We start from the raw sequence: 288,358 nt of genomic DNA, 5'->3' as shown, positions 1-288,358 counted from the left end.
ATTTTAAGTAATATAAAAAGGTCAATTTCCCAAGAAGATATAAAAATCTTTGACATGCTTGTCCTTAACAATACAGTGACAAAAGGTGTGTGGCAAAAACTGATAGAATTACAAGGAGAAATAGACAAATCATATTACATTTAGGGACTTCAACACTTCTCTATCAGTAATTGATAGATCAAGCAGGCAGAAAATCAGTAAGGATACGGTTTACCTGAACAGCACGATCAATCAACTTGACCTAATTAGCATTTATAGACTATTCCATCCAACAAGAGTAGAATACACATTCTTCTCAGAATCACATGGGGCATTCAACAAGATAGACCACATTCTGGTCTATAAATATCATAGTAAATCAGAAAGTATTGAGATCTTACATGTATGGTCTCAGAGTGCAATGGCATTAAATTAGAAATTAATAACAGAAAGATAGCTGGAAAATCCCCAAATATTTAGAGACGAGCCCATTTATATGTAACACTTTGATCAAAGAAGTCTCCACAGAAATTAGAAAGTATTTTGGCTAAATGAAAATAAAAATACTATTTATCAAAATTTGTGGAATGCAGTAAATGATGCCTGGAAGGATATTTTTAACATTAAATGAATATATTGAAGAGAGGAAATATATATAATGAATATATATGAAGAGAGGAAAAATCTAAATTCAATCACCTAAACGTCTATCTTTTGAAAACAAAGATCAGAGAGAAATGTAAATATAAAGCAAGTAGGAGAAAAGAAAAAAAATTAATATTAGGACAGAAATCAATGCAATTAAAATCAGGAGCAATAGGGAATAAAAGCAACAAAACCATAAGCTGTTTCTTTGAAGAGACTGATAAAATTGATAAACCTCTAGACACTAGCAAAGAAAGAAAGAAAGAAGACACACATTACCAATTTCAGAAATGAAAGGGGGGTCATATCCTATGGACATGACAAGGATAATAAAGGTATACTGTGAACAATTACATGTCAGCATTTGTAATAACTTAGACGTAAAGGGCCAAGTCTTTGAAGGACCCAAACATTCAGTTCTTACAAGAAGAAATAGCTGATCAGAATTGATTCCTATGTACTGAAGAAATTCAGTCAATAATTAAGAACCATCCAAAAACGAATGCACCAGGCCCAGGTTTCCTTGGTAAATTCTACCACACATTTAAAGATGAAATAACAAGTCCATAAAATGCATTTCAAGCACTAGAAGCAGAAAGAACACTTCCTGACTCATTCAATGTGACCAGAATTATCCCCCTATCAAAACGCAGAGGTGGCTTAAGTTAAGGAAAAGGGGACTTTGGTTCTTCAGTCACAGTGAATTCAATTCTGCCAACAAACTGATAGAGCCTGGTATTGGATTCTTCCCCCAGAGTCTTCATATAAGAGCCAGCTTGATTTTGATCAAGACCTTGATTTTGATCTTGTGAGATCCTAAGCATAGGAACTAGCTGAAGTTCCTGGACTTTTGACCTACATAACTGTGAATTAGTTCTGAGAGACTGAATTTGGGGTATTTGTTATGTATTTATAGAAAACAGAACAAAACATACAGTCTGATAAACTGTGCTTCCCTCGAAGAAGCACACAAAAACCCTATAGCATATCTCAAAATTAAAGGTGACTTTGGCTTTGACATTAGGACCCAGACAAAAAAAAAGTCCATTATTACCATTTCTTTTTTTTTTTTTTTACGATTTTATTTATTTAGTTGACAGAGATCACAAGTAGGCAGAGAGGCAGGCAGAGAGAGAGGAAGGGAAGCAGGCTCCCTGCCGAGCAGAGAGCCTGATGCAGGGCTTGATCCCAGGACTCTGGGATCATGACCTAAGCCAAAGGCAGAGCCTTTAACCCACTGAGCCACCCAGGTGCCCCATTATTACCATTTCTAATTACTATTTTTGCTGGAGGTCCATGCCAGTATAGTAAGGCAAGATAAATAGGTAAATGAGTGGAAAAAGAATAAGGTGTCATTTTTCATAGATAATATGATTTTGAATGTAGAATTAACCATTAAAATTAATAGACGCACTTAGCATACTCACTGAATTCAAGGTCATTATACAAAAATTAACTGTATTCTACGTACTTGCACAAACAACCACAAAATGAATAAAAATATAGCATTTACAATAGTTTCTCAGTCATCAAAAATATACTTTACTTAATTGGAAATCTATTCATATAAGCTGTTCCGGGAAAGACTGATATTTGGGATATTGTGGAATTTTTCCAGAGGTTAAAATTGTACAGTCTGGGTACTCTCAGTCATCTAGGTCTTAACCGAGGCATCTTTCTCAAATATTTAAAGCCGTTAAATTTCCATTTCAAATTTGAGCTCTGTGTTTCTGGCATTTTTTTTACCTGTGAACAATGACTGCCATCAACACCTCTTGTGGATTTTTTGAGCTTTTGTTTCTCAAGTCTGGCCTTGATATAGTATCACTCGGGGAACTGTGCAAATATACCCTACCCTCTGGCTTTGGGCCCAGGCATGGATACGTTTGAAAAGCTTTCCATGGGTTTCTAAGGTACCACTGGGGTCGAGAATTGTTCTCTTAGGCCTATAAAACACTTATCAACTATCACTGTACATTAGAATCACCTGGAGGGTTTTTAAAAAATACTGGTGACTCAGTCCTACCCCAGATTAATTAAATTGCAATCTCTGGGGTATGTCTGCGATAGCACTGGTTTTAAATCTATCCGCGTACTTCCTATGTACTGTCAGGGTACAGACCTATTCATAAAATCTCTCTCTTTGGGAAGTATTTTCACTCAGCATCATATTTTTCTTAGTTGGAGAATCATCCTTTCATGTCCTCACCTGAGGCTGTTGATGTTCTTAGAAACTAGCAGAGACCCACACCATTTGCTATTTGTTCCTCAAGACACTGGCTTTCCAAAATTTTTGAACATACTATTTATTGGTTATATTTCTTTCTTATATTTCTTTTCCTCAAGTGGTGGGATATTGTTTTTCCATTTAACAGTACTATTTCTATATGATTTTCAAAAAGATAGAGTAGGTTCAAACATCTTAAACCTTCTAACACAGTTCTCTAAATTTTGCTTTGTATTCTTGTTTAGTGAGAAATGGGATGCCATGAAGTTTTGAGTCTGATAGAAGCATCTACGATTTAATTAAATCTTGTGCTTCTTCTTTTGGAATTGGATAATTCCACACGGGAGATACACTGCCAGCAAAAACAAGGGCTAGAAGGAATCTGTCCTCTCCTTCCCTGGCTTTCCTGTCCTATCTCACCTTTCCTATACCATGCTTTAAGGTCTTAATTCCATAGATACTTAAGGTAAAATATATACCTATATCCTCACTTTACTATGGTTGTATTACTTTGAAATACAAATAATAACTTGGTGGTGTTGTTTTTCTTTCCCACTGATATTCCTGGTCTTCCTATTTAAAATCTTTCCAGGTTTTCTGCAACCACTTTGTAGAGACAAATTTGTATGAAGTAGTCCCCCAACTGTTCTTATTCTAAATTATTTTTGTGTCTGAGGCTACCTATGAATACTTTCTTAGATCCTGGCAGACTCTGGAGGATTATTTCTGATTTAGATTCTCTTCGGTTGGAAACTTCTTGTTCCCTATCAATTTTACTAATTTAAGAGCAGTGAAACACCCCTCCTCCTTTGGATATCTTATTTTAAGAGAAGCTACACTGAATGTATCTTTTTTTTTTTTTTCCATTTGCTCATCTTGGCCTTCGAGATATAAATTTCCTTTTCATAACTATCTAGTTTTTATCCTAGTAAGTAAACCTTTCTTCTAAGGAAATTTCCCTCTCTATCTTTGAGCTGAATAACTCTGTCTTCCCTTATATAGTTTCATCCCTCTACCACTTGGTTTGAAAGCAAAACTGAGTTGGACTTTACTAACTTTTAAAAAATTATATACTTTATTTTTTAGGCAAGTTCACAGCAACATTGAACATAAGGTACATAGACTTCCCATATGTCCCCTGTTCCCATACATAGATAGCCTCCCCATTATTGACACCCCCACCAGAGAAAGTACATTTGTTACAATTGATGGACCTACATTGACACATCATTTTCTTCTAGAGTCTATAATTTACATTAGGATTTTATCTTGCTCTTTTACATTCTGTGGGTTTGGACAATTTTATAAAGACGTATCCACACCATTATATTATTATACATGGTAGTTTCATGCCGTCATAATCCTCTGTGCTCTATTTATCCTGCCTTCCCCACTAACCTCTGACAATAGCTGATGTTTTTTATCATCTCTATAGTCTGATAAATGTCTTCCAAAATGTCTTATAGCTTCAATCATACAGTATGTAGCTTTTCAGAATGGCTGCTTTCACTTAGTAATATGCATTTAAGTTTCTCCATGTCTTCCCACAGCTTGATAGCTCCTTTCTTTTTAGTGGTGAATAATATTCCATTGTCTGAATGTAGAACAGTTTCAGTTTATTTATCCGTTTGCCTTCTGAAGGGCATCTTAGTTGTTTCCTGCTTTTAGTCATTATGAATAAAGCTATAAACATCATGCGCAAATTATTTTTTTGACATATGTTTTAGTTATCTTGGCTCAATACCAAGAAGTGTGATTGTTGGATCTCATTGTAAGGGCATGTAAACTGGTTTTGTAGAAAACTTTCAAACTATCTTCCAAAGTGGCTACTCTGTTCTGTATTCCCACCAGCAACATGTGAGTGTCCCTGTTGCTCCACATCCTCACCAGCATTTGTTGACAGTATTTTGGATTTTGACCATTCTGATAGGTGTATAGTTATGTTTCATTGCATCTTTTCAATATCATCTACTGTTTTTTTTATTACATGTATAAATTCAACTTCTCAGTGTTTCAAGAACAAGCTTTTGGATTGCCTTTTTTGTGTTTGTATCTGCAATAATTTAAATGAGTTGAATTTCTTCTCTAAGCAGAAAAGATGGGATTTTCTATTTCTAATATAGTCTCTTTCTACTTTCTGTTGATTTATACAATCTACTCTATTACTATGAGAGAATCAACTAGAATCTATAGTTACAGCATATCTAATTTAGTCATCCTGAGCCAAGTTTGGAACACATAGAGCAAACAATCTTAAAAAGATCATAAAAAGTCCCCTTTCTCAGGTTTCTCTTTTGGAACTTAATACAGTTTGGAATGTAGAGAGAAAAATAATGCAATTGGGGGCAGCCAATATCAGGCTAAAAACTCAGGAAAAAAACCCAGAAAATTTGTGTTTGGCCACCTAACTTCTAAGAGGTCTGTATGAGAAAGGACTTTTTTTTTTCCTTAATTCAATTTTTACCCCTAAGTGCTTAGAGAATGCTGAGCCACCATAGATCAAGGAGAAGCTACAGAAGCTCCTCATTAGAGCCTGCATAATCTGAAACTTGAGCTCTTGCAGACTGTGACTGGTCTGCCTTTGTAAGACTAGTGAAGAATGCTATGGTTGAATTTATCTTGTTGATGTCCCTTAGACCTCTTGGAATTTGCTAAGGCCCAGAACACTTGAATAAGGCTAACTAGCTCATTTAAACCAGCCACTATCCAGTAGAACAAGCTAGTTTTTTTTATCAGTGAAAAAAAATCCCAGAAACCTAGGACTTAACGTGATATTTCTGGGACACAGAAGTTAGTATTAAACTATGATAATTGGTGGAGCAAGTCAGAGTTTTCCAATTAAAAAAGAAAATCATAGGTGAGGCAGTACTTAACAATCTTTCCAGATAGCAGTTAGTAGCCAACTCAAGAATCATTCGCACAGAAAAATTTAACTGCTGAAATCTTACCTAGTTTCAACTAGAATTTAGGTGTTATTATGTTTCCCAAGCTCCACTATTTTTTTTTTTTTTACCAAATCTCAGTTTAAAACTTAATGTAATAGATCCCTTCACTTTCCTGATATAAAATTACCTCCATATTCCTTACTGCCTGCTTCTTGTGGCAACAAACCTTCTGTTTTAGAATATAAGACCCAAAGGAAGAAAGAATGCATGCTGTCTGATGTCTAAGAGGAAGAGGACAAAGTGATTGAGCTAGATGGCCTATGTCCTTTCCCAAACTCACTTCTTTCCCAAAGGAGGAGTGAGGAAGGAAAGAGTGATCAGGCCTTTTACCATAATAATGGAACCCTCTTCCTGGAGAGGACAGGCAGGCCTAGGGAAGGAGCTTGCATTCACTCTCTGCCTTATGCTTCCCCTATCAAAAGAAAACAAAACATAGTAAGGAGGTAAGGACAACACAGAAGTTTCCTAGGAATCTTACTTCACATGCTTACTGATTAAATTGGCAGATTGAAGTTTTCTGCTAAGAGATTTTGGCCAATAAAAATAATAATAAAATAAAATAAATTGAACAGAAGCAAATAAATAAATCTGAGGCTAGTTCATGTCTGCAAGAACCTGTTTCTCTGAAAATTATAGGCTAGTTTTTGTATTAAGTTGAAGGATGCTTCTCCTAGCATTAGAAAGCTAAGTTAATACTTAAGAGGACTGGGTGGGCCTAACAAGAGGGAATATGGTTTCCAGGCTAGGATAGCAGGGGTGGGTGTTCAGTAGAGAATTTACATTATTCTTTAAGTGTATGATAACCAGAGAACTTTGTCTACAGACAGGGTTCTTTTTCAGGAACTGTGTATATGTGTGTGTGTGTGTGTGTATGTGTGCGTGTGTGTCCTTTTGCTCAGTTGCCTCCATTTTCTCACTGATTCATCGACATTTGAGAAACCCTACTGCCTTTCCTGTGTGGGTGCTACAGAGATCATTCTTTCCATATTATCTGTTTACATTTATCTCTTGTACTCAATATGCACCTGAATTTTGTTGAGGTTTTATTGCTTTATATAGATATATATTTTAAAAAGATTTTGTTTATTTATTTTAGAGAAAGAGAGATGGGGGGGGGCATGATTAGGGATAGGAGCAGAGGGACAGGGGCTAGCAGACTGTGCTGAGTGTGGAGCCGGACATGGGGCTTGACCTCACAACCCTGAAATCATGACCTGAGCTGAAATCAAGAGCTGGTTGCTCAACCAACAGAGCCACCCAGGGCCACCCTACTGCTTTATATTTTATTCAGTTTAAACAGGAAAGGAAATTTTTGACTTGTCTAAGAGGATTCAGTAAGCTGAAAAGAGATGATTAGGTATGAATTGTTAGACTGTGGGTTTCCACTGGAGTAGAGCAAAGGGAAAAGAAGCTTGAATACAAAGGCATGAGAAAAGATATTCAAGGCAAATATAAACAAAATGTAAGTAAAAATGACACTACTAATATAAGACATAACAGAATTCAAGGGCATCATTAAATAGAGCAAAACCTTTTATTATAGGATGATAAAAGGTGCAAGGTGAGAATCTAAAATTATAAAACTGTATAAACCAATCAAATACCAGACAAGTCTATAAACTCCTAAGAATACAGAAGAGACTGTATAAAATTTTTAGTATATAGTGGGTTATAGTAATATAATGTCTCTTTCAGAATCTGACAAATCAAATTAACAAAGAGGTTGGTTAATAAGATAATAATTTTGTTTTAATAGATATACACAGATACTTATACTCTAGAAAGAGGATTTGCTTTTGTTTGGGGGATATTTAATAAAATTTTATCATATTTGCCAGAAACGAACTTGTAAACCAAAAGAGATTATTTTGTGAAATTCTATAGAGTACATTTGGAATAAAATGGATTTTTTCTTCATAAAATAAACAGAAATTGAGACAAGAAAAGGAAGAAGCTATGAGAGAATAATAACCATGAAAAAGAAAAATAAAAGGAAACAAGACTTTAAATTCTATTTAAATCTTAAAAAAAATACTCCATATGTTATTTAACTAATCCAGGTTATAGAAAAATATGGAAAACACCTTAATTCATGTTAAAATCCGTGATAGATACAGTGCAGGACTCTTAAGAGAGATAGAGAATAGGGCAAAGCAAATTGAGAAATGTATTAAGAAAACTAACATACAATGAACAAGTGTGAAATTGCAAAGATGGTTCACCACTATGGAAAATATCAGAATAACTCATGACATCAATGTGTCAAAGAAGAAAAAATACATGATTGGATCAATTGATGTTCAGAAGACAATGATGAAATTCAACAGCCTTTTCTAATTAAAGCTCTGCATAATGTAGGAAAAGAAGAAGACTACTTAAAATAAAGATTTTCTAACAAAATTCAAGAACAAATAAGTAAATTGTAAAACGGTTAAACTTTTCTTAAGATTAGGAATGAGACAGAAACATCCTTACGACTAATATTATTTAACATTATAGTGGAGGTCCTATTTAATAAGATAATATACAAATTAAATAAATTGGATAAATATTGGATAAACAATATTATTTTGACTCTAACCTGTATAATTACCCAAAAGAGATTCTATTGAAATATTTTAGAATTAGAAAAACTATAATGTGTCCTTTATAAAAATGTCCCAGATTTATTTTTTTATTTATTTTTTTTTTGTCCTTTATAAAAATGTATAACACAAAGAAATCTGTAGCTTTTTTCTATATAGCGTTAATCAACTGGAAATGGAAACATAAAAAATACCCATTCACAATAGTTTTTAAAATTATTTGAATTAAGTTAACTAAAAGACATAGACATTATAAATTCTCATAGCAGTAAATAAATAGAATTTCTACAATAAAACAATATAGCATATCACTAGAGAGATGATGTCTTTAAGTTGTGAAACCTTTATAAACTGACATAGAGTTTATGCAGTTTGAGGTTGTGCCCTGGAGTGCTGACAATATTGACTCCATCTTTGGCCCTCCATCTTGTTCATCTTTACCCAGTGACCTTTCTTGAAGCTGTGTTCTAGATCCTTTGGAGATTAATGTATGTACCTTAGAATTCCTGGTCAAGCTTTAGATGGGGGGAGGTATGGTTTGGCCTCCTATGAATCTGTTAAAGATAAATTAGTTTTTCCCTTTCTGAAGCACAGGTAGTGCCACAAGATTATATTAAAGTTTAGATCGAATTAAAGAGGGATGCAAGCCCTTTGAGGTGCATGCAAACATTTTGATATCACCACAAAGCCCTTCCGTGGGTCCCTTACTCTATAAAACCTGTGGACTAAGGTCTTGATTTTGTGGAAAATAACTACGCAGCTGCCGTGGATAGTCTCCTGCCTGATCCAACTATAAGTAAGTTACCCTGAAGAAAACTCTAAACTATATGGAGTGGCCTTCTTCATTTTCTGGTCTCAAAATGTCTTCACAGTTGAATAATACTTTACCATCTCTCCTCCACCTTCTATCAGTGTATCTAATCTACCACAATAAACAAGAATAGTTTGAAGTATAGTGACGATTATTTACAAAATACTGTAATTTGCCATATAGCTGCTCTACCACACACGGTATATTGGAACAAGATAGCTTCCATTAGTAGATACAACACAGGAACTTAGGAATTCATTTTAATTTGGTAGGAATGAATGATTTCTGTTACAATAGTGTCAGACTTTGTGTCTGCACCAAAGACAAAGAAAGAATATATAAGCTGTAACTAGGGAAAATTTACAAGGCATGGTTTCGCTTAAAGCTTAACATAGGTTTTCTATGGACTCTGAAAAACAACCTGAGGGTTTTGAAAGGGCGGGGGGGTGGGAGGTTGGGGGAGCCAGGTGGTGGGTATTATGGAGGGTACGCATTGCATGGAGCACTGGGTGTGGTGCAAAAACAATGAATTCTGTTACGCTGAAAAGAAATTAAAAAAATAAAAAAAAAACATAGGTTTTGCTCAAAACATATCTCTATCTATTAGATATTGAAAACAAACAAACAAACAAACAAACAGGGACATCTAGGTGGTTCAGTCAGCTAAGCATCTGCCTTTGGATTAGGTCATGGTCCCAGGGTTCTGGGGGCCAGCCCAGCATGCGGCTTTTTTTTCAGAGGGGAGCCTGCTTCTCCCTCTCCCTCTGCTGACTCTCCCAGCTTGTGCGCTCTCTCCCTATCTCTCTCTCTCTCTCTCTCTCTCTGTCAAATAAATAAATAAATAAAATCTTTTATAAAGACTTAATCTTTTTTATCTTTGAATCTTTATCTAAATATTTTATTTAAAAAAATATCTTTGGGGATGCCTGGTTGGCTCAGTCGGTTAAGCAGCTGCCTTCAGCTCAGGTCATGATCCCCAGGTCCTGGGATCCAGTCCTGCATGGGGGTGGAGGGGCGGGGTGGGGGGATTCCTTGCTCAGCAGGGAACCTGCTTCTCTCTGCCTCTGCCTGCCACTCTGACTGCTTGCGCTCTCTCTCTTTCTAACAAATAAATACATTTTAAAAAATCTTTAAAAAAGATAAAATCTTAAAAAAAAAGAAATTGAAAAACATAATGGAGTAATAGGGATGAAACAAGATAGGACTTTGTTTCAGGGTCAGAAGTCAACAAACATGACCAGGGGTTCTGTTGCAAAGGGCATGAAATAAAAATTCCCCACTGAGCAAGGGAACTAGAATTGGGCTTATTGCTTAAAACATACACTGAAACACAGGCCAAAAAATTTGGATCTAATGTTGATGTGAATTTGCACGGTATAGGTGCTAGAGGTCACACACACTTCATGGTTGGAGGTAGAGCATCTCAAGTAAAATAATGAGTAGATCTGTGCTCTCTCTAATATCAAGACAGGAAGAAACTGATGGATTGGAGGTCCCAGGAGAGTTAGTGGAGGCAAATAGCTAAACTAACTTTGTCAAACAAACTCCCAAAGTGCATGAATAAAATAACAATGATTTTGTAATATTTTTTTAAGTAGTGAAAGGCAGAATACCATTTGTAGAGAATGATAAAGCATTATGGAAACAATGGGCAACCAACCGAAAAAGCCAGAAGTAAATTACTATCGTTAGATATGAAAAGAAAATATTTTAGAATTCCTGAAAATTAAAAATATAGTTTTTGAAGAAAGAAAAAGCATCTACTAGATGAGGTAGGCTCAAATTTGGACACAATTGATAAGGTTATTTAATAACTGTCCCTGTGTAAGTGGCTTGTTTGATGAAAGAAAACAAATATATAGGCACCTTCCTTCTATTACATATTAGCATAAGTTTCAAATGCATTAGAGTTTTAAAATTTTTGTTAAAATAGCTAAGAAAATTTAAAGGTATTTCAAAGAAAAATTTGAAAAAAAAATATATATAAAACCTTCCGGTAAAAAGAGATATAAGACTGAAAATACATAGGCTGTAAGGAAATTTTATATATATATATATATATAAAATTTAATGTGTGTGTATATATACACACACATTAAATAATGTCCTGTATTGAAAACTACATAGAGTAAAAAAATGCAAAGAAACTATTTCTAACATTTATGTACATATAGATTCCACAAACTGATAAGGAAAAAGCAAATAAAATAGAAGAGTGGGCAAAAATATGAACAGAAAAAAGAAAGCCAGATGGGCGAAAGAACTATTTCTTGACTGGCAGTCAGGAAAATGCAAATTATAACTACAATGAGAACATTTTTTTCATATACCAGATTGGTGAGAATAAAAAAATTGATATCCAATATTGGAGAGTGCAATGGGTAATATGTGATCTCAGAGATTGCTGGTGAAAACATGAGTGGTTATCACAGAAATAGAGCAGGAATATCATCTAGTAATGTTTGTATAATTTGAAATACCTTTTAACCTAATGTATTTTATAAACATATTAGTTTATAAGGATTTAGCACTATCTGAGTGAAAACACATTGACACAATGTGTTTTGTGAATGTCCTCATAGAAGAGAATGTCATACCTCCTGGGGCCAGACAGGCTTTGAAAAAATATGGGAAGAACTATGCTTACCAAGATAAACAGTGGCCAGGCGGGTTGGCCAGTTACAGCTAAGACATGTTGATATTCTCTGTAAGGATAATGAGAGAATAAAAGTTGTTCACAAGAAGTTACTTGCTAAGTTTGGAATGGAGAAAGCCCAAGTAGTTTATAAAGAGGCTATTATTATCTATAGTAGAATAGTAAACATAATTGAAAGGCAGCCTGCAAATCTAGTTGTAAGAGTTGTAGAATGCCAAGATAATTTAACTCAAACAAGCAGGTCTCTATGCCAAGGTCAGTCCTGGTAGGAAAAACCTAAAATCCTGAAAACAGGAGTGAAGACATCTGGAAGGATGCACCTGAGGATGTTGATTCTGTGGTCCCTGCAGATCCCCAGACCTGCAGAGGCAGCCCCCATTTCCCTAATAAGAGCTAGGATACCCATTGTGGTGGAGAGTGCTGCAGAAGACTCTCCCCCACAAAGCAGCAGATGTTCCCACCAGAATCTTCCCACCTCCTCTCCTAGCTCCCATGTTGATAAATAGGATTAAATCCCAGCATAACTCAACTAGTGATATGCTAGCCCTAAGAAAGAAGAAAAGAGACTATACATACAAAGAATTATAATTACTAGTTGGCATACACTTGCAGAAGACAGGAAACTATTTTGAAACTGGAAGTTGAGTGCTTGATCAAAGGATTCGAATGTTAGCTTAGCAAAAATTCATTGATCTGGGGATACCTTCTCTGACAAGAAACTTAAGACCCTAGCAAGGACCCTAGGAGATGGGTTAAATTCACTGCTGGGTAGTTCTTAGAAACCTGGAGTAAACAATGGCCAAGTATTGATGAAATAGATGCTTAAGTTTCTCTAGCATAGCATAGACGAAAAACTAAAAAGGCTGAAGGAAATAAGTGGAATGCTTATTTATTAGGTAAAGTCAAATTTATTAGATAAGGTCAAAAAATCCCCCAGGGGAGTATGAACCATGAGAGGGTTTATCAGGAATATGGTGGTGAGAGGGTCACAAACATTACTAAGAAATTCAGTGGTGACTCTTCTGTGCAGGCCAGGCATGAGGGGAGATTGAGCTCATGATCTGTGGGAATAAAGAGCCCTCAAGCAGTCATAGAGGCCAAATGGCAGTACTTAATCACTGGAAACTAGGACCCACAATTATCAAAAGATGGACAAAGAAGGAGAAACCAAAAATACCTGACCTATAGGAAGTTGTAGAGATGGGTAGCAGAGCATAGTCCTTTGGGTTAAAAACAGATGGGAAACAAAGCTTAAATTTCGGCTTTAGATCTATACCAAAATAAATTAAAAATGTTCAAGGTGCCTGAGTGGCTCAGTTGGTTAAGTGCCTGCCTTCAGCTCAGGTCATGACCCCAGGGTCCTGGGACCAAACCCTACATTGGACTCCCTACTCAGCTGGGAACCTGCTTCTCCCTCTCCCACTTCCTCTGCTTGTGTTCTCTCTGTCAAATAAATGGAAATAAAATAAAATAAAATAAAATAAAAATATTCAAGCAAGCAACTGAGAAGGTATCGCTGTTCTGTCTCTTGCTCAGTTCCAAGATCTGAGCCAATTTTTCAGATTTAGAACTCACTGATTGAAAAGACAGTTGGTTCTCTAAGAAGAAGGACCCTGAAACACCATGGAAAATACATTTTGCCATGATTCATATACCCTTCCAAAATGACCTATGGTCATACTTGGGCTCCTGTATGTTGGGAATGGGGAATAGTGAAACATTTTGAATATTAATGAACACAGGGTCTGAGTTGACTCTGATACTTTAAGACCCAAAGCTTCCTCATAGTCCTTTTGATAGAGTGGGAAGATATAGGGATCAGATAATAACAGGGTCCTGGATAAAATGTGGCTCCAAGTGGGCACACATATCCAAGATATATTGGTTGACCAATTTCCCAGTCACTGAGTACATAATTGGCAGTTGGAAATACTCATGTGCTGGGTTCTTGGTCTGGAAAATAGCATAGTGATGAAGAAAATATAGTGGTTAAGGCCATATGAGAAGTTCTATAACTCCTCCACCTGAAAGATAGTAAATCAAAACCAATACCATATATTTGGAGAGATACTGGAGATTAGTGGTATCATTAAAGGCATTCAAGATGTAGGATGGCATACAAATCAAAACCACAATGAGATACCACCTCACACCAGTCAGAATGGCTAAAATTAACAAGTTAGGAAATGAAAGCTTTTAGCGAGGTTGCAGAGAAAGGGGAACCCTCCTACACTGTTGGTAGGAATGAAAGCTGGTGCAGCCATTCTGCAAAACAGCATGGATATTCCTCAAAAAGTTGAAAATAGAGCTACCCTATGACCCAAAAATCACACTACTGGGGATTTACCCTAAAGATACAAATGTAGTGATCCGAAGGGACACGTGCACCCAAATGTGTATAGCAGTAATGTCCACAATAGCCAAACTATGGAAAGAACCTAGATGTCCATTAACAGCTGATGGGTAAAGAAGATGTGGTGTGTGTATGTATGTGTGTGTGTGTATATATATATATATATATATATATATATATATATGCAATGGAATATTATACAGTCATCAAAATAAATGAAATCTTGCCATTTGCAGTGACCTGGATGGAACTGGATGGTATTATGCTGAGTGAAATATGTCAATCAGGGAAAGACAATTATCATATGATCTTTCTAATATGAGGAATTTGAGAGACAGGGCAGAGTGTTTGAGGGGTAGGGAAGGAAAAAATGAAACAAGGTGGGATCGGGAAGGAGACCAACCATAAGAGACTCTTAATCTCACAAAACAAACTGAGGGTTGCTGGGGGGTGGGGGGACAGGGAGAGGGTGGCTTGGTTATGGACATTGGGCAGGGTGTGTGCTATGGTGAGTGCTGTGAAATGTGAAATGATGATTCACCGACCTGTACCCCTGGGCCAAATAATACATTATATGTTAATAAAAATAATTCTAAAAAAAGAAGTAGGATGGTGAACTTTTTCATATCTGTTTATTTCTGATCTTTGTAGAACTCAGAGGGACCTGGGAGAATAACTACAGATCACACTGCAGATATAACCAGGTAGCAGCCCCATCCCCACTGCTGTGTCAGACAGGGGATAATAATACAATAATAATAAGATAATAAGACCTCAGGTATGTAATGCAGTATGCAGTTATTCTCTATCATCCCAATTTTCAAAGAAGATTAAAAACAGCTTGCATTCATGTTGGAAGACAGAAATATTCTTTAAAATTTTGCATCAGGGTTTAACTTCCCTGACCTCTGCCATCATATAGTATAATGTGATCTGGAACACCTGGATATCCCATAGAATGACAGTCTGGTCCACTACATTGACAACATCCTGCTGACTGGACAGGACAGTAAGAGGTGACTACTATACTGGAATCATTAGTAAGACACATGTGGGATTCATCTCCAGAGGGTTGGAGGTAAGTCCTATAAAGATAGAGTGACTGGACAATTTAGTGAATTTTTTAGGGTCAAGTGATTAGAAGCATACTGGGAAATCCCCTCCAAGGTAGCAAATGGCTACATTTCCCATCCCTCACTACAAAGAAAGTAACTTTTTTGGGGGGGGGGTAGGCCAAGTTGGCCTCCTGAGACACCAAATTCCACACCTATATACTTATATTGTAAGTGACATGGGGAGCTGCCAGCTTTGAGTTGGGCCTGGAGCAGGAAAGTGTAAAGCACTAGAGCATTATTTCTAGGGCATTATTTTCTATCTAATCTACTAGTCACTAGGGTTGGAGTTGTGAGTGGGAGGACTTGATGCAGTATGGAGTTTATGGCAAGCTCCAGTGATGAAGCATTCCCCTGGGACTTGCCGATGGCAAGGGAGGATTATACTTCCTTTGAGAAATGTCTTGTTATGCAATTCTGGTTAAGGTGAAATTTTTGACCACAAGATACCAAGTTATCACACATCTAGAGACACCTATTTTGGACTGGGTTCAGTCAGTGAAGCCAAGTCACAGTTTGGACAGGCTCTATTTCTTTCCACATAAGCATTTTCATAACAAAATTCTTCCTTTTTAAATCTTATCTTAGGATCTGTTTCTCAGAGGACCTGGACTAACACCTACTTTGTTCACTTTTTTCCAAACATTTATTAAGAAATTATCACATCCTAGAATGTAGATCTCCAGAACAAAAGATTCATACAGAGACTTGTATCTGTTTATCTGCTTCTGGAACAATGCCTGGCTCCTATTGGCACCTAACAGATAGATGTTCAATGAATGAAGGTGTCCAATAGGATAATAAAATAAATAGGATGAGGGTTTCAAGCTCACATATATTCTGACTGAGCAATAAATTACTAGCATGTGGGAAAATAAGGAGCAGAAGGGGCTGAGTAGAAGTGGAAATACCCTACCTAAAAGTATGTAAGCTTTAATGTTTTAATAACACTTCACTGACAACTTAAAACAAGGCTCATGTTTAAATCTTGTTAGTGGACTGCTGGTTTGTAACCTCTGAGTAGTGTAAAGTAAAAAGTGATTCTTCATGGTAATGACCTGCAAGGTGATAAGGTTCCCAGAGTAAAAAACAAGGGCAACCGAAAACATGTAGAACAGAATTAGTTAGCAATTACTGAAAATCTTATAGCCAGGGTCCAACAAAAAGCAGCATGTTTCCATTCCCCTCAAGGAATTTAGATTTAAAAGACAAAATACATGTCTAAGAAATAACATGAGAATAATTGTAATGTTTTACACAGTTAAAGGAAAAATAAAACAACGTAGGGTCAAGTGTATGTACTAGATGTACCTGGTCCATATGGTGATTAGCAAGTTGTACCCCTTAGGTTTGGAACACAAAGCTCTGTTCTGTATGATTCACAAAAGCCTGAATCTAGGGGCTAAAAGAAGTAAAGTTCCAAGATATAAAATGTAATTATTTTCTATTATGTTTTGGAGGGCACCAATCCAAATTAGGAATTTTAGAAGCATCTCATGTATTTAAAAAAAAAAAAAAAAAGAATTCTTTTGGCACCTCCAAGAACCGTTTAGTATCACCGCAAGAAATTAAGTATAGCCAACTCTGCAGGCAAAACCAGCAGTGGTTTGGAAACCATTCTCTGAAGTGTAAACTTTCTTAAAAATGTTTATAAATGTCTTATAAAAGACTAGCTATACAGAAAGTGTGATTCTGACTTAAATTCTTCCTCCAAGTCAGAGATGCCTTATTCTCATTGTCCAGTTGGTAACAAAAACATCTTTGTAAAAACAAAAAAGAACAAAACAAAACAAAAACTTTTAAGATAAGGTGAAGAGGAAAATAGGTATTTTTTTTTTTTTTTAAATCTACAAAGAAGTTAACCTGATTTAATGGTACTTAAGCATACTTATTTCTCAATAAGAAGAGAGTTTGGCCTTTCTTTGCCGGAGAATCAGGCAGAGAACAAAAGGAATGTAAAGTGGCCTGCAAGTTGTTTCATTAAAAAATGAGCGACTCTAAGGGAATTCAGTTAGTGCTACCAAGAAAGAAAATAATAGATCTAAAAAGTTCTTATGGATCCAGAACAGCAAGAAATGAAGATAGTTGTTTTCACAAATGCCTCTGAAAGAAGGCATGAAAAATGAAACTTCCTTTTGTACTTTAAAATGTATGACAAATGCTGATTAAATTCACCCTGAGAGCATGTCAATTTAAAAAGGGGATTATAAATGTACATGCCACCAGGTGCTCTCTTTTGCAAGGGGTTGGGGGTAGCATGTATCCATTTAAATACTGGGTTAGCACTGGCACATTTACAACAAGAGCGAAACTGGATGAAAATTGGAATAACATTGGCCTTCTGGAGGGTTAAGGAGGCTGTCCCTGCAGCAGGTTGGCAATTTGTCACATCAGCTCCTTCATGAACTATCAACCTCATTACCGTGGTTCACTGCACAGTTGGCCCTTGGGAGTCTAATACTAATAGCATGTAGAGGGTGATGAGGCTTGTGGTCTCAACTACTTCATTATCGATTCACTTAAAAACATACCACCTACATATTTGAATAAAATAGGTAATATATTAGAGAAGGAGAAACACCAAAACATCTAAAATCAATTGAAATATGGGGGGAACACAAGAAAGGGATGTTGGCAGTAATAGCACTGTGAAAGCAAGTAGTCTTAGGAAGATAGAGGGTGAATAATTTTGTGTGACAGCTACCATTTGTTTATTCGATTGTGTGAGGCCGTGTATCAGCTAGTAACAGCTATAACTGTACATTAAGTAGGACTACTGAACGAAATAAGTCTTGGGGATATTTTTAAGATACTGCAAAGACACACGGAGCTAGGGTGTTTGAAGGACATATATTTAAACAAAAATAAAAAAAATCCTTAGACTTTTTTCAGTGACTTTAACCAGAAAAGAGCAAAATGGTTCATTTCCAAAGCTCCAAGCTGACAGGGAATGCATGGGAATATATTAATACGTTAGTAAATATAAAATAATTTCCTTTTGTGTTGATTCCCCAAATCAACGACTTAATAGAAACTCATCTGTGGAGAAACAACTCGCATGTTAGAAATGACTATCCAGTCACTTAAGATCCTCTCTTTATCCAGCCATCAGTGGATTTTTACTATATTGATTGCTTTAAGCTTTGAAAGAACAAATACACATACATACACACACATATATATTAGAACGCTGTTTCCTTTGTGTTTTATATTTATTGATTAATTGATAAGGCAAAAAATATACAAGCAAAACCCTTAATCTCAAAAAGGTTGATATACACCAAAAACATACTTCGACTACTTGCAGGCTTTATACTGTACTATCCATACAGAAGCCACTAGCTTCATGAGGTTATTTAACTTTAACTTCAAATTAATTGAAATTAAATAAAATTTAAAATTTACTCTCTCGGCCACATAAGCCACATTTGAAATGGCCAGTACATATGACCCGGGGCAACTGTATTGGAGCGCACAGATACAGAACATTTCTATTAAGTACCAAGTTCTACTGGATGACAATGCTCTTGAGAATAACTTCTATTTCCTTTCAATAAAGCCTCAAATAATATATCTGAAAAGAAATTCAAAGTAGATTAAAATACAGAGCACATTTGAATTTTCATAAAGTTACATGTTTTTTCTGGCATCAGTCACTCACTGTATTTTCGACACCATCATCTAAAAATATTTTGCATTTAACACATATATTTAAATTACTCTTGGTGAACATTTGTAAAATGACTAAAATATGGTTCTCAGATTTGATCATGCAAATGTTCTTTTTTACATGGAAATGTGGATTGAGGCAGCTAAATTTTTTTGGTAGAAGTAGGGAACCTTTTCTTGTAATTGCAATTATAAATAGTTTTATTACTAGTCATCACACTTACGATTTTAAATAAAGCAGGATGGAATTTCTAGTTGAAAAGTGCCAACTGCTCAAAAATCATTAGATTTTCAATACTTTAAGGTATACACAAAAAGGTCTGCAAGTGGTTTAAAGCAGAACCATTCTAAATTTAGAAAGTCAATTAAAATGTGTTTTAGCATGGAGCTTCATAACATGTCCTTATTTCTAAGGTCATTTTTATGGAAGAACAAACTAGTGAGATAAAGTGTGCATGAGGTCCCACACCAGGATATAAAGCTAATCTCTTCTGATATTCTTGAAGATTTCTGTAACATTTCTTTTCTATAGGCTTTTTGCCGCATGGAGTGTGTGTGCATGCATGCCGGCACGTGTGTTTTAAGATAAGGCAAACCCATATTTCAGGAATAAAAGGAATGGAAGTTTTGAAACAGTGTGAAAAATGGTTCAGCATAGCTGGAGGCTACCTGAAATCTTAGGAGGATTTGGATAAAAATATTTCTAGCTCAGTTTGACAGAATTCTGAAGATGGAAATTGCATTGGAACTTTTGAACCTGAGGCTTTGTTCCCTCTGACTGTCCCCTTTGGGGCTGCAATAGGCTTGAAGAAAAAGTATTCACCACATCCAGAGTAGCTTGTTTCTGTACATAGCACATTTTTTTCAACCGTAATTATTGCTGCTCAGGATTTCATGGGGGGGTCTCTTTTCCTTAAATATTCCTTAAGTTAAAATATCTTCATTTCTCTTTTTATCATCACTGCTTAAAGAGATCTAGAAGATCTGCTGTATGGGGTTACTGCTTCATAGTGTTCCATTTCCTCTATTGTTCCTTACTACTTTCAAGCAGAAAAATAAAGTCTTTGGGTTAGCATTCATGGTTTTCCCTAATCTTTGTTCAAGTTCATGATTCTCCTTTATTCATCCTCTGCTTCAGTCAGACTAGTCTAATCATATCTTCTCCCAAGTCCTGACCTTTTCACACCACTATCCCATTAGAGGGACTCAGTCTAGAATAGTCCCCATTCTCAAAATACCCCATCACCCTTAACAATTCCATAAAACCGTCATGACCTATTATCATCTAATTGACACTCCTTTCTTAGTTCTGAGAGGAATATATAGCACAATGTTTAAGAAGATTCTAGGTCAGACTGCCCACACTCTTAACCAAGCCCGGCTAGACCTCGGCTTCAATATCTTTGGAGCCTCAGATTTATCATATATGTAATTCCAAACTCTATTTCAAAAAATGATTGGCACAGAGTGAGTGAACCCTCAATATATACTAACTATTATAATTGTTTGGTACATTTATACAAACTCCTTCATGACAGGTCTCACTACCTACCTAACCAACTAACAGAAGAACTGCTTCAAAGCAATGACCTGTTTTTTGGTATTAGTGGGTTCATTTTTTCCCTTCACAACATCTAGTGCAATAATAAACACCGTTCCCCTACTGATAGCTGAACTGTATTCAATGAGTATATTTTAAAGTATATTATATACTTTGAAAATTCCTTTAATTATGGAGCTCTGAAAAAGTAAGTTAGATAAATTTCCAAATTTTAAAAGATTAAGGCTTGTACCCCTCATAACAAATCAGAGCCTGACAAGTAATACAACAACTTTAAGAACATCTAAAGTAAAAACATCTAAAAGTGTAGTCCAAGAGTCGTTTTTAGAGTAAGGAAATGAATGGTGCTTGCTCAAGCTCTGTCTAATTAAATACAATATGAAATAGGTAGGAAAAGAATAAATGAAACAAGATGGGATCGGGAGGGAGACAAACTGTAAGAGACTCTTAATCTCACAAAACAAACTGAGGTTTGCGCAGGGGCTGGGGGAGAAGGTGGTGGGGTTATGGACATTGGGGAAGATTTGTGCTATGGTGAGTGCTATGAAGTGTATAAACCTGGCAATTGACAAACCTGTACCCCTAGGGCTAATAATACATTATATGTTACTAAAAAATTAAAAAGTTATATAAAAAATGTGATGGATAGTACCATAGCACCTTCTTGACAGCTTTTTTATTCAAATACAAATTTCTGTCACAACTCTAGAAAGTTCGAAGGAGAATTCAGAGATGAAATATCATAGCTGCAATAAGCCCAGTGTGAAGCTATTATGTTTTGAAAGGAAAAATAATTACAAATTGTACATCTTCTAGGCACATATCTGTATTAATAATGCATAGTAATAAATACACTGGAGTATAGTAATGAAATGTTATTAAACATTCAAGTTTTGGAAACCATAGGGTTATGAATTTGTCAAGAAAATGTCAATGCATATGTCTACTTTTAGATTTCTGTACCTGTTCTAAGCAAATAAATATTTTGGGGAGTTGTGGAAAAAAACCAATATGAAATAGAAGCAACAGTATAATTTTGTAAAAGGAGACAGAACTCTTGATTACTTATTGACAATATGATTTTTAATTGAAATCCTCAAAGAACTGAGTTACTAGAAATTACTAGAAGAGTTGAATAAAGTGGCTAGATATAAGATAAATATCTCTAAATATCTCTAGCCCACTGGTTTCCCATGTACAACCAATAACCAATCAGAAAATATAATAGGAGAGAAAAAGAGAATAAGGTATGTAGTATGAGTCAGAAGTTGTTTTAATCTATTGAAATTATGGGTTTCTTTTTCTATATAAATAGAAATTTATAAACAATATCATGAGCATATTTTATTTTATTAATATAAAATAATGGTGGTTTATAAAAGAAGGAAAGTAGAGTAAACATTGATCATTGAGATTGGTAGTAAGAGTTGACTGTGAACTTCAGCATTGTCTCTATGGTCTAATGTATGATTCTCCAACAAGCTCAGAGTGATTCTATGTATGATAGTAATAGTTAGTTTTATTTCAAATAAATGAAAACTCAAAATTTTATGCACTATTTTTCTGAACATATTATAAATGCACACATTTTTGAATACCATCACTTCCTCACACGTATCCACTTTAATATATCTGTAGCATTAGTGGTGGAGGTTTTTCCCTCCCCAAAACAAAACAAACTTTAGAGCTGTTATTTATCTGTGTCCAACCCCACCTCTATACTCTTCCTGTGATGCTGGGGCTGGGTCACCACAAAGTCTTCTTCCTGGGCTCCCTTTTCAGTTTACTTCCAGTTTCAGGGGGAGAGGAGGATAGGCTGTAAATTACAGGTGGAAGGAAAGAGGTCAACTTTCTTCATATTCCAGCTTCTGTCAGTGACTCTTCTGCAACAAAGGACAGCTATGATTCAAACCTCCATCAGTTTTGGCACCCCTAGCCATGGCCACCTAGACAGACGAGAACCAGCTGGCTGTATCCACCCTGCTAATTCAAGCACCAGTTGCACATGACCTAATTTTTTAAACTTATGTCCCAGAAAAATTACAAACTACCTTAGTCCATTGACATTTGTGATCACTTGCATAATCAAAATAAATCTGCTGAAATGCTAAACATCTATTATATTCCAATAGAAGTCTGAATTATGAGAGTTATTTCCTTCCACTTTTGTGGCACTAATTTAATATACTAAGCTAATATTACTAATAGATGTTTATGTTGTCAGACAAAAGTAATCCAAATAATAATTTGTAATATATTCCTAGTAAGGATTTAAAATATAAATGCTTTTGAATTCCATGCAAAAAAATACGAAACAGCAAATAATCACTTATGTATAATTATTTACATATTTATAAGTAAAGAATAGACTTGTGAGGGGCATCTGGGTGGCTCAGTCAGTTAAGTGTCTGTCTTTGGCTCAGGTCATGACCTTCCGGGTCCTGGGATCCAGTTGTGCATCAGACTCCCTATTCAGTGGGGAGTCTCATTCTCCCTTGCCCTCTGCTCCTCCTCCTAGTCATCCTCTCTTTTTCTCTCTTATCTCAAATAAAAAAATAAAATCTTAAATAAAAAAAAGAGTAGACTTGTGAATCTCTGCAAATTCATCTCTACGTCCTATGTCAACTTTGTTTTTTAAGACCTGAATTTATGTCTATTTTGTATTTTGCCTAAGACTAGAGACCTCACCAATCTTTTTCACATTCATCTTATTCCTTCCTAATTTACCTCAAACACTTATATCTTCCCAATGTACCCTTTCTATCTTTATGGGATTTTGAAAATAATATATGATTCAAAATACCTTAAAGTATTTTATATACTGTACTTCCCTTGTTTATATACAAAAGATGGAAAGATGGAATTGTTACTCTACCCATGAAAATACTTTTACTAAAATAAAAATGTTTTATGATGTTTCTGCCTTTGATTAAGGTAGATAGTAAGAATTTACATAATTCAAAATAGCAGATAATTCCTCAAAGCCTGTACATTTTTGTCTGTAGGTAAATTTTCTATTCGTATTAATATACAAATGTGTTTGTTTTTCTGCTAATACATTCCCCCCCCCAAAAAAAAAGAATAAAAATAACATTGTGAAAAACCAATTTAGAAGGAACTGGAAAGTTATTTTGCTTAACTCATTTTTATCTTCAATTTCACAATGCAGATGGAGAAATTATGTTGTATTTTTAACCTGAAGACTCACATTAGCATTTGCATTTTTCCTGCATTTCCTTGGGGAGTAGAGAATTTCTGGGGAGCAAGGCAAAAATGGGAGAAAAAGAAATAGAATCTCTTCAATTCCCTCCGTTTTGTGTCTTCTAAGATGGGGACCCTCACTTAGAATAAGGCTAACATGAATCTTTAAGGAAAAACAAAAATTTTTTTTTTGTCTTTGCAAGTTTAAGGCTTTGCTTGGAATTCCACATTAAAAATGGATTGTCTATTTATGTATAATTTAAAAATAGCTGCAATTTCAATCTTCTTTCACTTCAGATTGATCAAAGCCATTTGGGGTAAATGTATAATAACAGTTTCAATGGTGATAAATAGATTGTCCTCACCACATTGAAATGTTAAAGCATAATATGATTTTGGGAGGTCTGTAATATTGGTTTTTATCTGTGTTTCAAGCTTATGGATGTTCCCAAATGAATAGCCTATTATTAACTACACAAAGGGGACCATTCCGTTTAACCCCTTAGGTGATCAGTCAGAGCCTCAAGTGGGAGAGTTCATTACCTGGAGGTTGGCATGAATAATGATGAATGCTATTAGTCATCATAAAATTTTTCAACAGCTTTCAAAATTCTAGCCATAGCATTTGATTCAGTGACCTCCTATGACAATTAACCCCACAGGCTGTGTACGCTGTAATGAAAGATTTTTTTTTCATTTATTTTATATTAATATCCATTAATTTCTTATGCACTAGAGGACAATATATACATAACACAAACTGTTAAAACTAATCAAATATTTTCTGGATATTAAATCTTGAAGGATATAAAAACAATATCATTGTCTCCCAAAACTTTGCATTTTTTTAAAAGATTTTATTTATTATTTGACAGAGAGAGACACAGCGAGAGAGGGAACACAAGCAGGGGGGTGGGAGAGGGAGAAGCAGTCTCCCCGCCCAGCAGGGAGCCCGAAGCGGGCCTTGAACCCAGAACCCCGAGACCATGACCCAAGCCAAAGGCAGACGCCCAACAACTGAGCCACCCAGGCATCCTCCTGAAACATCTTTTAAAGGAAAGATTATTTTATTACCTATGGGCTAGGACTAGATTTCCTTAGCTTTCAAAATAGATCTCACATTGACACATTATTTATATTACTCTAAGATTCCATTTCATGATTTATAGCCTGACATAAAATTAAAAGAGTTAATCATGTTCACAATATATGAGCAAAATTTTTGCAAGCAAGACATGATAGTGTGGACTATATTTGGTAAAATTTCAGTCCCTTCGTCTTTCACTGTCAAGTGTACTTCGCTGATCCTTGATGTTGGACTTCACCATGTGACTTGCTTTTCTAAAGAAAACATAACTAGGAACTGGGCATTTTCAGTTTTAGCTGCTTACCTCAAGATAAATTTCAATCATTTTTTTTCTGGAAACAATAGGATAGAAAATGACATCGTTGATGTATGAATTGTACTTTAAAATAGTTGACAGTTATGAGAAAGGAAATGAAATAAGTAGGAACAGCAAAATAAAGTATATCTACCTTCTATTAGATATTTTGTATAGTTTAAAGTTTTTTCCAAGTTAATCATCTGTTGATTTTTTAAAAATTGGTTCTGTGGTTAGAATATTTGTTATCTTCCAAATTCCTTGCAGTAAAAAACAGCAGCAACAACACTGACTCTTCCTCCCCTTCAAATGACTGACTCATTTTCATCCTTCAGACCTCAGCTTAAATACTATATTATTTGGAGGAGTCTCCCACAAAATACTCCTTCTAAAGGGAAACCACACACTAATATTTCTTCTCTCTCTTCTTTTTCCTTAAGAGGATTCACCAATACCTTAATTTACATGTTTATCTATTAATTTCCTTGTTTAAATCTCATCTCTTCTTCTAGACCATGAACTCATTGCTGGGAATGAGCAAGTCAGAACTTAGGGCCTAGGGTCATACCTGGCTTCTCTTAGGTATTTATTAAATATTTCTGATTATTAAACAGTAAATATTCTGAATAATAGTTCAGTATTTCTGAACCCATGTAGGAGGTGTGAGTGTGCTGTGGGAAGGAAGGAGGGGGTAGTGGGATCTGAAGGGGCTCTCATCAGGAGTACAGATGACACTACAGTCATTCCTACAAAGAGGCCCAATCTTGTTCTTTAATAGTCCACACAGGCCATGGCTATTCTCCTTTACACTTTGTAACAAGCCTCCAAAAGCCCCAAATCCACTTTTCCATAGCAGATAGGGAGACAGACATTCTTCATATTTTACAGACTTCCTTTCACAAGACTGTAACTTCCTCCCAGCTTGGGGTCTGTTTTAAACAGAGGTATTCTAACAGAGTAGCTGGGGAACAAAAGGGACAAGGGCAGCCACTGTGCAGATGGTTAGCCATAGGAAGCCGTCCAACTGTAAGCCACTCCTTCATGTTGAATGGCAGGAGGTGCAGTCTGAACGCTCTGCCTTTCTGTTGAATTCACCATCACTTTGTTATTAATAATGTTATACCACAGTGTATTATAGCAACTCATTTCTCAAAATCTTTGATCTAATCTAAAGGTATAATTTATTTCTTTTGTCTAGAGGCCACTACACCAGACCTTAGAAGTATACTATAAATTCTGCTTCACTCTACTGAAGCTATTTTCATTGTTAAATAAGAAAATAACATTTGTCTACTGTATACAATTCATTCTCACATATGACCAATAACATGATTGCAAGTTACTTTTCAAGTGTTAAAAAAGATGGGAAACAGGTATGATAACAACAATAATTTCCCCAGAGACTGACAGTTTTATCACACAGGAGCTTAAAGAAACTTTAATTTTGTTTTTACTCTCCACTAGAACAACAACAAAGTGCCTACATTAATTAAATATATATGAAGTGTAATAATTATGTGCCCAACTAAAGAAGTAGGAAGAGAGCTTAGTAGATCTCACACTGACATCATCAGGTTTAAGTCCTTTTGATACAGATAGAAATTCATTTTTGTCAATATCTTACAGCTCACAACAAAGTAGTCTTGGTTTATTTATTTATTTATTTTTTAAGTCTCACTGTTGCTTTTTCCAGAGATATTTAATGGGATGATTCTATATCTTGCTTTTGAAGACAGTGCCACGGGTGGAGTTAATTATATGAATTCTCATATTATTATCTTGTTTCTCTTTAGATGGGGCTTTAAGGGATATAAGAAAAAGAGAGACTTAACTACTTTACTAATCAAAGCTTTTCAGGGAGAAGAAGGTGGGAATATAATAATGGCTACTTCTGGCTTCCATGGACATTTGCTCCAACTTTCTTGACCTTTCTCTTACACTGTTCGTTTGAAGTGGCCACTCTCTTGGTAATCCATTCCTCTGATCTTGTGTGAAATGACATTATTCTCAAGGACCATTTTTGAGCCTCCACCCTATGACATTCTCTGCTTCCACTGAATGCCCTTGGACAGCCCTTAGTTTATTTCATCTCTTTGCAGTAGACTGATAAAGCATTTGTTTTATGTTCCCAAATGAGATCGTCAGATTCTCTATATCCCTTATGTCATGTAATACGGTGCTTTGTATATAATATATACTCGATAAATGCTTTTAAATCAAACTGTATGTTATCCACTGCTTCACATTTGTCACAAAATGAAGACTTTATAATGGTGGTTATGATTCACTCAACCTTTATGATAAGAATGTATTTGGAAGATTAAGACATGATCTCTTATTGACCTTCTTTCCTTTTCATTCTTACAGGCAAAAAGTTTTTTTTACCTCCATCATTTTTTTCACATTGTGACTTCTTTTTTTTTTTTTTTTAATGATTTTATTTATCTATTTAAGTGAGAGAGAGCATGAGAGGGGAGAAGGTCAGAGGGAGAAGCAGACTCCCCGTGGAGCAGGGAGCCCAATGCAGGACTCAGTCCTGGGACTCCAGGATCATGACCTGAGCTGAAGGCAGTTGCTTATTCAACTGAGCCACCCAGGTGTCCTACCATTGCAACTTCTTAATGTAGGTACAAAACTCTACAGTATTCCTATACAGATTGATGTTTAAGTGAAATAAAGAAGTTTTTTTATTTTTAAAAAATTTATTTATTTATTTTATTTAATAGAGATCACAAGTAGGCAGGGAGGCAGGCAGAGAGTGAGAAGGGGGAAGCAGGCTCTCTGCCTAGCAGAGAACCCGATATGGGGCTCGATCCCAAGACCCTGGGATGGTGATCTGAGCTGAAGGCAGAGGCCTTAACCCACTGAGTCACCCAGGTGCCCCAGAGAAGTTCTTTTTAAAGAAACAACTCTTGAGAGGATAGAGTATAGTCTTGGGTTGGGCAGCAGCATTGCCTTTTTTTTTGGTACCAGCCTTAAATAGATGTCTGTAGTAAGTGAGGATTATTTATATATTCACGATGGGCTAAAAATAACCTGTATTTTCTGTCTTTCATCTGTGTCAAAAGGGAGTCACACAGACTTTTGTGTGACTCGAAAATCAATTTCGTGAAAAGATTACTCTAATGTGCCATTTTTACAGCATATTTGTCCTAAATATTTATCAAATAAGGATGAGAGGGATGATCCATCAGTGACCACAAATTCTGTGTTCCCCTTGAGGCTAATGCTGCTCTTTAAAGGGTGGGTTTGTACAGTGACTGGAAGGTGCAATTCTAAAAACAAGGCAACGCTTCCTAGCTTTGTAATCAGATTACGAAACTTTCCCCACCCCTATCCCCAAAAGGGGGATCACTTTGGAGCGTTTAATCTGTCTGTTCATAGTTGTTCTAGGTCAGGTTACCTTAGAAACAGACTACGAAAGGGAGATCAGCAAGCAGAATATTACTGAGGAGTTTTCTCAGGATTAGTGCCTGTCAGAGGAGTGGAGGAAGGTGATTTGGGCAGAGGGAGACATTGAACTGTTGCAGTCACAACAAAGGTGTAAGAATGGTGAACCAAGTTGGGGAGCTTTGGAGCTGGGATTCCTCTGCAGAGGTATCACAAATTGGTCCTAGGAGGTCAGGCCTTTATTCACCTGTGTTGATTAGTCACTGGTCTCTGGAAAGCAGGCACAGACCTGGACAAAATGGCTCTCTTCAGACCACGGCTGATAACTGTTAGCTATTAATACTCCCAGTAGTTGGGGAAATGAGTGTTTCAGTTCTCAAGGTGGAGAGCTATGTAGTATACTGCAGACCTAGGACAATTGTCTAGAGAGGGAAAAATGATAAAATAAGAATATGTTAATAATGTATAATGTAATAAATAATATATTTATGTAATTGTGTATGTAAATATTTTCTTCCAATTATTCAAAAATTTTGTTTTTAGAAAGGAACTCTAAAAGTCATGTGACAAATTATCCTTATTCTTAAACCAAAAGTATCCAAATAGAGAATCATAGACATTGGTTTCTCCAAATGCATGAATTTAAAGTGAAATAATGCATTAATAACAATAGGACCAATATATAATCTACTTTATATTTTCATCAGTGTTCTAAATGTTCATAGCATTGTTGACCTTGGATTTAGAGCTAATCATCTCTTCAAATAATTTCCAGTAAATTTCCAGTAATTTATGGAGTGACACTATTTAGGAAAACTTGCCAGAAAGTTGTGTGTAAATTAGCTGAGTTCAAGATAATTTATATCCTCATAACTATCATTTAAAAAATGAAAATACAAACAATTTTGTAAAAGGTCAAATACAGATGGATGTCCATTGCTGAAAACTACTGGGAGGATAGATGAGTGGGGTAGGATATGAAGAGTTATTAAACTGAACATATATCTGTATATAAACAGATCCAGGTATATTTATATGTATAAGAATGTGCATAAAATGGCTGGAATTTTGCTAAAATGTTCATTATAATAACAAAAAATCTCTGGCTAAAGGCATCTTAATAATTTTTATTTTCTACATTTCTTTGCTACAAGATTGTATATATATGTACATGTACTCTACCAATTATCTATCACCTATCAATCTATCTATCATCTATCTCTACATCAAATAGATAATATCAAATGTATTCCTTGGTTCACATAGGAGAGCTAGCAAAGAATCAAAATAGTTTTTTTTTTTTTTTCTCTTAGCTTATATACACTAGGGCATGAGGTAGAAGGAAATCTAAATTGTTCTGTCAACTGGACAGAAAGGGGAAAAAAGGGGGAAAAAGGGGAAAAAAGTAATTCTTTACAAAAGGTAATAAAGATCACAATGTTTTCTTTTTAATAGCCTTCACATTTTCTTTTGTAGAAGATGCTTAAATGACAAAGGTGAGTGACTGAGTGAGGTATTAAAATAACTATCTCCTCTCTAATCCCAACGAATAATCATTTGATTTCAGGATTTTACTGGTATTGGCCTTACAAGGTAGCTTACAGATTTTAATCTTTCCATGTGAAACAATACTATTCCTTATTTACATTCTTTGAAACTCAGTTCACATGTCTATTTTTATTTACTCAGTTATGTTTTGAATTATGAACTTTCATTTGACTTTGTCTTTACTTATATAATCATCAAAACATTTATCCTAAGAAATGTGTTCAAGAAAAGAATCTCCAAATAGTTCAGAAGTAGCTGAACTTTCCATTTTCACTTTCCATGTATTTTGTTGCTTGTCACCTAAGGAGTTACTAAATGATGCTGTTGAATCTCCTGTTTTCCCCTCACTCAGTGCTCCTTTCTTCTTTCACTGATAACACTTTACAGATTGGCTTTTTAGATAGTGGGATATAGTCAACACTGATGCTCTTTCTGATCGATCAAACCAGCTTCCTTTGTTGCTCACTGGCGACAGGGTTACTGATTTTGCTCACATCACTGTCAGACACAGAATTATTGAAGTTTTTAAAAATGTATTTCCAACTATTTTTTAGACCAATTTAGAGACCGAGTGGAAGCTATAAATATGCAATCATTTTGCAAAACTTCCTGCTCTAAAGGGTTGGACATTGAGGTGAGGTTTTCTTTTCCATTGCTTCAGGAAGTTATTTGACGATTCTGATGAATTCTTTGCAACAAATTTTGGTGGTGGTAAAGCAGAAGGATGGATTTCTCTTGGTAAATAAAGAGGCTCATTGTGCGCTAAGACCCCAGACTTGAGATATAGCACCATCTGGGTGCTAGTCCTTGATTTTTCAGGACTGAGAACTAACCTTGTCTGTTTCTTAAATTTGATTAGAGGCTGGAATCCTTAGATTTACGAAGTTTGCAGGAGGTTTACTCTATCTATTTTGAATGTATGGGTCTTGATTTATAGTGAAAATTTTGTAAAGTGGAAAAATGATTCATATCAGTTCAACATGAGGACTTTCTCCCTGCAGCATGCCGAATGTCAGTGGATTACGGGGTGATCATAGAATCAGGACTCTGTAGGATACAAACTTAGAATTTTCAATGGTATAAGGTTAAGATAGCTTATCAGTTTATTTCCCAAGAGGCATATTCTTACCAATATAGTTCTAACTTCAGTGTTCTTGGTAAATATTTCCTTTCTCTTGAATAGCTCTTGAAAGAATACTGTGCCTTTCTTTTATTACTATCCATGTTCTATTCTTCCATTAACCATCAGCTCTTTTTCCAGTAGATAGACACATGTTTTTGGTAGAGATATTAAAGGTTTCATTAATACACAATCACCTTTTGGCCCCAACACATTATGTGTTCATTTGTAGTTTAACTTTTAGAGGATAAGAGTCTGTATCAAATCCCAAGCATTACCTTATTTTATTTCCCCATGACCTGCTTAATAAAACCAATACTTTTTAACTTCCTAGTTTTAGCCTGGTTTGTCAACCCTTCATACACATGGGAATCACTGATGGAGAATTTTAAAATATAGATACCTAAGACTCTTGCCATTCCAACTAAATTTGAATCTCAAAGTGAAATGGGAAAGTATATTAAAAACATCTCGACAAGTTAGTATGATGAGCCAACAGGGTTTAAAACCACGAGCGTATATATACACTTGATTCAACCACCAAGGCGCAGTGACTTTCTGCAAAGATGAGAGGAAATCTGCTACAGTTTCCGACCACCTGCTACATTTGAAGATTTCTCTCCTGACCTCAACTACTTCTACTTCTGTGAGTCCAGAGTAAAGTACCACCACTGTGTTCCTTCTCTATCACATGCTGAAACATTCCACCAACAGGGATGAGGGGTGCTGACCTTGGAGTTGGTTTGAAATGTTAGCAAAAGCTAACTTTTATTATGAGCTGACTGTGTGCCAGTTACCTGGTGATCACCACCACAAACCTCTCCGTTCATTTTGTTTGTTTCATTTGGCAGTTGTGTTTTAATGAAGAGGTGTGTAACTTTACTCCATGAATTAAACACCTTACAAATAAATAATAGGATTAATTCAGAACTGAAAAATACTTTTTAAAAAGATTTTGTCAGAGAGAGAGAGAGAGTACAAGCAGGAGTAGTGGCAGGCGGAGCAGGCAAGGGAGAAGCAGGCTCCAGGCTGAGCAAGGAACCCAGTGCAGGACTCAATTCCAGGACCCCAGGATAACTGACCTGAGCTGAAGGCAGAAACTTAACTGACCAAGCCACCCAGGTATCCCGAAGCAATTGAAAAAAAAAAATATATATATATATATAAATATATATATATATATATATATTTAAAAGAAATAATAATAAGAAAAGCTTTGAAATAGAGTGTGCTGCCTACTAAGAATATGCATTTAAAGTATTCATCCCCCTTTACAACCCTAGGTGGCAAGTGTTATTTTCATCCCTATTTTATAGCAAAGCACATCAGAACACAGAGAGATCAAAAAATTCTCCAAAGTGCCAGAGCTTGTAAATGATGAGCAGATTCAAATCCTTTGTCAAACCCCACAGGCTTCCTTAAAAAAGAAAAGAAAACATTTTATTCTTTAATTCTTCCAAACAAGAGATAATACAACCCAACCACAATGTGTGTTACTGGAATAACACAACTGCAGTTATAATTCAAATATTATGGAAAATAATTATAGAATTTATAATCACACTTATTGCATTCTAGAAATCAAAATTAATTTACTACACAAAATAAACTAAATATTAACCCTTTTAGTTCAAACATATACAGAAGTTGGAGTAACAAGATTTTTAAAATAGCATTGGGTTTGTTGCAATAATAATAATGAAAATTTGAAACTTTTATTTTTTTATTTTTATTTTTAAAAGATTTTATTTATTTATTTGACAGAAAGAGGGAGGTCACAAGTAGGCAGAGAGGCAGGCAGAGGAGGAGGAGGAAATAGGCTCCCTGCTGAGCAGAGAGCCCGATGTAGGGTTCCATCCAAGGACCCTGAGATCATGATCTGAGAGTAAGGCAGAGGCTTAACTCACTGAGCCACCCAGGTGCCCCAGAAAACTGGAAACCTTTAAAAAGTCATAACACTTGGAGGAGGGTTATTTTTCAGTACTGTGCATCTGTGGTGTGTGTGCATGACTAGATCTTCCAGAAAGTGGTAAAATCAGTGGCTAGAAAGAACTAGGTCTTATGTTAGAACATTAATTATTGTTCTTTATTGCCTCCATTAACTCAAGAAGCACTCAAGTTAAAAGAGAGCAAAAAAAGAATAAACATGAAATGAAACAGAAGACTTGGTTCCTTCTCTCCAGGAACATATTATGTATAGATGATAAGCCAATATATAAGGAAATTCGTGATTCTGCTAGAGATTTATATACACTTTTATAGGTAAGCACTGAGAAAGAGAGATGGCAAAGCTTCAAGGAAGAGAATAATCCTGAGGATCAATGACAGGAATAGAAATTTGGATTGGAGAAATAGAGCATTTCATTGTAGGAAGGCATGCATAACGATAGGTAGGCAGCCATAGGCAATAGCAAATGATTGACAAAAGGAAGAAGCTAAGCCAGCTGGGTTTCTCTGGGGCCAGCTTAGCAGCTTCCTTTTGTCAATCATTTGGGGCTGGGTAGGGCATAAAAGATGGATTATTTCCTTCTTGGGACTGAGTTTATACAGGGATTGAAGAGACATTTATTTAGGCTAGTTACAGAGGGCTCTCTTTTGGCATGCTAACGCTAATGAGGATACCCATCCCAGGAGGGTCCCGGGATGGTGACTGGGAATGGGACAGTAATGCACAGGTTTATTAGGAGTGTCCTTGGGATCAATGCCTGGAAGCAGCCTGCTCAGGGAGACCTGAGTTGTAAAGCAGATTCACTGCAGACCTTAGTCCATCTCATGGGAGGTCTGAAGCTGACATAACCCTTCACAGATGTCCCAGGTAGGATGAGGGGCTGGGCTTTTGTCCTCATGATGCAGCAATCCACTGAGTTAAAAAGTCTGCTTCAGTTTAGGCACAATTCCTTCAGGGGTGGGGGGTAGCATTTTATGCCTTTTTGCCAGCAGCATTGAGAGTAGATGGGAGGAAATAGAGCCTTAATTTCTGAAGGGGGCCTGGGTGATGTTCTGCTGTGTTTAGAGATTACTTCCTAAAAGACTAGTGATCCTAAGTTTCAAAATGAACTCTATTAAAAAACAATTGTAAATCCACTAAATCAGAATCTCAAGCTGAAGACCACATGAGTGAATTAAATATAAATCTCCACAAATATTTCTGTTGGTTATCCAGGTTTGCTAATTACTGGTCTAAAGGGCATAAATTACTCTCCCAGTGTTTTAGAAATAACTGTGCTTTTCTTGCTTGGCTATTCAGCGATCTCACACAGTATACATCACTCTTTAACGGCAGAACAGAAAGATGAATGCAGAAATCACTTTACGAATAGCTCTGGATTCAATGACAGGGCACGCAAGCATTTTAAGTGTATTCTGCATTATATAAGAACAAAAGGACTAAGAACAACAGGAAGCCCATTAAATTGCAATTGCATTTAGAAGAAATTAAATGTTACATTTAGTCTGTTATGGAGTAGACATAAAACTGCGTTTGTCTACAAAATCTTCAGAGAGATACACAATGAGCTACCTGAGCAAACAGGTAATATAAATAAAATCAATTTATGGTTTTGCAATACAGGAGCTCCTTTACTATGGAAATAGCATGCTATCTGTAAAATTTTAGTTCTAATACTTGGGGACAGACATTTAGCAGAAATTTACACATTAAAAACATGTATAACGGGATATTTTGTCTGGATTTGTGGCCTGCTGCTCAGAATCTATTACTAAGAGGGCTTGTTGGTACTCCCAGTCCCAAATATTTGTCAGTATTTGATATTTCCTCCTCTAGGTTTTGGGCATGGACCTGTCATCTCCAAATAATTATTTGCCTCCAGAAACATTTGTTTGCTCCCTCCTCATCCTCAAAACCTTCCCCACTGAGTTTCAGTGATATGATGAGTTTGATGGACTGGAGTAGGTCTGGTTCAGACATGATTGCTGGATGGAAGAGAGCTCCCCTCTTTTCAGAAATAATGTGCAGCTTGTGGGTGATTTAACTGAAACCCGGTTTGCTTGATAGGAGAGCAGGGCCCTGTTTTTTTTAGACACAGCATGCAACTGGTAGGCATTCATCTTTGTCCTGAAATCAGTAAGCCTTGCAAATGGAAGTAACGTGTAAATGTTTATCAATTTACAAAAGCTGAACAATTGCACAGCCAGAACATTTGGGGTCCTGTCTGTTTTTCTGTAGAATACCCATGACCAAGCATTATAAGAGAAGGAAGTAATATTTCTTCCTCAACTTTGCAGAACATTTCTTATTTGGACCAGGAAAGAATTGGAGAGATTCCAGTAGCTGTAACAAAATTGGAACTGGGTTTCCAGCTCTTTTGGGTGGTAGAGATTTAGCCTGACTCCCCCAATGACAGTTTAGTGTCATATTTTAATACAGCTAAAATGAGTAGGAAGTTTTGTGATGAACAGGAGTAGATCAAATCAAGGTAACTACTGAGTTCCGAGTTTGACCATGAGAGGCACCTCTCAGTTCCAATGAAAGAAACTGCAGGCCAGGAAAAGGACAGATTCTTTGAGTAATACTGATTAGAGAGCTTTGGGGGGCTTCAAGAGAAGACAACCTTTTGAAAAGACAGAATTTCTGTTTGCTAATTTTTTTTAATGATTTTATTTATTTATTTGACAGAGAGATTTTATTTATTTATTTGACAGAGATCACAAGTAGGCAGAGAGGCAGGTAGAGAGAGAGGAGGAAGCAGACTCCCCGCTGAGCAGAGAGCCCGATGCGGGGCTCGATCTGAGGACCCTGGGATCATGACCTGAGCTGAAGGCAGAGGTTTTAACCCACTGAGCCACCCGGGGGCTCCTTAGTTTGCTAATTAACCATTGCCATGTAGGATATTGATTAAAGTGACCTCACTTTTAGTAGCAGTGATAAAGTGTGGCCGTCATATTTATATGAAGAATCTTTATGCTTAGAAAAGATGCTGAAATGTTCTTTAGAAAACACAATTGATGCAGGGATTGCATTATGAAATAAAGGATATGCAAATATTCTACTCCAGTTTGAAAACTCTCCCAAGAAATTATGTTGCCATGTTCCTAAGTGCCATAGTTTAGTGCTAAACATAATTAAGCAAACTATTTCAATGGCTAAGAACTTTTACTTAAATTGGTGACTTTAGGTCACACGCAGGAAATATAAATATATAGTGAATGAATAACTAGAGCAACTGTGTTCTTCCACTGAAACCAGTATTTTATTTTATTTTATTTTTTTAAGAAGTGAAAAAAATTATATTTTCAAACACAATAGAACACATAAATATTGTATTTAAAAAATTTTTTTTTAAATTTTTTATAAACATATATTTTTATCCCCAGGGGTACAGGTCTGTGAATCACCAGGTTTACACACTTCACAGCACTCATCATAGCACATACCCCTCCCAATGTCCATAACCCCACCCTCCCCCCTGAAACCAGTATTTTATTTTATTTTTTTTTAAAGCTTGTATTTATTTATTTGACAGAGAGAGATCACAAGTAGGCAGAGAGGCAGGCAGAGAGAGAGGAGGAAGCAGGCTCCCTGCTGAGCAGAGAGCCCGATGCGGGACTCGATCCCAGGACCCTGAGATCATGACCTGAGCCAAAGGCAGCGGCTTAACCCACTGAGCCACTCAGGTGCCCCCGAAACCAGTATTTTAAACTGGAAAATACACCAGTTGTTTTCGGCCTCACTGTCTGTAGCAGGGCATGGATGGGGCTTTCTATCGTCTTAAAGTGTGACTTGCCAACTCTGTGGGTTCATCTGACACTTCAAAAAACAGAGTTCACACAGGAAGTTCTTCCCCTGAGACTTCTAGGATGATCAGAGCCTGAGGATAGACAGCTATTCATGCACAGAAACATAAACTTCTCCATTCTAGGAGAGGCACTTACCTACTGTCAGTTTTGAAGAGAACGCTGCACTCTCTGGGAGAATATGGTCCACTGGGTCTAATTCCCAAATGGCTGCAGCTTTGCAGGTCTCTCCTGACTTGCAGTAACCAAAGAGCGAGGCTTTTTGCCAAAATCATATGCAGTTTAATTTCCAATCACTTCCTCTTCCTTGAATAGTATGAATCTTATATTTACTGGGATTCTTAAGGGACCATGGCAGACCAAAGGTATACACCTTCCCACAGAAGTGAGATGATTCAGCAGTTCTCACTGTGTGTGTGTGTGTGTGTGTGTGTCTGTGTGTGTGTGTGTGTGTGTGTGAGAGAGAGAGAGACAGAGAGAGAGAGAGAGAGAGAATGTGTCCATGTTTTGAAAGTCCTTACTTTTTTTTATTTGAGTAAAATCATTTGAATATGACCATTTTAGGTGTGATACACAGTAAAGGGCATTTGTCCACCCTTCCTGTCTTTGTACTCCATATGACCTATATCCTTTGACACCAGATATGCTCAGGTGACCTCCTTGGTCTCCAAAAGTTTTACCTAAGATGCTGAGGGAAAGAGTTTTGTGAGGTTTTTTGTTTTGTTTATGGGGGTTTGTTTTTGTTTTTTGTTTTTTATAGTGTAAGGCCCCAGATCTAGATGCTAGAGAATTTTCTGAAAAAAATTTTGGCTGTCATGATAATGTGATTCTCTCCTAGCATCTCCATCACCCTGGGGTGTATTGTTATGCGTTCCTTCACTGAACTCTTATTCATTAGCACTTACGAAGCCAAAGAAAATGTGAATTGATGTTGAGGTCATATGATTTCAAAGAGCACCATGAGTCTTGTCCTGCTAAAGAACAGTATTGCCTTCACCGTATATGTTATCTTGCCTTTTGATTTAATGTGATGTTCCTGACTGAGTCAGTCCCTTAGAGTTGACAACAACTTCTAGGTTTTTGTGTTTAGAATATCATCATTACAATCCAAATATATTAACTGAGAATGAAGGAAGATCCTGAAGTTTTATTTCGGTTTTCCAGCAGGTAGTAGTGCTTATATGTACATTCTTAGCTAGTTGCCATTTTAAAAGTCACAGGATGGCTGAGATACAGGACAGCTAAATCTCAGTAAGTGTAAGTAGTGCACATAATCGTATTAATCATTTATTGTAGCAGTCACTTAGTTTACGGAACACATAAACACAGGAGCAGCTGGTTGTCCGATGTTTAAACACAAACACTTAAAGGGGTAGAGAAAGCGAGTATACAAGGAAGTTCAAAGAATGTAGTTGTTGAAAGAGAAGCGGTGAGAGATAGCCAAGAGATGAAAGTAGTAATTGCCTGAGTTTAGGATGAATTTCTGGTTTCTGGTTCTGGTTCTTCCTACAGCCTTGTAGCTCTTACTGCCCTTGGACACTCTGCGACAATGCTCTATCCTAGCAATTAATCTTTGTATTAGTTTGGAGCTGGTTTGAATTATTTCCTGTTACTTCAAACTAAAGAAAGTCTAGATAAGACAGCGAGAAGTATTAACTGGTAGATATCTGCAATTGTCAGGACTGTATTGTAACTAGTACAATGTCTTGTCTATTGAATATGCTGAATAAATACAGAAAGACAACCTGGCTAGGTAGTGGCAATGAGACAGGAAAAGACAGAATGGAAACTAGAGATTTGTGATAAAAGAAAACCCAGAGAATCTGGCAAGGGGTAAGTTATAAAAGAGAGGACTGATGCCTGTGGTGAATATTCGGGTTAGGGAGCACTGACTCTAGAGGTAGATGACCTGTCATTTTTTTTCGAGATAATCCTATTCCAATATGTGTTTTTTGTGTGTGTGTGTGTGTGTTTAAAGCACAATAATTAATGAAAGAATACAGACCAAAATAAACAATATTACAGTATGTAAAACATTTGTAATTTTAAAATATTTGTCTTGTTCTATGCATTTGATGAGAAGAGTGATCCCCTCCCCCCTTTTTAATCCTTTGCTTTGTGAGTACAACATGATGTTTTTAGGGATTAGAATGGAAGCCAAACAGTGCTTTCTTTAGAAGATAATTTTTTTTTTAAATTTTTTAATGCACATCAATTTAGCCATATACAATGCAGTTCAAAATGGGGTGTTTCTACTTCAGTGAAGGTGTTGGGAAGAGAGTGAGTATAAGGGACTTAGCTATAAATAGCCTCAGACACAGCAAGTCATAGCTGAAGGACAGTTTGTATGCATTTATGTAGGATAGAAAGGACCATTAGTCACATATCCATCTTTTCAGTCACCAAGAGAACAATCTCCATTAGTAACATCATGTTTGAATAATAAGAAAAATGTATGTATGTCCTTGGAAATTCAATAAATAGTGAACCTTACCCCTGAGAAATTTGCAGGCACCTGAGAAAGTTAATTAACTCTTTTATACCCCACAATTTTATAGAATGTCTTCTACATTGTTAGAGGAGTGTATTAAGATATATCTTGGTGATCATAAAAAGTAAGTACAGCCGCACAAGAAAAAGCTGAGGGAGAAAATGTGTGAAAATTATTTAACACAGAGTCTGCACAAATATGTTGCAGATGATAAATTTACAAAGGAAGAAATGTTTTCCCAGCCCACTTCTGAGTTGCTGTATATGGTGTAAGGTCCACCAGAGCCCACCACCGATTTGGATCACTGCTGTGGACCCATGCCTGCAGGAGCTTGGACTCACCAAGGGCTAACTGTGGTGCGTGTCAAGTTCACATTGCTCATTTGTCTTTTTTGCACCCAGGAACTCCTTCAGTGCTCTCCCCTTTGAACCTGGGCTCAACCTCAGCTGAGAAATGTGGAAGAATTCACATCCCTAATGGGAGCTCTTACATGGAAGAGGGAGCCTGTGGAAAAGGGCTCCTGTCCTTCACATGAACAATGAACACAGATGTTCCACATGCTTCCCCTGTTGGCCCTGACAGCATTCAACCCAGCTAATGCTTCCTCACTCTGGCTTCTCCTTCCTTATCTCACCTTCCTTGTTTCCTCATTTCAAGTAAAATAACTATGCCCAGCATGTCACTGGCTCTGTTTTCATAAGATCCTTAATTAAGGCCATAGGCCATTGTAAATTAGAAGATTAAAAAAAAATAATTCTTGAATACTGTAATGCACCTTATTTCCTTACCTATGGAAATGGGTATAAATCATTTAACATCCTATGTTTATGAAAAATTATACCTGAATTAAATTTTGCAGGAAAAATCAGTCATTAGGATTTTCTCAATTTCTGAAAATCAGTTTCTTCTATCACTTTAAATTTATCTTATTCTAAATTGGTTAATAATTTACATCAACCAATGCATCCTTTATTAAATATCCCAAGTGGGAGAAACTTGATTTGTAAGTGAATAAATTGTTTTAAAACAGGAATAATTCCCTTCTCAATTAGCAAGTGCTAATTTTGATATAATAAATTATGTAATGTGGGAAGTCATGCTTATTCTGCAAATATTGTACAGAATGAAGACTTGAATTTTCATCTTGAAATAAATCCCTTTTAATTTCTTAAGGAACATGTGAACTTTAAAAGGACAAAATGGGATTGCTTTTCATGAATTAATTTCACTACTATTAAGATTCTGTTATTATAGAGCTTATAAAACTGCCTAGCATACATTTTATGATCTTCAATTGGTAGCATAAAATAAAGTATTTTGAAGGGAAAAAATCTACTTAAATCAGACTTTGAAAACTTGACAATATTGGGAAAATATAAAAGGCATTTTAAAAATGTTATCTAATTGTTGAAAAAACTTTCTAAAATGAATGAGAAAATTAATTCACAATGAAGGAGAATGCTAGTATGAGAGAATACAAATATTTCAATTATTTACTCTTAGAAATATTCTGTTTGAATAGCATCTCTGGAAAATAATCACATTGAACATAAAAACTTTATGTGTAGAAATCTAGTTTTAAAGAAAAACTTGAGTTATTAAGAGACATAGGAATCTATTAATTGGGAAATTTATTTAGCTTTGAAAGTTTTTTATAGAGTTCTGAAAGTTTTACTTGGAATCATTATCATCAACAAATATATTTATAATGTGTCAATAAAGAAGAGAAAATTGTAATTGCTTGTTTATTTAGAAATAATGTACATTTATTATTATTGGCTAAAAACAAAATGATTGTAAATGGCAGGTAGAAGTAAGAAATTACTGATGTGGCCCTCCCAATTTAGGAGATATTTGTATTTTTAAGGTACTATGTATTCGTTATTCCTACTTTTAATTTACTCCAACTTTAAATCTTAGGTTTTATACTTAGTCTTTGTCAGTCTATGATAGGGTAAAAATATGCAGACTCCCTTTTGAGTAACAATTCATAAACAGATAATTTAATCATTTCTGTTACTTGGTCGGTTGGTCAATTACATATGATGCCTGGTAACCTGGTATAGTTTTTTTGGTACTGATACTGATTCTATCGAGACACATTCACCTAAATTAAGTGTAAGGATTTTTCATCAAAAATGTTTGTAAAAAATAAAAACATATCTATGTGATACACATAGGAGAAAATTAACTCAATCACTCACAAAGTCTTTTGATCATATGAGTTTTAAAAGAAATAATAACTTATTTACTATTTACTCTATAATTTGCAATAGAAAATGTGTGGTATATTTTTCTTAATTTTTGTCTTCCTTTCTTAAATATGATATAATATCTTGACATTATTATTCAGAGGATGTTGTATTAGTATAGACAGAGAGTGGATGTCAACTAAATTCTTTCTTTATGGAGATATGAGAGGGAATATATTATATTCACTATGTAATAAAAATCTCCAGAATTTCAGAAAGCAATGTTACTGTGGTCAAATGAGACCAAATTTGGGGTAGGAAGATAGGAGAGTGCTACCTCTGGTACATGTAGTAAGAGGATGCATTATTTAGTAGGGGATACAAATAAAAATCCTAAAAACTCATTAAACAAGCCTGCATTTTCTTTATATAATATGCCAGTGTTTTCAAATAACTTAAGAAACACAATACATTTGTCCATTCTTAAAAGGCTTTTGTATTTCTCAATTCAAAACAATTGCAGAATTATTATTGATTATCTCTGTCTGTCTATCTCAAATTAGGTACTTAAAATTAGCCAAATTAATATAGTGTTTATTCCTCGGGGGGGGGGATGTGGTGGGGTTTAAAAGCTGTCAGTAGTCCTGTCAAAGCTAGAGTGAGACTATAACAATTATTTGCCTACATGTACTTCTTTATGTATTCATTTTGTGAATTCAAGAGAATTTTCAGTCTTCCAAGGGCACAAGGGAAAAATTAAATTTTATAATATAAGATCCATGGTTAAGAAATGTTGTGGATACTATTTATTAAAAATTTTTTAGATACATCTATGTACCAATAAAACAATAAAACTTTGCAAAAAAAGTAGTCACGAAATCAGGTAAAATAGACAATAATTATGATAGAACCATATTTTTATGTTATGATAATATAAAGTTTTATTATTAACTAAAGTGTTACTATGAAACATCCATAGAAAAAGAAAGTTTGCTAATCATAAACCCTTAGTAAAACACATGCTAAAGCATTTCCTTTAGCAACATGGAAGTCGGAATCAAAAGGAAAGGAGGAAAAGTAAGCATGCTGGAAAGTCTAAATAATTACTAAGTATTAAATTAATTAATTTCTGGAAGCAAAATATAGTGGACATATTAGACATTGAACAATAACATTGACGATAGGAGGTCAAAAGGCAGAGTTATACATAGTTAAAAAAAGGCAGAGTTACAATATTCTAAGGCTGTGGATTATTATGAAATAGGTCAGTATTAAGTATCTTTACAAATTGTTAGTTTTACATGTTAAAAGATCTATAGGTTAAACTATGTAACAATATACCAGGACTAGCAGAGAAATTAGATGTTTAAATTCCAAATGAGTAAAAGTCAAAATAAATGTGAGTATTAATAAAATTAATCAATATAGTAGTATCCTAAATAAAGGGACATACATAAAAGGAAGAAATGAAGACAAATGAATTAATAACAATAATAAATATAAACAAAATAGACATATTTAAAAGACAGGGACTATCATATTAGATAAAACCACCACCAGCACACAAATCAGATTCTGTACTATTTGAAGACATGAAACAAAAAACATAGGAGAGTTTAAAAACAAAACATGGACAAAAAATACCAAGACCATACACACCCAAAGAAAGTTGGCTTAGATATATTATTATTAAATTCAATTTAATGCAAAAGCATTAATACAGATAAAATCCACTACAAAATGACAATGAAAAAACACACTGAGAAGAGTTAGCAGAGAAAATTCAAGTAATCACATTAATAAATAAGAATATAGAAAGTAACAACTGAGAGAGTTGAAAGGAAAACTTAAAGAATTAGTAATCATTTATGTTAATTTTAACATATTTTTTCAAGTTGAGTTATTTTTACTTTGTCACTTATTTTTTCAGAAGCTAATTTTTTAAAAGGATGCATATTTTCTCTTTGTTGGGTACACATTATATTACAAATGAACCATTCACAAATATTGACTGACACGGGCATACTGGCCATCAGCACCACGTATCACAGAATCACCTCACATTGTTATGTACAATAGTTTCTCTGGCCATAATGAAGTGAAAGAGTAACTATAGTTTTACATATTATTGGGAAAAACACTTTTAACTTTTGTAACTTGGAGTTACAAACACTTTTAACTTTTGTAACTTGGAGTTACAAACCAAGTTAAGGGATATTTAAGACGATTTTGAATAAAATTAACATTTAAATTTTTTTAGATTTTTTAAATTAATTTTTAATTTTTTAAATAAGCATATAATGTATTGTTATCCCCAGAGTTACAGGTCTGTGAATTGCCAGGTTTACACATTTTACAGCACTCACCACAGCACATACCCTCCCAAATGTCCATGACCCCACCACCCTCTCCCAATTCTCCCAATGCCCCCCCTAGCAAACCTCAGCCTGTTTTGTGAGATTGAGTCTTTTATGGTTTGTCTCCCTCCTGATCCCATCTTCTTTCATTTTTTCTTTTCCTACCCCCCAAACCCCCATGTTGCAGCTCCACTTTCTCATATCAGGAAGATCATATGATAGTTGTCTTTCCCCAATTGACTTATTTTGCTAAGCATAATACCCTCTACTTCCATCCATGTCATTGCAATTGGCAAGATTTCATTTCTTTTGATGGCTGCATAGTATTCCATTGTGTATATATACCACTTCTTTTTTATCCATTCATCTGTTGATGGACATCTAGGTTCTTTCCATAGTTTGGCTATTAGGGACATTGCTGCTATAAACATTCGAGTGCATATGCCCCTTGGGAGAACCACGTTTGTATCTTTAGGGTATATACCCAGTAGTGCAATCTCTGGGTCATAGGGTAGCTCTATTTTCAGCTTTTTGAGGAAACTCCACACTGTTTTCCAGAGTGGTTGCACCAGCTTGCATTCCCACCAACGGTGTAGGAGGGTTCCCCTTTTTCCACATCCTCACCAGCATCTATCATTTCCTGACTTGTTAATTTTAGCCATTCTGACTGGTGTGAGGTGGTATCTCCTTGTGGTTTTGATTTGAATTTCCCTGATGCCAAGTGATGTGGAGCATTTTTTCATGTGTCTGTTGGCCATCTGGATTCTTCTTTGCAGAAATGTCTGTTCATGTCCTCTGCCCATTTCTCAGATTGGATTATTTGTTCTTTGGGTGTTCAGTTTGCTAAGCTCTTTATAGATTTTGGATACTAGCCCTTTATCTGATATGTTGTTTGCAAATATCTTATCCCATTCTGTCAGTTGTCTTTTGGTTTTGTTAACTGTTTCCTTTGCTGTGCAAAAGCTTTTGATCTTGATGAAATTCCAATAGTTTATTTTTGCCCTTGCTTCCCTTGCCTTTGGCGATGTTCCTAGGAAAAAGTTGCTGCGGCTGAGGTCGAAGAGGTTGCTGCCTGTGTTCTCCTCAAGGATTTTGATGGATTCCTTTCTCACATTGAGGTCCTTCATCCATTTTGAGTGTATTTTATGTGGTGTAAGGAAATAGTTCAATTTCATTTTTCTGCATGTGGCTGTCCAATTTTCCCAACACCATTTGTTGAAGAGACTGTCTTTTTCCATTGGACATTCCTTCCTGCTTTGTCGAAATTAGTTGACCATAGAGTTGAGGGTCTATTTCTGGGCTCTCTATTCTGTTCCATTGATCTATGTGTCTGTTTTTGTGCCAGTACCATACTGTCTCAGTGATTGCAGCTTTGTAATGGAGCTTGAAGTCCAGAATTGTGATGCCACCAACTATGGCTCTCTTTTTCAATATCCCTTTGGCTATTCGAGGTCTTTTCTGATTCCATATAAATTTTAGGATTATCTGTTCTATTTCTTTGAAAAAAGTGGATGGGATTTTGATAGGGATTGCATTAAATGTGTAGATTGCTTTAGGTAGCATAGACATTTTCACAATATTTATTCTTCCAATCCATGAGCATGAAACATTTTTCCATTCCTTTGTGTCTTCCTCAATTTCTTTCATGAGTACTTATAGTTTTCTGAGTATAGATTCTTAGCCTCTTTGGTTAGGTTTATTCCTAGGTATCTTATGGTTTTGGGTGCAATTGTAAATGGGATTGAGTCCTTAATTTTTCTTTCTTCTGTCTTGTTGTTGGTGTAAAGAAATGCAACTGATTTCTGTGCACTTTACTGAATTTCTGTACAAGTTCTAGCAGTTTTGGAGTGGAGCCTTTTGGGTTTTCCTCATATAGTATAATATCATCTGCAAAGAGTGATAGTTTGACTTCTTCTTTGCTGATTATGATGCCTTTAATTTCTTTTTGTTGTATGATTCCCGAGGCTAAGACTTCTAGTACTATGTTGAATAGCAGTGGTGATAACGAACATCCCTGCAGTGTTCCTGACCTTAGTGAAAAATTTTCATTCTCCATTGAGAATGATATTTGCGGTGGGATTTTCAAAGATGACTTTGATAATATTGAGGTATGTGCCCTCTATCCCTACACTTTGAAGAGTTTTAATCAGGAAGGGATGCTGTACTTTGTCAAATGCTTTTTCAGCATCTATTGAGAATCTCAGATGGTTCTTGTTCTTTCTTTTATTAATGTATTGTATCACATTGATTGATTTGCGGATGTTGAACCAGCCTTGCAGCCATGGAATAAATCCCACTTGGTCATGGTGAATAATCCTTTTAATGTACTATTGGATCCTATTGTCTAGTATTTTGGTGAGAATTTTCGCATCTGTGTTCATCACGGATATTGGTCTGTAATTCTCTTTTTTGATGGGATCCTTGTCTGGTTTTGGGATCAAGGTGATGTTGGCCTCATAAAATGAGTTTGGAGGTTTTCTTTCCATTTCTTTTTTTTGGAGAATAGGAATTAATTCTTCTTTAAATGTTTGGTAGAATTCCCCTGGGAAGCCATCTGGCTCTGGACTTTTGTTCGGAGATTTTTGATGACTATTTCAATCTCCTTACTGGTTATGGGTCTGTTCAGATTTTCTATTTCTTCCTGATTCAGTTGTGGTAGTTTATATGTCTCTAGGAATGTATCCATTTCTTCCAGATTGTCGAATTTATTGGTGTAGAGTTGCTTATAGTATGTTCTTATAATTGTTTGTATTTCTTTGGTGTTGGTTGTGATCTCTCCTCTTTCATTCATGATTTTATTTATTTGGGTCCTTTCTCTTTTCTTTTTGATAAGTCTGGCCAGGGGTTTATCAATCTTATTAATTCTTTCCTAGTTTCATTGATTTGTTCTATTGTTTTTTAGTTCCTATTTCATTGATTTCTGCTCTGATCTTTATGATTTCTCCTCTCCTGCTGGGTTTAGGCTTCCTTTGTTGTTCTTTCTCCAGCTCCTTTAGGTGTAGGGTTAGGTTGTGTATTTGAGACCTTTCTTTTTTCTTGGAAAGGCTTGTATCACTATATATTTTCCTCTCAGGACTGCCTTTGCTGTGTCCCACAGATTTTGAACCATTGTGTATTCATTATCATTTGTTTCCATGAATTTTTCCATCCTTTCATTTCCTGTTTGACCAATTCATTCTTTAGAAGGATGCTATTTAGTCTCCATGTATTTGAGTTCTTTCCAAATTTCCTCTTGTGATTGAGTTCTAGCTTCAGAGTATTGTGGTCTGAAAATATGCAGGGAATCATCCCAATCTTTTGATACAGGTTGAGACCTGATTTATGACCCAGGATGTGATTTATTCTGGAGGTTTTCCATGTGTACTAGAGAAGAATGTGTATTCTGCTGCTTTGGGATGGAATGTTCTGAATATATCTGTGATGTTCATCTAGTCCAGTGTGTCATTTAAGGCCTTTGTTTCCTTGTTGATCTTTTGTTTGGATGATCGGTCCATTTCAGTGATGGGAGTGTCCCCTACTATTATTGTATTATTGTTGATGTGTTTCTTTGATTTTGTTATTAATTGGTTTATATAATCGGCTGCTCCCATGTTAGGGACATAGATATTTAAAAGTGTTAGGTCTTCTTGTTGGATAGACCCTTTGAGTATGCTATAGTGTCCTTCCTCATCACTTATTATAGTCTTTGGCTTAAAATCTAATTGATCTGATATAAGAATTGCCAGCCCAACTTTCTTTTGATGTCCATTAGCATAGTAAATTGTTTTCCACCCCCTCACTTTAAATCTGGAGGTGTCTTCAGGTCTAAAATGAGTTTCTTGTAGGCAACATATAGATGGGTTTTGATTTTTAATCCATTCTGATACCTGTGTCTTTTGATTGGGGCATTTAGCCCATTAACATTCAGGGTAACTATTGAAAGATATGAATTTAGTGCCATTGTATTGCCTGTAAGGTGACTGTTACTGTTTATTGTCTCTGTTTCTTTCTTATCTACTATTTTTAGGCTCTCTCTATTTGCTTAGAGGATTTCTTTCAAAATTTCTGTAGACCTGGTTTGGTGTTTGCAAATTCTTTCAGTTTTTTTTTGTCCTGGAAGCTTTTAATCTCCCCTTCTATTTTCAGTGATAGCCTAGCTGGATATAGTATTCTTGGCTGCATGTTTTTCTCGTTTAGTGCTCTGAAAATATCATGCCAGCTCTTTCTGGCCTGCCAGGTCTCTGTGGATAAGTCTGCTGCCAATCTAATGTTTTTACCCTTGTATGTTACAGACTTCTTTTCCCGAGCTGCTTTCAGGATTTTCTCTTTGTCACTAAGACTTGTAAATTTTACTATTAGGTGACAGGGTGTGGACCTATTTTTATTGCTTTTGAGGAGGGTTCTCTGCACCTCCTGGATTTTGATGCTTGTTCTCTTTGCCATATTAAGGAAATGCTCTCCAATAATTCCCTCCAATATACCTTCTGCTCCCCTCTCTCTTTCTTCTTCTTCTGGAATCCCAATTATTCTAATGTTGTTTCATCTTATGGTGTCACTTACCTCTTGAATTCTCCCCTCGTGATCCAGTAGCTCTTTGTCTCTCTTTTTCTCAGCTTCTTTATTCTCCATCGTTTGGTCTTCTATATCACTAATTCTGTCTTCTGCCTCATTTATCCTAGCAGTAAGAGCTTCCATTTTTTATTGCACCTCATTAATAGCTTTTTTGGTTTCAACTTCGTTAGATTTTAGTTCTTTTATTTTTCCAGAAAGGGCTTTTATATCTTCTGAGAGGGTTTCTCTAATATCTTCCATGTCTTTTTTGATCCAGGCTAGAACCTTGAGAATCGTCATTCTGAACTCTAGATCTGTCATATTACCAATGTCTGTATTGATTAGGTCCCTAGACTTCAGTACTGCTTCTTGTTCTTTTTTTTTTATGGTGAGTTTTTCTGCTTGTCATTTTGTCCAGATAAGAATTTATGAAGGAGTAAATAAAATACTAAAAGTCCCTTGGCAAAGTCCCAAGGAAAATGTGCTTTAACCAAATCAGAAGAGACCCCAAATCATGGGAGGGAGAAAGAGGATAAAAAAGAAGTTCAGAAAAAAAAAGTTAAAAAAAAAAAACAAATAAAGATAAAATATTAAAGAAGAAAAAACATATATATATATTAGACTGGTGACTAGAACAGGGTCACTCACTTAATTTTGGGAGTATTTTGGTCTCTTAGGAGAAACTACCTCCCAAAATTGTAAAGGATGAAAAACATATATAAGGGTAGACACAATGAAGGAATGGAATGAGTCTATTAAGATGAGAAATTTTTAATTTTTTTTTATTTCTAAAAAATGAGTTGATAAAGCAAGCTGTTTGGGAGAATAAAGAAAAAAATGTGGAGAGAATTTGCTTAGGCTAGAGACTAGAACAAGCTAGATTTAGGGTATATTTTGATCTACTAGGAGAAGTTGTACCCTAAGTTTTTTAGAAGAAAAAACCCTATGTGTATACCAAAAATATATTTAGATACAATGGAGGATAAAATATGACTATAATAATGAAGGTTCAAAAAAGATTATTATTTTTTGAAAGGTATTGTTAAGATAAACTTGTTAAAATTGTTAAAAGAGGAAAGGGTAAAAGTTAAAAACAAAATTTAGCAGAAGAAAAAAAAATAATTGCAAGACTAAGGAATCATGGGGAGAAAGCCAGGAATTCCTTGCTTTGCTTTCTCCTTCTCTGGAATTCCACTGTTCTCCTTGGTCTCCTTGTTCTCCTCTCTCTGCTGTCAGTGCTTGAAGACAGGTGTGGACTTTAATATGGTGCTAAATGAAAGACCCTTCTGAAGCCAAACCATTTCTGTGGCTGTTTTTTTGTTTTTTTGTTTTTTTTTTTGTTTGTTTGTTTTTTGGTTGTTGTTGTTGTTGTTTTGTTTTTGTTTTTTAACCCGTTGTCTTATTACTTTATCACTTGTTGCTAGGTGGTCCTCCTTTAGCCTCTAACTAAAGAGCCTAGAGATTATCCTTTTTTGCTCAGGCCCAGCTTTTCCCCAAATGAGCCCTGCTACTTCACTAGGGAAGTACATCTTCTTTCCCAACTCCATCAGTGGTGTGATAGGAACTCACTTATGTTTATAAAGTAAACATAAACATCATTTATAATATTATCAAGTGCTTAAGATTTAGAAAATTCCCAAGGAAACCTCTTTTTGTTTTTTAAAGTTTTTATTTATTTATTTGACAGACAGAGATCATAAGCAGGCAGAGAGGCAGGCAGAGAGAGAGGAGAAAGCAGGCTCCCTGCGGAGCAGAGAGCCCAATGCAGGGCTTGATCCCAGGACCCTAGGATCATCACCTGAGCTGAAGGCAGAGGCTTTAACCCACTGAGCCATCCAGGTGCCCCAGGAAACCTCTTTTTTTAATCAAGATTTTCTATATACATATTTATATGTATATTATATGTATATAATATACATGATATACAACATATAATGTATTTTTATGTATTACATATATATACACATACAGAAAAGAGTGAGAATGCAATATTTATCAAGCCTATCTAGTACAACTGAATAGAAAACCCATCTGTCTGATATCTGTTCACTTACAGTAGTTCTGATGTTGGTGACTTTGTGAACTGTTAATTGATTTTTAGTAGAATGATTTCTTTATAGAAAATAAAAGGTACAGATCTAAAGCATTGCCTTTCTTCTCATACTTTAGAAATTTTCAGCATTATTAGGTGGAAAGGTGACTTTGCTATTGCTTTTTGATTACTAGTGTGTTTTCTTCTTTATAGAAGCTTCTTGACAAATTTGACAAAGGACTAGAAACCAAGTTGTCCCTAGAGATATAAACCCAAAAGGAACCCTGTGACATTTTTCAAAATAAGTGCAATGTGAATTAAAAAAAAAAAAAAAGAAAAGAAAAGAAAAAAGAAAAAAAAGAATAATATTAAAAAAAAAAGTTAAAGCATTCTTTCCTGTCTTGGCCCATTCCTCTGCTTGATTGGTCAGAAATGATGGTGTGATTCATCATCTTCAGTTGAGCTATTGGGATTAAAACTTCGAGAAATGCTGGTAGGGTCGGGAGAACTCTTCCCCTTTGTCTTCTCTTAAACTCTGTCATGGCTAATTTAGCTGTGGTGGAAGGAGTGAACATGAAATTCTAAAGGAGCATTCTTTTATACAAATTGCACTTCTTTTTTTTTCCAGATGCCAAAACTGATAAAGCAAACCATGATCAATTTACAATGATAAAATTATGAAGAAGCATTATACATGTAACAAAATCATGCTTGCCCCAAAATGGCTGACTCCCTCAGGAAGACTGCTTTTGATTAGAACAAAGAAAACACACAGGGACTTCATCATTTAGAAACAACTATCATATTTTTTTCCTTCCTTTTCTTCTTTTCCTCCTTTTTTTTTTTAATTTCAAAGAGGAGATGATTATATCATGTATGCAAGGCTGTTATGATCTAAAATATTAAATCCCCAATTTTTCTTTTAGTTTACTATTCCCTGAGCTTGAATTTATGTCTTTGATCAGTATGAAAATGACTGCTGTCATCCCGGGCAACATCAGCTTTAGCCTGGAGGTGCTTGTATCAACTTTTCAAGGACATTTGAATTTTAAGCTCTCACTATCCAAAATGGGTGGAACACAGAGAAACCTACAGGTAAAAGATATAGCATATAAAGTATTACATAACTTTTCTGAGACATGTAAAAAGACTCAAATGAGGAAGAGGGTAGTATGGTTCTTGGGTAAGAAGGCAGAATATTATAAAGAAACTTGTTTTTCTAAAATGAAGTATAGAGTGAAATAAATTTTCTTTTATAATTTAACAAATTTAATAAAATATGCTTTTATGTTCTTATTGAATAAGGACAAATTAAGAAAAAGATTGGAGAAAAACTTAAAAATAGAATAATAACAATCCAGGACAGTATCTATTATACATTAAAATGTGATTGGGTGCAGTCCCACACCTGGACAAAACAAATAATATGAAATGAGACAAAAACATAAAACAAACTTAATAGTGTGATTTCTGAAACAATAAAAAATAAATTCAATAATCAACAGATTTTTAAGAAAAATCATTAGAATGATTGGTTTGCGATTTTAAATAAATTAAGATCACATATCAAGTTAAGTTTCAGCTGGTTTGAAGTACTTAATGAATGCTATTAACTCAAAAAACTTAGAAAAAATGTATATGCCCTTTCTGTCAGAGGAAAGGTTATTCTTTGTCTGAAAATAGTGGTAGAAGACACAAAAGAGATATAGATATATTAGAATAAATGAGCCTGTAAGAAATTTTATTATGGCAAACTAAATAAAAAGGCTAATTATAAATTAAGAAACATTAATAAGTCAAATATATTAGAGATATATAGTTAATATTTTTTATCACAAGAAACTTTTAGTAATGTATCAATAATATATAAATGAAAAGGAAATAAAATAATTTAAAACAAGTGAAATACAAAAAGCTAGAAAAGTTAGCAAATCCCATATTTTTTATATTAGAAATTACACATGAAAAGTTTAAATGACAGTCTTATTTTTTTTTTTTCTTCAGTAAAGCATCCACTTTTAAAAGATAATATAAAATACTAAAGAGGGGAGTGCCTGGGTGGTGCAATTGGTTAATCATCAGACTCTTGGCTTAGGGTCAGGTTGCGATCCCATGGTCAAGGGATCAAGCTCTAAGTCAGTCTTCTGTTTAGCTCACTGTTTGCTTAAGATTCTTTCTCCCTTCCCCCTACCCCTGCCCTCCAAAACAAGTAAATCTTTAAAAAATAACAAAATATTGAAGAGGTTGTTGTAAAAAAGACATTTTATTATATTGCTGTTGGACACCACCTGAGACAAACTTTCAGAAAGAAATTTGACTATATTTATTAAGCATCATAAAAGTAGTAATACTTTAGTAATATAGTCTAGAAATCTTCTCTAAGAAAATAATCTAAATTATAAAAGATATTTGTGTATAAAAGTGTTATAACAAGTTATTATAATAGCTAAATTTGAGAAAATACCAATTTATATTTAAGTAAGATATTTAGGAAGTAAAACTAGATTTATACACAATTTAATAATAAATGTTCATGTCATGTTAAAAGAAAACATTCAAATAGCACATATAGCATGTCTTAGCTATATAAAACATACATCAATACATGCAAAAGAAAAATAAACTAACATTTAATAACTTATTTTCTTATATGTGTACTTAAGTCTTCTCTAAATTTTCAATAATGAGCATATAATTCTTCCACAATGGGAAAATAAGATAATCTAAATGAGTAACAATGCAAATAGCTCATTTGATTGAAGTAAAAATACCCTAAATATGTGTTTTTACAGATAAGAATACTGAATAAATTCAAAATGTCAATTCTTCATTAATTAATATGTTTTAATGATTACAATAAAAACAGTGATTTTTTATATTGACTAATAACAGGTTTTCAATTTTTTGCTATGTTTTATTGATTATAATTTAAAATCATTTTTTTAGTTGTTACCTGCCCATATAAATCTAAGTGTCACTTATATGACTATACAGATAAGAACAGGAATATTTTTCAACACTTCAGGTGCAGAATTCTATGGAACATTAAGACATAATTACAAAACTGCAACTATTTAAAGTTTCCATAAGCAGTAAAAAGAAGGAAGATTGATGGAATCCAGAAAGAGTACATACTTTGAATATTGTTTTTATGTATAACTATCTTCTTCGCCTAGGCTCCTAACAGCTTGAAATAAAGATTGGGGTTAACCCTTAGGAGGCGTAGCATGAAGGCAATAAGAGCAAGGGACTGGGGAACTAAGTCAGGGAATTTTTTTTTTTTAAAAGATTTTATTTATTTTTTTGTCAGAGAGAGAGGGAGAGAGAAAGAGCACAGGCAGACAGAGAGGCAGGCAGAGGCAGAGGGAGAAGCAGGCTCCCCGCCGAGCAAGGAGCCCGATGTGGGACTCGATCCCACGACGCTGGGATCATGACCTGAGCCGAAGGCAGCTGCTTAACCAACTGAGCCACCCAGGCGCCCCGGTCAGGGAATTTTTAACCACAGGAGGTGACAGTCTACACCTCTCGGAAGCCACCCATTCTGAAACGTGTGTGCATGCGTGCACGCGCGCACACACAGACACACACTTCCAGGTTGTATTATGTGGCTGCTTTCATGGTTGCTTGGGGGAACTGCTCCTGTTCCCTTATAGTGTGGTGCATCATTCAAGTTCAGAAGGAAGGAACCAGAAACCAAGGGCAATGACTGGCTAGGCTGACTGCACCTGCTATGTCCGTTTAGTTACAGTGAGGCTTCATTGCCCTAAGAGGAAGAGGTCAGCCACAGCAGTTGCTAAGGAGAAACCAGCAGGTGCCAGAAATTGTGGTGCTAAGGAAATCTGAAGAAGTGTGTATAATCCATGTAATGGCTATCCTGCATGGGCTCTAATGTGCTGTTAAAAAAACAAAAACTAAAGCTTAGACAATAAAAACTTAGTGGTCCGCCATTCTTCCTACGTATCATCCTTTTTTCTAATTCACAGTCAACATTCTTAAAAGAATTATCCAGAATTGCCGTGGCTCTTACAAAATCTCAATGTCCTTCCAGCTGTTCCTTGGGGTTCTTATTATGTCAGTCTTTACAAATTTCTCTGGGAGTTCTGATGATGGTCCCTGCAGTCTTTCACTATAACCCCCCAAACCCGCCACCCCAGTTCTTGCATTCCTCTTTCTCAGCTGGGATCTCATCTTTAAAAACTTAATGGCATTCCTCTCTGTTCTTATTTCACAACTATTTCACAAAACTAATCACTCTTTCATTTTACTTCATTATTCCTTCATTATCTTCATTTTCTGGGCTTCGTTCGTAATTTACCTTTTTTTTTTCCCTCTAGCCTCACTAGCTATTTTAACTCTGCTTTTTGGGTTCCGCTCCTCTGCTCCATTTCTAAACGCTGTGGGACTTTGTCCTAATGCGCACAGCAAGGGGTGGGTCCTATTTCTTTACATGAATCAACTCTGTCTCTGTCGGTCTCAACTTAGCTCATGGCCATATTGTTCACCCTGGCCACATACTGTTATTTTGGTTTCTCAGAAATGCCAAGATATGGTCAGTCCCAGGGACTGTGCACTCGCTGGTCCTTTCTGGCTGGAAATCTTTTCCCCCAGACGGTTCAATGATGACTTTTCTTATACTTCAGGTCTAAAGTTGAAATATCATTAGGGAGGTTTTCTTTAACTACAAATCTCTATGATTCCTTAATTTCAACCACATCCCCCCCCCCTTTTTAAGATTTTATTTATTTATTTGACAGACAGAGATCACAAGTAGGCAGAGAGAGAGAGAGGAGGAAGCAGGCTCCCCGCTGAGCAGAGAGCCCAATGCGGGGCTCAATCCCAGAACCCAGGGATCTTGACCTGAGCCGAAGGCAGAGGCTTTAACCCACTGAGCCACCCAGGTGTCCTCCACATTTCCCATTATATTTTTTCTTCTTGGTGTTTGGAATAATCTTATTTCCTTTTTATTGCTTCATTAGGGTGGGATCTTTCTTTCCCCACTGTAAGAGGATCTGTTGGGAACAGGCACCTTATCCGTCTTGCTCACCACTGTGTATGGATGACCCTAACCACGTCTCCCTCACAGTAGGCATGAGATGAATAATGAGTAACACTAGCACAACTTCATTTTTACTGATCAAGTAAACTAACACTTATAAAAAAGTAAATATCAAGGCTGGTGTAAAGATTAAGTGTTGTATCACAATCACTGTTATATTTTGAAGTCCTCCAGTCACTCTTCTACTGACTTATTTAAAAATTAAAAAAAAAAAAACGATTTTGGCAATACAGAGCAAACACTTCTATACATGATCTTAAATTATAAATAATAGCCAATTAACTGCTTGTTGATGGACTCTTAACAACACAGGAGTTTGTCACAACAGAACTATTTGATCTATGGGTAAAAATTACACATATAGTGTGCAATTATCTTGAACTTGCTTTGTAATATCTTCACTTATGGTTTGGTGATACTTAGGGTTCTTTTATATTTCCAATTTATTGAAGTCTAACTGAAAAACAAAAGTTGTATAAGGTTTTTACACACATATATGTTGTGAAATAATTATCACAACCAAGCTATTAACCTATCTATTGCCTCATATAGTTGCCATTTTCTTTTTGTATATGTGTATGTTGTATAGTAAGAACACTTAAGATTTACCTTCCCAGCAAATTTCAAGAATGCAAAGTTGCAAGCTAAAGTCACATTGTTGTTAACAACAACCTTCCAACTCTCTGCTTCCATGTTTCACTGTTTAGATTCTACATATAAGTGAAATCATGCAGTATTTCACTTTTTGTGTTTGGCTTATTTTACATATTGTTATAAATGGTAAAATTTTCTTCTTTTCTAAGGCTGAATAATATTTGGTGTGTGCATGTTTGTGTGTGTGTGTTTCTGTGTGTGTGTCTGTGTGTATCACATTTTCTTTATCCATTCATCTGTCAAAGGACATTTTAGATCGTTTGCATACCTTGGCTATTGTGAATACTGCTCCATGAACAGGGGAGTGCACATTACCTATTCAAATCCTGATTTCATTTCCTTTAGATATGCACTCAGAGTGGGATGGTTAGATAATATGTTAGTTCTATTTTTTAAATTTTTTGAAGAACTTCCATACTGTTTCCCCAAATGGCTGTACCAATTTGAATTCCCAACAGCATTGCGTAAGAGTTCCTTTTACTTTTGAAAAATGTCACTCAGGTCCATTCCCCATTTTTAAAATCAGGTTACTTTTTCAATGTATTTGTTTATTTTTGCTACTATAGTTGTAACAAGTATTTTATCTTGGAATGTAAACAAAAATTTATAATTTGCTGGTATAGGTTAGGAGGATTTTACAGTTCTCTACATAAGTAGTGTTTTTACAAATACCTGAATCCATCAAACTGCCTAACAAAGCATCTTATGTAAACCGAACTTTAAAATATTAGCTCCTTTTTTCCTTTTCTTAGTGTGTATCTGCCTAAAATAGTCCATTTTTATTTTATCTTTCAACATTCCTACTTACTAGTATATAGTAGATATTGCACACACACCACAACTAAATAAATAGAATAAATCGAGCTTTAAATGGATATGCAAAAGGAAAATGTTGCAAAAGGAAAATGTTATTTGTAATCAATGACTTTTCACTAACCCTCTAATAGAATAACTCATATCAGGCTGCCATGAATATACTTTATTCGTGGAAAAAAATGGGCCTCAGATACTTGTACAGTTTAAGTGACAAGTACTGTGTACATCGACATAGATATGCTGTGATGTTTTGGATAAGTTACATTATATTTCTAGTGTATATACAGGTAATGTAAACACTTAATAAGCCTGAAGAAAAGTATGAGAGGCTCAATTTGCTTTTAAATATAATCTACCAAGATATATTATAGCCTCTGCTACTATAAAATTCTGTATAGATATAGATTTGTAATTAATGGCATTTATATGTCTATATATAACAGTTTTACATATAGCAATTGAATTTATGGAAGTCATTTTCATATAAGTTGAACTGTTTATACTTAAATTAACCTTGTATATTTTAGCAATTAGAAATACACATTCAGTTCATAGTAATAATATCAGATCCTGACTGCTGTGCTCTTCATTAGTTCATCCATTAATACGTTGAAAAGTCTTTTATATGAATTATGCATATTTTTTATCAATAATGGATTTTAATTTTTTGCTAAAATGTGCTTTACCCACATCTTTTAAATGCTCATGATTTTTTCTTGGAATTTTTAATATGCTGAAATATAATGCTATTTTTAAAAGTTAGTCTTTGTTATTTTTCCTTTTTTATTCTTTTTCCTTTTGATCTCCTTCATCCTTTTCTTCTACCCAGAAAAAAATACTGGTTTTTGTGTGAACATTGATGTAGTCTGTGGACAAATTTTATCATATCATTTTAAAAATCATATACTACTACATTCCGCTTACCGATATTTTATGTACTATTTTAACATTTACATTCATAACTAAAATGGATGTCTACATTTACTCTCATGGACAGTTTCTGCTTAGTTATTGCAATGGACTGAATGTAACCCCCCAAAATTTATATAATGAAAAATAATCCCCAGCACAATGTATTTGGAAGTGGGGCCTTTGTGAAGTGATTAGGTCATGAATGGGCTTAGTACCTTTATAAAAGGGTCCCCAAAGACATGCCTGAACCCTTCAACCATGTGTGGTGACAATGAAAACAAAGCAATCAATGAGGACATGTGCCCTCACTAGTCACTGCCTCTGCTGGCATTTTGACCTTAGACTTTCTAGATCACACAGGTGTGAAAAATAAGTTTCTGTTTTTTACAAACCACTCACCTATCATATTTTGTTATAGCAGCCTGAATGGACTAAGATACTGACAGTATTAAGGTAATAGTTATAAGGTTATAGTCTGTATATTCTATGCATTTTCTTATTTTTTTCTCTAGAAGAATTTGTTAAAGATTGAATCACCTCTTCCCTGAGTGTTTGTTCTATTTTGTCTTGAAAACTGTCTGGGCCAAGATTGTTTTCTTTGTAGACAGATTTTAAGCTCATTTAATCAGTGCAGGACCATTTACTGTTCTAGTTTCTTCTTGAACCAGTTTTATTCTAGTTTATTTTTCTGTAAGTTTGTCCATTTCATTTACATTTTAAACAGTATTGGTGTAAAGTTTTTCATAATATTCTCTTAGTTTTAAAACCTGCTCTATTTATAGTCACATCCCATATTTTAATGTCAATATTTTCTCATTTTCTTTTTATTTCTTTTTAAAACATTTATTTTACTAGAATTTGTGCTTTCTCCCTCAAATGTTTTTGGAAGTTATACATAATTTCTACAGTTTTTATGTTCATTGTTCATTTTTATTTTTTTACATCTTCAATGAGATCTTTAACATACTAATTTGTAGGCTGCTTCTTTTCTAATGTTAGCAAATCTAAGGATTTTTCAGTTGCATGTCACACATTTTGGCATGTGATATTCATTATCATTCTGTTTCAAGTTTTTTTTTTTCTAATTTCTGCTATGTTGATTACATTAACACACAAGGTATAAGGTATATAGTGTTTTATACTGTTTGTGGTTTTTTTTTTTTAAGATTTTATTTATTTATTTGACAGAGACAGATCACAAGTAGGCAGAGAGGCAGGCAGAGAGAGAGAGGAGGAAGCAGGCTCCCTGCTGAGCAGAGAGCCCGATACGGGACTCGATCCCAGGACCCTGAGATCATGACCTGAGCCGAAGGCAGCGGCTTAACCCACTGAGCCACCCAGGCGCCCTGTTTGTGGGTTTTTAAATTATCAATGCCTCTTATTGCGTTTAATCAGACAATGTGGTCCATATAGAACTAATACTTTGATACTTTACTTATACTAATACTTTACTAATACTTTTGATACTTTAATACTTTAATACTTCTTTCTATGACCAGTTGCATGGTCATTTAACTTAAATGTTCTATGTGAGCTTGATATAGACTGTCAGGTGCATGTTCTGTGCAAGGCCATTTCATTAACTCTATAATTTGTGTTGCTCAAGTATTTTATATCCTAACTTCCTTACAGTCATTTGTGTTTGTTTGGGTATATCAATTAAAGAAAGAGGTATATTTGACATCTTCTATCATGAACATGGATTTATCAACTTCTCCTTTTATTCTGTCAATATTTACAAGGTACTTGTCAATTGTATACAAACTTCAGGGATGGCTTGTCTCTCTATCTAGAAAGTGAAGATCTGATGGTTTTTAGAGTTTTGTATCCATGAATCACGCTATTAGACTCACCTAGATTTTAGCACTTGTCCTCTACCAAAACTGATTTTTTCTGGACCTTTGCAAGCGTATGTTTTTTTTTTTTTTTAAGATTTTTATTTTTATTTATTTGACAGAGATAGATCACAAGTAGGCAGAGAGAGAGGAAGGGAAGCAGGCTCCCTGCTGAGCAGAGAGCCCGACGTGGGACTCGATCCCAGGACCCTGAGATCATGACCTGAGCAGAAGGCAGCGGCTCAACCCACTGAGCCACCCAGGTGCCCTGCAAGCGTATGTTTTAAAATGATTCCATGTTCCTTTCTCTCCTCATGTCACAGTACCCTCCTGAAATTGCTCTAGCTTGTTTTATTTACTTGTACTACAGTGGTTCTAATCCCTGCTTGATTGCATGTCCCACAATATTGACAAAATCCCTACAACACCTATGGCCAGTTGTCTGCTCTAAGCAGAAGCTGTGAAGAAATATAAGAAAATCTGATGATCTCTTTCTCCAACCAAAAAGACTCTAGACAATAATCTAGGCAAAACTAACTTTTTTCAATTTGCAAATACATTGGCTATTTTATGCCATAAATATAAATTCTCTCATTGCACACTATACTCTAAAATTGCACTTCTTATTTTAGTACCAGTACCAATATATTTCTTAAATCTTTTGTTAAATACTAAGAAATACCAAGTCTCATGTCTGAGAAATGTATGTACTAAATACCATGAATCTAACAGGAAGTCATGATGAATACATACCCTAATTTAGTACTGAGCTAATTATTTTGATCTAAAGTGCATTTCTAATTTGTACCTTTGGTGTAGCTCAAATTTGGGTGTCTCTCAAGTGTGATGATGAAAAAATCATGGGTCTCCTTATGGCTCAATCTCTGCTCAAATGTCATGTTCAAAGACTACTGTTAAACTCCAGAAACCTATAGTATTTATTTTAAAATGTGCTTCACATAAAAAAAAAATTCTTTAAAGTTTTAATTTCTCCAGGAAAGTACTTTTTGTAAAGAACATCTCTGAAGTGTGTAAAATTGATTCTATGGGGAATAAGTTTTGAGTGTCAAACAATGGCTGATCAATACATTTTTGGATAAGAGATTTTTTCCTAATTTAGTACCATGTGTCCCTCCTTTTTAAGTAAAATAAGACATGGTGCCTTTTCAAGGAGATTAAAGCCTACTGGAGGAAAGAAAACAAAAGCTAACAATAGCAGTACTGCTAAGTATATTGTGTTTATTTTGCACAGTGGTTTTCGAGAATTCAGGAAATAAATTTCTAAATGGGCTTGGGAATGTGGAATTGTTCCTGGGGTGGGGGAGATGTTTAAGCTAAGATTTAAAAGATAATAAGGAATAATCTAATGGAAAACAGAGGAATAGTCTTTCTTGGGAGCTAGAGCAGCCTCTGTAAAAACACAGTAGTTTGAAGCAGCATGGTGTTCTGAAAATTGCTAATAGTGTAGTATGGTTGGAAGGAAGAGTATTTGTTTGCAAGGGAGTGTTTGCAAGGGAGTGCCAAGGGTGAGGTGGAATGGTGAACAGAGGGCATATTCCCTAGAACATCTATTCAACTGATAGACTTAAACTTTACTCATGACTAAGCTAAACAATCTAAATTAAGAGAACGATGTAATATTTGCATTTAAAAAAAATTTCATCAGCATTATGAGTCCTAGATGCTGGGTATTGGAATAAGAACTGTTGGGGCCAGGATGTCACTTGTGAGATGAGCTATAATGAGAATTTGCATCATGATATTGGATATAGGTAAGGGGGATCTGATCTTCAAGAAAAAGGCAGGGAAGGAGTTCAGAGTGATTCTAAAGCTTCTGTGCAAATATAAATACGACCCATTATCAACAGCTGGACAAATACGCATTCAGGTTTGAGGGATATATACCTAAGATCATCACAGAAAATATTTCAAGCAATGTTTTTAATCTCAGGAACTGAGATATTTTGCAATAATTCACCTCCTAAACACAGAGCTACCTTTATTGCAAAAAGTCTCCTTCGCTAGCAGTATCCTATCATTCACTGGATTAGAATCTCTATAGGATCACTGGCATACTGCATCCCGCATTAAGCTCTGGAGAAGCTGGTGGTTTCTGGACCTGAATACATCTTATACTCCATTCATGTTATTCTTCAGTGATTGGCTGTCCTGTCACCATGGGTCTAGGTTGGAAAGCACATGCTGTAACTTATCTGGGTTTGATTCATTTCAAATTATTTTTGCTACTTGGCTAGAAAAAACTTGAAGAGTATTTGAAAATATTACCTTAGAGAAAAACCCTTTTTGCTGTATTATATAAAAGCATTATTCTATGATGGTATGTTCGTAGTTTTAATAATCATTTTTATAAATAGAAGTAGGCTGTTTGAGAAATAGTTCAGCTTATGAATAATATACTAAAGATATTCTACACGTCAACTCTCCTGAACTTTAGAAATAGAGGGGTGAATTTCACCTAGCTCTAGCAACTGATTAGCTGGTCACTATTTTCTTTTTTTCTATTTTATTTTATTTGTTTATTTAACAGAGAGAAAGATCACAAGTAGGCAGGCAGAGAGAGAGGGAGAAGCAGGCTCCCCGCTGAGCAGAAGTCCGATGAGGGGCTTGATCCCAGGACCCTGAGATCATTACCTGAGCCGAAGGCAGAGGCTTAACCCACTGAGCCACCCAGGCACCCCATGGTCACCATTTTCTAATATCCCTGATATACACTCAGACTATATTTCCCCACTCCTTTGTAGTTGTATATGGTCATAAGACTGAGCGTTGACTTATAGAAGGTAAGCAAAAGTGATTTTCAGCAGTGCTATGTCTGGTTTCATAGTAATCTCCCTTGAGGACTCAACACCCTTGACTTTCATATCAACTAATTGCACTACAGTGCTCCAGAACATGCTAGAGACATTAGATAAAATCAGTCAAGATCAGGAATGACCACTTAGTCTCTCATAGGTTAGGGACATTCATTTAAAAATTAAATTTTCAAGAAATAAATTTCAATTCTATAAAATTCACTGAGATTTTGGAGGTTATGCATTTCAGCATTACGAACAGAATTGTTGCTCAAACCCAGGTAATGTAAATTACTAACTTCCCTGAGAGTTCCCTAAGCAAGAACATCAAGACATTGATATCCCTAAACAAAAGCTGTCTTTCTTCTCTAGAAATTTCTGTAATGTGCAATAATTTGTCAAAAATTGTGAATGGTTTGAGATTTGTGCCTTACTTGTAAGCTAACAAAATAGTCTGCCATAATTTCATAGATACTGGCAGAAGACACATGACTCCTATGTCAGAAGAAAGGACATTTTTTACACAAGGTAGAACAGATAGCTTCACACTGGATTCTCTTGTCCTCAAGTCCCATAGGAATGATGCAGGTATAGACCAAGATGAATCCAGAACATTAGTGAGTTTGTGCCAAAGCTGAGGAACCCTGACCTTAGGTCTTTATGTCTTCCAAATGGGGTTGCTAGCAAACTGCCCAATTTTGCCCCAGAGGGAGTCATCATCCTTACGATTCTGTACAGGAATAAAGTCCACTGTTTTCACCAGGAGGTGACACTATCAATTTTCCAAGGCTGTTTGCTATATAAACACCCTTAATAAAGATAGTTTAGGACAAAAGCTGATACCGAATGTGCAGAAATACCATGGAGAAAACTCTGTCAATATGTTTTAGATTCCAGGCTGGGTAACTGAAGAGCAAATCACAGAAAAATGCAATGAGAGAGCAATTAGGAGATTTTGGGAGCCACTGATTCTGTTCCTTTCTTTTTAGGAGTAGGGAGGAGATAGAAATTCAGAGGAAAACTGACTGGGTCAAAGCTACAGAAACAGTGAGAACCTGACTCTATTCTTTATATCTCATTTCCAAAAGAATCATATCCAGATTACACACGCATATATATCACTGATGTTAATTCATATACACACCAGGCTTACATTTTGAGGTCTAAAAGCAGTATTCTGGAAGCAGTGGTTAGAACTGTCTGTATTGAAGACCAGAAAATCTTTGCTCTCATCACAGTCCCGACAATAAGGGTTTAATAAAGCCATTTTGATTGGGCCGTCTTCAGGGACAATTAACTACTCTCCTCTCTTCTTTCGGAGTACATCGTGCATATCTCTGTTATGTTAAATTGATGTATTTGATTATGAATTTTTTAAGGGCAAGAATATTTTTTAAAAAACTACCTGAATAAGTTGAAAAGCACATGTGAAAAAAAAATTAAAATGAGGATTGCTGCAGCGTGACTGCTGTCTCCCAGCTGTTATATTCTCTTGCTTTCTAATATCTGGGCCGTGATTTATGCCATCTTTCAGTAATCATGTTTAGTTGCCTAGGCAAAAAACTGAATAAGATATCATTTCCATTTGTGTTCTGTTACTTTGAATTATAGACTGAAGCTCCCAGAGATAATAACTAGTTGCTAGAAAATGTACCTTGTCTCTTCCACACCACATTAATGATACAATTGGTATAACTAACCACAGCACTGCCATTATATTTCTGCAGTTGGTTTATGCTCCTTTGAGGAATAAGATTGCTAAATTAGAAAAACAGGGTGAAAAAAAAGGTATTTTTTTTTTTTTTTTTTAGAAATCCTGTGAAAATTACTGGCTTGTGCAATATGGCTAAATAGTAAAGTTCATATTAGAGTTTGTCATTTCGGCAGGTCAAACATAACACTCCACACTTCATCTCATACACATTCACGTTCACCTAAAAATGAAGGTAGACAGGGGAAGACAAACGCATGAGTTTAAAGTTGGGGATGTGGTTGCAATAAGTGGCTAGCTCTGCTTTCTCCAGAGAATTACATTTTCAAAGACATCCACCTCCACTCTCTCACACACTTCAGTTTGTCCCCATGTTTGCTTGTTTTCTAGTCCTTCCATAATCCACCAGGAATAATTCCATGAGTCCATCATTTACTGATTATACATTACTGAGAATGATATTTTAATGTGATATGAACATATATTGTGAATAAAAGTATATTTTCAAAATTATTAAAATGCTACCTAATTGGTAAGTTGGTATTTGACTTAGTTATTTCTGTTTATGAAAATTTTCACCATGAATTCTATTTGTATAATCATTATAATAATGAGTTGTATTTAGAAAATAATCTAGGACACAAGGGTGGTATATAAAACACTTCATCATCATTCAAAAACATACATGCTCTGGTTTCTTAGAAGCTATTAGTAATATCAAATAGTATGACCTCTGTAGAATCCCTTCTTGAACGAAGTCCAGTCATGCTCCGCTAAGTCCTCTTCTTGACTAAGTCCTGACATTTTGGGCTTCTGTGTCCATTTGCAAGGCCCAATTTTAGAAAGAATCCTAAGTTGACATCTACTGGAGTTCCTCATCCTCCATCAGCCCCCAGGGAACATCTCATGATGCTGGCCTATTTTCATCAAAACTCCAGTTAGGAGTCTATCCTTATTCCCTGGTGTTTCTTCTTAGCCATTTTTCATCCACTGACCCCCCCCACCCTGTTCTTTATCTATTTTTTTCTTGTTGTATTCAGAGTTGAGCCCTATCTCTTTTCCCTATTACTAAAATCCCATTGTATTACTCCCCTTGAATAAAATATTCCTTACTTTCTTTAACAAGTGTCACGAGAATAGTTTCTTTATCAGTAGGCTGATTAATGTCTCTTTATTTGTTTATTTATTTTTGGTCCCTTTTAAAAAATGCCCACATTCTAATTCTTGGAACCCACGGCTATGGTAGTTTACATGGGCAAAAGGGAATTACGTTCTCAGATGGTATGAAGGATGCACAACAACTGACATTACAATAAAAACATTATCTTGGGATATCCAGGTAAGAGATCAGTGTTATTAAGAGGGTCCTTAAAAGTGGAGGAAGGGGGCAGTCAAGAGCCAGAGAGATGACAGTAAGAAAAAGACTAAGCTTGAATTTGCTGGCTTTAAAGATAGGGGAAGGACCCGAACCAAAGAATGCAGAAGCCTGTAGGCGCTTGAAAAGGTGAGGAAACTGGGAGCTTCCAGAAGAAACACAGCTCTACCTTCACCTTAATTTTAGTCCGGCGAGACTGTCGATCTTCTGTTCTACAGAACTGTAACATAATCAACATGTCTTGTTGACAGGCCATCAGTTTGTCATAATTTTTCACAGCAGCAATAGGAAGCAGACACCATTCTCATGCAGTTGGGTTAGAAATCAAAGGCCAGTTTAGGCCAGTTTAAATGTCTCTGAAGAAAAGAAAGAACACATAAAATCTTGTTGGCTCCTAGGAAGATGGGGCACTTTTTCATTTCTTCCTATATTTAGTTCAGTTCTGTCCCCTAAAAAAGCAGGGTCTATTTTATAAACCTTCAATTTGAAGTTGACCATATGACTTGCTTTGAACTATAATGAAGCAGAAATGAGAAGATGCTCTTTTAGACCAGGCCTTAAGAGGCCCTGGAGGTTTCCCTTGCACTCTTGTACTCTCGCATCTCTATGAGAAAGGCACACCCAGCTGGCCTGCTGTCCCTGGAGGAGAACACAGGGCACGTGGATAACAGGCAGACAGCCTAAACCAAGCTCTGCCTGGATCAGGCAATTCCCACTGACCTTCAAATATGTGAGAAAAACATACATGATTGCTGTTCGAAGCCACTGCATTTTGGAGTATTTTGCTATGCAGCGATAGAAAACACACATAGCTCCAATCTAATACTTGCTGCTCAGTTTTGGTTTTGAGTTATAAAGGAGCATAGCAACTTTCATGCTACAATGGCCAGCTTTTTACTTGGAGACCTAAATCTGGAAACTGCTAATGCTCAGTTCTCCCCACCAGGAATCTTCCTCTGAACTGACAGTCCACAGGGCCTTCTCATTTTCCTACTTTAGAAAGGTCAGGTTTTTATTAAACATAACTGGCCTCCAACTTCCCCTGGGGATCTTAGATCTATATTTTCTGGGTTTTGGCAGAAAGCATGCTATTTTAGTCAGTATTTAAATGTCATATTTGTACCATAATCCTTTCTACTGATACCCTGGATGTCTGCCGATGTTATATGTATATTCCTTCTGATAAGATTTCTGAAATGCAGTGGTGCTGGCCAAGGAGAAAGTGTTCTTGTTATCACTGAGGAAGCCCTGGGGATTGAAGAATATTTTAAGAAACAGCGAAATTTCTTTTTAGCAGTGGAGGAAAGAAAAGCCCTTTACCATCAGCTTTTTTTTTTCTCTCCCATGTTTTGTTCAGCTCTCATTTCATTATACGATGTTTTACAGAGAGACTGCTAAGACACCACTTTGTCCACAAGTTTTGTAGTGTCTTCAGAAGACTTCGTAAGAGGAATGAGAAGAATGAAGAGTGAATAAGTAGGTTGGAGAAAACTGAATCAAAGTTCCTGCATTTTTCTACTCTGCTCACATACTCAATAGTTTTAAAGATTTAACATGCTCTCTAAGTGGACTTCTTAAATCCTAAACATATGTACATCAAAAGGAAAAAAAAAGAGATATAAAAAAAGATGTGGCCAGCTCAGATTAACTGTGAGACTATGAATTTTAGGGCTTCTCTTCTGCTAGATCAGAAACTTCAGGAAACAGGATCTGATCTATGTTGGTTGGTTGTTTTGCCCACAGTGAGTAACACAAGGCTTGAACCGAACATTAACAATCAATAAGTACTTGATGAATGAGAATCAATAAATGACTGAGTTGTCCTTTAGATATGCTAAGCCATTTATGTGTAGTACAAGACTATTTCCATTTAAATGGAAGTTACTACTAACTATTTTTTGGGTAGAGTTCCCTCTTTTTACTTGAAAGAAAAATAATGTGGCTATACAAATAAAACAACAAAAGAGTATATAAGAGAAGAGTTTGGAATGAGATATGAACCCTGGGATGTATATAATCTACTTTCAACTTTTTTCCAAATTGTCCCTTTAAGGAGCCTTTCACACTGAAAGTCACAGCTGCAAAGAGAGAGTTAGGTATGTTGTTGATTTTATAATGAATGTCGAGCAGAGGTTTGCTATTCATGAGTTCAATGATAACAATTTTATAGAATGGTTTAAAAATGGCTCTTTCTTTTTTAATGTAAAACTTGAGACAAGTGCTCTGTATCACTTTAACTCTTAAGGTATAGATAGTAGAGTAATAAGGACAGAAAAGTAGATAGTAGAGCAATAAGGGCAGAAAAATATTAAAAATATTTTCCCTTCTAGCACATAAAGAAGATCTCTGGATAGGTAAGGCCCAAGGAGAAATTAAAGCTTTCTCATTGTGTCTGTAAGGAAAGATGACATATCCTGAAAGACAGAGCCAGGATGTTGGCATTGTACTGGCTGACTGTGCATTAGATCAGACAGCAAATTAGATATTGATAGAACTATTTTGAGCAGTCGATAAGTTTTTTGATGATTGATATCTTTATGCAGCCTGGTAATATCAATGCCGACATTTAGGAACTAGAGAGAGAAACTGTAATATAATATTCTCTTTGTGGAATCCTTAAGTGTAACCCAAGCTCACAAGTCTCATTACTTAAATAGCAGAGTTTACAGAATTGACTTTCACAGGAACAAGGGAAAGAAAATTAAAACATCACCTTTCCCTTTGTGTACTAAACTATCCTTCCAGCTACCCTTCAATTTGAATCAGAGGTTGAAGCAGTCAAGTTATTTAAAGTTCTTCTGGTATGAGAAAAAGAAAAGTGGTTCACAGAATCAGTCAGAAAAAGTATATTTTAGAGAACAAAAATAAACTAAATATGGAACAAATAGTTCATTTCATTATGTGACTGTTTCTGGTAGGACATTCAGCTTAAAACTAAGTGCCCAGGAAACCACAAAATATATCACTGTCCACTTCTAAATAATATTTTCTGAAATGTAATCAGGAAAGTGGAAGATGATGTAAAAAAAAAAAAAAAAAAAAAGAGGCACTGTGATTTATATAACAACCACAGTTTTACTTTCTCCTATCTCGTCTTCTCTGTCATTTTGTCTTTCAGGAAGAAATTTTCTTCAAGATTAATTAATCAATGACTTACATAAATACTTATTTATTCATTCTTCCATTTATTCATTTAGCCCATATTTAGAAAGTACCAATTTTGTACTGGTATTGTTATAAGCAAAATGGCAGTGGGCAAAACAGATATAATTATTTACCCTCACAAAAATTACCTTTTAGTGGAGGAAGACAGATTATTAGTCAATGGATAAAGGACATATGAGACATACTGGTGATTAGTGCTAAGTAGATAAGTAGAGTCATAAAGAAGTTAGAAAATGTCATGAAGTGAAGTTTGCTATTAGGAATGCAAGATATAATAATAAAATATTAAATTTTATTTAAATTCAGATTTCAATTTTTAAGGAACTAAAGAATTATTTTAATATAAGTATATTTGAAATATTACAAGGCGAACAAATGGGAAAGTGATTGACAATGAGACCATAATGGATTTGGTGAGCAAATGATGTTATGGTCTTAAATAGATGTTGAAGAATTAGAGAAAATATCAAACAAGTTGTGAAATAAACCACAATTTGCAAAAAACGCAAGTTGAATTATTAGAAGCGAAAATTAAAATGTCTGGGATGAAAAATATGGTAGGTGTGGCTAATTGCAGACCAGACTATCCTGAAGAAAAGATTATGAACCTGAAGACACAATAATAGAAAATACCCCACATAAAGCACAAGTAGTAAAAAAGAAGAAGTAGAGCATCAGTGAGCTGCAGGAGAAATTCAAGTGATCTAACATAAATATAATTGGGGTCCTCTAAGAAAAAGAGAACAATTAAAAAAAAAAAAAAGGAGAAGAAACAGTTGATGAATCCTCCCAAATTTGAAAAAACTCTTTTTTTAAAAAAAAAAACATTTTATTTATTTATTTGACAAAGAAAGAGAGAGAGAGAGAGCAAGTAGACAGAGTGGCAGGGAGAGGGAGAAGCAGGCTCTCCACTGAGCAGGGAGCCCAATGAGGGACTTGATCCAAGGACTCTGAATCACAATCTGTGCCAAAGGTAGCTGCTTAACTGTCTGAGCCACCCAGGCAATTGGTAAAAACTCTTAATCCACAGATACTAAGAATCTCAACAAATCCCAAACACTAGAATCATGTGGAAAATTACACCAAGGATATTATAATTGAAGTGCTTAAAACCAGTGATAGAATATTTTATTTTATTTTATTTGTTTAAAGATTTTATTTATTTATTTGACAGAGATCACAAATAGGCAGATAAGGGGGAAGCAGGCTCCCTGCTGAGCAGAGAACCTGATGGCGGGCTCAATCCCAGGACCCTGAGACCACAACCTGAGCCAAAGGCAGAGGCTTTAACCCACTGAGACCCCCAGGTGCCCCATGATAGAATATTTTAAAAGCAACCTGAGAAGCATGGCAGATTATACACCTAGAGGCAAAGATAAGAATTATAGCAAATTCCTAATTAGAAATAGTGTATGTAAGGGACGCCTGGGTGGCTCAGTTGGTTAAGCAGCTGCCTTCGGCTCAGGTCATGATCCCAGCGTCCTGGGATCGAGTCCCACATCGGGCTCCTTGCTCGGCGGGGAACCTGCTCCTCCCTCTGACTCTGCCTGCCATTCTGTCTGCCTGTGCTTGCTCTCTCCCCCTCTTTCTCTCTGATAAATTAAAAAAAAAAAAAAAAGAAATAGTGTATGTAAAAAAACACAAGGCAATGCATTGTTTTTGATTGGAAACCCATTGTGCTAAGAGAAAATAAGAAAGTAAATAAATAAAGCAAACTCTGACAATCTGTAAATCTATATCCAGGGAAAATACTTTCAAAATATAAATGAGAAATGTATTTTCAGACATACAAAAGCTTAAAGAATTCATTGACAGTCATCAGCACTACTGAAAATAATGAGTAAAGCCCTTCATTCAATGAAGGAGAAGGAAAACGATACCAGAGGGAAACCTGGATATACATAAGGAATGAAGAGTACTGGAAATGGTAGCTATGGACATAAATATAAAGACTAATTTTTAATTTAAACTTCTTGAAAAGATAATTTATTGTTTAACATGAAAATAATAACCATGTAGATACAATATGTACTGTATAATCTATGCAGAAATAAAGTGTATGGCAGAGATAACAAAGGCCAGGAGGATAGAAATAAAATATCCTGTTTGGAAATTCTTATATTACCTTGAAGTGGTATAGCATCACTTGTATATTGACTATGATAACTAGACAGCTTCCATAATAGCTCCAAAAGAATCTCTTATTTTTAGAAGCCACAGGGCAGATATTGCTGAAAATCAAACACAATTTTTAATCATGTTGTTGTATTAAAAGAACAGTTGATTCAGTCGCTTTTAGTTTCTCATATGACAAGGCCTTAATCAAGAAAGAATTAAATTCTGAAACTAGAAATGGGGACGTCTCATTGGATCCAGATGAAACTGACAATCTTGAATCTCCTGGTTATTCTGAGACTTCTTTAGAAGTAGAAGAAACTTTCCATCAAAGGACCAAGGAGATGAGACTTCCATATATTGAAAACCCTAATAACCACAAAACGAAATGTTCATTTTCCTCAAGACCCACAACAACCACCTGTTGCCACTAAACCCTAACTACAGTTAAATCTCAGCATACTCCAGTAAGACAGGCATTCATTTCCTCCACACTCCAGGAGGAAAAGGAAATAACTTATCCATTGAAAGATTTTCAAGATTTTCTATATATATATATAGGCAAGTTCTATACACACACACATATATATCTGCAGAAATCTGAGAAACATATACAAATAGATGTTAAGAGCATTCAGCAAAAGAGGGCAGAATATAACACAACGTTGTGCTGACTTCATTGAAATGGGTATACTTAGTAGAGATTCAAGCCTTAACACCTTGAAATTTGTGCAGCTGGATGCGGCTCTAAACACTTGCTTGTTTATTCGAGTGGCTCTAAACTTAATCATAGCTTCCATTTAATGAAACAGATTTCTGAGCTTCTCTAATATGAAGTGAGAAGAGAATCCAAAGTCTCAGGGAGATGGAAATGTTGGACTAGAGCTGATATGTGTAAACTTCACACCCATCTCAGAACTAGAATCCACAAAAAGACCTAGAAAAAACTCTCATCACTAAGGCACTGATAAATATATTAGTGACAGGGGAACCTCTGAAAGATTCTGTGGTCACTCTCCATCGTAGGCCATCTACCCTTGCTAAATTGTTTTCTTTCCCTCAGACAAAGCATTTGGATTTTTAGAAAGTTCCTTATGACCTAGTAACTGAAGAAGAATAATCATTTTTTTTAAAGATTTTATTTATTTGACAGACAGAGATCACAAGTAGGCAGAGAGACAGGCAGAGAGAGACGGGGAAGCAGGCTCCCCGCCGAGCAGAGAGCCCGATGTGGGGCTTGATCCCAGGATCCTGGGATCATGACCTGAGCCAAAGGCAGAGGCTTTAACCTGCTGAGCCACCCAGGCGCCCCTGAAGAAGAGCAATCTTGAGCCTGCTATAAAAATGGATTACATGACAAGGCGCTACCACCTCAAAATGGAATATTGTAGCACTATCAACCCATTCAGCAATAACCCTGAAGGTAAGTGGTGAAGAAATTCCCCATAAGTAGAGCTTTGAGCAGTAATTTTTGTTGTCCTCTATGTATTAGGTGAATATTAGGCAAAAGGACAGGTTTATAGGAAGTTGATAATGGTTTGAGTAGATATCCATGGACTCGGAAGGAACAAGATTGGAAAATCAGTGAAAAGTTATATATGAGAAAGAAGTGTATGCATAGACCTTTCAGAATAAACTCGTTTTGCAAAATTATCTTATGTGAGTGCTCCCTAAAGAGGATCCAATGCAGAGAAAACTGTTAATTACCGGAGTGGAAAAAATAATAATCAGTGGCCAAAATAACATGATCTTTAGGTCACAGTCAATTTCTTTGCTCAGTTACTCCATTTTTGGTGAAATGGGCTCATAGACAATGTGGTCACAATGGCATGGAGAGACACTGTAGTAGACTCAACAAGATGGGTTTTTCCTAACCATGAATACTACCACTATGATTGACTAACTGGTCAGTAGCAGAAACTAACCTTGAGTCCCTGATATGGCACAATTTTGTAAGGGTAAGGGGGAACAAGCCTACCACGTGGTGGTAGATTAATTATATTTTACTTCTTCCATCATGGAGAGGGCAAAGATTTGACCTCAGTGGAGTAGACACTTTTTCTGGATATGGATTTGCTCTCCCTTCTCATAATGCTTCTGCAAGCACCTTTACCTATTCAGTCACAGCATGACTTATTTAACATCATGATATTCTATGTGGCATTGTGTCAAATCGAAGTCATTTCAAGTGAAGGAAGTGCTGTAACAAGCTCACGTCCGTGAATCAATCAGCGTATTTTATATCCTATCACTCAGAAGTGACTGCTCTTATGGAATAGTAAAATGACTTATTAAAGACACACTTACAGCTGTATTTGAGGAACAATATCCTGAAGGTATGGAGTTCTATCTTATAGCATATATTTTACACTCTGAATCAAAGACCATTTTATGGTGTTATTTCCCCCATGGCGAGAATACATGGGTCCGGGAATCAAGCTTTGGAAGTAGGAGTGGCTACTTTATTATAACTAATTACTCATGCAGACTTTTACTTTTTACTCTGAGCTCTGCTGGCTTGAACATCTTATTGTCCAAGAGGGACATTCTTCATCTGGCCATTTTATTATATTTTATTTTTTCAAAGACTTATTTAATTACTTTAGAGAGAGAGAGTAAGCAGGGGGAGGGTCAGAGAGAGAGAGAGGAATAGGGAGAGAAGCCAATTCCCCATTGAGCCTGGAGCCCCATGCAGGGCTTGATCTCATGACCCTGAGATCATAACCTGAGCCAAAATCAAGGGTAGGTTTCTTAATTGAGTGATCCACACAGGCACCTCTCATCTGGCCATTTTAGACTCTTATGTCATTGAACAAAAAAGGGGGGAAAAAGGAGAAAATCTACTAGTTGGAATGATTGATCCTAATAACCGAGAGGAAATCAAGGTTGCTGCTACATATGAAGGTAATGAAGACTATATATGGGAGACCAATGGGATTCTCTAGAGTGTTCCTCAGCATGACAATAGTAAAAATTGATGGAGAACTATAATATCCAGAAAAGGTAGGGTGACTCAGGATTCCAACCATTAGGAAAATGAATATACATTTGGGAGTGAATAAGGGATATTCACTGCTAATACACTCTGCCAAGGGAAGCAGAATAGTTGAGGTTCTGGCTGAAAGCAGAATAGTTAAAGAAGAAAGCTGTATAGATCAACTATAATATTTGGGTAAACTAGGGAAATGGCACCTATAGTTGCTTTGTGTATTTTCTCTATGCTTGTTATATGGATGTATTTATTTGTGTCTATTAACCCCTGTATTCTTCTCTTCCTCCTTCCCATTTCTTTCTTTCTTTCTTTCTCTTTCTTTCTTTCTTTCTTCTTTTTTTTTTTTTTTTTAAGATTTTATTTGTTTATTTGACAGACAGAGATCACAAGTAGACAGAGAGGCAGGCAGAGAGAGAGAGAGGGAAGCAGGCTCCCTGTTGAGCAGAGAGCCCTATGCGGTACTTGATCCCAGGACCCTGAGATCATGACCTGAGCCGAAGGCAGCAGCTTAACCCACTGAGCCACCCAGGCGCCCTCTTTCTTTCTTCTAATTCCTGTATAAAATACTGGCGTTTAACTTTACAATTTAGTCTTTTGGGAACAGAATATTCAGTATGACCATGACTGAATTTGGGGAGTTATTAATGTTGTCTGCCTTAGAAACAAAATCTGTTGGGACTGTGTCTTCTCATTTCCAGAAAGAATAAGAACTTCCTGCAAGAGGGATATGTGTATCTAGTTAGTGGGAATATCTTATTAGGTTTTTTTTGTTGTTGTTGTAAGGGAATTAAAATGGATATGGAAGAGTACATATGGAAACTGAATAGACAAAGGGTTAGGTGATGTCAGTTATCAATTTATTGCCTCTCAGTTCCCATTGGACACTTCAATATATGCTCTGTGATAAACAAGAGGAATTCTTTAACTATTTCTCCACTAAAATGGATTTTTATCTTCTGATTGGACCAGATTTCTACAACCATATTAATAGGCTGAAAAAGAAAAACTGCACTATCATCTCAATAATTAGAGAAAAAGTATTAGAGAAAATATCCAACACCAACTGCTAAAAAAAACTTTTGTCAAAATATAAATAGACTGGAACTTCTTTAACCTGTAAGACTTTCTACAAAAAATTGTACTTAATGTTGGAAGACTGAATTCTCTCATCCAAATATGAAAACAAGAAGTGGAACCTATGCTCCCACTACTTTTTTTTTCTCTCACTACTTTTCTTCAATATGCATTAAAAATTCTAGTCAGTGCAATAAAGTAAAATAAGTACATAATAAATAAAATATATCCAGTTTGAAAATAAAAAGTGAAATTCTCTTTATTTGCAGATGATATAGTAATCTATGTGGAAAATGCTATCAAAGCTACGAAAGTACTACTGGAACAAATCAATGAGTTTAATAAAGTTGTAGAAGACATGATCATGATACAAAAATCAATTTTGTGTATGTATACAAGCAATGGGTGTGTATAGAATGTATTTTTAAAATATTTTATTTATGTATTTGAGATAGAATGAGAGTGAGAGAGAGAAGGAGAGTGCACAAGCATGGGGAGCAGCAGGCAGAGGGAGAAGCAGACTCCCTGCCCAGCAGGGAGCCCAATGTGGGGCTCAATCCCAGGACTCTGGGATCATGACCTGAGCTGAAGGCAGACACTCAACCAACTGAGCCACTCAGGTGCCCTGAGAATGTATTTTTAAAGTAATATTTAATGGGGCACCCGGGTGGTTCAGTTTGTTGGGCATCCAACTCTTGATTTTGCCCCAGGTCATGATCTCAGAGTTATGGGTTTGAGCCCCACATTACTCCATGCTCAGAATGGAATTTGCTTGTTCCTCTCCCTCTGGTTCTACCCCATTCATGCTCGTTCTTCTCTCTCAAATAAATAAATAAATAAAATCTTTAAAATGAGATTATTTAAAATAGTATCAAAATGTATGAAGTACCAGCGGTATACTTTTAAAAAAAAGTTTAAGAACTGTACACTAAAAACTATCAAATATTGTTGAGAGAAATTACAGAGTTGCAAATAAATGGGCTTATTATACATTCAGCAAAAGTTGCTGGAACAATTAAAAAACAAAATATAAAATAGCAACACCTTAATCCACACCACTAACTATATAGAAAAAAATGACTCAAAGTAAATCATGGACCTAAATGTTAAATCTAATATTTTACAACTTCTAGAAGAAAATATAGGAGAAAGCTTGTGACTTTGGGTCAAACAAAGTTTTCTTATAACAGAATCATGATCCAGAAGACCAAGGATGATAAATTGGATTTTATCAAAATTAAGAACTTCTGCTTCTTGAAAGGTACTGCTTACAGAGAGAAAATACAAAATACTAGTTGGGAGAAAATAATTCCAAATCAAATATCTGATAAAGGACTTTTCCCCTAAATATATAAAGATATCTCACAACCCATTAAAAATAAAACAAACAAGCTCATATAAAATGGTTTATAAGTTTGAACAGGTACTTCAACAAGGATGATGTACAGATACATGCAAGTACAAAAGAGTGGTTTAATATCATTAATCATCGAGGAAATGCTAACTAAATCACATTAAAATGGTCCTACATAATTATTAAAATATCTATAGAAAAAATGTCTGACCATACCCACTGTTAGCATGACTATGGAGCAAAGGAATGTGGATATACTCCTGGTAGAGTTTTAAACAGTATAACAACTTTGAGAAAAAGTTTGGCAACTTCTTTAAAAAGTGAAACATACAACTAACATATGACTCAGCCATTTCTACTCTGGGTATTTACACAGGAGAAATGGAAGTATATATCCATATAGAGACTTGTACTAAAATATTCTTAGCAACTTTATCTGCAAGAAGCAAAGCCTGGGAACAACTCAAATGTCACTCCACCTGAGCCAAGTATAAACAAACTGTGGTACTTGAAGTAAGAAAGAATGAATTATTGACCCATGCAACAATATGGGTGAATTTCAAAATAATCATGCGGTTTGAATGTAGCCAGATGACAAAGAGTACGTACTGTATTATTCCATTTATATACAATTTTAGAAAAAGCAAACTTTGTACAGTGATTGCAGGTAGATTACTGGTTGCCTGAAAATGAGAGGGTGGCAAAGAGGGGCTGGAGAGGAGGATTACAAAGAGGCATCAGGACACTTTTAAGGTATTGGATTTGTGCATTGTCTGTATCCTAGAGGTGTGTTACTGGTACATACCTGTGTCACAACTTATTGAATAGTATACTTTGAATATTCAAAATGTATTATTGTAAATTATATCTTACAACAGCTGCTAAAAAGTACCCAGGGAAAAGCAAAGCCAACACAAGTGTTTTGGAGGGAACTGTAGAAGATTAGAAAGAAAACTAAAAGCAGGCACTATCACAGTTGTTCATGAAAGAAACAATTTCAAGAGAGAAAAGAGTCATTAAACATGTTGAATATTGTTGAAAGAAAAGAAAGAGAAAGGATTAAAATGCTCATCCCATATAGGAACAAGTTCTTTAGAAAGAAGAGATCTTATGATCAGTCAAGGCAGAAACCATGTTACACAGAGCTGAGTGATGATGGGGAGCCACAAAGCAAGACAGAGTGAAAGCAATGATTTCAAAAGTGGCTCTATGGGGGTGCCTGGGTGGCTCAGTGGGTTAAAGCCTCTGCCTTCGGCTCAGGTCATGATCCCGGAGTCCTGGGTTTGAGCTCTGCATCGGGCTCTCTGCTCAGCGGGGAGCCTACTTCCTCCTCTCTCTGTCTGCCTCTCTGCCTACTTGTGATCTCTGTCTGTCAAATAAATAAATAAAATCTTAAAAAAAAAAAAAAAGTGGCTCTGACTGGAAAAAGAACCAGATCTGGAGGGGAATTTGTAGTTCAAATATGTAATCTTCGGTGCTGGTAGAAAACTCAAATAAAGAGAGAGTTAGAAGACAGAAAGAGGGCCCATTGAACAGAGACCTGGTGTGAGTGGGAGAGGTTGAATGGCAGAGTCCCAGCGTGGTGAAAAAGCAGAAGTTTGGGAGCTGGGACCTGGAAGGGTGTTGAGTGCACCTGGGTAAGGAAGCTGCTCTAGGGGATGCAGTGGGAGTTCCCATAGCAGGAAGGTGATCAAGATGAGGATAAGGAAGATTTGGAGTCAGAATGGAATGATGTTATGTGAATCCCTGAAAGCCTGCTGGGGGGCTTCGCAACACCAGGCTGGGGTTGACAGAGAATAACTGTAACATGAAGACAGGCATGTGACCTTACTTTTGTAACTCCTAGTGTCCCAGTGTTCTTTAAAATTTAATCTGAAGCATTAGATATTTCTTAACCAACTTCCTCCAGTATATGTATATTCTTCTCATATCTCAGTATTCCATCTGTAGTGCATCCTGCTTCCTTTTCCCAAACCACATAATATTCAGAAGATAGTAATGAACCTAATTAGACAATCTCTGTTTTTATTTTAATTATTGTTTACCACATGATGTCTGGACTCCCCAAAGAACCAACCTTGTCCCTTTTCAAGCTTGATTAAAACAAAACAAAACAAAACAAAACAAAACAAAAACAACAAAAAAAAAACTTCACAAGCTTTTATAAAGGAGCCCTCCTTACATTTCTTGATCTTTCACCCTTTCGCCACAAACTTCCTTTATTATCATAGTAACCATAATAATCCATAGCCAATTAAAAAGTTAGCAACCAATAACAGACGAGATAGGAGTGGAGTCTTCTGAAGTTTGCCTTTTCTAGGGATCTTTTTTCTTTGCCAAAGTTGATTGAGCTATCTTGATCCACTTTACTATTAAATATGTGCAGAACATTCACTCTGTATAGAATCTGGTGCCTGGATACTATTTTGGTATAGACGTATCCTCCTAATACATAGCATTCTAAGGAATATACATTTTATATAACACATGGGAACATTTCATCTCTGAAGGAAGAACAAAAAGGGTGATATTAAAAATGCATAATATGGTTCAGAGACTCTTACAGTATTTAATCAAGGGAAAAAATGAATACCAATTATGTGATCAAGTTAAATATTCAGATAAAAGCAAAACAGTCATGGGAAAGATTATGACTAAATATGACCTAGGGAGAGAAAGAAAAAGAAATGGAATCTTCTGCCCCAAGAAGATCAACTCTGTTAAACCAGTAAGCTTTCAAATGGCTCTTTTAGATGGCTGTGATATGAAAGATTTGTCATTTAAAGAGAAAAGAGATCTGAATTGGGAATCTGAAGATTTGGGTTCATGTTTGGCTTTCACCGTTCAGTTGCTGAGGGACTATGGACAGATCATTGAGCATCATTTTTAATTACCTATAATAGGACCACAATTAAACATGCACCATCTGCTTGCCAGAAATCAAAATGAGAAAATTTATGGGGCTTAATAAACTGTTAAATGTATCATTCTGACAACTCTGAAGATAGCTGGTGTTTTTGTTTTTGTTTATATTATTATTATTTTTAATATATATATATTTTTTGCAGTTCCATTTCTGGGAATTTATTTTAAAGAAATAATGACATTTAATGCAAAGATAATCATGAGATAGAAATGTGCATAATTCCTAAAACAGCTTCATTTCTAATAGGACATCAGTAAAGCAAATTATGACCCATTCATCAGACAAGATACAAGGGAGCTGTTACACTGTCCTCAGGAGAAAATATTCACAATATATTATAAAGAGCAAAGCATGGGGCAAAAACATTTGTATCATAAAACCCTCTTCTTTGATAAAAAGGAACACATGTAACTAGGATTTGTGCATGAGTGTGGAAATATGTGTAGATGTAGAAGGACACAAACAAAAGTTTTGACAGAGGAGCTCTCTCATGTCAGGTGATTTTTTTTTTCCCTATATTTTATTTTTCTCCCTTCTCAAATTTTCTGTTTTATACTTTAAACACATATATTTTTGGCAGCCAGATACAAATATTATTAGCTACTCATATCCCCTTGCTCTTCAAGCACTGCTTGGGAAGAAATATTAAACACTCTTTTGAACAGCTCATGTCCCTATGCCTTGCAAGAAGAGTACCTCCCTGGGGTAGCTGGATGTCTCAGTTGGTTAAGCATCTGCCTTTGGCTCAGGTGATGACCTCAGGGTCCTGGGATTGAACCCCACATTCAGCTTCTTTTCTTTTTTTTTAATTTTTAATTTTTTCAATGTAACAGTATTTATTATTTTTGCACCACACCCAGTGCTCCATGCAATCCGTGCCCTCTCCAATACCCATCACCTGGATTCCCCAACCTCCCACCCACTCCCCTTCAAAACACTCAGATTGTTTTTCAGAGTCCATAGTCTCTTATGGTTCACCTCCCCTTCCAATTTCCCTTAACTCCCTTCTCCTCTCCATCTCCCCTTGTCCTCCATGCTATTTATTATGCTCCACAAATAAGTGAAACCATATGATAATTGACTTTCTCTGCTTGACTTATTTCACTCAGCATAATCTCTTCCAGTCCTGTCCATGTTGCTACAAAAGTTGGGCATTCATCCTTTCTGATGGAGGCATTATTGTTGATAATTGGTAACTACAAGGAAGCCAAATAGATATCTTAAAAATAAGAAAGAAGGTCTAAGATATATATCTACTCTTTTGCATGCAAACACATGCCATTTGCATTTTTTAAGGGTGATCAGTGGAGCCTCATTGAAAATAGAATACAATAAAATTTCAGAGTTGGAGAGGTAGTTCTTTTCTAAATTGGGCATGCATGCTGGGCTACTTCAAATATTAATTGCAAGGCAGTTATCAAATAAACTGAAAACAATTGCAGTCTGAATTATGCTTTAAAAGAATAAGTTAGGGATCCTGGGTGACTCAGTCAGTTGAACATCTCCCTTCGGCTCAGGTCATGATCCCAGGGTCCTGGATTTGGGCCCCTCATTGGGCTCCTTGTTAAGTGGGGAGTCTGCTTCTCCCTCTGCTGCTCTATCTCTCTATCTGTGTCAGATAAATAAATAAAATCTTTAAAAAATTTAAAGAATAAGTTAAAATATCAAATAAAAATGGTCTGATACACTAAGTTTTGCCCTTTTTATTTATCCCTTTATTGTAATAAAGTTTATATATTATGACAAGTTACTCATTCATTCTTTAGCTTCTCCTTGGTGATTCCTCCATCCCAAAGTCAATTGAGCATAGGTGTCACAGTGTGAAATGTAGAGCGCCACTGGATATATCAGAGTCTAGCAATTTCTTTGACTCATGGTGGCCATTGTATACTGTAATGTGTTTGACAAGAAGCTTTCACTAAATATACTTTTCAGATAAAAGGACAGATTTTGAGACACTGTTAATATATTAACATTTCCAAGGTAATCAGTTTGGAGCATTGTTGGGAGAGCTGACACAGCCCTTTGTAGCCTGACAGAGAACTGAAATGGCTGTTTTATATTAGGATTTCACCATATTTTATATATATTCATTTCAATTTTGCTTGATAATATTTAAAAGAATTTTGGGAAGGCGTATACCTTCACAACATAGACCAAATTACCAAATGTTATTTTTAGACATTTAGAGGCTCTTACCATAATTGTTATGTGTAAAGAAAATAATACAGTAGCTAGTACTGATACAATTAAAATGCTGTATTTAGCCTGCATGGAGCTTTTCTTCTGGGAATTACAGAATGCTCTGTCCTATTTAACATAGCATATGGACATAGCATATACTATTACTGTAGTCTTCTTTTTCTATTAAAATGCTAATGAATAAGAAGGGATTTCATTTTTATTAAGGAGGGTAGAGGTACAAGTGTGGGAGAGTGAATTAAAAACAAACCTACTGGGAGAAGAGATAAGAATTGTAGACATCTGCATGATTCTTCCTCCCACATATCAAACCCAGAATTGTACATCTACAAAGAAGAAGAATATTAAAATAAAAAAGAAAACTGAACCCAAACTTATAAAGAATAGCAGACTACATTGAAAGGGTTCAATAAAGCAAACAGATTTCTTACTCATAAAACAACACTGATATTCATAAAATCTAGATGCACACACAGTGGGTAGTTTTATATTTTTTTATTTCTGTTATTTAAAAAATATCTGAGAAAAATCTAATAATACCAGTATTTTATTATTATGGGCTTTTCTCATCATCTCCCTGTATTTTCTTGCTGACTTGTCTATGGCTAATTCAATATTCATTATTTCCCCCATCTGTCTGCAAAAATGTTTGTGAATTCTGGTCCTATCTTAACCTATATCCCAAATCCGTACTTCCCTTCCAGGTTTCATAGGCATTGAGGCATTTCCCTTATAGAACTATCCAGATGGATAAATTATGTATCCTGAAAAGTCATCAGATGACCTCACTGTCAATTATTTTTATCAGAAAATTAGAAACTAGTTTTCCTCCCTAAACTAAAAATGTTTTTGTGTTGATACTCACTGAATTATCAAGAGACTTTTGATTTTTTATGATGATCACTGACAAAGATAAATAACCTGAGAGAAACTGCTATTTGCAATGGTCTGGGAAGTGACAAGAAAAGAAAGATATTGTAAAGTTGGTAGTCCCAACTGGACTTGCACAAGGAGGTTTATATTTAATAATTTTATACTTACAATCATTAAAAAACAAATATTCTGAAAAAATAAATAGAAACTTTCATATTTAAAATCCCTGCTTAGAACTAACACTGCTTTCAAGACTTAAGGCTCTTAAGCTTTAATTATTCTTTACCCATGAAATTAAAGTTTTTCAAACTATAAATAAAAAATTCTTGTATATCCAAATGGATAGTCATATGGATGTCCCACAGATTAAAAATTTCCATAATAAAGAAATGCCTTGTCTCTTCCAATATTTTCTTATCCCATATTAACTCTCTGGGCAGATGATATGTAGATTAATTCTAGCTCACAACAAGAGAACTTGGAACCATCTTATATAAATCCTTCTTACTCCAGAGCTGACCCAGCAAATCTATTACCCACAGTTGCTTTCTGTTACTTCCTCTTCTCACCGCCATTTCCTTACTGAGAAATCATCCATAATTCATCCACTACCAAGAGACTCCTAAAACTGAAGACTAGTCTTTATCTCCCCAATGCTGGAGAAGATACCAACTCCTGTCATCATGACAGCTGAAGATTTTTTATAATTTAACCTTTAGCTCCCAAACCATTTTCCGTAGACCTGATGTTTAAATGTCACTTTATACTCCAGGAATTTTGATTCTTTCCCCAAGTTTTCTATATGGAAAGTTTGCTTTATACTTTTGTATTTTTGTACTATTTTTTTTTCCTTTCTCTAGAACATTTTCTAACCTTTCTACTTAAGGGAAAGAAAATACATTTAGCATCCAAGTGAGGCATTACATTGTTTAGGAAATCTTAGCAGACAATACCTCCTACATGTGTATTCACACATCTTCTATCTTAACTTTGTACATTGTATATGTGCTTGTTTTTGCATTTCTCACCCTGTACACACAAACATGGGCAGCAGCCTCTCCTACTATGGATTCCGAAGAACCACGTAGTGTATTATTCATATTTCTGTCTTCACAATAAAACAAGGTTTACAAATGTAATAAATAATACAATTTATAAGAAAATGTGATTCAAATGATAGGAATAGGCAAATGTTAGTGTATTGAAACTGTGAAGAACAGCAGAATGACAGTATCTTAGAAAAGAAGGAACAATAGTTACTGAAGGCAAAGTAGATTATGATTTCAAAACATGATGCTGCCCCCTTTGGGTTGTAACCACTCTGTGAGTTGTATGTATGAAAAAGCCCATCTACTTATTGCTGACTTGGCTAAGATAAGTGAATAGCTTTTTTCTTATATCCTAAGATACCTTCCAATAGTAATGAGGGTAGAAAGGCTCACAGTTAATGGACTATTCAAGATTTTCTGACTTGGATAGATTTGACGATTGTATAAAGCCCTTGCTTAAGTGCTATCTTAGGTTTCACCCTCAGTTTCAGCTCATTTGACATTTTGGTGCTCTTTCTCCTCTCTTGTGGGGGGAAAAAGTCTTGTTTTTCATTTTAATTTTATTCAGTGTTGCATTCTTATGTTTCACAGGCATTATTTGGTTATTGTCTTAACAGACAGCTGCTATGTTTTAAGATTTAACCTATTTAGAAGTAGTTAGGAAACATAACACTATTTATAGGTAAATATGAGATTAAATAGGAGAGCCACTCAAATGAGAACATTTACACATTTTCATCTATACTGGAATAATGGTACATGTTATAATAAGAAATTTTAATTTGTTTAAAAAGATTTTATTTATTTATTTGACAGAGGGAGAGAGATCACAAGTAGGCAGAGAGGCAGAGAGAGAGGAGAAAGCAGGCTCCCTGCTGAGCAGAGAGCCCGACGCGGGGCTCGATCCCAGGACCCTGGGATCATGACCCAAGCCGAGGGCAGAGGCCCAACCCACTGAGCCACCCAGGAGTCCTATAATAAGAAATTTTAAAAGTTCTAATGTAATTGTTGATGCTTTCAGTGTGACAAACTGATTGTAAAAGATCCATACTTGATAGGAAGTTTATTTTTTTTATTGGTTTAAGTTTTAGAGTTAAATTTTTGAGAGACTTAGATTATAAATGTAATATTAACTTAATTAAAATGATAATTTCCAACAATGCCTGGCACATAGTAAGTCCTATATTTGTTATTATTGAATTGGCAAGTGAAGAATTAATTAATAATTAATAATTTTTATTATTTTTATGACTTCATCTATCTGAAAACAAACATTTCAAAATATTTCTGAATCTTGCATTGCAGTTAAAGATAGCAGAAAAACAATGAAGTCAGAAAAATGCCTTTTCACATCTAATTATTTTACAGTCTCAAGAAACTCAAATAATTACTATACATTTTCTACGGAACTTTAATGCCCTACAAGGTTCTCATTCTTAAATATAGTTACTTTTACTGAAATTTGTTTTTAACCAAATTTCAATAAAATTTGGACACACACAAATTTTGGACACACTAAAAAACTATTAACTAAGAATCAAGTACTTGGCGGTGAGACTATATATTTTTAAACTTAATGCTTTGCTAAGGTCAAGTGTATATTCCATCTCTCTATCAATTGTCTATCAATAATTTATCCATCATCCACCCATCCACCCGTACAACATACATACACTGAGTACCCACTCCTTGAAACTGGTGAGTCATTGCTCAAGATTACATAATAAATCAACATAGTCTTTGTCCTAAAAATCTTACATTCTGACGAATAAGATAAAATGCATATATAAACACAACAGCAGGTAACATTTGTTAAATAGTATAATAAATGTAAAGACTAGGTGCTCTAAAATTACTAGCAAGGGTAAATTTTCTAATGGAAACATAAAGGAAATTTAATAGAAGTGATAGCACTTGAATTTGGCCTCAAAAAAAAAAAAAACAACTATGACTAAAAAAATAGAGATGATAGGAAAGGGAGATAGGAGAAACAGAATATGGTGTGTGTGTGATATTCAAATTGGCTGGTGGGTATTTGTCCTTCAGTAAAAGTTCTCAAGGATAAGGGGAAAAGGAAGTTGGGACTTTCGTTTTAGGGATTATTATCTCTTTGGTAATTTTTCATCATACTGATTCTTCGAATGCAGTCCTGCATTTTTATTTAAATCTGTCCCTTCTTTCCCTCACCTCAGTCAGATCTTTACATTAAGGACATTATTCAGAAGTTATTTCCCTCTTCAGTCTGTGCTTCATGCAGACAAAAGTGTGGCACAGTGAGAGGTGAGAGTGGGACACAGTAATTCCTTTTCCCCAACATTTTGAAGCAACTCATTTTAAACCAGGCAGCATTTTCTGGAAGATCTATTAAGAGTTTTACCATCTATTTATTAAGAGTCTGAAGCAGCTGGAGAACAGAAAGGAGGCCCTATATTTAATGGGTTAGTGACTTTTAGAGCAGACAAAATTCACTCAGGAAGAATAAAAAATAATTTTGACATAGAATGAGATTCAAGGGGATGCCTGGGTGGCTTAGTGATTAAGCAGTTACCTTCTGCTCAGGTTATGATCCCAGCATCCTGGGATACAGTCCTGCCTCAGGCTCCTTGCTCAACAGGGAGCCTGCTTCTCCCTCTGCCTATGCCTGCCACTCCCCCTGTTTGTGCTCTCTCTCTCTCTCTAGCAAATAAATAAATAAATTCTTAAAAAAAAAGAAGAAGAATGACATTGAGTTCTAGGATGTATGGCTTACCTAGAAGGAATTTTAAGGTCATTGTATTTTTGAATCAAACATGGAAAATAATTGATTCATTTATTCATTCGTTCACAAGTATTTATCAAGTACATATCATGTGCTGACACTGTTTCAGCCAGGGGAAACAGAAAAGTAAATAAAAATACCAAAAGGGTGCATCAAGTTGGCTCAGCCTGTTAAGTGTCTGTCTTCACCTTAGGTCATGATCCCAGGATCATGGGATCCAGCCCCTATTGGGATCCCTGCTTAACAGGGGAGTCTGCTTCTCCCTCTCCCTCTCCCTCTGGCACTGCTCCTGTTCTCTCTCTCACTCACTCTCTCACTCAAATAATTAATAAAAATTTTAAAGTGTCTGCACCAACTTGAATTCCCACCAACAGTGTCATAGAGTTCCCCTTTCTCCACATCCTCTCCAATACTTGTTATTTACTGTCTCATTGATTTTGGCCATTTTAACTGGTGTAAGGTGGTATCTTAATGTAGTTTTGATTTGAATCTCCCTGATGGCTAATGATGATGAACATTTTTTCATGAGTCTGTTAGCCATTTGTATGTCGTCTTTGGAGAAGAATCTCTTCAGGTCTTCTGCCCATTTTTGGAAGTAATTATCTGTTTTGTGTGTGTTGAGTTTGAGGACTTCTTTTTTTAATGTTTTAAAAAGATTTCTATTTATTTATTTATTTGTTTGTTTGTTTTTAGCTTCTGACTTTTTTAATTTAATTTTTAAATTAACATATAATGTTATTTGCCCCAGGGGTACAGGTTTGTGAATTGTCAGGTTTACACACTTCACAGCCCTCACCATATCACATACCCTCCCCAATATCTATAACCCAACCACCCTCTCCATACCCCTGACAGCAGCCCGCAGTTTGTTTTGTGAGATTAAGAGTCTCTTATGGTTTGTCTCCCTCCCAATCTCATCTTGTTTAATTTTTTCCTTCCCTACCCCCCAGGACCCCCACTCTGCCTCTCAAATTTTTCCTATCAGGGAAATCATATGATAACTCCTTTTCTCTAATTGGCTTATTTTGCTCAGCATAATACCTTCTAGTTCCATCCAGGTCACTGCAAATGGCAAAATTTCATTTCTTTTGATGGCTGCATAGTGTCTAATATATACATATATATACACATATATGTCTAATATATATATTAGACACTATGCATATATATTATATATATAATATATATATTAGACACTATGCATATATATATTACATATAAATTTATGTGTTTTATATATATATATATTTCACATCTTCTTTGTCCATTTACCTGTTGATGGACATCTAGGTTCCTTCCATAGTTTGGCTATTGTGGACACTGCTGCTACAAACATTCAGGTGCACATGCCCCTTTGGATCACTACATTTGTATCTTTATAGTAAATACCCAGTAGAGTGATTGCTGGGTCATAGGGTAGCTCTATTTTCAACTTTTGGAGGAATCGCCATGCTGTTTTCCAAAGTGGCTGCACCAGCTTGCATTCCCATCAGCAGTGTAGGAGGGTTCCCCTTTATCCACATCCTCACCAACACCTGTCGTTTCCTGACTTGTTAATGTTAACCACTCAGACTGGTGTGAGGTGGTATCTCATTATGGTTTTGATTTGTATTTCCCTGATTCTGAGTGATGTTGAGCACTTTTTCATGTATCTCTTGGCCATCTGGATGTCTTCTTTGCAGAAATGTCTGTTCATGTCCTGTGCTCATTTCTTTCTTTTTCTTTTCCTTTTTATTTTTTTTTTAAGATTTTGTTTATTTATTTGACACAGAGAGAGATCACAAGTAGGCAGAGAAACAGACAGAGAGAGGGGGGGATGCAGGCTCCTTGCCAAGCAGAGAGCCTGACATGGTGCTCGATCCCAGGACCCCGAGACCATGACCTGAGCCAAAGCTCTGCCCATTTCTTGATTGGATTATTTGTTCTTTGGGTGTTGAGTTTGATAAGTTCTTTATAGATTTTCGATACTAGCTCTTTAGCTGCTATGTCATTTGTGAGTATCTTCTCTCATTCTGTCAGTTGTCTTTTGGTTTTGTTGACTATTTCCTATGCTGTACAAAAGCTTTTGATCTTGATGAAGTCCCAATAATTCATTTTTGGCCTTGCTTCCCTTGCTTTTGGAGATGTTTCTAGGAAGAAGTTGCTGCGGCTGAAGTCCAAGAAGTTGCTGGGTGCAACCAAAATTCTTAAGGATTTTGATGGATTCCTGTCTCACGTTGAGGTCTTTCATCCATTTTGAGTCTATTTGTGTGTGGTGTAAGGAAATCACCCAGTTTCATTCTTTTGCATGTGGCTGTCCAATTTTCCCAACACCATTTGTTGAAGAGACTGTTTATTTTCCATTGGACATTCTTTCCTGCTTTGTCAAAGATTAGTTGACCATAGAGTTGAGGTCCATATCTGTGCTCTCTATTCTGTTCCATTGACCTAAGTGTCTGTTTTTGTGCCAGTACCATACTGTCTTGGTGATCACAGTTATGTAATAGAGCTTGAAGTCTGGAATGTGATGCCACTAACTCTGGCTTTCTTTTTCAACATTCCTCTGGCTATTTGGGGTCTTTTCTGGTTCCATATAAATTTTAGGATTATTTGTTCCATTTCTTTGAAAAAAGTTGATGGTATTTAATTAGGATTGCATGAAATGTGTTGATTGTTTTAGGTAGCATAGACATTTTCACAATATTTGTTCTTCCAATCCATGAGCATAGAACATTTCTTTCCCATTTTTTTTTTGTGTGTCTTCCTCAATTTATTCCATGAGTACTTTATAGTTTTCTGAGTACAGATTCTTTTCCTCTTTGGTTAGGTTTATTCCTAGATATCTAATGATTTGGGGTGCAATTGTAAATGGGATCAACACCTTAATTTCTCTTTCTTCTGTGTTGCTGTTGTTGTATAGAAAAGTCACTGATTTCTGTGCATTGATTTTATATCCTGACACTTTACTGAATTCCTGTATGAGTTTAGCAGTTTTGGAGTGGAGTCTTTTGGGTTTTCCACATAAAGTATCAGCAAAGAGTGAGAGTTGGACTTGTTCTTTGACAATGTGAATGACTTTTATTTCTCTTTGCTGTCTGATTGCTTAGGCTAGGACTTCTAGTACTACATTGAATAGCAGTGGTGATAGTGGATATCCCTCATGTGTTCCTGACCTTAGGGGAGAAGCTCTAAGTTTTTCCCCAATGAGAATGATATTCACTGTGGGTTTTTTACAGATGGCTTTGATGATGTTGAGGTATGTACCCTCTATCCCTACACCTACACTTTGAAGAATTTTGATCAAGAAAGGATGCTGTACTTTGTCAAATGCTTTTTCAGTATCTATTGAGAGTATTATATGGTTCTTGTTTTTCCTTTTTTTTAAATATATTGTAGCACATTGATTGATTTGCAGATGTTGAACCAATCTTGCAGCCCAGGAATAAATCCCATTTGAACATGGTGAATAATCCTTTTAATGTACTGTTGAATCCTATTGGCTAGTATTTTGGTGAGAATTTTCACATCTGTGTTCATCAAGGATATTGATCTGTAATTCTCTTTTTTGATGGGATCTTTGTCTGATTTTGGGATCAAGGTAATGCTGGCCTCATAAAATGAGTTTGGAAGTTTTTCTTCCATTTCTATTTTTGGGAACAGTTTTTGAAGAATAGGTATTAATTCTTCTTTAAATGTTTGGTAGAATTCCTCTGGGAAGCTGGCTGGCTCTGGGCTCTTGTTTGTTGGGAGATTTTTGATGACTGTTTCAATCTCCTTACTGCTTATGGGTCTGTTCACGTTTTCTATTTCTTCCTGGTTCAGTTTGGTAGCTTATATGTCTCTAGGAATGCATCCATTTCTTCCAGATTGTCAAATTTGCTGCCATCTTTTGCTCATAGTATATTCTTATAATTATTATTATTATTATTTTTTTGGGGGGGTTGGTTGTAATCTCTTCTCTTTCATTCACAATTTTATTTATTTGGGTCCTTTCTCTTTTCTTTTTGATAAGTCTGGCCACAGGTTTATCAATCTTGTTAATTCTTTCAAAGAACAAGTTCCTAGTTTCATGTATTTGCTCTACCGTTCTTTCGGTTTCTATGTCATTGATTTCTTCTCTGATCTTTATTATTTCTCTTCTCCTGCTGTGTTTAGGCTTTCTTTGCTGGTCTTTCTCCAGCTCCTTTAGCTGTAGGTTTAGGCTGTGTACTTGAGACCTTTCTTATTTCTTGAGAAAGTCTTGTATTGCTATATAGTTTCCTCTCTGGATTGCCTTTGCTGGGTCCCACAGATTTTGAACAGTTGTGTTTTCATTTTCATTTGTTTCCATGAATTTTTTCAATTTTTCTTTAATTCCTGATTGACCTATTCATTCTTTAGTAGGATGCTCTTTAGCCTCCATGTATTTGTGCTCTTTCCAGCTTTCCTCTTGTGATTGAGTTCTAGCTTCAGAGCATTGTGGTCTGAAAATATGCAGGGAATCATTCTAATCTTTTGGTACCAGTGGAGACCTGATTTGTGACCCAGGATGTGATTTATTCTGGAGATTGTTCCATGTGTACTAGAGAAGAATGTGTATTCTGTTGCTTTGGGATGGAATGTTTTGAATATATCTGTGATGTCCATATGGTCCAGTGTGTCATTTACAGCCTTTCTTTCTTTGTTGATCTTTTGCTTGGGTGATCTGTTCATTTTGGTGAGGAGGTACTAAATCCCCTACTATTATCGTATTATTGTCAATTTGTTTCTTTGATTTTGTTATTAATTTGTTTATATAGTTGGCTGCTCCCCTGTTAGGAGCATATATATTTAAAATTGTTAGATCTTCTTGTTGGACAGACCCTTTAAGTATGATATAGTGTCCTTCCTCATATCTTATTATAGTCTTTGGCTTAAAATTTCATTTATCTGATATATGGATTATCGCCTCAGCTTTCTTGTGATGTCCATTAGCATGGTAAATTGTTTTCCACCCCCTCACTTTAAATCTGGAGGTGTCTTTGAGTCTAAAATTAGTTTCTTGAAGACAGAATATCAATGGGTTTTTTTTTTTTTTATTCTGATACCCTGTGTCTTTTGATTGTGGCATTTAGCCCACTTACATTCAGGGTAACTACTGAAAGATAAGAATTTAGTGCCATCGTATTGCCTATAAGGTGACTGTTACTGTATATTGTCTCTGTTCCTTTCTGGTCTACTACTTTCAGGCTCTCTGTTGGCTTAGAGGACTGCTTTCATTATTTCCTGTAGTGCTGGTTTGGTGTTTGCAAATCTTTTTATTTTTGTTTGTCCTGGAAGCTTTTATCTATCCTTCTGTTTTCTGTGATAGTCTAGCTGGATATAGTATTCTTGGCTGCATAGTTTTCTCATTTAGTGCTCTGAATATTTCATGTCAGTTCTTTCTGGCCTGCCAGGTTTCATGAATAAGTCTGCTGCCAATCTAATGTTTTTACCCTTGTATGTTACAGATTTCTTGTCCTGAGCTGCTTTTAGGATTTTTTTTTTTTTTGTCACTAAGACTTGTAAATTTTACTATCAGGTGGTCAGGTGTGGACCCATTTTTATTGATTTTGAGGGAGGGTTCTCTGCACCTCCTGGACTTTGATGCTTGTTCCCTTTGCCATATTAGGGAAATACTCTACTATCATTTGCTCCAATATACCTCCTTCCTCTCTCTCTCTCTTTCTTTTTCTTCTGGGATCCCAGTTATTCTAATATTGTTTCATCTTTCGGTATCACTTATCTCTTGAATTCTTTGCTTGTGGTTCAGTAGGTGTTTGCCTCTCTTTTGCTCAGCTTCTTTTCCTCCATCATTTGGTCTTCTACATCACTAATTTTCTCATCTGCCTCATTTATCCTGGCAGTAAGAGCCTCCATTTTTTATTGCACCTCATGTGGAAGTTCCTTAAGAAATTAAAAATATAGCTACCCTATGATCCTGAAATTGCACTACTGTGTATTTACCCCAAAGATATACAGATATAGTGAAAAGAAGGGCCATCTGTACCCCAGTGTTCATAGTTGCAATGGCCACAGTAGCCAAACTGTGGAAAGAATCAAGATGCCCTTCAATGGATGAATGGATAAAGAAAATATAGTCCATATATACATGGAGTATTATGCCTCCATCAGAAAGGATAAATGCCCAACTTTTGTATCAACATGGACAGGACTGGAAGAGATTATGCTGAGTGAAATAAGTCAAGCAGAGAGAGTCAATTATCATATGGTTTCACTTACTTGTGGAGCATAAGGAATAAAATGGAGGACATTCGGAGATGGAGAGAAGTGAGTTGGAGAAAATCAGAGGGGTAGACAAACCATAAAAGACTTTGGACTCTGAGAAACAAACTGAAGGTTTTGGAGGGGAGGGGGGTGGGGTTTGAGTGAGCCTGGTGGTGGGTACTAAAAAGGACATGTATGGCATAAAGCAGTGGGTGTGGTGCATAAACAATGAATTTGAAACACTAAAAAAAATTAAATTAAATTAAATTTAAAAAAAGAAAAAATAATATAAAATATGTTACATAACAAAACATACCAAAAATAAATATTAAAAAAAAACATTAACATAATTCTCCCAGCCTCATGAAGCTTTAACTGAAATGGGGATATTCAACCAATAAGCTACAGGGAAATAATCTTATAAATAATCTTATCAGCTACTGGTAAATTCTACAGAGGAAGATATTAAAATGTAAAAGGAGTTGGGAATATAAAGTGTCAAAAATGAAAATTTCAAATAGAATGGTTGAGGAAGGTGTCTAATGTGCTGATATAAGCAACTGCTTGAAGATTATGAAAGAGTGAGCCCTAGTGAAAAAGTATTCCAGATACAGGTACTATGAAGTCCAAAAGCTTTCGGTGGGAGCAGTTGAACTCAGCTGTCCAGAGAGGAGCAAAGACGGAAATGAGTCTGAAACTAAGTGAGAAAGACAGAGAGAGGAAAAAAGACAGCATTACGGGTCATGCCAAGGAGGTTACACAAGATCCTGAAGGGCTTATAGACCATGGCAAAGATTATAGCTTCTCCTCTGCATAAGATAGAGACACTGGAGGATCTTGAGAAGAGATGTGCCGGGATCTGACTTACATTTTGGGGTCACCTTGCGTGAGAATAGACTATGGTGAGCAGTGAAATAGAATAGGTAGTTGAGGGTAATTTCGAGTGAGAAAAAATTTGACAGCAAGATGAGTGGTCTACAGCAAGAGTTCACAATCAAGGGGTACAGGTCCCAGAGAAAGAGCATTCAACAATTCATATGCACACAAAGCACTGTCAGTTTAGTCTTAATTTAGCTCTAATAAAATATGCAGCATGAATAATGAATATGGATGCATGGATATTAATAAAATCTACATTCTTTAAATGCATACTGATTTTATAAAGAGTATTGTATCATTATGAATTGTCTTAATCAATGAATTCTAAAAGAACAACTACTACAATATGTGGGATCTAGAAGTTTTATTATTAAAGTTCTATTTCATTAAAAATTTGAAGCCACTGTGCTAATAAGAGGACTTGACCTTTGGATGAAGTTTTTCTTCATTGTCAAAAGGAAAGCATGGGACGTGGCCACCTGTCTGGGGTAAGACTGTACGTTGGCCAGTATTGGTATATTTCATGTTGTATCCTTTGTATCCCCTTGGAAGGATTGAAGGTGATTATGAAGGGGCAATGATGCCTGCAGAGATATTGGGAAGGTTGGCACAAGTGCCAGTGTCACTGCTGTTGGATCCCATCTTCTTAAGGCTCAAGATCTGGTACCATGGGAGGTCTTTGGATTTTCCCAAAGCAATAAAAAGTGTCCATTTAGATATAACCTATAGTTCCTTCTCCATACAGTGAGAACTATAATATAATCATAGTCATAATTACACAACAGAACTGTGAGGAAAGAATTTAAAATAAGCATATATACACATACACATTTTTACATATTCACTGAGCAATTTGATTATTGCTGGTTTTCCAAACTATGCTTTGTAGTCTACTGGGACTTTAAGAATAAAATGTATTTTTAAATGGTGCACTTTTTATTGCTTTCCAGAATTGTCAGAAAATTGGGATGTTGATGATAAATAGCACTGGACAAGCATCATTAATTTTTCTTAGTTTGAGAAAAACTTGCTGGAAGATTGACAGAATTTATTAAATTAAGCAAAAATAATCAATCACGTAACTATTTTTAATAAACATACAGACATAAATATGTGAACTTTTGTTAATATTTATCTTAAATCCTCAAGTTTTTGGTCAGAATGAAGAAGTTGCATTTGTTTATAGTTTCATTTTGCCTTATATCCAACCCCGACTTTTTGCCAGCATCCACTAAAATAAATCACAGTATAACTACTATCAATACATTTTTGTTTCCTTGGAGAGCACCCTTTACTAAGGCATGTCCTCTATTTCAAGGTCAGTGCATTAATGACAGCACATTACTTTGGTGATTCAGTCCAACCCCTTAGCTTGCAAAATGTTGAAATTTTGCTAAAAGCAATTCTTGAATTAATTGTAACTCTTTGGCCAGTTCAGGCTCAAATGATCCCATCTGGATTTGCCAAATTGGACTGCGCAGAAAAAAAAAAAAAAAAGAAATCCCTTTTATAAACTAGGCTGTATTCCACTTTGCTCTAGGAATGGACACAGAACACAGCTTTCTTTTCTGCCTCATGAATCACTTATGGCACAACACAGGGTAATCCTCCCTATTACTGCTCATGCTCCCTTTTTGTCACCTGACACTGGAAGCTTTTTTATTTGTCTGATATTTCCACTCCATGATCAAATTAATTTATATCCACCCCTCAACTTGTCTTCTTTCAGAACTCCACTTTAATTAGAAACAAATCTTTGTATTAGATAAGCAACAAAGACAGCAATGTAGAGGAAAAGGTTGTTGGGAATCTGTCCACATTATTTACCAAATGGTTTGCTATTTCCAAGCAGCTGATGACAGAGCAGTCATCAATCCAAATGCATTTCCAGTGAGACACATAAAAACTTTACTGCTTAACAGAGCTCAAAATATCCACCTGTCTCTCTGACTAAAGTGCACGCAGAGACTATTCTGCTGATGCTGGGGATCTTCTCTAATCTTTTACACCGGGTATTGCCATCTGATATTAATTATGTTGTTGATATTTCTAATTCTTGTGTAGACTGGATTTTTTTTTTTTTTAAACTTCAGGTTTGGGTAATTGAGATGTTGGGGCAAATAAGCCAAGTCATGGAAAATATGTGTGACTATATACGTGTGTACACCTGTGTGTGTTCGTGGAGAACTCTGTGGACTCTGCAAGTTTAAACCGAAAATTCACTTGCACCTGTTCTGCATTTCTACTTACTTGCTTGATCCCTTTTATTCCTCACTAATGAGAAATTTATTAATCTGTTTTTGAGAAATTCCTTTCCCTATACAGAAAGCCCAGTTGAACAAAGGATTAATCTGGGCTTCCATAACCAAATGCTGAGAAAACGGGAATCTGATTATTGTGTCACCATTGTAGCCTCTTGCTCCTATACAGTGTTTGGCATAAGCTCCCTGAGTACAATCACCTCTCACAAGGCAGTATTTTTCCGAAGGAGACCTACATGAATATAGTTAGCTGATGTTTTACAAAGATGCAAAAGCAATGTGATGAAGCAAAGATGGTCCTTTCAACAAAGGATGTTTTAGCAACCAGACATCTACATATGAAAACAAAAGAAAACAAAAAACAGATTAGACAAAGACACTGCAACTTCAAAAACTTAACTCAAAATGGATCACAGACCTAAATGTAAATGCAAAACTGTAAAACTCCTAGAGAATGATATAAGATAATACCTAGATGACCTTGGGTCTGATGATGACTTTTTAGATACAATGAAAGCACAATCCATGAAAGAAAAAAATTATGAGGTGGAATTGAATAAAATTTAAAAAATTTTGCTCTGCAAAAGATATTTTCAAAGGAATGAGAAGACAACACACAGATTGGGAGAAAACATTTGTAAGACGTACCTGATAAAGGACTGTTAGTCAAAATTAACAAAGAACTTTTAAGACACAATAATAAAACAAACAACTTGATTAAAAAAAAATAATAATCCGAAGACAACTTTCGGCCAACAGGCACCCCACCAAAGAAGATATACAGAAGTTAAATGAGCATATGAGAAGGTGCTCCATCATATCTCTTCAGGGATATGTGAAGTAAAACAACAATCAGACACTACTACTTACCTATTGGAAAGGTCAAAATCCAAAAGAGGGGCAGCAACAAATGCTGGTAATGATGGGGATCAGTAGGAGCTCTCATTCTTTGCTGGTGAGAATGTGGAATGGAATAGCCACTGTGGAAAATGGTTTGGCATTTTTCTAGAAAACTAAACATACCATAACAATCATATTTATTGGTATTTACCCAAAGGAGTTGAAGTCTTATGTCCACACAAAACCCCACACACAAGATGTCTTAGAGGCTTTATTCATACTTGCAAAAACTTGGAAGCAACTAAGTTACCCTTCAGTGAATGAATAAATTATGAATGAACTTTGGTACTCCAAGACAATGGGATACCTTTGAGGGAAAAAAAACCACCACCACCACCACCACCAACAAAACTATCAAGCCCTGAAAGATTATGGAGGAAACTTAAATGCCTATTATTAAATGAAGGAAGCCAATTGAGAAGGTGACATACTGTATGACTCTAACTATATAAAATTCTGGAAAAGACAAAGCTATGGAGATGGTGAAAAGATCAGTGGTTGCCAGGAGTTGTGGGTGGGAAAGGAGGGATAAATAGGCTTTTCACAGAGGATTTTCATGGCAGTGAAATTTTTCCCTATGTTACTCTAATGGTGGGTACATGTCATTATGAATTTGTCCAAACTCATGGAATGTACAACACCAAGAATGAACCTTAAGATAAACTATACACTTTGGCTGACAATGATGTATCAAAATAGGTCTGTAATAATGTACTAGTCTGTATCTGTAGGTCTGTAATAATATACAGTCTGACGTATCAGTATAGGTCTATAATAAATGTACCAGTCTGGTGGGGGATGTTGACAATGGAGGAGGTCATGCTTTTGTGGAGACAGGAGGTACGTGGGAAATCTCTGTACTTTCTTCTCCAAATTGTTGTGTGCCTAGAACTTTTCTAAAATAGTAAACTTTATTTTTAAAAAGGCAGCTTTTTTTTTTTTTTTTCCCTGTTCACGATTACATGCACAATATATAATGTCGGGTCATCATGACCCTGAAGTGGCAAGAAGAAAACAGGGGCTGGCTTAGGTGTCTCCTCGTCTCCATGGGATTTCAACCTAGAGCAGTTTGGGTGATATATTTTTCTAAAGAACACTCTTAAAAATGAATGAATGGGGGTGCCTGCGTGGCTCAGTGGGTTAAAGCCTCTGCCTTCGGCTCAGGTCATGATCCCAGGGTCCTGGGATCGAGCCCCACATCAGGCTCTCTGCTCAGTGGGGACCCTGCTTCCTCCTCTCTCTCTGCCTGCCTCTCTGCCTACTTGTGATCTCTTTCTGTCAAATAAATAAATTAAAAAATCTTTAAAAAAAATGAATGAATGAATACATAAAAATAAAGAACACTCTTAAAATGAGTATAAGGTGATTTTCTCATACCTCTAGCGTGTTAAAGCTGTGTGTATGTATTTATGTGTGCTATTGATTCATATCTAAAAACATATGCTTACATATAATAAATGAGCTCATACACTAAATAATTGGATCCATCATGCCACTGATATTTTTGTTAATGAAATAATAACACTATATTATGCAAAGTACCACAAGAGTTGATCTTTTCCCCTGATCTACATCAAAAGAAACAAATGATTATTATACTACTCAAATACATATTTCGAACTCTTGAAGAGCCATCATATACCATATACAACTCTGGGTAGCAGTCTTATTTATATACATTTTTAATGCAGTGACCTATTTTAAACTATTTGTAACCATTAGATGAGAAAGAAAATGTTCAGCAAAATTGGATACTGTCTAAAATTCTAACAATGATTTTACAAAAAAAATTATGCTATGACGCATTAGGCTTTTATACAAAGTGAAATCACCATGCTGGAGCCATAGACATTTAATAAAATAAAGGAAAACCTGTTAAACGCAAATGTCTTAGTATATAGTAATATCCTTTCACCTTTCCTTGCAATTTCTCCACTTGGCACAAAGAATCCTGATGCTTTTAAGTGTTTTTATGTAGCAGGCAGAATGGATTTTTCAATATATCTTGATTCCCAGAGGCTTTACAGGTTTTGCAAACCTATGGGAAATCATAATTTGTATAAGCATTATTTTCTTATATGAATGTCATTATTCCATAGAGATGAGCTGGCTGTGTGGACAGAGTATCACATTTTCTTCTCTGTGGTATATTCAGAATCCAGTTCTAAAGATGAAAAACTTGAATAAATGAAAAACAGTATGAAAATTAACAGAGCAGAGAAAGTCCTAACTGAGAGAAAAATAAATGGTTTCATAAATTGTGTATCAGTGCCATGTAAGAGGTCACATACAGGCCTAAAGGCACTGCTAAAAGTTTTTTCTTGTATCTCAAAATTTGATATTCTGGTATCAGAGAGTTCTCATGTCATTATTTGTGGTACAGAATACTGTAATTAGTGCATAGTTGGCCTAAGTAATGGTTTGAAACAAATTTAGTAAACCCCCTCACTTTCATTTCTGCACTACTGTGCTGATTGCTATTATGAGCTGAATCCTGTCTTCCAAAAATTCATATGTTAAAGCCCTGAACCTCACGATATAATGTTATCTGGAGATAGGGTCTTTACAGAGGTGACCAAGTAAAATGAGTGATTTTCAAATATGATTGGTGTCCTTATAAAGACAGGAAATTTGGAGGCAGAGATGCATACACGAAAGGTGTCATGTAAACATGAAGACAGCCATTCACACACCAAGAAGGAAAGCCTGAAACAGATCCTTCCCTTACAGCCCTCAGAAGCTACCAAATCTTACAACATTTTGATTTCAGAATTCCAGTCTCCAGAATTGTGGCACAATAAATTTCTCTTCCTTAAGCCAGTCAGCTGGTGGTGTTTTGTTAAGGCAGTCTTAGTAAAATGCAACAGACACCTACTATGTGAGAGATAATTTTCTAGGTGTTAAAAAGACAGAAATAATGAACATAATTCATACCCTGAAGGACTTTTCCAGTAAAGAGAAGAAAGACAAGCACACAAACAAATGCAATCATTGTGACATTTGCTACTCAGAGGGATGCCCAAGGCATTATAGGTACACAACAGAGAAGGAGACTCTAACTCAACAAGGGTAACCTGGAAACCTGGATCTCAGAGCTCAGTCTTAAAAACCAAAGTAGATGGATGAAGATAGGAAACAAAAGACAGTCTATAATGTAAAGATGATGAATTGTAAGTGCACAGTCCATGTGGTATAAGACACTGTAGATTCTTTTGGGAGATCTAAGCAGGTTCAGCTTGTACCTATTATAGGAACAGTCATTGTAGAGATAAGGAGATGCCATGGTAGAACAAGATTTTGTTGTTAAAGCTTAGTATTTCATGCTAAAGATTTGAAATGAAAGGTGTAAAGTGGGAATTATAAGACACAAAAATAAAGTTAAGCTGGGAAAAGGATGACCAATTTGGTTGCTATTCTTATAATTAAATAATGAGGATATTGACAAATCAGGTGTTATATGTATGGAAAAGGAGTCTACAAGTGGGGAAATGAGTTTAAAATGGCTTAGCCATTTATTCAAGATTGCATAATTGATCAATGGCGAAACTGAAATTTCAAGTCATATCTGACTCCAGGATCTGCTCTTAGACTACTCTACTGCATTCTGCAAAATGTCTGATACAGGAAACAGTGGGACCATGAGACATCAGAGAGGCAGAACAGAGCAGTGTTGAGCAGAAGACAATATGGGCATGCATACCCAGAGAAGCTTCCATTCTGGTTTGTGGCCAATATGATTAGAAAGGGGACCATGGTTTGATCAACCAGCTTCAGGATTGAGAATTAGATTCCAGCATAAAGAGACACTGCTCCTGAAAAAAGCCTTAAACTACATGGTGAAGGCTGCAAATTAGAATCTTTATGTGCGAGAAATCTGCAACCCATTTGGCTATTTTGAATATGTTTTTTAGATACTACCTAACCATGTCACAAGTGTGAAATGTTATTGTATGTTTCCAGATTTGAGGCAAGTTCATAGTAAGAGAGAAATTTAGAAATTGCATGAGCAATATACACTTTGATTTTCTATATATTTTTATCAATTATAATTTTTCCTGAAACTATCATCTTAGATCTTTAAATATTAACTTAAGAGGAGACCTTTATTTACTAAGTGATAGAGACAGAATTTCAGATTCTGAATAGTACCTGACTGAGAATAGAATATCGGATTTTAAAAGATGTATTCATCAATTTATTTGATGGGAAATTAGAATCTCAGGGCTCAGGTTCAGGCTTGTATCAGTCAGGATGGACTAACTTCTGAAACAAATATCTACAATCGGATACACTAGTTTTTCCTGAAGCAACAGGCAACCCATAAATCTCATAGGTTTAAAGGGATATTGATTTATTTCTCTGGAGACCATTGCACCAGCAGCTATGTACCCACATTTCTACTCTCATGTCATTGGTCAAAGCAATTCACATGGCCATAATTAACTTCAAGGAGGAAAAAAGCATTTTCTGCATGCATCCAGAAAAAGAAGAATAAAAATATTTGTGAGTGGCAGTAGGGTCATCTACAGAAAAAACTCAAATATTTAAGTGACTTAAATAAGGAAAAAATGTATTTCTTCTGTCATAATATAAGATTATTTGGGTGGCTAGGGGGGCAGTGCTGGTTGTGTGTGTGTGTGTGTGTGTGTGTGTGTGTCCATGTGTTCATTCAAGTCATCTGACTACACGGTCATTGTGAGTCACAGGCCTCTTGCATATTTTGACTTCACTCTGCCCGAGTCTTGAGGAATAGTGAGGACCACACATAGAAATATTCTGTGGCCCAGGGCTGGTGTAGGTGCATCTCTTCTGTTTATATTCCGTTGGCCCCAAATGCAGTCTTTCAGCCACACCTCCCTGCAAAAATAGTTGGGAAAGTCCTCTAGCTAAGCCCAAGAAGAAAAGCTGAACAGATTTTTGGTAGCCATTTACTAACTGGATGGATTCCAGGTCTCCAAGCCAAACAGCTGACTACCACTAGGTTCTGATTTCGTAGAAAGTATGTCCTTTAATAGAGCCAAGAGGTCATTGGTCATTTATTTCAGAAAAATCAACAAAACCTCTTAACACTGTCTGTTTAAGACCTCAAAATGAACTAGAAAAAGATGAGTTATCAGCTTACTGCTTTTGGTTTGAGAGAAATATTCTTCTTCTCTCTCTCAACTATAATCCTTCCTGATAACCTGAGTATGTAAAGAAAAACCCTTCTATTTATTAAAGTAATTCCATTTTTATTTTAAGGAAAACCTATTCTCTGCTACAAAGGGCCTTTTAATTCAGGAAGAGAATACTAATTTAAGGGCTAAATTAATATATGTTCCCTTTGTGCAGAGGGTCAGAAACCAGATGAATGGGAAGACCATTTTGTTAAATAGTTTTCTAGACTATTATAATCTTAGCAAAGCAGGAGCAGAGATTTGTTCATTTCTTTTGAATGAACATGAGAATGTGGGCCTATTGTATATAATAAATGTTATTTGAGTAATTCCATATGGCAAATTTTGTCTGGTCTCAAAGGCAGTGGGAGGACCATTTTCCTGTAGGAAATGTGATAAGAAAATGAACATTCTCTAGTATTTGCTATCTTTTGATTATAACAGACTTTGCCTCAGAATGGACAGGGCTTCGATTTTCACTGAGTATACTAAAATATATCTTGAGGTTACTATTAACAATCAGGAATGCTTGTTAAGAAAATGTGAGGGTATTTCTCTGTGAATTGCTCTGCACCCAGGGTCCATATTAATTTTAGATATTGTACATAGCTCCATTCAGGAAACTCACCTTACGCATATCTGCCTTAGGCTACAATGACTATGGGAAACAGTTCATTTTATAATTTTAATATAGCTCCAGACTACTATAATTAGGAACACTAGCAATAGCATTTTGATTGTATAATCAGATGAAATAAAATTCCACTTAGAGCGTACATAGAGATTACATCCAAGATGTTCAAAGTGTTTGCTAATATTAATCAATTGCTTAATAGTTGATTCTGCAGGGAACAAATATAGAGACTCCCTCATGAATCTGGACATTGTTTTCATTCTATATCCTTGAATATTGTCTTTTTGAGCAGATAGATCTTCTGTTATGTGACTTTATTTTCTATTCAAGCTAGTATATTTCTTTTTTTTTTTTTTTAAGATTTTATTTATTTATTTGACAGAGACAGATCACAAGTAGGCAGAGAGGCAGGCAGAGAGAGAGGAGGAAGCAGGCTCCCTGCTGAGCAGAGAGCCCGATGCGGGACTCGATCCCAGGACCCTGAGATCATGACCTGAGCCGAAGGCAGCGGCTTAACCCACTGAGCCACCCAGGCGCCCAAGCTAGTATATTTCTAATTGTAATTTAAAATGTCATTACAATGAATATTTGCAAACACTATGTTTTGAGAATCTACTCTTAGCTAGGCATCATTTCAAAAATTAGGCAAAAATACTTCTAGAGACGAAGAACTATACAGTTCACCTTTAAATCTAAGAGAAATGATGAACTAAAAATTACTTGCCAAACTCCATACAAGTGTTAACTTAAGCAGGGATTTAACCCCAGGACTGAATGACCACCATTGTCTTACAAATCCGCGCGCACACACACACACACACACACACACACAATTATGACCACAATTTTAGCATATGACAGGCAGCAGAGGAAGCTGAAACTAAACAAATATTTGTTTTATCTTCTCAGTGTTGGAAATTAGACTCTTTAAAGATAACGACCCAGCAGCCTGCAGTAACTCTTGGGATCCTTAGTCATTTGTTAACTCTATCAAAGTTTCCCATGCAGTGCCTTCACTGGCATATTTTCTTACCTGGAAAACCTTTATTCCACTTCTCTGCCTGATAAACTCCCACTCTTCTCTTCCGTTCAGTCACTTTTTCTTTTAATCCTTTGAATAATTCATTGCTCCTATTGTGTTCTCTTTGCAGTTTGTATTTACTAGAAAACTGTCACATTAAAAAAAAAAAGAAAATTCTCACGTTATCGTTTGTTATTTAAATGTTCATATTCCCACCTGGGTTGTGAGTTCCTTGAGCTCCTCAGTGCCCTTCACAATTGTTGCTCCTAGTTGGTGGGTTAGTAAAAGTGTGATAAATAGCTCTCATTGATACAGATTAAAGGGATAGTATGTTGTTGGGGAGAAAACACTATAATTGTGTGTCACTTAATTGGACCTCTATTTTTTCTTCTGTAAATTGAGGATGTTGAGCTAAGAAGCTTCCATTGTTATTTCTAAATTAACTGTTGTCTGATGAGCCCAAGTGCTATGTTTTCACTGCCCATAAGAAGTATACATAGAAATCAACTGAGAGATATGACCTTTTGCTGTATTTATTTTTTATGTTGCTTCTATGTCAAGCAATAATAGACCTCAAACTTTCTCTATCATGATAAAAGTCAAATATCTATAGATATAGCTAGGTAGAGAAGAATAATTTCTGTATGTAATTCTGACATCCTTTTGCTGTGATAATTAAGAAGCCATCAGTTGAAAATAAACTTTCTATTCTATGTACACACACACACACACACACACACACATATATATATACAAAATTGATGCATGAAAATTAGTCCTATATTGATATGTGTCTTATCATTTAAAATAAGCTGGATCAGAAACTCTGTAACTGTGGTCAGAATCTTATGAGTTCCATCTTTGCCATCCTTTTGCCCAGTGAACTTGAGCAAATCATTTAAAACTTAGAATCTGCATTCTACTATGTGTAAGTAAAAATGTCAAATGAACCAAATTTTCTATAAGATTACTTCCAGGTTGGAAGTCCTTTGGTGGTTTCAAAATTATTCAGATAAATATGTTAAATGATTCCAATTTATTATTTTAAAGATTTCCTTTAAAATCATATTACAATTGTTTGCTTTGAAAATAAACATAGTAGGGGCACCTCGGTGGCTCAGTGGGTTAAAGCATCTCCCTTTGGCTCGGGTCATAATCCCAGAGTCCTGGGTTCAAGCCCCACATCGGGCTCTCTGCTCAGCAGGGAGCCTGCTTTCTCTTATCTCTCTCTGTGCCTGCCTCTCTGTCTACTTGTGATCTCTATCTGTCAAATAAATAAATAAATTCCTAAAGAAAAAGAAAATGAACAGAGTAAAAATCATATTTCCATTCATTTTGTCAATAAGAATATGGATATATTGCAGATTACTTGACACACATACAGCAGAAAATAGAGTTTCACCTAAATGACCCAAAGTAAATAAACCATAATCACTTGCCATGTACTCAACTAAAATACTTGATTTCAAGAGCTCCAGGGCAGGGGGTGAAGGGTGCAATAAAGTACTTGTTGTTTGGCCAGAGTAATGTATTAAACACATTAAAATAATTATTTTCCCCATAAGAACAAACCTCATACAATTTCTGGCTCTCAAGGTCCTTTTCTTATCCCATAATGGCAGATCTTCAACACTCTCAAAGAAAGACCATAAATTTGCAAGCATAAATATGATAATGCTTCCACAAACATGCTTGGAGCTTATCAGATAAAAGATCTGTCCTTGGTACCTTTTAGCAAAAGGCTAATTTGACCCTGAATGTATTGCCGACGAAGTTCCAGCCATTGATTCTCCATTGAATGAACTGGACATGCAGACTTTGGTAGAGTGCAAAGTATACCAAGGGATGAACACCATGGACACATAGTATGTAGTTTTTATTACTTACCCACTGGAGTGTTGAGAGTTGACAATGATATCTAAATGATAATACAAATACCCTTTTAAAATTAGCATAAATAAAGTTAAGAAGGTTAGACAGAAAGGAATGGGGAACCAAGGGCCAAAAATATTTTCTTCACTAGGTTCATCCCAACTTGCTAAAGTGGCTCTCGTAAGAGGCATTTATAGCAAGGTATAAACCGTATTAGTGACTTGAGTGTTAAATGCAAACACTTTGGTTAATATGACTGTCTGCATTCAAAGCAGAGTTCAGTGCCTAAAAGCTGGTCAATAAACATTTTAGTACTGCTCTCTTCCAGTGATCTGAATTCAATAATGTTACCTTTCCAGAAGCTGCCAAAAGGAAAGTGAAAGAATGATTTATGAAGCTTGGCTATGCATGGCCAGCTAAGAAAGCTTTAACTGATGCTTGCAGGATTCTCTTTAATGAAGTACAAGTTGCCAAGATAAGTTTAGGTAAATGAAGCCTCTGTCACATTATGTTATAGTGAAAGAAATGACAGACATAGCTCAGCAGATGGAGGTTAGTGCAGAATGGTGGTGTCAAACAACGTAGTCTAGGTAACTGCACAAAGACGGAGCAGATGCATTAGCGTTATTACTATAAACAAGTTCATAATACCGCAACACGTTTGTGGAATCTGTTCAAATTAAGCCTAGCAGCTTTCTTTGTTTAAGTTGTCACTTAGCCCGCCGCAGGTCATAATTCTGAGCCATCAATTCCTTTCAAGTAAAAGCTCCCATATTCAGCACCAACTCCTATTTAGGTAGTACTGTTAACCTTAAAGCCCCTAGTGTTTTGCCTTTTCAATAATTTCTTAAGGCGATGTCTGAATACTTTGTTGAAAATGTTACTCTCAGGGCTATGATTTAAATGAATGAATTGTCACCCCTTCATATCTCTGGTTTTCTCAGTCTGAATGCAAACTGGAATCTTGAATACAATGGATTGGGAGAACTCAGCTGTGTCCCTTACGAAAAACAATAGGGGCCTGGCTGGAAATTTAAGATGTATTTGTGATTTCACTTCAGAGATGTTTGGGGATTGACTTGGCTTGAAAGGAATAATTGCCTTGCATCCATCTTGGCATCTCTCTTTAGGAAATGCTGGATGCTTTACCTTCACACCCCGGAAGTGTCAAGGATGGCAAGACGGAGTTACTTGTTCCGTGACATTTAACATTAAGGGATGAATGAATGAATCTGTATATGTATAGATGAATGAGTAAAATGTTCTCTCTATATATATATTCACAACCTGCTTTCTCAACATTTTTTAAGCTTAATTTAGACTTTCCTTATAAATTTGAAAATGTCTATTAACCTGCACCCTTTAATACATGAGTTTTAGTGATTTTTTTAAAAATGTTTATTAGGTAAGTGAAAAATATGTTATTTCTCCATATTTTTTGATCATTAATGATGTCAGTATTTTTCATGTTTGTAATAGCAATAATTTATTTATCTGTTTATATCCTTAGTATGTTTGAAATTTTAATTATTTCAGTCATTGACTTTTAAAATCTGTATTTGTTAAGAATATTAATCATTCATTATTAGTTTCTTGCAAAAATTTCATCAAAAATATCAGGTTGTCCTATTCACTTCATTGTCATTTAAAAATGCTTCATGTTTTAGAGTAGCTTTAGGTTTACAGAAAAAAATGATCAGAAAGTTCAGAAAATTCATTTGCACCCCTTTATCCCTACACTCAGTTTCTCCTGTTATTAACATCCTACAGTCATATGGTATATTTGTTATAATCGACAAGCTGATATTGATACATTATTATTAACTGAAGTCTATAGATAACTATTAGGGTTCTAGAAATTTTACCAAGTGGATGATGACGTACATCCACTATCATAGTATCTCATAAATAGTTTCACTGACCTAATAATCTCCCATGCTCCACTTATGGGTCCACCCCTCCCCCCACATTCTTCTGTAGTTGAGCTGGTAGATTTGGAGGATCTGGACTGGACATCTGTCATTTTCAGCCTTTTTTTGTTCGTACTATTAGGTCGAAAATGGAAGTTTCAATATTTTACATGGTGAAATCTATCACATGAGAATTCCCTTCCATACATCTAATCAGTAAGTTTAAGAAGATATTCCAATAGAAATGAAATTGTTTTCATATCCTATTCACTATATTTCCTAATTAGAAAATAAGCATCTTGGGAGCCCGAACTGACCATAATACACAAAAAAATGCCCAAGCAGAGACCTTTTTTTTTGTACACGGCATAGACTCTAGAATTGTAATCAAACATATTTTTTTGGAAAAACATCATTAAAAGAGCACTTCAGACATCTGAACAGAGTGCATTGCTAATTTCCTTGAGATCATCTTTTCTCTCTCTGAGAACCAAAAAGGACTAAATAGCTCAAAAGATTCTTTAACTCTCGTTTCTGAGATGAAACACCTAAACTAAATCCTAAGGAGCTCTTCCTCATAGAAGTAATACTGACTGTATTGATACTGAGGTTTAAAGGCTTCTGAGTCTCTCCTGACAGGGATGGGTTTTAAATAATAACTGGCCTTCCTATCTGCTGGCTTGACTTTTGATTTCTCTATGACTTTGGTGACTTTTCTTTAGAATGCTTGACAACCACTCATTAGCCTTTTCCATTGTGGTTGTGCTCCCACCCAGTTTTGAAATCATTTCATGCATGTGTCTGTCTTCATTGCTAGCGTAAGAGCTCCTTGAGTGCTGAGGCTCTGGTTAGGTCAAACTTGCTTCTTCTTTGCTTCATAGCACTGAATTTAACATAGAGCAAATCTCTTATAACTTGGGCTCTCCATGTGAAACAACAAATATAATAAAACTGTGAAAGAAATACTGAAATACATTAAGCAGGGAATAAATTTCATTTTTAGTCATTGGCATTCCTTCAAAATATTCATGTACCATCTTCTTTTGCATTTTTTTCAACCTCCTCAGAAAAATAAAGATGTAAAAACAGAGGCAATTATGTTAAAACAAAACAAGAGGGTTTTGGAGGAGAGGGTTCTAAATTCATTATTTAAGGAATTATACTTCCACAACCTTATTTCTATCTAGCAGTTCTGCTTCTTTCACACTCACTAATTTGTTAGCTGCAGCTTGACTAGGCAGCATGAAAAGATCCTTACACATTCCTGGACAGTATGATTATCATGATACAAGAACATCATGGTTCTACACATCACCGTTTATATTAGACTTGTTATAACTCATAAACCCAGAGATTTTTCTTTATTTCTCCAGAGGAAAAGCATACCAGAATACATTGCATTTAAAAGGTGTTTTATTTTTATTGGTGTTTCTTCCTTTAACAAATCACTGTTTTCCTATGTGTGCGTGTGTTTCTATGCACATATAATAAAATAGCCATTCTCTGTTGAATGCTTATGGATCAAATGCCTCTTTTGTATTATTTTATGAAATCCCCACAACAAATCTATTAAGTAAGATTGCCATTCTTTTCACTTTACAAATAAGAAAATCAAAGCCCAGTGAGGCTAAGTTGCCCATTGTTGTATGGACAACACATACTAAAATAAGGATTCCAAATGGAGTATGTCTAATCCGAATGCCTTTGGAAAAATGACTCTATTTGACTAAAAAGTAATATTGACTGATTGTCCAGCACAAACTTTAACTTAAAAGAGGCAATGATAAATTGAATACCGGTTAGTATACCAAATTTATAGTACATGGAGTGAGGATTTTTCTCTTGGTTGTATGGGATAAATGTCCTGATTTAGTGGTCAGTGAAGTTGTAACTCTATGTATTTATTTCCTTATCTATTCCACATATTAAAATTGTCTCATTCGATCATCTCCATTCAGACTTTTGTAGGATTTCAATGTAATGGTTACTAGTTGTGAGCATGGAACATTGAGCAAGATTTCCTGGCTTGAATGTCAATTTTGCTACTTGGTAGTTCTTGACTTTAGGCAAGTTCCTTTTTCCTTTGTGCCTCAATCTCTACATTCCTGTAAAAGAATAATAGGAGCTCCTATTCTATAGTGTTGCTTTGTGGTTAGTTTTTATGCTTAAAGTGCTTAGAATAGTGCCGGGATATTGGAAAAGAATCTACAAATCAAAGCTGTTTTTCTTATTAAAAAGAAAAAACAAAATCCTCTTTTTGACTATACAGTACGTATAGAAGCAGGAAAAGATGGAGAATGGAAAGCAAAGGAAGGAACACAAAGTAGACAGACAGCTTCAGTAGGACAATAGCTCAACAAGACCACAAACACATAGATTGATTTATTATAACTGCATTTACTTCAAAGTGTCCTTGTCTCCCATCAGTGGCTCTGCCAGGAGTCAAGTCTTAATCATCAGTTTCTAGCTGTGGCCCAGTTGGCAAGGTGCCTTGGTGAAAAGCCACTGTAGACTTTAGGTAACAACTCATAAATTCGTGAGGGCTTTCTCTTCCCTCTGGCATTCTTGGTTGCCCTGACAGACCTTTAGATCTCAAACCCTTCAAAAAATTCTCTTCTGCTTTTCTGAGGCTTGGCTTAGCTCTAATTTTCTGCTCTATGCACCTTCAGTATATATCAAAGGTCTTGGAGAGGAATGCAGCTATATATTTCAGTACCCTCAATTTTTTAGTTTTGTCCTTTTTGGCACTACCAATATCTCTGTTGTTTGCTAGGTCCCTTTCAGTGTGCCTAGAGCCCAGACCCTTATCCTGCAGCCCAAACTACAATAAGAAAATACCCCCCTGGGAAAGCTAAGAATCCTTAACTCACCTTTGTGAAATTTTACCCCCCTAGTCTTTGTTTCCTTATCTTTAATATCTAAATTTATCAGACTTTTCTAGTTGCTCTCAGTCAGAGCATTTATGTACCATGACTTAGTCTAACCAACTCATTAGATTTTAGTTTTTTAAATCACCAGATATATATTTTAGGCAAATACTTTCCAGTTCTATAACTTTCTTTATGCCTCAGTTTCATATCTATAAAATGGGGCTAATTAGAAAAGCTATCTGTTGTGATGACTGAACATGTTGATGTATGCAAAATGCTTACAGTGGTGCTTGACACATAACAGATGAACAAATATGTGTTAGCTATTATTATTGAAGAGAATTTCAGAAGTCAGGAAATCAGGTTCTTCTTGGTCAATCAAGATGATCTTTTATTTCATATACTTTTGAAAGAGCTTTGGCTTTTAATAAATTAAGTTATTCCAGTAGTTCCTAATCCTATTAGACTAACTGTCCATCCCCTCATTTTTAAAAACAATTTCTAATGATCCATTTACTAAAAATGAAATATACACATAACATAATCTACATCTAAACATAATTATGGAAAAAAGTTACAGTGCCTAAATTAAATATAAAATAAAAGGGAAGTAATTTATAATAAATTAATATGAATTTCAATATAAACATAATCAGACATGAGCATACTAGAAGATAAGAATGTAGTCAGATGTTTTTATCCATTTATAATGAGTAAATTTAGATTTAAAAGAAGATCGGGACCCTTTTCATTAAAAAATACAGAGAAAGAAAAGCAGAAGATAGTGTAATAAAACTACCAATGTAAGTAGTAACATACTACATTTACAAAAGAAAGAGGAATATACTTCAATAAAAGTAGAATTAGTATATCAATTACTTTTGAAGTGGAAAAAAAATAAGGTACCAAATTCATAAAATTATCCTAGCTGGTATTTCTATGTGCAGTGGTCGCAGTAATAAAAATACATCATAGGGAATCCAAGATGAGCATATATCTGGTTTCTACCTGTCTGACAGGATATTTGAAAGTCATTTCCTGTTGTTAAAATTTTTTTTTTGTTGTTCAATGGGTGAATATTCAAATTCTTTGTCATTCTATCCAATCAGAATTGAAGCCAGTCATTTCTAGAGCTAGATACAGGAGACATTTATTAGGCCAAATATTACCAATTAAGTAACTAGATTTTTAAATGCTGACAGGCCTGCAGTAGCTAATAGGGCCACGCACTTAAGAGACAGAGAAACTTATATCCAAATGTAAGGGGTAATTTCAGTGGAGCAAATACAGCTACACTAAGGTGAACCACCTGAATACTAGCCTTCACTGTATGGGCCTGTCTTGAGCACTACAGTTGTCCAGGAGCCTCATCCCCTGCCCTGTGCATGTCAGCAGAGTCTCTCCACCTATAGTGACGGAACGAACCTGACCCCAGAAATTTTCAAAGTAAGCCTGGTGGGAAAGGGGAAGCATAACACATATTTCCAGTTACAACAAAACAAAACCTGTATAATACCCATTTTGAACAAAAAGCAATATAAACAGTTGATAGAGAAAGTACTATCCTGTTAATAGAGAACCCATTGTTAGTGAGAAAAGTGTTTATGAGAGAGAGACCTTTGTATTTCTTCTCATAAGAAATATTCATGTACTGAAGTTCTACATATACTGATGTGTGTGGTCTGGTGAATACAGCCTAAACACACACACACACACAGGTGACAATAGATTCAGTCTTCTTAGGTTTTCTGAGCAAAAAATAATATTAGGTATTGTCTTGCTGTTGATGCTTGAAACACTGTAACCATAAGTTTCTTCTTTACAAAATGATTGAAAGACTGGGAAACAATTACTAGTGTGTCTTTGAATGCTAGATGCATTCCTCTGTTTAGAAGCCCACAGATAAAATTATCAAATAATTTTCAATGCTTTTCAACACAACTTTATTTAAAATTTACACATGGAATATAAAATACATTGTTTCAAATTAAATTGTAAATGAAACTTTAATATTTAAATGATTTGCTTAATTTGACTTTCAGGAAAAAGTAAAGATTTCTCTTTTTTTTTAATCCTTTATTTACCTGTAATATTCATTATGTGAACTTTTAAGATAATTCTGAGAAATATAGATTACTTTCCTAATCTGTTCATGATTTGTACACATCAGCTTTATCTGTTGTCAAGCAGGAGGGAACTTGTCTACAATAAGTTCAATATTGTAACCACAAATATAGAATAGGATACACCTTTTAAAAAAAGATTTATTTATGATTTATTATTAACATATAATGTATTATTTGTTTCAGGGGTACAGGTCTGTGAACCATCAGTCTTACATAATTCACCACACTCACCATAGCACATACCCTCCCCAATGCCCATAACCCAGCCGCCCTGTCCCTTCCTCCCACAGGAACCCTCAGTTTGCTTCCTGAGATGAAGAGTCTCTTATGGTTTGTTTTGTCTCCCTCCCCAGTCGCATCTTGTTTCATTTTTCACTCCCTTCCCCACAAGACCCCCTGCCCTGCTTCTCAAATTCCTCATATCAGAGAGATCATCTGATAATGGTCATTCTCGGATTAACTTATTTTGCATAGCATAATACCCTCTAATTCTATCCACATTGTTGCAAATGGCAAGATTTTGTTCTTTTTTTTTTTTTCAAGATTTTTTTGCTTATTTTATTTGACAGAGAGAGAGAGAGATCACAAGTAGGCAGAGAGGCAGGCAGAGACAGAGGGGGAAGCAGGCTCCCTGCTGAGCAGAAAGCCCAATGTGGGGCTCGATCCCAGGACACTGAGATCATGACCCAAGCCGAAGGCAGCGGCTTAATCCACTGAGCCACCCAGGCGCCCCAAGATTTTGTTCTTTGATGGCTGCATAGTATTCCATTGTGTATATATACCACATCTTCTTTATCCATTAATCTGTTGATGGACATCTAGGTTCTTTCCATAGTTTGGCTATTATGGACATTACTGCTATAAACATTGGGGTGCACATGCCCCTTCAGGTCACTACATTTGTATCTTTAGGGTAAATATTTAGTAGTGTGATTACTGGGTCATAAGGTAGTTCTATTTTCAACTTTTTTAAGGATCCTCCGTACAGTTATCTAGAGTGGCTGCACCAGCTTTCATTCCCACCAATGGTGTAGGAGGGTTCCCCCTTCTCTGCAGCCTCGCCAACACCTGTTGTTCCCTGACTTGTTATTTTAGCCATTTTGACTGGTGTGAGGTGGTATTGTATTGTGGTTTTGATTTGTATTTCTCTGATGCTGAGTGATGTGGAGCACTTTTTTATGTGTCTGTTGGCTATTTGGATGTCTTCTGTCCATTTCTTGATTGGATTATTTGATTTTTGGGTGTTAAGTTTGGTAAGTTCTTTATAAATTTTGGATACTAGCCCTTTATCTGATATGTCATTTGTGAGTATCTACTCCCATTCTGTCAGTTGTCTTCTGGTTTTGTTGACTATTTCCTTTGCTGCACAAAAGTTTTTGATCTTGATGAAGTCCCAATAGTTCATTTTGCCCTTGCTTCCATCACCTTTGGCAATGTTTTTAGGAGAAAGTTACTGCAACAGAGTTCAAAGAGGTTGCTGCCTATATTTTCTTTGAGGATTTTGATGCATTCTTGGCTCACATTGAGGTCTTTCATCCATTTTGAGTCTATTTTTGTGTGATGGGGTGTAAGGAAATGATTCAATTTCATTCTTTTGCATGTGGCTGTCTAATTTTCTCAACACAGTTTGTTGAAGAGACTGTTTTTTTTTTTTTTTTTTTTCCACTTGACATCCTTTCTTGCTTTGTCAAAGATTAGTTGATCGTAGAGTTGAGGGTCCATATCTGGGCTCTTTATTCTGTTCCATTGATCTTTGTGTCCATTTTTGTGTCAGTACCATACTGACTTGATGATTGCAGCTTTGTAATAGAGCTTGAAGTCTGAAATTGTGAAGCTGCTAACTTCGGTTTTCTTTTTCAACATTCCTCTGGCAATTTGGAGTCCTTTCTGGTTCCATATAAATTTTAGAATTATTTGTTCCATTTCTTTGAAAAAAGTTGATGGTATTTTGGTAGGGATTGCATTACATGTAGATTGCTCTGGGTAGCATAAACATATTCACAATATTTGTTCTTTCAATCCATGAGCATGGAACGTTTTTCCATTTCTTTGTGTCTTCCTCAATTTCTTTCATGAGTATTTTATAGTACAGATTCTTTGCCTCTTCAGTTAGGTTTATTCCTAGATATCTTATGTTTTTGGGTGCACTTAGTTACTTTCAATAGGTGCTGAAAAAGCATTTGACAGAGTACAGCATTTTTTCTTAATCAAAATTCTTCACAGTGTAGGAATAGAGGGTACATAACTCAATATCATCAATGCCATCTTTGAAAAACCCACAGTGAATATCATTCTCAATGGGGAAAAACTGATAACCTTCCCCCTAAGTTCAGAAACACTGCAGGGCTATCACCCACTATCACCACTGCTATTCAACATAGTACTAGAAGTCCTAGCTTCAGCAATCAGACACCAAAAGAGAAATAAGAGACATCTGGATTGGCAAAGAAGAAGTCAAACTCTCACTCTTCATGGATGATATGATATTTTATGTGGAAAACACAAAAGACTCCACTCTAAAGCTGCTAAAACTCATATAGGAATTCAATAAAGTGCCAGGATATAAAATCAATGCACAAAATCAGTTGCATTTCTATACTTCAACAAAAGGACAAAAGAAAGAGAAATTAAAGAGTTGATCCCATTTATTTATTTTAGATGGAGAGGGAGAGAGAGACAGAGTACACAAGTGGGAGGGGAGGGTCAGAGTAGAGAGAGTGTGGGGAAGCAGACTCCCTGCAGAGCCCAGAGCCTAGTGGAGGGCTTGATCTCAGGAACCCTATGAGCATGACCAGGGTGGAAACCAAGAGTTAGGTGTTTAACCAACTAAGCTACCCAGGCGCCTGTGCCTAGTTTTTAGAAAGGAAAAGTAATTCCAAATTTTCTAAATAGAACTAACACTTAAATTATTTATTTATTTATTTATTTTTAAGATTTATTTATTTATTTTAGAAAAAGTGGATGCATGTGTTGGGGAGGGGCACAGGAAGATAGAGAGAGAATCTCAAGCTGACTTCCTGCTGAGGGCAGAGCCCTAGTCCAGATCCATCCCATAATACATGAGCCATGACCTGAGCCAAAAATATTTTAAATGAGTAATTATACCTAGTTAATAATGACATTTTAGGGCATCTGGGTGGCTCAGTTGGTGAATGACTGGGGCTCAGTCATGATCCTTGGGCTCAGGTTATGATCCTGGAGCCCCTGGATTGAATCCTGCTTCAGGCTTCCTGCTTAGCAGGGAGTCTGCTTCTCCTGCTGACCTCTCTCCTCTCATGCTCTCTCTCTCTCATTCTCTGTCTCTCTCTCAAATAAATAAATAAAATCTTAAAAATTGACAATTTAAGAGATCTTTATTCTGTGTGTTTTAGGTTCATTATTATCTTGTTCTGACTACTGTTAATATTTGCATAATTTTGCATTTGGATTATACAAAAACTTATTTTACTGTCGAATTTTGGGAACTATTTCAGTGAATTTAGATAGAAATTAAAATTAAACAACAAAATAATTCTCTTGTGTGTTTTTAGAATAATAATTTAAAATCAGTATTAAAAATTTCAAACTGCACAGAAAGTTTCTCTCCTATTTCTGAACCCTAACCCCTCATTGAACCTACCCAGAGGCAGCTATCATTTTGGTTATTCTTAAAGTATTAACTTCAGAAATATTTTATGAATATAGAGGATATTAATAAACACATTAACAAAAGATGACGATCCAGTTTTACCTGAACTAAGCTACTTCCTTTTTCTCTGACTCATGGAAATTTGGTAAATAATTTCATCAATAGCACCTCTCCCTTTCAAAATAAAGATCATTACATGAAGTCACTTCTTTGTTATAATTTTTTATATAAATGAGGGGAGGGAGAAGATGCCTTGTAGAAAAACAAAGATTTGCCTGATTTCCAAAATACGAATGAATCCATTAGAATGGAGTCATAACAGGAGGAAGTGAACAAAAAGGATACAAATTTAGAAAAACAAGCTATATACTCTTGTTTTTTTAATTTATGAAGCTGCTTTAAAGAATAATTGAAGCTTCCAATGCTCAATAAATATTATTGTATGACGAATGAATGAATGAGTTGTTCTGAACTCCATGAGAGGATACTGAAACATTCTTCTTTCTGTCAACATCAGGTTCAATACATCTATAACTCAAACATACTCAAAAGTAAAATATTTCTCTGTGGATAAAGGATAGGAAATCGACAAGATTAAAGCCTTAACCAGGCAAATAGAAAGTCAGAGATTTGTAATGGTCATAAAAGACTTGATATTCAGGTTAAAAGCTGCTATCACAAAATGTGTGAGAGCCACAAAATACTATTACTAGGTCTACATTTTAACTTACAGAATTTTTCTAAGATTTATGGCTATCTCCAGGACAAGCATTTTCAGTGGTGATTCTCAATCTGCCCTCTTTTAAGATAAAGATTTTACATTTAATATCAAAGCACCATAAGCTCAAATTTTTCCCCGTTGAAATGATATTTGCCAGTGAATTTATTATACTTGACAAGGACCATATTTATAGTCCTGGTACCTGAAATATTTTGTTATACCTAGAGATAATACTTGTTTAACAGTAACTCTTACCTTTTGTTGATAGCATAACACTATTTTCTGGAGGTACCCTATATAATACTGTATATTCTCCTAAATCTGTCAATAAATTGCTTTCTACACCATCATTCTTTTTTTTTTTTTTAAAGATTTTATTTATTTGACAGAGAGAGATCACAAGTGGAGAGAGAGAGAGAGAGAGAGGAGGAAGCAGGCTCCCTGCCTAGCAGAGAGCCTGTTGTGAGACTCGATCCCATGACCCTGAGATCATGACCTGAGCTGAAGGCAGAGGCTTAACCCACTGAGCCACCCAGGCAGCCCCTACACCATCATTCTTATATACATGTGTCCATCTAAAAATAAAATTGGCCACCCAATAACCCCATTTAGTATTTTCACTTATGCTTAAAAAAAAAAATCACTTTTTAAAATTTTGTGACCTTGGGACACCTGGGTGGCTCAGTTGGTTAAGCATCTGCCTTCAGCTCAGGTCGTTATCTCGGGGTCTTGAGATTTTCCTCCCCTCTGCTCAGTGGAGAGTCTGCTTCTCCCTCTCGCTCTGCCCTTCCCTCTTCCCTTTCCTGCTTGTGCTCTCACGCCCTCTCTCGTGCTCTCTCTCTCTCAAATCTCATACACACACACACACACACACACACACACACACATAATTTTGTAACCTTCCTCATAATATTTGGGGCAGGGTAAGATAATATTTTATAGTCTCAAACCCTAACCTAATTGGACTTTTGGTTTTTTTCACTAAGACATAGGTGGAAGAAAGGGATAGGTTATCTCTTTTCCATTTGGTTCTAGCTTGAGATGTAATCAAGATAACTAGTAGAGTCTTATCTCCTGAATCAGGAAGATTTAAATTCTGTTCCAAACTCTATCACATATTAACAAATATTTAACAACTATGCTTCTGTTTCACTATCTGTAAAATGAACATGATAACACCTAATTCACATATGTTTTTATAAACATTAGATTAGATAAAAAAATGTGAAGTGATTAGGAGAAAACTTGATGCAAAATAAAGACAATAAAACAAATATTATGGTGTAGATGATTATGATGACTTCATGTATGGGAGTTAATCTTGTTTTATAACATATAAGCTAACATTGGATTTTTTTGTTCCTCATTGGTTGTGAAATATATTTATTACAACCTTTAATTAAAATGATGATAATAATAGCCTTTATTAAGTACTAATTTTTTATTATATACTTTGTATTAGAGTTCTGGGCTACTCAAATTTTTGATCAAATGTTCAGTGTTTAGTTCTGTATTGTGGAAGATCCCCCAAGGTTGCTGGCTGTCCATGTAGGGGAGGATCTAGATAGCATCAGATTAGCAGGAATCATAATACTTAAGTATTTTTAAAAAGATTTTATTTATTCATTTGAGAGAAAGAGACAGAGACAGAGACAGAGAGAACAGAAGCAAGGGGAGATGCAGAGGGAGAGGGAGAAGCAGGCTCCCCACTAAACCAGGAGCCTGAGTTGGGGCTTGATCCCAAGACCTGAAGATCATGACCTGAGCCCAAGGCAGATGCTTAACCATCTGAGCCACACAGGCACCACCATTTGAGTATTTTTTTTTTTAAATTTTATCTATTTACCTGACAGAGAGAGATCACAGGTAAGCAGAGAGGCAGGCAGAGAGAGAAAGGGGAGGGGGAAGCAGGCTCCCCGCTGAGCAGAGAGCTCGAAGTGGGGCTCGATCACAGGACCCTGGGACCATGACCCGAGCCTAAGGCAGAGGCCTAAACGCTGTGCCACCCAGGTGCTCTCATTTGAGTATTTTTAAGAATAAAATTTAAGTGTTTCAATATTTTAACAGTGCATATCAATTGAATGTCTGTCCTTTTTGTTTTGGATACCAAGATTAGGATTGGTATCTTGGGAACTGAAATAAGTTGAGAAAATATCCAATCAATGGTAGTTTAATAGAAGAAATATTTTTCAATCACTTTTGCCCATCTCTGTCGGGAAAAGAACAAATTTCTTGTGCATTATGGACTGATTGTGTTTCCCCAAATCTCATATTTTGAAACTCTAATCTCTGATGTGGTGGTATTTGGAGATGGGGCTCTATAGGGTAATTCTGTTTAGATGAGGTCATATAGGTGGGGACCCTATGTTGGGATTATTCCTTATGATAAGAGGAAAAGACACCAGAGCTCTTTCTCCATCTACCATGTAAGACATGGCAATAAAGGCAGACATCTTCAAGCCAAGAAGAGAGCCCTAACTGGGAAACAAATGGGCAGTGCCACCTTGATCTTGATCTTCCAGTCTCCAGAACTATGAGAAATAAATGTGTTTAAGCCATCCAGTCTGTTGTGGGTGGTTTTTTGTTTTGTTTTGTTTTTGTTTTGTTTTTTTTAGTGGCAGCCTGAGCTGACTAGGGCACAATGGTTCATTTAAATGAGGTGATCTTTTTTCCATTTGTGTCTCTGTCAAATTGCTCAACTTTTTTCAAGGGCAGGTCAGTTTCCTAATACCTGGCTGTTTAACACATGGCTGATACTTGACTGCAGGTGAGCATCAATCTTAAACTCACCGTGGCAGAAGTTATGAAGGGGTACCTGAAAGATGTGCCTTGTTTAATCAGCTGTATTAACATTTATTCCATAGAAAGCCACTTCAAAGAGTGAATGCTTCTGGCCTCACTATGGAATTGCTCTTAAACAGCTAAAGTTTAGGAGTATGGTATCAGGAAATGTTGAAACCTCACACGAAAAATGGGCCTTTAATAGTTACTCCTGGGGCTCTGGGGTGGCTCAATGGATTAAAGCCTCTGCCTTTGGCTCAGGTCATGATCCCAGGGTCCTGGGATGGAGCCCCACATTGGGCTCTCTGCTCAGTGGGGAGCCTGCTTCCTCCTCTCTCTCTGCCTGCCTCTCTGCCTACTTGTGATCTCTGTCTGTCAAATAAATAAATAAAATATTTTTTAAAAAGTTATTCTTGCACTTGTCATTGAGATTGTATAATTATGACTATAATTAACAATTCACTCATTTATCCATTTTTTCATTTCAAATATGTGTTTGAACATTTACTAAGGACCAGGCCATAGGACTGACCCTGTATACTGGAAAATCCTCTTCAATATCAGTTTAAATAGTAATAGCATTGTCCTGAAGATTAATGTGTGCTTTATATTTTATAATTGATTGGTCTTTCCTGTGTTGGCAGCTAGAAGCTCATATTTAAATACAAGGCTCACCACAGAGTAGCATTTTGGTCTAAAATCATTCTGGCTCTATTTACTCTTCCCTTATTTTATTTTCCTTTTATCTCATTTTAAAATATTTTAATTATTCTTGCTAATTTAGGTACATATGCAAATTCATCTATGGAAAAAGCCAGGGATAAAATAAATATAAATCACTCATAAGTAAAAATAGAGAAAATGAATGACAGGGCATTAATTAACAATGTATGAATTCAACTGATGGATTATTTTCCGGTGTTTCCTATCAAAACATTGCTACTTTATCATCTTTTGACATTAAAACTTAAACAGATATAATAAAATAATGAATATTGGTCAAAGCTAATGGCATGGGAAAACTACAACTTGCTTAATAAACTGGGGCTGATTTGGAATCATCATGGAAAAAATTAAGTAGGTCAAGATATTAAAAAGTAGTACTGATAATCATTTTATGGGTAAAAACTTGAAATTCCACATAGGAAAAGATGCAGTTCATGAAAGACATTCTGAAATTATATTAGCCACAAGATAAAAGTAAAGGAAATGTTCTTCACATCAAAAAAAGTATTGCTAAAATTTAGTATTTTCTATATATATTTACAGAAAAAGTCAATTGTTATCTGGAAATGATGATAGACAGCCCAGAATTTGTGAGGGCAAAAGAAATAAAAAAGTGTAAATAAGTGAAAAGTGTATTAGGATTGTTTAATTCAGCTATAAAAATCTAAAGGGATAAGATATAAAAATAATGTTTGATATAATTTTAGTCTTTAACTTCTTTCTTTGAGAGCTCTTGGAGACAATTCTTAAAAAGTCAAAAGGCCTGACTCTTGAAATTACAGCTGTAACAAGATTTGAAAAAAAAAAGTCTAAAATTCCATTTTCAAATACCTAACCTAGAATGATGTACTGGGAAACACACAGGGCTTTATAAAGAACAACTTCTGTCACAGTAGTAGTGGATATCTTTCTATTGACAGAATAATGGGATAGTAAATCCGGGAGAAGCATTACATGCAATTTATCTTGACTTTAGAAAGAGTTTGATTCAGTCTTGTATGAAGTATTAATCAGGAAAAAGGGAAAAGTGTGCTGAAGGCCTGTTGCTGTTAAGTGGATCAGCATCTGGTCCATTTAGTTAATCTGAGGCACTTAGAATATTGCTATTAATAGCTCAAATATATCTAGAGGTATAGACTACATGGAATCATATGTGATTAATACCATTATATAAATATGGCATGAACAAAATAGAAAATAAATGGGAATCCATATCTGCCTTTCCAATATTAAATAGCAACATTAACATAAATAACCTGTGGATATTTGACTTTGGTGCCATACATTATCTATTCAAGAGGTCTTTATATTATGCCATTTAAAAAATTGGAACAATTTATCAAGTTTATTGGATAGCACAACACTGGATGGAAATAACTGGTATGTTCAAAAAAGGCCACAGGATATTTTGGCATGGTAAGAGTGATCAACAACAAAAGAAGATAATAATTTATATCCATTTGTGAATTTAGCAGAGAATAATAGTGATAATCTTACCTAGCATTTATTGACTGCTAAATATCTGCCAGACATTTTATATACAGTATCTCTCTGACTGCAAACAACAAGCCTATGAGTAAATGTCATGATCAAGTATTTCCTAGTCTCACAGATATCCAGATGAATGCAAATATAAACAGAGAGCTCAGAATTCAGAAAGGAATTTAATGATTATCTATTCCAGCTTCTTTCAAGATGAAGTCACTCCTATAAAATCCCTTACATAAACAGATTTTTGAGACTGCACGACAGGGGATAGGAGACTGAGAAAAGAATTAATCGAGAAAAACATGTAATAAAAGTTTTGTTTTTGTGGCTGTGTGACAGAAGAGTCACTGTCTGTATAAAATAGAGAACAAAAGGAAAGTAGGATGTCATTTAAAAATGTTATTAGATTTGGCAGGTAACCAGATGTCCTTGAATGGTTCCAGTTTTGTGGATGAGAGCAGAAGACATTTTACAGAGGTTAAGAGGGTGTGTATGTGTGTGTGTGTGTGTGAGAGAGAGAGAGAATAGGTGTAAGGGGCATATACTATTTGAAAAGTGTGGTCACAGAAAAAATAAAGTAACAAAAACAGTCAAAGTACAAAATCAGTGTTTTTCTAAGAGATATAAAAAACTTAAAAGACCAGGGAGGGCTTGAATGATAAAGAAGGGATAAGAAATGTTCCATAGTAGGAATCAAAGTGAGTATCAGTGCAGGATCCTATTAAAATAAGAAAGCAATAAACTCTAGGGGCAGGTGCGCTTTTCCTTAAACATGACAGGACAGATGAGAAACATGCATAGAGAAGAATGTTGACAAGAAGGAGATGATTGGGAATAAAAGTGGCATGGATGTGGATTTAACAACATACTATAGTAAGTAAGTTGTAGAATTGATGAGGGGTATAGACTAGGACTGGAAAACTTTATTTTAGCATACATATGCAGTTTAATAAGTGCTGCTCCATGCTTCTATGTCTTTATATCATTATAAGTAATGACAAATGAGGGGAAAAGACAAAGTCATTTTGCAAAATAGAATATACAGGACATTTTGAAAAAGCAATTTCCTCACTTACTATTCCTTAAAAAAATGCATTCTTCCTTACGGAGTAATTTTCTTCCTCTTGATTCACATTCTGCATAAATTCCTTTAGTGAGGCTGTGTGTGTGGTGAAGAGAGAGAAGGAAAAATGGAGTTAAAACACAGAACTATATCATCTTTGGTTTAGCACTGAAGATATTACTACCCTCACCGTTGTTTCTTAGAAATTTAATTATTGTTTGTATGCACTTTGGCTACTTGTAATACATTGCATTCACTTCTGACTTTCTACAATTTCAATACATAACTCTAGATAGAGGTTATATGTTTATTATATATTTGAGCTTTTATGTGTGTTCTCCTTAAACTAAAACTTTCTGCTCTTTCTTCAATTAGAAGTTATACTGCCTTCAAACAGTACCTTCACTCACTCTGGCTTTTTCTATTGGGACATCTTTTACACCTACAATAGCAAGAATACCTAGTTAATCAAAAGCATTTTAAGATATCAATATCAGTGAATAATTATTTTATCCTCTGAAACTATAACAAATAAAATATTTCATACAAATGCAAATAAAAATTATTCATTTAGAAATGAAAATAACTTTTTTTTAAAGATTTTATTTATTTATTTGACAGAGAGAAATCACAAGTAGTCAGAGAGGCAGGCAGAGAGAGAGAGAAGGGAAGCAGGCTCCCTGCTGAGCAGAGAGTCCGATGCAGGACTCAATCCCAGGACCCTGAGATCATGACCTGAGCCGAAGGCAACGGCTTAACCCACTGAGCCACCCAGGCGCCCGAAAATAACTTCTTTAGATTTAAATTTTAGAGCTAAAACTTTTATTTGCCTCATGTCAAAGTATCTGAATTGCTGGACTTTTATCCACCTAAGTAATCACTGATTCAACAGAAGTCAGTGACCAAAAACATTATAAATATTTTGAAAATCCTTTGTGCACAAATATCTGATGTTCTATTAAAAAAAACAACAAAATGAGTATGTTTGGAATGTAGATTGGATTTTTGTATTGTTTATTATTTTATAATACTTTTGTAGCTTCTAATATATGCAAGGGTGGAGGGGAATAAGAGAGAAAGAGCTGATCATCACCACATTAATGAAGTTTAAGGAGATGGGAAAAACCTTTATGTGTGTGTGTGTGTGTGTGTGTGTGTGTGATATAAAACCTTGTTCTTTTTTACTCTGTATGTTTATTCTTTCTATGATTCCCTATGAGGATCTTTGTACAATGTTGCCCTACATTTTCACAGCTAAAGGAGACTCTTTGCCCCTCACAGCATGATTTCTAATACAAAGCTCAGAATCATGAGCTATATTCTGGTTTGACCCAGAAAGCTTTGACATTCAAAGTCAGAGTGGTCTGAACGGCTCAGTCAAGATGCAAGTCTAAATTAATTGGGAAATTTGATTATAATGACACTTGAGGGAAGGGATAATATATTGGACTTTTTTATTAAAATTGTATCTATGTAATTTAAATGAATAATTGTTAATAAAATTGCTAAAACTGAAATGTGTTCAGGTTAAATAAATGAAGTAACCTCTTCAGCCGTTCTAGTGATTCAGAAATAGAGCCAATTGCTTTTGGTGTGAATTGGGCTTAAAATGACTGGCAGAAAATAAAATTTATGAATGTGTAATCACAATTCTTAGTGCAGTGCTGAGATGAGTGCATATAAGCCTTTAGTTTTACATAAATTGAAATAATTCAGATACAGAAGTAAAATCAACATGTATGGTAATACTTAGCACACATGATTGCATTGAATTACATAGGTATCTTTTATTTCCTTCTTGGGATATTGCTAAGTATGCTGTTAAGAGTCCAACTTTGCTTCTTGTTCCTATAAAGCACATCTAGGTCAAGAGATTTAAAGAATTAAAAAGAGGAAGGATTGTAGCTCTTTGCAATAGTCACCTGGATTATAATTCAGCATCACAATAAGCTACTTGATAATTTTTTGAAGGCAAATGTTTGAAGGGTAAAAAGTCATGTGAAGCTTGCAAACTCCTCAAATTATATATGTCTGTTTTTATGTAAGAACACTATTCATTTATCTAATTATGCAACACACACGTATTCTAAATTAGTCACTGGATTAAAAGTAGACAATAAGACAGACATTCACCCACTTTCCTTCACAAAACTCACTTTAGTGATAGAATAAATTAACCTTCATTATGCAATTAAGAATTTGATTTGAGTTCTGGTAAAAGTTTTATGTATGAAAACATTGCCAATAAAGTGTATAATGGGGAGCTGATCTTGAGGAAATGACAATTTAACTGAACTTTTGAGGAAGAATAAAAATTGAGTCCAGAGAGATAGGAGTGGTTGAAAATCTGGAAGTTATAGGGAACTGACCATAAAGGAGTCCTGAGGTAGTTAAGAACATAGCCTGATGAAGAAGTTCAATCAATGGTCATGAGGCTAGTAAGGACATAAGAGGTGAGGTGCATATGAGGTGGTGAGATTTGCTGGTCCAGGTCATGTGGAAGTTTGCAGGTTAATTTAAGAGTCTACTCATCATCTAAATAACAGTGGAGAACTAATAATGATTTTTAAGCAGGAGAGTGACATACTCACACTTTTCTTTGAAAAATGTCACTTCCCTGTGGAAAATGGATCAAAAAAGAGCAAGAATAGATCTGAGAGGACTGATTAGAAGGATCTGCACTGGTCCAGGTGAGCCTTGATGATAGTCTGAACTAAGGTAAACATCATGTTGAAAGAGAAAAGTGAATTCAATAGGCAGTTAAGAAATGGGATGGGCAGGATTCTGGGATGAATAACACTTGGATGATGAAGGAGAGGGGACAACCAATGATAATTGCTAGTTTTCTAACTTAAAAAAAAAAACTAATATCATGTGATGGATATTAACTAGACTTTCTGGTTATCATTTTGCAATATATACAAATATTGAATCATTATATTATGCACCTGAAACTAACACATGTCATTTAAACCTCAATAAAAATAATCAACATGTTTTCAAATATATCAACATTTTCAAAACAAAACAAAACAAAATACCTAATAATGTTCACTGAGATATGGAGCCCAGAAGGAGAACCAGATTTAAGGGCTGGGGAAGATGATAATTTAGATTCAGGGATGTCAAATTTGAGGGGCCTTTTCATACCCGCTAAGATGATCAGAATAAAAAAATCAGATCATAAAAGTAGCGGTGAAGATGTGGAGAAACATGAACTTTCATACACTACTAGTGGGAATGTAAAATGGTGCAGCCAATTTCAAAAATAATCTGACAGTTCAAATAATTGCACATAGAGTATATATGACATAGTAATTCTACTGTGAGGTATATGGCTAAGAGAAATGAAAACCTACATCCACATAAAAACTTGTACGTTAAAATTTATAGCAACATGATTCATAAAAGCCAAGAGATCAAGACAGACAAATTGTCTAAGTAACAAATGCTAAACAAATGTGGTGTATACATACAGTAAGATATTATTCAGCCATAAAAATAATGAAGCTTTGATACATGTTATTACATGGAAGAACTGTAAAATATTATGCTGAGTAAGACTCAATACTATGACTCCTTCATCTGACATATCCAGAATGGCAACATCTATAGAGACAGAGAGTAACTTAGTGGTTCTGTAGAACTTAAAGAGTGGATGGAAAAATAGGTATGTGATGGCTAAAGAGTATATGGGATTTGTTTTGAAATAAAGAGTATATGGGATTTGTTTTTGAGATAAAGATTTATCTTTTTTTGGGATAGATTGTAGTGCTGGTTGTTTGTATCTGTGAATATACTAAAATGTATTGAATTGTGAACTATAAATGAGCAAATTGCATGGTATGTGAATTGTATCTCAATAAAGCTCTTTAAAAAAATTGAGATGCCTGTGAGAATGTCCGCTATTTGAACTCAGGGAAGAGCTCTTGACAGAAGAAATATATTTGGGATTTGTGAATAGAGTGTAACTGAGACTGTGGGTAGGGATAAGAAAATATGGATTTAGGATTAAATACAGCTAACAGGCAAACTTGCCAAAGTTCTAACATACATATTTTGGGTCAATGCTGATGGGTCAATAGAACAAACTACAGTGAAGCAGTAAGACATCAAGTGTAGAAATAAAAGTTGTGGGACTGTTGTTTTGAGGGCGCCAATAGAGAGTGGTAAGAGTAAAGAGTGCTGTGAATACTCTGGAATGAAATTAAGAGTTAAGTAGGATGTGGTATGTATACATCTATGTAAGTAGATGTAGTATGAAAAATATGCATCAGATTGAGTGACTCAAAGTCACCACTACCTCTCTTAGGTCCACTTTGTGCAGCGGCAGTGGAAAAGGCTGCAGAAAATAACAACTTTATTGTAATTCACAGAGCAATATGTGTAGGGAAGAATGTGGTGATAATAAAGGAAGTCTCTTTGCTGAAGAAGAGTGTGATTTTAATTAGAAGATAAGTCAGAATGAACAGTATTTTTGTCTTTAAAATGGAAAACTACCAGCATGGTTAAATGTGGATTGGAAAAATCCCACAGAGATAAATATGAGGAAAATCCAGGATCTATAAAAGAATAATCATTATTGGAAGATTGCTGAGAAAGAGATACTTGATGTGCTTTAGATCACACATTAGGTACTGTTCTCAAGTGATAATGCTTACATACTGGGAAAAAAATACCTTTACATACTGGTCATTGGTGAAATAGGGTTAGACTGAGCACTCACTATTTGGACAATGGTTTGATTAAAGAGCATTGCCATGGGCGCCTGGGTGGCTCAGTTGGTTAAGCATCCGCCTGCAGCTCAGGTCATGATCCCCGGGTCCTGAATCAAGTCCCACATGGGGCTCTCTGCTCAGCAGGGAGCCTGCTTCTGCCTCTGCCTCCCTCTCTCTATCTTTCTGTCTGTCATGAATAAATAAAGAAAATCTTAAAGAAAAATAAAGAGCATTGACACAAAATATCTGTCAGTATTGGTACCTATTAGTTTTTAGAACTCCATCTCTTTCAAAAATACATAGATATATAAATACGATTAAAAATAAAAATAAACATCAACTTTGTGAGGGTCGTAATGAAGGAAAAAAGGGTGGAATACTTCCCAAAGAGGAGAGACATGGTTACCCTTATAGGGCACTGTACTATATATATATGTATATACACAATATATATAGTCTATATACTATATATAGTATACTCTTTATACTGTATAAATATCTTTTTGCTATGAAATTAATTATTTCTTATACATATGGATTGAATGAGTCATTTATTAGACAGTATTTTCTATTTTCCTAAGAAACTAGTCAGCAAAAGTCTTTACTAATGAAGAAAACTAATGGTATTCTTTACCAGTATCACAGTAATTCACATCATAGTAAATGAAATTGACTCAGACACTCAGTGTTCGATTCCCCTTATTCAACTCTCAAGCTTTGATTGTCAGAACTTTTTAAAAAAGATTTATATATTTGAGAGAGAGAGAAGGAGAATGCATAGAGAGGCAGAGGGAGAGGGAGAGAGAGAGAATCTCGAGCAGAAAACCTGCTGAGTGTGGAGCCCAACACGGGGCTCAATTTCACAACCCTTAACCTGAGCCCACAAAAGAGTTAGATGGTCAACTGACAGTCACCCAGGTGCCGCTGATTGTCAAAGCTTTTAAATAAATAATTAAAAGATTTGCAGATTATTTATTTTTGTATGAGGAACTGAAAAGCCTTCTCAATCCAGTGAACAAAACGTCGAAACCATATAATCAAAGTTGTCATCTATAATAAAACCTACTGGACATCTATATTAGTTTCCGATGGCCAATGGCCACTGAAACAAATTTGGACAAATCTTGAAGCTTAAAACAATAGGAATTTATTCTTTCAGAGTTCTGGGGTTTAAAAAATCTAACATCAGATTCAGCGAGGTGAAATTATGTTGTGCTTAAGGGCTGTGCTTTTTCCAGAAGCTCTCGGGACAGTCTGTTCGTTGCCTCTTCCAGCTTCTGATGTCTACCAGGTATGCCTTATCTTGTGGCCACATCACTCTAATCACTGTCTGCATGGTCACACTTACTCCTTTTCTCTGTGTACCAGACCCCTCTGCCTCTACTACATAACAACACTTTTGATGGCATTTTGATCTACAAAAATCCAAAATAATCTGAATAACAACCTTTAAGGTCCAAAATATTAGGACCTGATAATCTGTAGGGGCACAATTTATCCCAGTAAACCATCTCTGACCTGCACTTATAATGCTTTAATTGTTCTTCATGTTTTCAACCTCTTTCATATTCTGTCTTTGCCATGCTGATTTCAAAATTGTATTCAAATGCAGCATCCTCCTTGCTCTGAGAGGTTTCGGGCTTTTAATTCAAATATAATCATTACACTCTTCTGTTAAGACATTTCTTTAGCAGCAGAATAGAGTTTCCATGTATTCCTATTACATCTTATGCCTCTTTGGATTTGTGGTGTGGCGCCTGTTGATTTAGGTGTACCACCTTCTTTCATCGTGTGTTTCTTGCTTATTATTACAGGGAAAGCAAAACCTCAATGGCTTTTTATTCTTGTCCATGAGTTCTTCTGTTCAGAATGTTTTCCACAAGTAATCCTTGGAGTACCTCTCTTGTGTTTCTCTAATGCCTCGCCAATTTCCCTTCAAACTATATACTTATTTAGATGCATCACAAAAGTCCATCTTCCAAACACTTATAAAAGCTTGACTAAATTTGTTCCTTTTAAAAAAAAAAAGGTAGTAACTCTTATTATTTTAAGGGTTTGATTGAAAGGTGATTCTAACATTAGTTAAGAACATTTTATTTTAGAATAAAATTCAATATAAGTCATATTAATAATGATGGCAACATAATAAACCAAAAACCAATGTTAAGATTTTTTGTTTGTTTAGTTAGTTATCATTTGTAAAGTTATATGCAATATATTATACTTTTTACCTCATCTAATCTTCCTTCCTACATGTGACCTCTCCATTCTATTGCTGAACAAACTTAAAAACTTCCCCAGGTAATTAATAGAAGAGGTGTTATTTCAACCCAGATAATCTGGCTCTAGAGCTTTCTCTCAAGTACTTTAGAATGAATGTAAAAACAATTGTATTCATGCAGGCTTGCATTTTGGACCATCAGGGCACTGCTGGTTATTCTCAATATTGTAACTGAAACAAATTCAATAAAAAGCCCCAAGAAAATTAATTCAATTATAATTAAATATGATATCACTCTAATAATGAGGATTTTATTTAATGTAATTAAATAGGATTTTAATTAAATATATATATTAATAGCCAATATTTATATAGTTTCTCATAGCTTATAAATTACTTTTATAAGATCTCATATGATTATCACTACAAATATGTGACAGAAAGAAATCTTCTTGTTTACCAATCTACAAATAAATGCATTAGACTCATTCAAAGAGTGTAAGAACTTGATCCGCAGTGTTTGGACACCAGAATCCTTCTGTTGCACAGTTTACTGTTTGACAGCTTTAGGAGCTGTAGCTACTCAACTTATTTAGAAATTCAGCAATTTCAGAAAAGAAGTGAAGGAGAAATCACAACAATTCTTTTTACCATAATTCAACTTCTTTTTTAACTTCTGTTCAGATTCAGCTTTGGCTATGAGAAAGAAAAAGGAGAGCATGGGGGATGGTTCTACAATATGAGGGTAAAGGACAAGAACAGTCCCCAAGGAGCAGTGATCACATTTGGCTCAAGGGATGCCCCAGACTGGTGCCTACCTGTCTCTTATGTCAGTTTCTTTCAGATTTCCATGTGAGAGATTCACATAATACACAAGTCCATGTATTAGTTTGGGTGAACCCTTCCACTTGTGATCTGCTAACTAAACCAGTTATTGCATTTCATATCTGAAAACTACAGGGAATCAAAAGTTTAAGTGTTTCTCTTTGGAATTAACTCATATTACAGACTCTCCCGAAAAAGATTATTGCCGATGGCACTACCAATTCTCTAGAATGAGAATTCCAAGTTATCTCTTTTATTAATGTGGGTATTAACATCTAACTCTGACTTAGAATTCTCATAATGATATACCTAGCAAATGGAGAAAAGCATCTCTTTATTGACCTATCTTTTTAGCAGTTTAGAAACACCTCTACCTTTCAAACACAGCTTGACCTTGAACTAAATTTAACATATTATTTAAGTGGCATATTTGTTCTTAGATATAAATGGAAATTAAAAACAATACTTTACAGAATGCTGTAACAGAGTGCCATGGAGTGGGTAGTTGAAAAGACACACTGTTGTCTCACAGCTCTAGAATCTGGAAGTCTAAAATCAGGCTATGGGTAGGGTTGATTTTTTCTGAGAGCTGTAAGGTTAGGAACTGTCCCAGCCCTCTCTCCTAGCTCCTGGATCTTCATCTTCATGTTCACATGTGTTCTACCTGTATGCAAATCTGTCTGCAAATTTCTTCATTTTATAGTGACCTAATTTTAAGTTGATTCCTTCTGCAAAGACCAAATCTTCCAAGTTCACATTCTGAGGACAAAACATTAGGACTGTAATATAGTAATTTTGAATGGACACCGTTCAACCCACATTACTATTTTTACAATATTTTTCTATCTTGGCTTTCTTGTCACATTTTGTAATTCCTTACTTATTAACAAACTTTGTTTTGTGGTTAGAGAAGTGGTATATACTATCTAGTACATAAATGTTGATAGTAATTATAAGAAAAATTCTTATTAATGCAATGCATTGAAGAATCAGAATCTATTAAAAACAGAACATATATTATGTGAATAAATGACTAAAAGTATACCAAAATCAAAACCCACAGGAAATCAATATATCTTATTACAACTAGAGGATATATGATAATAGAAAAGAAAGATAAAAGGTTGAAACTTCTCCATGGATGTTGGGAATTTCGCTAAACATCAAATAAGCAAACTTTTTCTAACTGGTGGAGAAATACCAATGAGGCTAAATATTCTCCTGATTATTCATCTCTCAGCTGGAAATATGACTCTTACAATTACCAGTTTGAGATGAAAAATTAAGCATCTGTTTTAATGGTCCTCTCTCTTAGATGATTAGATTTATTAGCATGTTTCTATATCTATGTTTATACTTTACTATAAAAATACATTTAAACCTACATGTTTCTGAGTCTTCTTAACTTTGCTGAAAATTCTGTTTTTAATGATATTCTGATGGCTTTGGAAGTTTTAATGACTTTCCTTGGATGTTTATATATAGCACATTGTATTAAAAGTGATTTTTTTCTTTCACTACAATCTATACTCAATTTAAAATTTTATCTGGCATTTCTTCCATTTATTCCAGAAATGTTTATTGAGCACCTATCTTGCACCCGATATTTTTCCAGACACTGGGGATATAGTGATAAACAAAGTAGAGAAAAATACTTGTCTGTGTAGAGTTCAGGTTAGTATGGGGGTAGACCGAAAATGCACAAATAACCAGTGAATTAATTATACAGTATATTGAAAACTTTCTTTTTTTTTTTTAAAGCCTTTATTTATTTATTTGACAAAGAAAGACAAAGGGAGAGAGGGAACACAAGCCAAGGGAGTGGGAGAGGGAGACGCAGGCTTTCTGTGGAGCAGGAGCCAATGTGGGGCTCAATCCTGGGACCTCAGGATCATGACCTGAGCCAAAGGCAGATGCCTAATGACTGAGCCACCCAGGTGTACCATATTGAAAGCTTTTATGTACTATGAATAAAAATAAAGCCAGGGAAGTGGATAAGAAGTGCTGGTTTGTGGAAGAGAAGTTTATAATTTAAAATGGATTCTCAGGGAAGTGCTCATGGAGGCATTTGAACAAATACTTAAAAGAACTGATAGAGCAAGCCGTATGAAGATCTGGGGGAGTAAAAGAGAAAACTGAGTAGAGGTTAAAGGGTCCACCTGGTGCAAAGGCCCTGAGGCAGGAGAGCAGCCTGGAGGCCATGGTAATTAGAGGAGTAGACAAAAGAAGGGAAGGAAATGATGAATGATAAGACCAGAGAGTTAATGGACAAAATGCAGAGTGGTATAGACAGTTTTAGACTTCTGCATAGTGGGGAGTTTCTAAGTTATCTAATTCAAGGAGATAAGCATTGTTCTTCAAATATAAAAATAGACTTCAACAATCTTTATCTCCTACTTCTATTGCCACCATGCCCTGTGAAGCTAAAACTTCAGGAAAGCCATTCCCAGGTAACAAAATCACAGAAAAGATTACATAAAATATATAGGTAAGTTAATTTCCTTAAGTTTTGTCATCGTGCTGATTACATGACTGCAAAGCATTATACACTTATCACTACCATTGTAATTGGTTAGCAAAGAAAGAAGGTTGTACACCTGAATTCTGAAGTTTGAACAACCAAGGCAAAAACAAAACTGAAGCTTTCTGGCTTTTAGATGAGTTCTGGAACATCGATGAGACTAGAGGACATTTAAGACAATTAACATAAGGCAAAATTTAAAAAAAAATGAGAAACCTTATTAAGAATTGTCATAACATAATAAAAAATTTATAAAAAAAGGATTGTCATATACAGATAAGACTTTCCTTTTTTCTTAGTGAGTTGTATTTAGTTGTTAATATCAAGACAATGTTATAGTTATATATTGATATTATTTTTAATTTAGTATGTATATGTTTAGGTTAATTAGTACCCCACATGCAGTTTATTTCATAAATTTGTTTTGTTTCAGTTTTAAATATGTACTTCGTGGGTCTAATTTGAAATCCCAGAATCAAGAGAAATCTTTCATACATTATTAAAAAGTACCTGCACAGTTTTAACTAATAACTGTAATTAGAGTGGTGTCTGGAATAACTTCTGTGGAAAGGTTTTCAGTTAAGAATTCTTCAGTCCATGTATGCCTGCTAGTGGTTACAAAGACAAAATAAACTGCTCAATTTAACAAACAAAATATTATTTGTCAGATTTGCATCTTGAAAACTTTTGTGGATGAAAATGCAATCTCTGGAGATAACCGTGTTTTTTCTATTGTGTGCAGCAATTTTCAGAGGAGTTATTAATTTTCAAAGAGCTTGAATTCTACAAAGATACTTTCTGTTCCTTCCTCCAAATTGGTGAAGCAATAAAAGAGACTCAGGACAATTTTATTGGGTGGGTATTATGCTAGTAATGAGAACAGAATTACTTTTCCCAAATTGAGAAATCAGTCTATAGTGAGTGCTTGAACGATTTAAGCCAGATAGGAAAGACCATGCATAATGCCTCATTATATTACATATGTACTACTTGCTAAATTCAGCCTCTTTTAATCTTGTTAGTAGAAAATATCCTTCCCATTAGACAATTTATTTGTTATATCTAGTCAACATTTTTATTGAAACACAAGTTAAATGCAAAGAAAATGCCTTTTCAGCAAGATTTTAATGTACTTCTTGCTATGAAAGAATGAAAACCACACACTTTACCTGCTACTGAGTACAATTAAACTATAATTAGAATCTAATGGATTTGCTAAAGCATTTAATGATGAATAACATTTAATTCTGCCTACAGTTAAAGGTATCTAATTGATATACTCAATTTTACTAGTCAAATGAATACACTAATATGAGGTAACATTTAAGGTTTGTCATGAAAACCACCTAATAATATGAGAGTTTCAAGACTGAATATGTATGCCTGCATAATCTTCTTACTTATACCTCTATAATTTAGGATGGAAACTATGATTCCTAGAGTAGAAAGTAATATTATCTACCATAGGATACCTCTGGTTTTATAGCAAAAACATTACAAATACTAGGATGAAGGGTTTATTAAAATCATTTAACATCTTCATAGGGAACTTGAAGTTATTTGTAATATTTGTTTGATTAAATTGTGTATTATAAATTGTAAAAATCATTTAACATATATATCTCTATATATATAGATATATATACACACACACATAAACAAGGTACTGCAGGTTTTCAATTCTGTAATGTGAGACTGTAAACATGCAAAACTACTCAGAAATATGTTTCATTTGGTGATAAATTGAAAGAGTTGATGTTTCATGTGAATGAACATAGAAGGATGGCATCAAAAGGAGCGAAGTGTTTGGAAACATTTCCCTTTAATTGTATTTATTAATATTACTTTAGTGATATTTTTGTTATCAGGACATGAACCATAGATTTGATACATGTTCCAGGTATAAGGTGACCTGTGTGGAAATTGTTGCTATCTCTGATGCTCAGCTAAAATGAAATGCACATATGGTCTCTGCATGAAATCCTTCTCATGTATTGGACCATTCAATTTTCCAACAAATTCTTGACCTTTTCATCTTCTGACCTTCTGAGTAATGTTTGTGCACAATCTGAACTACCCAGGATTGGGCTTCTTGTCATCACTCTCTTGTGTTACCGATTTTGGACCCATGATCATATTTCTGATTTTACAATTCCATGAGCAAAGACCGCCTTCTACTTGGTTATTGCCAGGATGTTTTGTCTTGATCAAGCCCTTGTGAGATAAATGTATCTAGCACTTGTGATTGCCAACTGAGCAATAAGTGGATAAACTAAGTTAATCAGGGCATATCAGTGACGAATGGCCAATAGTCAGAATCCATTATGAGATGGGAAAACAAGCAAACAAACAAACAAATGGACTAGAGTTCTATTTTTTTCTTAACCACAATACCAATTTTAACACAATAAAAACTTATCATTTAGAGTAACTTTCAAGAAGTATTTGTGATTTGACATCAATAAATTGTAGTTTGGCTTTCTTCATGCATACATTCTGGGTGTATATTACAAAGAAGGTGCTGTGGTTGTTTTCAAATGGTGTGTCATCCTTCTGAGCTAGACAATATGACCTAGATATGATTTCCCCTGTTCTTCCCCATAAAGTAGAAATTATAAGCCCTGGAAACAAGGTAAGAGGCAACTAAGCAAGATTTTGAATTACATAAAGAGGAAGATAAAGAATGGCTAGATACCACAGACTGGAAGAGGAACGGAGCAGCGGGATGACTTCCAACTAGAATAAGATAATGTAGGCATGACTTTCCTGACTTCCAATTTAGTAAGAGAAGGCAACCCAGATAGGCTTGTTTCTTCCCTGGATCTCTTGGAATAACTCTCAACAACAAGAAGGAAAAAAAAAAATCTCAGCAGGAGGCACCACCTGCTGATAATGTAGCAGAAATACAAATACATCCAATAGACAATCCTTTTTCTCATGGGTGTTGTTTTTTTTTTTTGTTGTTGTTGTTGATAATTCCAACAAAAATATAGCAATTCCTGATATTTAGACAATGATATTTAAAATTAGGGAAAGTAAAGGGATAAAATTGCAGGCAAGATGTCTAAATTTATTTGAAGTGGTAAAATATTATACCAGTATAGTATGACAAGCAATATATGTATATTGTAATAAACAGAGAAACCATTAAGAAACATATACGATGGGGTCCTGGATGACTCAGTCATTAAGCTTCTGCCTTCGGCTCAAGTCATGATCCCAGGGTTCTGAGATCAAGCCCTGCATTGGGCTCCCTGATCCATGGGAAGCTTGCTCCTCCCTCTCCCACTCCCCTGCTTGTGTTCCCTCTCTTGCTGTGTCTCTCTCTGTCAAATAAGTTAAAAAAAAAAAAAGAGAAACATACACAAAATCAGTGCATCAGTTACATTTCTAAATGCACTAACAATGAAACAGAGGAAATTAAGGAATCGATCCCATTTGCCATTGCAAAATCCATAAGATACCTAAGAATAAACCTAACCAAAGAGGTATAGGATCTGTATTCTAAAAGCTACAGAACACTCATGAAAGAAATTGAGGAAGACACAAAGAAATGGAAATGTTCCATCATCATGGATTGGAAGAGCAAATATTGTTAAAAATGTCTATGCTACTCAGAGCAATCTATATATTCAATACAATTCCTATCAAAATACCATTGACATTTTTCACAGAGCTAGAACAAATGATCCTAAAATTTGTATGGAACCAGGAAAAAACCCAAATAACTAACAGAATGTTGAAAAAAGAAAATCAAAACTGGCGACATCCTAATCCCAGACTTTAAGCTCTATCACAAAGCTGCAATCATCGAGACAGTATGGTACTGGCACAAAAGCAGTCACATAGATCAGTGGAACAAAACAGAGAATGCAGAAATGGACCTTCATTATTAACTAATATTTGACAAAGCAGGAAAGAATATCCAATGAGAAAAGGACACTCTTTTCAACAAATGGTACTGGGAAAATTGGACAGCACATGCAGAAGAATGAAACTGGATCATTTTATTTATACCATACACAGAAATAGACTCAAAATAGATAAAAGACCTAAATGTGAGAAAGGAATCCATCAAAATCCTGGAGAAAAACACAGGCAGCAACCTCTGTGACCTTGGCTGCAGTAACTTCTTGCTAGACACATCTCCAAAGGCAAGGGACACAAAGGCAAAAATAAACTATTGGGACTTTATCAGGATTAAAAAGAAAGCTTTTTCACAGAAAAGAAAAGTCATCAAAACCAAAAACAACTGACAGAATGAGAAACAATATCTGTAAATGACATAACAGATAAGAGGCTAGTATCCAAAATATATAAAGAACTTATCAAACTCAGCAGGCAAACTCAACTACCCAAAGAACAAATAATCCAATCAAGAAATAGATGACATGAACAGACTTTTCAGGGAAATACAAATCAAAACCACAATGAGATACCACCTCATGCCAGTCAGAATGGCTAAAACTAACAAGTCAGAAGCTACAGAAGTTGGTGAGGATGCAGAGAAAGGGGAACCCTCCTACACTGTTGGTGGGAAAGCAAACTGGTATAGCCCCTTTGGAAAACAGTATAGAGTTTCCTTAAGAAGGTAAATATAGAGCTACCCTATGACTCAGCAATTGTACCACTAGGTATGTACCCCAAAAATATGAATGTCATGATCCAAAGGGACACCTGTGCCACAATGTTTATAACAGCAATGTCCACAATGGTCAAACCAAGGAAAGAGCCCAGATGTCCACCAACAGAGGATTGCATAAAGAAGATGTGGTATATATAGATAATGGGATATTACTCAGCCATTTTAGAAAGGATGAGATCTTACCATTTACTATAACATGGATGGAACTGAAGAGTATTATGCTAAGCAAAATAAGTCAAACAGAGAAAGACCATTATCATATGGTTTCTCTCATGAATGGTATATAAGAAACAGTGCAGAGGATCATAGGGGAAGGGAGGGAAAACTGAATGGGAAGAAATCAGAGATGGAGATAAACCATGAGAGACTCTCAACTATAGGAAACAAACTGAGGGAAGATGAGTGGGAGGGTGGGGTAGTTGGGTGATGGGCATTAAGGAGGGCACATGCCATGATGAACACTGGGTGTTATATGCAACTGATGAATTATTATGCCCTCCATCTGAAACTAATGGTGTACTATATGTTTGATAAATGAATTTAAATAAAAAAATGTTGTTTGATTCTAGCACTTCTGAATCAAACATGATATATTTTGTTCTGAGACCATCATTTAGAAGGACTTTGTTATCCTCGAAAAAATTAATTTTAAACATGATAATTTGAATTTTAATATATGTAAATAAAATGTTTCATAAATATGATAAAAGCATATACAAAGAAATACACTCAAAAAATACTATAAATAAATCAATATGGAATTCCAAAAAATGTTTAAGTAATTTATAACAAGGTAAAAAAAGTGAAACAAATCAGTATTTTGTTTCCTTTGGGTAAACACTTAGCAGTGCTGTTGGTGTCTTTCTGTCACTGATGTCTAGATTGATTTACTTAACATAGCTTGCATAAAATAAATTCATTTAAGTTTTTCAGGTTTTTTGTTGTTCAAGATATGGTCTTTCTTAATGAAAGTTCCACGTATACTTGAGAAAAATATGTATATTTCATTCTTGTTGAATGGTATTTCTACATATGTCAATTAGATCCTTTTGATGGATTACCCTGTTTAGATCTTCTATGTCATTGCTAACTTTCTATTCAATAGTTCTATAGTTTGTTAAGAGTTAAGGTGTTGAACAGACACATGAAAAAAATGTTCAATATCACTTGGAATTAAGGAAATACAAATCAAATCCACAGTGAGATACCACCTCACACCTATCAGAATGGCTAAAAATAAGAACAGAGGAAAGAAGAGGTGTTGGCAAGGATGTGGAGGGGTAACCCTTTGCACTATCCATGGGAGTGCAAACTGGTGCATCCGCTCTGGAAAACAGTACAGAGGTTCCTCGAAAAGTTAAAAACAAAATTATCCTATGACCCAGCAATAGCACTATGTATTTACCTATTTACCCAAGGAAACAAAATACTGACTCATTTAACTTCGCAGACAAAAATAAAAAGAGAGGAGACACAAATCACCATCATCATGAATTAAAACTGAAAATTTAACTAGAGATATTGAAGTCTATAACAGAATATTAAGTCAATAGTAGGGATAATTTTATGCCACTAGATTCAGAAACTTATTAAAAAAAGGACAAATATTTCAAGATTCATGAACTACTAATACTCAAGCAAGATGAAAGAGACAATCTAAATAGTTTTTTTACAATCATTAAAGAAAATGAATTTGTAATAGTGAATAGAAATACTGAAAAAAAATCAACCTCCAAACCCAGATTACATCATTGTATACTTCTACAGAACATTTATAACAGAATTAGCACTGACTCTATATAATTCTTTCCCTAAAATAGAAGAGGAGAGAATATATCTGGACACATTACATGAGTTCATCATTATCCTGATAGAAAAGTCAGACAAAGGCTATACAAAATAAAGGAAAAGTAAGAAAGTTTGAGAGAGAGAGATAGAGAGAGGGGAGGATAAAAGGAAGGAAGGATGGAATGAAGAAAGAAAGGATGGGGAGAGGGATGGAGACAGAGGAAACAACAATCTAATATCCCTTATAAACTTAGCCACAAAAATCTTAAACAAAATAAAAACAAACCTAACAATGTATAGAAAGACCTATGCACCTGACCAAGTAAAATTTATTCCAGGCATGCCAGTAGGACTGGCTCAACATTTGAAAGTCAATGTAATTCACCATGTAGCAAGCTAAATGAGAAAAATTACATGATCATATAAGTTGATAAAGAAAAAACATTCATGAAATCCAAAACCCTTTCATGATAAAAAAAAATACTGCCAGTTAGGGATAAAAAGAACTGCTTGAACTTGATAAAGGATATTTACAAAGAACCCTCATACTTAGTGGTAAAAGATTGAATATTTTTCCCTAAGATCAAAACTAAAGCATCAGAGAAAGAAATATACCATATGATTTCATTTATATGCAGAATTTAAGAAACAAAACGGATGAACATAGGGGAAGGGAAGGGAAAATAGAATAAAAACAAAGAAGGAGAAAGATCATAAGAGATTCTTAACTATACAGAACAAACTGAAGGTTGCTAGAGGAAAGGTGAGTGGAGGATGGGGTAGTTGGGTGATGGGCATGAAGGAGGGCTCTTGATGTAATGAACACAGGGTTATATAAAACTGATGAATCACTAACCTACTCTGAAATTAATTATACACTTTATGTTAGCTAACTTGAATTTAAATAAAACAAAACAAAACAAAAAACAAAGCAAAATGCCTATTCTTATTCTTATTTGACATTTGCCTAAAAGTCCTTGACTGCAACAAGTCAAGAAAAAAAAAAGACAAATAGATTAGAAATGAAAAACAAAAACAAAAACAAAAAAACCTCTATCTGCAGATGCCATGATTGTCTCCATTGAAAATCCAAGGAATTTATAGAAACTCCTAGAACTAATACATGAGTAAAACAGGTTTCAGGATATAAATCAATATATAATTATCAGGTTCACTTCTATATAATAACTAATACTGTGGAAATCAAAACTGAAAGCACAACACCACTTAAAATTGTTCCCTAAAATGAAATATTTATTTATAAACTTAATAAAGCATATCCAGGGTCTGTATGCTTCTGCATGAAATATAAATATATATTTTAGAATATAAATAATAAAAAATGATGAAAATAATCACAAGAAACATAAATAAATGAAAAGCTATGCTAAGTCCATAGTGCAAAAAGCTCAACAAAGATGTCAATTGTCCCCAAATTGATCTGCAGATTTAATGTAATTGCTATCAAAATCCACACAAAATTTTTTGTAAACATAGGCAAGCTTATACAAAGTTTATATGGAAAAGGTCTAGCACATCTCAATCAATGTTGAAAAAGGAGAATCACTCTGCTCAATATCAAAACTAACTATTAAGTATAGCAATCAAAATTATATACAATATTGTTGGAATAGTAGACACATACATCAATGAAACAAAGAACCCAGAAACAAACCCACAGGAACATGCCCAACTAACTTTGGCAAAGGTGCAAAAGCAATTAGTTGGAGGAAGGATGGACTTTTAAATGAAACTTGATGAAGCAATTGAGCAATAAGGCATCCATAAATTAAAAAATAAACCTGAACTTAAACTTCATATATTATGTCAAAAATTTACTCAAACGGATTTTAAATATAAATGTGAAGCATAAAACTATAAAACTTAAAAATTCACAAAGGAGAATATCTTCAGAATGTAGGTATGGGCCATGAGTTCTTAGACTTGATACCAAAGGTATGACTAATAAGAGAAAAATTTGATAAAATGAACCTTATCAAAATAAATTCTTTGAATCATACATTTGTGATGGGAATATAAAATGGTATAGCCATTCTGGAAAAGAGTATTGCAGTTTCTTAAATAAGTACACATGCAATTTCCATATGATTCAGCAACTGTTCCCTTGGGCACTTATTCCTGAGAAATGGATATTTGTAATCATACAAATATCTGTACATGAATGTTCATAGCAACTTTATTCATGATTGCCCAAAACTGAACAACACAGATGTCCTTTAATGGGTGAAACCTGTGGTACATCCATACCAATAAATACCAACCAGCAGTAAAAAGACTCCACTACTTACATACTTAATAATTTGGACTAATCTCGAGGGAACTATGCTAAATGGAAAAGCCCATCACAAAAGGCTATACTACCCTAAAATTCAACATTAATGACTGAAAAGGCAAAGGGAGAGTAAAGTATTGCCTAATCTGAGAAGGCACTTTGAGACCAGAAAAGGAATCAGGACACTCCATACAATTTATAAAGAGTTTTATTCAGGGTAACTACTGACATAGTGTGATCTGGTGGAGGATTGTTATTCTTTACAAAGTCCAGACCTTAGTCTGCAGATTTTATAGAGCGAGGGGCATTGTAGTGAAATCAAAGTGTTCATGTGCACTTCAAAATATTTGCCTGTACTTCATTGGAAGCTAAACTTTAATTAGATCTTGTGGCACTACCTGTGCGTTAGGAAGGGGGAAAGACTTAATTATCTCTAACAGATTCATGGGAGATGAAAACAAACTTTCCCACATCCCAACCTTGTCAAGCATTTCTAGGATATGGGTATTAATACCCAAGGCCTGGACACATAAACCCAAGCGAGGTCACTGAGCAAACATGAACAAGATGGAGGGCCCAAGATGGAGTCAGTATTGTCAGCACTCCATGGATGATGCATAGAGAGAGGAGGTGGAAAGGAAGGTAAGGGAAGTTGGGTGTTAATGGGCCACATAAGGAATTCTTGTGGCAATGCAAAGCTTCTGTATCTTTATTATAGTATAAATAAATGATAGCACATTTCATAGAATTTACAGAACTAGATACATACATGCACATACATACAGGTAAATACAACAAAAATGGGGCCATCTGAGTAAGATCAGTATATTGTATCAGTGTCAAAACTCTGATTATTTTGTACTAAAGTTTCATAAAGTGTTATAATTCATAAAACTCTATAAAGAATAAATGAGATCATAAAACTTCATGTATATCTATAATTTCTCTGAAAATAAAAAAAATAATTAAAATATATGCCAACCCTTGAGAAGCTTATGGTTTAGAGAGAAGTACAAGAAATGGATAATGCTACTATATACATAAATAAAGGAGAATGTATTACAAAAGTGTTGTGTAGAAAGACGTCTCTTTCATCTATGTCAATCAGGTGATGATTTTTGAATGTCAGGAGAATTTTGCTATCTGGAAATTACAGATGGATTAGAAATACAGATAGAGAAAATTCTGAGAAAAATTGCATTGGGGGTATAGTGACATATATTTTATTTAATCTGAGGTGAGTATCTCAGATGAAGTAGTGGTCGAAATAAGGACTAAAGAGGGGAGAGGATATTCAAAGTCAAGTTTTATCTTTCGTGACTGAGACAATGCTTAAATATTAAATAATCATGAGTGGATGAGTGAGATAATTTGTATGGTATTCTAGGATGATTGCCTAGGTAAAATATGGAGGAAGAAAGAAAGAAGAATTGTGGGCAGGGATGGAGGAAAGAAGTACGAATTTGAGCAGTGAGGGGGTGGAAATAAGAAGTACCAGCAATCAGAAAAGTTATGTCATAGTCCATGGGTGTTCAGTAATTCTCTAAAAGGGAGAATGGAAGATGTATATGGGAGCTGCTGTGGTGGTTGAATCTGATCTGACAGGGTTTTTATTGAGAGAAACAGAGGGTTAGGTCTTGTAATTAACCCTGTGGTTTTAAATCTTAATGAATGCGGAGAGTACTGTCAAAAACAGTTTGGGTAAGAACGTAAGTTTGCTTTTAGTTGTATGATATAAATGCCTACAGTACATATAGCTAGAATTGTCTATGGCAAGGTTTTTCAAACTTGGCATTATTGATATTGAAGCCAGATTATTCTTTGCTGGTGGGGTCTGTCATGTACATTGCAGGATGTTTAAGAGAACCCCTGGCCTCATGAGTCACTGAGAGCCACTGGTCTAAGTTGGAAGATATTGGCAATTTATGGTTCAGTCTTTTTTTTTTTTTTTGAAACATTTTATTTATTTATTTGACAGAGATCACAAGTAGGCAGAGAGGCAGGCAGAGAGAGAGAAGGAAGCAGGCTCCCCGCCGAGCAGAGAGCCTGATGTGGGGCTTGATCCCAGGCCCCTGGGATCATGACCTGAGCCGAAGGCAGAGACTTTAACCCACTGAGCCACCCAGGCGCCCCTATGATTCAGTCTTAGCAGTGAGATCAAGCTCTACTACACAAGAGTAGTTGACTGCTTAGCACTTATTAATGATGTGTAAAACTTTTACTAATACTTACTTTCCAGAGTTGAACCCTTGAGATATTTGAGGTCTGTAATTCAAAATTCGGACCATTCAGTATTTTCCCCTGTAGATGCATGTTCATATGAAAAATGCATTTTTTAAAAAATAAATAGGATGAAACTGAATAACTTATAAATTCTAACAATAAGGTGATTAACTTCATGAAATCATTCCAGATCAGGGAAGAGATGAAATATATTTGCCAACTTAAACTAAAAATTGAAAAATTTCCCCATAATGCAAATGCTTTGGACATTTCTATGACATACCTTTAGGTTGCATTACAAAGAAGTATGTTCTTAATGTCAACAGAATATTTACTATTTTGACAGCCCTTAAGGCAAAGTAATAATAATGCCACATTATAGACACTATTTAATCCAAGATTATTTTAAATTTTACTTTGCCCATACTTTATTTTGCTTTCTATTAGTTATTATGAGGGAAAAATTTAGTGTTTCTTCCCAAATGATAATTAATGTTTCCTAAATTCATGTTAATTAGGCTGTCAAGGATTTGAAGTATCTATAAGTTTAGAGTTATGTAGCCTGGAAATAAATTTGAAAAGAAAAAAAGCTTCAATAAACACTCACCATTTTTAAGCTTTCAAAATTAAGGCATAAGACTATTATACTTTTTAAATAAATGGACTAAATTTTATGAAGTGTTTTAAGATGAATATTGGCCCATTCTGTTTCTCTCATCTGTGGAACAATAGCCTCAACAGTTCTACAAACAAACAAACAAATAAATAAATTTTTTTAAGAGGGAAGAGTGGGAACTATTTCACGCTAAATTCAGAGGTACAGAGTGTAAATTAGTATATTAGCAGTTCTGAGGAGTTTTACAGCAAAGGAATATGTTTACATTTGTTCAAATCACTGTGTTGAATTCTTTAAATATAAAGAATATAAATATTCTTTAAATTCTTTAAATATGATGCCCTAATAATATATATGTGTGTGTGTATACATACAGACACTTATGTGTATATATATACATACACACACATATTTATATATATACCAAGTATATATACATACCTAGTCCCTAGTTTTAGTTATTTCTTTTGTATCTCTCTCTCTCTTTTTTTTTTTTTTTTAAATTTAAGCTTTTAATTAATCATCTGAGAGAAAGAGACAGAGAGCACACAAGCAGGGGAAGAGGCAGAGGCAGAGGTAGTAGCAGACTCCCTGCCCAGCCAGCCAGGAGCCTGATATGCGGCTCCATCCCAGGACCTGGAGATCATGACCTGAGTAGACACCCAACCCTCTGAGCCGCCCAGGTGCCCCTCTTAAATCTCTTTACATAGAAAGGGGAGCCCTTTATGGTGCTCAATGTTACTAGTGGTTCTTCATGGTAACTGAAATTAATTACCAAATGTGTTTGTCATTTTGTAATGTATTTGTTTATATTTCCTAAGTAGACAGTGAAATTGTAAAGAGAAGGAGTCATCACTTATTCACCTTTTTTTATACCATCTTACCACAAAAATGCATGATAGAGTATTATTCAGACATAAATATGTCTGCAGCTTCCATGTGATATCCAAAAAGCACCTCCACCTGACCAATGAAAGAACATTTCAAGGTCCTTTCATTTTTTCAGTAGATTAGAAGATTGGTAGATTGAAGCATACAGTCTTCTATACAAGTAGAAGACTAATAGCACTCAAAAGTACTACATTAGTAAATGGTTGTGAAGACAGCACAAAATTATGTGTGTGTGTGTGCGTGTATGTATGTATGTAGTTTGTGTTTTCTTATTACCTAACACATTGCTCAGTAATCTTGGCTGAAATTATCTTCATTATTATATTTATCTACATTCTTACTATGTTTCTTAGTGTTTCTATACAGGAGTATAGAACTCTCTTCTACTACTAAAACATCCTAGTAGAAACTGAAGCTATCTTGGGACACCTGGGTGGCTCAGTGGGTTAAGCCGCTGCCTTCGGCTCAGGTCATGATCCCAGGGTCCTGGGATCTTGCTCGGCAGGGAGCCTGCCTCTCTCTCTGCCTCTGCCTGCCTCTCTGCCTGCTTGTGTGCTTTCTCTCTCTCTCTTTCTCACAAATAAATAAATAAATAAATAAAATCCTAGAAAAAAAAAAAAAAGAAATTGAAGCTATCTAGTATGTTAGATTTTAGGTCTAACCTCTCAAAACTAAAGAAAACAAGGAAGATTTCAACTTTACCAGAGTTATTTGGATTTTCAATCTTAAAAAAGAAAAAAAAAAAAACAGAAAAAAGAATATGACCATTCAGATAGTCTTCAGTCCAAAAGAGAAAGTCTCCTTTAAACCATTTAGATGTACAAATAAGATATTATTTTATTGACTTCCATTTTTTAATGAAATTTTCACTCAAAGAACAATATAAAATGTCCATCTAAGAAAGACAAGTATTATAGTCACTGGCAAGGGTTTTAAAAATTAATGAACTTATTACAGTAGTGGTCTACCCATGAATGTGTATGTATTTTCAGGGAGGTTATAAACTCTAACAACCAAAGCTGGTGTTAACAGAGTAATTAATTGTTTCTAGAACACAGACTTTTGTATTTGTCAGTATCATGTTTTTGCATTTGCAGTTTTCATATTACTTTAGTTGCAGTTTCATATTTATTTCTATAAACACATATTTCAAGTAGTGGGTGGAAATTAAGGCAGCCAGATGGCTCAGTGAACTAAATGAAAAAGTGGAGACTCAGAGATAAAATTTCCCGGCTTTGTTTCTCTGCCATATAACCTCAGATAGAGGACAATGATCTCAATTTTATAGATTCTTATTAGGTAAATGTTCTAAGTTCAGGATTTTTCTGTGACATCATTGGAGTTATTTAATAAATATCACAGGTAAAAATTATGTCCAGTCTATATTTTGATTCAGAAAGTAAGCACAAATCATAGTTCTATATGTAGATGGCCCAGCACTATCTCCAACACCATTTAAACATCTCCATCTATGTGATTTTAATTCTTCCACTCAGGTTAGAAAAAAATTATGAGAACCACACAGGTGCAGAAGCAGTTGGTAGCAGCAGGCTGGCAAATTAGTGGGCCATGAGGCCAGGAACAATAAAGTGTAATACATGGGTTTCTTAAAAGCAGTTTCCATCCAGGAACAATGAGAAGAGACACAGATGCAGGCAGTTTCCATGGCAGATTCCATATAAAGCTATAAAAAACTGTCATTACTCTTGAGACACATGGAACATTTTTAAAGTTCAAAGTTAGGGCTGTTATCCTACTTCAGTGCATTACTATAGGCAAATCTCTTACATTTTTCTGGGCTTCTGTTTCTTCCTCTCTTAAAAAGTTAAAAGAAAACACGATTCAGAGGATTGGTGTGAGGTTTTAATGAGATAACACACTTGATGCAGCTGGAACATAAATTCACAGACTATTAACTCAGTGGGTATATTTATGCACTAGACACTGTGCAAGATGATGGGACACAGTGTTGAATATCTGTGTCCCCTTGATTTTTAATAAAATAATTCCTGGGTTCCAGCTGGGCTTAGAGCCTCTCACTTTTCTTTGCCTCGTGTTCCGTCTGCTAACTGGAATGTTGATGATAGCTGGAGCTCAAGTACCCATACTAGACCATTAAGTGTATTTCAAGTACTGAGAATGGCCAAGAAGCAAGATCAAAAGAGCCTTGGTTCCCACAACCATTGTGAAGCCACTGTAGCAGTCACAGACTAATAGAGCATGGCAGTATACTATAACATGGAAGTAAAATACACTATCATTTTTAAATATTCAGGGTTTTCTCTACTTGGTAAAGCCCACCTTGCCTGGTGTTGTGAACCAGATACTCTCTGTCTCTGTGGAGCACATCTGGTGAAGAAAAGAAGAAACAGAATACTTCATCTAGCCTATTTCTAGAGCCCTGGAGATCTGTATTAGATTTTTGTGTAGATGGCTAAAAACAAAACAAAACAAAACAAAACAGACAACAACAACAACAACAACACATTTTTCAGGACTAGATATAAGACCCTTGGAATCCAAACATTTTAGAACAGGACCTCTGAGAATTTAGGTTTCCCAAGAGGCCAGTATTAGGCACACACGATGTGACTCTCTGCTGCCTCGCCTGGCTGTCTGAGTGAATTGGCTTTTGCAGTTCATCCTGCAAAATGCAATGGAGGCTGTCAGACCATTCAGTGTGAGGAGGGTTTAACATAGGTAAGGACTGGTGGTACTTGAAGCCATGAGAAGTAGTTGTGACTCAAACTGCAAAGTGCTGTGTATTCTTTTATGAAGCATAAAGAGTGAGTAGAAACAAATAAACTGATTAGGTTATGGTCAGTATGGTTTATTCACTGAGCACAGATACTGTGAAATGGGAAGGGAGCATAGTTAGTTACAGGAAGCCGATGAAGAGGAGTTCTAGTGTCTCCTCAGGGCCACTTTTGAAGGATCTCTTTCCCTTGGTATTGTAAGGGTCGGCCCCCAAACTGACTTCTCGAGGGAAACAATTGTATGAGAAGCAATAATTGACTTAACAGAAGGTAATTACAGTTAATTCTCAGAAGGGAAACAGTACCTAGTAAATCCTGAACAGGATGTTCTGGACAACATAAGTACATACAATCAAGCAAACGCACACTAGTAATCTTTCAGTATGGAAAGAGTAATGATAGAAGCAATTCAAACACTAGACACCAGAACCGGAGAAAGCAATCTCCAAATAAACATCCATCTCAGAGCTGATATGGAAAGTCTTAAAAGTGAGCCAGGCTTTGTAGGACATGGGCTAGGTACCAGTTTGCTCAGGTTTTAGGCACTCAGCTTGATGATACACATGGTAGATTCCTGAGCTCAGCCAACAAAGGAACACATGTTTTCATTCAGAAAAACGATAAAGTCCTCCCAAAGTCCTCCTGAAACTTGATTTTATACTCTAAGGTCCTGGAAGGAGAAATGATACTAATTTATAAAATGATGGCACAGGTAGGTACACAGATATTAAAAACAGTAGTAACAAACAACTGTTGAATTTAAGGTTTCCCAATATGTTTCCTTCTCCAACCTGATTTTGTGATCCATTCCCCCTCACTAACTCTTTTTCATCCTGACCTTCTTTCAGTTTTTTCAAATATTCAAAACCTTTCTTCAATGTAAAACTTACATGGCTGTTCACTTCTTTGCCCAGAATGGTTTTCTCTGATTCTTCCCTTTGATACCCAAACTACTCATTGACGTGTTAGCTTACCTCCTAAGCATTAGCTTACATCTGTATCTCTTATTTTCCTTTATTGGACCTGTCTTTTTTTTTTTTTTTTTCCACTCCTTATAGAACACAATACTCTGCTATCTATTTCACTTTCTATTGTTTCTGGCAGTCCATACTCAGGACTGAACACAATATCAACAGAGAGTAGTCTTCTAGTGTTACTGGTTGAAAAAATAAATGAGTAGCAATTATTGCATTTCTGTATTTCTTAACTTTCCTGAAAAGAACAAACTACAAAACTATAAAACCATTTAGGATATAAATTATTAAAAAGCATCTCTTATAGGACAAAAAATTAATATATTGTCATTAGGATGATCCTAAGGTGTATATGGAAGGGAAGTATTGTTTTGAGGAAACTGATAATAATAATAAAAAAAAGAAGGTGGGTTTTTGTTTGTTTGTTTGTTTTCCTTAAAGCAATGCAAATTTGTAAGATTTGTTTCTGGAAAGAAAGTATTCTCTTTAATGAACTCTTACTGTTTGCAGCTGGATACTAGCATGGTATACTTCTAAGTTATTGAAGTAAATAATTTCTTCTCTTGTTTGACTTCACATAAACCTGAGGTAAATGACTGAAATAATGTCTTGAAAATAATTTTCTATTAAAACGTGTTTGGTATGTGTTTGGTAGGTTATCATGTAAGTTAAAGAAATATTTCTAGCATTTGAGCAAATAAAGTCAAATTTGAGGAAAATGTAAGTAGTTGATAAATGTTACTAGAGAAATTAAAATGAGCATATGACATTAATATTTTTTCTGTGATGTTTATGTCTAGAAATTAACAGATGATTATATCAATAATTTCAAGGCTCTTAGGGATGATGTTTAATAAAGTTAATTGCACGTAATGGGTGTGACTTAGACAATGGTTTAGGTGTTGAAGGGGCCATGGGCAGGCTGGTCCAAGGTGGGTCACTTAGGCATGAAATCACTTTAAAAGCAATCAAAACCTGGGACGCCTGGGTGGCTCAGTTGGTTGGACGACTGACTTCGGCTCAGGGCGTGATCCTGGAGTCCCGGGATCGAGTCCCACATCAGGCTCCCAGCTCCATGGGGAGTCTGCTTCGCTCTCTGACCTTCCCCTTGCTCATGCTCTCTCTCACTCTCTCTCTCAAATAAATAAATAAAATCTTTAAATAAATAAATAAATAAATAAATAAATAAAAAGTAATCAAAACCCAACTCTTTACCTACCCTCAAACAGCCTAACAGAATTTAGGTAGAGGACTCCAGGAGGAGAGCTACCACTATAGATAACTACATATAGATATAACTACATATTGATACACTACAAATTAGGTATAGTAGATAGGGAGAAACCTTCCAATGTCCTCTCTTCCCATCATTCCTGAGTGGCCCAGAAAACATTTGTGTACCAAACACATACTTTTTTTCAGCTTCAGTTTGGAGGGAATTGAATCCCTGGCTTTGAAATCCAAGACCCTTCTCCCCTTCTCCTTAGTTCAAGAATGACATATGTACCTCATTTTGCCTGACTGTCTTTGGAATTTCCATGTCTGTGTGGATTCCCCATATGTATGAAATTAAATTTGGTTTTCTCCTGTTAATCTGTCTCAAGTCAATTTGATTCTTAAGCCAGCTAGAAGGACCTTGAGAAGCAAAGGAAATTCTTGCTCCTTGACAGTGTCATATTAACTTCTAGTCATTCTATAATATGGCTTTTAAAGTTATTAAAAATAAGACAGATTTTGTGAGTCAGGTAACCCTGAAATACACATTCAATGTTTAATTCACAGTAAACTATTTCATAAACCTTAAATAGAAAGCCGCAGTGGCAAATGTGTTCTTTAACTAGGCTATAGCCTGTACTAAGTATACTATAAATAAAGATGATAAATCCCCATACTATAGTATTAGTGGACTATGTGTTTGGAAAGTAGAAAATTATTCATAAAACAGTCAGAAAAAAAATATATTGTTTTTCTCAAAATAGCTGCCTAAAATGGATACCTCTGAAAGCCTTAGTATTGTGCTCTAAAACCTCAGGTAACTGATGTCAGCCTTCTGTGATCTTCTCAAGTGACCTCAAGGAGATAGCAAAAACAGGGAAGACCTGGTAAATCAGTTAAGTGGAGGCATGCGAGCAATGTTTTTGAATAATCAGATATGATACAAACATAATGTATTGAGAAGACCTAAGATTCCTTCATGTGTATATATATATCAGTAAACCTTAATTTTTATAGCTGACAGAATTATACCTGTGACACATATTTGGAGAACTGCTTGGCAGCATGTATATCCATATATAATATGGGTGTATAATCCCATGTAAACTAACAAGTTTTGGAGCTGTTCTTCTACTGTCTCTTTGTCATAGTCCTTGATAAGACAATGAATAAAGTATTTACTAACCAGTTTTTGAGATTGGCCTTTTATTCAGTTGACAGTATTAGAAACAACAATATTTACTTTATGAAGAATGAACAGTTTGAAACATTTAACATTTACACATTCAGGAAAGTCTTTTTTTATTTTTTTTTAAAGATTTTATTTATTTATTTGACAGAGAGAGAGAGATCACAAGTAGGCAGAGAGGCAGGCAGAGGAGGGGGGGGAATTAGGTTCCCTGCTCAGCAGAGAGCTCGATGTGGGGCTTGATGCCAGGACCCTGGGATCATGACCTGAGCCGAAGGCAGAGGCTTAACCCACTGAGCCACCCAGGCACCCCTTCAGGAAAGTCTTTATAAACCCAAATTGCATCATCAAAATGTGCAGTTTCATTCTAAATTAAAAATTGATATAGAGGAGAATTTATTTTACAAACGAAATACATGATGGTTAAGTGTAACATAAATAGGGTAGAAAAGTATTCTAAGACATATTTCTTGGGGAGGTCCTTTATAATTATGTCATCTGACATTCCACAAGATTGTTTGAATCAGGATAATGGAATCATCTAGAGAATTAGTTATTTCAAGAAATAACTATATTACCAGAAATGTTTGAGTAAAGCCCTTTCATGTTTCTTTCTCTTCAGAGATGGTGATTCATGCTAACTGCATGATTGAAAGAGGGACATTCTGTACCACAAAATCTCTGGAATGCAAGTAGTCCTCTGGCATACTTAACAACATGCTCTGTTTTGAAGATAATGAGGACATTACAAGCTGTTTGGGTCTTTTGTCTAATTCCCAACAGAGGATGCTGTAAGCCGCTGTGGTTTTCAGGGCCTGATTCCTACAGAGCGCAGGTCTAGATTTGCTGCTGCGTCAGCTTTTACTCATGCCACTCAGGGCATACTCACTTTAGTCCTCTCCACTGGGGGCAAAAATCTGACCAGCTTTTCAAACTAAGATTCTTTCCGCAATCCTAAGCAAGGTGACAATGTTCACTTGCCTTGGTCTGACCTGAGCAGAAGTGAAAGAGAGCTAATAACTGGCATATGGTAATGGTATGAAAGACCACATTACACGAATAGCATGAAATATGACACTTTTTAAAGTTTCAGAAGGCCCATAACGTTCCATCAGGAAAATTATAGTTGAGTGTTTTGATTGAGGTGACAAAGTTTAGTCTTTTATAATGAACCATAATGGACAACTGGCTTGAACAAGGAATTCCTTTTTCTAAAAACATGTCATTGCCCTGCAATTAGAACAAGATGATATATCAAGGGGGAGACATTTCAGTGACATTGCCTTACCTGGTGTAAATGTGTCCAGTAGAGTTTATGACTTGATAAGCACAGATAAGAGCCAACAGAAGTTTTTGAAGAACTGCTGGAGAACATAGAAGAAAGTGATCTGAATTCTGAACCTAAAGTCTTGAAAATAATCAGAAAAAAACACAATTTTTACAAAAATAGAAATAACTTGGTATAGATATAAGAATGGAATGACCAATTTTATATGAGGTAGGGTTTTCAAAGCTGACAGGAAAATATTTTTCCATGTATATATGTAGGCACAAAAGTTAGCTAAAGTAAAAGACTATAAGAATACTACAGAATATAGTATTATTATTATTACCACTATAGTAAGAATATTATAATATTATAGTATTCTTATAATAAGAATATAGACTATAAAAACTGAATATCATCTAAGAGGCTCAACTAATTAAAAATATAAGGAAGAAGGATATGGGACCATATTGGCAACATAGCTTTAAAATTTTTGTAATACAAAAATCAGTACATATACAGACGTGAGCAAATAGTTTAATGAACTTTTTTTTATACCAGCATCTAAGTTCAAAAATTATTTACACTTTGCGAATATTGTTATCTATACCACTTCCCACATAGGTGCAACTGTCTCTGTATGCTTTATGACAATTTTATCAGGATATTACAACTCTGAAGACTACATTTGGTGCTTTATTTTAATACACAGGAGAAGTTAGATACAGATATATATATATATAATTCTATATATATACACACACACACTATATACTATATATACACATACATTGTATACTATACACATGCACATACTCTCTCTGTGTGTATATGTATGTGTATATATATATATGTACACACACATATATATATACACATATCACTATACACACACATTATTTACTCAATGCTACCAGAAAGAGACTTGATATTAGAAAAACTTCTGCATTTAAAAAAGCTGTTTAAATTATTTTAAATAAAGAGTAATAAATAATAACATTATTATATTCTTGACATAGCATAAAATACTTCTTCTTTATGAAATTTGTGAACTCTACAGGGCTCCTGGGTGACTCAGTGGGTTAAAGCCTCTGCCTTCGACTCTCGTCATGATCTCAGGGTCTGGGATCAGGCCCCATACCTGGCTCTCTGCTCAGCAGGGAGCCTGCTTCCCTTCCTCTCTTTCTGCCTGCCTCTCTGCCTACTTGTGATCTGTGTCTGTCAAATAAATAAATAAAATCTTTAAAAAAAATGAAATTTTGAACTCTTCAATTTGAGCTTAAATGTTAGATAGTCCTGACTCTTAAAAGCTTTCTGAGAAACGTATGGGGTTATTCAGGTATATTTTAAGTCCAGAAACAAGGAAAGACCCAATTTCAAATTCCAGTTCAATTTGCACAAAAGATTTCCAATATTTCTAGCATTTCATAAGGCAAACAAAAGATTAAAAGGATTCTAAATGTCAGGAATAAGGCTAAATACAAAAACATCTGTTAACTGATTGATTTAAATAAGTGAATAAAATCGTTATGCTATTCCAACTGCATTATTCCTTGTGAGCTACACATGAATGGAACATATATTGCTGAAGACTGTGGATGGGTCAGAAATTATTTAAAAAAAAAAAAAAAGTGAGGCCATTAGCCAGTCACTTGGCTTGGTTTATTAACATGAGAATTGTTTCTGATCAGGAAATAAAAATGAAGTTCTTGGTTTATTTGAGAGAGTAAGTGGTTTCCTAGAATCTCTAGAGACATCTAGAGAAATTATTCTCTTTCAATTCTTACTGAGGTAATTTTATAGAGGGAAGGGATTATTATGATTGGAGAAGAGAAAATATTGGTTTGAAGTTTATAGTGAACGTTAAACATGTTTTACTTATATAGTTAGGAAGGTACAAATTTACTTGCAAAAACACAAACCTTCAGTATGATAAATTTTTCAGTAAAGTAAATGAAAGACACATTCATGTGACCTTATTCAATGAAAAGGGAAATTTTAAAATATGTTACTATTATTCTTAACTTGCCGTATAAAGCATTATAACCACCTTGGTGTTTTATAAGGAACCTTACAAATATAGAACAATCCCTTATTTTGTAATTAATACGAAAAATGACAGTTGCATTGCCTTTAATGCCTTAAAGAGAAAATGTTACTACTGTTTATAGTGGTTTCGAAACCCAGGCATTATTTATTTAAGAAGAAGGGATGAGATTTGGGAGAGACTACTGTCTCAGATGAAGGTCACCCAAAGAGAACAAGCACTTGAATTGGGCTTCAGGGAGAGATTGCCAATGGGATTTTCCCAGAAGGTATTAGAAGCATAACATCTCTGAAGGCCCTGGGGAAGCATGGGTTTCCCTTTACTGCAGATGGCATCCTCGTCAGTCTTGGGATTTTGAAGAAAAAAAAAAAAATCTCTAGTTTAATTTCAACAGATTAAGGAGAGATTAGTAGAGCAGAAGAAAGAAAATTAGGAGGAGATGAGGCAGCAAAAAAGGAAGAGAAAGAAGTGGGAGAGTATAAAGAAGGATATAGGGAAAGGAGCTGGTAGAAGACACTTCTGACTTTGGCACTAACAATCTACGTGATTTTGGAGGCATGATTTCTTTCATGTGCACAAAACATCTTTGTTTCCCAAAACAGTCAAACAGTTGCCTCCTGGGAGGTCTATTCTTAAATTAGAGCATTTGTGTAAAGTACCTGTACAAAGTAGTTACTCATTAAATAGTAACTGATCACTATATGCATGCATATTCCAGGGTTAAAAAACACTTTAGTATTTTTATTTTTTTAATTTTTTAAAAAGATTTTATTTGTTTGACAGAGATCACAAGTAGGCAGAGAGGCAGGCAGAGAGAGAGGGGGAAGCAGGCTCCCCGCTGAGCAGAGAGCCTGATGCAAGGCTCCATCCCAGGACCCTGAGATCATGACCTGAGCAGAAGGCAGCAGCTTAACCCACTGAACCACGCAGGTGCCCCACTTTTGCATTTTTAAACACTGTCTTTTTTCTTTTAAGATTTATTTGTTTATTCATTTTGTAAAGACAAAGAACACGAGCAAGGGCAGGAGCAAAGGGAAAGGGACAGAGAGAATCCCAAGCCCACTCCACACTCGGAAAGAGCCCCACATGGGGCTTAATCTCATGATCCTGACATCATGACTTGAGCCAAAATCAAGTCAGCCATGTAACCCACTTAATCCAGGTGCCCAATAATATCTTTGAGTTAACTAACGAGCCATAAGAGAAATAAGTCCTGCTAATTTTTAGTAACAATTCATGACTATGAATTGTGTTTTTATGACACAGAGTAATAGACATGGTTTCATGTCATGATTATATTAGTGGCACTCCAAAATCATTTGACATCTGATTATTTAGATAATTACTCTCTATGGCAATTTGAGAATTTGTATATGCTCCTTGGACAGAATTCCTTAAGTAAGGAATTGCCCGGAATATAAGTTGTAAGGCTTTAGTGTGTTACTAGAAAATTACATAAAATATATCCGTTTTTCATAAGTTGATGCCGAATCTCATAACCAATATAGTTGCTTAACAATTACTATTTTAATCTTATATAATCCTGATTAATAGATGAGGGAAATGTTCTCTTCTCCACATGGTCTGCCTTCAGAGAACACAGCTGGAGCGCTCAGTTGTTATGGTGAGTCCCACTCTAGAAGTACCTTCACAGGACGTACATTATGAGACCACCCAGCCTCTGATCAGAAACATGAAAATTTCTCAGGACCAGCAAATACAATACTGACCAGGCAATAAGAAAAACACCTCTAATAATCCTCTATCTTTAGGATGTTGCTCTGTGAGTCTCTGGATTCACTGCAGTTTCAGGCTCTCCAGGAGGGACGGGTCATTTTAATACTGATTCTAGGCTTTGTTTTAGAGCTGTGAGTGTTTTGTTTTCTTATTTTCTTTCTGTGCTTTGGACATTTATTTGAGCAAACACCACAGTACCTGGAGAGGAACAGTCTTTGAGCTGGCTTAGTTTTAATCGTTTTGCTCTTTCAAGTGCTTAAGTTATTCTGACTGGCTCTTATGAGTTCTTGGCAAGAAAGTAGTTTGCTCTTTGAGTCTTCAGCACCAACCTTCTCTGCTAACTGACTGCATGGCTGATTTTGGTTACACTGGTCTGGCATCATTGCCCTGTGAGGGGAAGAAAGGTGTTTATATGGCCTAAAGTGGCCTGCTCAGCCTGCATTTTTTTTAACACTGATTTAAAACAAAAACCTACCAGGATATTCAAGTGCATGTGAATGGGGGTGGGGGGGGTATGGGTAGGGTGTGTGTATGCATATATGGGAAACTTAACCTTAAACCGGAAGCTATGCCATGATATGTTTATTAGAAAGTTGATGCTGAGGCATATTTTTGCTCTGAAGATCATAAAAGAACTCTCCTGAGAATTGCAAAGCAGATTATATGAGGATTTCAGAAGGTTATTCAGTAAAATCTGGGAAAGTGTCCTAATCGTTGTCCTAATGACTCTCCATATTCAGCCTCTCCCTTCCTTTCTCATTGCTGCTAATGCTCATTTTATGTAAAAATCTCAACTGGAACTAACTAGGACATCTTTAGGGTAATGTTAGTTTCTAGGCAATAGTAATTTTCAATTTAAATTGCACAGTGTACCAATGAATTGAAAGTCAGACACAGGACTCTATATTATGGAGTTTTTGGTTTTTCTAATCGCCCCACACCCCTTGCTTTTCTCAGAATTGGCAACAAGTTCCTTGTTCTTGGGTTTATGCCACAGTGTTTGTAGACAGGAGACAAAATCTCCCCAGGACTCAGGCTCAGGTCTCCTCAGGCTATAGAGAGGCCTGCGCAGTTCAAGATAAGAGAAGAAAGCACTTCAAACAGCTAGGAATTAATCAGCTGGTCTGGCTTCAAGCTCAGTGTTGCTATAACTGAGCAATTCTGTTTCAGAAGCTCACTTACATTAACTGAAATTAAACGAGACAGGCTCATTTAATTCTTGTGTGTAAAAGGCTCTTGAAGCACAGTTTAAACCAGTTACTTTGTGATGTCATAAAGCGAAGGGGCTAATTGAGCTCATTGGAAAAGGAAGGGCCCCTGGGTTAGTATCAAAGAGGGATTGGACTAGCCTTTGAAACAATTTCCTTATGTCTTATTCATACCTTTATAGTGTTACACTTTGTGCCATCCATTATCATATAACCAGAATGTTCAACCTCTCCTCTTGTGTCAGTGCTCTTTGTAAGGGAGGAAGCTCTTTATGGAATACATCTGATAGTTTAATTGTTCTGTGAACCAGGGTAACTTAAGCCTTACTCCTTGTACCTCAGAAAGACATTTCTACATTTGAGCAATAGAATTAATTATCATGTTAAATAATTCTAGAAAACAGACTTTTGGGTTTTGATGAAGTACTCAAACTCAAAGTAAACACAATAAATCAAAGTATTTCTTTCAAAGTTTTCTAATCCAATTTCTAACTTTATTTTCACTAATAATACTATTATGTGTGCATATTTTTCCTTCATATGTTTCTATTAGAATTATTTAATAACTTTCATGTAAAAGCAACGCTAAATCTCATTTTCAGATTTCAAGGACATATTTGCACAAAATAGGTCTACTCATTCTCAAAATTTGAGAACTGTTTTGAACAAGTTTATTAACAAATGTTATCTATTTCCTAATTATATGACTAGCCAATCAGAGTAATCAATGTATACTAATGATAAGGCCAAAAGTAAAGTCCAAATGGGTTTAAATCTATGACTCTAAACTCAGAATCATCTGTTGTAATGATTAAACCATTTTCTCTCTATATATCAGATACTAGCCCATTAGCTTAGTCAAAGATATCGAAAGCTTTTTCTTCTACAGGCTGTTAGTAAAGCAAATAAAACATTTCTCTATGTTATTGACAAGCTCTTAATGGATTTATTCATTAGACACAGTGACCCTTCAACTAAGCTTTAACCATGCAGAGACAAACATTAAGAGCATTTGAATATCTCTTGTGTTGATTAATATATGATCCTGCATGAAGGTTAAAGTTATTCAATACATTCAAAATATATTTTTGTGTCTGGCTAACTCAATAATAACAATTTAATTGTGACTTCTTTAGTCATCTTCATGCAAATAAAACTGGATTTAATAAAAAGCAAAGTTGAAAATCTATAACGCTTTGCTATGTGGTAGAGACATTTTTCTTAAATATGGATTTAAATGGAGAAAGGTTTCTAAATAGATGGTCAATACAGAAGGATTTAAATATGAAAGAAAAATGTGATTCAGTAACTTACTAGCATTCCACATTGAGAGGGCATTGATAGATAATGCTGACCACTACATTGACATTCTGTCTAGATATTGACCTTAAATGAACTGATATCACTGTAATACCAAAATTTAGAAATAGCCCAAACATTTATCAACAGGAGAATGGGTTTAGTGATCATGTGATCATACAGTATTACGTAATATGACAGTGACAAAAGAAAAACTATAATATAACATATTCGTTTGGGAGAATCTAAAAAATTTTTGTTGAAAGATAAAAACAATATACATATTAACATACATAGTATGATCCCATATTTATAAGTGTTAAAACTATTTGAATTCAAGAAATATATTTTATAGAGATTCATATGAAAATGAAAATGTTAAACTAAGTAGAAAAACAAGATAATTATAGAAAATATACCTGGGTGGCTCAGTGGGTTAAAGCCTCTGCCTTCGGCTCAGGTCATCATCCCAGGGTCCTGGGATCGAGCCCCACATCCCTGCTGAGCAGGGATCCTGCTTCCTCCTCTCTCTCTGCCTGCCTCTCTGCCTACTTGTGATCTCTGCCCATCAAATAAATAAATAAAATCTTTAAAAATATATATATATATACCTAATGCCCTTAAGTATGTGCCAGATGTTAAAAAAATACAATATATATTTTTACTATTATGATTCCCAATTACAGATGGAAAATGACATACATAGAGAAAATGATATACAGATATATTTCTACTCAAACTTCCAACTGATTGGATAAGGTCCACCCATATTAGGCAAGACAATCAATTTTACTCAGGTTCCCAATACAAATATTAATATCGTGTAGAAACAGTCACAGACACACCTAAAATAGTATTTGACCAGTTCTCTGGGCAATTTATAGCCCAGCAAAGTTGACACAAAATTAGCCATCACCCCATTCATTCCAACCCCATTGTTGAAAAAACTTTTCCCATTAGATACTGTGAAATCTTTGCTGAAAATTAGATGACTATGTATAAATTGATCTGTTTCTGGGTGAGAGAAATAATTCTTATATTTGTGGATATATTGAAATCAAGGTGCTGACTCTTGCTTCATTTAAAAAGCTTTTAGTCTAATGAGGATAGCAGGTGTGATAGCAGAATGTCAATTTTCAAGATTCACAAAATTCACGGATCTTACCCAGGGACCAAACCTGACTAATAATTTAAATAAGAGGTTAGCAAATTTTTTTTTAAGATTTTATTTATTTATTTGACAGAGAGAGATCATAAGTAGGCAGAGGCAGGCAGAGAGAGAAGAGGAAGCAGGCTCCCTGTTGAGCAGAGACCCCAATGCAGGGCTTGATCCCAGGACCCTGGGATCATGACCTGAGCCAAAGGCAGAGGCTTTAACCCACTGAGCGACTTAGGTGCTCCGCAAATTTTTTTTTTTATATATAAATGGCCAGAGAGTAAATATTTTAGACTTTGCAGGCCACACATGGTCTCTGTCACATATTTTTTTTCATTTTTTTTTTCAAATAACTCTTTAGCATATGGGCTATTGTTTTCTGATTCCTGATTTAAAGGAAACAAGTAATCATATGTTATTTAAAAAAAAAAATGAACTCGATGGGGCACCTGGATGGCTCGGTGGGTTAAAGCCCTTGCTTTTGGTTCAGGTCATGATCCCTGGGTCCTGGGATCAGGCCGGCATCAGGTTCTCTGCTCAGCAGGGAACCTGCTTCCTCCTCTCTCTCTCCTGCCTCTCTGCCTACTTGTGATCTCTGTCTGTCAAATAAATAAATAAAATCTTTAAAAAAAAAAAGAACTCTGAAAACTTTTAATACAGCACTTTAGGTCTGTTTATATATAAAATATATAATTTATGTAATATAAAATTTTATATTATATAAAATATAAATATAAAGGAGTGTTCTTGCATGGATAAAATGTCACAATGGTATATTCATACTGGATAACCTTAATTAGAAAATAACAGTGGAATCTGAGAATCTGCTACAAATGAAGAGGGAAGAATCAATATGGGACTTGAAAGAAGTAGAAAAGTTTGGAAAAACCACTCTAAGGGGTGTGGTAAGCCAACAAGAAGCTAAAAAAAATAATAATTGTAGTTATTTTATACTAATAATAACGCAATGAATAATAATCACCCATTGTGATTGAATCACCTATTGTCATCAATGTTTGAGAGTGATAGGTAAGATAACTCACAAGCATTGTTTAGAATAAAACAAAACTGTCTATTTCACAAGAGTTTGGTTTAAAGTTAGCAGGTAAGGTATTTCATATATCCAAATATATTGTCTGAGAATTTCCAAGTAAGGACAGATCAACTATATCTCCTGAAATCCAATATAACCATATTTTCCCTTAGCACTAAAATAGATTGTTATTTGTGTTTAAAACTGGAGTCTCACATTTTGGAAATATGTTGCATGAATATGATCTCTGACCAAGGTCCCTCATTTCATGTTTGTTTACTCCAGGGCAGTGACTTGGTAGAATGGCTGATGGGATCACCCATTTCATTAACATTATTCTTCCTTTCTCAAGCAAAAGCATTTCATTTTGAGTGTGTTAAATACCTAGATAATATGACTCTATGATTCACACAAAGACTCTGAAACTGATAATATCATTCTGATATTACAGATGAGGAAATTCAGGCTCAGAAAAAGTCAGTAGCTTAAAGAAGGCCAAATTATTAACAAAGAGCAGAGCTAGGGTTTGAGCCCAAGTTTCTCTGAATCTAAAGTGTGCTTTTTATGTTATTTTGTTTTGATTTTTAAATATTTCTGACTAATATTCTGAAGCTTTTGAGTAAAGGAAAAAAAATAGAGATGACTTTGACTAGTGAATGAGAAAGAGAACTTAAAATGACATTGGTTTTAGAGTGTTCAATATACTGATGAAAGACCTTATCTTAGGAAAAAAGTGAAGATGAAAATGAACTCATATTAGAACGACTGGGAAGATCCAGAAACTAAGGTTCAGTAGAGCTCAATACATATAAATTGAACTCATACTGTGTTTCCATGGGAAATCAACAAGGACAAATATATGAAGTTGAACTAGAGAATACCATATAAGTGAAGGTCAGTTGTAGTCAGAAGGAGTTGAGTGAATGAAGTTTAGAGTAGTTATAGTTGTACTTGAAAAGCTAGATTCCTCCATGAGGGCAATTAGAATTATATGTATTTGAGGCTGTGAAAATGAGTCATCATGTGGTGGCAAAGGACAGAAACACTCTAAAACAAGTTTATGTAAACTAGAGTTTTAGTGAAAGACTTATGAGGAACATAAAACCCTCCACTACAGAAATTATAGCAAGAGCTCATGGATACTAGAACTTCTGAAATATTTGTTTATCGTTTCACTACATAAATGTTTACATATTTTGTGTATATATATGTATATGTATATGTATACATATATATACACACATATATATATACATAGTTTTGACAATGCTGTTGACAATCTTGTTAAGCGAATAATATTTAATACTTCAAAAGTCATCTCTCTGAGATGGAATGAGATTTCTGGTTGGTGGGATTTTACAAGTTGGTTCAAGTAAAAGACTGTGAAACAACTTCAACTTGGCATCCACAAAAAAGATTATGAGACATCTTCAAAGTGTTCTTTACTGACAGCTCTGTGGTAAACGGGTGTAATACTAAAATAATTAGCAATAGTTACAAACTGAAGAAAATCAGAGGGGATTAGTGCTCTCTCTTCAGAATGTGTGGAAGACCAAAATACACTGTGGATTTAGCATAGTTTTCAGAAACACTCAGGGCTACTAAATTGAGAAAGAGATAAGAAAGGAAACTTAAATGCATCTTTTTAATATTACTAATCTGCCGGAGTACTTTATTTCAAGCAAGCTGTGTAAATAAATGAGAGAACAGAGGGATGGGCAAGTGGGATTTTTTAGTGCATTTCCTGCCTCAAAACTATTCTAAAAGAAACGGAAAATACATTTCTAGTCACAGCTGAGTGTATTTTCAGGAGTGATTTTCAAAACTTGAAAGAAACTTCAAAGAGATGTAAATACCGTGCTCTGTGCTCTCCCATTCCCCCTAAGGTCAGTTTCTTGGCAATGTTCTCTTCAGTCAAGAGAGTTGTCTTTGCCAGTACCAGTCTACTGGGAGACAATTGTGTGTTGGGCAGCTGCCTTTTCAGTGAGAGATGTGCCTCTTCTGCAAATCTTTTTCTTGCATCTTCTCAGGAATGAGAAACCAGTCATCCAGTTGTCACTCCATATGCTGTACCATATGCTAATATGACATGAAGCTCCATTGCAGGCAAGTTTGCTTCTCCAGGACTTCCTTCCAGGACTGGACAGGACAATAAGGCCATGCAGACACAGATCAATTTCATACCTATGAATTGGGGCCCACTGGCTATTTATATTGTCATTAGAAGGGGTAAGATGATCGGAGGCTGGTCAACCAGAGTCTTGTCTCTGGCCTAATCCCTGAAAGCAATCAATATGCTTAGATGCAATAGTGATAGATGCAATGCTCACTTTCATAAAAATTCTTTGTTAGAATTCTGATTTCAAAGGAAAGGCTCCCCGGATAAGAGTGGATAAGCCATTTTACAGTTTTTTTTTTTGTTTGTTTTGTTTTTTTTTTTTACGATGGATGTAATTTGGTAATGACTTAATCCAAAGGTCTGCTTATCAGACAAACTCAAGATATCATTGTGGAGTTGTGCATTTTTGCAGTGAATGGAAAATAAGACCTTTTTAAAATTAAAAATAAACAGTAATGCATTTTAGAAGTGTTTTGACAAACTACCCTGTTTTATCATTATCAAAGAACTGTTGGTGATGCATCCAACCTTTGTTGGGATAATAATGGATGATATTAAAAGAAATGCAGAGAAGCAAAGCAGGGAAGAAGTCAAATGAATCTTTTTCCTCCTTTAATGCCCAAGAAAGTCATTAAAACAACTGCACGCAGAATGAAATTTCAGGAACAAGGACTCATGGTGAGCTCCAAAGAAAAGTGATTGAGTCTAGGAAAACAAAACAGACTTCATTATATTAATCCTTGGGGAGAGGTTGAGAAAAATTGACCAAAAATGATAAAACCAAAAAACCATCCAAAGATTTTCCCTTTCACTGTTAGGAATGTGAGAGAGTGACTGTATTTAATTTCATGGCATAGTAATAGAAAGGTGAAATTTGTGACTATCCCTCTATAACCCAACATAATTCTCATCATAGAATTTCTGTTGTAATGTTTGTCCTTGAGCAACCAGCCTCAGACACATGTGTACTTGCTCCTGTGTCAACCAGGCATTTTGTCACAAGAGCTTGGCATTGAAAGTCATATGTATAATACACATATAAGAGATAGTGGTGTTTAATTAAAGCAGGATGATGAGGATAATGATGATGGTGTGTGTGATTTCCTTAAGTTGGGGGAGGGGAGTCGACTGGGAAGGAGACCGCTGGTTTTATTGTATGCGATTCTACTTCAGGGGCTACTCAGTCTTATAGATTCTGAAATTCAATTTTTCTGAGTTCTACTAGGGCGTATAGGCTTTATGGATTCAATGCTGACTAAACTCTCAAGGGACCAGTGATAAACGGCAATGTCAATTTATTTACAGTGGAATATCTATCTGGCCTTCCATGGTTTCTCCAGTTTATCCAGTGGGAATATTAGCAATCCTCACTGGGAAAATGTTTACCAGAATTAAACTAGACTGATCAATAATTTGGCCACCTAAGTGGAGGAATTGCAGTCTCAGAGTACTTTTAACCCATTCAAATAAGTCAATGTCTAACATCACAAGTGCCATACTTGAAACCTCTTAAATAAAACGCTGGGAAACAGAGGCATTTGGTTTTGGAGGCTCTCCCACCTTTGTTACCATCATCAGTCTTTTTCATTTCTTATTTGATCCATTTCTTCCTGTACCATTGGGTAATGCCTAGTTCAAAATGCCTCTTCCTTAACCAATCCTATGGCCTGTACCCCTTGGCACTACAACACTTAACTCTCCTCACAAGATTCCTCAGGGATATATCTAAGAGTCAGGGCAGAGATAGAGCAATGGCCACGTGGATTCTGAGGTACGCAGTATCAGCAACATCTCAGTCTATTTCAGGTTATCTTTAAAGAGATGGACTCAAATCAGAGGATGAAATTTAAGGTCTTTCATGTATAAACAACTCTTCCTATTTAGAGAATGGGAGATTCTGATCAGTAACATCAGATAGTAATGCTGTAGATACATAATTCCTGGGGGAAAAGAAAGGAATTGATCATTCTCCTCTACTCTGTATGGGGCAAACTATTATTGAGTATTTTGCTCATTTCTAGCAGTCTCACCCATTCATTCATTTATTCACTCAAGCATCAAGCATATTGTTATCCAGTCAAAGCATTAGCTTTAGGTGATAAAAAAATTTAAAAAAAATAGTTATGCTCACAAATTATGAGGGGAAAGACAAAAATTATATTAAAAAAACAACCATAAAGCACCTGGGTAGCTCAGTTGGTTAAGCATCTGTCTTTAGTTCAGGTAATGATCCTGGAGTCCCGGTATGGAGTCCTGCGTAGGGCTCCCTGGTCAGCGGGAAGTCTACTTCTCCCTCTGCTTCTCACCCCCACTTTCATGCTCTCTCTCAAATAAATAAAAAATCTCTAAAAAAAGAATACAGCTGTTGCAAAATCAGTCTTTTATTAAAAAAACAACTGTAATCATTATAATAATATCTAATAATAATATCATAATAATATCATAATTATTTATTAGTATCTACCTAGTCTCATGATCTGTTTCCATTCTTTTTATAACTCATTTAACCCTCATAACACCATATACATCAATATCACATAATATGAAGTATCATTATTCCCATTTTACAAATGAATCACAGAAGCTGGTTAAATTGCCCAAGGTCACACAGCTTTTAGTTGACAAGATTTGGGTGTTATTTCTTGCCTATCTAATGCTGAAGCTCATACTCTTATTCATGACATTAGACTTGCAAAAAGAAATAGATTATAGTGCTATGTAAAAGATATGGGAAAAGATGCTTTGCAAGAAAAGAAAGAAGTCGTAAGTGTTCTGTTCAGGGAATTTTCCAATCAGGAGGCATGACAGGAATTAAAGCTTTGAAGTGTTTTGGGTCAGAAGATAAGACAGGGCAAAGAACAGGGGAGACAGAGTCTAACCTTTTAAGAGAACCCCAAATAGTTCGGTATTACTGAACTTTAAGGAAAAGTAAAATAAAAAACTGGGGAGTTAGGCAAAAGCCAGATTCTAGACGTCTTGCATGTTTCCCTAAGAGGCTTAAGCTTCGTCCTGTTAGCAGTAAGGAGACATTAAAGAATTTTAAAGCAGAGAGACATACACTGTGTGTCTGAATTTATGCCAACACTTAAAATAAAATTATCCCCTACTTTCACAGTGGGAAAATATTAATATATAGATGCAAAAAATATTTTAAATGTTTTTCCTACTCTTGGTGATGTATTTTTATTAATTTTAATAATTTAGATACACATTTGTACACTATAATATTATGTTTGAGGAATGAACTTAGAACCATAGCTTTATTCCACTCTATCATTTCTCAGCTCTCTATTCAGTATCTGTGACATTAATAGCAACCAGATCACTTGAGATGCTTTTGAATTGGCTAACATAATTTCCAGAGCACATCACTTCTATAAAAGTTGTTTGAGATATAACACATTGTGAATTCGTATTTTAAGATGTCATTGGAAATTATTTTCCAGCTACAAGAACCCAAATTCTTAAAAGGAAACATCTCATAGGCTAGGACTGGAAATATGGTTCAGTGTATATCTAGAATTTACACATTATTTATTGTATTATTTTTAGAATGATCATGAATTGACATGTATACAATGACATAGAACCTTGTAAATGTTATATCAAAACCTCAGGAAATATTATTAAGTCTATTCAATACCTATTGTATGCTCCAATAGGTCTATTCAGTACCTATTGTATGCTCCATTTTAAGAATTCTTCTATACACATTATCTCATTATTAATGCCAAAGTCATTCTAGATTTAGGTGACGTCTACTGCAGACTCTGTTGTATAGAATGTACTGTTGTATAGAATGTACTCAAAGGATCTTTTATGATTCTCACAGATAAATTTCTACTGAGAGCTATTTTCTCAAGTATTTATGTGTATTTAATTCCAGATTTTTTACTTACTCGCCATTCTATAACATCATGATCTAGCAGGAAGCAGTGTGTAGGACTCGAACGTTTGACAGCTCTGGAAAACTTTGGTTTTGTTAAATTTCTGTCAGATTTTAGAATTTGGATCATTTAATGAGTGTGAAATGGTATTTTTATATTGCTTTAATACCTTAGTCCCTGCTTCCAGTAATACTGGGCATATTTTTCTGTGTTGACAATTTGGATTTTCATTTGTGTAAATATTTTACAATCATTTTTTGTTTAGCTATTTTCTTCTTTCATCACTTATTTGTAGTAATATTTCACATATTTAGGATTTAGATTTTTTTTCAAGTTATGCATTTGAAATATCTCATCATAGGCTGGGCTTTCTTTCTTTGTTCACCATGTCTTGTGTTGAAGAGGTGTTTCAACTTCAATACAGCCAAAGATGCAGAATGTTTTCCTTTGTAGATCCATCAACATTTCAGTTAACTGGTCAATTACTAGAATCTTATCATTTGGTTACATATGGGTAGACAGAGTGAAAAAAGTATTACAGATTGAGGGATGAATTTCATATAAAGATGACTAAAAGGAGATGATACACATTAGTGGAGAAATCATGGGATGATTTAAATAGTTTTAAAGAAACAAACCATGTAAGTGCAAGGTATTGTTAAGCAGAAGGATAAAAAATGCAATACACAGTTCAGAGTGCACACATTAGTTACCCTTTTCGTTTTATATATTGAGTACCGGGGTTCTTGGTTGTTTAAATGTCAGATATTTTCTTTGATGTTCTTTGACATTTTCTATAAACCTAGAATCCATTTTTTTTAACAGAACAAGCTTAGATTGTGAAATGTCACTTGCTATTACTTTCTTGAAATACATGACTGAATATAGAGTGTATCACTGTGATGGTATATGTAATATTGCAATGGGCACTTGCAAAACATCTTGCATGAAAAGCTAATTAAATTTCTTGGTACCTAGATAAAACTCATGGCCTTTATTAAAATTCATTTCTTATACTGGGAAAAAATCGAACAAAGAGTCTGTACTGCTAACTGGTAAAAACAAATCTGACAAAGATAAGAGTATAATTACTGTAGTTATGCAAAATGAAGATAATTTTTCTCATCTAACCCCCCTCCAAGAACAACTTTTATCTATCTCATAGCATTCATAATACCTTAATGTGATTTAACTCTTCAGTCTAATAGCTTTGTGTGATTGGTTGCATGATAACCACTATCCCTATTATAGAGATAGGGAAACTGAGGTTCAAAAGCTGAGTGACTTGGTCATAGATGCAGTTAGCTTTTAGCTGGGCACATCCAGAATTAGTACCCAGCTCTTTAGAATTCTTGTTCAGGTTTGGTGTTTTGTTTGTTTTTGTTTTACTTTGTTTTGTTTTCCCCTTAATCTTACCATATCCCTAATCTGTATATTGGGTTCTTGATGCTCTTAGTGATCTTTTCCCTATATTCAACACACAAGCCTTGTGTAATTGCTAACACCAATTGGTGGAGAAATGCTCAATGATTTTAGAAAATGTGGGCAAATTCATTTCCACGATTTCTATCATATTGTGAAGTCTAATTCCCCTCTACTTAAATATGGATGAGCCCAGGTAATCACTTCTGACTAGTAAAATCTGTCAGAGGTCATGCTGCATGACTTTCAGGCTAGATCATCAAAGGTCATATTGCTTCTTCTTATCTCTCTCTTCTTATCTCTCTCCAAGATGACCATTGTTCTTGGAACCCATTGACCATGCTGTGAAGGAGATAAGAAGCCACATAAAATCTACCAGTGGATGAGTTCTGGCCACAGCCTTAGAAGAGGTCCAAGCCAACAGTCAAGCATCATAAGGGAATCATCAAATGATTTCAGCCTCTGAACATCTGAGTCACTCAGGTTGATGCTGAGTGTAGCACAGTTAAGCTTGGTCCCCACCAAGCCGAGCCCAGATCACAGATTTGTGAAGAAAATAAAAGTTGTCATTGTTTTAAGCTATTTAGGTTTTGAGGTGACTTGGATAGAGTGACTATAACAAACAAGTAGATCCATGCTACATTTAGCACATTCCCTATGCACTGACAGTGTGCATGGTGCTAGGGATGAAGGAAGAAGCAAAGAAGAAAGAAACCAACATTTGCAGTTTGTACACTATTATCTAGGAACTGTTACTGTGAAACTTACATATATCATCCCCAATAATTTTCAGAATAACCCACAAAGAAAGTATAATAATTATCTTCATTCTGCAGAAGAGAAACTGAGGAAGAGCAAGGTAAGAGATTTGCTTTGGATTATATAATTGGTAAATTGTAGAATAAGGTACAAGCCTATGTTTTAGAACTCCAAATTGTCTGTCACAAGATAATTAGGAAGTGTTTGCTGAATCTGAGTATTCTAAATTTAAGATAAGTTTATAACTGATCATTAAACAATATAAGAAATGCCATTACAGAGGTATATATGCACAGTGCTTCAGGGGCACAGATGGTAGAATGATTCTTTATTCTAACCTCTTTTCCATAATGGATGAAGATTTCGTCATGCATTTGCATTTAAGTAATAGGATTTGGGAGGAGAAGGATTCCAAAGAGCACTCAAATCAGAGGGAAAAATATGACAAAGTCACAGAGATGCAAAGGACCTCGGGACAAGAGGGAAAGGCAGAAGTTTGGGCTCCTGGGAACACAGGGAACAACAGGGGAGGGGTGGGAGGAGCATAGGCAAAGCTTCATGAGACAAAGGAGCCAGGAAAAGAGTTGAGAAATACCTTATTTCTCAAACCAAGGAATTTTCATCATATTCTAGCATTTAATAGGGAGCTGTGGATGTCTAAAACAGGGAAGCACTTGATAGGATCATTAGTCTAAAAAGACAGCTTGGGTTGTTGTGTGAAGATGTCATTTTGATGGTTAAAACCAGCCGGGAAGGTGATGTAATAATTGGTGATCTAAATAAATAAAGCAGAAGTAGTTGGAATGAAGAGGAAAGAAGTGATTCTACAGAGATACAAAATAATGATTCTGAATTATTTTGGGTATGATCTGGATGATTGGTTATTGACCCTGGATTGGATGGATAGTCCTTGATTCTAAACAGAAAGTAGAATAAGGTATTTATGTGTAAGTGAGAGATTGAGAACATGTTTCGAAATGTTGAATGAGGGAAATTAAAAAAAAAAAAAAAAGTCAATACAAAGCTAAGAGTTTAAATCTATAGCTCAGCCAAAAGGTCAATTCTGAAAGGTGGATATTTGGGAGTCAGTGGAAGGAAAAGACAGGGAAAGAATGAAAATGAATGCAATTATCTAGTGAATACTAAGGGGTGAAGGCAGAGAATATGAACATGGGGCATGGGAGGTCAGATTACTACTTCAGGGGCTCATATTAGAAATGAGCCACTGGAGTAGATATTAGAGAGGAAAGCGAGAAACAAATGAATGACATTCTGGAATCCAAATAAAATGGAGCTTAAAGCAGGATATGACACGGAAAAATTAGGCAGCATACATGTCAAAAAATAGCCATTGCCTTTAGCATGTAAGATATGAATGTAGAAGTTAAGTTGTAGAAGAGTGGGAATTTGATGAGACTGCACAAAGTGGCCTCAATACTGTAAAAGGCAGAGTAAAGAAAAATATCAAGAGCAGAAATTTGCTTTTGTTAGGGTCATGCAATTTAGCACATCTAAAACGTAACCTATTTCCTCTCTCTCACATTGTTAATCCTATTGTTTGAGCTTGAAAGAAGTAAGGAGGAAACATGAGCAGATAGTATCAGAAAGTCAGATGAAAATGAGGCTAAGGGAAAATGGGAAATAAAGGAATCCTGAAAATATATACAGGTATTTCTTAAGGAGTTTGCTGAAGAGAGGAAGAAAAATAGGGCAGTAGTTCATAAAAGATGCGATCAAGAACCTTGTAAAATCAAAATGTATTTATGGTAACGTAGGCAATAATACATCATTTTTAATGTAAGTGTATAAGTGGATGTATACATGTATATATACAAATACACATATGTAAGTATATTTTACACAAACATATGTAAGTATATGTAATGTCTTATATAAACACATATGTATATTAATATGTGTTAATAAACTACATATAAATGTATATACATATCTACATATAAGTATAGTATATACATATTGGCATAGACTGAATGTTTGTGCCCTATTCCCCTTCAAATTCATATGTTGAAACCTAATTTCCAAAGTCATGGTACTTATAGATGGAGCCTTTGGAGGCAATTAGGTCATGAGGGCAATTAGTCCCCTTACATAAGAGACTCCAGAGAGCTCTTTGGTCCCTTTTACTATGTGAGGAAACAGCAAGAAGATTGCTATCTATGAACCAGGAAACCAGATCTCATTAGATATCATATCTTCCAACACCTTGAACTTTGAGTTCCCAACCTCCAGAACCGTGAGAAATAAGAATTTGTCATAAAAAAAAATTGTCATTTAAACCATCCAGTCTATATTTTTGTTACAGTAGCCTAACAAGTTTAAGAAACAAATATATTTTTATATTTATATATATGTAAATGTACATACATATACCCATTTGTATATGTGTTTATATATGCATATGTGCACGTATATATGTGTATACATGTTTAAGATTAGAGCTAATGGGTGGAAATGATATAACAGGGAGGGGGAATTGATGTGTGAGAGAGGGTAGACTTGCAGGAGTGAGGGTCTTGAGTAGTTGATAGAGGATGAAATAGGTTATCATTTATAAGTGGAGGATTGGAGAATTAGAGTAAAAACAGTTATTCAGGTCATCAAAAGGGAAAGAAGGACAGACATAGGGGCACCTGGGTGGCTCAATCCTTTAAGTGTCTGTCTTTGGCTTAGGTCATGATCCCAGAGTGCTGGGATCGAGCCCCACATCAGGTTCTCTGCTCAGAGGGGAGCCTGCTTCCCCCTCCCTCTCTGCCTGCCTCTCTGCCTACTTGTGATCTCTGTCTGTCAAATAAATAAATAAATAATCTTAAAAAAAAAAAAAGAGTTTGGATAGAAGATGTAGAGATTCTTATGGAATGAGAATCCTGGTGATAAGTGATCTAGGAATGTGAGGTACCTAATGGTATAATATGGACGAAACTCTGTGTCTCCTAAAATTCATATGCTGAAGCCCCAGCCCATTAGGTGACTATATCTGGACATGAGGACATTACAGAAGTAATTAAGGTTAAATGAGGTCATAACGCTGGAGCTTCGATCCACCAGAATTAGTATTGTTATAGCAAGAAACATCAGAGTTTTCGCTCTCTCTTATTCTCACCCACCAAGTGATGACATACGACGAAGGCAGCCACCTACAAGCAGGGAAGAGAGACTTCACCATATACTGAATTGGCTGGCACCTTGATCTTGGACTTCCCAGTCTTTAGAACTGTGAGAAATCAATTTCTGTTGTTTAAGCAACCCACGCTGTGGTATTTTGTTGCAGCAGCCCCAACAGACTGAGGCATGATCTCTGAAGTGAACAGGGATGAAGAATGGAATGAGTTTCAGACTCCATGCAGACTGTTCTTGTTTTGTTTTATTTGTCTATAAGGAGTTCACTTAAAAAAAAAAAAAAAAAAAAAGATTTTATTTATTTATTTGAGGGAGAGAGAGAGAGGGGTGTGTGTGTGTGTGTGTGTGTGTGTGTGTGTAAGTGGGGGGAGGGGCAGAGCAAGAAGCATTCCCCACTGAGCAGGAAGCCCAAGCAGGGGGCTCCATCCCAGGACCCTGAGATTGATTGTGACCTGAACCAAAGTCAATGCTTAACCACCCAGATATGCCTGTAAGAGATTCGTTTAATTTTTATTTTTTATTGAAGGACAGTTGAGATATAGTATATTAGCTTCAGGGGTACAACATAGTGATTTGACAATAGTGTACATTATGAAATGTTTATCCCAATAAATGTAGTTACTGTCACCACACAAAGTTATTATAATATTATTGAATATATTCCCCACACTGTACTTCTCATCCTCATGGCTTATTTATTTTATTTATTTTGAAGTTTGAAGTTTGTTCCTCTTAATACCCTTTACCTATTTCTCTTATTGCCCCACTTCCCACCCTTCTGGCAACTGCTACTGAGTTCTCTATATTTATGGGTATGTTTCTCCTTTCAGTTGTTGCTGTTCATTTTTTGTTAATTTGTTTTGTTTTTTAAATTCTACATAAAAGTGCAGACTATTCTGTGAAGCTACTAGTACTGAGGGCAAGAGAAGGTAGAGCTTTTTTTTTTTTTTTTTTTGGTAAGATTTTATTTATTTTTGTAGGAGAGAGTTGAGAGAGAGAGAGAGCCCCTGCAGGAACAGAGGGAGCAGGAGAGGGAGAAGCAGACTCCCCAATGAGCAGGGATCCTGATCCTGGACTCCATCCCAGGACTCTAGGATCCTGACCTAAACAGAAGGCAGACACTTAACCTAGGGAGCCACCCAGGTGCCCCGAGGCAGGGTTTTTTGAGAAGCAATGAGTCTTGTTTTCTCAGCTTATTTCTACTCACCCTGATGTGAAGGCAGAGGAGAAAGCCAGATGTTATAGGTGCTTCTTTTATATCTCTCTTACACTTAACTGTTGCTGTGTGTGCTGACCCAACAGATTTCTATAGCAAATGCCTGGCGAGTCTCTGCTTGTCGGGTTTCTCTGAGCCCTGGAAAGCACCCGGCCCTGTAGCAGGATTTCAGAGGGACCGGGATGTTCATGTTCCTGGGAGCATCTCTTAATCACTAAGTGATAGGAGTTGGTGAATAAATCCTCCCACTTTTGTCCCTGTGTGAGGCAACTCTGAAGACTTTTCTGTGCAGTCTCCCAGAAGTTCCCCGTGGGACTGAGCCAGAGTTGCACAAAATGATAACCTGTTCATTAACGCATCTGTCCTGGCTTCCTCTCCTTTCCTGGTGCTGCGTGAGATCATTACCCAGGCAAGCTACTTCTAGAGAAGCACAGTCTAAGACACCATTTTATATTAATGTGTAAGTCATGGAAACTGTTTATCAATCATCAGTGAAAAGCTATACAAGTTATTTCCTTTTTAATCTAGCTTCACCCTGTTTCACACATTAGAATTGCAGGCACAGAATATTTTATAATCTCCTTCTTTGGTTAATATACTATGAGTTTCTCATTATAGATTATAAAATATGTAAGGAAATGAAAAAAAAAAAGATAGTTATAAGGCTAGTAAGAAGAAGGAGAAAAAAAGAAGATAAATATAATTTAGCATTCTACTTGTCATGGGAGTAACTAATACCTGGTTACCACAATAGAAAATTTGATATCGATCTAACAAAAAGCTGAGTTATAACAGTAGGGGAAGGATGGGGAAATCCTGGAGATCTCATGTAAGAGCTCCTGTAAGACAGCCAAATTTCCATGACCATAGTGAAAGTCAATAGATGCTGCCTGAATTGTTCAGCCAAGAATGTTTCTTTGATTGTCATTTAAAATCATAGAGAGGTACTAGAAAAAAATAAAAAGAATTTAAAATGACTATTTTGGGGGGCACCTGGATGTTTAGTCAGTAGAGCATGATTCTTGATCTTGAGGTTGTGAGTTTGGTACAGATATTATTTTAAAAATAAAATTTAAAAAGATAAATGGCTACCTCTAATGAGCAAGGCTGGGAGCTAGACAATGAGCAAAAAGGATACAGTACTTAATTTTTTCTATTAAGTCATTAGCACTCTGATTTCTAGAAACTAGGTGTCTATATATACTCATGAAACAGCTGTAGTACATAATAAAGTTTCCACTGCCATATATGTTTGTACATTTTTATACCACTTTCAAATTTGTATCATGCTATCACAGAGAAAGTGAAGTTCTTTCGCAAAAATGTAGACTGGAAGAGGAAATAGGGGAGAGAGAGAAAGAGAAGGGAATCCAGAGGGAAAAGAAGGGACATGAAACAAGAATGCTTTGTTCTCTTGGAGCTTTTTCATAGCTGGCGCTTTTTCAATTTTTGTGTTTCCCAAAACTATTAAATTTTGTAGTTGTTGAAGACTATACTTCTTAGGTATCCAACTAGTTGGTAGATTCCTTCAGTCAAAGGCAATGTTATTGTTGCCTGAGTAGAGAAATCATCAGTATATCTTAGATCATTGACCTCTCTGACTATTACGCCTTTCTCCAATCTTCTTTTTTTCTGCAAAGCAGTTCTAGGACTAAGAGAAGAACTCTGACATTTTTCTAGATTGTGTTGAAACATGTGTATCTTTACTTTTTAGGTTACCCTTGATGTAGCTATTTCAAACTGTTCTTTTTCTCCTGTAAGCAATTAAGCCCAGCAATTTTTTTTCTTTCTTTTTTAAATTTTGGAGCCACTTAATATCTCCCAGGTTTTCATGTCTCTTCTTCCTGTAAGCCTTCTTCCCGATTATTGTCAGGTGATGATAAGTATAGGAAATATAATCTTTATAATCAAGAGAGATTACTGAAGTGCATAGTCCTCTTACACTAATTAATGTGCTTCACTTAAGAAATACAAAACTATACACTCCATACTTAAGAAATGCTTCAAACATTGTCTACACAGCAGAATTATTTAATAAGAATTTTAGCAGATCTGCAAGGGGAACATTCCCATCACCAGTGAACACCAGTGAAGGGTCAAGAAGGGCAGGAGAGATTTATCTCTTTTCCTTTCTCTTTCTCTCTTTCTTTTTTTTTTTTTTTTGTTTATGTTTTTTTTTTTTCTTCTTTCTTTTGTTATGATTCAGCATTCAGGGCTAAGATAAACATCAGCACATCTAAATAGTACCAAGAAAGCTAATGTGTATTACGAATACACTTCTGTAGTAAATAAATGCAAAGGTAATGAAAGAAACCATTTTCATACCTAATTTCTATTTCCTTAAATTTAAAACAGGCATTACTAAAGGAGATTAAAAAGTTGCTTTGTGAAAAATGGACGTTTTTCAAAATTTCACCCTGCATAAACCTTACTTTTCTTGGGGCACCTGGGTGGCTCAGTGGGTTAAAGCCTCTGCCTTCAGCTCAGGTCATGATCCCAGGGTCTTGGGATCGAGTCCCGCATTGGGTTCTCTGCTCAGCAGGGAGCCTATCTCCCCCTCTCTCTCTGCCTGCCTCTCTGCCTACTTGTGATCTCCTCTTTCTCTGTCAAATAAATAAATAGAAAATCTTTAAAAAAAAAAAAAAGGAAATAAGTTGACTGTACTATTTAGCTATCAGTTTTGCATTCTTGATAACAATTACCATTTCAGTGGCAACAGAAGTTCTAGGAAGCCTTCATCAACATTGTATTTTATGTCCATCCAGGAGACTTATTTTTTTCAATTGACCTTTCAAAGTAGCCTTTAAAAGATAGAATAAAGCAAGTGAATAGTATCATCCAAGAGGACACAGATGTGGAGTTGCAAAGACGTTTACCTTATTTTCTAATTGGAAAGATAAGTTTTTCTCTAGTCAAGATGTGATTTAGAAAGATGTTTATTCTGGGGCGCCTGGGTGGCTCAGTGGGTTAAGCCTCTGCTTTCGGTTCAGGTCATGATCCCAGGGTCCTGGGACTGAGTCCAGCATCAGACTCTCTGCTCAGTAGGGAGCCTGCTTCCCCTTCTCTATCTGCCTGCCACTCTGCCTACTTGTGATCTCTCTGTCAAATAAATAAATAAAACCTTAAAAAAAAAAAAAAAGAAAGAAAAATGTTTACTCTGTTAAGCAATGTTAAGTGACATGTACGGTGATGCTTGAATCATATTCACTATTGCACAAGGACATTGCATTTTAAAATAATCTGTGAACAGTCATTTCCCTAAACAGAATAAGTTAGCTATGTATTTACCAGAAGCCAGACACATGTGATAAGGATTTTCAGAACCAGAATTTCTTTACATGGAAAGAGTTTATTTTTCCTGAGTCCTATCTGGACTTAATATTTATAAGACAGCTGTAGCTAGGGGCTCCTTGGTGGCTCAGTCAGTTAAGCTGCTGCTTTTGGCTCAGGTCATGATTCCAGGGACCTGGGATTGAGTCCAGCATTAGGCTCCTTGCTCAGCGGGAAGTCTGCTTCTTCCTCTGCCTACCACTCCCCCTGTTTGTGTGTATGCACACACTCTCTCTCTTTCTCTTTCTCTCAGACAAATAAATAAATAGTATATTTAAAAAAAAAAAAGACTACTGTAACTTCTTTGAACTTTATTAACTGAGAATGGTTTTATGTTAATAAACCGTATGATTGACTATTTCAAGGCAGCTAATGACAAGTGAAACCACTGAAAATGATTCATATGCCTAAATATGTTTAATATTCTATCTTTATTTCATTATTTTTCTCTGAGTGGAGAAACAAAATCTTAATTTCTTTTTTAAAAAATTTTATTTATTCATTTGACTGAGAGAGTGAGAGAGAAGGTGCACAGACAGGGTGAGTGGCAGGCAGAGAGAGAGGTAGAAGCAGACTACTCTCTGGGCAAGGAAACTTATGTGGGACTAGATCCCAGGAACCTGGGATCACGACCTGAGCCAAAAGCAGAAACTTAACCAACTGTGCCACCTAGGTACTGCCAAATTCTAATTTCTTTCTATCAGAGATCAGAAATTATGATCGATATAAATACATGATAAAGGAGAATTGGAAAAATATTTGCATGTGAACCTGAGTATTAGAATTAGTTACTCATTGATGCAAATATCATATGTGTACATTTATGTATATATATATACATTGTTTATGTAAATATATAATTAGCAATGCACATTTATATAAACAAATATAGTAATAATATCTACATGGGAAGCTTTTGTAAATCTGAGAATGTTGTATTTGATATCTAGGCTATATGGTTTCTGTAACTTGTATTTAGTCAGTTTTTAGAATCAGTGTTATAATGGATGTTACTTTAAGCATGGAAATTGGAGTCATAGGTAACATCTAACATGTTGGTTGTATAATACTTTACAATTTATAGTAAATATATTTTATGAATGTTATATAATTTATAGTGTAGCCTTATCCATGTCAATTGAAGTAGACACTTTGAATATGAATGCCATTAATTGAAAATAAAACACAATTGATTTCAATTTAATTCTTTTGGTTTTGCATTTTGAAAACCACAAAACACCTCTTGATTTTTACAGTTCAACACATTAGCATCTATTGTGGTTGAATGAGCACATTTTCAATAAGAAACAATGAATTATGGAGCCTTTTCAATGGTGACTTACAATAAGCAGTAATTCATGAAATTTATATTCTTTACAATCTGTTTCCCTCCTGTGAAATGTGGGTTGGTTGACATCTCCTACAGCCTGCTTAATCTTCTGTAAATATTTGCAAGTCTGAATTATTGGTATGGATTTTGATGGTATTCAAGAAGAAGAAAAAGACCTCAAATGACAAGGGGAAAAATATGTAAAAATTAATAGGAAAATAGGTCATTTTGCCTTTGCAGTGTATTTAATGTTTTTATTTGAAAAGATATCTCTTGAATATAGATAGATAAGGATTTTGTTTTTGTTTCCAATTTTGTTTACTTTAACAAGCCTTTTAGAACAAAATGAACTTTTAGAGAGAAAAAAAATAAAACCACTACCTCTAGTAATTTCCAAGTCATACAATCCGTAATGCCATATAAGTTTCTCATGCTCAGCCCTCCAGTGAATATAGTAGCATATTTTCATTTCATATTTGAGAAACTTGATGTACCATTTGACAAAAGTCAAATTTATTTGCATATTGAAAATGTAATTTTCTAAAGAGGAGGAATTTTACTTTTCCTTTCGTGAGGAATTCAAACACACTGATCCACCACCGAATCACAATTAATCATTCCTTCCTCTTGCCAGTATCTGATTTAAGTATCTTCATTAGCTATTACACACAACAATCTATTAACAATTACACGTTCATGGGCCTAAGTTTTCTATTAAGAATGCCTTAAGAGGGGCGCCTGGGTGGCTTGGTGGGTTAAAGCCTCTGCCTTTGGCTCAGGTCATGATCACAGGGTCTTGGGATCGAACCCAGCAACCGGCTCTCTGCTTGGCAGTGAGCCTGCTTCCCTTCCTCTCTCTATGCCTGCCTCTCAGCCTACTTGTTATCTCTCTCTGTCAATAAATAAAAATTAAAAAAAATTTAAATAAATAAAATCTTAAATAAATAATAAATAAAATCTAAAAAAAAAAAAAAAAAAAAGAACGCCTTAAGAGCATAGACTGTGTGTGCTCACTACTTCACACAGTGCCTATTTTCTTCAGCCTGAAGTATTGCACACCTTTATAATCAAGTTCCTGGCTCCCACCCTTGCCCCTTTATCAATTGGTTAAAAAGAAAGTCAGACCATGTTACTCCTGCTCAAACTCCTTGCAGTGGCTCCTCCTTAAGACTAAAGGCTGCATTCCTAATCTCATCTTTAAAAACCCTTTTTAATGTCGCCCCCCCCCCCGTGTTGCTGTGCTGTCATCTCCTATATTCTGCTCCTCACTCACTCTGTTCCAGCCATATCCTCTTCCAACTATTTCTTGAATAACTCCAGTATACTCTCACCTCGTGGACCTCTTAGCCAAAAGCAATTACCCCAGGCACTCCTGTGGCTAACTCATTACTTGAAAACTTTGCTCAGATGTCACATTTTTAAAGAAGCTTCTTTCAACCACCTCATGGACTTTGCAATTCCATCCCTCTCCTCCTCCCCACACCCGCCCCGCCCATCTCTCCTGGCTGGTACTTTGATTCCTCAGCAACACTTTTCATCTTTTAACAATCATATGATGGATTTATGCTCGCCTTTTACTGTCTATTTCACTTACTGGGACCAGCACAGGAATTTTTTCTTCTTTTTTGGTCTGTTTTGTTTTCTGACATAACACGGCCCTCATACATGCTGGGTTTTCCATAATTTTTTTTTTTTTTTTTTTTTACTGTCTGGCCAACAGAAGAAGTGACTGGAAGATGTCAAATAATGGTCTAAAATAAATGAATTAACTAAAAGTGCTGAGAGTCAGAAACGCCAAGAAAAGCTTATATCCTTTATAAATATATAAGCAGTAGAATGAAAAGTCTAATTTTACATGTTAATCATCTTAATATTTATCTTGCATAATGTCTCTTCTTCCTAATTTGTAATTTTTACTCCAATGAGTTAAAAATATTCTGTCATATGTGGTGTTTCTTCTCAAGGACAACACAGCCTCTCAGAGGATAACTCAGACCCCCGATGTAATACTGTTTTTGCCACATCAGAAAATTGTGGGGAAATAAATAACTCCAGTTTCATCATTATGATAGCTAATGGCTTCAGGGATGACCTGAAAGCAGACAATATGGTCCAAACGTCGTCTCCATCTGTGTCTCTCCTGTCAAGGGAAATCGGTGTACATCATTTCTTATTTCTTTCTTGGTCCAAATGACAAGGAGCTCACGCGGTGTCCAGACCTGAACTTCAATGACTGGTAGAAGATGATGGACTGTGAATTGATACGTGAATCTAACTTTCTTTCAGAGCCACGAAACTTGCAGAGCTGCCCTGCCTCCATCAATTGTGTTCTGTGTGTTTGAGTTTCTACGCACAGAAAACATGTGTGTGATCTCCCCTAGAGACCTGTCAGAATAACTTGAAATGTTGTTTTCATCACGATTCAGAAACGATTTGGAAAACAGGAAGACAGTACGTAGGCAGAAATGACGGATTAATGGGCTGTCATAAAGGTACTCTATCATGAAAAGACCTTAAAGATTTTTCATAGAACAGATGATTGCCACAGGAAAATTGTAGACAAAGCCAAACCTCATATCATTGGTATTTCATCCTTTGCTTCAGTGTAAAATTTCAGAGGATTTTCATGCTCCAGTTCTGCAGTTAGATCTGTGGCCTGAGCTATCTTTAAATAAAAATCATCATTATTACTAGTAGCAGCAGCAGTGAAATAAGTCCTCAGTTCTGCATGGTCCTGTGAAGGCTGCAGAGTGGTGTGGCTCTGCAAACTTAAAAAGCTACAATAATGCAAATGGATAAAATTGTACCTGTGCATAATACAGAAAATAATAGTGCAGGGACACTGGCTGGCTCAGTCAGTCAAGTGTTTCCCTTCAGCTCAGGTCAGGATCCTGGGCTCCAGGCTCAGCAGAGGAGTCTGCTTCTCCCTCTCCTTCTGCCCCTCCCCAACTCCTGCACTCTCTCTCTCTCTCAAATAAATAAAATCTTAAAAAAAAAGAAAATAATTGTGCAAATCCTTACTCATAGCTGGGTTGGAAGGCAGAGTTAAGATTAATTTTTAGAGTATCTTTAATTTGTGTAATGATATATTTGCATGGGGCTGATGATAACTGAAATCATAATAAAGTCAAAGTAGTTAATAATGTCAAAATATCTAATAATGTTCAACATGCCTAACAATACCTGATCACTCATGCTGTTCTGCTGATACATGATTTAAACTTAACTGCAATAGGCAAACAAGACCCATGATCCAAAGAGAAGAAGGGAGATAAGAGATTCTATTATAAGAAATTGTATTTATAGACTCAATAGTCTCCCTTTACATGTAGAAAAATATGAAGTAACAAATACTTTTATAAAACTGAGTAGTTTGAAGGAATTTGAAGTTCTACACCAGGGAATTAGAATCATGCACAGCGATCTTTGTTAAATAATTTGACATGGCTTTTATTCATATAAATTGCCAGATTAGTAGCTAAGTTGAGAAAGAGCAAAGGTTTTACACAATTCATTGAGATAACTCAGTTCCATATTTTGAATTATATTAGCAACAAAATATGATGTTAATTAAATTTTACTCTTAGAGATCTCTGAAATAATCTTTACCAGGAGTTCCTATCCTATGGGATTTTGATGCCACAATGGTCTTAAGCCTTGGCCATGAAGCTGAGAAGCCATATTATAACCAACATTGTTTGTAGACTGAATAGACATATTATGACTGCTTTGAATGAGATCCATGACATGTTCTGATAATTCCTCATTTAAGTATGGGAAATAGAGACATAAACTATTTAAATGATGTATCCCTGGTCAGACTTTCTGTCAGTGACAGAGTACTTTTCAAATATTCATTAGATCAAGTATCCTCAGATGAGCACACACATAACTGGGTCTCTTGGCTAAAGACAAAGGGACTTTCAAATATCGATGTTATCCATTTTTTGGTCAGCTCAGGCTTTCTTTTTTTTTTTTTTTTATTTTACTTATTTTTTTTTTTTTCAGCTCAGGCTTTCTTAACAAGATACGATACACTGGATGGCTTAAACAACAGAAATATATTCTCTTGGAATTCTGAAGGCTGGAAATCTGAGATCAGGAGACCGGCATGGCTGTGTTCTAGTGAGAGCTTTCCTTCTGGCTTAAAAAGGAGTTTTTTGTCTGTGTCCTAACATGGATAGGAGGAGGTCTCTTCCTCTCTTCCTCTACTTGGACAACTACAACAGTCCTTTTGGATTAGGGTCTCTTCTTATGACCTCACTTAACCTTAAGCATCTCCGAAAGACTCTATACCTGACATAGGGCATTGCGAACAAATCTTTAACATAGGAATTTGTGGGGGCGGGGCACAATTCACTCCATAGTACCCTTTAACTTTTAGAACTTTGATTACACTACACTTCATAGAAATTTAGATAAAACTCTATCTCACCAAGTTTAGACCGTCACTTAGGTTAAACTTACATTTTCTTTCAGACCTAAAACTCAGATTTGCTATAAACTATATTGTTGTAGACTGAAGGTCTCAGGTGGCTTTTCATTTTTTTGTTTTGTTTTGTGTTTTCCAAGGGTACTCATGGTTCTTACTTATAGCAGTTTTTAAAACTGTGGAAAACTGTAATTCTTGAATTTGCTTAATAGCTGAAAAAATATACATATTTGGCTATGTATTATATATATAATATATAATTTAAGATTATAATTTTTAAAGTATCTTTACTTGGTGTGTTGTTATATTTATATAGGGTTGATGATAACTAAAATTATAATAAAGTCAAAGTATCTAATAATGCAAAGTATCTAGTAATGTCTGACATGCTTAAAGATAGCTATTCATTCATATGGTTTGGCTGGTAGGTAATTTAAATTTGACTTCAACAGAGAAAATAAAAACCATGATTAGAATAAATATATATATATATATACACATATATATATTCCCATAAAGCTTTGCATAAAGTCTTTGGCTTAGGTTTTATTTTTAGAGATAGTAGATTTCTACAGATGTGGTGGTAGTACATTGTGATTTCTCTAGGCTAGCTATGAACACAAATCACAAAATATTAATATTGAGATAGGAGATGCAATTACTTTCCCATCCTGAATTAATACTGCTAGCATACATGAATCATGTCCCTCAAACTATTTTGTAATATTCTTTCTGCTGAATAAAAAATTTAGAGTAAATTTGGTACTCTTACTCTATAGAAATGTCAAGAATTCTAATATATGGATTTCATTAGATGTACATTCAGAATTCCTTTTATGCTGCAAACAATTGCTAGAAGACAATGCATTGTGCTATTTGCCAAATGTAACTGAAAACCTATGGAGGAATTATAAGAGCACGGGAATTTGACCCATTTAACATGGCGATATGAAGGCTTATGGATATAACATGATTGTACTTGGGGCATTGTTTTGGTTATAGAAAAATTGAAATTTAATAGGATAAGGAAATTTGCATTCTTATTCTTAATAAAAACAAATTTATTGTAGTGCTAATAAATGGAGAGTAAGATTCAGAACATAACGAGTAAGCTATATAAGACTGTTTAAAGCTTCTATTAATGCTCATTCCAATATAAATCAAAATCCAGCAATGAAAGATAAAATAGCTAGGTTAGCTATGATAAACAAGGAACAATAGACATTGTTTTTCATTCAGCTGGGTTTGGCTTGTGATCAAAGGCAGCTTTGAAAGAAACAAGTAAAGTGCAAGGAGTTTCCAAACATATTTCAAAGATTATGTTTGTCTATCAAGGAAGAGAATGGTTCTGTCAGAGGTTTGTCAAAACAAATACAGAAATACCATACCATCACTCTTCTGTCTTCCTGGTGCATTTCAACTGCCCATCAGTGAAAATAATCTTCCTATTTCCAGATACTTAATGCTTCTGGTATGCCTTCTTTACAGGTGTTGTCTGGCATAGAATATGTTCATAGAAATAGACTTGATACTGCTTATTATTCTCTAAAAATGGAAATTTTTCTGAAAGCTTGTTTTTGTCATTCTTTCTGAGATTCTCTTTGAATTTTCAATTAAAAAACTAGATAACAGTAAAAAAATTGCTATGTGGACACTTTATTTTTATTTATTTTTATTTATTTATTTGACAGACAGAGATCACAAGTAGGCAGACAGGCAGGCAGAGAGGAGGAAGCAGGCTCTCTGCTCAGCAGAAAGCCCGATGCAGGGCTCGATCTCAGGACCCTGTGATCATGACCTGAGCCAAAGGCAGAGGCTTAACCCACTGAGCCACCCAGGTGCCCCTATATGTGGACACTTTTAAAAATGAGATATATATATTATCAAATTCATCATTTAAGTTTATTTTAGGTTAAATATATTAAAAGATTTATTTGTTTATTTTTAACAGGAAAAGGTGAATTTAATTCTAATAATTATTTTTAACACAAAGTTAAAGAAATTATAATTTCTACCTGGAAACATATATTAAGAGATTGAAACAAACACAAAGAGATCAACTAAAAATGTAAAAAAAAAAGATTTCTAATGAATTACCAATTAATCCATTTGCAGTTTTTTTAACTAAATTCTGAATACATATTTTTAAAAAACTAAACATTTTCTGTATATATTTAAGTCGGGTTGCATATATGAATTTTTTTTTCTTTCTTATTTCTTTCTTTTCTTTTTTGGTGCCTAAAATGTTTGAATCAACCAAACTCAACAAAGTTCATTTAACTTCTTTATAGCAACATAAGCAGTATCCCACAAGCTTTTTTTTCTTAAGTAAATCCAGTATCATTTTTAGCTCCTCAATAATCTCTCCCCTAAAAAGAAAGGAAAAAAAAAAAAAAAACTCATCTTAGTCTTGCATTTAGTTGATTGAGTGTTCAAGTAGATTTTCTTCTTTCTCTGAAAAATTTTGTTCTTCTCAAATTTGAGTCAATTCAGGTATGAACATAACTGCTTCATTGGTTATATGAACACAGCTATATTCCCAAAAAGGAATGGACCATCCATTTTAAGAGAAACAGCACATAGTACTGGGCATATACCTTTTGTATTAGTCTAATAGATCTTAAGTAATTTTGAGAAGTATCATAAGTTCAAGATTTTCTGCAGGAATTGTTCACATTGAAGTGTATTTCACTTATAATGATAATTTCAAGAAAACATCTCTTTCAATGAGATTTTTATTCTTACTTATTATTTTTCTATTTTTCTTTATTGCAAAACTTGTTTTTGAAAAAGTCTAACTTCCATTTCTGGCCCAGATGGAGTAACAGGGATCAGACCCATCCTCTTACCTGAAACATTCAAAAGACAGAATAAGTGAAACATAGGCTTAAAAAAAAAGAAAAGGAAGAAAGAAAGAAAGAAAAGAAACGAAGGCTTACAATTAAATTCAATTGGGCAACGAAGTACAAAGATCTAAGAGAGCTAAGAAACAAACCAGGTGAGCGATATGATTGCCCCAATTTACAGTCTTGAAAGAGTTTTCAGGTTGGTGTTCAGGAAAGAGAAACCCTGGCAGAAGCTAGAAGAGCTATGGATTGAGGGCAGAGCTTAGTGTTTGGGAAGGACCAAGGCAACTGAAGTTCTCCACATAGAGTACCAAAGAAGAGAGAGATGCACAAAAAGAGAATCCTAGAGATCTATGGAGGGTCTTTCTTGATTATTCAGCTGGTTATTGTCAAAGGCATGGTTATGAGGAATCGACTTTGGGCAGCTAATAATCAGCCAAAAGGATAAGACGTAACATGCCCAGCAATAGTGCCTATTCCCACCAGCCAGATTAAAAACTTCACAATTCATAGGGAATTGTAGAGTCTTTGGAATAATCAATATAGACCAAATGCTCTTCTGCCCCACCTAAAAAAGCAAAAGCAAGATCCAAAGTATCAAACTCTTAACAAATAAATTAACTGCATCTCTGGGTCGGGGAGGGGGAGAGCTCAAATATATTTATATAAGTACAAAAATATCCAGTCAAAAAGTAAAATTTACAATGTTTAACATCTAATAACATGGGAAGAAGCAGGGCTATAATACCCATAATGAGAAAAATCAAAATGGACCAGAACTGACAAAAATGTTAGAATTAGCTGAATTTTGTCAGTTACAATTTACTGACAAAAACATTGTAACAGCTATTTTAATGATTCCCCACATATTTAGAAAGTTAAGTGGGGACACAGAAGTAATAACATGATGCAAATCAAACTTCTAGAAGTGCAAACTATTATGTCTTACATGAAATATACATATGGGATTAAAAGTAGGTTATATACTGCAGAATCAATGATTAGTGAGCTTGAAGACATATCAGTAGGAACTTTAAAAATCCAAACACAAAGAGAAATGACAATTAATAAAGAAAAAGAGCATCGGTGAGTTGTGGGTAACTTTAAGTGGCCCAATATTCATAGCTGGAGTCCCTGATGGCGGCTGGAGGTGGGGGAGCAGACACCGCATTTGAAGAAACATTGGTTGAACATTTTCCAAATTTGATGACAACTCTAAACCCAGAGATCCAAGAAGCTCAACAAGACTTGTAAAAAGCAGTAATAAGACAGTCTATCATCGTCATAAGGGTAGACAAATAGATAAATTGAACAGAATAGAGAGGAGCAGACTACAAAAAGTGATGATGACACTTTCAGAAATAATGGTACATTTATTATCTGTATTTGTTTCATGGCTATAGATAAAATTTCATGGGTATATGCATTTGTCAAAATGTATCACAATTTATGCTTTTAGTATGTGCAAGTTATTTTATGTCAATTAGATCTTGCTAAAGTTGCTAAAAAATAAGATATCTCCTCAAGTACAAAACACTCTTAATATAAGGTTTGAATGACTTCAGAAATAAGAAAAATACTCTCACTGCTTTATGACTTAGTTCTCAAGAAGTAAAAATCCCTTTAAAAATTTTTCACATTTAAATTATGCCCGGTTTCATACATGGCAAATGACCTATTCTTGCTTTTTGAACAATGCGCCATCAGTAAAGAAGTATTTATTGGTATCCGTGTTTTACATTACAATGTGCAAAGACAATTGAAGTAAGCAAAAACATGAGATGTGCTTGCTGCCCTTAGGTATCTAACAACTTAATTGTGATCCCTTTATTACGTGCAACTATTATTATTTTGTATCCCTTTGTCTATATACATATGTTCTTTATTCAATCAAATACCAGAAAGATGACATGTTCTATTTAATTTGGTCTGTTAGAATAACATCTTTACCTAGTCACTGAAATATTTTTATTAAAACCTACTTCTACCAAAAAAACCCACCTAGTTTGTTATCAAATGGGCTAATATCATATCCTTTCAAGGTTGGTAAGATCTGTAGGTTGAAAATCATACTTATTTTATTCATGTGACCCCTATAGTCTTGAGTCCTTCCTCATTTCTACAATAATCTGTTAGTACTTTGATATTCCATCACTGCAGGAATTTGATTTACACATTTTCATTTTCTGCTTTTGAAGAAAAATTGAAAAATACTATGCATATTAATAGTAAACTGAACAAACAAGGTTTATATTTAATTCAAAACCTAAATGTGCAAAAATAATCATGTTCAGAAGGAGATAAACGCAAAATAGAGAGCTCTCACTTTTCTCCAAGTTCTCCACTCTTCTATAATAAATGATCCCCAAACTTATAAATATTTCTAACTCCTATGGGCACCTATTATGAATATATTTCTTTACAAGTATTAAGTATTTAACCCACAGCATGCCATTTGGTTCATTTATTTCACTGAGAATCGGCTCATTCTATGGTTAAAATTATTTTACAACTTAAATGTTACCTTGTCCAAAAGATATTTATCATCTCCAAGAAAGATAACATTTAATAATGAAGGGATAATAAAAGATAATAATAATAATAATAATAATGAAGGGATAATAAAATGTGATTTTTTGAAAGTTAATGACAGAAACTCCAGCTAGTGGGAAATTAAGATAAAAAGGAAAGACAGAGATAGTAGCCCTTATTTGTAGAGTACTTTGCAATTTACAAGCACTTTCACATGTATTATCTCATTTAGTCTTCATAGGACAGCTAAATTTTAAATCTGATTTGTGTAAGAGCAAGCTGTTTTTCAGAGAGTGAAGGAAGTTTAGTTTATTCTTTTTTTTTTTTTTATAATTGATGCCATGTCTGTTTCACAAGTGATTTAGAGTGACAAGGAAAATGATTTGCTGAAACCTGACTAAAAAGTGGCAAAACTGGGATTTCAAGCCATGTTTTCTGACTCCAGTTCATTGTTTGAGGTTGACAAAGCACATTGAAATGCTTGCTTTGAATATTGTATCATTTCCCAATGATGAACTATGGCAGCTTGGGCTTTTGGGACATTTAACTGCATGAGAAAGTTGATGATCAGAGGCACCACAAATCACCCAAAGAGCAAGTATAGCCTGATATGGCTAATTTGGACCCCTGGGAGATAAGGATGTTAGTATAACTGGGAAGAGGGTAAAATCCCAGATGGGTGATCAACTCCATTTCACTTAGCATAGGCTGAGTCCCTGAAGCTTCAGAAGATACCAAGTTATATTTTTATATGATGGCGAAATTTATTAAGTGTACCAAGTGCTAGTTTCTTTCTTCTTCAAAATACGACTAGCAATCCTACCTATTCCCACCTTAATATTTGTCAAACTTATCTAACCACTGCAAATATTTACCATAGTCTCTCCTGTAGAGAAGTTGGTGGTCAAGTCACCAAGGCTTGAAAAAGAACAAACATTACTTAAAATGAGAGTAAATGGTCTGTTAGAGAAATGAAACATTGCCATAAAAGTTTGTCCCCAGATACTGTGTGCCTCTTCTCAGTTAAATTGCCCTAACTTTCCCCAAGAAATAGGCAGCATCCTGAATTTCAATTGATCATTTCTTTACTTAATTATATTTTATGACTTTTTTCTTTGTTGGTAAGTAATGTTTCTCTGTGAATACCTCCTTTAAAAAACAAATTTTCCAGAAAGGATATGAAACACGATGCATTGACTATTTTATTGAATCATACATTTTAAAAAAATTAAGGAAAGGGGTGCCTGGGTGGCTCAGTTGGTTAAGTCTCTGCCTTCGGCTCAGGTCATAATCCCAGGGTCCTGGGAGGGAGCCCCGCATCAGGTTCTTTGCTCAGCAGGAAGCCTGCTTCTCCCTCTCTTTCTCTCTGTCTGCCTCTCTGCCTATTTGTGATCTCTCTCTTTCAAATAAGTAAATAAAATCTTAAAAAAAAATTTAAGGAAAATCTTAAGTGAAAGAAAGTAGCATTACTTCAACTGGGAAGTCACAGTATAAGTTTATTCTTTTAATTTTTAATGTTAAAAATGCAGCTATTCACAAATTAATTATTTCCCTTTGAGGATACCATTTTAAAATGCACAACTTTACTGAAACAAGAATAATTGAATGTTACACTTGTCGCAGATTTCATCAAATGTGCTGTTCTGCCCAAAGTTTTGGCAAAGCTCAAATCTTGACCTCTTCTAATGAAAGCTCATTACTTTATACAAGTTAACTTAATGATAAGCTTAGATGAATCCAGAAAATACTCTTCAATTGACCATTTATGAAAGAATACTGTAGAAAAATCATTGCCTATACAAAATATCAGTTTTATTAAAATATTCTTGGCTTTTGAAAGTGCTTACTCCTTAAACAAATTCATAGGGTGCTTTTAAAAAGTAAATCATAATGGTATATTCCATTTTCTTCAGTTGTTAGCATATAAGTGCAATCATAAAAATGTTTCTATATAGCTTTCACACTTTATATCTAAATGCTAAGCATTGATACTAATTGCACTTCAATCAAAAATGGTTTATTCTCACCTAACAATAATAATAGTAATTACACTGGGAAAAGACAAGGTAAAGACGCCCTCTGGATAGCCTAAATAAAACCAAGATACAGAGACTCATCCTGATAGAAGAGTTAGTACTTTAGGGGCGCCTGGGTGGCACAGGTCATGATTCCAGCATTGGGCTCCCTGCTCAGTGGGGAACCTGTTTCTCCCTCTCTCTCTCTCTCTCTGCCCATGGCCCACCCTTCCTTGTGCTTTGTCTCTCTTTTTCAAATAAGTAAATAAAATCTTAAAACGAAAAGAAGGGAAAGAAAGGGAAAAGAGAAAAGAGGAGAGGTGAAAAGAGGAAAGGGGAGGAGAGGAGAGGAGATGAAAGGAAGGAAGGGAAAGGAAGGGTTTAGAATGCATTTTTCCAGCCAGGATTATGCAGAGCCATCAATGGCACACAAAGAAAGCACAAAATGTTATTTTTTGGATCTGAGAGTGTAATGGTAAATAGGATATAATAACTAGTTGTCCTATATTTGTTCTTATGTATTGCAATCATACAGAATTACACTGAGTTCCTAAGAAAGGTAAGGCCAAGGTGTTTCAATAACATCACTTTCCATCCTATACTTTTGTACAGAGTTCTTTTTGTAAAAAAGATGGAGGTGGTATAAGACTCTGGTGTGAAGCCAATAATCCTTTATTGATTTTAACAAAATTTTAAATTAAAATTTAAGGGAGACAGAAGGACCTTGAACTATCGGGTTCAGATAATTTATTACAAAATTAGAAAGTTCAAAAAACAATCCAAGCTCTTATCTATAGGTTTTATTTGTTCTTTAGTTTTAGCCAATCTAAAAATCTTATTGATTATTTCCTACACCCTGATGTAAATCATTGCTAAGGAGCTTAAAAAAATGGAGCAGCAAAACCTTGGCAAATAAAGCAAGGTGTGGTATGAGGATGATGCTTGAGATAAGCACAGAGAAAAGGAATTTTGAGAAACAGCAGAAGCATTCAGCAGGTAATAAACCAAGTGGAATATTGTGCCTCCACTAATCTTCTAACTCCATCATGTGGGTAAGGTCTGTATAATGGATGGAGCTGGGATTTCCTTAATCACCATGGAATGGGGAGCAGGAGCAGGAGCACCATAGGATTTTGCTTACAAAGGATACCTCTTTCTTTTTATACATGATTTTCCCTCAGCTGCCAGGATGCCACAATCTCCTGGCTCTCCTCTAACTCACCAGACAGCTCAGCTACTACTGTTCTTCCTCTCCTTTCAGACCATCCCTTCATGCTGCAATGTCCCAAGTTTCACTCCTCGCCCCTCCCCTTTCTCTATTTACATTCAGCTCATCATCCATGAGTTCATCTAATTCCATATCTTTCAATCATGTGTATTTGTTGATGACACTCAATTTGTCTTCTTATTTGCTGCCTCTCAACTCTCTCCCTCTACTATAGACTCATAGACTCATGTATCCACCAATTTCTGCTTTTATTACTCCTATCCTAATTCAAAGTGTAGCATCATTCTTCTGGATTATGTAGCAGCTTTCTAACAACTAACCTTGATTTGACTCCCATAACCTACCTCCAGGGACTCAACTCTTTATTCAACCCAAGAAACCAGGGTGATCTTTTAAATGCATTAGTCAGGTGATGCCTTTTCTGCCTTTGAAACACTATGGAGGTTCCCCCATTTCACTCACTGCAGAAGCTAAATTCCTCATGATGGCCTACAAAATCCAGTTCACCATAGCTTTTTCTGACTGGATCCTACTTTTTTTCTTCTTTCACTTCATTCTAGAAGGATAGCTTGCATAGCATTCTAGGGTTATGTCAGGTAAACTTTTGCTCCCGGGCCTCTCCACCAGTGCTTAACCTGGAATTTTCTTCTGTCAGATATCTTCTTGAGTTTGGGCTGAATCTTTATTTTTATTTTCTTTCTTTTTCTTAAAGATTTTTTATTTTTATTTTGTTTTTATTTATTGAGAGAGAGAGAGTGAGTGGTGGGGGTGGGGGAGACAGAAGGAGAGGAAGAGAGAGAATCTTAAGCAGACTCTCCACTGAGTGCAGAGCCCAACACAGGGCTCAATCCCACAACTCTGAGATCATGACCTGAGCCAAAATCAAGAGTTGGTTGCCAAGGTGTACCTTCCCTCAAAACTTGACTTTAAATCATATTCAGTATTACAACTGCCCCATTAATCCACTTATTATGATTATGTTTCCTAGAAATTTATCTCCTTATACACAGTACAATTTACCTCCTAATGATGTTTATGGTTTAATATCTGTCACCCACCACTAGAATGTAAGCCAACCAAAAATAAGTTTTGCTTTTTTTTTTGGTCCCAGAACTGGAATAGTACCTTACCCGTAGTAAATATCCATCAATATCTGTTAAATGAACAAAACTGAGAAAGAGGAGAGGTGGAACATCAGTATGTTTATAAAAGCTTTCCTACATCAGCAAAGAAAACAAAGGGAATATTGCAGAAGATTCTCATACAGAAGGAATATCGCAACTTCAGCATTTGTTGCAGTTCTAGAAACAAAAATAGCTATGCTAATTTTAATACAGTCGATAAAGACTGTGTGATTTGGAGAAAAGGTTAAATTTTCAAAGAATATATTTCAGGCAATTATAGAGATCAAGAATTTGCATCTTAGCCACAGGATCTAAGTGGGACACAGAAGTGGAAATGTGTGGAGTACAGAATGAGATAAAAACAGAAAGAAGCAGATAGAACATCACACTTCTGATGAAAAAGAAGAACATATGTCCTAGAACTGTAACAGAGATGGCTCTAGCCAATCTCCAATAAAGGAGCTACTACTCATTTCCTTGAGAGGCAGTGTATACCGAGCCATAATTTCTGGAACCAGTCTGCTTGGCCCAGATGCTTATGAGCTCTGTGATCTCAGTAAGTCACTTCACCTCTCTGTGTTTTAGAGTTCTCATCTCTAACATGAAGATAATAATAAAACATGAGCCTTCCAGAGATTACTAGGATGAGAAGAGTTCATATGTGTGGAAGAGTTAGGATAGTGTCTGGCACATGGTAAAAGTCATGTAACATTAATGATTAGCAGTAGTAACAGTAACTATTGCCCACTGTCTTGATGCCTAATATAATAACATCCAAAACTGCAGCTCCTGGCATCTCTGCATATCATTCTAGACAGACTCACATATTCAGTGGTAATCAAAAGTGATTCCCAAATGTCCCAGTGAGAGACACTGTCAAAGCAAGCACTGTGAACGAACAAATAAGCTTGAGAAACACTACATACCAATACACAGAGTTTTGAAAATTCTTTTTTACAAAGACCTGCTTTGTACTGTACTAAAAATCCAACTAACTCTGCTTCAACAATCTTCCACAAGTATTTGCTGGTGGAACCTTTAGTTATAAGACTCTATATTTATGTTTAATAGGGAGCTGTCACATTTATATTTGTAACATATTGGAACCCTTACCACTGACATTCTTATATCTAATTCATACTCTTGTGGTATGACCTTGCTAACTGGCGACTTTCCGATTTTGTCAGTGTTGTAAACTTAGTCATATAGAAGTGCTTGATTCTTTATTTATTTAATATATATTTATTATATAATAATTATGTATGAGCATATATTATAATTATATATAAACATATATTTATTTATATTAAACTTTATTATTAAAATTTTATTGACTTTTATTGATTATTTATTTATTTATTAATATCTTCAGTGTGCTTTCACTATAAAAACAAATGTTAATCAAAATGTATTGATGCAACAGTAATTATAAAAAACTGTGTTACAATGATAAAAAGACATTCCAAATGACACTGAATCATGAAGATAAAGCATTGGGTTGCCCAAATGGTTAATTTTAACCTCAGATGCTAATTCATATAAATGTAGTCTGATCTGATTAAATATGAAAAAAGAAAAACAGAATATTAACACAATTCAGGGCATGCCCATTAAAACGTATAATGAGGTTCTGAGATGTAAAGAAAAGCTCTCTTGAGTGTTCTGAGAAAACAGTACTTTTATAGGACAGATTTTCATCATATTTAAAATGAAAATTATAGCTCCCATAATTTCGCCATCTGACCACATTTTCCATTACTCTTCTCTTACTTTGCTGCATTCACCCTAGCCTGCTCCCTATGCCTTGAACGCACTGGACTTCCTCCAACCTTGAAGCCTTAGAACATATTGTGTTCTGTGTCTTCTCTTCCTTATCCCCACAGGTCACTCCCTACCTTCTTATGTCTCTGCTCAAGTGACCCCTGTTTTGTGGGGCCTTTTCTTGGACCCCTGCACTTTCATTTCTTCATTTTTTGCACATCTTTTAATGTTTGACACATAGTATTTATTAAAATTGAATATATGAAGAACATTTTGTTCAAATGAGACCAATTTCATCACATCATATTTGATAAATGCTCTCTCTTTATAAATGCTATATAAACTCCAGTATCTTTACTGTTCCTTAGATACGATTTATGTATCTATAAAAGGTCATGCTTTCTCCAATGCTAAGCTTTTGGAAAATAGTAAGAACTTTGAAATACATTTTACAAAAAACAACATTTTTCTTTCAAATCAATGGGGAGCATGGGGAAGTGAAATATTTGAATAGTGTTCATAATTAAATACCTTAATTTTCCTTGTACATTTGACTTAAGTTCATTAATACCATAAAAGCGTTTCTGGTTTAAGTTTCATTTAATTGTATTATATATTTAAGGTTTTTCAATGCATGCATCACAACCTCCCCCCCCCCAAAAAATATAGCCATAGTTCGTCATAGGGCCTCAGACTCTGTTCTTTTAATGTCCCAGTCATGATTTCAAGGAAATGCAGTTCTCCTTTTTTGTTTGTTTGTTTTTTTGTTTTTTTGGGGTTTTTTGCACTGTTATGAGACCACAGGGAACTACAGTTGCACAAAGAAAAGGATCAATTAAGAGACAGATGATTCTTTCTGATATTTTGGGAACATGGTCTCAACACGATTTTTAATTCTGTTTTTTAATCAGTCTTCAGAGAACATTCCATTTAGATTTATTTTTGTGGCAGCCATGAAAATGTGCCACTCAGATCTCCTGCTGTGAACAGTATAATGGACTGACTGTTGGTCCCAGCTGCTGCCTGTCTGGATCCACCATTTCATTTCTTGCCAAGTTCTGCTTCCCATGGCCTGGTTCCAACCAGTGACTAAATATGCATGGATACTAATGCAGGCTTATCAAGTGAGATGCAGGACTCTAGCGAATGACTGGCTGGAAACCTCCCTATAGGCTTGACCAAAGCTTACTCACAACTATGCTGGCGTCTGAGACTCTTCCTACCCAATCCTCCTTCCTTCCCTCTCTCATTTCGTAGGCATCAGACCTGCACTGCAGCAGGAAGTCTTCCTGAGTTTTCTCTTATTTAGTTCCCAGTAAATATTTTGTGTGCTTAATCTCCTCTTGGCATTTGATTCTTGGCCGACCCAAACTGATGCACATCTCAAGTAAAGTTGATGATACTTGTTACAGAAAGACTGCTAAATAAAAGTAGACTGAAAATATGGTAAGATCAGAAGATTGGTATAATGCTTTGCCAAGGTGATTCAACACTTTCATATTATTGAATCATTCATTCATTCATTCAAATTTTCTTGAATGGGAAATCTTCAAGAGACTTAGGATCAAAATAAAAGTCCTACACTTTTTCTTTCCTGTCTTTTCCTTCCTAGTGTTAATATAATTCTTCCCTATTCTTACAGTATGATTCATCAATATTGAGCTATCTCCCTGACAAGTTTGTTCCTCTGCTTGGAAGATCTTTTTCTACTCTCTGCTGCCCACTTAAATGTGTTATCATTCCCCGCCTTCAGCTGCTTAACAAATACCTTCCTATTCTGTTTCTAGGTCTCTGCTCAAATTCTGTCCGCCCTGTGAAGATTTCCATGATGCTTTAAATATAGATTCAAATGCTCCTGAGATTGCCAAGTATCTAGTATTTAAAACAGCAATCCAGGAAAAAGTAACCATTAAACACTAAAAAAATCATAAATTAAAATACGGTTGTTTTCAATATTTCACATCATGCTTCTCATTTCTTTGTTGTTGTTCTATAATTCTTGTTATAAAATGTGTTTAAGCATATTCGTGCAACTATGGATACTCGGTTCCCCACACTCCCAGTGAACTTTAGTGAACAAAGATCCCATTTAATGAAGGAGATATATACATGCACAGATAGTTTTAATGCATTTAGACAAATTCTTCGATGGAATAAAATAAATAATAAATAATATTTTTAATAAATATTATTATATTTAATAATAAATAATAAAATAAAGTGTTTATTGTCCACAATAGTAAGCAACAAAATCTCAATGAAAGAAATTGCAGGGTTTTAGCAGTCTAAATCTCTCTTAGAGATCAAAGGAGTTCAAATTAAGTATCTTTTCTCTCCTTCAATATCTCTTATTATTTCAGTGATCTCTGATTTATCTTATGAATTGGGTGAATTAAATTAGAAGTATTTGTAGGGCACCTGTGTCATTCAGTCAGCTAAGCGTTCACCTCTTGATTTTGGATCAGGTCATGATCTCAGAGTTGTGAGATCAGCCCTATGTTGAGCTCAGTGCTAGGTGTGGAGTCTGCTTAAGATTCTTTCTCTCCTTCTCTCTCTCCTCCTCCTCCCTCTCCCTCCACTCACACGCACCCCGTCTCAAAATAAAACAAATTAGAAGTATTTGTGAAAATAAAGGACATTTTTCTTTAAAAATTGCATATTCATTTTATTTGTGCACATTCATTTCCTAATCATTTCTTATAATGATGAGGCAGAGTTGTTTATTTTCTTCCTAATGGACAGGGAATCCTACACTTCATGACTATTTATATTTGAGATGGAAAGTCACAACTTTTATATTTAAAAAAAATTTATACACCAAGACTATTTCTTCCCCATAAAATGAAACTTGTTAAAGATTCAACAAATATTATGTTCCAACAAATATTGTATCTATGATGTGCCACTTTTCCAATTTCTAGGGTATATTTTATAAGATTTCTGAAAGGAAGCATCAATATAAACTTAAAATGTTCTTTTTCTCTTTTAGAATAGATTTTTTTTTTTTAGTTATTTGATGTTAACTTATTTTCTAGACACCAAAACTAAACATAATTAATTACTATATATGTTGGAGTTATATATAAATACTGTTAAATATATAACTTGTAAGGCCTTCTTACTATGTACGTGACATCATTGCTTTAATATTACATTTTTTATTGAAAAGAATGGGTGAATCACTTAAATAACATTTTCCTGACCCGCTTCAGGGAATAATGGTTGCTCATTATTTTCCTAATTATTGAGTAGAATTATAAAACTAGAGAAGACCAAAAAGGACACAGAAGAGCTGTAACATATGTTGTTCTTTCCATATCAGTCCCATAGTTTAACTTATTTATTTTAAAATATTTTATTTATTTATTTGAGAGAAAGAGAGAGAGAGAGAGAGCATTCATGAGCAGAGGAAGAGAGAGAAGCAGACTTCCCAATGAGCAGCGAGATCCACCTGGGGCTTGATCCCCCACCCAAGATCATGACCTGAGTTGAAGGCAGAGCTTAACTGACAGAGTCTCCCAGACACCCCCTTAGTTCTCCTTTTAAGATAAATAAAATTGCTGTGATGATGTGGAAGCTACTTCTAGGGAAGATCCTTTTGGTTAACCTCCAAGGCCTGAGCCACTGAAATGGCTGCAGGGTTGCTAGAAGTGAGGCTTCTGGAAAAGTGCAGTTGAAACTTCCCCACCCACGCTCAGGGACACCAGATTCAGATCCCCGCTGATAAGCCTACTGGTATTTAGGCCTGTGACAAATCTGATTTATTTGGGTGTTCTTCCTTTGCTTCCATAAAGGAATTGCTGGTGTGGTGACATATTAGTCATTGAGCCTCTAGAGCTGTTCTTCTTGCTGGTAGTGGAAACTCTGTTCAGCAGGACTATAAATTTATTTCAGAACCAGTGTCATGTTTCTGTTCTGTGTGAAGACTCTGTTAGGTTCTCTGTCAAGCAAATCCCCCGACATCCATTTTCTCAAAGTCAAGATGTCTGGCTAGACAACAATTTAGTTAATTAAGGAGAACGCTTCGCAGAACACTGATGGGGTGAGGGAGGAGGGGGTCTGGGCTGTGTGAGGAAACAGTGGGGCTTGCAACTTTATAATTTCAGTGAAATTAGAATTGAAATGTATCATTAAGTATGATGGCCCCTAATAACATCTAAAGCAGTGTTCTCTGTTCTTTTCGCTCTTAAAATAGAATTACTGTACTGCCAGCACTGCCTTCTCTGTAGTAACTTTTAAGAAACAGCTTTATTTGTAGAGGTGTTTTCTCTCACAGACAGAACCCAGGAGCTGCCTTTGTATGACTGGGAGTTAAGTGATTGGTGACTAGATTTTTTTTCTTTTTTCTTTGAGTCTCATAATTTTTTTTTTTTTCCCTGACATGAACTGACCTGTAGCTTGCAACAAATTCCTATTATCGTTGCTGGTGTCAGTTCTATAGAACTGTTCTTTCCCTTTTGTTCCTCCCACCTCATAGACCAATGGAAATTTTACTCTTAATCTTTCTTGACAACATTGTAAATTAAATATTAAAGAAAAATAGTATTAACACTAAAATAAACACTTTGCTTATTTTTGTTTTGCAGCTGGTAAACTCTAGTACACCAAATTATGATTACTGTTAAATTAACACATTTTATTTACGTTTGGCAATGCTTTCTTTTTTCTCCTCATACTCAACTATTTATTCTTATTTTAATGGGATTTGTAAATTTAAAATTGAGCAAGTTGTCTCGGTGGTGTGACGTTTAGAATATTCTCTTCTCTCTCTTTTTCTTCCACAGAAAATATGTCTAAATTTCTCTACAATGGGAAAGTTTTACACATGTTATAATAATCATATTGTCTTCATCTTTGAAAATATCCATTAAGAATGAACACTGAAGGAAGTCATCATGTGCCACTTTTTATAATTAATTGAATCAGAGGAATTTCTTTTTGGCTAATAATTATCAATATTATTTTATTCATATTATTAAAATATTAATTTAAATATTTCAATTTTATTAGAAGTTTTAAAAAGAAAATAAAATGATATCTTATTTTAGGGTATTTCATCTGAATATTAGTAATTTGTTGTCATGCCTAAATAGGCTTGCAAAGAATGTATTATGGTATTTGACCTATAATAAATATGAAATATATTATAGGAGTTATTAAAATCATTTTATAATACAGATGTCTCATTTCTTTATTTTCAATCAAGAGTAAATATCTTCTAGCCCCACATGGGTATAACTATGACTGAGTCTAGTTGGAATGTATGGGTTTACCAGAGGCATCATGCTTATAAAATATATCTTAAGTGGTTGACCTGCTTTGATCCAAGGTTAAGAATTATAATTACATATTGAGTAAAGTTGATCCCTATGCTTTCTTTTAATCTAGTCATACCTAACTAAATTATCTGGTGCAAACTTTACAATAAAACAAAAGGTTTTATTTGAAAACAAAACATGCATGCTATGAAATGGATAATGTACAATTTAAAAATCTGTGGAGTAAGAATACTTGTTGTTTAGCATTCTTGCCAGAATTTGGTATTATATGGTTAAAAAAAATTAGCCTTTCTAATCCTAGTGTAATGGTATCTCATTGGGATTTTTAATGTGCATTTCCTAAGAACTAATGAGCATCTTGTTATAGGCTTGTTTGCCATCCTTGTATCTTCTTTTGTGATGTCTGCTCAGATCTTTTGCTCATTTTTTAAGTGGGTTGTTTTTTTTTTGGTTTTTTTTTTTTTTTTTAATGTGGAGTTTCAAGTATTCTTTGTATATTGTGGGTATGTAATTTGCAAAAATTTTCTCCCAGGTTGTGGGTTGTGATTTTGTTCTCTTAAGGGTACCATTTCCATAGCAAATATTTTAATTTGGTAAAGTCCAATTTATTCTATCTTTTATCACATGGATCAGACCTTAAGTGCTGCATATAAAAACTCATCATCAAAGTTAAGGTCACATAGATTTTTCTCCAATATTTTCTTTTAGATATTTTATAGTTTCATGTTTACACGTATGTCTATAATATATGTCTTTAAGATTTTATTTATTTATTTGACAGACAGAGATCACAGGTAGTCAGAGGTAGACAGAGAGAGAGGGGGAAACAGGCTCCCTGCTGAGCAGAGAGCCAGATGTGGGGGTTGATCCCAGGACTCTGAGATCATGACCTGAGCTGAAGGCAGAAGCTTAACCCACTGAGCCGCCCAGGTGCCCCTTTATGATACATTTCGACTCCATCTTTGTATAAGGTGTGAGGTATGAGTCAAGGGTTTTTTTTTTTTTTTTTTTGTATATTAATATTTAAATGTCTCAGCACATTAAGAAGGGCACGTGATATGATGAGCACTGGGTGTTATAGGAAAATGATAAATTATTGAACACTACATCTGAAACTAATGATGTACTATAACTTGGTTAATTGAATTTAAATAAAAAGAAAAATGTCCCAGCACCATTTATTCGAAATACTTTCCTTTCTTCACTGAGTTGATTTGGAACTTTGACAAAAGCCTCTTGATCACATTTGCATAGCTCAATTTCTGTACTATTGTGTCACATTGAACTATCTTTCCTTACAGTAAGTCTTAAAATCACGTAATGGGAATATTCTGATTTGTTTTTGTTGTTGTTTCTTTTTCTCCCAGAATTGTTTTGGGTCTTCTAGTTACTTTGAAGTTCCATATAAAAATGACTGCTTGGATTTTGAATGGGGACTTTATTGTATCTACACATTTAATTGGGGATATTGTCATCTTATCAATATTGAGTCTTCTAATCCATGAATATTATAAATCTTTCTATTTACTTAGATCTTTGATTTCATTAGTATTTGTACTTTCCAGCCATTTTAATGTATATATAAAGCAGTATAGTCACTTTGGAAACCAGTTTGGCAGTTTCTTATGAAGTTAAACATACATTTACCATACCAATCCTGTTTCTATTTATTCAATGAATTAAAAATATGTTCATAGCAAAATCTAGTAATGTTTATAGAAGCTTTATTAATAATTGCCAAAAACTAGAGGCAACCAGGGCATCTGCAACCCCTGAACGGACAGACAAATGGTACATCCACACAGTGGATAGTAATATTTTGTAAAAAAGAAAAAAAAATTATTGAGGAAGTGATTCATATTAGAGGGAGGAATTACTAAGTGAAGACACCAAATTTTCAAGATTACATATAGTATGGATTCACTTATTTGAAAAGCTATGCCTACAGGAATGAAATTAGCTTATTATTTATCAAGAGTTGGTGTGGGAGGAGAAGTTGGCTACATATGATCAGCACAAGTGAATTTTTAAGGTGATGGAACTGTGCCATAAGACACATTGGTGGTAGACACGTGACTATATGTATGTATCAAAGCCCATACAACTCTACACTGCAAAATGAGAATTTTCATGTATTTAAATTTAAAGAAAATCAAACAGGATATTGGAGAATTCTAGGACATAATGTAGACTTTGACAACAAACTTGATTTCAAATGCATGGCATGATTTCACTGAAATAAATGGGGAAAAGGAAATTGAAATAAGTAACATGGGAAAACAGTGTTTTGACTGGATACTATAAGACTACCCACAAAAAATGAACTGTACAGATCTTCCTCAACTTATAATAGGTTTACATCATGATAAACCTGTCATAAGTTGAAGATATTGTAAGTTGAAATACATTTAACACACCTAACCTAACACCCTAGCTTAGCCAAGCCCACCTTACATGTACTCAGAACACTTACATTAGCCTATAGTTGGACAAAATCACCTAACACAAAGCCCATTTTGTAATAAAGTATTGACTATCTCATGTAATTTATTGATTACTGTGCTCAAAATGAAAAACAGAATGGTGTATGGATACAGAATGGTTGTTGAGTATATCAGTTGTTTACTCTCCTGATCATGTATGTGGCTGACCGGGAGCTGTGACCACTGCTACCACCCGGCATCAGGAGACTATCCTACTGCATATCACCAACCCAGGAAAAGATCCAAATTCAAAATTCAAAGTATGGTTTCCATGGCATGTGTATTGCTTTTGCACCATCATAAAGTTGAAAAATTGCAAGTTGAAACATCCTAAGTTGGGGACCCTGAGTACACAAGAAAAACTGTACTCTAGTTGATAAATTTATTTTCATGGGTCTATGAGGTAGCATTTCTGAACCAACTTTACATGTTCACTGGTCTGAACAAATACACAAGTGAGCTGTAGATAATGAGGTCCAGTTTTCTTATCATAAGAGGTAGAATGACAAAGAAGAAAAAGAGGAAGGCTAGAATAAATTTTGTGGTGCTGAACTAGAGTTGGAGATTTAAGTATGAACATATGCTTATTGTAATGTAAATGCTGATGAGTGAAATAAGAAATACAGATATGTATTTCCTAATTCTACCTATTGAAAGGGTCTAGCATCATTGAAATCTCAGTAGCAAAGAGCACACCTAGCACTCAGATGTTAGTTTCTAAATATCAGTCTCTAATAACAGAAAGCAAGGATCACTGGAGAAATGGCTCATTACAAAATATGAACCAGAAAGCATCTTGCAGTTCCTGTAAGTAAAGGAAGTTCAAAAAATTTTTAAAAGATGAACAAATAATAATAGTAACATAGTCTAACCCAAGGATAACATAAATATCCACAAGTCCATACTGACCTAAGTGAACGATTGAATAAATAAATAAATAAATGAGGAAGGAGAGACAAATATTCTCTTCAGAAAAATTGAAAATAATAAATTTAATAGGAATGAGAGAGAGAGAAAATTGTAGGTGAATGCTAGAGTTAGAAGATAAAAAAGGAGAGACTGGGTACTTAAATATCCACAAAGTATCTCCCACAAAATAAATACTGTGGTGGTTTGAACATGTGTCCACAAGTTCTTTGATACTCCTCCTTCTAGGAAACGGAGTTTAATGCTCTGTCCCCTCTCCCACCACCTTAAGTGTGCTGGACTTAGTGATGCATTTCCTACAAATAAAGAACAGAGAAGGAAACATAGTAACTTCATTGGGGAGAAGCCTGGTTGACACCACTATCACCAAGGGACCAAGGTTAAATCATCAGTGATAAATGATGTTGATGTCATATGCCCCAATACAGGGTGATGAGAAGGGCATTTCACCTCAGTTGTAGTCTTCCCCCAAATCTATACTATCAGTGTAATCATGGGAAGCATCACACAAATACACATGCGAGATCTTCTATGAAGTACCTGTTAAGTATTCTTTGGAAGTGCCAAGGTTATGACAAACAAACAATGAGTGAGAAACTGTCCCAGAATGAAGGAGACTTAGGAAACAGAAGACTAAGTACAGTGTAATATTCTGGGTTGGATTTCTGAACAAGAAATAAATATAAGTGGAAAAATATTTGGAATATGAATAAAATCTATAGTTCTATTGGCATATTTGTACCAATGTTAATTTCTTTGTTTTGATAAATGTACCATGGTTGTAAAAGATGTTATCATCAGGGGAACTTAGATGAAAGAGTACAGGAGCATTTTCTGTACTGTCTTTATAGCTTTTTTACAAACTAAAGTTACTTCAAAATGAAAAGTTAAAAAAAAAACTATGGGATTATTGTCTGAATAATCACAATTGTTAGTCAGCCATTGGAGAATGGTTAGGAAAGTGTTTCTTCCAGATTTGGTTCTGGGCCTCTGATTTTATTGCCCCATCAGTTTTGCACAATCTGCTCATTTGTTTCTGCATCCCATTCCCCAAGTTTTATGATGACTCTCTCAGAATTATCACTTCTCTGTTAGAAATACTTTTTTAAAATTGCCAATAGTTTCTTTACTCATTTTGCTGATTTTTTATAGAGTACATATTGTGTATAATATTTGAAATTCAGAGAGAAAAACCAATAGATACAATGCAATTTTGGGGGTTTGTTCTGATGTAGTCACTAGGTATGTGCATTAGGGACTGTTTGCAAAGACATCGAGGCCTGGGAGAATGTGGTGCATTTTCCAGGTTTCAGGTAATTAATGTGCAGGAAGTGTAGGTGTGTCTCTATGACTGGACAGAAGATGTGGCTGGGAAAATGGGATGGGCCAGATCTTGAAGAAGCTGGGAGCCAAACTCTCTAATAAGCTTTTTAAATACAGAGTTTGAGAAACATTTCAAGGATTTAAGTAATGTGTTAACAAATCAAAGGCATGGGTTAGAAAAGTTCTCACAGTGTTAAGAATAATTTGCAGAGGGATGATTCTGGAGAGATAAAATACATGGCTTATACCAATTAATTAAATGAAAAGTTGAAAGTTTAAATAATTAAGGACCCTTTACTTAATTTATATGTAATGATTTGTCTGAACTTAGTTTCTAAAGAAATCACCATTTTTATACATAAATATGAAATTTAGTATGTCAGTAGAGCATAAACAAAACTGAAAGATAACAAAAACAAACCAAAAACATAATTGCCAGACATATGGTCCAAGCGAATATTTCTACTTTTCTTAAAGTTTATGAAAATATTTGATTCTATCAAAGGAAAGATTAGCAAAGATCATGAACCAGATGTCATAGGTTGGATTGTGCCCTTCCAAAATTTATGCTTTGAAGCCCTTACAAACCTAATACCCCAGAATGTGACCTTATTTGAAAATGGAGTCTTTGGAGATAATCGAGTTTGGATTATTAGAGTTCTCCCTCATCTAATTAATTAGTGTCCTTCTATAAAGGGAAAATTTGGATACAGAGATCCATGTGTGGAAAACAATATGAAGACACAATGTCATGAAGTGTGCAGATTGGACCTATGATGCCACAAACCAAAGAACTGTCTGACACTAAGGGAGAGACTTGGAATCAATCCTTCCTTGTTGCCTTCAGAGGAAGTATGACCTTGTTGACATATTGACCTTGAACTTCTGGCCTCCAGAACTGTGAGATGATAAATTTCTGTTGTTTAAGTTAGTCAGTTTCTAGTACTTTGCTAAGTCAGTCTTAGCAAATTAATACACTGAGTTTACAAAAAAAATTACTAAAATATGAAAACATGTTCTACCATACTTGCCAATGAAGAAATTAAAATTTAGAAAGTAAAATATAATTGTTAGTGATCAAAAATTTTAAAAATAATGGTGAGAGAATGTTAAAATTGGCACTCTTTATACTCCTGTGGAAGTGCAAATAATTAGACTTAAATACATGTAAGGACACACTTAATGTATTATGGCACTTAGCACAGTGATTGGGATATTGTAAGAACACAAATGATAGTTATAATGAATGGTGTAATTATAGATCTGTATTAAAATTACACATGCTATATAATGATAGCAATAACAATAAAGTATCTCTGGATAGAAACTTGGCAAAATGCACCAAAGGTCTTAATATATATACTCTGATCTATCAATTCCACTCCTAGAAATGTATTTCTTTCTGTATTTCTTAATACCTTTACTCTGACAAGGAGAAAACAAAATAATGAGATAATATGAAAGGAATAAAAATGCATGGTTATGGAAAAGGACTAAAGCATGTTTGGGGTGAGGAGCCTGAGGCGTAAAATTATTTGCCTTGTCAGAAGAGACTTTTTTTCGAGGCGGAATTTGAGCTGTTACCTGAGAGAGAAGCAGAAATCAGCCACAGGATTTGTACAGAAAGAGGGAAGTCCAGTTAGTGGCAGTGATCAGAGCAAGGTGCCAAGGAGGGGAAGACTATTTTGTATTAATGCAAGTATGTAATTGCACAGATATGTCACAATATCCCAACACACACTTACATGTGTGCACATGTTAAGAGGAGGGGTTCACTCCAATCTCCCTTGAAGATAAAAACTTGCTTGGGGTTTGCAGAAGAGATTGAGCAGAGCAGTTAACTTTACCCAAAGAAGTTCACAGAGGTGTCACAGAGGATGTGATTTTTTAAGTTACCTTCAAGGAATTAGTAGAAGTTACCCAAGCGACGATGGAAGAAGCCATTCATTCTAGAAACTGCAAGAATTGGTGTTTTTGAGGAGTAAAGAAGAGAAAATTGTCTGGAAGGAAATTGCAGAGAAAGTAAATAGAAATTGAGGTTGCTAATTATCTGACACCAGCTTGTGAAGGATTTTATATGTACTGATAATAAAATATTGTAAAAGGGGTCAGGAATATTATATGGACTTTACTTTCCAGTCAGAATGGATTTTAACATCATTTTTTAATTAAATTCATAACACAGGTTCTAAACATAATACTGTCATGTATTGCTCCAGGAAGACCTCTGATACAATGTCCCCTCTTCGATCAGAAAATAATAATATGCCATATTTTAAATAAAGGAGGGGAAACACAAATCACTGGGATGAGATCTTTTTGGGGATTTTTTTTAAAATAGCCCAAATAACTACACTTCATGATAAAAATATTATTGCTTCATTTTCTAAACTGCAATGCCCTTCCAACAATCCTATTTTTAAAAAAAATCTGTTTTTACCATTATCCCTTAAGATAGTCATTGTTAATACACTCTAATAACCATGAGGTCTTTTCTGACATGTAAACTTCCTTTTGCTTAAAATTTAAACCTAAAATCATAATAGTAAGAACAAACATTTAATTTACACGATATTTAGTAAGTGGCAGATACTATTTTATGCAATTTTCATTATTATTAATTTTATGTCCCTTAGAAATTCTATGAGGTAGCAACTATCATCATCATTGTCATAATCATATCATCACCTTACAGATGAAGAAACAGAAGCAGAAAGAAGAAACTGACCCAAAGTATGTGGCAGATAGGTGAAAAGGCAGGATAAAATCCCCGGATATTTCACATTTATGGAAAAGAAGAAAAATTACTGCTTTGCATAACTGAATAGGTTTTCAAGTGAAAAAACTATAGAAAATGCAATTATTTGTTAGTGCATTTCCCAGAACATCTAACCTGACCTAAGTCTCATTCTCATTTGAATTGAGTGCTTAAAATATTATTTAATTGAAACAAAGAAAAATTTTCAAATTGTTTTATTCTTCTTCCCAGAAAATCGGGATAGTAATCCTTTAATATAATAGAAGTGTAATAGTATCATAGTAGTGTAATAGTACAAAAAATACATGAATTCATAGGTTCTTTAGAATTAATTAACCAACAAGGCTTATATATAGTTAAAAAGCAGCATATGAAAATAATGCAGCCATCACCAGGGCTGTCAATTAAATGATATTTCAATAATCATCTTTGCATACCCTAACCCCAAACATTGAAGAATCCCAAATTTAGTTAAGAGTATCACAATTTTGCCTCTTTTTTCTTACTGCATTTCTTCATATTGAATTTACTTTATTCATTTGGAAACTTGTGTCAAGGCAATTTGCTGGAAGAATAAGACTGTTCCTGGCATTGGAGAACTCACCAGTGAGTGACTGCCTCCTCTTTTTTGCAAAACATTTTAGGTCCCGTGTATTGTCCTGATTCTATGTTTATTCTTCTCCATTCTCATACTCTTATTTCCCCTTCCTTCTCTCCTTCTTTTAGTCACAGAAAAACACCAAAAGTTTTCTTTTAGGTACTGTCAAAAAATGGTGTGCCCTGAGTTTCCAGTCAGCACTGATAGAAACATCAGGGTTTAGTCAAAAGGCCTGGAATAAGAGCAGGGATGCCTGTGGGGGTTGGGAGGGAGGGCTTTATAAGAAGCATTAAATATGTCTTCTTAATCAAAGGTTAAGTAAATGTGAAGGAAGCCCTGGAAAGCTTAAGTGCTTTTTGATGGTATTTTCTTCAGAGGATGGAGAGAGAAAAAAGAACCAATGATGGCGCATCTCATGCAAGATACACTTAAGATCAGATCTCTTTATTATTACTCAGGAAGTCTTCCCAGTCTAACGGACATTATCTGGAAGATTTATGGTCCATGGAAATTATAATTTAGACAATCTCTAACAAAACGCCTAAGAGGAGGAGAAATGTGTATTGAGAAGAAATAAAAAATAAGAATCGATATTGAGGTATCGGTATACCTCAATATATACACCCCCACACACATATATATTTGTATATGCATGGAAATATCTTATGATAATATAGTTGAAGAAAAATAACTTTATATACATGAAACATTTTTATAACCTATTTGGCAGAGCAATGCTATGGCAAAGAATTTTGTCAGATTTCATATAGCATTAAAAGTGAGATTCCTGGGGTGCCTGGGTGGCTCAGTGGGTTAAAGCCTCTGCCTTTGGCTCAGGTCATGATCTCAGGGTCCTGGGATCGAGTCCCGCATTGGGCTCTCTGCTCAGCGGCGAGCCTGCTTCCTCCTCTCTCCCTCTCTGCCTGCCTCTCTGTCTGGTTGTGATCTCTGTCTGTCAAATAAATAAATAAATAAAATCTTAAAAAAAAAAAAGTGGGATTCCTACTCTAAGGAGAGATAAGGTAAGTTGGAGTTGTGCACATATTTGCCCAAGTGCGAAACAAACAAACAAACAAACAAACAAAAAAATGACTCAAGGATTAGTAATGAGCAAAGATTTTTTTTTCCAAATTTCTGGATAGATTTGTATCTTGATAAAAATTTATATTTTCTTTGAAGTCATATTCACCATAATGGAATGGCATATATATATATATATATATATATATATATATATATATATATATTTCTACTTCTAAAACTGAACATTCTATTCATCTCCGTGCCAGCACAAACTAATGATCTCTATACCCTGCCAGGCAGCTAGAAGAAACTTTATTAATCATTTATGCTCTCTCCATTGTCCCCCAATGTGACAACCCTGATTGAAGTTCCTTTTCTCCTACTTCCTCCCCCAGAGCAGGGTTTAGTCCAGGCTCTTGGCACTCTATTGTCTTCTTTATAAAATTTTTCCTCTTTTTGCGTGAAATTTGGTTGTCAGTCACAAACTCACATTAATTTTACTGTCCTTTAAACTCCTTGTATATCTTCCCAACTGTCCATTATGCCTTTTGATCCATTTTATTTTGTGACACATTCTCATTCTCAGTATACCAACCTGATTGTTGGTCAAATGGAAATGGAAGCTTTCACAACATCGAACTGAGAAGCACGTGTTTATGCCTTGGGTTGTCTGTTATCATGGTTGTTCTTTGGGAGTGTATTGTGGCTGGAGCACCCTGTGCTAATCTAATCATTGTTTAAAACATGTTGCTTTTAAAAGTTTTACTACAGGTGACAGCAGTACTCCTACTCCTTGACATACTGAGAAACTTAAAAATGTAGGCTCTTTTTCTTTTCCCTCAAAGTCAGCATTCTTAGTTATGATTCTAGTTGTTCATTTCAGTGTTTTGAAATTTGAGATTATTTGGTGGTAATGAGAAATAAATCTCAAGTTCCTTGCTGATTAAACAATTTGCAATTTGGTGAACCAAAACTATCAAGGAATATGTGGAAAATCCATGACTGGTTCTCTCCTAGCCAGTGCTTCTCTGAGAAAACATTTTAAGAATGCCAAGCACAGATTTTAGTCTGATTTCAACTTTAAGATCACAAGCTGTACTGACAGCTGAGTCGTTAATCTCCTCCAGGCAAAGTGAAGGAAAAAAAATTAGGAATATGATTATTTTATAATAACGAATGTTCTCTTCAAGTCTCAAACACAGTACATCTATTTTATTCCACTGCCCTACAACATAATAGAACATTCTACCTTCTGCCTGCATCTCAAAACTCCTGTCTTGTCATTACAATCTATCACACATTTCTTCTGGGATATTGGTTAGGAACATCTGCTTTCCATAAATCCACGAAGTCTAGCCTCGCCATGTTCCGTGCGACGGACATCTCCCTGGCAGCAGTCACACTTCAAAAATGTCCAGCATCGTGAGAAAGTGAAAACCACCAGTAGCTGTTGCTCTTTGTATTGCTCTTCCAGTGGCAAGCCCCTGAGCAGTAGCTTGGTTGCAGCATCCTGGGCCGTGGTGTCCGAGGTAACGGTACAAAATGATTTTAATAAAGAAGCACATCTTATATATATAGGATACTTTCGAAATAGATCATCTGCCTTGAAACAAATCTTTTAGGTAGAAAGGGCAAGATTTTTTAATCTCCATTTTTTTAGGTAAAGAAGCAAACACAGAAATTATTCAGGGTATGCCTAAATAGGTTATTTTCTTCTGACTTACCAGGTCATAAACGTCTCTCTTGCTCTTTTTTTTTTTTTAAGATTTTATTTATTTATTTGACACAGAGAGAGAGAGTGCACAAGCAGGGGGAGCGGCAGGCAGAGGGAGACGCAGGCTCTTTGCTGAGCAGGGAGCTTGATGCTGGACTGGATCATGACCTGAGTTGAAGGCGGATACTTAACCAACTGAGCCATCTAGGTGCTCCATAAAAGTCTCTCTTATACATCAATTGTAAAGCTCTCTCTTTGATTAATAACACCTATTCAGAGGATTGGGAATGAGAGGAGAAAGTTTTACCTTAGTTGCACACATCTATTGTAAGTGGATTCCAATTCCAGAAATGTTTAAAGGGGCAGCAGATGATCAGGGAGCTGCTGTGTGAGGGCTGGTGCTACAATTCTCACTAGATTGCAAAGATTCTCACTGTGTCTGGCTTCCTTTACTTCTTAAAAATAGCCAGAAATATAATCAATATTAAAATGAACAGCAAAATGAATCAAAGTCTCACTCTTCTTGTTTCAAAAATATGAAGAATGAAAATGTTTGAAAAATGTTTCAAAGTAAGGTTTCAACCACCTTGTATTTCTTCTTTACTACATATTGGGTAGCTTATGGGATAAGTTGAAATGTCTAAATACAAAGGATGGTGATCATAAACGTTTTCATGAGTCATATGTGGTCCTTTAAGATTGTAAATTAGTAAAAACTATCTGAATTAAATGCATCCAATTATTTTAAGTTGAGACAGTGATTGATAATAATGACATATCTAATACACAAGACTGTTCTTAGATAAAGAATGTTTATGTAGAAGTCATTTTCTCAGGGAGTTTTCCATTTGTTTAATGCAATTAATCCCATTGATTAAGGACCTACTATGAGCTAGGCTTTGCTTCTCAGTGCCTTCATTTAATTCTCAAAAAAAACTCCCTGGGGCACCTGGGTGGCTCAGTGGGTTAAGCCTCTGCCTTCGGCTCAGGTCATGATCTCAGGGTCCTGGGATCAAGGCCCATATCGGGCTCTCTGCTCAGCATGGAGCCCGTTTCCTCCTCTCTCTGTCTGCCTCTCTGCCTACTTGTGATCTCTGTCTGATAAATAAATAAAAATCTTTAATAAAAAAAAATTCCCTGTAGTTAAGATTTGAGACATGAAGCTATTGGTCTAAGAAAAAAAAAAAGTAAAAAACTAGTAATTGGGAAACTAAGATCTGATTTCAGAAACTTCTTTTAAAAGCTAAATTCTTTGTCTTATTCAGTGAAGATTTTTTCACAGTATATATTTTACAGAAAGGAATTGTTAAGGAGATGGAGATATTGAAGAATAATAATCTTAGAATAGGGATTTTAAAAAATCATTTGAGGTGTGATTTTTATATTTATGATATACTATGGAAAATAAAATGCTGAAAGCAGAATTAATAGTTTGGGAAATCAAGTGAAACCCTATGAAGAGTTGGAAATCAAGACAGAGCAACAAAACGAACAGAGAACAAATCCGAGGAATCTGTTTGAACAATAGGTATTCTGGAAGGCAACAAGAAAAGTCAGTAGAAAAAATGAATAGAGCACTCATATTGGTTGAAAAATAATTTAGTTTTTAAAGTCATGCCCACCAAGTGTGATTAATGAAAAGAAGATAACACAGCCATACCAGGCCTGGTGAAATTTTTTCAACATCAGGGATAAACTGAAAAAATATATGAACTTCACAGGACTGAAGGAGTTAATTTTGTATCACGCATCTCACCTGTGCCAATGAAGTACTGCAGACAGCACAGTTCTCTGAGCCAAGAACAACTTTACTATACCAAGAAAAAGAAAAAGGAAAGGAAAGAAAACTTAAAACAAAGAAAGACAAGGAGGGAAGAAAGTACCAGTCAGTAGTTATGCGCACACACACAGACACACACACTCACACATGGATTATATACTCTCTGAGACAACTATAAAGGATATATACATTCTGAGAAAATTGTTCAAGAAAATACTATAGCTGTATGAAAATAACATAATGATATCTCAAAATAGAAAGCAAGTTAATCAAGAAAAAAATCCAGTAGAATTCATAGTTCATCCAGAATTGATGATGATAATATTATTGGGAATGAGACTATCGGTATAAGAAGGATTTGGAGGAAAAAAAATCCAACTAACTTGGACTTAACATTCAGAAGTTTATTTAAAAGAGGTTAATTTTATAAGTTGAAAAAAGAAGTGAGAGGAAAATGTGTCCTGAAGATTTTGTGTAAGCATGAGGAAGGACTTATAAATTATTTGGTTTGGGCATATTAATATATAAACCAATGGTTAAGGGCAACCATTAAAATGAAGACAAACTCTGAGGAAAATATATATGTATATACATAAGACACGAGATTACTGACTTGAGGAAACCAAACATTCAATTCAGTAAGTAAAAGAGGGGAAAAAGTTCATATGGAACGGTATAGAATAATAGAAGTCACATAGGAGAGGAAGAATAAATTTAAGTATATTTATTATTAAATAACTGCAAAGAAGCTATAATTCTCTACTGCAAAACAGTACTTCCAACTGGATTAAAATTTTCTAGTTATATCCTGCTTGCCAAAGAAATGGCACCTATCTGAAAGCTGCAAATGTAGAAGAGAAAGATATATATATAGAGAGACTAGGATTAAAGTTCAAGGGGGTACTGGGGTGGCTCAGTTGGTTAAGCATCTGACTTTTTTTTTTAAAGATTTTATTTATTTATTTGACAGAGAGAGAGATCACAAGTAGGCAGAGAGGCAGGCAGAGAGAGAGGAGGAAGCAGACTCCCTGCTGAGCAGAGAGCCTGATGCGGGGCTCGATCCCAGGACCCTGAGATCATGACCTGAGCCAAAGGCAGAGGCTTTAGCCCACTGAGACACCCAGGCATCCCAGCATCTGACTTTTGATTTCAGCTCAGGTTATGATCTTAGGGTTCTGAGATTGATTCCTGCATCATGCTCTGGACTCTTCAGGGTGTCTGCTTGAGATTCACTTCGCCTCTCTCTCCTTCTGCTCCTCCCCTGACTCCCTGTCAAACATGAGCTCTCTCTCTATCTCTAATAAGTAAATAAATTTTTTTTTAAAGTTCAATGCTCTGATTTTATGATGCAGGAGGACTCATACTTACTAAACATTTGTAATGCTGCAAGAAATTTGTTTTGTGAAAAAGGATTCATTATCCTTGTTTTAGAGATGGATAAAATAAGGCATTGAAAGTATAGACAATTTGCATGTTGACTAGTACTCATATGAATAGGATGTCAGTATAAGATTTGACTCAAGTCTCTATGTAAAACTTTACACCAAATTGCATTGCCTATGAGAACATAAAATGTACAGTTAAGCACTTCCACATACTGAATAACAGCTAAGCTACATGTTATAAATAAAGTTAACTATTTCTAATCTTTAGAAAAATCAGCAATATTGCATAGCTAATATTCACAATGAAGCTATTGTACTCAGATAGTTGTCATAATGATTCAGTGGTTCAGTATAGTAGACCAAAGAGAACTAAAACTTACCAAAATATAAATGGAAATTTTGTATGTGATATGGATGGAATTATAGGCAAAAAAAAAAAGGAGCTGTACTGTTTAATAATGGTATTTGACTACCGAAACTATGGGAAAGAATATAAAATTATACCCAAACATCTCATCATACATATAAATGTAATTCCTTTGAACCAGAGCTCAAAATGAAAAAAAAAAAAAAAGTAAATTAAATAAAAGGATCAATGGGAAACATCAGGGTCTTTTCATAATTTCAAAGTGGATAAGATCTTGTTGCCAGAGTCCATGATGGAAAGAAATTAAACTACTTTGTTGCACAAAAATTTGAAGTCTTTGAAAAGACAAAAAATAGGCTAGAAGTTATTGATAACATATTGGGCAGAATATATGTTCATATCTCCCTTAAAATGATTCCAAAATGTCTAAGAAAAATATAAAAAAGCGTCATAGGGGGCAAATAATATACTCAGGAAATTTAGGCAAAAAGAATATTAAAGCCCAACAAACTTGGGAATGGCTGTTCACTCTCACTGGCAGGTTCTGTTTCAAAGACAGACGACCCTTAACACAGGTTCCCACACTGAGCAGAACCCTTTGTTTGGGGTCTAGTTCTCCGTGGGATCATCTTAGAATTCTTAATAATTTTATTTTTAAATTTGGTTTTATAAATGAACTCTGAGGGGACATTTGGAGCATATGTTTGGTTCATGTGAGCTCTAGCCTCTTCTCACCTTCCTGGGTCCGTCCTTCTTTGGATGGCTGCTTCACTTCCCTGCAAGGGACAGAAATCAGCTTGTCTGACTAGGGAAGGCCTTCATTTTGCTGCTGCCCTGAGAAAGCAGTGGGTTTAGGGGGAGATTACTCGCCCTAAACGAGATTACTCAAGCACATGCCCCAGGTGATCCTGGATTGCTTCACTGCTTGTTCAGGGAAATCCCCGGCAAGATTCTTTTACCCACCTGTAGCCAGGTAACAAGTGTGTCCAGGTGCAAAAGTTTTAATCCCTTGGAAGTCCTCCATCTACCATGGGTTGCAGGGCTGGGCTGTGAGACGGGGAGACTGCTTTCTGAATCTAGGCCGGGGCCCTGCATTTTCATCTTGTACTGGGCCTCACAAGTTATGTAGTTGGTTGTTCACTAGTAGTCAGGGTACGGGATTTAAAACAATAACATACCATGTTATTCTGCTCAGACTGACCAAAAAATGAAATGGTAACCTTCAGTGAGAGCAGGAGAGTGAGGAAATGGGTTCCCTCAATACTGCTTGTGGATTGTGGAACACCTTTGGTATTTTTTATTCAGATTTTTAGATTTGAAATTAAAATCCCTGTAAGTTCACTTCTATGAATTCAAAGGTGTAATGTTTCTTAGACTAACTTAATTTTTTCTGTCTTGCGTCAGTCTTTGGTAAGGGTAGACAAGTTGGCCAGTTATACTATCCATTATTAGAAGAGTAACCACCATTTACATTGCAAAATATTATCTAGGTAAAAGTTATTGCTGTTATAATTATTATCTGGGACATGCAGATGCAAAATGGAAATACTGCCTCTTTCCCATCCTACCCTGAGCCTAACATCATGGGTGTCATATGACAAGTTTTTAATTTTGGATTACCTTGTAGATTTTGACATCACATTTAAAGATACACATACAGACACACACACAGAAGACAGCACTGTTTTATTGCCCACCACCCTTTGTCCTTGTAGCAAATCACATACCATGCGATGACCTGAGTTATAAAATAATACATAATTATGAAAGTGTAGGAGCAAGGATGTCTTATATGAAGAGATTACTTCTCTTTAAATTTCTAGCCTTATCTGAAAGGGCAGGGGCTTATGAACTTGCTGGTGTGTGTGTGTGTGTGTGTGTGTGTGTGTTGAGCCAGAGTCTCCAGACATGGGATTTTGTAGAAGAAATATTTTTTTTGATTTCTCTTCTTTCAGTTAGATATGTAAATCACTATTACACATCATGTTCTATTAATCTCAGAGAGTCATCACTTTTTCTTCACTTGGCCTCAATTCTTGTCCCTCTTTCCTCCATTAGGTATTAACTGGAACCTGCCTTCTAATTCTGAGCAATTAAAGGAGTATAGTTAATCTTCTTAGGAGTTGAATGTAAATGACAAAGAATGTGGTACTATCCTTTTAGCACTCCATTTATTCCATTGTAATTTCTGATGTAAGAAAAAATCCACAGCTCATTTAATTAATGTTTAACTACAAGTAAGTTATATTGGGAGCAGAGCAAGCTCTCTCCACACATACACACACACACACACTCTCTCTCTCTCTCTCTCTCTCTCTCTGAAGTAGTTATCAAACTATGTTTAAGGGAAAGAAAAGAACTCTTAAAATATTCAGTTGTCCAAAAATTATCTATAAGGCATAGTAGCTACTTACCACTCAGTGCCTGTCAAGTCTGGACTGATAAATGCCTTTTAAAATTAACAATTAAAAGCAATTAATCAATATTCTGACTCTCTTTCTCCCCTTATATTTTCCCCATTCTTCTTCCTTCCCTTCCCCTTTCTCTTGATAATTTTTATTTTCTGGTCTCTGAAATAAAATATTTCTTGAGTTTATAAACAATGTGATTATCAAGAGAAGAACTCTGACAAATTTGCTAGTTAACATATTTGTAACAGTTTATTGATGTACTAAGCCACTGTATACTGACCTCTTATTTAGAACCCAGTTGTTTTTGCAAAGTTCTAGACATTATAATAGTATTCATTTCATCTACAGAAGTTTTAGAGTCAAATTATTTTTAGCTATAATCATTTGTCCTGATGAAAAGGATTGTCAGATATTTGTGAATTTTAATATGTGTAAATTCAGTGGAAATATTAAGGTACTTAAAGAGCTTATGTATATGATAAAGTCTTTACATTTCTCAAAATAATTTCTCCAACAAAATTCTGTAAAGACTAATGCTAAGATTATAATGCAAATGTTCTAATGTTATCAGATACACCAACAAAAAAGATTTATGATATCTAGTTTTTATATTTAAGGAACAATTTTAGTCCTTTAAAGAATTCATAGTTTTTTGAAATCACTGTGACCAGAACTTTGTCATTTTAGGTTTTCATTATGAGGTTAAATCACAATGTTTTTGCCCAGATTGTCTATGAGTTTGAGGGTTTTTATAAAATAATATTATGCTAAAATAATATTTGTGTTGCTAAGAGGAATAAAATAACAAAATTAAAAATGGATGAGCTATAAGGAATCACCTTACACATCAATTAGAACAAGTCCTCAAGCTCTCTGATCTGTAAAATGTTATTGCTCCCTTACCCTAAATTTTATTCTTTAGTTTTAATAAAACAATTATAGAAGAAAAGCTTACTTATTTTCTGTCTGCATGTAATTGGACCATCTTGTATATTCTCAGTGGAAAATCCTGTATAGATACTGTATTTAGCAATATGAATGAGTTATTCTGTTAACTACTTCATTGCAAAAGCTAGTTGGAAAAACAAATTGTCTGACTCTACATCCAAAGATTCCTTGAAGGAATGGGATAGCCTTTATAATAATGTAAGTAATTTCATGTATCTCTGATTATTAACCCAATAAATGTATCACTCTCACTTACTGAATATCCATTAAGTACCAGGAAAATGTAAGCTAATTTCTTATCTGTAGGAAATAACTTCAAGTCATAAAGCCTTAAGAGTTTCTATGTGTCCTTGATAGTCAGCTAGTAAAATCAGATGATTCAGTATAAGTGGATATGCTGTGTCACTGGGTTTTGTACTAACAAGAATAGAAAGGAAAAGAGGTAAGGGAAAGAAATGATTCAAAAAAATGCCTCCACAAAAGAAAGATCTGTGTCAAGGAACCTTGGCAGTGAATCAACAAGAAATCTACAAGGGCTCGTTTTGTCAAGGCTTTCCTGATTTAGTAGTTCATATAAATTCATGTATTCATTCATTCAACACCTACTTATTGAATGCCTATTTTGTGATAGGTACCATGCCCTTGTGCCCTCCACTTCCTACACACAACTTCCTCCTGAGCCCCAGAAGTCCATTATCTTGTGCAATTTTCACATAGACAAATTTATTCTGACAATCTCATTGCATTTATTTCATTCAGGTTCAACATGTTTGGGTTTTGTTTTTATTAGTTGTAGGAAACATATTTGAAATTAAAACAAAATAAAGCAGAAGTCTATATACTTGAAATCCTTTGGGGAAAAAGCAACATCATTGGTAGGAAAATGAGAAAAGGTTACACAGATTCCAAGACACAAAAGTACCCTGGGAGATATAAAAAATATACTGAAAATGTAAGCCCATCTTTGAATATGTTATATTGTTAATGATCAATTATTAGGAAAAAAAAAACCTAATGGCCTCTAAATATCTTGAGATTATTTTGCAGTATATCTGCTACATCTGACTGTTAGCAGTTACTCTCTAGCAACATATTATTTCCTTAAATTAAATAAAGGAAAAGGCAAAATGTCATCAAAATTTTTTAAAAAATATTTTATTTATTTATTTAACAGAGAGAGAGAGAGATCACAAGTAGGCTGAGAGGCAGGCAGGGAGAGAGGGGGAGAAAGCAGGCTCCCTGCTTAGCAGAGACCCCCCAATGCGGGGCTTGATCCCAGGACCCTGAGGTCATGACCTGAGCTGAAGGCAGAGGCTTAACCCACCGAGCCACCCAGGTGCCCCTCAAACTTTTGTGCTATAAAAAATTTAAACTATCCATATTTCCTTTAAAACCTTATTGTGCTATGATTAAATACATCCAAAAATAATCATTGCCAAACCTGGATTAAACCTGAAAATATAGTGAATCAGAGATATAATTTTAAAAAATTGACCTTTTTCAATATGTGCAGTGTGCTAGGGACTAATCTTTGTATTTTAGACAAACTATTTCATTTGTTCTCTTCAAAATTCCCTGTGAGGGTATTTTATTATTAACCCCATTCTATGTATGAGAAAACTGATACTTTAGAGACCCAGTGATGTCACACAGATGATAAATTATAAATCCAGAATAAAACCTACATGTATCCGACTTTAGGGTCTTCTCTCTTTCCTACTCACCATGTTTCCACTCTGCTACATTTATTTTACAAACCCAAATCTAAAAGGGATGGCAGTGTCAATTATATTCACTAGGATCTCCATATCCTTAACTGATTGTCAATTATTTAAAAATAATATTATAAGATCTCTTGCTGTGGGAGTCTATTAAAAACTCATGAAACCAATCATCTCAGTTGATAAAACCAAAAGATGACCTATAGAATGGGCGAAGCTATTTGGAAATGTCTTATCAGATAAAGGCTAGTATCAAAAACCTATAAAGAACTTATCAAACTCGACACCCAAAGAACAAATAATCCAATCAAGAAATGGGCAGAAGGGATGAGCAGACATTTCTCTAAAGGAGACATACAAATGGCCAAAAGAAACTTGGCATTTTATTTGGAAATACAAATAAAAACTAAAATGAGATAGCACCTCACACCAATCAGAATGTCTAAAATTAACAAGTCAGGAAACAACAGATGTTGGTGAGCATGCAGAGGAAGGGGATCCCTCTTACACTGTTGGTGGGAATGCAAGCTCTTGCAGCCACTCTGGAAAACAGTATGGAGATCCCTCAAGAAGTTAAAAATAAGCTACCCTATAACCCAGCAATTTTTCTACAAGGTATTTATCGCAAAAGATACAAATGTAGTGATCTGAAGGGGGCCTCTCTTCCTCAATGTTTACAGCAGCAATGTCCACAACAGCCAAGCTAAGGAAAAAGTCCAGTTGTCCATCAGCAGATGAATGGATAAAGATGTGATACACGTATATAATGGAATATTACTCAGCCATCAAAAAAGGAAATCTTGCATTTGCAATGACATGGATGGAACTAGAGGGTATTATGCTAAGCAAAACTGTCAATCAGAGAAAGATAATTATGATTTCACTCATAAGTGGAATTTAAGAAACAAAACAGAGGACCACAGGGAAAGGAAGGGAAAAATGAAACAAGACAAAATCAGAGAGGGAGACAAACCACAAAAGGCTCTTAATCATAGGAAGTAAACTGAGGGCTGCTGGAGGATAGGGGAGTGGGGGAATGGAACAACTGGGTGATGTACTGTAAGGGCACTGGGTGTTATGTAAGATCGATGGATCACTGAACTTTACCTCTGAAACTAATAATATATTACATGTTAATTAATTGAATTTAAATTTAAAAAATAGTAAAAAAAATTAAAAAGAACACCAAAAACATGATCCATAAAAACAAACTGATGATGTGTAGTTCATCAGGATGATTTCTATACTTTGAAAAGAAAAAAATATAAACCATAGAATTCAGTGGAAATATTTATGAATCATACATCTAACAAAAGCCTTGCTACCAGGATACATAAAAAAATTCTCAAAACACACAAACAAAAATTCAAAATATAAGCAAAATGAAATTTCAACAGTTAACTTCATCAAAAAACATATGGCACAGGAAAAGCTGCTTAACACTATTAATTTTACGAACATTTTAATTAAAACCATTACAAATCAGATTTCCTGTTCAGAAAAGATAGAGAGGATATACTTTTCTGAATACAGCTGAAACCCCTGGACATTATATACAAGACAACATAAGATTCAAACAGGTAATGAGAAAGCTGACAGAACCTGACCCTCCAGACCCCAGGAACGACATAATCGTGAGGGTCCTAGAATTTCTCTTTATCTCACATATCTCTGACTGGAACCAGAAAGGATAGCAACCCACAGACACCAATGTGGACAGACGAAAGTCTCAAAAATGTTTTTGTTTGTTTGTCTTTCTCTCCAGTCAGAAAAATGGGAAAAGGCATGCTAGGAAAACAGAAAAATTTTAGACACTAACTGCATTATTCCAATCAAAAAATTTGACTATCCAGGAAAAATATCACTCAGGAATGCAGGGGAAATCAAGACATTTTGTGATAAAGGAAAACAAAAAAATGTGTCGCCACCAGTCCCACTCTGAAAGAATTGCTAAAGGGAATTATCTAAACAAAAATTAAGTGATAACAGAAGGAATCTTGAATCATCATGAAGAAAAAACAAAAGAAAGAATAAAACTATCCTTAGGTCTAATTGACTTTCCCTTATCTCTTGTGTTTTCTAAACTGTTTGATATTTGAAGCAAAATTATCACTTGAAGCAAAATTATAATATCCATGTGATTCTCAGAAGAAAAAAGAGAGAAAGAGAGAGAGAGAAAAAAACCAATCACCTCAACTGAAAAGCCAATACTAGCCTCACAAAGGGTGAGCTATGCTAGTCCAAGCAGTATCTTTGAGCAGAGATGACTGTGGATCATATAAATAATGTTTTCGGGGGGCACCTGGGTGGCTCAGTGGGTTAAGACTCTGCTTTTGGCTCAGGTCATGATCTCAGGGTCCTGGGATCAAGCCCTGCATCGAGGGGTCTCTGCTCAGCAGGGAGCCAGCTTCCCCCTCTCTGTCTGCCTTCCTCTCTGCCTACTCGTGATCTCTGTCTGTCAAATAAATAAATAAAATCTTTAAAAAAATAAATAATAATGTTTTGGGGGAATTACTGGTATCAAAGATTGTTGGAGTTTAGGGGTAGAACTGTGTTGAAAACTGAGTGAGGCTGTTAATAACTGGGTTCAGAATGGTGTTTAATGGAATGCTTGCTTTGTGTCTGAAGAGTTGAATTGCAGAAAGGAATTACTCAGCTTAAGTTGTTGTCAATCAAGTGAATGGATTTTAACATAGGTATGATAGCAAGTTGTTGCTATGAGTATGAAATGAGCATAAGAATTTTCAAACTTGATCCCAATTAAAATTGAAAATTTTATCCCAATGTGGTCAATGTTTTGGGCTTCCCTTTATTTTTTATTATTTTATTTTATTAAGGTCTATTTATCTGAGAGAGAGAGCAAGAGAGCGCCCATGCATGCATGCAGGGGTGTGGGGAAAGGGAGAGGATGGGAGAGCCTTAAGCGGGCTTTATGCTGAGAGTGGAGCCTGATGCCATCCCGGCCATCCCAAGACCCTGAGATCATGACTTGACTTGAGCGGAAACCTAGAGTTAGTTACTTAACTGAATGAGCTACCCAGGTACCACAAGAACTTCTTTTTATAAAAAAACAGAAGTCCTTTTTCCTCTGTACTACCTAAAACAAATATGAATAAATAAATAGCATGCAAGTATATATATATATATATATATATAAAATATATATCATATGAGAATTCACCTATTCAACATTATTTTGTTGGTTGCTAAATATCTTCTCAAAGTCAGCTCTAGTTGTATACCAGAATAGACACTTCTTCTCTTAAAATTTGAGTAAAGAATGCATTATGATGGACCTTCTGAAATGTGTCTCTATATGAAAGAGCAATATTTTTTTTTTAAAGATTTTATTTATTTATTTGACAGAGAGAGATCACAAGTAGGCAGAGAGGCAGGCAGAGAGAGAGAGGAGGAAGCAGGCTTCCTGCTGAGCAGAGAGCCCGATGCGGGACTCGATCCCAGGACCCCGAGATCATGACCTGAGCCGAAGGCAGCGGCCCAACCCACTGAGCCACCCAGGCGCCCATGAAAGAGCAATATTTAATAGTAATACTTACATATCTCACTAAAAATAATGTCTTCTTATTTATTTTTTTTTTAGAAGATTTTATTTATTTATTTGACAGATAGAGATCACAAGTAGGCAGAGAAGCAGGCAGAGAGAGAGAGAGAGAGAGGGAAGCAGGCTCCCCGCTGAGCAGAGAGCCTGAGATCATGACCTGAGCTGAAGACAGCGGCTTAATCCACTGAGCCACCCAGGCGCCCGATTCTTCTTATTTATATCAAATAAAGTTATTTCCTTAGAATTAAAATAATACGTAAAATAATAAAATAAATGGAATATTAAGAAAATAAGTAAGTAAAATAATTCTCATTCAAAAAATCCTTCTTGCTGAAGTTTTAACTGGCGTCCTTATTCATTCTTACTACAGTGAAGATACTTTTCCACTGTCTTTTCTATAGGTCTTTCACTCATGCACATTTAAAATAATTTCGGACAGTAGCATTGTCATAAAAAGTAAGAGAGTGAACATGAATATTCATATACGCACATTTTATAGTTTGCGGTGAAGCTTGTGGAGTCAGATTGTCTGTATTCAAATCCTGGCTTCACTTTTTCCCGTATGAGTGACCTTGGGCACGTTACTTGACCATCCCTATCTTGCAATTTCCTCTTCAACAAAATGTGGAGAGTTTCAGAATCTACTTCATGGAGTTACTATGAGGAATAAGTATTGTACCAGGAATAAGGATTTTACCTGGTGTAAAGTAATCTTCTGTAGGTGTTAGTTGCTAACATTATTGTTATTTTATTGTTATTGTTATTTTATTACTGTTCAGATTTTATACAAATTAAATTATTAAAAAACAATATTATTTTCAATTTTTACAATTTATACAACAGATACTATATGTGTGCATAGCACAAAGTAAATACAAGGAAATAATTAAATTAAAAATTAATATTATGTTTTGCTTGCCCTTAAGAAACCATTATGTATGGCATAAGGTAGGCATTCAATTTTATATTCTCTTAGGTGGACAGTCACTTTGTGTCAGCACCATCTATTTTATGTAGGCCCAAGTCTTCTGTATTTGATTATAGTGTCTTTATACTATATTTTGCCATCATATAAACTAGGTCTCTGTTCCTTGATTCTTCTCTCAAAATTACTTGGTTAGTCTCAACTAGTATTTATTTAAAATAGGAAACACATAAAAATTTAGAAGAACAGTTCTAAATGTCAATTTCCTCTTAATATCACTTTTGAGATTCTAGTTAGATTTACAGACATATAATCTTTTGGAGAGTTGACATATATATGGTAAAAAATCTATATGAGGGCTATATGGTCTTCCCATGTATTCAGATAATATTTTATGACCTCTGATGAGATTAAATTGTTTATTTCATCTAGGTCTTTTGCCTAATTTTATTTTAAAACTTTAAAGTTCCTAAGTTTTACTTCTAATTAGAATAATTCTCCTCTTTCCTTTTCTAGGACTAATGTTAATACAAATAATAAAGAAACAATCTGTCTAAGATACATTGCTAAACTTTGATACTTGAAGGAAAGCAAGATGGAGATTGTAATAAAATGAATTAATTTTATAGAAATACTAGTTGATTCAAATCATAGTCTTATTTGCATAGTCACAGTGTGGGATCAAGTTTAGCTCATTCAACTGAATCAACTATTAACTGTATTTTGTTCAACTACATTAAGTAGATCTAGGTGTTATTTTTATATATCATTTTTCTTCTCTTATCAGATCTTTAAACACTGCACTCTCTAAAGACAGGAAAATAAAGCAAATTGTTTCTCATGTGTTTTGTGTTTTAGATATTTCACAATGATACCATCTACTGATTATTTTTACAATTTTCTGAGTTGACCTAGAATTAATTAAATAAATGCAGAGTGATTGGTACTATGTGAGAAGCCCTGGTCTATGTCCCAGCAGTTCATAGATATGAATAAGCCGGACATGCTCTCTGCCTTCATAAATCTGAGAGTCCATAGCAGAGAATGGCGCTTTTTCCAAAATGCTGGTAAAACCTTCTATTTCTATACATTAGACTTGCTTCTGAATTGATTATAAATTGGTTTTGATACTGATGATTGGTTTTATACTGATGATTATATTAAGTGAAAATTAAACTATAACACATGAATCATGACGAGCTTAAGTCACAGAAAAAATTTGTGTCTATGAAGCTATGACCATACGTTTGATCATCATGACTGATTTATTTCATTCTTTTCCATGATTGTAGTCTAAACTCTTAAAACTAGGCAATTCTTGCAAGGAGGGTTATGGTGGATATTGTGAATGTTTCCCTGTTCCTGGAAAACGTTTTTCAAGTTGACCAGTAGCATTATCTTTATCTACAGAGGGCAAGACCTCCTCAATAAATAAATGTTTTCTTTGAAATATATTGCCATGAGACATTTCATTTCTTATGGTTAGGGTATATGCCACATTAATATTTATATCTGATCTCATTGTTTTACAATACCTATTGAAGGTAAATTCTGAAGAAAATTTAATATCTCCTTCCAACATAGCAATAAGCAACCCTCCTTGATAGAATTAGGACTGCAGTCTCCAACTTTTCTTTTCCAATGATGTATTTTACTACAAAACTAAATGTTACATCAACATAAGGCAGTGATTTAATTTAATAAACATATGTGCATTTATCAGGCAATCAATAGCCTCAATTATGATATATTATTTCAGGCAATAAATCAAATATCTCTAGAAATAGTTATAGGCCATCATTTTTATGTGTGGGTATAATAGTAAGAGTGTTTTAAAAATTTTATTTTCAAATTTTGATATAAAAATTGACAAAAAAGACCATAGGATAAACATTTTATTAATAAATACCACATAATTTTTAGAAAGGTCATAGAAGAGCAAAGATTTCATTGGTGGTTTTATACTTACTGTTCTATACAAGATGGCTTACTTTATAGAAATCTGTTACTCTGTTGAGGTTTGTGTTTTCCCTCCCTCTCAAATCTCTTGTGAGTTCCACCATCTGTTTTTAAAAGAGCAATATACCTGTCTACCCTCCAGCTATTTTGCCTGTGACTCTAGCAATCAGATGAAACATTCAGTAACTTTACAGAAATAGCAGCTTTTTCTGTTCTGCAACACCCCTCCTCAGAAACAGCATTTAAACTCCCTACATGTGAGAGTAGAAAGCCTATTTTCTTAGGTCTCGGCATGTCAACCTAACAGCAGTTCACTGAGATGCCTTTGAATTAATGGATGGTTGAGATAGAGGCAATCTTCTTTAAGTTACTTTTTAAATAAGAAAAAAATATCATTGGTTTTTAGTTCAGTGTAAATTTTAATTCTACTTTGGTTACATAAATTTACTATAAAAAGGATTCAAAACATTTTTATAAATAATTTTTTAAAACATTTTATTTATTTATTTGTCAGAGAGAGAGAGAGAGAGAGAGAGCACAAGCAGAAGGAGCGGCTGGCAGAGCAGGCAGAGGGAGAAGCAGGCTCCCTGTTGAGCAAGGAGCCCCATGCGGGACTTGATCCCAGGACCCTGGACCCAGGACCGGCTGAGCCACCCAGGCGTCCCTAAATAATGTTCTGATTAGAAAGTATTGCTCATCAAAGAAAAAGAAAGAAAATATTCCTCATTATAGAAATTTGGAAAAACAAAAAATGTGGGTAAAATTTTAAGTTCACCTCCCACTGACTATGGTTCTCTTGAAATTCTCTCTCCTTTGAGTATGGGTGGAACCTTTCAATATGATGTGATATAATAATTCCTATGATTATCACATGAGCTTCTCAAAGCAGAGTAGTTTTGTCCACTAAAAGTAAAAGGACAAGTTAGAGAGGTTAGAAGCATGAAAAGATTCATACCATGGTTGTCTTTGAAGATGTGGGCCATGTGGAAAGGATTGAGAACAGCTTCCAGAAGCTGAGCAGTGTTTAGGGGTAGCCAATAAGAAAACACGAGCTTCAATCTTACAAATGTTAGAAACTGGATTCTACCAACAACCCGTAAGAATCCCCTTACCCTAGATCATCTGGATAAGAATGCAGCATGGCTAACACTGGGATTTAGGCTTGTAAGACTCTAAGTAGAAAATCCACCTTCTGGCCAGATTAAATTTAAAATGGCTGCCTAAAATTTTGACTAATAGTTTGTATAATCCATTTGCCTATTATTGGGCATTTAGGTTGTTTAGGGTGTAGAGGTTTTTAACTGAGTATAGTTTCTGAAGGAAGGCTACATACATTTATATTTCAATGCCACTACAAGCTTGCTCTGTGACTGGGAAAGTTACTAAACATTTTTGTGTTTCAGTTTCCACAAATGTAAAATGGGCCTAACAATAGTACATATTTTATAGGGTTAATGTGTATATTAAATGAATGAATATATAAAATTTACTTAGAAGGATTCCTGGCATATAGGAAGGGCTTCAGTAAACTTTAATTATTTATATTGTATCTCATATTTTCTGTTTTTACCACTGTTATGACAAACACCTAGATTAGAATTGTAATGGAAAATCATTAAATCACTGAATCAAATCATTGTACATAATGATCACAAAATAATTTTCTACTGTAAAATGCTTTGTGAATTATATCCTATGGAGAAACTTGTAGATGATGAAGATCTGTTTTTTGTTGTTGTTGTTGTTGTTTAATGGAAGGGAACAATTCACAAAAATCACAAGTTGTTGCTTCATCCTACACTCTTAGAACTTCTATAATATTTGAGCTCATACTTTACTCAAATCGAGACCAATTCTGAGTTATTTCCATGGTCCAAATAACTTCTTTTTTGCTTATTCTGAATTATTTTAAATTATTAGTATAAACCATTAGAGGAAAGGAGAAATATATTGTACAATGTAAAGAAAAAACATTGGCACATATGCTGCTATAAAATTATGAACAATACCGAATAGGAAAACATACTCACTGTCTTGGCATACCTACGTTAGCTACAACAGTAGTCTTCAAACCTGGGATCCTGTTTCAATGCAGATTCTGATTCCGCAGTCCTCAAGTGGGACCCAACCTTCTGCATCTGTTAAAAAGGCCCCAGGTGAAGCCCAGGTCATTGGCCCACAGAGCACATTTTGAAGACAAAGAGGTAAAGCATTACTGTCCACCACCAGAACTGCGGGGTCTCATGGTCCATTTGCCATGGACTGAGGATTTTAATTAAAGTTTCTAAGTGAGTTTGCTCAAATTTCTTAGCAATAGAAAACAAACATCCGAGTATATGTTTATGAATATAATTTACAAAAATTCTCAAATCACCATGATTTAAGTCAGTTTTAGCTGTAGAGTAGCATTCTTTCCAAGATTCCCATGAAAACCCTTGTGTATCAGAATTCAAATCTTGCACCTTACTTAAAGATCACACGGGGGAGGATGGGCAAGGTTACCTAAAGAATGTCTTCACTACAGATAAACCACTTAATAAATTCAATAGTCCAAGGACACTCAAAAAACAATATTGACTCAGAGCCCATTGGTAATTCTTGGGCCACAGCCAATTGTACTGAAGAACCTGCTGTAGAGGCATATTTGCACTGGCTTTGCTTTTAAACCTATTTTATTTACAGCATAAATTGAAATTATTAGGCAGTAATAAGCTTTATCTTTTTAATTTCCTTCTTTTAAGTTCCCGTCATGATTTTAGTCTCTAAAAGCTTTTCCTTTTGTTTGATTAATTAAGCAAATTTATACACCCATTTACAAGGCATTTCCCCAAGTGTTACTGGAAAAACTAAGCATACATTTTGTACTCCACGTAGAGAAGGCTGGAATTATAAAGGATCCATCTAAATGATACATAAAATTTCCCCTTTATAATTAATATGCACACACAGAAAACAGCAGCTAGCAGGTTAGCACTAATTTAAGTGCTTTCCCTGGATCCATCATTTTCTCAATTCCAAGCTCTGGCGGACCCTGCTCTTAGATAATTAAACAAAGCTCCTATTAGGTTTGATTTGATTACATGAACTAAGTATTTTCACTTTGTCTCTAATCTGATGACAACTTGTATACAGAAGTGGAAAGTAAGGTAAATTCAGTTTGCTGCAGTTTAACTTTATGAACAAAGGAAAATCACATCAGCAGCTTCTGGTTATCAGAATGTACTTCCTTCAGCCTCTTGGGTGGTCCCAGTTTGGTAGGAAAGGTACCTGAATTTGAATGGTTTAATATTGTATGTCAGTTCATGGGTAGACTTTTGTTTTTTTAATTGACAAAGCAATGAAAAAATAGTTTAAAGTGATTTCTTCTTTCTTAATAAAAGAGAAAATAATCCAAAAGTTCAGGAAAGAAAGTTAAGATATTATCATATGGACCAGGAAAATATGAAGCAAAAATTCTTGTAGTTTCTATTACCATTTCCTTTCTTTATTGGCAAAATTTTTTTTAAAGATTTTACTTATTTATTTGGCAGAGAAAGAGAGAGCACAAGTGAGAGGAGCCATGGGGGGAGAGGGAGAAGCACTCCCTCAGTGAGCAGAGGGCCCAATGCAGGGCTCTATCCCAGGACCATGGTATCATGACCTGAGTCAACGTCAGACACTTAAATTACTGAGCCATCCAGGGGCCCCAAGAGCAATTTTTTTATTTATTTGTATGTATGTATGTATGCATATATGTATTTAATGTGTAGGATCCCTTGCTGTTCCACAAGTGTATAAAGCTAACTACTGACAGAAAACACCAGTGATGGGAGGGGGGTTGGGAGAAGAGGGGTAGGGTTATGGACATTGGGGAGAGTATGTGCTTTTGGGTAAATTGGAAGTGGAGGTGAACCATGAGAGACTATGGACTCTGAAAAACAATCTGAGGGGTTTGAAGTGGCGGGGGAGTGGGAGGTTGGGGTGCCAGGTGGTGGGTATTATAGAGGGCACGGCTTGCATGGAGCACTGGGTGTGGTGAAAAAATAATGAATACTGTTTTTCTAAAAATAAATAAATTGGAAAAAAAAAAAAAAGAAAACACCAGTGACTTGGCCCTCGCTTCAGTATGTGGTTTTGTCTAAAAGAATTAAACTGAAACTTAGATTTTGAGTTTCATTCACCCCATTCTCATAGACAACACTAATGGAAGTAGCCATGGATATAGTGTGGGGATCTGTGTGGGTTAGGGAACAAAAAAAAAAACCATGTATGAATAGATGCTTTAGAATGCACAAAGGTGTATGTTGGAAATACTTTACAATTTTCATAGAAAAATGGCTGTCTCTTCCAAACCTGCAGCATTAGTAAATCTGTATATATAGAGAAGGAAGTAGCTAAGAAGCCTTGCAAGAAGGAATTTAGAGAAGCTGACCTGGTAATGTTGGCCTGCTTGGGTGCTCCTTCTGCTCTAAGCATCTCCACCAATTATCATCACCACCATCATGCTGTCTGAGGATTTCTACTTCACAGAGGTGCACTCTTGATTTTTCCTGGACAAGAGTCCCTTTTCCAAAGTGAAGATGCACTTTGGAAGGAAAAAGGAGTCCTTGGTCTTACACTTACTGAAGTGATTTTGTTCAATTAGGTGCCTGTACTTCAAACATCAGAGATGGGTCATATAGATTAGGTGAGAGTTTAATTTAACAGGGTATAGAGATGGTATTAGAAAACCAACCATGCTAGAAGGGGGTATAGCTCAGGGGTAGAGCATTTGACTGCAGAAAACCAACCATGCTGCAATGGCTCCAGCATTAAAGAGCTGTATAGCTTTGGGGAATGCAGAGCGAGGAAATTTTCAAAACAATTTTTTCCTATTTCAAAATTGTGCTTAAAATTTCTCCTAGAGCAGGGAGGAGACAGACCACATGAATTCTCCCTCCTTCTTTTTCTCTTTCTCCTCTTTCTGTGACTGTGACTTCTCACTCAGAATAAAACCAGAGAATTATAGTTCTATTTATTTATGGTTTGATTGATTTCAGCTTACCTGTACTAAAAATCTAACTACTATTATAATGTTTCCATGGAAAATGTTTCTAAACGCAAACAACCAACCTAGATATGCACCTTAGGTATGAACTTGATGCTGTCGAGAACATAGAAGTCCTGTTAGTACAATTCTTTACTCTATTATGTTTACCCAAGGGTTATCCAGGTTATGGTGGGGTCTGAAGCTTACAGGTATTTCATGCTCCCTCTGAAATAAAAAGAATGCAAATACATAATTAAGTACAAAGTACATACTTATTTAAAATAAAAATCAAATCACAGCGTACTATTGGAGGCTTGTAGAGGCAGGTCCTTTTTTCCCCCAAGGTTTTTAGGAAATTTGTCAGAAACGTTTTTATAAGAAGGTATCCCGAGTACAGCTTGGTTTCTCTTCCCCTATCTAGAACATTCCACAAATAATCATAACTCCTAGAGACCCAGGGAAGTGAGGAGCCCTGAAGCTTGAGCTTCTTTAGCTTTATGCTAGAATCCATCTCTGTTTATCTCACCCATATCCTTTCAGAATAAACTCATTTTCTTCTTTTTTAGTAGAATAAAAGAACAGACAATTTTAAAGACATAAGTTCTTTGGGTATTTATTTTTAAGAATATCTGAGCTTATACAATGCTAGTACTGTTAATTGCTGTACGCATTTTTTAGGGAAAATGCCCGTATTTGTTAAGAAAAGATATTTAGTATCACTACCCTATTATTTCAATTATTCTGAAGTATTGAAGTTCTTGTCATTCTATATTCATTAGATTATTTGCCGTATTTATCTAGCTTAGATATAATTATCCCCATACGATGGCCAAAGTAAATGTGATACAATGCCTGTCTATAGTTAAACAAATGTCCAATCCAGCTGTGTTTCTTTTTTTTTTTTAACATAGTTTAAAAAATTTGGGAGATACACAAAACTGTTCACTTTCTTTAAAACCTTTCCAACATCTCAAAACTACATTAGTAATTTGAGAAATAAAGCCTCTAATATCAGTATCACATATAGTATTTTAGTGGCAAGGTTTTCACACTTCATCATTGAACCAAGGATTCTGTCATCTTGTGAAAAGAGAGCAAAATTGCCTCCACTGGTGAGATTTGTAAATTGGAGCCGAGTGTGAAGGTAACATGATGAGAAAAGCACATTACCCAACCCAGAGTTCAATATAAGATTAACACTTCAGCCTAGATGTGTATGAGAGGTTGCTAACACAAACCGAAGATTCAAAATTTAAGACAAGGAGGTTTCGATTACTCAGTTACATCGTTAAAAAACAATTTCTGAAAATGAGAAGGATAATCTATCTTGCATTGAATTCAAGATAATTTTTTCATGGATTTTGAAATAGAATATGAGCCAGATTCATCAAGCTACTTTAGGGTATTTGATGTTTCTGCCTTTATGGAATAAAGATAAGAGTTAAGTTGAGGCACAGGAAGATTGTGTAACACCTGGAGGAGCAGAGAAGAACATGACCTTAGCCCTTGGGGTATGTCACCCAATCCATGCCTCCATTACTGAGCACTCACAGAACTTTCAACTGCAGATGAGCTTCCCCAAATTCTCCTATGTCCACAAGTTACCTCTAATGGCTCCCCAGTGTACGTTCTAGCACTTCTTCCTTTCATGAAAAAAAAAAAAAAATCAGTCTATATACTGATACTCTTCTTTTGCCAGCTCCAAGCCTTGTTCTACCAATTCTCTCTTGAGGTTTCTAATAATCATGAAATTAGTAGTAATTGATACTTTTTACTATTTATTACACATTAGACACTGTGCTGGGAGATTTCTATTTTATTATCTTATGCAATTTCTACCATACCTGTATGGTTTAAGTATTATTTTACCCCATTTTTCAGATGTGGAAGGTTATCTGCCTCTTCTTTTATGTTGTTCTGAATCTGTGCCTCTGTGTAGATGTATTCCTCTCCATTAAACATAGGCAAGTCCTTTTCCTCTTTTCTTACTTTATCAAAGTTGTCCACTCCCCTCTATTACTTCACCATAAAGTAATGTGCCTTCAACTCTATCTCTTTTGCAGACTACCTACCTATTTTTCCCCCTTCAGGAGTTTTTTTGTTTGTGTGTTTGTTTGTTTTAGAATAACCATCTCTATATATTTTCTGTTACCAGTTCTTAAACTCTGGTTCACTTTGAGCCACTGAATCTGGTTCAAGGCCTGCTCTGTGAAAAATCATGACTACTGCTAAGTCAAATGGACCTTGTTTAGTTCCTAGATAATATCTCAACTTCAACATAGATAAAAATGTATCCTCTCAAACTAGAAATATCATAATTATCTCATCTCTCCACTATCTGGACTTAGCTTTTTATTGCTATGTAACAAGCTTAGTTGTCTAAAAGTTGGCAATTATCATTTCACATTTTCTGTGAGTCAGGAGTCTGGGTATGGCAAACCTGTGCCCCTATTTTGGGTCTAATGGTATAGTACTGAAGGGATCAGCAGGGCCTGCTGTCTCATTTGAGGCTCAATGTGGGGATGATCCATTTGAAGTTCACAGAGATTTTTGACAGAACCCAGTTGTTTGAAGCTGTGGGACCGAGGGCTTGAGTTCTTTCTTAGCTATACACCTTGTAACTTTGTCTAATCAGTAGTATCTGATAAGAAAGTCAATCTGTATTAATAATAATATTACTATTATTTAGCTAATATTTATGAAGTCTTTTATATGAGCCAAGAACAGCTCTAAATTTTTTTATGTGTTAACTTAATCATTACAGAAATCCCATGACATAAAGTAATATTCTTTCCTCTATGATATAGATGAAAACATTGGCACTGGAATAAGTTATGGAATTTCCCCCAATCATATAATTAATAAACAATGGAAACAGGATTCTTAAATAATTTTTTTGAGTGAAGAATTTATGACCACCTTACCATAACAAATTTCTTATGTATAATTTAATTTTTTACATTTGGAAAAGTGGAAGGAAGGCTTGGAAGATAGTTAACTATTTAGGTTTACACAAAAACTAAAATTCCTTAAGCAAATATTCCATTTTTTCCATTTCTAATGCTACTGAGCTTTGTATCATCAATAAAATCTAGCTAGTCGTTAATGCTGAGAAGTGCTACCTCCATCCCTCACACATTTGAGTTCATCAATCTTAGTGAAGATGACTCAATTAATAGAACTATACTTAAGATACAAGAAATAAGGTACAGTCAGACAGAACACGGATTGGTACCATTGTCACGAAAATTCTGCTTATTCAGATGGAGACTGATAAGCCCCCTTGGATTCCCGCACTAAGTTGCTAATGTTAGGGGACTGTCTATTGTCAGCTGATGCTCCATCAGTATTCCTTAACCTTGTGTCCAGCTATAGTCATATTCATCTTTGAAAAAGAAGTCTGGACAATGGGAATATCCTGCTTTGAGACCAAGAATGAGCTATCAGTAGATATGGACTATTGATGTTACTACTTTGATCACTGAAGTTAGGGGAAAGAGGTTTGCCGTAAATAGACAGCTCATTCAAGAGTATGGCTATCATGTGCTACCTTGAATTGTCAACACTGAGTGAAAATGTTCCAGACTCTAGATCAACTAACAGTGCAATGCACATAACTACATAAGCTTCATTTTCTTCATTTGTAAAGAGGAAGTGAAGAATATTTACTTCATATTAAGTGTTAGCTTATTAAAAATTAGATAAGTTAACATTTTTTTAAGGAGTCCAGATCCTGGCAACCTGGCAGAGAGTAAGAGTTTAATATATACTATTTATTAACATTAGCTTTGTAGTGCTATTATGATAATTAAATAAATTTTATATGCCTAATATATGTAGTGCTTAACCTTGATAAATTATATTTATTATTATAATAATATGGATTTATTACTAATTATTATTATAATTACATATCATAGCAAACTTTTATTAAGTGTTTGCTTTATGGGCAAATTATATACAATGCACACAAAGAAGCATTTCCTTGGAGATTTTAGGAAATAAAGACTCTATGTGTGTTAAATATATTTGTGGAAAGTTTGGCACTTCATTAAGGCTGAGAAGCAAACTAAATGTTCATTATTGGATTTTAGCATAGAGATGGGGCACAAAAGAGGCCTTCATGACAGCCAAAATTTTCTTAAAAGGCAATAATCAAATAAAATATGAGGTCTCATATTGTCTATTAATGGAGAACTGGAAGTTTCAGAGATCAACTCTGTAATCCAAACTCTTTAGTCCTGGAAGTAATTTGGCACCAACTGGTAGGGGTTTTTATGAACAAAGTTAAACATCAGTGGGGATACTTTATGATCCCATTGAATGACAGGAATAGACAGAAAAGGCTACACATCACCAGTTGTACTATATTCGTATTTACTAGTTAATGCTCTAATAGGCTTCATACTGGGAAACAAAGGAAATTATTTCAATATGGAAAAACTTATTCTTGCAAACATTGCAACATACAAAATAGCTATTCTTAGTGATATCTCTTGATATACCTCACTAGGTAAGATGGCTATTAAAGCAAGAATCCAGCCAAAACCTAAGCAAGTTGATTGGTGTTTTCTCATTATCCATTGAGTTTTGGAGATTAATGATTAGTTTCTTATTGTATGTCCAATAATGAAACATGGACATATTCTTCAGCTTAGTTTTAGGTGTAATGTTTGTTAGTCCCCCACTCACCCAAGGCAAATTTTACCAAAACAATAAAGGCAATTGAGTGACTCCTTTTTATTCCTCTGATGACAGATACAATGGGTTTAGGGGTAGATGGAAAGGATAAAGTAAGAGTGTGGGTGAACCAGACTGAATGTTAGAGTTGACTGAATGAACGTCAGTCTGATAAACACAGTTGGTTCCATAAATCTTCATAGTAGTTAAAGCATCTTATCACAGCTTATTAGACTGTGATAAAATGTATAGTTCAGGAGTTGTCCTCATATATTCTGGAAATTACCAGCACCCATTTATATGGAACCTGTACTACTAGTTTTAATTAACTGAAATCATCTGCTTGGAATTATGCTCTCAATTTAGCTCACATTTCAATCTCCATAAATTCTTCCTCAGTGCTTTACTCTATAGAATGCAAATGGGTCTGTGCCAATTCCCAGGAATGTCTAATGGCATCAGGCAATGGCTTATTGTGGAGCATTCAGCAATCCTACAGCATGGGAGGATGCTATATGAAACTAGTTTTGTTATGTTGATCTAACCTTAAAAGTAAGCAAAATTTTCATATTACACTGCATTTATCACCTCTCCTTGACAAACAGGGGCAATATTTGAATCAAAGATAGTTGACCAAAGGAAATTGTATTTTCTCCATTTAGGTCATAAACTGATATTTGATTATTTTTTATAAAATTACAAGTGAAATTGATATTATTCTACTTAAAATATTGAATGTTTTCCTACAATACTGCATCAGATGCACTTATCTATATAGAAAGAAAATATGTCTTTAATGTATAAAGGTTTTGCCATATCAAGTTTTTTACACTTCATTTACTTATTCCTTCTTTAACAAAATTGAAAATAAAATATTATTAATAAATCTTAACATCTAAAATGTTACTATATGAAAGAATAGCATAAGCATGTTATATATGCAAATTATAATTATCATCTTTACTGTAAGTTTAAAAATGCATAGTATTCAGCTTTCAAAGGAGTAAACTAGGCTGGGGTGAACTAAGATGCTAAAATTGTTTAAAAAAAAAAAAAGAACCTTAAAAAATTTACTGAGTAAGGATTACAAGTGACTGCAAAGTGGCTGTTTGCTTCTTTCTTTACTGCATGCCTTATCTACCAGCTCTTCTGTGAAATAAATAAATGTAAGGTATAGGAAGGAAATTTTTTTTTCTCTTCTCCCTTTCTAGGATTTTTGGCATCACATCTAATAATTAAATTGACGTGAGAACATGAAAAGAAGAAAACACATTTTAACTTCACACATTCAGAAGCTCATAGAAATATGAGACACCCTAAAGTGACCAAAGCAGGAAGCTTTTATACTTCTTAAACAAAGAAACAATTATCTGTGAAGGCCTGACAAAGGGGTTTGGCTTGGGATAGCAAATTAATGAAGAAATAGCAAACTTTGGTTATACAACCTTCCTGGTCCTAAATTCCCTATCTCTGGCAATAAAGGTGCAGGGAAAGTATCCTTTGCATGGGGAATTTATTTCCTGCTTTTAGAGGGACAAAGGACAGAGTATCCTTCTTCTGCTGGCTGTTTCTAAAATAACTTAAATACAAAATAACATGGCAGAGTGGCATATTTTGGGGCAGTCTCCCCTGAATCCTACCAAAGATTTTGATTTTTTTAAAGTTTTATAGACAGAGAAAGCCAGGGTTTAATAGGCTTGTCTCCGCATGAATATCTGACTTGTCTCCGCATGAATATCATCTGTTTCCTTTGTGACTATCATCATCCCAAGGCTAGGTCTCTGCAAACAGTAGGTGCTTAATACATATTGCTGGTTAATTATGTCATTAAATTGGTAGTACATATTCCTATTTCTTGTGCTTCTTGGAAACAGACTAAAAGAATACAATAAACTAATTTGCATCACATCGGTTAGAGCAGAGAGTATTTAATTCAGTTTAATGTTCTTTCCAAATCGTTCAGTATTTCCTTGCATTGAGTCTCTTCCCATGATCAGGCAGATTGAGTAAGATACTCTTTGGGAATAAAGTGCTCATCCATGTGATGAAAACTAACTCCGTCAGAACACCAGGGAGTTAATGGTAAATTATTTCTTCATGGTACAAAAATGAATCAAATTGCCAATTAATCATTTCCCAGGGTATGCCAAACTACAGGCTGCAGTTTTTGAAAATGTCTTGGGAAGATGGTCTGTGCCTTCTTTCTAGAGAGCCATCTTGCTGGGCTTTATGGATCTCTCCCCTCCTCATGCTCTTTGCTTGGTCGTCATCTACACTAATTTTTAGGGGTGCGTGTGTGTGTGTGTGTGTGTGTGTGTGTGTAATAAGAGTGTGAATATCTTGTGGATAGGCATACTGGTCAGGAACATCAGTTGGTTTCCAACTTGATAGTGTTCCCAACCTGTCATCCTGGGACAGTCCTGATTTTGTTTCAACATCCAAAATTGTTCAATGTTAAAATCAAGAGTTCTGATTTTGTGCATCAGGTAACCTAATGGCTTGGAGAAAGTCATGGTGGTCTCATTCCTCTTCTTGAGAATTAGTTTATTTTTCAGAGTAGACCTTGACAGGATTTCTACTCACTGATAAAGTAGGACTCAAGAAAGAGGCAGCCTTTCTTTGACCATAGAGTGTCTAGAACTCTAACAGCTGTAGCCATCTTGCCACCAAAATAAGAAAAAGGCTCAGGATGAGATTAAAACTGAGGGCCATACGGCACAGATACTGAGGGGATTGTGTCCTGGAAAACATCTCTGAGCCCTCTAATGGTGTGCATCCCCACCTTTAAACCTCAAGACCAACTAAGTTGGAGCAGTAAATTTGAAAAGTGAAAAAAATTCTGGCATATTATGAAAGAAACCATTCCCTATTGCCTACTCAGTTAGGACATAACTTGTCTGCTAATTGTAAACTAATGAAACACCTTCTTTGAACCTATTTCAGACCATAGGGAAAAGGTATGCATTTTGATAGGATCTTTGAAGGATCCTAAAATAATCTGTTCTTATCAAAATAAGACCCCCAAACATAGTCTGGGTCTCAGTCTAAAGACATACAACAGAGAAGGCAGTTCTTAGCATTCTGCACTGCCCCAACAGATATAATAGGAAAATACTTACTATTTCTGTTTATTAATAATTAGGTAAATATTCCTGAATAATATTGAATTTACTCTTCTTAAAACCAAAAAATACTTGTATTTTTTTTTTCTAGTTTTTGAAAGATCTAGTGGAGGACCTCAAGACTCCCATTTCCTGGAAGAAACTTTTTAATTGCAAAGTATAGTCAATATTTTGATTAGGTTTTATTATCAGAGCAGACCTACTGTGTTCAAAGAATCTTCTTTGAAATGGGGACTCCAGGAACAAACAGACAACTCTGTTGTGACTAGATTAAAAGAAAATGAAAACAAAATGGCATACTCCAGGATAAATAAGCATATTTTAGGATAAAAGTTATCTGGAATAAAGAAGGAAGATAGGATAGTATTAAAAAAAAAAAAGGAAAAAAATGTGTAAGTAGGTGTTTCTGTACAGAAGCCATTTAATATTTTAATAACACCTGAAAAAGTAATGTGTAGTCTGAATTCTTATTCAAAGGTCACAGATACATTTTTAGATAAGTGGTCCTATAGCTAAATATTAGGAAAGGGTAATATTGTAATGACATTTCAGATGGAAGAGAAACATATTTCATAGCCCTAAAAGTAGTTAATCATTCATCTAAACATCTGGTCATTTCAGATGAAAAATCAAAAGTGTTTGCAGTGTATATTATTACATTAAATGTAAGAAGGAAATAGTGGTTGAGAACAAAAGGCTTACTTGTGCTCTTGTTTTACAGTGTTAGAGTAACTTAGACAATGAATTAGTATTAGTTGACGCTTAGGCATACTTTTGGTTTGTGGTAAGGCCAAGTGAACAGCCCTATGGACTGTTCACTGACTATAATCCTGTTAACATTGACTACAAAATGGAATGGCATTCACATCTTAACTTTTATCTATTTGTAATAAAAGATAAAAATTATGTTGTGTTCTTCCCCTAAAATAAAACAATTCCATCTTTCATTGCTTCTGGCTATGTGAAATACTATTATAGTTGAAGAAGAATTTGCATAATGCTTTTGAGGGGCTTAATAGCTATAATAATTTTCATCTACTATGGAATATGTTTATAATATATAAAAAGCTGAAAATTTTTATTGTGAGAGGATTATTAAGGTGTATCATCTAATCGGGAGACTAATGGTAATACCTGGGTAGATGACTCTTAAGGGTTTATGTTCTGCAAATAGGTTTGAGATTTTTCTGGACTGATTTGACCAATGACTCTCTCTGGAAAGATGATTTTAAAATGAGGTGTTTTTTGAATGATTTATCTTCACATTGGTTTGTTGTCTTCAATATGATCCTGCTCTAGTCTTAGGGATTTTAACTCATATCGTTTCAGAGAATCTCCAAAGAAAGTATTGTTTTCTCTTTTTATTTTGCTTTTGATCGGCAGGATTGTAGTCTTATTCCAGAGTCTAGGTAACTACTGGGACAATAGGTTAAAGTGGAGATATCTCTGTCATATTTTGCCAGGTACTATATAAAACCACAAGCTGTATAATATCCCTCTTCTAGGAAATGTCAAATGGTGAATTTGGAAATTTGATATCAGTTATAGCAGTTAAATCATTTTGCAGGAAAATTAATTTCCTTTGATTTTCAATAATTTGTATATTAGACTTTTCTGAATATCTTCCTTCTAGATCTAACTACTTGTAGGGAACAGAGTTTTGTGTTTAAATATGAAAGTTTATTAATTAGTTAATTAACTAATTAGTTAATTAGTTCTTCATATATGAAATGAATATAGAAAAATATGACACAGAATTATTGTGATGACAGGTGAGATGCTGTATGTGCCTAGGATATCATATATATTCATATATAATCAGTATATCTCTTTTAAATTAATAATACAACCAGTAATATTTCTTTTAAAATGATGCAAAATTCCTAGCTTTTTTTTACAAATCAACTCTCAGCACTTACTTAAAATGAGTTATTTTCATTCCAAGCACCAGTAAAAATGTTACCAATTTTTTTCCTTTTTTTAAGTGCCTCAGAACTTTTTGAAAGAATTAATGAATAAAGACTATACATAAACATGTACCTGACATAGACATGCATTTATTGTTTTAAATAATAGTAGTTTCCCCTGGGTGGCTCAGTGGGTTAAGCCTCTGCCTTCTGGTCAGGTCATGATCTCAGGGTCCTAGGATCGAGCCCCACATCGGGCTCTCTGTTCAGCAGGGAGCCTGCTTCCCCCCGCCCTCCTGCCTGCCTCTCTGCCTACTTGTTATCTCTGTCAAATAAGTAAATAAAATCTTTAAAAAAATAATATTTTCCCCTCAAAAAAGCTTTTTTAAAAGTTATTTAAACATCTGCAGCTGGTTTTTGCTGTGAATGACTCTACCCCCAAAAAGATTTTAAGACTGTTGTATACTGATTTTAGTAACTATTGAATTTTGTGAGCAGTTATGTTTAAAGTCAGTGCATAGGTAAGTGCCTAGTCAGAGTTCTCCATGAAAATGCAGACTTCACAATTTATTTTCACACGTGAAAGTGTGCAGAATTCAATGCCAGAGAACATAGAAGGCATACAAATCCCATGATAATTAACACTGTAACCCAAACACCTCACAAATATTTCATTGTACGTGATCCTGATTAGTGACAGGCTTGAGGAGGGACGCGTTTCCTATCCAATGCCATAGAAGTTTATACTTAAGTAAAATTATTTCAATGAATTTTTACATACTTTATCCTTCTCTCATCTCTTTTCCCTTTATTTCTTTAGATGCATTGCCACATATTTTATGGAGGTATTCTTTCTAGAGATAATGCTTAGACATTTTTAATACCAAGTCTAGTTAGGACTTTAAATACTTTGACATAAGAAGTTCCAAATTACTTTCTATAGACCTTGTAGATCATTGCTGTTTTTCCTAGTTGTTTTGCATCTGGCAGCAACAAGACAAATGTTGCCATGAAAGGATGCTCTGGGTAGCACATCACCCATTTCAATGAATGTAGTATGTATTTATTTGAAATAAAGATCTCCTTGGTTTCTTGTTCTATGTTATGATGATTCTGGGAAGAAAACAGCTGCATTTCACTTGAGGTATGGCATCACTGCAAAGAGGATTGAAGTGGTTTCTGAAAATATAATTTGTAAGAAATCATGGGAGAAATAGGACAGTGCAAATAAAATTACATAAGAAATACAATTTCAGGGGTGCCTGGGTGGCTAGGTTGGTTGGGCAACTGCCTTTGGCTCAGGTCATGATCCCAGGGTCCTAGGATCAAACCCCATGTCGGGCTCCTTGCTTGGCAAGGTGCCTGCTTCTCCCTCTCCCTCTGCCTGCTGCTCTGCCTGCTTGTGCTCTCTCTCACTCTCTGTCAAATAAATAAATAAATTAAAAAAAAAAAAGAAATACAATTTCAGGAAATAAGCTACTTTTATTGTATAGAATAATGCTTGCACAGTAATATATACAACCTATACATTCATTTAGACATGATTTTTTTAAATAAACAATTCATTTGCTTCCATGCATTGTCTATAAATATGACTTAAAAGTTATCTCTAAGACTTATTTGTCTTGTTAATACTTCTCTCATTGCCTTTAACAGTGCCTGGAATATAATAGCAGTTTATTAATACTGCTTAATTAATGAATAAACTTTCATAGTTATTAGCCAGGGCTATTCACTTTAAAGGAAAAATATATATTTTCAGATTGAAACTGCCTACATAAATGTGTGTATTTGTCAAATGAGTATGCTAATTGTCAGAACAGAGATAAAATATAAGAATTATTTTTCTTAACTTCCTATTTAAGGGCAAGCCAAACATATTTTTCCTCTAAGAGAAAAATCTCTGCATTGACCAAAACAGAACTTCTCAAATTTTAGTCTGCATAAAAATTATCTGGAAATTTATTTATTTATTTATCTATATGTATATGTATGTATGTGTGTGTGTGTGTGTACATATATATACATACATATCTATCTACTTTACTTTTAACTGTAAATGATTTTACCAAAATCAAACAAATATCTGTTTATCCATACCCTGCTTAAGATACTGTTCATTACTTTTAAGTCCTCTTGTGGTCCACCATATGACATCCTCAAGAGATGTAACATTTGGAGTTCTGTATTCATCATCCCATAGCTTTTCTTTATGTTTACCTAATATAAATACACATAGTAGGCACTCAATTAATACTTCTGAATAAATGAATAAAAGTGCATATATCCATTATCACTTAATTTTTTGGGATTTGACCTCTATATCAAACAACCCATTTTTAAAAATATTTTATTTAGTTATTTTTGAAAGAGAGAGAATGAGAGTGTGCATGAGCCCCAGAGGAGGGGCAGAGGGAGAGGGAGAGGCAAACTCCCAGCTAAGCAGGGAGCCAAGTGTGGGGTTCGATCATAACCCAAGCTGAAGGCAGATGGTTAACCATCTGAGCCACTCAGGCGCCCCGCCCCCACCCATATGTGTTTTGATTCAGTAAATGTGGGATGGAGCCCAGGAACACCCAGCCCTCAGATGATTCTGAGGTAGGTGGATTATGGGTCACTTTAATAAACACGACATCAATCAATTTATTTGTAAGCTAGAAATAGAAACATGATGATAGGAGTGGCAATGAAAATCACCACAAGGACATCAATGTTCTATCTATTTTAAAAAGACTGCCAATTTGGGAGACTACGTGGTTTACAGTGGTTAAAACACAGAGACTTTTTTTTACTTAAGATTTTATTTATTTATTTGAGGGAGAGAGATAATGAGCATGAGTGGGTGTGGGGAGAGAGGGAAAAAAATACAAATAAAACACAGGTCCTTACATTCCACACTGATAAGGACTATGTACAGGTCAAGCCGCGTGATTCCCACATGAATTCAAATCTTACTGATTCTTTAAGTCGAGATAGATCAATGTAGGGGCGCTTGGGTGGCTCAGTGGGTTAAAGCCTCTGCCTTCGGCTCAGGTCATGATCTCAGGGTCCTGGGATCGAGCCCTGCATCGGGCTCTCTGCTGGCCAGGGAGCCTGCCTCCCCCTCTCTCTCTGCCGGCTTCTCTGCCTACTTGTGATCTCTGTCTGTCAAATAAATAAATAAAATCTTTAAAAAGAAAATATAGATCAATATAATTATAAACTCAGAAGTCACCTTCAACTTCTGGGCATACTCCTTAATTTAGTCAGCAGATATTTATTTGTCTCTGTACTGTATTACATACCATGGAAACCTAACAGGCTGAAATCCCTACCATTACGGAGTGTATATTATCACTAATTATCATTATACACAAAAATATATATGTAAATTATACAGTGTATTAAAAATGATGATTAGTGTTATTTGGAAAAATTAAGTAGGGAACTGAATATGGAAGCCAGAATGGTAGTGATGGAGAATTACTATCTTAAATGCAGCAGTGGGTATTTTAGAAAATTTCTCACTGAGGAGATTAGATGCTTACAATAAATAGAAAGAAATGAGAATATATGTAATTCTTCTGGTACATGTGCACATATACCTGAATATCTTTTTGAGAGTGACTTGATGGAAGCCACATACTCTACCTTCCTGTCATTAGAAGAAGGAAAGTCAGAGATATTCTTCTTTCCAAATGACACTGATTGCCCTATCAGAAATCAGAATGCTTCTGAAACAGTCAAACAAGTTGGATGTGACTCCCAGAGACTCTCAATGCCATAGCAGCTAGGCTAAAACTAAATTTGCATTTGGCATAGTCTAACTTTAGACGAGCCATGGTAAATAAATCCGTCAAGATCCCTCAGAAGTACATTTGAGCTAATGAGCTCAAAATGAGGCAGTGCTACTCACAATCATATGTTCTGGAGAAGTCAGTAGAGATTTCACCTTTTCCAAAAATGATCTCAGCTGGAGCCTTCCCAAGCTCTATGGTGCAGATCTCCTTGAGACTAAATCTTGGCTGGCAGATGAATAGCCTGCTTGCTCCTGTATCCACAGCAAATTTCGCTAATAAGTCACAGCCATTTTTGCCACAGAACAGAGACACTACCTCAAAATTCTTCTCAAGTTAGAATACTGGGCAGTCAGTATTAATCTAACTGAGATGGCTTTTAAAATAAAATAAAGAAATGTCTTTAGTCAATGGGGATCAAAAGTTTTTTTTTTCTTTTAATTGATTCTATCTGTAGGTACCCTGCAGTTCACCTTCATGTGGACAAAAGATGATCCTCCAAGTGGGCAAGAATAGAATTCAACTCCTTAATTTCCATAACAGACCATCTGGTATCTCTTCAATCATCAACATAGATTTGTGTGTGCCAGGTATTAGCCCCAGAGCTCAGTCTTGCAATGGTTATTATTTAGCTCTAGGCAAATCATGGTTGAGGCAAATGCTTCTCATCACTATGGATCTAAAAGACATGATACCAATTCATTTCTTTAGATGGGTTCAAGTTACAGCACTAGAAAGCAATGTACTTGGCTTTATTCCCCTTAGCATTGATTTGTTGCAATTCATTTTCTCAACAGTTTTCCAATTTTATCAATATAGGTAATAGCTGAATGATGACGCTTCCCACATTTTCTGCAGGAATTAAATAGCTTGTTATTTGGTATTTTTATATATGATAAATTATTTCTAAAGCTAAAAACTAGAAAATGTTTGTTTCCCTTGAAAGCTAATTCTTTTCCTTTTAGATGACAAGAAAACATGTTATTTCAGTTTACCTTGGCAGCCACAAATTTCAAACTTTAGGTTTCACCAAAAATCTCCTTCACATTTTTGTGATTTAGCTCTCACCTCTCTTGCTGGCTATATACACACACACACACACACACACACACACACACATTTTTTCTTTGAAGATTTTTATTTATTTATGAGAGAGAGAGACAAAGAGCATGAGCCAGAGAGCATGAGTGAGGAGAGGGGCAAAGGGAGAAACAGACTCCCACTGAGTGGGAAGCCCATGCAGGACTTGATTCCAAGATCCTGGATCATGACCTAAACTAAAGGCAGCTGCTTACCCGACTGAGCCACCCAAGTGCCCCTTGTCTATACTGATTATTTTTTTCAGGTATTGTATGAAAAATGTGAGTTTTATTTCAGATATTCATCCAAAAACCCATTTAAAAAAATATTTTATTTGTTTATTATAGAAATATTTTGTTTATTTTATTATATGTATTATATTTATTAATATATATTACATATAATATATTCTATATAATATTTTATATTTAATATAGAAATATTTTATTTGTTTATTGTAGAAAGAGAGAGAGAGACAGACAGGGAACACAAGCAGGGGGAGTGGGAGAGGGAGCCTGAGCAGGGAGCCTGATGCGGGGCTCTATCCTAGGATCTTAGGATCATGACCTGAGCCGAAGGCAGAAGATTCAGGACTGAGCCACCCAGGATCCCTCAAAAACCCATTTTTATATTTCTACTCAGGAATGACATCAGAGAGCCCTAGTCACCTAGCATCAGGATTGGTTCAATTTTCTCAACTTTATCATTTCTGTGCTTCTACCTTTCCCAATGTCCAGCTTCATGTAACTTGAAACTCCAGGCAGCTTCTGAAAGATATTTCTCTCTCTCTCTCTCTTTCTACTTCTGTCTCTCTTCTAATTTTTTTTTCTTTTTTTCCCAGACTCCTTTTATAAATGGAAGAACCTACACATATCTGGGTTTCAAGCACCAAGTCTTGCTTTGGTCTTCTTATCTAGCATGGGACAATCTAATTTCCTTTACCTCAACATGAACTAGGACCCAGTAAACCCAGAACTTCAGGCTTGCTGAAGTCCATAGTTCAGCTACTCAAACTTGGATATTTAACAGACATGCTTGCTACTTGAGATTTATGTTTTGGTATATGCAAATATTTCTCTTCTCTTTGAGTTCAGGGATATCTTTTTAAATTTCTATTTTTACAATTTTCCTATTGTTGGTAAGCCTTGGAGTGGGACATGAAAGAACAGGAAAATCATACATTTATAATACTATCTTGAACTTACATGATTTTGATACCTGTTTCTCAGTTTATAAGTCATAAATATACGTATGTTTTAATACACCTACAATTATATTATTCTTTAGGTGACTGTAATTGACCTGCATATGAATATACCATTTTTATTTAAACAATTCACTATTTATCAATATCTATTTCTTTCCACATTTTTGCCAGTATAAAACACTGAAGTGAAGACTTTCTAATATACATCTTTTACATATTTGTTCTATTATTTTTTTAAGACAAACTCTTAAAGGCAGAATTTGTCAATTATAGGGGCATCCCTTTGTGGGCACCTGGGGGTTCAGTCCTCTGAGCATCAGACCCTTGGTTTCAGCTCAGGTCATGATCTCAGGGTCCTAGGTATGTATGGGTTCAGCAGGGAGTCTGCTTGATATTCTCTCTCTCTCCTTTTCCCTCTGCCCCTCCCTTTACTTGCGCGCTCTCTCTCTATCTCTGTAAAATGAATAAATAAATCTTTAAAAAAATAAAGATGCATATCTTTGATACTGGAAAATAAAATGTAGAAAAAATTTTCATAAACATTATTTTATCTTCAAAACTGGGAAACAAAATTTAGAAAGACTCATTTCCATGTAACTAAATCATTATTTGGAATTCAATCTCAGAAAAAAATTAAACTGCTATTATCACCATCAATTAAGGAATTAATAGAAAGTTTTTGCTCAACATTACATTATATGTTATGCATAAGAAAATAGTTTTGACATTTCTGGTTTTCCTAGGATTTCTTTATGTTCTCAAAAGTAATGAGAGCACCAAAGTACTGTTTTTAATGTGGACAGTATCCACCAATATTTATATGCAAAATGAAAACTGAGAGGCTTTAAAGTATTTACATATTAATTCATTTCAAAATAAAATTAACAGTTGCATTGCTTGTTAATATAAATAACATTTTCTTAATGTAAAATTTCTATTTTCCAAAACAAAAAATAATTAACATTAAGAGCATCTTTGCTTTACAATTATCTAAAATCTCTAACACCTAAGTTAATAGAAAAACATCTAGATTCTTCTCATAACTGCTTCTGCATTCAGTCTGTTGTGAAATTTTGGTTGGAAAATGTGAAGAAATACAGCCTTTCATAATATATACTTTAAAAAGGAAAAATATGTTTCTAGCTCTTACAAATTAAATGTAGGTAAGCTATTGCTATACTAAATTCAACATGTGATAGTTTCTTAAATGTAAGTTGCAGTTTGAAATCTGAAACCATATGAAATAAATAATTTGTCATATTTTGTGTTGTTAAATATGCTGTCTTGTCTAAACTTTGAACATCTTGGAATATCATACATTGGCCATTTGAGGAAGAGTGTATATCTTGCAAATGTTGACATATTGCATACTATGATAACAACAAAAAATCATATTTGTTACTATCACACCAATCTCATCAGAAATAGCTTTAGTATCAGAAAGCTATCAAATTCACATGCCTAGAAACAAGTGCTCCAAAATTATAATTTTTACTCCAAATTTCAAATTTTGGCAAAATTTTGAAAAAAAAATCATTGATTAAAAAAAGTACCATCACTTGATTACCATAGAGTGATGGGTTCATTTTTTTAAAAAATATGTCTGTTAAAGGGGCGCCTGGGTGGCTCAGTGGGTTAAAGCCTCTGTCTTCAGCTCAGGTCATGACCCCAGAGTCCTGGGATCGAGCCCCACATTGGGCTCTCTTCTTGGCAGGGAGCCTGCTTCCACCTCTCTGCCTGCCTCTCTGCCTACTTGTGATCTCTATCTGTCAAATAAGTAAATAAAATCTTTAAAAAAGTATGTCTGTTAAATATCCAAGTTTGAGTAGCTGTAATTAACCTGTTCCTTCAAATAAAAATATTATCCCCCTAAAGGTGGCTAGGTTAGTTTACAACTCCAACAATTGCATGTGTGCTTTTCCTTGAGATAACCAATGTACTTTGATAATGCAGAAGTGTTTTTTATGTCCTTTCCCTTTCATCATACAGCTTGAAAGATACTCGATGAGCAGAGAATTGCCGAGTGTACTAAGGAACAGTCATAAGACCTTCTTGGGAAGACCAGTTAGAAAGCTGTTATTGTGATCTAGGCAGAACATGATGATAGCTTTGAGCAGGAGAAAGGGACAGCTTTGAGAGACCTTCAGAAGTTAAACTTGTAAAGACTTGGGTGATTGGTTGTGCAGTATGGGAGAAGGCAATGTCAAGGATAATTTTCTCATTTCTGGCTTTGGCAGCTGGGTGGGTGTTGGTGCTGCTGAGATAAAAAATGCAGGAAAGGGAGTGAGTTTGCGGGGGAAGGAGACAAGGAAGATGTGATGAGTTTCTAGGGAAGAAAAAATTTTCCTCAACCCTCTTATGTTTTCTGGCTGGGTCTGAAAATCAAATAAAGGAAATCTTTATTTCCTTCAGAAGGAAATAAAGACCCAAAGAAACCGAACTATGGACTTTTTTAAATGATTGATTGATGGATCGAAGTGAGAGAGTCCAAGCAGGGAGAGCAGCAGGCAGAGGGAGGAGCAGACTCCCCACTGACCAGGAGCCCAATGTGGGATTCAATCCCCTAGGATCCTGGGATCCTGACCAGAGCCAAAGACTGACTGAGCCACCCAGGAGTCTCAGTGACTACAGCTTGTTAGGCCACATTGGTTTGCAAACACCAGAAACATACCCTGTTTTATTTAGTCTTAAAAAAAATAAATTTATTGGAAAGATGTTTGCTAAAATAGTAAAAGGTGAATGTATTATGATGTTTACAAGATATATGTTTCCTCTTAAGTCAAAATTCTGATAATTTAAAATTCTGTTCCTAATACATAATGTAGAAGATTGGATACAATTATATTAGCTGTTATCTGATCTGCATCCTTGATGGCAATCTATTCTTGGGGCAGTCTACATTGTTACTTCTTCTCCACAAAAACTGTTAGAACACATATTTTTTAAAACAACTGAAAAAACAAACCTGCTAATGATTGAGTACATTGTCATTTCAACTATTGACAGTGCTTTGTGATTCTGGCATTATGAAACCATCCCACTATTCATAAGTTAGTCATTATCTCCACACTATAAGTAAAGATGTAGAGTTCAATTTAGTAAGCATTAATTGACTAAATTCTTTGCCCAAGGTACAGTGCCAGAAACTGAGGGAATACAGTTCCTGGGAAAATGCAGTTCTAAGGTCCGTTAGAAAGAGGGGTGTAGGGGCACCTGGGTGGCTCAGTGGGTTAAGCCGCTGCCTTCGGCTCAGGTCATGATCTCAGGGTCCTGGGATTGAGTCCCGCATCGGGCTCTCTGCTCAGCAGGGAGCCTGCTTCCTCCTCTCTCTCTCTCTGCCTGCCTCTCTGCCTACTTGTGATCTCTGTCAAATAAATAAATCTTTAAAAAAAAAAAAAAGAAAGAGGGGTGTACAAAGCAAACTCTAATGCTATATTTTGTGACAAACACCATGATATGTAAAAATGTTTGATGGATGGTCAGAGGAAGAAAGAATTATCTCTGACTGGGAAGAGCAGCTGAATTCTTATATATAATTGCTACACTTTGAGGAAAGACTGTATTTTGACAGTTGAAAATGATGAGGTAAACATTGCATGCACAGGACAAACCTAAGTAGCTACAAGCATCTGCTCATGTGGTCATATTTTGAAAATACACAGCAGCCTGGGGATATTGGAGCATGGCTCATGCAAAGGCATTAGGAAATGGTGTGAAGAACAAAATCAATAACAACAAAAAGGGAGGAGCACATTCAAATGAATTCTAAAGTTTTTTTCTCCATTTCTGTCTTTCTTCTCAGAGTCTCAAGTCGAAGTAAATTGCTCTCTCTCCATATATCTCCAAACAGATTCTGGAGAGATAAAATTTGGTTGGTCCATTGACAGATCTTTCTTAATGGAAAAGAGTGCAGTAGCTAAAAGGGGGATTGGGGCTAACTATCTGGGTTTTCACTTGTTTTGAGTTTCAAAAAACATTGATTATTTAATATGAGCCAGGCATGAGTTGAGTGCTCAGGGTATGATGGTAAGGAAAATAGAAATGATTCTTGCCCATGCTAACACACAGCTCATTTGAAGAAATAGACATTAAATAACCATAGCAATATTTAATTATAAATTGTGATAAATACTCTGAAAAATAACTTAAGAGTATGACTAATGGCAATTTCAGATATTCCTGATTTATATCAGAAGTCAAGTTTGTATAGCATTTGCCTTTCTCTTAAATGTGATTATGAATTTTTATTTTTTAATTTTTTTTAGATTTTATTTATTTATTTGAAAGAAAGAGATCACAAGGAGACAGAGAAACAGGCAGAGAGAGAGGGGGCTCCCTGCTCATCAGAGAGCCCGATGCAGGGCTCAATCCCAGGACCCTGGGATCATGACCTGAGCTGAAGGTAGAGGCTGAGCCCCCCAGGCACCCCACGAATATAAATTTTTAGATTAAGTTATTGTGTATATATATAATTTATCTCTCCTAACAGCAATGTGATGTTCAAGAAAGAGTGAACTTTGAAATACGTATTTTTTTAAAAATTCTGCCTCAGTTAATTATGACCTAATTATATTTATCTGATTCTGCTTTTCTGTAGAGACAATAATTCCCATCTTATAAGCCTATTTGAAAAAATTATAATTAGTATATAAATTTCAATACATGAAATTTCTTATATTAACAATAAAAAAAAATCACCACCACCTCCACAACTATGGACTTGCAATGGATTTTTTAAATGATACAGGTTACCTTCTAGAAAACACACCTAAAACTGCTATAAGCTAAAATATTTATGAGCTAATAATGGATTCTTGACCATCTTAGGGTTTAAGGTTGTTATTCAATCAAATACCCTCTCTGCTGCCCTGTCTCCATCCCCTACAATTGATAACTAGTTGAAAAATAAACAGAATAGTGTACTTCTAAATATCAGCTGTATTTCTGGAAGTGCTGGAATGGAGAACATGACTAGAATCTAGAGCCAATTGATTCCCAGTTATTACCTGTACCTTAGTCCTCTCGTCCAGACACTGGAGTGATTCATCTGAGGGGATGTTTGGATCTATAAAGTAGGCAAACACTACCTAAACAGTGATAAGCCTCATCATTCTATCTTGTCTTTGAAGTCAGATAGGAGGTACCTAGTGAAAAATGTCTCTAGTCATTAGAACTACTTGACCAAAGTGTATTTCTCAAATAGAAATAGACATAAGTGGTAGGCACCTACCTGTGCAAAGGTGATGCTTCTCTTAAAGATGGACAGGATAAGACTGAGATACACATGTTCAGTTCTCTCTTTCAAGTCAGAAGTGTCACAGTGCTAAACATCTCCTAGGCAGCGGATGACAGACAAATAGAGTTGCCCAAAATGTCCATCATGAGCAATAAAAATGAGGGCAATCTAGATGAAGATGATTAAATTATCTGGGCTGAAAGGTGAATAAGAAATAGGATACCAAGGACAGATTTTACCAACTTTACACTCTAACCTAATGCCACCCTTCACTGTGCTACTTTAAAATAAGTATTCTTGGGGCACCTGGTTGGCACAGTCAGTTGAGTGTAGACTATTGATTTCAGCTCAGGTCATGATCTCAGGTTTGTGAGTTTAGGCCCCAGTGTTGGGCTCCATGCTCAGCATGGAGTCTGCTTGAAACTTTCTTTCCCTCTCCCTCTTCCTCTCCTCAACCAAATACACAGAAAAATCTTTTAAACAGATAAATAAAATAAATAAGTACAAAAGAAAGACAGTGTTCTTGCCACTTTGGCTAATAACCTGTTAATCTCCAGTCTGTGCCAAGGGGTTGTTTTTTTTTTCTTATTAAGCACATTTGCACTCTGCTTTGCCTATAAGGTTATGTCTAGTTACAGAACCATTTCCTAAGACTCTGATAGATTTATTTAATTAATTTTAAAAATTGTGAAAATAGTGTTCTTTTTTTTTTTTTTAAAGATTTATTTATTTGACAGACAGAGATCACAAGTAGGCAGAGAGGCAGGCAGAGAGAGAGGAGGAAGCAGGATCCCCACTGAGCAGAGAGCCCGATGTGGGGCTCGATCCCAGGACCCTGAGATCATGACCTGAGCTGAAGGCAGAGGCTTTAACCCACTGAGCCACCCAGGCGCCCTGAAAATAGTGTTCTTAATACAAAAATTTCAGAAATAAATAAATCATAATTTTGATAACTATATAGTTATTAGTTTAGTATTTTGACCAATTGACATCTAAGTATAGAAAGATAGTCCTTAATAAGTACAGAAACTTTATTTTATTTGAATATCATGTATTTCAGTACATAGTTATATTTACCCTTATTTTATTGGAAATAAACATACCAATGGCAGGTAAATTGAGAAAGAGAGAGAATGTGTGTGTGTGTGTGTGTGTGTGTGTGTGCAATGAAGATAGACATCGAATAAACACCTTAGTTATGGGCAGAAAAATAGAATGATTGAATAATAGATATTAGAAAAGTAGGAGAGATTGCCTTTAGTTCTTTTTTTTTTTCCCCAGATGAGGCAATTGTGATCCAGAAAAAAAACAATAGCACTAGATCCCAGACAACTCAACACCCAGTCCTGGGATTTATCCATGTAACCCCACACATCCCTATTTCTCTGGCTCCTGCCATGTCTCCCAAATCCCTTTCACAGAGCTTGAGATTACCTTGCTGAATTCCTCCATTAAAATATGGCATTGAAGCATCTTGATGAAATTCAAATATTGAATACAAAAAATGCTTCAAAATGATTTTATAAAATTATATATGTATATTCTTTGAAGAAAGAATTTTGGAGGGAATGGATCTCAAGTACATCCCAATGATGAGAGAATGATGGAGAGACTTAGATATAGAAATGTTCCAAAGAATTTCAGCTTCTGTTCAGAAACGAAAGGTGTAAGAACTACTGAGCTTTATGTGGTTACAGAGAGGATATGAAGGTATTGAAGACATAATTCATATACTTAAAAATTTCATTATAAAATCAGATTTCCTCAGACTTAATACTTAGTGTCTGAATCATAAAATCCTGATCCTATAATTTACCATGTAAGTCTCGCCCTTCTGATTGGCTTAGCAATTGCACCTAGAAAGGAACTTGTTTTCTATGTTTGTAGCTGATATGAATCCCAGCCCGCCAACTCAGGAGTACAGCCATTCCTGCCTTTCTTTATTTAAATCAGATATAGAATTGACTCTTCCTATGATCTCACAAAATTAGTGAGAAAAACTTTAATCTCAAAAAATTGTAATTATTCTCTTTTCTTTTTTCACACTAAATTCAGGAGTCTAGCAGTGTTAGAAAATAGATGAAATGTCTCTAATCACAAGGCCATTTTGTTAATCTTTCAGCAAATCTCTCATCTCAAGGCTTCTAAATCAACACTTCCTCCCAGTCCCTGAACTGCTGCTTTTTAATCTCAGGAACACTGTCTCTTCACTACCTTTCAGCATTCCTTCAAGTCTCTAACTCTTTCTCAAGGTGTCTTTTAAAGGTATATCCCTTTACAGATACTTAGGCTCTTCCTTCAAAGACTTTAGAGTCTAGAAATGAAATGAAAAGCCTATTGTCTTTAACAACTTCTGATTTCCACTTACCAAAGAATCTCTAAGTCAAGGGCATATCTGCCTGAACTAGGAAGACATGAAACAACTGTGGAGAGCATGTCTAAAATTTTTACCTCCATCATGCACATTGCAAATTCCATCCCTCTGTTACTTTGTGTTTTCAGTGCTACTTAGATATTTAATCTAAGTTTATATGTATAAATATAATGATGGTAGGAAAGAAGAACACAGTATAATGGACCCTGTGGTCCTCTAGACTACAAAGCATAAAACTGACCTGTGCGAAATCTATTTTAGGTTTGGCCATTTATAGAGAAGTTAGTTTAGCGTGCACTTCTGGTGAGGGTTCTTTGAGGTTTCAAGGATCTCTAACTTTCTTTTAACTAGACTAACTAGTACCATGCCACTAGCATTTTCAAACCCATTTTGTATCTAGTGGTAGTGTCTGGGTATAAGGTTGTTAGCTCTAACTCTAGTGTTTTTGACACATCAAGTTATAAAGCAACACAATTCTTCACTAGAAACCTCTGGTTCATTTTACCTCAATGACTGTTTTTCCTGTGCATACATCAATTTCTTTTTTACATCCCATCTCCCATGAAACCAGCTGATTTAATTAGATTTTCCTGGTCTGTCCAGTCTTCGTGAGACCTACAACCAGTAATAGGAACTAAACATTAATAGGGTAGGTAGGATAAAATTTGTAATAGGGGCTCCCTTCGTTCTAGAACATCTCCTATTCAGCATTTATATTAATGCATAATTAAATAGCTGTCTCTTTAAAGCCTTTACTTATATCAAAGCTATATCTCCAGTACACCTCATTTTCCCTGAGAGAGAGAGAGAGAGTGGGTCCCTACAGTATTCACTTTTTAATGTAACTATTAAAAATGCAACACAGGAATTGAAAATGTGCCTAAATCGTTTAGTAACCTCTTTTGACATTTTCATTACGTCTCCTATTACTGGAATCAAAATGAGAATAAGATTATTTCAGAAGTCTAAAGGAAGCCCTCCGTGGCAGTTTATGCATTGTGACATGCAGTGTAGAATTTCATATTGTTGAATATACAGTGGTTTTTAAAAAGCAGGATACAATGCAGGCGACTTTGCATTTTTCTTCCCTGTGGATCTGTCTCCTGAATATATTTGGGAATAAGCTTCTCACCAGTGTCTATGGGAATTGAGCACCATTTGCTGAGGATGTTGTTGAGAGGATTCAAATATGAAGTGGGAAGCTAGACTTGTTAAGGCCCTTTTTAATTTTAATATCTTATAATTGACCAATGGCTACATAAGTAGCAGGTAGCATTTTGGAAGTTTTCCTCTTCCACCTGTCCTTATGAAAGAGATGAATAACTCACAGAATGAGTGTAAAGCAAGGAGCTCCTAAAATTTTCTGCCTTTCCTACTACCAGCGAAATGATATTTCTTTCCCAGATATTAGGAGAGGCTCACTGTTGTGGCCATGAGGCTTTACCATTGGTGGCCAACACCCAAATAGTGACTGTTTACACAACACTTACTATGTGGTAGACATAGCATTAAGTGTTTTACTTGTATTCTCTAACTTAAATCTCAAAATAATCCTGTGATTTGAATGCCATTAGTATCTCTTCTGACAAAAGCAAAAGCAAAATCCTTACTTACCCTATTTCTTGCTAAGGTCAGTGTAGAACTAGTCCATGTTGGAGGGGTGCATAATACCTTTTTAACTTGTGGGCAAGTGCATGGGGTAGGTAGTCTGTGGTTAGCTGGTAAGTCATTCAGTCATTTGTACTTTTATTCATTTGTGTATTCATTCATTCACAAATATTTAATCAATGTCTTCCAAGTGCTAGGCATCGTGCTAATTGATAGAGATAACAAAGAATAAGACAGATGTAGACTATGCCAGGTGAAGTGTAAAAAGTGAACGAGAAACAGAGATCTCCTCTAAATTAATAACAGGGAGTTGGGCACTAGGAGGGAGTAGCTTTGGACAGCCTAGTTAGAGACCATATCATAATAATTATTATTACATTTACTTGTTAGGAACTTCTCAGGGTTATTTAGCAAATAATTGATATTGGAAACACAGCCCTTGATACTGTGGGGAAAATCTAATCCTTTTATGATGTGACTCCTGGGCCCTGCCCAAATCATCTGGCTAAGGCTCTTCCTTCCCTTCCCAGATAGCACCGTTGCTTAGGGAGTGGCTGACAGGATACCTTTAGCCCAGTGGGCTACATCTCTTCTCCATATGTCAGTTTTGTAATGAAGCTGTCAGCTAGGGTGATTTATCTTTGTATCATGTGGTCCTTTAAGAATTTCTTTCTTGGATAATTGAATGTCACTCATCCAGGGAAGCTCCTACTTCCTGCATTAGGATGTCAGGGGATACACGGCAATCAAGAGCAGGATGGCCACATATGGCATTGCACTATACATTACAGGAATGGCTCTGCATGGCTGATTCTCTTGCAGAGAGGAGTGAAGCAGCAGACCAGTTGGAGACCCCAGAGGACCGCGGAACTTGCTGAAAACTTCTGATACTCTACCTCACTAACTATAAACGCAAAATTATAAAGCTAAATGTTGAGACATGCCAGAAGAGCTACTTTTACAGTAGCCTTGCAGCTTTGACATGCCTTAGGCTCAGTGGACTGCAGAAAAAGTAGGACTTTGAAAGGAAAACAGATCTTGCACTGGTGACACTATACTAATCATTAACCCTATTTTGTTTGACATGCTTTGGTGTCTCCTAATACTCAAAGTACTCTTCTGAAATTAAGTCCACGCGATGCATGTGAATCAGTATTTTATTCAAAAGAAAGCTTCTGGGAGGAGAGTGAGTTAACAGTGATAATCGTTGGATGGTGGGATTATGATCGCTTTAATGTTCTTCTTCAGTGTCTCTATAGTTTTAACTCTTTAAAAATATGTATGAGATGGGGTGCCTGGGTGGCTCAGTGGGTTAAGCCTCTGCCTTCGTTCCAGGGTCCTTGGATCAAGCCCTGCATCAGGCTCTCTGCTCAGCGTGGAATCTGCTTCCCCCTATCTGTCTGCCTCTCTCTCTGCCTACTTGTGATCTCTGTCTGTCAAATAAATAAATAAAATCTTTAAAAAAGGGTATGAGCTACTTTTGTAACATAAGCAAAATTAGTATAAATTTTTGAAGATTTACTCTTAGTCATCCAAAAAAATTGAAAAGAAAGCATGTTATGTAAATTAAATAACTAGTGTCATAAATTTCCTAAAGTTGGGGTAAATATTTAAATATTCTAACTATGGAATATGTCATATTAACTAATATTAATTAGTTACATTTTTCATTTATCTTTAGACTACAAGTTGGAAAAATTGTAATGCTATATCAAAAGTAGCATAAACTGATTTTTTAAAAAACCATACAGTTCTAAGTAACGCACTTGTTCCCTGTTTTGGCATTTCCTCTTATAACATACCTCTGCTTGTTCACATTTTCGAGTTCTTTTTGTGGAATAAATTTGGTATGCAAATTCTGGGGTGTCTATTCATTAACATCCTCCTGCTGTTCACATTTTATTAATGAAACAACCCATCACCCCCCTACCAGCAGACACTTAATTCCTTCCCAGAATCCATCTGCCTTTCATGGGCTTCAGAATCCAAATTTCTTCGTAAAATCAACTCTTACAAAGCTTTAATTTCATGGGTCAATTAAATAACAGAGACTGTTAGCTATTTCCCAGCATTGGAAGCTCTGAAAGTATGTTTTCACTGTGATTATTATTCACATGCTTGGGGGATGGGTGATTAAGGAATTCAGGTGCTCCTTGTCAACTTAGCCATTCAGGTTCTAAATCCATACCAGGCAATTGTGGCTGCTTTCATCTAGCCATTTTACTGTCTTTTCTTCTCTCTTGCCTTCTTTCCTCTTAATGAAAATACAATCATCTTTATTAGCCTATTTATAAGTTAGCTGTATCAACATCAGTCAGCTTTTGTCAATCAAGCTCAATCCAAGGAAATTTCAAAAAGGACCATTTATAGATATTATATAGAAAGGATTTCAATATTATTAATTTTGAGAATCTAGAATTCTGAGAAAATATAAACTTGTATTCAGATGAAAATTTTTTAAATCTCATGGAGTCTTCTATGCTATGTAAGATATATATATATAGATCTATCTATCTATCTATATAGGTCTGTGTGTATCTATATATATAGATACACATACACATATATTATATGTATATATACATATATTATGTATATAAGATGTATATACATACATATATGCATATATACATATATGTATATATAAGTACATTTGTATGTACATGTATATACACATATACACATAATATGCATAACTATATATATGCACATACATAGCATGTGTGTGTGTGTGTGTGTAAGCATTATCTACATTTGTAAATGTCAAAGGATAATAAAAAGAACAGTTTAGCTCCTGCTTCTTCACATTTTTCTTACTTTTCATGTGTAACACTTAACCTTTATTCTCTAGCAAATGAAAAAATGCTCAACTATCAACTCTGGCTTAATCCTAGAATCCTTCCTTTTCTTTCTCCAGTTACTACTTTGGTTATTTCATCTACTCTCATACCTTTAGATACTAATGGTAGACTGATGATCTCAGACTTATAGCTATAGTGTGGCTCTCTTTTCTGAACTCCAAACTCACCAAATCCAACCACCAAATTGACATCTCCATTTAGATATTAAGTAGGTGCCAAACTTACCTGTCCAAAGCTATCTCTGTCCACATTCCCCTTCTATTCTTCTTGTCTTCTCAATTAACAGCAAAGCCATCTTTCTGGTTATTCATGTAAATATCCTTGATGTCATTCTGGTTTCTCTTTGGTCTTTTTGTATTGTTTTGTTTTTTTAAAACCCTGTATCTAATCACCAAGAAATTCCATTGATCAGACTCGAAATGTTTCAGAATCTGATTATATATGAACTCCATCATTCTCACCTGATTCAAGGAACAATGATAATCTTTCACTACTATTATTGTAAAAACTTGAGACTGTATTCTCCATTTCCAGCCTTGCTTTTCTACTCTCTATAGTCTATTTTTGCCCTAGCAGCCACAGTGATCCTCTTAAAATAAGACATACATGGCATGTCATTTCTGCTCAGATCTCACTCCTAGTTCCCTATCTCCCTCAGAATTAAAGTAAAATGTTTATGTGATCTAAGACCCCACTACTTCTCAGACCTTGCCCCCTATGAACTGTCCTTTGACAGCAAGCTACACCAGCCATCCTGAACGCCTGACTATTTTTTAAACTTTAGGCCCTTATTTCTTTTCTATGTCTAAAATGCATTTCCTCCATATACCTATATGGCTGCCCTCCTCTTTCTTATCTTCATTGTGTCTTTGTTCAAAGAAGAGAGGCTAAGAGCCATAACGGTGAAGGGCATGGAGTGCAGGCAAGCCATCTGCCCTTAGGAGATGGCTCTGCTACTTTCCAGCTTCATGGATCTTGGGTAAGTTATTAACCTTTCCTTTGGCTTCATATTCTATGGGTTGGGGTTAATAATAGTGCCTATTTTGTAGAATTATCATGGAGATTAAATGAGTTAATATTTGAAAAATACTTAGCCTGTAAGGTAGTGTTATAGAAGTGTTTTTTGTAAACAATAAAAATATCATCTTCTTAATGAGGCATTCCCTGATCCTCTGTTGAAAATTTTAAACCATCTTTTACTCTATCTTTTGTCATCTCTCTTTTTGTTTTTGTTTACTCTTTTCTATCTACTAATATACCTATACTATTATGCCTTCTACCCCTACTAATACTTTTATACCTACTAATAATTGATTCATTTGCTTTATTCCTTTAATAGACTCCAGACTCCATGAATATGCTGAATTTTGCTGTTAATTATCTGAACTAGTGAATGGAATATAGTAGATGCTCAATAGTTATTTGTTGAAAAATATGAAATCAGTGATGATGTTAACTTTAAATTGACCTAGGAAGTCAGTTGATGCATGAATTCTTCACTTTGGATTTTGAGAGTCCTTTAGGATACATCATGGTGTAATTTGAAATACAGCCAGTTATATTGTTTGGGTTTTTATCCTATCAGAACGGGGTCATTGGTTCTCTCTCCAGAGTGGCATATTGTGTGATGTCACCTTAACTATGAAACCTTGCTAGAGATAAATTGGTAATATAACTTGCAGGCAGAGAAGTCAGATTAATGCTATTTGGCTGCATTCTAAATGTCATTGTTTTTATTTCAAAAGGCCAGGAAATAACATTTAAAATATTTGTATTACCATTATTCAGTCTCAATACATTTAGCAAAAAAAAAAAAAAAAAAAACAGAATCTGAACCATCTCTATCAGGCTTTTACCATTTTAGCAATAGAGGCTTTATAGAGATAAAGTATCTTTTGGCACTTAGTAGGTCTTTGTTTAAAATATTTAGAGAAAAAATAACCCTTGAGTAAATCTTGTAACTTATAAAAATCCCTTTTCCTGTAGAAAGAAGAATCAACATGATTCCTAAGCACTGTGATATGATAAATGAATAATACAGATAAGTGAATAAGATAAATGAATAAATGATAAATTTATTTATCATAAAGGTATTTGAATATCTTTAGATATTCAAAATAAATGAATAAATACAAGTGTGAATGTAAGTATATATATATATTTATTTATTTATTTATTTTTCTACTGTCTTTGTCTCCCTGAAAAAGGATTAAAATTACTAACCAATTAGGAATTAATGATTAATTAATAACATTCATTTTCTTTCCATCAAAAACTCATCGAGTTAGTATGTGTGATTATACACAATGGGGAAATATTTTTTCTTAAATTTAATTTTCAATATTTTATTAATGAAATTAAACATATTAATGAAATGAAACATTTTGAGTAGTTCAAGAAATCAGACTAGGAACTGGCAGCATCTTTTGCAGAGAACTCATTCAATAAATATTTATATGTGATATGTTTCAAAGAACTTCTCATGAAGATTATAATTTACATGTTTATTTTAGAAGAAACATTAACCTGTAAAGGAATTAAGAAGATTAAGATACTTGAATTGTTAGCATAATTGATGAATTATGTAATCAAAACAGAGAGAAGCATTGTAATCGTTATTTTACAAATAATGTTTATTGCTAAATTGATGTCATGAGCCCTTTAGTTATGAATTTTTTTTAAGATTTTATTTATTTATTTGACAGAGAGAGATCACAGGTAGGCAGAGAGGCTGGCAGAGGAGAGAGAGAGAGAGAGAAAGAAAGCAGGCTCCCTGCCGAGCAGAGAGCCCCATGTGGGACTCGATCCCAGGACCCTGAGATCATGACCTGAGCCGAAGGCAGCGGCTTAACCCACTGAGCCACCCAGGCACCCCTAGTTATGAATTTTTTTTAAAAAATCTGGGCAGAAATGTATAGTTAAAAGATTAATACTTCAAGAGAAAAAAAAGACAGCACTAAGGAAAATGTTGCAAATCATATATCTAATGAAGAACTTTTATTTAGATATAGAAAGGACTTTCAAACAAACAGCCCAGTGAAAAATTTGGCCATCAATTTAAACACTTGTTGAAAGAGAATACAAAGAAAGAAAATAAGCACATGGAAAAAAATCTTAGTATCATTAATCATTAGAAAAATACAAACTCAAATCCCCAGTTAAAAATTGCCTTCCACATACAAGAATGTCTACGATTCAAAGACTGGCCATCCCGAGTATTGCAGGTATTTGAATCAACTGGAATGCTCATAAACTTCCAGGTGGTGTGTAAAACATACCACTTGGAAAATAGTTTTGCAACATCTTATAAAATTAATATATACCTACCACAAGCTTAAGTCATTTCACTAAGTATTTAACAAAGATAAATGAAAGCATATTTTCATAAAAAGAATTTTATGTGAATGCTCAGAGCAGCTTTATTCGTATTGCCCCAAGCTGGAAACAACCCAAATGTTCATCTAGATAACCAAGTTATGTATATCTACACATTGAATTCTTACTCGGAAATAAAAACAATGAATTACTGATACATCAAACGACATAAATTTCAAATAATGTTGCTGAGTAAAAGAAACTCAAAAACAAAACTATATACGGCACAGTTTCATTTTTATGAAATCCTATAAATTGGAAACTAATTGCTAGAGACAGAAAGCAAATGAGTTGTTGCTTGGGGGCTGAGAGAGTACGGAAATGATGGAGGGAAGGAATAAAGGGCCACAAGGACATTTTGGGGTAGTGATGGATATTTGCTGTCTTGATCATGCTGATTGTCTTACAGGTGTATACAAATATCAGAACTTATTAAATTGTATACTTTAAACATACTTTGTTAGATGCCAGTTATATTGCTGTATAGCTGTTTAAACACACACACACACACACTCACACACATTGAGAAGAAAGAATTAAATGGATTGTTCCTATGATCATCACAGACAAATCTTGCCTCAATGAGTCTACATCACCAACTCTGCAATCAAAGCTGTACAAGCTCAGAAAGAGGCAGGAGGCTCAGATCATGCTCTGGAGAATGGCATCTCTTACAAGATGTGTCCTATGGTATCAGAAAATCCTATGAGAGGGCGCCTGGGTGGCTCAGTGGGTTAAGCCGCTGCCTTCGGCTCAGGTCATGATCTCGGGGTCCTGGGATCGAGTCCCGCATCGGGCTCTCTGCTCAGCGGGGAGCCTGCTTCCTCCTCTCTCTCTGCCTGCCTCTCTGCCTACTTGTGATCTCTCTCTGTCAAATAAATAAATAAAATCTTTAAAAAAAAAAAAAAGAAAATCCTATGAGAGATTATTTTTTGTGTCTGGGACCACTAAAAATTTTTTCCATATAAATTAATGGTAAGTGGCCCTTTCCTATAGACCATTTTGGCTTGTGAAAGTTTTTTGTATATGTGCTGCCGAAGCAAGCACGGCTTGTGAAAGTTTTAATAGAAAGCCTCTATTTTTATTTTTTTTTATTTTTATTTTTTATTTATTTATTTTTAAAGATTTTATTCATTTTTTTGACAGAGAGAAATCACAAGTAGACAGAGAGGCAGGCAGAGAGAGAGAGAGGGAAGCAGGTTCCCTGCTGAGCAGAGAGCCCAATGCGGGACTTGATCCCAGGACCCTGAGATCATGACCTGAGCCAAAGGCAGCAGCTCAACCCACTGAGCCACCCAGGTGCCCCACTATTTTTAGATAGCAGGAGAAACCTGTATTGGTTATCAACTATCTTGGTCTAGGCAGTAGGAAAAGTCATGTTTTCTGTAATACTTTTTTTATATGGGTATATTGTCCACTAAAACAAACAAACAAACAAACAAAGTAGTTACAATATTTATAGACAATTTTTTTTTTTGGTAATCTTAGAAACAAGATAAGAAATAGAGATGATTATAATTTTTTTAGCATCCCCTAGTCCTGAAGGTACAATATTAAATTAAAATATGCTAGATATTATAATATGAATTGTAGTTTAAAAAGGCAAAGCAGACATCCTATAAGCTTTAACTCTATATGGGAGTCAAATCTAAATATTCTTAGATCTTTATCCAAGCTTTGATTTTTATTTATAAATTTAAACTGAGAAGACAAACACTCTTTTTTTGCTAAGTAGGAGAAAGTGAACATTTTCAATACATACACTTATTCTACTATTACATTTTCACCTTAAATTTACAGAGTGCAAACTAATAAAGAGAGTGTAGAATTCCTAGGGGCTTAAATCTCATAGAACTTCAAAACTACCACAGGTTTTACCTGGTCTACCACAGGTTTTGCCAGGTCTTCACAATGAATAGTCAGAAAAGATCTTCTCATGTTTCTAGCAGCAGGTAGTGAAGAGTTCTCATTGTGGAAATATACCCACAGAGTTCTCTATAACAAATGTCTATTCTCCAGGGGAACAGGCTGTGCCAGATTCTTCTGCTAGATGAACTAAAGACATTCTCTCCATTCCATATCCCTGTAGCTTTTCTGTCTCACCTAAAGTATGGTGAAGAAGAAAGTCTATACCACTAGAGAAAAACTTGTGGGAATCACAGACCAGAGACACAGGCTTACTACTTAAAGACTGAGACACAATCTTTAGATATTAGAATGCTTCCTATCATCTACACATCACTACGATAGCAACAGAACTCCGGCAAAATAGCAGTGGATTATAGCTGAAAGAGCTGTAAGAAACAGATTCTCCAGAAGTAGTGCTTCAAAAAGCCCAAAGTCAGGCAGGGAGGCAACAAACAAACACACAAACAAACAAACAAACAAACAAAAAACTCACTAGAGGAATGCAAAGTCTCTAGCACTTGCAGTTACAGCAAACATTAATCACAGCCCAACTCCTAGTCAGATTAAAATAAATTCTCACAATAAAGCCTGTTTATCTCATTACTATTAGCTAATACACATCCAGCTGTCAAAAAAAAAAAAAATTACAAGGCATTTTGAAAGACAAGGTAAAACAGTTTTAAGAGACAAAACAATCATTGGAATCAGACTTATATATGACCCAGACATCAGAATTAGAAAAACCTAGACACAGACATTATGTCTTTTACAAAAATTATAACCAAATGGATCATAGATGTAAATGTAATGTGCAAAACTATAAAACTTCTAGGAGAAAACAGAAGAAAACTAATGTAATTTTTTTTTTCTAGAGATGAGTTTTTGGATACAATACCAAAAGCACAATCCCTAAAAAAAAAATGTTGGACTTCAATAAATTTTTATTTATTTTTGTTTTTTAAAGATTTTATTTATTTTTGCAAGGGAGAGAGAGCGAGCGCACAAGCAAGCATGAGAAGTGGGTTGGGGGGAAGGGAGGTAGGGGCAGAGGGAGAAGTAGACTCTCTGCTAAGAAGGGAGCCTAAAGTGGAACTCAATCCCAGGAACCTGGGATCATGACCTGAGTCAGAGGCAGAGGCATAACTGACTGAGCCACCCAGGTATCCAGACTTTACTAAAATTTTTAATTCTTCTCTAAGAAAGACACTAACAAACTCGGTCAAAATATTTGAAGAAAAGCACATACATGATAAAGAATTTGTATCCAGAATATACCAATAATTCTTAAACTCAACAGTAAGAAAAGCTACAACATAATTAAATGATGGACAAAAAAATCTGAATAGACAACTCACCAAAGAAGATATGCAAATGGAAGCCATATAAAAAGATGCTTAATATCAAATCTCATTAGAGAATTATAAACCAAAACAAAAATGAAATAACACTTCGCAGCTATTAAAAAGGCTAAACTCCGAAAATATAACAATGCCATTTCATGGCAAGGATGCAGAGCAACAAGAATTCTCAAATCTTTGCTTTTAAGAATGCAAAAAATGGGCAACCATTTTGGGGACAATTTAACAGTGTCTTGCAAAGCTAAACCCTTCCTTACCACACCATCTTGCTCCTTCTCAATTGTTCCTTGATCTTATCATCAGTCTAACTCATATATATTTAACAAACTGAAAGAAAATATTATGTCCTACATGTGGATGTTTAGAGAAGCTTCATTCACAATTTCCAAAGACCGGAAGCCACCACAATGTCCTTCAAAAGGTGAATGGATAAATAAACTGTGCATCCGCAATGTAATACTGTTCAGTGATAAAAAAGCAATGAATCATATGGTTTCACTTATTTGTGGAGCATAACAAATAGCATGGAGGACAAGGGGCGTTAGAGAGGAGTAGGGAATTTGGGTAAACTGGAAGGGGAGGTGAACCATGAGAGACTATGGACTCTGAAAAACAATCTGAGGGGTTTGAAGTGGCGGGGGGGGTGGGAGGTTGGGGTACTAGGTGGTGGGTATTATAGAGGGCACAGCTTGCATGGAGCACTGGGTATGGTGAAAAAATAATGAATAATGTTTTTCTGAAAATAAATAAGTTGAAAAAAAAAAAAGCAATGAATCTCAAGCCATAGAAAGGCATGGATGAGTCTTAAATACAAAATTCTAAGTGAAAAAAAAAAGCCAATATAAAAAGACTACATGATCCAACACCAACTATATGAAATTCTGTCAATGTCGTAACTATAGAGATAGTAAAAAGAGCAGTCATTGTCAGAAGCTTGGAGGTGGGTTGGGAGAGATTGAATAGTGAAGCACAAAGGAAGTTTTAGGGCATGAAAATATTATGCTATTATAATGGTAGATACAGGACATTATGCGTTTGTCCAAGCCCATAGAAACTGGCAGCACAATAAGTGCATGCTTATATATGTGATTTTAAAATAAAATCCTTCAGGAAGTCACTGGATACTAAGATGGAATATAAAATATGACAAAACAATCTAACAATATTATACATGTTTGATGCAACCTCACTGAAGTGAATGGAAGGAGGAAAGTGCTGACCTTTATAATTTTGGGAATGATTGGTGTCTCTAAGACTAAAAGCAAAAGAAACTGTGTATAAGCATTGTAGTCTAGTTGGTAAAGTTGTTTCCCACAGAGTAAGGGTTAACAATTCTGATACTACTCATGATACTGGAATTGATACATTAAATGAATGAATTGTGGATAAATAAAACACATTCCTCATTGTTGGAGTAGTAGGTTATGGATAATCAAGGGTAGGAGGATTGAATTATTCATGTGCTAATGGCTTAGAGTTAGGCATACAAACTCATGTTTGGTTTAATATAAAGATGGTTACATATAAAGTATTTATAGACATGTGCATACACACAGACTATTGTATGTACATATATTTCCTTGTTCTGTGGCTAGGTGGACTTAAGAATAAAGACACCCCAGCAGTGGCTGGACGTAAGTATCTTATAAAAAAGATTTTATTTATTTATTTGAGAGAGAGAGAGCCTGTGAGAGAGCATGAGTTAGGGGAAGGGGAGGAGCAGAGGAAGAAGAAGACAGAGAAGAAGTCTCTCTCACTGAGCAAGGAACTGGGTACAGGGCTCGGGGTTCAACTCCAAGACCCTGAAACATGACCTGAGCCGAAGGCAGAGGCTTAACTCACTAAGCCACAGAGGCACCCCTGGACATCAATTTCTAATGAAATTCTCTTGTAAAGAAATCAAGGCTCCTTGAAAAACCGTGGATTCTATGATTAGGACAGAAAACACACAAGATGAGTCTGCAAAATCTTGCAGTGCCAGAAAGGAAGGAATTGTTAAAAAGAAAAAGATGGAATAATGGGGGTGTGTCAAAGAGATCCAGGTGCCAACTGAAAGAGCTCCCAATGGTCAAAGCTGTAAAAAGGTGAGTAACAAAATATATGAATATTGATTATAACTCAATGCACAAAACAAATATTCATGAATTCACACTGATATAAATAAACAAATAAACAAAGAAATAAATAGGAGAGACTAGACAAACTTCTTATGTGGAAGAATTCCAAATAATTTATATAGGTACTCTACCCTCAGTTAGGTAAAGTGTAACTCCTTATTTCTCAAGTGTAGATTTCAAATAGTAACTTCCTTCCAAAAAGTATAATGTGGAATGGAAGAAAAGAAACTGGAGAGTGGATAAACCTGACACATACCACCTCAGCCAAGTGATCAAAAGCAGCATCAACATTGATAAATTGTGTTGAGAGCTTTGTATCATGAAAATGGCATGTGATCTGTAAGGCTTTCCTTCCCCCACGTTCCCCAAAAAAGTAACTGCAATCCAATCAAAAGAGAAACATCACACAAATCCCCAAATAGGGTTATTCTACAAAATCTCCAAATAAGGCTATTCTACAAAAACCTGACCAGACCAGTACTCTTCAATTTTTCAAGGCCATTAAAAGCAAGTCAGGTTTGAGAAACAGTCACAACCAAGGGGAATCTAAGGAAGACATGACTGGGATACATGGTCCTGGATGGGATGCTGGAACAGAAAAATGACGTTAGGCAAAAACTAAGAATATCTGAATATAATTAAAATTCCAATTAACAATAATGGATCAATAATGATCATTATCTGTAACAAATATATCATATTAAGTAAGATGTTAATAGTAAGAGAAAACTGGGGTATATGGGAATTGTCTGGAATACTTCACAGTGATACTGTAAATCTAAAATTGTTCTAATATAAAAATCTTATTAAAAAGCATATATGAGGGGCGCCTGGGTGGCTCAGTGGGTTAAGCCGCTGCCTTTAGCTCAGGTCATGATCTCAGGGTCCTGGGATCGAGTCCCATATCGGGCTATCTGCTCAGCAGGGAGCCTGCTTCCCTCTCTCTCTCTGCCTGCCTCTCTACCTACTTGTGATCTCTGTCTGTCAAATAAATAAATAAAGTCTTTTAAAAAAAGCATATATGATAGAAATATATAGTTTATACACCTCCTCTCTAATTTTTATTGAGACATAATTAATATATATTTTATTTGTCTCAGGTATACAACATAATAATTCACTCCATATCTTTATATATTGTGAAATGATCACCACAGTAATTTTAGTTAACATCCATAACTGTACATAGTTACCATTATGTTCCTGTGACAAGAACTTGAAGGTGTACTTTCTTTGTGATTTTCAAATATATAATACAGTATTATTAACTATAGTCACTACACTGTACCTTATGATCCATGACTCACCTATTTTATAACTGTAAATTTGTACATTTTGACCACATTTACCCATTTTTCCCACTTGCACCCTCCACCTCTGGCTACCACCAACCTGTTCACTGTATGAGTTCATTTTGTTTCTTTGTTTACTGTTTTTATTTTTAGATTCTACATGTAAATAGGAGCATACAGTATTTGTCATTGTCTGACTTACGTTAGTTGGCATAATGCCTTCTAGGTCCATCTATATTATTTCAAGAGCAAGAGTTCCTTCAATTTATGAATGAATAATATTCCATTGTGTGTGTATATCAGTGAGTGTTTTATATGTATATTTAAATATAAAATATATCACATTTTTATTGGGGAGAATGTATTTTCTTCTTGATATTTTTTTATTTTTTCAGTGTTCCAAGGTCCATTGTTTTTGTTCCACACCCAGTGAGTGCTTCATGCAATACATGCCCTCCTTAATACCCACCACCAGGCTTACCCATCCCCCTCTCCCTCCCCTCTGAGACCCTCAGTTTGTTTCTAAAAGTCCACAGTGTTTCATAGTTCTATGTTTCATAGATCCGGTTTCTCCCAATTTACTTTTCCTTTCCTTCTCCTAATGTTCTCCATATTATTCCTTATGTTCCACAAGTAAGTGAAGCCATACAATAATTGACATTCTCTGCCTGACTTACTTCACTTAGCATAATCTCCTCCAGTCCCATCCATGTTGATACAAAAGTTAGGTATTCATCCTTTCTGATGGCTGAGTAATATTCCATTGTATATATGGACCCTATCTTCTTTGTCCATTCGTCTGTTGAAAGGCACATTAGCTCTTTCCACAGTTTGGAAATTGTGACCACTGTTGCTATGAACATTGGGGTACATATGGCCCGTCTTTTCACTACATCAGTATCTTTGGGATAAATACCCAATAGTACAATTGCAGGGTCATAGGGAAGCTCTATTTTTAATTTCTTAAGGATTCACCACCATCTTTGCCATTCTAACTGGTGTAAGGTGGTATCTCAATGTGGTTTTGATTTGAATTTCCCTTATGGCTAATAATGATGAACATTTTTTCATGTGTCTGTTAGCCATTTGTATGTCTCCATTTGAGAAGTGTCTGTTCATGTCTTCTGTCCATTTTCTGATACTGTTATCTGTTTTTTGGGGTGTTGAGTTTGAAGAGTTCTTTATAGATCTTGGATATAAGGCCTTTGTCTGTAGTGTCATTTGCGAATATCTTCTCCCTTCCTGTGGATTGCCTCTTTGTTTTGTTGACTGTTCCCTTTGCTGTGCAGAAGTTTTTGATCTTGATGAGGTCCCAAAAGTTCATTTTCACTTTTGATTCCTTTGCCTTTGAAGACATGTCTTGAAAGAAGTTGCCATGGCCAATGTCAAAGAAGTTATTGCCTATGTTCTCCTCTAAAATTTTGATGGATTCCTGTCTCATGTTGAGGTCTTTCATCCATTTTGAGTTTATCTTTCTGCATGGTGTAAAAGAATGGTCAACTTTCATTCTTCCACACATAGCTGTCCAATTTTTCCTAGCACCATTTATTGAAGAGGCTTTCATTTTTCCATTGGATATTTTTTCCTGCTTTTTCAAAGATTATTTGGCCATACAGTTGAGGGTCCATATCTGGGCACTCTACTCTGTTCCACTGGTCTGTGTGCCTGTTTTTGTGCCAGTACCATTCTGTCTTGATGATCACAGCTTTGTAATAAAGCTTGAAATCAGACAACCTGATGCCCCCCAACTTTGTTTTTCTTTTTCCATTCATCAATTGATAGACACTAAAGTTGTTTCCATATCTTGGAATTTTCAGCTCTTGTAAATAATGCAGGGATGAAATGGAGATCCATCTTTTTGATTAATGTTTTCATTTTCTGTTTTGGAGGGTAGGGGAGAGGGGCAGAGGGCAAGAGAGAGAAAATCCTAAGCTCCAAGCCCAGGGGATCCCAAGTTGGGGATCATCTCACAACACTGAGCCAAAATCAAGAGTCAGACACATAACTAACTGAGCCACCAAGTGCCCCTATTTTCTTTTGATAAATGCCCAGAAGTGAAATTGCTGGATAATACGGTAATTCTATTTTTAACTTTTTGAGGAACCTCCATACTGTTTGTGATTCTATGAAACTATAACCCAGAAAATTATTCTACTCTATGCTAGTCAACCAAATGTCTCCTTTTAATGGTAATTTTCTAGCCCTTTTCACCACTGAGATTAAGGAAAATGTTTAATTCCTAATAAAAAATTAGAAATAAGTTCTTTGTTTCCTTCTGATTAGGAATAAACACAGGAATCTTGTGATCTCATTATATGACTCAAGATAATTATTGGCAGTAGAAAACTATAGTGACCAATTACAATGCCTTTGAAAGCCTGATTGAATTAATCTCAGTAGTGGTAGGTCCCAGTGAAGGATTTTGAAGTATCAGAAATTATCTGTCTTTACCTAAATTAGCTTCTTTTTTTTTTTTTCAAAGATTTTATTTATTTATTTGGCAGACGGAGATCACAAGAAGGCAGAGAGGCAGCAGAGAGAGAGGGGGAAGCGGGCTCCCTGCTGAGCAGAGAGCCCGATGCGAGGCTCAATCCCAGGACCCTGGAATCATGACCTGAGCCGAAGGCAGAGGCTTTAACCCACTGAGCCACCCAGGCGCACCTAGCTTCTTAAATCTGTTTCTATGTTTCCCATCTAATGTCTCAAGTGCACTCTAGTTTGGGGGCTCATCCCACCAAAATCAAAAAGTGTGTCAATGCCTTATTCCTCTCTCTATAATTTAGAGTTAAATCATCATCCTAGACTCAATGCCTTGCAGGTTTAACACTGAATTCTTATGGAACCTAAGTCATATTTCTGTCCTTCTTCAAACCTCTGATATTAACTCTGTTCATGTGAGAGGTTTCTATTTTAGTTTATTCTCTCATAACTTAAATTCATAATTTAATAATTGTATACTCAATTAATTTAATTTAATGTTTCATAATTTAATTTAATTGGTACACTTCTCAGGACAAATAACCCCACTCTAGAAAGGTGTCCTGCTCTCAAAGTTAGATCACCATCTTAGAATCTTTCTTTGCCTGTCTATTATTAGTGTTTTACCAAAGTACAGAAAGCTGATGCAGGCATATAGTATAGACATATCTGTGAATAAGTCTAGATTCTGTTTCCTTTATTTGGGATCATCTCAACTTCAAAATTGTGTTATAAAGTATACATTTTTAATTTTTACTATATCCCAGAAATTCTTTTCCACAATTTAATCTAAGAAAATTATATTTATATGCAATACACATATATTTAAAAATAGTCATGTTTTATATATCTATAAGTCTATAAATAAAATAAGAATTTATTTATATATAAAATGTATGTATTTTAATGTTTTAATTCAACAGGACCAATAGTATAAACTTATAATAGGATGACATGGCATTTAGTATATGTTAGCACTGTTGGGTATTTTTGGCAGTAAGAAAAGAAAAAATTAGAAAAGGCAGCAAGGAAAAGGAGATGGTGAATTATAATTACAAAATATGTTTTAGGAATAAGTGTTGGATTCACCCTCTGGAAAATTTTGAAAATATTTTTATCTCTTTAGGAGTAGATAGCTTTCATACACCATCTTCATTTTTCAAAATGTCTTTTCATAAAACTTGTTGAAGATCTTTTGTCAGCTTAAATACTATCACACTATTCAAGAAAAATAAGTCAGTTTTTATCTTGATTATTTTCATGCTTTTAGATTTGCTAAAAATTCAATAGTATTTGGATAATACAACTTTTTTACTAGCTTTTCTCTCCGATTCTCAATATAGACCCAGGATAATATATTTAGTTCAAAGCTGAAAGCAGACTAAACTACTTGAATAGGTAACATTTAAAATAATTCGCTAAAATCTTGCCTTATTTGTTTTTCAGTTCTGGGCCAATAAGGCCATATTATAAATAGTATCGCCTATTGAATTTTTTCAGACTCACATCACTTCATCATATATTTGGTGTCTCTTTAGTTCCAGAAGTGGTATATCTATCTTCAAATGTTGATAAGTTGATTATATGATATGTTATTATTTAGGAAATTAATTGAGTCTTCATTTCTTGAGTTTTGAATATGAATTTAATGTGTTTTTTATCATTTAGCTAGTGATATAGCTACCACATAGCTAAAGAACAATAAATCAACAATATTGACCATTAGTATTATTGTCCAAAAGCACCCATTGAAATATCTATATCAATACATGTGAAGGGAAGAAAAATGATACAAAACTGCTTATATTGAAAGATCTCAAATATAATAAAAATGTACAGAAAAAGGCTAGAGATTTCCTAGTTGTAGAATTTTTTTAAATATTAGAAGTATAGATGGCAATTTTCTTCTTTGTATTTGTTTATACTTTCTTTTATCTTTCCTCTTTGTAAGAAAGATACACTGTTTTTGTGAGCAGAAATTAGTTGAAAAATAAAACTTCATTAAATAAAAATAAATTAAATACAAAATGTCATTGCAAATACCATTCTGTAAAGGTATATGCAAATCCCAGCCTCTCTGTCTGGTGCCCATCCACCTGTTATCCTTTTCTGTAAACATTATCTCAGGTTAATCATCATAACAAACTTGACTGGTTAAACAGAAATTATTCTCCCAATTTATAACAAGGAGTACAGAGATCAGTTAAGTAAGAAGACTCACCCAAGTTGTCCAATTAGAAAGTGGTAAAATAGAGAAAATTCTAGTCTTTCAGACTTCTACTCAGTTGCTTGCCATTGTACCATATTACGCAGTTTCGGCTCTTGAAACTTATTTTTTGTTAAATATTTTATTTATTAATTAATTTGGTTGTTTGTTTGTTTGTTTGTCAGAGAGAGAGAGAGAGTGAGTGAGACAGAGTGCACAAGAAGAGGGAGCGGCAGTCTCCCTACTGATTAAGGAGCCTGATGGGGAACTCAATCCCAGGACACTGGGATCATGACCTGAACTGATGTTTAACTGACTGAGCCACCCAGGTGCCCGACATTTGAACATTATTACATAAGTAGAGCAATATCTGAGGACAACATTTTTAGAAGAAGTGCTTCTAAATGTATAAGTGTTCTTCAGACACTGGATGTAATTACTGGTTTCTGAACTAATAAGGCACGTTATCTGGACCTTCCCTTTGTTCTTAGTCTATCTTAGTCTACTGAACAATAAGCTCTATATGAATAGTTTATCTGTCATTCTTTCTTTTTATTCATCCATCAAATACATATTGAACATCTAATACTGTTACATGCATTTTTAGATGGAGGGAAGTGCTGAATGAGACAGAAAATCTCACTGCTTTTGTTTTATGCACCAAAGAAGTTAATTTTAGAGAGCAAAATATTCTGGAATAAAGAGTATTGGATGAAAAAAAGCAGCTTGAGTAAATAAAGTAATTTATTTGAGTAGCAAGGGAAGGTGAAGAAGTGGCATTAGGATTGAGAGCTGAAAGGTGAGAGGAGCGTGCTACAAATGTTTCTGGAGTACCCTGAGAATGGAAGGAGCAGTCCAAGAAATATGTAAGATTGTAACATCAGTGCTGACAATGAGTTTGCAAAATCATTGTACCATTTTATGCAGGGAAATAGCATGAACAGAAACATGCTTTATAATGGTAACTGTGTGAAGACTAGGTCTTAGGATATAAGAGTAGAAACAGGGGGACCAATAAAGAAGTTATGAAAATCATCTTAAAACAAGGTGATGGTGGGGGCACCTGGGTGGCTCAGTTGGTTAAGCATCTACTTTGACTCAGGTAATGACTCAGGGTCCTGGGATTGAGCCCCATGTCCAGATCTCCATTCAGCCAGAAGTCTGCTTCTCCCTTTCTCTCTTCTTCTGTGTTCTCCCTCTCTGCCTCTCAAATAAATAAATAAATATTGAAAAAAGGGGGGTGATGGTATCTTGAATTAGAGTTATAAAGTAGAGAAAAGGAAAGGAGCACATAAAAATACTTATCAAAGGACTTGCTGATAAATTCAACAACACAAGAGACAAGTGTTGGAGAGGATGTGGGGAAAGGAGAACCCTCCTGCATTGTTGGTGGGAATGCAAACTGGTGCAGCCACACTGGAAAACATTATGGAGTTTCCTCAAAAAGTTAAAAATAAAACTGTACTAGAATCCAGCAATCACACTACTAGGTATTCACACAAAGAATACAAAAATCCTAATTCAAAGGGATACATGCACCCCCAATATTTATAGCATCATTATCTACAATAGCCAAATTATGGAAAATGCCCAAGTGTCCATCAACTGATGAATGATGAATTATACATATCATATTGTTCAGTTGCAAAAAAGAATGAATTCTTGCAATTTGCAATGACATGGATGGAGCCAGAGAGTGTAATGCTAAGTGAAGTAAATCAGTCAGAGAAAGACAACTACCATATGATCTCACTCATGTGAAATTTAAGAAACAAAGCAAATGAGAAAGGGTAAAAAAGAGAATGAAACAAACCAAGAAACAGACCTGAACTATGAAGGACAAACTGATGGTTACCAGAGGGGAGTTGGTTGGGTGGATGGGTGAGATGATGAGGACTAAGGAGGGAGGACACTTGTGATGAGCACTGGGTTGTGTATGGAAGTGTTGAATTACTATCTAGTATACCTAAACAAATATAAAATTATATGGTATCTAATCAGAATTATAATTCTGATTAGATACCATATTATTAAAACTTAAAAAAAAAGGACTTGCTGATAACCTGAAATGTTGGGAATAAAGGAAAGGAAGGAATCAAGAAAGACTTTGAGGATTTTATTTGAATAATTGGTTATATGATTTGCTGTTCTCTGAGGTGGAGAAGACTAATGAAGAGATAGTTTGGGAAAGGAGTGAGGAATCAAGACTTTATTTCTAGGTATATTCTGTTTTAGAAGACTAGTACATCTACCAGTGTGAAGATAAAAATTTTGTAGTTGAATAAAAAGTTTGGGGTTTAGAAAAGCATTAAAATATTTATAGAAATTCCTGTCTTGAGAACACGGGTCATATTTAAAGCCAAAGTCTTTGATGGATCCGCCATGGAGTGGGTGGAAAGACAGAAGACAAAAGCCCTGAGTTCAGCTATATTTAACAATTGAAGAATACTGAAACCTGGCCCATATGCTATGAGAAAAGTCAGAAGAAGGAAGGAGAAGACAACTGTGTAAAATATTGTTGAGACTCTGAATGAGATGAAGATAAAGGATTATGGACAGAAACAACATTGGAGTGATTGAAATAGTGGATGGAAGACTTTTTGATTAAAATTGGCACATTGAGTAAAAGATATCATACATGTATTTCCTGAGGTAATATTATAGAAAAATAATTTTAATGATATAAAACCATAGTAATCATGAGGGAATGAAAAGATCATCAGTGGATGGGAAATTCAATAAATTTTTGGGTGCTTATTAGCTAAAGAAGATGTTTGCTAATTATGCAGAACATAGTCTTCCAAGCTGGATGAAATGAGAAACCAGTAGCAGGAGTTGACCTGCCTGACCAGATCAGCAGAGAGAATTTGCGTATGGACAGAACAGATATAATGAAGGAAAGGACAGAGAGGAAAGGCAACCACCGAATTACTAATTACTAGTAATTACTAATTACCTTATTACAACTAATTACTGACATATAAGAGAACAGAATTCTCTACCTCCCCCTCTGATATACAATTTGTTGATCCAATTTTACTTCTACTTTTTTTCCTATTAGAAAGGAAGAATTGTAGGTATAAAAGGAAAGTGAATTTATACACAAGAACAGTGCTTCTCAAACTTCAAATGAAGGAAAATCACACAGGGGTCTTGCAAAAAATGCAGATTCTGATTCACTAAGTCTATAATGTAGCTGGAAATTCTGCATTTCTAGTGGGATTCCAGGTTTTGCTGATACTGTGGTCCAAGCCATACACTTGGAGTACCAAGGCACAAGGTAGTGAATAAAAGAGAAATCTTAACCACATGCTGTTAAAGCCACAGTACTAAAGAGAGTGAAAAAAAGAAGGCATTTCAATGTTGAACCATAGCAGAGCTCTTAACAGTGGATGAGTACTTCAAAATGCTTGATAAACTGCTGAAATTATCAATGAGAATGTCAAAAGTGAGGTGAGCAAATCAAAACAACAATTGATGACATCATTTGTAGCCCTTGGGAGAATGTGGGGAAATGGTGCTCAGCAGAGGAAGAGTTCCAATATCAATGAAACTCTTATTTCATTAAATAAAGGTGTTTTCTGATATCACTTGTTAATGTTCTCAAGTATTTACCTCGAGTAACCAACATTCTAATTACTGTCTTCTAACTGGGTTGTGGAAATAAATGCACTTGTAATATATAGGAAATATGCTAAAATGTCTCTGGCTAGATGAATTAGGTCACATTTTTCAATGTTGGCAAAAAAATACAAGGTCAAAACAATAAACCTGGGATCACAAATTAGCAGAAATCTTTGAGCCCCTGACCTATTACCTGCAGGTAATTGTAAAGTTAGAATGAAATATCGTATTTACATTTAATGCATTTGAATGTTCCTAAGAATTTTACTCTATTTTCTTATTTAATATGAACAGAAAGAAAAATCACCTATTCCTCTAATATGCAAATTTTTAATGGAGTATTCTCTGTTAGAGTCTTAAGATTTATGATTCCTTGGTAATTATTTTTAAAACTTACTTTTGAATTAATTTAATATAGGATATCAGATAGCCTGTACCAAAGAAAAAGGCAACAGAGTATGAGCAAAGTTATACCATTAGCCAAAGTGAATATGCACTTTGTTGTCTATACTTTTCTTTTCATAGTGGAAATGGGAAGATAATACCCACAGGTAAAGGAAATAGCTAACTACTATTTTTTTCATAAATAAATGGAAACAAGGGTTTTTTTCTATTTCCTGTGAAATTCAGAGCAATGGAAGCATTAAAGAATGACTTGAGATCTTTACTTTACATTTTATTTATCTAATTTCCATTGAGAATTTAACACCTATGAACTTGTTTTCTCTTTTTAACCTGTAATTTTTTATTTAATTGTGAATTACGTATTGTGGATCTGGGTGAAAGTTTAAAAAGATTTTTTCTTTCCTAGAATTAGATTGCTTATATTAGTGTATAAGCAAAATAATGCCCATGCTTGGACAAGACTATTCTGAATTATAGTTTGGTTTTATCACTAGATTTATATAAAATTGTCAAATGGGAATAATGAAGTACCTCGTAAAGATTTTCTCAAACAACTGAACCAAACTATAATTTCTCTTCATAAATGGGCCCTGATGACCCACATTTAGATATTTCCAGTATCTGTGGTTGTGAAATTTCTTTTTTCTGTTCTGGGATCATATTCACAAAGGTGGGCAAGGCCAAGTGGTTATGAGAAGATTGGCAGCTGGAAACAGAGTGAAGCTCTGCAAGCCTGAATTGAGAAAAAGTTAAGGAAAGCTCAGTTGAATTTGTATATTTATCCTCCAAAACCCTTAAACAGCTCAATTTCAAATATCAAATAAGTACCCTTACGTTATATTTCCCATGTGCTTGAAGGTTGAAAATAGTGCTCCACATCAGGAGTCTGATTTCCATGTCATCCTGTCAAATAGTTGTTGCCTTCAGCTATAAAAGTGCTTGCAGTCCTGGGAGCGCCATGCCCAAGTTTAATTGACTTCAAAGGACATCCATTGAATGAAATGAAACCCTGTGTTGGAAGGCGATTCTCCCAGGGCTAATCAATAAGGTCATTTGGGGGGCTCTACGTTTGAGAAGGAGTTTCTTCTAGTACATTCTGTCATATGCGCCCAAAAGCTCTTCACTATCTGTGAAGTCTAAGTCCATATTCACAGCTTTCTTTCTTTGTGTAGCTATAATTGAGGTGGATTATTCAAGGATATTGTTGGCTCAAGTTAAGTGAGATCTACCAAAACCTGCTTTAAGTAGGAATTTCTTTTAAATGATTGATTTCCATAATGTTTATATGGTGATAACAGCGATGTGAGTTCTTAATAAGGTTGAAGTAAGCCATTATAAAATGCTGATTCGCTTTTCCCCCATATTAGGCTATATTTTCTAAAGAAAAACATCTCATATTAATATATTTTCAATTTATATCATGGCAAAAATCTGTTATGCTTGATTTCTTATTCTGATGGAGCTTTGAATATTTAAATAGTTGTATATAAATCAATGGTTCAAACTATTTGGATGCAAAAAAGACATAAATTCTTAGGTATAAAGTTAGATATGAAGTGATGTGGAGAATACAAAGTTTAGCAGTTGGTATAAACTCATTAAGAACTATACAGTGCTAGTGGTGATTACTCTCTAAATACAATCTATATCCTTATTCAGGAGATATTTATTGACAGGTACTGTTTCAACAAGAGCCCTTATCATATGGTCTTCATATCTATTTATAAGATATTTGAAGAAAAAAATCTTCACGTCATTCTCAAACGTCCTTGCAGTTCCTCAAAGACAGATTATTCCTCTAAGATAGTGAGACATCTTTAAAGGAATGTTACAATGAAATGTTCCTTGCAGTGAAAATGGTACTTTCTACTTCAGATAGAGTGTTTTGTCCTTGAAGCTTGGGTCTTAGTTGTAAAATAATGACAAGCTTGCAGTGAGGATATGTTTCTTGTACCACTTGAGTTTCCCCCTGCTTTTGTTTCATGCTCGATTTCTTTAAACAAATGAATTACTGCAAGATCACTATATTAAACATATGAGAGTTGTTGTGGTCCCTGGCGAGTTACAATTCTCGTGGTTCTTTTTTATTTATTATTTTTATTTTTATCTTAGAGAGAGGTGGAGGGAGAGACAGAGAGAGAACACAAGTTGGGTGAAACAGAGGGACAAGCTGAGCTGATTCCCTCCTGAACAGGGAGCCCAGAGCAGGGGTAGATCCCAGGACCCTGAGATCATGACCTGAACTGAAGTCAGACAATTAAGTGACTGAGCCACCCAGATGCCCCAAATCACATGGGTTTTTAAATATTTGATTGTTGACTTTGTGAAGAAGTCTTTGTCATTGCCTACATGATTGGATATAAGAAATAGTTTCTTTTAGCAATCATATCAGATTTCGGTTTGATAAAAATAACAACTCAGGGATGCCCGGATGGCTTGGTCAGTTAAGTTTCTGCCTTCAGCTCAGATCATGATCCTGGGATCCAGGGACTGAGTCCGTTATGAGGTTCATTGCTCAGTGGGGAGCATGCTTCTCCCTCAGCCTGCTGCTTGCTCTCTCTCTCTGACAAATAAATATTTTTTTTAAAAAGAGAAAAATATACAAATAACAATTTAGATGATCACTGGGTTTTAATGCTTTATTTAAAATTGTATCAAACTTAAAGAGGAAAGGCCACCTCTGTCCCTCCTCATAAAATGCCCATTGTCATCAAGGTGGGATGAGTCTCTTCTTACAAAGGAAGTTGTGATCTTTGTTCCATCCATTTGATTCCCACACAGTTCACTAAATCTCTCATTTCCCCAACCTTGTGAGCTAATACATGCCTGTGTCTATTCAGTCCAGCTCTGTTTTCCCTAATCAGGTCAATGGTTCTCTTGTGCACAAGGCATAGAGAGGGTGCTTGTTTTCTAGAGTTGCCATAACAAAGTACCACAAACGAGATAGCTTAAAAACAACAGAAACTTAGTGTCTCATAGTTCTGGGGGCTAGAAGTCTAAAATCAAGGTGTTGGCAGGACTCCCTCTGAAACTCTGGGTAGAATCCTTCCTTGCCTCTTCCTGGCTTCTAGTGGTGCCTGACAATCATTGGTGTTCCTTGGTTCACAGCTACATTAGTCCATTCTCTATTTGTCCTTACATGGTCATCTTCACACTATCTTCCCTCTGTAGTGTGTCTGTCTAATTTCCCGTTTGTTTGTTTGTTTGTTTGTTATTTTATAAGGATACCATCTGTGTTAGATTAGGGTTCACCCTAATTACCTCATCTTAACTTGATTAAATCTGCAAAGACGGTATTTCCATGTAAGGTCACATTTTCACTTACAGGGGAGTAGGACTAAAATATATTTTCTTGGGCAAGATACAGTTCAACCCATAACAAATGTTATGAATATCAAACAGAATATCATTTTAGTTATTTGAAAAACATTTTCAGAGGTGACGAATATATTCCCAGTCATAAATAGCTGACAGAAGAATTTTCAGTTTGTCGGTTTGTTTACTTGTTTTGTTTGGTAGTGACACTGTGGTGCACTATTTACATTCTTTTAACTCCACATTATTTATTTAGTATATGGCCTGGCAAGTAATGAGAATTCTAGTCATTGTCTTAAGATACACTGTGGATTATCGAATTTCAAGTACAACATATGTCATGAAATCAACAAAACACCTGCTAGTTTCTCCATCTCTGGGGACATTTAAACAGGACTGCTAATCAAAAACAGTCAGGCTTTGAGATTTCGTTCCACATCTTTTTTTGGTATATACCTCAAACACTCCATCTTTAGAGTATGTTTCTTCCTTAGCCATTTCACCTCTGCCTTCTGTGCTTCCTTTTACCCAGTCCCAGAGCTTTGAATTGTGTTGATTCCTTCCTGGAAACAGCAAAAAGCATTTTACTGTACAACAGCATTTCTCAAAAAAAGGCTGTGTTGTTTTTCCTTCCATTGGTCCATCACTGCTTCGCAGATACCTGAACATATTTTGCTGTTATCAAATAGTAACCTGTGCACAGAAGAATGTTTTCACGTGCCATAAAAGTCGTTTTACCAGAAAGTGTCATTGATTTACTTGTGGCAATATAGGATTCCTTGATTAAGAGTTTGACAAATCCCCATTGAAGCTGCATAATAAATCAATCTTTTACTGGAAAAGCCTGAGGGGGCGGGGTAAGTGAAGATGCTATACATTAATACCTGGAGGAGAGTTACTAACCTCTATTCTCTGGTGATCAATCACTTTGGCTGGGTTGTGCTGACAATGTCTGGAGGTCATCTGGTTAATGAGACAGCACGGGGAGAGTCCTTCCCAGGATTACATTTTATCAGTCAATCATTAACACCCATATTGGACACCAAGATCCATTTGCTACTTTTAAGAGAAAATCTTGTGAAATATGTCCAGAGCAGATTAATGATTATAAATGGATTGCATAAAAATGGTTAAGAAAAATATGCCATTGCTCTTAGAGTGTCTCCATTAAGAAGAATTAACAGAAATTAGCACTAAATTGTTTTTTTAATCCAAGAATTTTTCTTGAATACACATTTTTATTGTGTCATAGCACAAGAAAATGACAATTAAGAATTTATATCACTTAAAAAAATGGCTCAATGGTGGACATATCAACATTTTATTGAGATTGTACACATCCTTGCTCAAGTGTTGGTATCTGAAACAGGGATGTTTGGAAATTACCCTCACAGGAACATGTGCACTAAAGAAACATGAAAAATGAACTTAAAAATTATTCATGTTTCAAAAATCATAATTTTGGTTATTAACTACAGTGATGAATCAAAATGTGTGTTTTTGTTTTTGGGTTTTTTTCTTTTGAGGAAACAAAGGAAAGGAGAACTTGGGCCGAAGGCTCATTTAGATTTTGTTTTTAACCTCTGATAAACATAGCAAATTACTTCTTTTAATTTCTGTCATATAAACAGCAGACATCTTTCATCTTTATATCCTCAGCAACTAGTAAGTAGACACTCAAAAACGTTTTTTTTCTTTTTTAATAGTTTGGTTTTATCACAATTTCAATCTCATACAAAGTTGATTTTCAGTACAGGCCTTTCTAAAGAAGAAAAAAAACAATCTTTTTCCAATATCATCCATTTTTGTTTGATACTGAAATATCCTATGTAAATGCACACTTTATATATATCTGACTTAGGCTAATGAAAAGCATTGAGCTACCATAGACTTCTTTAACTACTAATATGTGAGCTTTTGTCATAGTTGTCTGCTAATTTCAATTATTTTTTCCTTCTCAGAGTACTTAGATGGCATTTCTAATTAAAGAAATTCTTGTTCTGTATCATGTTTGTTTATAAATCTACTCCTCCCCCAACATTATTTAAACTTCCAGAGAGCATTGATAGTATCACATTCATTTAAACAAAAGTGATTTGGAAAAATAATTCATAATATATGGTAATACTTATTGTGTATCAAAATGGTTTATATAATTTTGGCAAACTTTACTATACTTAAAAATATTTTTAGATATGCTTTTGTTTTAGTAATATTATTTACTTATAATTAATGCCATGAATAAAACTTAAACTGCTTAACTCTGAGATCTTAAGAGAAGCCTTTTTAAAGATTTTATTTATTTATTTATTTGAGAGAGAGAGAGAGAGAGAGGGAGAGAGCAGGTGCAAGGAGAGGAGGAGGGACAGACAGAGAGGGAGAAGCAGACACTGTCACGGAGCAGGAACCCCTACCTGGGGGCAAGATCCCAGGACCCTGGGATCATGACCTGAGCAGAGGCAGATGCTTAATTGACTGAGCCACCAAGGCACATGGAGAAGGCTTTTAAAAATATTTTCTACTTGTAAATGAAGAGTGAATCCTTTTATATTTATTATGCTTGTTATTTTTTATGCTTATTTTAAATTTATGTGGACAGAAGCTTATAATTCTATATGTCATAAGATCCCTGTAGAAGGTTCTATTTGTTCAAAGATGGCTGCACCAATATCAACAATCACACAGATTCTTCTGCCATCTGACTTTGGCAGTCCCCCATCAACTAGTAGATTTAAATAAACTTTGTCTTGCACCTGGTACGGCCTTCCTAACTCACTTATTATTGGTAGAATGTGGAGAAAATTATAGTGTATGCTTTCCAAGGCTAGGCCAGGGAAACCCTTGTGGCTCCCGCCTCAATCTATTGGACCCCTAATTTCCCACATATTCTGTCTTGGAATGCTCCATGTCAGAATCCACTTGGCACGGTTTGAGAACCCTCAGTCACATGGAAAGGTATAGGTATTACTGTCAACAGTCTTAGATGACCCAATCTCCATGTCATCCCAGCTAAGGCATCAGACATGTGGGTGAAGAAGACTCCCAATGACCCTGGTCGCATTATCTGAGACACTCCCAGGTGTTTTGTGTTTTGGTCTGCAGCTAAGGTCCCAAAAACTGTAGATCAGAGATGGACCAACTGAGACTTTCCTGAACTCTTGACCCACAGAATCCATTTTTGTGTGACACCACTAATTTTGGGTGGTTCATTATACATTACTAGAGAATTGGAATATTCTCTCGATAAATATATAACTGAAATTCTCAGATATCTACTTCTGTAAAACATTAAATTCCACTTAACAGACTATTTCTATAAACACATTTGAAATTTCTTAATGTATTAAAAACAAAATGTTGGCGACAAACTACTGTTTGTATTAGAAACATATAAAAAAAGCTTAAAATGGAAAATATAGTGCATATCATTTATGACCATACTAAATAAAATAAATTGTAATTAGATGAACTAGTTCTCCAGTCAGAATATATAACTTTTTTCTTTATGAAAAATTATACTAAATATGCAATCTAAAGTCATTTAAAACCTTAAACCCTCCTATCTAACCAAATGAGTAGCATATTTTTTATTGAAAGTAAAAGCATTATATTTATTTACATGATGTCTTTTGATTTTTCTATATTTATTATGTAGTTTATCCACTTAAGTACATAATGACTGATGTACTTAATGCATTATTGAGGTTTTCTCAAATAAGTGAAAGCTTCTCTGCCAACTGCATTTCAGTGGTGTTTCCTTTAATTTAGAGAAACACTTCAGCAGTGCAGATTATTGGCTAGGCATCTTTCCAAGCATTTCACAATCTTTCCAAGGTATGTATAAAAAGAAAGATACTATAATTATATCCTCATTTTTACAGAGGAGGAAACTGAGGCATACTTTGCTTCAGTTCACTCAGCCAGTAAGCATTGGAGCTGGGATTTAAAAATAAGCCAACTGGCTCTAGAGACTGTGCTTTTACTCCATTGACTCCATTGAAGTAGAAAAACAAAGAATGAGTAGGTTAGAATTTAATGATTATCCCAGCTGAAATGCATTTAGAATGTTTGTACATTCTCTCTTGCAATCATTTTAGCTGTTAGATTATACCATGCCTTAAAAATTCAACCATTTAATAGATTTAAGGTAAAAACAAACAAACAAACAAACAACAAACAAAAACAAAACAAATAAAACAAAAGCAAAAACAAACTGAAGCCAGTGGGCATTTTATTTATATAAAAGAAAACACAGAAATTCCCTTTTGTATTTCTGACTTTATATAAACCTTGTTTAAAATAGTAAAGAATAGAATTAATGTTACATTACAAGGGACAAAGCAGCTCAGGAGAAAGAGGCATCCATGTCAGTATGTATCCAAATGAGGGGCAGCTGTGCTTTGAAAACCTGTTCATGCAATGCCATGACCTGCTTGATAGGCACCAATTCAATGTCTGAGAGTGTGCGCACCTGAACTTCTTTCTAACTGGTCCCACTCCATGGGCACTTCACCTTGTACACATAGCTTCTATAATTACTGCTTTGTCAACATGTAAAATCTCCATGAAAAGGCTTAAAATAATTGCAATCTGTTAATAGGACTTCTCTACATCTTTTCATTGCCTATGCCAATAGCATTTCTTTATGGTTAATCTTATATCTTTAATGGACAGTATAAAATGCTATATTCAGAAAAATGACCATTTTTACTCTTCATTTTTTAAACCCTGAATTTGCAGCTAATTCCCGCAACTTCAGAATAAAGGAAACGACTAATGCCATTAAATTAAAGCCCTATCTTTAAATCTAATTACGTGAAGCCAAGGTATGAATATCATTATTAATATCATCACTCCATCAATCTGGTCGAAGATTTTAAAAAATTTATTTGATGATCACAGATTTCTGTCTCTACATCTCTCTGCCCTCCCCCAATTTCTGCAATTTCTTCTAGAGTCCTCCCATACTGCCAGCTCCTAATTTCCTGAAAATCTCTCTTTGTAGGAGATAACATTCAGTAAGATTTGATTAGGTCATTTCAGTAACATTTTGATTTCCAGAAGTCAGATTTGACTCCTGAATTTATTGAAGACATCAAACCTCCAAAAGCAGACATCATGTCCAGCAGTGTAGTATTTGCTTCAAGCTTAAGTACATGTCTCCTCCTTACTCCTCTCCCTTTCCTCTTCCACTAAGAGTGCCGATGGGGCATAAAATAAGTTAGCTTAACTTCTTTTGCCTCTTCCAGAATCTGATGTGCTATTCTTGAAGCGTCACATGCACAAACTTCAATCAATTGTAAGAAACTTAAATATATTTCTTTCTTCTTAATTTTTCATGTTTGTTTTTTTTTGTTTTTTTTGTTTTTTTTTTTTAACCATTGTTATTTTAGCCCAGTCTGCATTGAAACAGAAAAGGCACTTGGTAGATAGTTGAGGAAGATGATGACTCTATATCACTGCCAATGCTGGAGAGACTTTTATTTGTTAGCAGAGATGCTGTGGGAGGAGGTTATGTTCAATAAAGTCATCTAAGGCTTGCCCTCCTAGAACACTCAATCTGGAGACACATCCAGAGAATAAGACTAATAGGAGAGCAGAAATAGGACAGAAGAGGAGTGTTTGGAGAGAATGATGAGCACTGGAGTTGGAGCTCTCACTGTACTTTTTGATTATTTAAGGTGGGAAATCTTATAAATTAGATACATAGTTGGGAATTGCATATTATTCTCAATTTCCTATAGCAATAAATACTGTCTTTGAAGGAAAAAGCACTCAGTGCTTAGTGCTAAAAGGAAGAGAGGAATAGGTAATTACATCTTATTGGTAGAACTATAAAATATACCTGTGATGCATATTTCAACAATGATTTACTAATTTAGTTTCAACTTACTCTAGAAAGAATCGGAATAAATTAAAGCTCAAAATGCATATAATTAGAAAGCTAAAAGATAAATATTTGAAGAATAACATATATAGTATAATAATAAAGGCAAGATAAAATTAATAGACTTAGGACCTCCCACTTGGCAAAAAAAATTGGCTCTAAATTCTCAAAATGTCAAGGCAAAGCAAGAAAGAGATTCAATTTACATTCTTAGATTTCTAGATAAATACCTTTGTTCCTGATAATATATGGGCAATTTCTCCTCTGGATTAAAAGCACTTTGAGGACATCTATGACACTGTGAATAATGTCCCCAAGATAGACACAATGTCAAAGTTCAAGGCACAACCCAGGAAACAGATTAGGAAACCACTATGTGTAACTTCTGTACTGGATTTTTAGATCTGTCTGTGCTCTCTAACAACCTTAAGCCATTTGCTAGCGTTTTCACAATGTGATCATCATTACTTCTTCAAACCTTTACAGAAATTTACAATATTGTCTTAAACCAAAAAGAGTTCTACAGATTTCGGTTTGAGTGCTGATATTGTGTTGGGTAACAAATATAAGGGGAGCCATTCAGGCATGACTTCTGCCAGGCCCTACTTTTGTTTATTTACCTGTTTTCTGTCTCACTTATATTTCCTGACCTGTGTTATCTGACCTATTGTCACTTAAGTATTTGTTGATCCCCATTTCTACTTTAGGCCCCTGTCATACATATATATATATATATATATATATATATATATATATATACACACACACACATATATATATGATCCTTTTTGGTCCCAAGTTCATAGCTTACATCTGCACTTGGCTGCATCTGTGCAGAATCCTGGCATTTCCTAACCTCTCTGACATTTGATGATTGCTAAAGTTTGGAAGCAGAAATAAGGAATAAAGGAATAGAAACAGGGAATAAACAAGGAAGTCTGAGGTAAAGCCGGAATAGGAGGAAAGTAGAAGAGCCCTTTTGTCATTCAATTAGTTCATCCCATCCTAGTTAACCTGGGAGCCTAAAGGAAGGAGGTTTAGATTGTCATGCTCAATTCATATCAGTTACTTTAGAAGCTGAATTAACCTTGTCTGTCTCTGAAAATCTATCACAAATGCATATTAGTTTTCATTAAGCTCATATGCTTTCCAGAATTAATTTTACTACTTTTCTTTTTTTGAAGATTTTATTTACTTATTTGATAGCTAGAGATCACAAGTAGGCAGAGAGGCAGGCAGAGAGAGAGGGGTAGGAAAGCAGGCTCCCTGCTGAGCAGAGAGCCCAATGGAGGGGGCCGCTCCATCCCAGGACCTTGGGATCATGACTTGAGCTGAAGGCAGAGGCTTTAACCCATGAGCCAGCCAGGTGCCCCCCTACTTTTATTTCTTAATAAATTTCGGTTAAATTCTGTAAATTATTCCAACTAAGCAATTACGTTTAATGATAAAATTCTATTCATAAGAATTTGCTTAAAGGGAAAAAACAGTGAAAAAATAAAACAAATAGACTACCACTATAATAGCAAAAATGATGGACTGAGGAGGAGATATGGGATTTTCATAAAGCGGCCAGAAATAACTTTTTCTCAATGTGCTGATTAGACTGTGCATTCCCTCTGGATCTGCATCTTTGATGATTCTCTTTCACTAACTTCCCAAATCAAATGCATCAGGAAATTATCTTAGTTATATCCTCAGGATGCATCCTGACTATGACCTCTTCTTACATATCCTCCTTGATTTCCTGAGTTCAAACCACCATTTTCTCTTGCCTAAAATATGGCAGTAATCTCTGAAATGAGCTCCCTCCTTCTGTTTTTGACTCCAGATAGTCTATTCTCCACACAACAGCCTGGGAGATTATTTTAAAATACAGTGTTATCAAGCATCTCCTCTATCCTACAGCTCCTGTAACATCCCCCCCCCATTCCGTATCCCTCCAAACTCAGTTTCTACAACCCCTTCTGTTGATCACATAACTCCAGCCATGCCAACCTACTTGGTGTTTCTTGAAGACACCAAACACGTCTCAACTCAGGACAATTTCAGCTATTCTTCCTTTGGCTAGATTATCACTTTCCCTAGAGAGCCACAGTTTTCCCCCAAATTCCCTAAGATACATGCTTAATGTCACCTTATCAGGGAGGACT

Source organism: Neovison vison, chromosome 11 (assembly GCF_020171115.1).
Source record: "Neovison vison isolate M4711 chromosome 11, ASM_NN_V1, whole genome shotgun sequence".
NCBI lineage: Eukaryota > Metazoa > Chordata > Mammalia > Carnivora > Mustelidae > Neogale > Neogale vison.
The sequence above is the reverse complement of the archived record's forward strand: the minus strand, read 5'-3'. Positions refer to the sequence as shown.